A 288,358-nucleotide genomic window follows, 5' to 3' on the forward strand; every position below is an offset into this window, starting at 1 on the left:
TAATGTGATCAAAACTCAAGAGAAACAATTATAGAAATAATCAGTGAACTAAAAGATAAATCAGAAGAAAAATGTTAAAATAAAACAAGTAGAACTAACTAGGTGGAAAATGTAAAAATAAGATAACAAAGAGGCTATACTATGAAAATATCAAACATATTAACTGGAGTCTTAAAAGATGAGAGAGACATGGGAGAGAAACACTTAACACACAGATTCTAGAAGTTATACGCTTCAAGAAGTATTATTAAAAAGAAAAATCACAACTACATACATCATATTGAAAGCACTTAAAAACAAAACTTTAAAATGTCCATCCCTCCTGCAGTACACTACTACGCTGTCCTGATTTCACATGTAGACCAATATAATTATGTAACTATTCTCTGTTTGTCCTTCACTGGCATAACTCAGATGAATATTCCCCAAACATAATTTATTACCCCCCAAAATACTTAAAATAATTTGCTAACTTCTCTACAATCTGTTATCAACCAAAAAAATATTAATTCAGAAGGCTCATCCAAAACAGCAGGGCACATTTCTCAAGGGCAGGACCACTTCCAGGACAAGGTCTGGTAAGCAGTGAGCTCTGAAGGTCTCTCGTGAAGAACAGGCACATGTGGATAATTGACAGGAAAAGAGAACATCAGTTTATCAGTAATTCATAACCAATCAGAAGTGTAAGTAATAATAATGACTTACACTTATATTGCTTTTCATTTGGACTCTCCTGTAGGTTTATATATATATATACATATTTTGGTACGTGCCCCTAGCCGCTAGGGCCTAGCGGAAACCGAACCCGGGACTCTCTGGTCTGCAGGCCAGTGCTCCAACCGGCCAGGGCTAGGTTTATATATTTTAACTCATTTTCTCCTCATAAATCTGTGTGATACCTGCATTTTAGAGATGGGAAAATGTAGGCACTCAGTTGGTAGATAACTTGTCCAGGGTCATAGAGGTAAATGGCAAAGCTGAGTAATAGATTCAAATATCAGGTTCTGGAACCTGTGTCCTTAACGCCTACATCATACCGCCTCTCCACGTGTGAGCAGCACTCATTTCCAAACAGAATCATTCTGTGTCTGAGCTGACAGAAGGATTTGGAGAGAAATGTTAATGACACTGAGGGCTAATTGCTCACCTTCCAAGAGTGAGATGCAAATGAACGAAATCCCATAGTAACCAAGGGCTAGACAACATTCTCACGTTACTATTAAAATGTTATCATTTAGATCCTGTATTTCCCTGGGGTTGCCATAGTTTCCTGATTTGGTATGACGATAAGTAGTAGTAAAAGTTTTTCAGGGACTTTATAGAAACTTTATAGAAAGTCACTCTAATATCTAGTTTGAACAAGTCCCTCTTGTAAACAGTTGAAAACGGGGCTAAACGTATCCATTTTGTTTATTTTCTCCTTCCAGCTATGCTACTTCTCTTTCCTTTATGAGAGAATTTTAATTTTCATCGGCTGGTTTTAACTTAATGCCATATTTATAATTTTTGTGCATGTGCCCAGAGGCCTCTGGGGAAAATGACACATTTTTTAATAAGTCACAAAAATAAAAAACAGAAAGGTCAACTTGAGTCAACTAATCATGTTTAAAGCAAACTTAGTAGAAGACAAATTCACTTCCAAACTTCAAATTCTTCTCTCAAAGACTGCTAACCCTGGAAAGAGGCAAGGGCATTCTTTCACAGAGAGAATTAAAATGCTCAGGGTCATAGACATAGATAATGTAATGTCATGCTAGGTAGGAGGCCTTTTATGTAGGTCACACGGATGACAAAATACACTGATAGCATAGGAGGAAGGTGGCATGTGATAGGGAAACTAAATGTGTAACTGGAATGCAAGTGCAGCTCGCCTACTGTGATGAAAACCAAACTCATGCAACAGATGCTGGTGGAAAAAGAAAGTGGTTTATTCAAGTGTTAGGTACCTTTAAAGATGGGGGACTCTTGCCACAAAGCCCATCTCCCCATTTTAGTGCAGGCAGAGGTTTTTATAAGGAGGGAGAGGGAAAGTAGAAAAAGAAATCAAGAGAAGGGGGTTGAAAGTTCTCTATGTGAGTCCAGCATAGTCCATTCCAATAGGGCTCTTGATACTGGTCAAGTGATGGTCTGGTGTGCATCATGCTGGTCTTCATCCTCCTAGTTCTATGACATTCTGGTTCTATGGGTGAAGGTCCGCAAATCTTTAAGAACTGGGATGACTGAAGGTCCTAGTCTGCATCTTCTGAAGTTGGTTCCTAATATTCTTATACAGAACATGTTTTTATCTACAAGCTACTTTTAGTAAGTGTCAGCATTTACAGAAACAATGTCAAAAGAATTGCCCTGGCCAGTTTGGCTCAGCGTTTAGAGCATCAGCCTGCAGACCAGAGAATCCCGGGTTTGGTTCCCGCTAAGGGCATGTACCTTGGTTGCGGATTGTCCCCAGCCCCGGTTGGGGTCATGTGGGTGGCAGCCACTCGATGTGTCCCTCTCACATCGATGTTTCTCTCTCTCTTCCTCCCTCTCTCCCTCCTGCTCTATCTAAAGATAAATGCAAAAAAGAGTCCTCAGATGAGGATTAAAAAAAAAAAATAGTAGGGTGGATTCCAATTCCCCACTGTTACATATGTTTATACTTGATTCTGTGTGCACAAATGAATCTGCTAAGATTGAACTTTACTAAATCAATGGCCCCAGATAAGACATATGGTCTTTTGCTTTCCAGATCTGGGTGAGTAGGGTTACAACCACATATTTTTTGAAAAGTTGTGTCATAAATAGTGCATTTCATTCTTTGTTTTGTCACATGGCTATATTCTTTTGTGAGGAAGGGTATCTCATAAAAGCTTACCCACCTTACTCCTACTCCCATTATTCTCTAACTATACCTTGTTAGTTTTGCTCCTGGAACTTATCAATTTATCCATTCAATTGTATTCTTATCAGTTACTAGCTTCTTTGTTATCTATTTCCTCACAAAGGGAGAAACTATATATCTTTAGCTCACAGTTGTATCTCCAGTGCTGGTACAGTATCTATTTGCTCATGTTTGTTGAATGGTTTAAAAGAACAAATTTTTAAAAATCACAAAATTACATAGGCAAGTGACATAGTGAGACATAGTAGGACATAGTGCTTCCATGGATGACATAGAAATCTGATTTGGATTTTGCAGTTAGTTGGGAAAATATAAAATATTGGCTTTTTTAAAGATATGTTTTTGCCCTGGCCTGTTTGCTCAGTTGTTAGAGCACTGGCCCTTGGGCCAAAGAGTCGTGGCTTTGACTCTGGTCAACGGCACATACCTCAGTTGTGATTCAATCCTGGCCCTGGTTGGGGTTGTGCGAGAAGCAACCAATTGACGTGTCTCTCTCACATTGATGTTTCTCTCTCCCTCCCTCCTACTCTATCTAAAATTTAATGGAAAAATATCCTTGGGTGAGGATTTAAAAATAATAATAATAAAAATCAATAAAAATATGTTTTTATTGATTTTTTTAGAGACAGAGAAAGGGAGAGAGAGATTGAAACATTGATGTGAGAGAGATACATTGATTGGCTGCCTCACTGGGGAGCGAGCCTGAAACCCAAGCATGTGCTCTGACTGGGATTCGAATCGGGACCTCTCAGTCCATGGGACAATGCTCAATCCACTGAGCCACACTGGCCAGGCTAAAATGTTTTTTATGGCCAAATTTCTTCCTTCTACCCTCTTTGTCTCCTCTCTCTCTCTCTTTCACATGATTTTCATTCAAATTTACATCAAGGAAGTAAAGATGGTGATAAATGTGGGAGAAATTAACTCAATATTTGGAAACTTTTTAATGGAAAATTGGTCATCTAAATTGTTTTGAGACCAAATCATTTTTCATGAGAAAATTCCACATGCTTGAATAGGATCACAATCACGAGAGGGCATTCCTAGACACCCTTGTGGTGTCCTCCCAAGGCAGAATAAACACAGCAATCTAGCCTGGGGTTTAAAACACAATCATATCACCCTGGCCAGTTTGGCTCAGCGGTCAGAGCGTTGGCCTGCGGTCCAGAGAGACCCGGGTTCAGTTCCCGCTAGGGGCTGAACTGCATACCTCGGTTGCAATTTGTCCCCGCCTTGGTTGGTCATGCTGGTGGCAGCCACTCGATGTGTCCCTTTCACTTCAATGTTTCTCTCTCTCTCTCTCTCCCCCTCTCCCTCCCTCCCTCCCACTCTCTCTGAACAAAAAATGGAAAAATGTCTTCTGGTGAGGATAAAACAAACAAACAAACAAACAAAACAAAAAAAACCCACAATCATATCAACAAACAAATGCTCCTGGCCTTCAGCTCCACCCACAATCAAAAACACTTCCTCCATGACCTTTGGTGTCTCGCCTGAGTCCTTCAACCTCCCGTAAGAGCTGAATAAAGGAGTGTCTGGCTGCCTCAGAAGGACATAGTTGCTGTGTCCCCCAGAACCCACAGCCACTACTGCTGCCTTGTCCTGGGTCCATGGAGGTACCTGCAGCACTGTGTCCACAGAAGCCTTTGCTTTCATGTCCCAGTGCAATGGCCCAGATGTTTGTGTCTCCCCAAAATTCATATGTTAAAATCCTAACCCTCAATGTGATGGTGTTAGCAGGTGGGACTTTGTGGAGATAATTAGGTCATGAGAGTAGAGTACTCCTGAATGGGATTAGTGCCCTTATAAAAAAGACCCCAGAAAATGTCTTCATTCCATCTCCATGTGGTCATGTGAGGACACAAGAACAGAGCAGTGTGCAGCCCAGAGGAGGGTCCTCACCAGACTCCAACCAGGCTGGCACCCTGCCTGATCTTGGACTTCCAGCCTCCAGAAATGTGAGAAATAAATTTCTGTTTTTTATAAGCCACCCAATCTTTTGCTTTGGCAGCCTGAATGAATAAGACACCTGGCATGTTCATAGGTGGGGAGAAGGCCTCACTCCCAATTTTAGGTGAGCCTCTTTCCCAGAGACTAAAGTGGCGCTGCTCTGAACTCTCAACACCTCATTGAAATTTGAAAATAATAAAAAGGCCCCTAAAAATATTCCCATAGCCTCCTTTTGTCAATGAACTCAAACACGAGCTTTTGGGGAATTGTCTACCCAATTGCAAGACTCCAAATGTACAACAAGATATGTGATTTTGCCCTGGAAGTTTGCTTTTAGTCATTTTGGTCAATAGCTACCTAAAAGGCCCATCCTGCCAACCCATCAGACATGCGTTGGTTTTTCAGGGTTCTGGAGTAAATAGGTCCTAAATGAAATCTGTAAATCATTCAAGATCCTGAGTATAAGCTCAGGTGCCCCTGGCGCTTTGCCTCTCAAAAATGTTTATCCCCAAATGTCAAGGCTTTGGAAGAGCATAAGTTTCTTCAGTTACCTTTCCTTTAGAGGAAGAATTGTTTTACTTATCTTTATGTTTGTTTAGGCAGATTTGTATTTAAGAAGTTCATTCTAAAAAGAGATTGAGTCAGAGTCTGGTTTTGACTAGTGGGAATTTTCCTTCAGCTAAAATAACTTTTGGCTGTGCTTGAACGTCAGCCAACCGGAGGGCTGCTGGGCAGTACTTCTAACTTAAAAGTTGCTAATAAACTCATGAAGGAAAGTCATAAAAGAGAACTGCAAACAAAATCATCAAAAAGGAAAAAATGATTTTACTGTGATGAGATTCACACTTCAGGGACCAGAATAGAAAATTTGCAGACATAAGCTTGTGTTTAGAGACACTTGATGGATTTTAAAATTCTTTCCCTTTTGTAGGTTTTATTGGCCAGGTTCAACTAATCAGTCGTTGTTAATATTGCAGACAAACTCAGACTGTTGGCCAAAAGAAAAACCGATGATCATCTCAATTCTGTAACAGTGGGGAATTGTAACCCACCCCACCATTCTGTTCGACATTGTTTCTGTAAATGATAAACAGCATGTTTGTATAAGAATCCTAGAAAGTAACTTCAGAAGATGCAGACTCCGACCTTCAGTCATCCCAGCTCCAGTTCCGGGAGATTTGCTGACCTTCAACCATAGAAACAGGGTGACATAGAAATAGGATGATGAAAACAAGGATGACGTACACCAAATCATCATTTGATCAGTTCCAAGATCCCCATCGAAATGGACTATGTTGGACTGCATATAGAGAACTTTTTAACACCCTCCCCTTGATTTCTTTATTCTGCTTTCCCTCTCTCTCCTTATAAAAACCTCTTCCTGGTCCTGGCTGTTTTTGCTCAGTGGTTAGAGCATCGGCCTGTAGACCAAAGAGTCATGGGTTTGATTCCAGTCAAGGGCATGTACCTTGGTTGCAGTTTGTTCTCAGGCCTGGTCAGGGCTGTGCAGGAGGCAACCAGTTGATGTGTTTCTCTTGCACCAATGTTTCTCTCTCTCTCTCCCTCCTTTCCACTCTATCTGAAGATAAATGGACAAATATCCTTGAGTGAGGATAAAAATAATAATAATAAAATAAAAATAAATAAATAAAAACCTCTGCCTACACTGAGATGGGGAGATGGGCTTTGCAACAAGATTCACTGATCTTCTAAGGTGTCCGGCACTTGAATTAACCACTGTTCTTTCTCACCAGCATCTGTCTCATGAGTTTGGCTTTTGTGGCAGCAGACAGCTGAACCTGGGTTCCAGTTACAGACTAGGCAAGCCAGCCAGGAGCAAGTGGGAACCCTCTGGTAAGTCTCTGGACTTTGGAGGGGGTTTTCTAGGATGTCCTTGGCTGACCTAACCCACAAGAGAACTTGGGAATTCCCAGCAGCTGCTGATTTTTCTTGGGGTCTATCCTTTGCTTTCTCTTGGTACTGGTCACCTGCTATGCCCAGCTGGGGAAGGAAACGAGTTGTTGGTGAGGTGAAGAGCCCAAATTGGGTAAGTCCCTGATGTGCACGACCAGGAGCCCCTGCCCAGCAATCTGGGGCTTTTTGAATCATTTGGGATTCCATAGGAATCAGTAGGTGCCACATGGCGGTAGGCACAGCTCAGTGACTAAAAAAAAAAAAATCCCAGTTCCCTGGTGTGCGATTTGATTGGAGCACTCTTTTGGTTTTAGTATTTGGAAATTGGGGTATTGTTTGCTTTTCTTGTTGCCTATATCTTGTGGGGTGTCTTAATAATTGTGTTCTTGACTTGGGATATTATTTCTTGGAGAAATCTGCATAGGAATCATACAGATATATAGTTACTTGCTCATTTCTAATTGTTATTTTGTGGGTAACACTTGACTCTTAAACAGGGTGCCTTGGCACCAGTACCCAGTGGCAGCCCCTTGGGTTACATTCTGGACAATTGGTCCACCTGTGGTAATGAGCCAATGACCAAAAAAATTATGACCTTTTATTGTAACATGGCTTGACTGATATATGTTTGGTGTCAGAAGAGTGATGGCCCCTAAATAGTTCTTTGGACTACTATACTACTTTGTAACTGGAGTTGTTTTGCCAAAGGTCTATTAAATGGGATAAGATCTCTCTTGTTGTTACAGCATAAGAATTCTACTCAGAAATATCTAAATTGATGGTTTAAAGTGGAAGAAATGCCCCACTCCCCTCCCAGACAGTAAAACTCAAAAGAGAAAATGTGAGGAAATAAATCTTTCAAACACTCTAAATGCTCACCATGGAAGCCCAGAAGCTGTTGCAGTCCCCGGAACAATGGAGAAATTAATACCACCCAGAGCCCTGTGTGGCTGTGGAAGCTGCAGGGTCAAGTGCCCCACTTCAATGTGCAGGGGAAATGGGGGCTTTAAATTCAACCTGTTAGAGGCCCAGGAGCTGCTGCAGTCCTGGGAACAAGCGCAAGCCTGGTATCTCCCCCTGCCTTTTCTCCAGCCTCCAAGTTGACAAGGTCATAGTATCTCTGTTATGCCTCTTTAAAAATGCGAGTGTATTTGACAATGGAAAAACCTGTTTCTAAAAGTTAGAAAATATGTTCATAAATTTGCCAATCTAAAGAATGCTAATTACTTACTTTTAGTTGTCACTAAAAATTAAGGTTTCTAAGAATTGAGAATTCTAATTAAGATGGGAAAAAGGCCCTGGCCGGTTTGGCTCAGCGGTTAGAGCATTGGCCCGTGGATCAGAGTCCTGGGTTCAGTTCCTGCTAAGGGCACGTACCTCTGTTGTGGTTTGTACCTGGCCCTGGTTGAGGTTGGCGGGTAGCAACCACTCGATGTGTCTCCCTCACATCAATGTTTCTCTCTCTCTCTTCCTCCCTCTCTTCCCACTCTATCTGAAGAAAAAAGAAAAAAAGATTGGAAAAAAAGTATATGGTTTTGGTAATATAGAAGTGAAAGTAGATTGTTCTAAAGTTGGTTATTTCTGAATGAGTTAAAAAGAAACAAACTAAGAGGGACTGGGAAAGGCACAGAAGGATTGTGTAAGTCACAGAGGGTTTGTGCAAGTTGAAGAAGAATTGTGTAGAGGGAAGAAGGAAAAAGAGAGAGAATGGAGGAAGTGAAAAGATGAGAAAGGACGAAGAAAGGAACACACATATTAGAGGAAGAAAGGACATTGGAGGAGGAATACTCAAGAAGGAAAATGAAAATGGGAAAAAAGAAATAAGAAAAGAAAAGAAAGACATATAACTAGATAGTAAAGCAGAATGGTAATTTTAATGAGAAATGAAAAGCTTCCTTTGATTTTTTAAAACCATTGTAATTTCCCCACAGGAACCCCAGGTACAATTGATAGTGAAGAACAAATTAAGTGACTTCTTAGTCTGATATACTTTCATTTGTAATTCATTTATCTTAAAATGGTGTTACAAAATAAGCAAATTTCTTTGTCAACTGCATTATAATCAGATCTATAACCATGGCATTTTAAGTTTTTTTTTTTAATCATTTAGAGGAAGTTACTGTTTTACTCTGATGCATTTGTATAAACATCACATCTTCATAAAACTCCAAGGAAAAGATTTTGACTTATTCTGAAATATGAATTTCTGGGAATAAATTTTTAGATTCTACCTTTAAATAGATGAAGATTTATAAACTTCTAAGGAATGACTGGGTTCATAGACATACTGGCAAATAATCAGTATAAACAAGAGTTGATTATGGGACTAAAATAAAGATAATTATTATTCTTATGACTTTGTTCAAAATTTTGCTGATTTTTAAAAACTTGTTTGTTTTCTTAGAGTAATTTAGTAAATTATCCCTCGACAAGCAATGTTGAAGCGTTTTTATTTTTATCCCTACTTAATCCTTCCAGATTTTAAAAACTCTTAATGAGTGGGTATTATTATTTTCCTGGCAATATGTTTGTTTGCATGAATCCAATAGAAATCTGATTTCTTCATAATATGGTACATAAAGCTAGTTTCCAATTGTAGTTTTATTAACCAAGACTTTGACTGGAATGTCATGTTTGAGAAAGGCATGCGTAGACTCTGGATGTTAGAAAAAGCTTTAGGAATGAAGATTGACTTTGAAGCCAATAAAAGCCCCTTGGAGAAATGGCCTGGTTCCTTGCTTATTTACATGGTTCATGGCGGTCTTTCTAGGTAAGGGATGAAGGTTGCCTTCCTGGCAGATGGCAGGGATAGAACCTTAAGATATGTTGGGAACTTAAGAACTTGAGGAATTGACCCAAATCTATAAGTATGTCAGGGATGGCAACTGTGTGGCTTGGCTTCTTTGTCCTGAGAGGCTAATTAAAGTTAAATCTGAAACTTTCTTGTGGGATTCCAGCAAAGCAGATTTAAGAAAGCCCATGTGATCAATTGCTATTCCTGTTGTGTTTACTCAAACAATCAGGCCCAATTGAAACTGGACTTAATGCAGTAAATTGATTGGTCTTGATTTGGCTCTTTAATAAAAACCAGAGTGATTTTAGGGGAAAAATTTTGTTCCAATGGAATCTATAATACACATTTATGAATACTAGATTCTTGTCTGTAAATTTTTTTTTCACCTATGAACTAGACTGGTTCCTGAATTTTTCTAGTTTTCTGAAACATTTTGGTTATAAACCCCTAACTTCCATGAAATGGAAATGGAAGAAAAACTGGCAGTGGGGAATTGTAACCCACCTCACCATTTTGTTTGATATTTTTTCTGTAAATGCTGACTTTAATATGTTGCTTGTAGATAAACAGCATGTTTGTACAAGAATCCTTGGAGCTAATTTCAGAGGATGCTTTACTCTGAGCTTCAGTCATCCCATTTCTGGGAGACGAGCTGAACTTCAACCACAGAACTAGGATGATGAAGACCTTAGTGACTCACATCTGATCATTGTTTGAACCGTTTCAATATCCTTATCAGAATGAACTGTGCTGAACTGTATGTAGGGAGCTTTTCAATCCCCTCCCCTTGGTTTCTTTGTTCTTCTTTCCCTCTCCCTCCTTATAAAAACCTCTGCCTGTACTGAGGTATTGAGATGGACTTTGTGACAAGAGTCCTCCTTCTTCTCAGGTGTCTCACACCTTCAATAAGTCACTTTTTTCCCTCTCCAGCATCTGTCTTATGAGTTTGGCTTTAGTGGAGGCAGGCAGCTGAACCTTGGCTTCAGTTACAATTCCACAAAACACCAGAAGAGATTGATAAACTACCTGCCATTTCTAGTGCCGTTTTCAATCTGAAGGAATTTTCAAGAAGACATTGTTTTTACATTGGCTTTTTTTTTTTTTTTTTGGTAAATATTTTAATATATTGATAACATGGTTGTATATGAAATGATCATGTTGGGATTCACATCCCTTGATTTGAAGGTGGGATCACATTTTATCATATAAAGAAATAGATTTAAACATAGGCAAAAATAATAATTGGTTAACTTACAATTGTATTTGGTCTTCTGTTAAAAAGTATGCACTAATGGTTAAATGTTACAACATCTCTATTTTTAAGTACTTTATACATGGCTACAACCCAGAGATTTTTTTTCTCGTGGTGCTCTTTACTTATTTATTTTGGGAAAGTTTGGACCAAATCTGTTCCATTTTTGACCTTTGGGTTCTTTTCTTTTATTTTTAGAGAAAGAACTATGTATACCTTTGCCAGTATTAAACATACAAATGTACTCACATGTAGGATAAACAATTCTCAGACTTGCTTTTCTGACAAATAAATCAGTGCGAGTAGACCTTTAAAATGTCAAACTTCTCATTCAGCATGAGACTTGTCGCTACATATGTGTTTCTCTGATGGCACCCCAGATCTTACTGGTTGGCATGCTTCCCATGTGCCAGGATATTAAAATGTGCAAGACACCTATTCAGCCTATCCTGTCCCTGCAGTTATTACCAACACCCCCTACCCCCAGTCCAGGCTTCTTGTGAGATTTACTTCAGTCTCAGGCTTTTGGCTTCCCAGGGAGGTTGAAGAGCTTTGATTTAGTTTGCTTTCTCTCCACTCTTTGAATACCAAGATATAATAGCCCCCAACCCCTTATCCTCAGGAAATATTTTCTAAGACCCCTCACGGATACCTGCAACTGCAGATAGTACTGAATTTTATATATACTATGTGTTTCCTTATACATACACACCTTTTCACTTAAATGGAATACTTTTTGTCTTCTCTCTGGAGTTTCCAAATTGCCAGCATCACTACTCTTACACTTTGAGAACCATGATTAAGTAGAACAAAGGTTATTTGACCACAAGCACTACGATAGCATGACCATCATCTGATAAGCAAGGTGGCTACCAAGTGACCTATGGTTGGGGAGTTTCTACAGTGTGGAGATGCTGCGAAAGGGTGATTCACGTTTTGGGTGGGATGGGGCAGGATGGCATGAGATTTCATCACGAAACTCAGAACAGAATGCAATTTAAAACTTATGAATTGTTTATTTCTGGAACTTTCCATTTAATATGTTCAGACCACAGTTGACTGAAACCACAGAAAGTGAAACTGTGGATAAGGGGGAATTACTATACCATTAAACCCTTTCCTCAGACCTTTTGGACGAGTACACAGCTACTTGATGCCACGTCTCAATCACCACCCGCAGGCATGCACAAAGGGTTAACCTAGAATAGCTTACTAACTCTAGGAAGATTTCTTCTTACTATTATAATTTAAAAATATATTATTATAGGCCTAATAGCATGAGGAACTGATGTTGGCGTCTGACAGTCTTGGGTCCAAATGGTACCGCCTACATGCTCTGTGAATATGTAAATTATTGTACCTCTGAGAACCATAATGTCCTCGTCTGTAAAGTGGAAAGTGACTCTATTAAGAATACAGGCTTGTGGCCCTGGCCAGTTTGGTTCAGTGGTTAGAGTGTCGGCCTGCGGTACAGAGAGACCCGGGTTCGGTTGCCGCTAAGGGTGCGTGCCTCGGTTGCGGTTTGTCCCTGGCCCTAGTTGGTCGTGCGGGTGGCAGCCACTTGATGTGTCCCTTTCACGTCGATGTTTCTCTCTCTCTCTCCCTCCCTTCCTCTCTCTTCCTCCCACTCTATCTGAACAAAAAATGGAAAAATGTCCTTGGGTGAGGATAAAAAAAAAAAAGAATATAGGCTTGTGTAAGTCAAGAGCAAATGTGTTTTTGAAGAAAGGAACAAGTATATGTATCTAATTATGTGGCAATAAGTAGAATTTTCTTTCCCTACCTACCCTGCTTAAATAAAAAGATATGGAATATGCCAGAAATATTGCAAAACAAGGGAGCAACAAAGGAGATTCCCTGGTATGTACTGCCCTCCACAAACCGGAGCACTGTTGCATACACAGCTATTCCTGCCCAGGAAGTCGGTAAGTGGGCCAAGTGCCCATCTAGGACTATGCTACTGATTTCTACCTGTTGAGGCGTTCCATTTCTAAGGCTCCGTGCAATAAACGAATTTCTGAATTTAAGCATGCCAGTGTCAGGAAATGATCAATTTGAGTTTATTCTTGAGCCTCTATGTCTTGCACAGCTCTGACCACCCCATGTGAATTACTCATTGACATTTACTACAGGGAATATCATGTTTATTAACAATAAAAACTTGACTAGAGAAGCAGACTCAATGTCTCACACAAATGGACTTGTAACTGGAGAAAAAAGTCTTCTACCACCTCCTCTTAAATCTTGTCTGAGAAAGGACTATCCAGTTAGGAAATTAACCAGACCTGGTGATTTGCCAGGTAATGTTATAGCTTATTAATTTTTACTATTTTTATAGGAACAAGACAAGCAAAGACAAAGACATAAAATTCAAATCTGTCTACCAAGTGGGTTTTGATGTGAGAGATGAAAAAGTCCAGCTTTTCAGTGGGCTCAGAGAGTGTCTGTGGACAGGCTCCCAAATCCATACTGCCAGGCTGATCTCTGCTCTGAACTGCATCTGATGCTTCCATTATTGCAGGGGCCCCCACACTAGTACTCGTATCAGTAAGTCCAGCATCTAACTCACCACTTACCTCCCATCCTGCTCTCTTTGCCCAATCATTATTCTTTGTTATTCTCTGCCTAAGTGGATACCTTGACTCACCTTGAACTCTCTTTCACTTTCATTCTACCATCATTCTTCTGACCACTTTCCTTCTCATCAACACTGTGGCCTTCCCTTCCCTTCCTTCTACTAATCACTCAGAGGTTCTCATCACCCATTGCATTTAGACAACAACTTCCTTGCTTTCTCTTCCTTCTAACAACTGTCCCCCTCTCCCTGCACACACATCCTAACCTCTCAACTTTTTGAATCCCTGTGGATATGTCATGCCTCTGCTGTAGAACTGCCTCCCTTAGCCTTAATAAATATTCTTGTTATGAAGATCCTTTGTCTCAGGAGATCCATCCCTGTTTCATACTACTCCCTAACCCACTCTTTTATTCCAGTCCCTTGCACAACCATTTCATCCCCGCCTTTGTGTTTTTAACACCAACCCTCAACTTCTTCACACACAATGCCCCAATCCAAGGCCGCTGTTGAAATTCCTGCCCAAGTCTACATCTGCCACCAAATTGCCTTAAATTGCTGTTGGAAACTACTTACTGCTCTTGTCCCTAAACGACTACCTCCCACTCCCACCCCACCCCCACCCCCAGGCCCAGCTGTTTAACCATTTAATTGTTCTGTTCTAGGTTAGTCCCCTTTCTCTGGAAGACCATAGGTTATGTAAGGGCACCTTTGCCATGTTTCTCATCTCCCGTCTCCACCTACTCATTCTTTCATTATGCCCCAACCAGATGACACAAAGAGATCAATAATAGAACTCCTGTAGATTCCAGCCTACACCTTCTACCCTTGCTGAGCGTGAACTAATTCCAACATTCCTAACTTTGCCAGTCAGAATTACAATTACGCAGGGTCATGAAGATTTAGTACCAGGACATTTAACATGCCCGACGTGCCTTTGAGAAAAGTCCTAAATAAAATCTCGAGACTTTCTTTGTTTCTTAGTTTACTCTGCAGTGAGCAGGGTTGGAGTTGGGAGAGGAAAGGATTGTTGGATTTAGATTTTCCCAGTCACAGACCAAAAAAAAATGTATCCACCCTGAGGGTCTTCAGACTGCAGAGGTGATGCAAAGGGAACACTTTACTGGTCTTGTGGTGCGGTACATTTTCACCTTCTTCATTTGCGATAAACAGGAGCAAACTCGCCCCGCGCGGGGAGCAACCCTTCCAAAAGCAATGGCTTAAACTGACATGTACAAGACTCAGATCGTCCTTGAGATGCAACTGTAATAGAAAACCAGGAGCCCAAACAGGCGCCTGGCGCCGGCTGCCAGCAGGGGCTGGGGCGGCCCCGGAGTCTCGGGCTCCCGCCCACAGCTCGGACCCGCCGCTAGGAGGCGCCGCAAGAGCGCCCGGCCCCCGCCCGCGGCCGGAGGAGGGCTGGATGCCGAGGGCCAGCCCCTGAGCCGGGGGAGCTGGCTGAGAGCAGGCGAGGAGCAGATCGCAGGGGACGCGCGGCGGAGCGCCCGGGGCTGTCACCGCCGACGCGCCTCGCGCGCGCACTGAACCAGGACGCGGTCATCTGGGGACCGCCAGCCGCCACCCCCGCGGTTCTCCACCTGGGGTCCTGCTTCCCGTGAGCAGCGGCCAGGGCGGACGGCGATGTCTGCCAGGGCCCGCGGCGGTCCCCGGGCGCAGCCGCTCGCGCCCCTTTGCTGCTGCTTGGCTGCTCTGGGGATGCTGTGGTCCCCCGCGTCACAGGCGTTCAACCTGGACGTGGACAAGCTCACGGTGTACAGCGGCCCCGAGGGCAGCTACTTCGGCTACGCGGTGGACTTCTACGTACCTGGGGCTCGCACGTAAGTTGCCTGGCGCCGGGAGCTCGCGCGCGTGCAAACCCCGCCACAGCTCGTGTCCCTGCCGCTCTGCCCCGGTCCCGCGCCTACCCCGCAGCCTGGAGAAAGACTTTCCTAAGATTCCCTCCACTTGAGGTCCCCTCCCGCTCCCCTCCACCAGCCTCTTCTCTCCCCTCGCGGGCTAAAAGTGCCCTGCGCACTTGGAACTAGAGACCTGCCACTTGCATAGAATACGCAGGTCCCGCGGAGTTTTGGTACAAAGTCTAGCATCGTGCAAAGGAAGAAGTGGGACCCAGCCCATTTAGGCCAGTTAAAACAACGACCACAGCACAGTCTGTTTATACATAGCCTGTAACAACTAAGTGTCTGGGCGCAAGTGCTGTCTGCTTGCTACAACAGCTGGGCTCCGTCCTTTGCTTTTTTAACGGTCCTTAGTCCCCCATCTCACTGCACACAGCTCCACCTAGAGAAGAATTAGGACTATTTGCACCCTCTTCCAAACCAGGTTTCAAAGGACCTCAGGTTTCCAAAAGGAACTCAAGTTTGACAGTCGGCTCGCTCAGAAATACGTTTCTGCCTTCGATCCCCACCCTAGTCTCAGTGGGCATGCGGCTGGGGACTGCTGCGCGTTGTGAGGATTCCCACCCAGTAGTTCTCTCCAACCCTTTCGCAGAGCCAGTGTCTTGGTGGGAGCGCCCAAAGCCAACACCAGCCAGCCAGACATCGTGGAAGGGGGAGCCGTCTATTACTGCCCTTGGCCCATCGAGGGGTCTGCGCAGTGCAAGCAGATACCTTTTGACAACACCAGTAAGTGATATTTGTCATTCTCAACTGTGGGCCCTGGTTTCAGAGAGCCAGACTCCCCATCCTACCACCAACTCCCCATTTTCTCTGTACTCATTTGGCCTGTCTGATGGGTCTGTGTTGTGGGCTGTTCGGGTCCCTAGGGAATCAGCTTTTTAAAGGCTGAGTGGAAAATGCCCAGTGAACCACAGAGAGGGAACAATATTTTGACCTGGAGTATTTGCAGACATCCTAGTAACTTCTGTTTACTCACTGTCCTGAGATGAGCATTTTCAGGGTGAGTGTATTCTTTGGAGAGGTACAAATGTTACACCCCAACCTTGGTTATGGAGAGAATTTGTTTCCCAAACACAGATCTGGGAAAAGACAGATCCTTAGCATTTCCAGTGCTCAAACTCCAGAGGTAAGACCCAGACATTGCTCCACGTTGCTGATTAATTCTTTACAGAAAGAATTTTCTTTCAAAATATTGGACATTGGAGGCAAACTAGTACAGGCAGAGTGTGGATGGATTACATTCATTTCCAAAATCCCTAGACAGATGTTTCTTATTTAATTAAAGGGAAAATACATTTTAAACAATTCAGGCTGGTTATGTTTCCTCTGGTGTTTTCTCCTTGGGTCCTGAGAAAACAATTTAAACGTAATGCTTTAAAAAATATTAACACTGAATGTTTTAATTTATACCTCCAAAACTTTATGAATTCAAAAGGTATATATTATAGGAAAGCAAGTATCTCTAAGAAAAATGAGAATATGTCAACTCAAATAATGTTCTTCAGTGAACAGTCATTTAAAATACCTTTTGCATCACAACTATTTTATAACTTCATTCTTCATTATTGTTACATTAGTGTACATTTAGAACTTAGGTAGAAAATCCATTTTCACAGAAATTGAATGGTGGTATTTACATTAATTGATTTGTAATTTTTTTTTTTAATCCTCATCCGAGGACATTTTTCCATTTTTTGTACAGACAGAGTGGGAGGGAGAGAGAGGAAAAGAGAGAGAGGGAAACATGGATGTGAAAGGGACACATCGAGTGGCTGCCACCCACACGACCAACCAGGGCCGGGGACAAACTGCAACCGAGGTACATGCCCTTAGTGGGAACTGAACCCGGGCCTCTCCGGACCGCAGGCGGACGCTCTAACCGCTGAGCCAAACCGGCCAGGGCAATTGATTTGTAATTTTTATTTTAAAGGAGAAAATAGTTGCAATTCTATGAATATAGAAATCATGTCAAAGGAAAGAAATACTATACAAACATTACCTTGAGTTATGACTATATTAGGAAGATATTTTATATTTATAATGAAACAGTAGGGGATAAACTAGTACATTTGTAGCCATTAAATAAACAGGAAAATAATAATTGTCAAGAAAAGATCAGTGTTACTTGGAGAAAGAGCCAGGGGGTAGACAGCATCTTCTGTCCAGGTTCTGAAAAAGACCTCTCGATTTCTCAAAAGACTTCAGAGATGTCTTATTTTACTTCTAAATGTACGGGGGTTTTCTTGATAGATGCTCTCATTATGTTATTATTCTTAGCAATAATAATAACCGCAGTAATTTGAGGATTCATAAATGGAAGACAAGGGAAAGAAAGAGGAAGGGAAGTAACTGAAATAACTGAGCAAAAAATGAAATAGAAAAATAGCAAGGCAGAGGAGGCCACAGAACATTTGTGAGAAATGAATGCTCCATGATGGAATGAACAAAGCCTGGGGGAGTTGCACTAAGAATCATTGAGAAAAGAAAGTTCCTCGTGTTAGTCGTCAGGGGGTACTGTGGGCCCTGGAACCTTGGTTTCTGTTGGGAATGGCCTGAGAACAGAACAGGTGAGGGAAAAGGAGTCAGAGGCTCAGGTGTGCTACTGGGTGGCTGCCAGCACTCTACACATCTTTTCTACCCCTTGATCATGTGTCCCCTAAGACATGGAGGTGCCAGTGGCTGCCGTTTGCTACGAAGATGTGAAAAAGGGGAAGGGACAGCAGGAGCCAGTAGAATTATTTCCAGTTTCAGCATCTGTTCTGTGTGTGGAGTATGATCTTGGAACCAAAGATGAAAGGCAGAAACAAAGGCACTGCTGACCCTGGGTCTTGCAGTCAACATTACCAGATGCTCTCTGTTTATTGATCACCTACTAGTGCCAGTCACTTATACATGTTATTTCTAGTCCATAAAACAAAACAACCCTGTGAAATTCATTTTATGCACAAGGAAACTGACATCAAAGGTGCTAAAGAATATATATGTTCAAGACCAAACAATGGTAAGAAGTAGATGTAGGGTTTGGAAAGAGGTCTGTCTGCTCCAAAACCTGCCTGTTCACCCTGCCTTCCTTCCCCATGGAACTGGACCTGAGGCACTGTTCACCTTCCCTTCCCCGCCTCCATTCCCTCACCCCAATGTTAGCTTCACAGATATCGAGTTAAATGATCCCATAGAGAAGATCTGAAAGGGAGATGCACTTTGGTGGAGGTTGTGGGAACCAGATTGTAGAAGCAGCCTTTGTGGTGGTGGGAGTAACAGGTTCGATGCCCCTCGTTTGCCCTAGCTCCCGCTGGCCAGCATATCCCAGCCCCAGCGTGTCTCCCTCAGCTGCCTCTGTTCTGCTCTTTACCATTCAGCAGCAACATAGTTTCCCCACGACAAGGAAGAAAAGTTCTGTGCTGACAAAGGAGGAGTTCTGAGTGCTGAATACCCACAAACTGGCATTCATGTAAGAGTGTGATGTTTCAGGCTTATATTCTATATGTATAGCTATATACAAATATAAAGAGATAGATAAGAAATATTGCAAATATTCCTCTGCAGTCATGACTGTCTCTGTCTTTACCCTGTCTGCTTTTACTATTAAATCTGAATTCAAGACATTCTAAGTACATCTGACCTTTTAATGACATTGTTTCAACTTGCTCAGTCCCCTGGGGTGTCAACAATTTAGTGTTTACTGTGGTAACCTACTAAACTCTCTAAGCCTAGACACTGAAGGAGGCTTGCCTGTAATTTAGTCCCTGAATCTGGTTGTGATCGTGAACCTCAGTTTATTCAAGGTCAACTGCCTTTTTTTAAAAAAACTACCTTTTAGTTTAAATTTTTTTCATTAAACAATCATTTTTTACATTACCGTATAACTTGGACTTTTTAATTACTGTTCATCATGAATGCAACAACAGAGGAAGCTGGGAATAGCCTAGCACTTCAAATGCATGAATACTATTAAAATCTGTGGTCCTTTCAAGTGTAGTAAAAGGAAACTTTAGGGAAGCATATGGCGGTGGGGGAGGTGCAAAGTGCAAAGAGTAGACAATTTTCCTGCTCTGTACAAAATCAAGTGGTTCCAAAAAAGCACTTCTCTCATCTCCCTTCTGTCTTTCCCTCTTACTTCACTGGAATAAAATTCCCCATCACCAAATTGATTTCTCTCACTTTTGCCTCAGGAACTCTCTAAACTGTGCCCCATCCTAACTTAAATCATCACATCTGCCAAAGTCATGCCTCTCATTTTTAAATCTACTCCAAAGTTCATTTCTTTATTTTCTTACACTTTCCCAAACCCACGTGTGGATTAAATAAAAACTGCTGGATGACAGCCGTCATGCTAACAGGGATGAATGAAACAGCATGACATAGACACCTATCTGTGGAATGAGCAGAGGGCAAATCGCAACAGGAGTAACAACAAATATCCGGTTGTTTTAAATGCTCAAATGAAATGTTTTGAAGAGAAAGATAAGGCATGTGCTCATTAATGATGATAATCATAGCACTAATAATGGAGAGGCCGCACAGCTGGGTACCACCCACTAGTAGGGATCCACATAAGAGTGAACAGGAAGAGGTGGGGGTGCCATTGAGATTTGGAGGCCGGTTCAGCAAGACTACCAGAATTTGGCTGTAGCATCTTTGTGTGAAACAAACAATCCCCGCCCCATCCCAAATTTAAAAAACCACACCACCTTAAAATAGAAGATAATTTGGTTAAGAAATTCAGAGCTCTGGAATGGGAGGATTTTTGTTGGAATTGGGTTTTGGGTTGGAGCCCGGAAGCCTTTGTTTTGGGGGGATCTGTTTTGTTTTGTGTTGAGTGAGCCCACAATAAGCAGCAGCTCAAAGCATCTGGTGCTGTGACTGGTATAGGATTGCTTTTTGATAGTCTTGGGTGCCCTTTTTCTCAAAGGAGGGTTGGGAAACATATCGGGCGCATACGTCTTGTTTGTCCAACTTCCTCAGAAAGAAATCAGTTTTTGTTCAGGAACATAGAAAAGAAAAATGTAGGTCAGAGCTACCCAAATAAATGACAGGGGAAATAACAAAAATGTGAGAGGACTCAGTGAGAACAGGTATCTGAGCTCTGGAAAGTTCATTTGAAAATGGGGGTGGGGGGGCAGGGAGGAAGAAGGCAGCCTAAAGGTAACCTGCTGCTTTTAAGAATGAATAAACCATATATGAGGCAGGAAGCTTACTCTGCTAAGTCACCAGGAGTGGTTTAGCGGGTTGGTTTACTTATTCTAGAAGCAGCTCATGGTGGCAACCACGCCTGGGCAGCTGGCCTGACAGATCAGCCATCATCCCCAAATTTCTCCCAGTTGGCTCAGACTCCACGTGACAGAACGGAATCAAGTCCTGATATGAGAAGGGAGCAGTGGTCCCTACGTCACATAGCAACTGAGGAAGCAATTAGAAAGAGGAAGTCCTTGAAACTCAACTAGAAATGGGAAACAGATCTCTCTACGGCTAGTTGAGTTGTAGGAGCATTAGGCGCCTGTTGCTTAATCTGCAAAATCCTTTCAAGAAGTTGGAAGTCTGTGTGATGGAACGGGCTTCCAGGCTTTTGGCAGTAAGGGTCGGTGCAACTCTGGGAGAAATGTAGGAAACTCTTGAAACTATTCTGAAAACAGGAAAATGCGCTTTGACATTTAAGCTGGCCAGTTGAGATGTGCGCATTCAAACGACCTGTGGTGTCTAAAGAGTCCTGTATCTGACTGTGCTGAAGAGAGTTCTCCAGCATTTCTCAAAGCTCAGCTGTGCCCCTATTGACACCATCTAGACAGGCAAACATGGATGTTTGGGGGGAGTTAAAAGACTAATTACTGATCTTGTTAAAAGCACACACTTAAAATTTTAATTTTCCAAATTCAGTTTAAATACATCTTTACAAAACCATATTTAGTGCATCAAGAAAGGTGTGCCTCTACAATGAACTCCTAATATCTATTTTAAATAATTTAAATTCTGGGTATGTTAAATGGAAATTTAAGATAGATAAACAAATTATGATTCACAAATAAGCAATTTATACTTAAAACATTCTACCTCAAACACTGGTGTTATTCTGCATGGACTTTATCCAGTTTGGAAGGAGTGGAGCGCGGCCTCGGCCTGCAGGAAGGCCAGCTCCCGGATCTGAGACACTAGGGTACTGCCCCCGAGGTCTGCCAAACTGAGAAACCCTTCTAGATCTGTTAGCACTGTTCAGGGTGATTACACACCCTTTTAATGGTTTTAGTAAAGTGGAGACAGATTACAAAAATAAGTCTTTACAGGAAGGGTTGCCAGGCCTTGGGAGTAGGAAAGAGGAGCTGACTGCAAGGAGGCGAACAAGGGAGTTGTGGGGCAGTGATGGACTTCCTGTGTCTTGATTGTGGTTGATTCAATTGTATGTACCTGCTAAAGCCCACTGAACATCCCCAACAGTGAATTTTACTACATGTAAATGGAAAATGAGAAAAAAAATACATTATAGAGAGTTATATATTTGATCTGATGATTAAATATGGTTTTGTGGCCATTGCTGTGAACACGTGGGCCGTAAGCTGTTAAGACTACGGGAAGGTCCTAGTGGTAATAACTGGAAGTATAAGGACATATGACCCCTGAATGCTTGGGCTACTGCCTCTGAGTGAGGAGAAAGACTAGTCAGATCATCATGAGGACCTCCTTTATCATCCTTTAAATAAAGGATGTTACGTTCAGAATGTGTTTGGTAAGAGAACTGGGAAGGAAACGTTTAGGAATGAATCTTTGCAATGAACAGCTGTACTTGTGTAATTCTCACATCCGCACTGACATTCAGGCATGGGACCCTCATCGATAGTCATTAAACTAAGAAGGTCTCGCTTCAGACACATTATTGTAGTTATCAAAATGAGTATACCTGCACTGCAGGGCATTTACTTATCAACATTAGGTCAATTTTATTCTTTTACTCTGATGTTTAACATATGAACACAGATTTGTATATGACATTGCAAAGCCTCTATATCAATCTGCCCTGATTTCCAAGACATGTAGAGATTAGAGAGAAGGGCGCAACCATTGCTGTGATAATAGGTTTGTGCAAGGACCCCACACAACCTACATTGTGCACAGTATCTCACCCCAGGTGTAGGGGTGACAAGCCAATTCCCCCAGCCAGGTTAGGGTTCCATTTCAGATTTGCCTCAGTTATCCTCCCCTGTGATTTGCCCAGGTGTCTCCAGCTAAGCTACCTCCCTCTTGCCACACTACTTATGTACCTTATTTTTATAGCACAATGCATCACAGCACGGCTTATCTCTCAGACGTGTATTTCATTCTGAGTGTCCTCACTCATTCTGGGTCCACATTCTGGTACCTCTTTCTTAACCACCCAGAATGTCTTATTCTCCAGAAATGATGTTTGGAACATTAGGCTTTTCTCTTTCCACAATTCCAAACAGGACATATGTCTCAGAAATTAATTCTCAGAAATTCATAAAGTTGCTACAAATCCTTTTGTAGAAGAAAGGGGGCATAACACTAAAATATATTTTCAAATATCCTCAGTGTAAATAGTCAAGTAAATTATGGCATAATCACACAATTATGTATTAAAAAACCATAAAAATAAAGTCTACCAAGAATCAGGAAAATATGGGGAAATGCTTTTGTTTTAATGTTACGTGAAAACATAGAATTCAAAACTGCATCTACAATCTGAGCAGAGTGCAAGAGGAAATATTCATTGAGGAGCTATCTTTGGGAGATATGATTAAAACTGGATTTTTTTTCTCTTTCTAATGCATTGCTTTCTTTTTTTATTATTTTATTTTTATTAATTTATTTTTGTTACAGATGTTTCTCCTTTTCCCCCCTTTGACACTCTCCTCCCCATTCCCATCCCCCCCCCCCCCCCCCGTCCCCAGCTTTGATGTCTATGTTCATTGGTTATGTGTACATGCATATAAGTTCTGTGGTTTATCTCTCCCCCCACACCCCCACCCCTTCTTCTGAGGTTTGTCAGTCTGTACCCTACTTTTATGTCTCTGGGCCTATTTTGTTCATCAGTTTGTTTTGTTCACTATATTCCACAAATAAGTGAGATCATGTGATATTTACCTCTCTCTTGGCTTGTTTCGCTTAGAATAATACTTTGCAGGACCCTCTATGTCATCTCAAAGGATAAGAGATCTTTCTTTATTACAGCTGCATAGTACTCCATTGTGTATATGTACTACTGCTTCTTTATCTATTCGTCTACTGATGGACACTTGGGCTGTTTCCAGATCTTAGCTATTGTAAATAGTGCTGCTATGAACATGGGGGTACATATATTCTTTCTGCTTGGTGTTTCAGGCTTCTTAGGGTATATTCCTAGAAGTGGGAACCCTGGGTCAAATGGCAATTTAATTTTTTGAGGTAACACCATATTGTTTTCCATTGTGGTTGCACCAGTCTGCATTCCCACCAGCAGTGTCCCCTTTTCTCCATACCCCCTCCAACACTTGTTTGATGATTTGTTGATGGTAGCCATTCTGACAGGTGTGAAGTGATACCTCAGTGTTTTTTTAATTTTCATCTCTCTGATGATTAGTGATGTTGAGCGTTTTTTCATATGTCTCTTGGCCATTTGTATGCCCTGTTTGGAGAGGTGCCTATTTAGGTCCTCTGCTCATTTTGTAATTGGGTTCTTTGTCTTCCTTGTGTTGAGTTGTATGAGTACTGTATATATTTTGGAAATTAACCCCTCATCTGATGTATTGTTGGCAGTTATGCTCTCCCATATAGTGGGTTTCCTTTCCATTTTGATGGTTGTTTCTTTTACTATTCTTGTGCCAGTACCAGGCAGTTTTGATTACAGTGGCTTTGTAGTATAACCTAATATTTGGTATTGTGATCCCTCCTACTTTGTTCTTTTTTTTCAAGATTGTTGTGGCTATTTGGGGTCTTTTTTGGTTCCATATAAACTTTTGGAGTATTTGTTCTAGTTCTGTGAAGTATATCATCGGTATTTTGATGGGGATTGCACTGAATCTATAGATTGCTTTGGGTAGTATAGACATTTTAATGACGTTAATTCTTCCAATCTATGAACATGGTATGTGTTTCCACTTTTTTATATCTTCCTCTATTTGTTTTTTCAATGACCTGTAGTTTTCTGTGAAGAGGTCTTTTACTTCCTTGGTTAAGTTTATTCCTAGGTATCTTAATTTACTTGCTGCAATGGTAAATGGGATTTTTTTTTAGTTATTCTTCCTGTGAGTTCTGTGTGTATAAGAATGCCATCGATTTCTTGACATTAATTTTGTATCCTGCTACTTTGCCAAATTCATTTATTGAGTCTAGTAGATTTTTGGTGGAGTCTTTAGGGTTTTCTATGTACAATATCATGTCATCTGCAAATAATGACAGTTTTACTTCCTCCTTTCCAATTTGGACCCCTTTTATTTTTTCTTCATGTCTGATTGCTGTGGCTAATACTTCCAGTACTATGTTAAATAAGAGTGGCGAGAGTTGGCATCCCTGTCTTGTTCCTGTTTTTAAGGGAAATGCTTTTAGTTTTTGCCTATTGAGTATGATGTTGGCTATAGGTTTTTCATATATGGTCTTTATTATGTTGAAATACGATCCCTCTATTCCCACATTGCTAAACATTTGCATGTCTTTCTTATTTTCAAAACCATGCATTGGTATTTATTTATGACCAGGAAAAAATAATGATAAAAACAAACTTGCAAAAAATGTCCACACAAATGAAATTATTGCATTCAGTGATGAGTTGTGAAGATTAATAATAAAAGTTCATAATTAAGGTTCTATATTGGCTGATGACAGTCTGAATTGCTTCTTCTTTTGTCTTGGGTATAGATGGTTTAGGAATATACTTATTTACATATAGGTGCTTATGTTTCAAACTACAGAAAGCTGAAGATATTTTTAGTAACAATTATATGTGTAAAAATAAGAAGATGCAGTGTATCACCTGTCTTCATTATAGATGAAACCAACAGAAACATAGATTTGACAGTCTGACATGGCGGTTTCTAGAACCTTTTAGAATAAGAGGGATGTTTGTGAGTAAAACTACTTTTGAGTGTACCTGAGCATGCTAAGAATGCCAGGAGAAATGAACTCACAACCTTCTTATGGTGCAGTCAGTTCACAGAACTTGTTATAAGAGCCATCAGAGTGACCGCAGCTCCAGATAACCCTCTGGACCTTAGAATGTGGAGGGCATTTACCAGAGTCAGAACATCCAGGGAAACTCACGAAGCAGTATGACATTTCACATGACCTGGTGCTTAGTTCTTGATCTGTTATGTACAATAATCACATATTTCTTTTCTTTAAAACATTATATAAGTGCCAATGATGAGTTAAAACATCTGTTTAGAGTATTTCTTCTGGGGTACACCATTCTACTCATTCCCAAGTAAGGTGGGTAAATACTCTGTAGAGCTAAGGTGTGTCTGTTTACATAAGTTAAAAGTATGTCAACATACGTGTCAACAATATTGGTTGAGCAGGAAAGAGTTAAAGTTGGTGGGGGCATGTGAAGGGACTGGCCCAGTGAAGGCTGCACAGCATTTCCCACGCTCTCTTTTACAGTGAGTGTGAAAAAACATGTCTGCATGTCAGATAACGTTGGAACTGGCTGCATTTACTCTCCTGTATCAGTCAAGTTTCTCTAGAGAAATACAACCTCTAGGATGTATACAGGGTGGGGGCAAATGTAGGTTTACTGGTGTCCATATGAAAAATAATACAATAACTAATAATACAAGAATAAACTGTGTTTCATGTACTCACAACTGGAAACCTACTTTTACCCCATGTACTCACTACTATAAACCCACCTTTTCCCTATTTTTGAGGAAGAGATTTATTCTAAGGAATTGGCTCACACAATGTAGAGGCTGAGAAGTCCCGCGATTTGCCATCTGCAGGCTGGGGGCCCAGGGGAGCCAGTATTGTGACTGAGGCTGAGTCCAAAGGCCTAAGACGCAGGAGCACTGAGGGCAAGAGGAGAGCAGTGTCCCGGCTCAGGCGGTCAGGCAGAAGGCCAAATTCTTTTTTCCTCTTCCTTTTTGTTCTTTTCAGGCCCTTAGCAAATTGGATGGTGCCCATCCATTTGGGGAGGGCAAACCGATTTAGTGTGTCCACCAAGTCAGCTGCTAATGTCATCTGGGAACACTTTCACAGACACATCCAGAAATAATGATCACTCAGATATCGGGCCACCCCATGATCTAGTCAAGGGGACACACAGAATTGACCATTGCTCCCTCTGTGAGAATCAGTGCATATTCTCCTAGAAAAGGCACTGAAAATGTATGAATGATAGAAATCCATTGGATATGTATATGGAACATTAATTCTCCTCACTTTCTTAGGCCAAAGCATGCCCAGGTATTGCTATAGTAACAATGGCCCCCAGTCTCTGGCTTAAAACAACCAAGGCTTATTACTCACTCACATTCTACGTTTAATATGAGTTGGTAGGGAGGCTTTGCCAATTCAAGTCACCTGAGGATCAGGACAGTGAAGGTTTCTATTGACACGTGCTTTCAAGATCACCCTAACTGGAAAGGGGGTGTGGCAGATTGCACACTGTCTGTCAAAGCTTCCACCAGGAACTGGCATTTATTTCTTCTCCTAGCATGTGGTAGTCCAGAGCACATCTAGAAGACTAGCCGTGCCAACTTGTTCGACTATCTAACACTTTATTTATCTATACCTATCAAAATTGTATCTACAATCATTAAAAGAATACTAGGAAGGAAATGCCATAAAAAGAGGTTATCTTTGGAAATTCAATTAAAACAGGTTTTTCTTGTATTTCTAATGGACATATTTTGCAGGACGTATTTTTGGGACACAGTAATAGTGTAGTTCTTAGGGGCTACAGTCCCAATTCCCACACTCATGGTAGAGAACAGACACAAGGCAAGGAAATGAAGGTGTTTCAACAGATGTGAAGATAAGCAAGACTTTTGTGCCAACAACCTGTCCTCAACCTGTTCCAGCTGGTCTCCACTCTCTAGCACAAATACTATTGTCTGGGAAGACTGAATACCCTTCAATCAGTCAGGCACCCTGAGTGACTTCCTAGTAAATCATAATGTCTTTTGCCCCTTAAAGTACCTTTGGTTAATTTTAATCCATTTTTATTTATAAAAATGTTATCTAAAGGGAACAGTGGAGTTGAAAGTAAAGCTCAGTGTTAGCAAACAGTAAAATTAAATTTCAGTGACTAGAAGAGTATTAGTGACTTTGCACAAGCAAATGCTGTCTCAGACACTGGAGGGATGGCCATGAACAGAGCCCAGGGCCTTACCTTGTGGGGTTTACAGTGCATAGCCAGTGACAAGTTGAGAGAAAGTAGATAAGGATAAGAGAACAGAGAATGGTGTGTGTGTGTGTGTGTGTGTGTGTACACATTTATTTTAGATTGAGTGGGGTATTAATTTCCTTTGCCATTATAACAGATTTTATACACTTGGTGTCTTTAAACAACACAATATGATTATCTTACACTTCTGGAGGTCAAAGTCTAAGACAGTCTCACTGGGCTAAAATCAAGGTGTTGACAGAGATGTGCCCTTTCTAGAGACTCTCAGGAGAATCTGTTTCCTTGTATTTTCCAGCTTCTCATGGCTGTCTTCTATTTTCAAAGCCAGCAACGTCAGGCTGTTTTTCCCACACTCCCATGTCTCTGGTTTTCCTTTACTGCACCCTTCTTCCACTTTATTTATTTATTTATTCTTATTTTTTTAAATTAATTTTTTATTATTTTTTGTTACAGATGTTTATCCCTTTTTACCCCATTGACAACCTCCTTCCCATCCTCTCCCCTCCCCGGCTTTGTTGTCCTGTCCATTGGTTCTGTATACATGCATATAAGTTCTGTGGTTTATCTCTTCCCACCCCCCCAACTCCTCTTCTGAGGGATGTCAGTCTGTGCCCTACTTCCATGTTTCTGGGTCTGCCGTATTCCTCAGACTGTTATGTTCATTATATTCCGTATATAAGTGAGATCATGTGGTATTTGTCTTTTTCTGCTTGGCTTATTTCACTTAGGATAATACTTTCCAGGTCCCTCCATGTCGTCTCAAAGGATAAGAGATCTTTCTTTCTTACCGCTGCATAGTACTCCATTGTGTATATGTACCACTGCTTTTTTATCCATTCGTCTACTGATGGACACTTGGGCTGTTTCCAGATCTTAGCTATTGTAAATAGTGCTGCTATGAACATGGGGGTACATATATACTTCCTGATTGGTGTTTCAGGCTTCTTAGGGTATATTCCTAGAAGGAGGATCACTGGGTCAAATGGAAGTTCAATTTTTAATTTTTTGAGGTAACACCATATTGTTTTCCATAGTGGCTGCACCAGTCTGCATTCCCACCAGCAGTGGACTAGAGTCCCCTTTTCTCCACACCCTCGCCAACACTTGTTGTTTGATGATTTGTTGATGGCGGCCATTCTGACAGGTGTGAGGTGATACCTCATTGTTGTTTTAATTTGCATCTCTCTGATGATTAGTGATGTTGAGCATTTCTTCATATGTCTCTTGGCTATTTGTATGTCCTGTTTGGAGAGGTGCCTATTCAGCTCTTCTGCCCATTTTTTAATTGGGTTCTTTGTCTTCCTTTTGTTGAGTTGTATGAGCACTCTCTATATATTGGAAATTAACCCCTTATCTGATATATCATTGGCAATGATGTTCTCCCATACAGTGGGTTGCCTTTCCATTTTGATGATTGTTTCTTTTGCTGTGCAGAAGCTTTTTAGTTTGATGTAGTCCCATGTGTTCATTTTCTCCTTTATTTCTGTTGCCTTAGGTGATGTATCAGTGAAAATTCTGCTGCATATGATGTCCGAAATTTTGATGCCTACATTTTCTTCTAGAATTTATATGGATTCACGGGTCACATTTAAATCTTTTATCCATTCTGAGTTTATTTTTGTGTATGGTGTTAGTTGATGGTCTAATTTCATTTTTTTTGCATGTAGCTGTCCAATTTTCCCAACACCATTTTTTAAGGCGATTATTGATATGTACTTATTTATTGCCATTTTTGTTTAGTATGGTTATATTTTTCTTCCTATTTCTTCTACTAATTACAGCAGTCCTTTTAACATTTCTTGCAGTGCTGGTTTGGTGCTAATGTATTCCCTTAGCCTTTTTTTTTGTCTGGGAAGCTCTTTATTTGACCTTCTGTTTTGAATGATAGCCTTGCTGGATAGAGTAGTCTTGGATTCAGATCCTTGTTTTTCATGACTTGATTACTTCATGCCATTCCCTTCTGGCCTGTAGTGTTTCTTGTGAGAAGTCAGCTGAGAGCCTTATGGGGTTCTCTTTGTAGGTAACCTGTTGCTTATCTCTTGCTGCTTTTAGGATTCTCTCTTTGTCTTTAATTTTTGGCATTTTAATTACTATTGTCTTGGTGTGGGCCCGTTTGTGTTCTTCTTACTTGGGGCTCTCTGTGCTTCTTGAACTTGAATGCCTTCTTCCTTCACCAGATTAGGGAAGTTTTCTCTCACTATTTCTTTGAATATATTCTCTAACCCTTGCTCAATTTCTTCTTCTTCAGGGACTCCTATGATGCAATTATTATGTTTCCAGTTGTCCCACAGTTCTCTTAAGCTGTCTTCCTGTTTTTAATTGTTTTTTCCTTTTGGTTTTCTGATTGGTTGATTTTTTCTACCCTGTCTTCTAATTCACTGATCCAGTCCTCAGCTTCCTCTACTCTGCTTTTTAGACCTCCCAATGTGTTTTTCATTTCTGATATGTCATTTTTTATCTCTTCTTGGTGGTTTTTAATTTCCAATTGGTTTATTTTCAGCATCTCTATGTTCTTACCCATGCTGTTGAGCTTCCTCAAGATCATGGCTCTGAATTCTAGCTCTGTTAACATGCCTAACTGCTCCACATTGATCTCACCTTTGGTGGAGGTCTCTTGTTCTTTCATTTGGCTTCTGTTTCTGTGTTTCACCGTATTGGCTATCACAGTGGGCTTTGGAGCCTGTCACGCTTTCCCGGTGGGTATTGGTGTTCTGCTGTTTGTGGCTCCCTGTCCTGGTTTTAGATGAGCGAGGGAGGACCCACGTTAAACACCACTGTCAAGTCTTACTTTCCTGGTTAGAATTGCTAGCCCAGGAAAGGTACTGTTATCCTCTAGCTTTTTGCCTGGAGGCTAGCATTCGAGGTTACTTGAAGAGTTTTGGGTTGTAAGTTGATTGAAAAACTTCCTCAGGTGCTCAGCATAAGGGGATTTCCCAAGGGTGGGGCAGATACTGTTTGTTAATGAGCCTCAATTAGCACTTCAATGGCCCACAGAGTGGGGTTGGATCTCCGAGGGAGGGGCTGCTGCCTCTCCCCAGAGCCCTGGGAAGGAGCAATATGGCCACTGTCCTGCGTGGCTGCAACTCAGCAAAAGCTCTGAGTGCCCTCCAAATCCCGAGTGTTCCCACACAGCTCCAGTCCAGTCTGCCCTCCCTCTGCCGGAGTCACGCTGTGCCCTCCCACTCACAGCTGAGTGGCTGTGGCTATTTTAGCCTCTGTCCCGGCTCTGTGCTGTGGAGCCGCCTGGGAGTTTAACCCAAGGGCACTGCTCCCAGCTAAGTCCGCTGCTGAGCTGCTGACCATGGGCTCCCAGCCCCTGTCTTGCACCTTCGCAATCCTACCAGGATCGAGTCAGTGTCCCTGGTTATATGGTCCTCGCAAGCTGCTTTTCTGTTGCTTTTTCCAGTCCATTTGTCTGTGTTATAGTTGTAATTCCAGTTTGGTTCTGGGAGACGGTTTGTGTAGCTTCTGTTCACTCCACTGCCATTTTGGATCTCCAAGAATATCTTGCCTTCTTTCACTTTAAATTATCTTTTTTATTACATAGGCCCACCCAGATAATCCAAGATAAACTCCTCTATAGGAAAGAGCGATGGAAAATGAGATCAAAGAGTTAGGTATGGGCAAAATTCTACAGTACCTTAAAGGTCAGGGTCTGAATTTTGGATTTTACTCCAAGAGTGATGGGCAGCCGATGGTTTTTTTGAGTAGGCAAGTAACATAATTTGATTTGTGTATTTAAAGGGGTAAGTTTAATAGACTGTAGGCAAGCAAGAGCAGAAGCAAGGAGACTACTGTCCAGTGATAGAGAAGCATGATTTGGGTTGAGGGATAGCAGTTAAGATTGAGAAATGGTTGGATTTGGGGTTTGTTTGAATGCAGTTGTTAGGATTTCATTGTGGGTCAGATATAGGATACAGGAGAAAGAGAACATTTTGACCTGAGTGACTGATGGAATGGGACTGATACAGGAAACAGTGGAGAAGAAGCAAGTCTTGGGGAAGATATCAAGAGTTAAGTCCAGATATGTGAAATTTGAGATGCTTGTTAGACACCCAAGTGATGTCAGATGGGCAGTTGGATAAATAAACCCAGTGTTCAGGCAACAGTTTGGAGATTTAAATTTGCAAGTTATAAGAATGTAGATGATATTTAAGATTATGAATTAGGGAGTGAGTATGAATGGAGAGGAGAAGCAAAGAGAAAAGAGAGGGGTAGGGGAGGGAAGGGAAGGGAAGGGAAGGGAAGGGAAGGGAAGGGAAGGGAAGGGAAGGGAAGGGAAGGAGGAAGATTTAAATTGAGATTGAATCCTGGAGCTAACTGACATTTAGAGAAATATTGGAGAATTGAGAAGGATGTATAAAAGACAATATTATTAATATTAAATATTTAGTGATTTTTAAAAAGATTCCTCACCAGATAATACTTTTTTTCATTTTTATCTTAAGCTAGAGAGGGAGAGAGAGAGAGGGAGAAACATCAATGTGAGAGAGACACATTGATTGATTATCTCCTGCAGGACCGAACCACAACTGAGGTACATGCCCTTGACCAGAATTGAACCCGTGACTCTTTGGTCTGTGGCCAACACTCTACCATTGAGCCAAACTGGCCAGGGCTATTTAGTGAATATTAAATATGATGAATTAGAGTTAAAATGTTTATTGAGGTTTTGGGCATGAGAACTGGGAAAATGGCTGGAGGTTGGCAGATCATATGTATCTTGTTGGAAAATAATTCAGTTGGAAATGCAATGGGAAATCTAAATGGACAGAAGACCTAGCCCAGAATCTTTTATACTCTAGCCCCTGTCATTCAGTTGCATCATGAAATAGTTTCCCTCCACATCTTTACTTAGTTGATTTATTCACCTGGAATATCCCTACTTTTTTATATCTTTTAATCTTTGTTTTAAAGTCCTATTTGTTTTTTAAGAACCTATTCAGATCTCAAATTCTTCCAAATCCATTCCCAGTTCTGTCTAATGACATGTGTCTTTCCTCATCTGAACTATTTTTTATTTCAGATAGGTTTTTACAGAAGCCCTTAATATAGTCTATCCTGTCTTGTGTTCATGTGTACATGCGTTATCATCTGCAATATTTTTGAGGCTATGAAAAGCAGGGCTAAGTTTTTAATTATATTTACAGTTTCTAGACTGTTTTATACAAAGAAGGTATGCTAGATATGTGTATACCATGCAATATGTTATCTTAATGGTAGTTAGAAATATAAGTCTAGAGATTATATAAAAGCTCAGCAATGTAGACACATTTAACATTGCATAAGTATATCAGATATATATTGGAAGATAGACACAGCAGATAGATATGTGGATAGATATGTGTGGGAGCATTCAGCTTTGGGAAGTGGTCTGAGTATCACACCACAGTTAGTAACTGTTGGAGGGATCAGAACTGGTATCATAGAATGTAAGTTCCAGATTATACCCATTTTTATTTATTTTATTGTTTTACTTTTTTTATAGTTGAAAGTATTACAGATGTCCCCTTATCCCCTCCCCATTGATCCTACTCCTTCCTGCTTCCACCACCCTCCTGCCTTTCCCAGCCTAATGTATGTGTTGATTGGTTGTGCATAGATGCATATAAGTTCTTTTGTTTATCTCTTCCCACCCCTCCCACCCACTGTCCCTCTGAGGTTTGTCAGACGTTTCCTACTTCCATGTCTCTGGATGTCTTTTGGTTGACAGCTTATTTTGTTCATTATGTTCCACAAATCCTCAAAAAATTAAAAATGGAACTGCTATTTGACCCAGTGATCCCATTTCTTGGAATATACCCTAAGAAGCCTGAAACACCAATCAGAAAGAATATATGCACCCCTATGTTCATAGCAGCGCTATTTACAATAGCTAAGATCTGGAAACAGCCCAAGTGCCTATCAATAGATGAATGGATAAAATGATGTGGTACATATACACAATGGAATACCATGCAGCTGTAAGAAAGAGATCTCTTACTCTTTGAGACCACATGGAGGGGCCTGGAGAGTTTCATGCTAAGCAAAATAAGCCAGTCAGAGAAAGACAAGTACCACATGATTATATACATTTTTAAGGAATATATATAGTCAAACATACAGCTCAGAACTTAAATTCTGTGTGTGTGTGTGTGTGTGTGCACGCACGCGCCCACACTACTGACCAGGATCTTAGGGAAATAATAAGGTTTGAAATGTTATACATTGCCCTTGCTGGTTTTGCTCAGTGGTTAGAGCATTGGCCCACAGACCAAAGGGTCACAGGTTTGAATTCTGGTCAAGGGCACATACCTGGGTTGTAGGTTTGATTCCTGGCCTGGGCCATGCGGGAGGCAAACAGCCGATGTGTCTCTTTCACATCGATGCTTCTCTCTCTTTCTCTCTTTCCCGCCCTCCCTCCCTCTCTTCCTCCCTCCCTTCCACTCTATCTAAAAATCAATGGAAAAATATCCTTGGAAAAGGACTACTGAAAAACAAAAGAAAAGAAAATGTCATACATTCATGGGGTTTGCATAAATTACCTTCTAGACCTTTTTTTCCTTTTTTGTTCCCAAATGGTTTATCAAGCTTGGGAGAAAATGTTGTGCATCATTGCTACACCTTAGATTGCAATATACTATACCAAAAGAATCATAGATCGTTATAGCCTGCATAACTCTGTTTGCCCATCCATGGCAAGCATTTAATAAAGATAATTCATCTGGAAACAAAGTTAAATAATTCAAAGTGAATGTGATGCATATTCACAAAAATGTGGTTTTTAGATTGAGCTAACAAAAAGGAAGTCAGGCCCTGGCTGGTTTGGCTAAGCGGTTGGAGCGTCGGCCTGCAGTCCAGAGAGACCTGGGTTCGGTTCCTACTAGTGGCACGTACCTCGGTTGCGGTTTGTCCCTGGCCCTGTTTGGGTCCTGCGGGTGGCAGCCACTTGATGTGTCCCTTTCACGTCGATGTTTCTCTCTCTCTCTTCCTCTCTCTCCCTCCCGCTCTATCTGAACAAAAAAATTAAAAAATGTCCTCGGGTGAGGATAAAAAAGAAATTTGAAAAAAACAAAAAGGAAGTCAGGCCCCGGCAAAGACGGACATGCTGAAATTCAGCCTTTCTCGCCATGTGGCACATTAGGCCTTTATCAAACTACCTTTTGTATCCATTCTTTTTAGACACTGTGACTTGGTCCATTTCTATTAATCTCTTTAAAATCTAATACAGGATGGGGCAAAAGTAGGTTTACAGTTATTCATATGGAAAGTAATACAATAATCAATAAATAACAATACAAGAATAAACTCTGTTTCATGTACTCACAACTTTAAGCCTGCTTTCCTGCTTTTGCTTCACTCTGTACATGTCTATTGTATACTGCATAAAAAAATCATCCTTCGGTTGCTGTATACAAATCAAAACACTATATAATATAATCAAACAAAATTTTCAAGGTACATTTTACTTTCTTAACAGGAGAGGAAAATCAATTGAGGTAAAATGTGAACTAAAGCTAAGGGAAGGATTGTAAAGTAAATTTTGGTATTTTCATTCCTGAGGAATAATCACACTATGGTCTATGGAAAAGGAAAAGGCCTGGGCATTAATTGAACATCATTTTCCATCACCGTGCAGACTAAAGAAAAGCTTCACAGTGAATAGCAATGGTAGACAAAGCTATTTTGGCTCATGACCAGGCTATGAGGCCATGAAACAGGTCCACAACCTCTTTCCTGCAATTAAAAAAATCAAATAGCCCTAAATATAAAAAATGTGTTTGTGAATTGTTTGGTGTCAAAACCTTTCTTGACCTGATCTGATAGGAAGTGATACGCAGTCTTTTGCTTTTTGTATGAATAGTTGTGCATTTAATGGTCGTGTGATGCCGTATATGGTGCTTTCTTTCTAAAATCAAAAACGTTTTTAAAAAGGCTCTAAGAGAGAAAGACAAATATCACATGATCTCACTTATTTGTGGAATATAATGAACATAACAGTCTGAGGAACAGGGTAGACCCAGAGACATGGAAGTAGGGTACAGACTGACAACCCTCAGAAGAGGGAGTGGGGGTGGGGAGGGAAGAGATAAACCACAGAACTTATATGCATGTACACATAACCGATGGACAAGGACAACAAAGCCGGGGACGGGGCGAGGGGGGAAGGGGTGGAGGGTGGCAATGGGGAAAAAAAGGAGAAACATCTGTAACAAAAATACAAATAAATTTTAAAAAAAGAAGAAATTAAAATTTTAGAATGTAAAAATGAGAATGTTTATAGTTATTCGTAAATAACTTAATGTAGTAGTTATGCGGTCAAAAGTATAGAAGTATTATTTGCATATCAACTACAATAAAAATGTGAATAATAATAATAATAATAATAATAATAAAAAGGCACTGAGAAGGAGTGGCCAGGCAGGTAAAAGAAGCCATGAAGCCTCTGAGAAAGTCTTGTGAGGTGGAGTGAAATGAGGACTGAAATTTGAACATCTGATTTGGCCTCGGAGAGTTCTTGATGACCGAAGGGAGTGGTCCAGGGGAGTGTGTCCAGAGAAAGGGAGAAGACCAGTAGGAGGCAGCCCATCTGTGTGGCCATTTTTACCCAGGGAGTTTTGCTGTAGATGGGACCAGAGAAATGTAACAGTCTATCAGCTATTATAGCATAATAATAGGAATTATCCGGCCGAGAGGGAAACAGTGGTGACCGAGAGAGAAGGGGTATATGCAGAAACACGTTCCTAAGAAAATGAAAGGGATGGGTGCAATTCTTGTACAGATGGAAGGGTTGGCCCTAGAGGGGCACGAAGGCAATTCATCCTTAGTGACAAAAGAAGGCAGAGTAAGGGGACAACTGAGGGTAGGTTGGTAGAACAAAGAAAACTATTTTTGTTTTATTTATCGCATTTCCTTAGTGAAATAAGAAGCAAGATCATCAGCCGAGAGTGAGGAGGTAGAGAAGGCTGGGAGAAGGAGGACATGCATAGTAACGGCAGACTGACAGGAAATGAGTAGGGAAGTAAAAGCATCACCAGGCAGTGCACAGGGACCCCGTGAATTATAAATCTGAGTTTACTTGTGGAAGGAATACATTTTTTGCCTCTGCTTATTCTACAGTATGGTCCTAACTGATTGGGGTGGAATTTCCCATCTTCCAGAGAACAATTCCATTTTGGGTGATAAACTTCCATGAGGATACATTGCAGACACAGAAGTTTGAATTCTGAATTGCCTATTTTGTGTAACATTGGGAATGGTGATATTTTTAAAGCAAAAAAGGAACCATTTTGGTAGATGATGATTGGGACCCTTTTTACTACAGCATCCTCTGGCAACGGGTGAGATCCTGAGGAAGATGCATGCATACGACTGGAGCTAGTGTAAATACGTTTTCAAGTGCTATTGGGAGGCACATTTATACAACCTTTATGCTGAAACCCAATCATATCCTGCATTTAAAAGTACTGCTTTGAGGTCATATTGAAGAGATTTATGTCATTTAGTCTGCTTCCTGAGATTCCCATGCTGAGAGGTTTTCATTACTTCTTGAAGTAAATAAATTATTGGGCACTAAACAGAAGCACGCTGTGCTCCTGCCAATGGGAAGGTGACATATAAGCCATATTGAGATTTCTCATTTCCCCAGCTGGGTCTGTAACAAGGAATTTGATCCCAGGTTATTATTCCAAGTGTGAGAAAAACCTAGGGATGAGAGATGGTATAAAAAATTCAAGGAGCTGAAGGAAAATCACTGGGTTGGGAATGACAAGAGATGATGCTGGCAAGGACAAAGTAGAATAAGCCTAGTTTTAAGAATAATTGCATTTTAGAGAGACCCCTGGATTTAGGATGGAGAATGCATTTGAAGGTGACAAGCCTGGAGGAAGGGAAACCAGTTAGGAGGCTGTTGCAGAAACAGGCTTCAATAAATGGTGGTCACAACCAGGGAAGTAGATGGATGGATAGAGTAGATGGACTCGAGAGAGATTTAGAAGGGAGAGTCAGCAGGCTTTGATTTCTGAGTGGAATGTGGGAGAGCAGGACTGGCAACTGTCAAGGATGAGTTCCAACCTGCTGGCTTGGTGAATGGGACTGCCACATAGTGAACAAGACAGTCATACTCTCTAACCCCAAATCCAATGGATGAGGAGATTAGCGTCTGCAAATTCTAATCTAAGGGTCAGTGCTGCGACAGCGGAAAGCGAAGGTTTAAGGTGTACAGAAGGGCTCTTCTCCAGGACTGGGGTGGGGGGCTCTTTGTGTATCAGGGGAAGCTTTGCAGAGAGTGTGTCATCAAAGGACAGAACTGAAGAGGGATATATGTGTGCGTGTGTGCGTGTGTGTATGTGCCTGTCTCGGGGGTGGGTGAGACGAGAGAGAGAACTGTCTTAGCCAATGTAGATGAGGTGGAGTGACTTGTAGCAGGTGAGGTCTAAGTTGATGTCTCAATCTGTACAATCCAACTGTAACCAGCTCTGCCTTTCAGATTTCTGTGTCATACTAGGGGAGTTCTTGCTTTGGATCTGATCTGCCACGGATGGCTTATCATTTCTCTTTGGAGAGAGAACCTTTTCATTTCTTGAAATTTGTTCCTCTAGCTGCATCATATAAATTAGCAGAACACCCACCTAAACAACTCACTTGCATCTTATCAACAAAAATCTAGAAACAAACCTTACATACAACCTGAATCAACTTACATATAAAAAGTATTTAAAATGATGTTTATTATATGATGTAGAAGACTCATTCCTATTTATTACTAAGCAAAGGTCTTAATAACACTGGCTAGGCACTTTTGGTTATTAAAAACAGGAAGTTGGAGACATGAACTCTGTTCTTGGGAAGACGATATAGACGTGGAAATAATTGGGGCAGAAAATTTATATTCTCATTTAGGTTAGGAAAACTATATAATAGGAAGATTGTAATACATTATTGACTATTGCAATCCTAAACCTGTATTTATAAATGTTATTATGAGAACTTTAAAAGCATACATTCAGCCCTGGCTGGTTTGGCTCAGCGGTTAGAGCGTTGACCTGCGGTACAGAGAGACCCGGGTTCGGTTCCCGCTAAGGGCATGAACCTCGGTTGCAGTTTGTCCCCGGCCCTGGTTGGTCGTGCGGGTGGCAGCCACTCGATGTGTTCCTTCACATCGATGTTTCTCTCTCTCTCTCTCTTCCTCTCTCTCCCTCCCACTCTATCTGAACAAAAAATGGAAAAATGTCCTTGGGTGAGGATAAAAAAAATAAATAAATAAATAAAAATAAAAGCATACATTCAGGCCCTGGCTGGTTTGATTCAGTGGTTAGAACCTCGGCCCGCAGACCAGAGAGACCCCGGTTCAGTTCCTGCTAAGGGCACGCACCTCAGTTGCAGTTTGTCCCTGGCCTCTGTTGGGTTATGTGGGTGGCAACCAGTCAATGTGTCTCTCTCACATCGATGTTTCTCTCTCTCTTCCTCCCTTCTCTCCCTCCCACTCTATCTGAAGATAAATGTAAAAATGTCCTCAGGTGAAGATAAAACAAACAAACAAAAACAATAAAAGCATACATTCAGTTTGTTTATCTTTAATATTAGTTGTGTGGTTATATATGGAACCAATCTTTTAGATAGTGATATTTTACATTTAAAATAGTGATATTTTTATTATTTTATTATTTTTATTTTTTTATCCTGGGGTCTAGGACCTATGTTGTGGAGGGCAGGGTTTTTAGATTTGATCTACCCTAGGTATAGACAAAAAAATTAGTGTGTGTGTGTCTGTGTGTGCATACGTACATATTTGTATATAGTACATATACAGTATAAATAGTAAATCTCAGTTATATAAAATATTCAGTTATCAAATAACACACCTTTGTCCATTGATAGATGAATGGATAAAGAATGTTACACACACACACACATGAACACCACACATACTGGAATACTATTCAGCCATTAAAAAGGAGGAATCCTTGCTATTTGCAACAACATGGGTGACCCTTAAGGACATTATGTTAAACGAAATAAATAAGACAGAGAAAGACAAGTAGTGTATGATTTCTCCTGTATGTGGGATAAAAAAACAAACAAACCCAAACTAAAAAAAAGAGATCAGATTTGTGTTTCATAGAGGTGGGGGGAAACTGGGGGGCGGTCGGGGAATTGGATGAAGGTGGTGAAAAGGTACAAAGTTCCAGTTATAAGATAAATAAGTCCTAGGGATGTAATGCACAGCATGATGACTCTAGTTACTGCTGTAAGTTGTTAAGAGGCTAGATCCTAAGAGTTTTCATCATCAGGAAAATACTTTTCTCTTTTTGGTATTGATATGAGCTAATGGATGTTAACTTATTGTGGTAATCATTTTATGTTATACATGTAAGTCAGATCATTATACTATATATCTTAAACTTATACAGTGCTGTATGTCAATTATATCTCAATAAAAACTGAAAAAAATTAACACATTTCTTGAACATTGTATGGAAAAATGAATTAGTGTGATATTTCCTTAAATACTTGGAAATTCACAATAAGATGATCAAGAATATTAAGGCTAGAATTGTTATTTAATGGTTTTTAGTAGTGGTTTCAGGGTATCGGGAGTCATACATTTGGAAGTTTAGTTTTCTGGGACACAAAAATCAATTCTATTTCTTTTCTTGGATCTGTTTCTTTTAGACAAGGAGTTCTCTGGCCAGAGCTATTTTATTTTGAATTTTATATGCCAGCATTCCCTGTTCTCAGATACAGAGTTTCAATTTACACGAAACTTTTACAGCATACATTGACTACAGAAAGATTATAAACAAAAGTTTAAAGATTTCTTTTTCCTTTTTTTTCTGATTAAAAATGTCTGGACAGCTCCTGCCATGGCTTTGAGAAAATCCCTAAGGAGACTCGCTTGAAGTGATGACGGAAGGTTACAGGGAAACTTACTGTTTTCTAGCACGAGGTCAAGGACTTTATAAATAGTTTTCAAAAATCGTCCCATCTGCCAAAATGTTTGGTCACACCTGTGTCAGTTTCAGCTTTTCTCTTCTCTCTCCCATGGTGATCTATCTTCACTTCTTGTAATTCCTCCCATTTTACTAAGCTAAAGATTAGAAAAACCTGCTTGCTGCCCATATGTGCACCACATTCTACATTCCCTCACTCCTGCTCGGAAATGAATATTCCTGTGGAAAAAGAACCCAAAGTTAGTAGGCTCACCACATGTTGGGATTTGTACCCTGATCGTCCAGAGACCAAAGTTACCACTGTAAGAGGTGCCTTCAAAGCTCAGAAATGCGGGATAAGCTAAATCCATTTTCTTGCTACCACCCATCTTCATTCTTCATTCGGGTGGGCCTACAACTCTTTTGATTTTATCAGAGGTTTTTTCTTTTCAGACCATAGATGTAATAATGCTCCTTATAAAAACTCAAACAATACAGAAAAATATGAAAAGAAAATTTAAAAAGCCACTGAAGCATGGACACTCACTACCTTCAAGATAATTGCTATTAACAGTTCAGTGTTTAGACATATACACACATAGCCATACACAGAATATTCAATTTTTAAAGAAAAGTGGACTCATACTGAACAATGTCCTAGACAAAAGACTGAATGAATAGATGGGAGCTTGGTCATTCATTCAACACACACTTATGGAGGGCCTACTGTGTGGGAGGCACTGTTCTAGAAATGTGGAGGTGAAGCAGAGAGCATCTCTGGATTTGTGTGCTGAAGGGGAGAGATAGTAAGTGTGTAGACTAAGAAATAAGATCATCTCGCCAGGCGTGTGGCTCAGTGGATTGAGCATCGTCTCATGGACTGAGAGGTCCCGGGTTTGATTTCCAGTCCGGGCACATGCCCAGGTTGCTGGCTTGATCCCCAGCGGCGGGGTGAAGGGCGTGCAGGAGGCAGCTGATTGATGTTTCTATCTCTCTCTAAAAGATCAATAAAAAAAAAAATTTAAAACGAAGTAAGATCATCTCAGGTAGGGTAAGTGCTATGAAGAAAAGCATATGCTGTGCTGTCCACCGGAAACTAATACAAAAAAGTGTTGAATGCAAGAAACAATGTTGAGCAAATTTATGCCAGTGTTGTATAATAAAGCTTTGGCTGGAAAAAAGAAAAAGAGTCATGGGAGACTGAATGCCAAAGGCAGGGAAGGTGTCTCGGAGGAAGTGGCATTTGAGCTGAAACATGAGTACTGAGCAGGAGGCAGCCATGCCGGAAACCATAGGAAGCGCATTTCAGGCAGTGGGAAGAATAAACTCGGTGAGGAGACAGAAAAGCTGGGCATGTTCAAGAAAGTCAGTGTTTCTGAAGCTTGATGAGCACGAGAGTGGGAGGAGATGAGGTGGAGGCAGGCGGGGGCTAGATCACATTGGGCCCCTTTGTCTGTGTCGGGAGATATTATTGCAGAGGTGGAATTACAACTCTCTGAGAGAGAAAGATGGATTGTTCATTAAGTGGTGTTGGGATAACTGGCCTTTCATGTTGAAAATAAGATATCTATGTCACATCATATACAAAAATAAATGCTAGATGGACATCAGTCACCATAAACAGAGTTAAAAGATGAGCAAAAATTGGGAGAAGATATTTGCAACATGTATGTGGGGAAAAGAATAGATACAGTATGTTGAATTCTTGCTAATTGATAAAACTAATAACCAACAAGAAAATTAACAAAAGATATGAACTAGCAATTAACAGAAGAAAAAAGTGTATGGTCCATAAGCATAAAAAGATAATCGACCTTACTCATAACCAGGGAAATGCAAATGAAAACAGAACACGAGACACCATTTCACTGTCATCTGTAACAAGAGATGATGCCCCTCTCATGCACTGCTAGAGCGCATGGAAATCATAGCTACTTTGGAGATCAGTTGGCATACATGATACAATGGATATGATAATTCTCTATGACCTAGCAATGTCTAGTCTGGTGTCAGAAAGAAACTCTTATGTTTATGCAGATGAAGATGGATATAAGGATGCTCAGGGCACATGTTTGTTTTGGTGGAAAAACTGAAAAAAACCTAAATGTTCATATGTAAATGGAATGGACAAATGAAATGTAGATGGCTATTCAGTTCCATACAGGATTTAAAAGGAATGAGCTAGACTGGTCTGTCTGTCTATCATCTATCTATCTATCTATCTATCTATCTATCTATCTATCTATCTATCTATCATCTATGTATCTATCTATCTAAACATGGATGTCTCTGAACAAACATAAAATTAAATGTCAAGCAAAGACAGACTGCAACATACAGAGAGCATAATACCATTTTTTAGGTTAAAAAGAAACACGCCAAAGAATAGTCAATTATAATTGTTGGCAAACTAGAATGAAATCTGATCCACCACCTGTTTTTGTATGGCCTATAAGAGTGGTTTTTACATTTTTAAATAGTTGGGAAACATTTTTTAATGAGTGATATTTAATGACACATGAAAATTATATGAACCTCAAACTCCTGTGTCGGTAAATAAAGTTTTATTGGAACACAGCCAAGCCCATTCTACATATTATCTGTGTGCTGCTTTTGTTACAGGGGCATAAATGAGCAGAGTTGACAAAGACCATAGAGACTGCAAAGCCTAAGACATTCATTACCAATCCTTTGCAGAAAAACTTTCAGATCCCTCTTCTGTATTGTTAATGGACATCATTTTGTAAATGGCTGAAAGTCTACATGTCTAGTTCATGATGGCAGCTATGGCTGGAGGAGAAGAGGGGACTGAAACTGAGGACAGATGTCAGAGGGTTCTACACTGTTTGTAAATGTGAAAAAAACTTTAAAATAGTCAATTCTGTCTGGTGGGAATGCAAGTGTTTGTTATATTAAGTCCTTGTACTTTTTCATATAGTATTATTATTATCTTATTGAATGTATTGGGGCAACATTGGTTAATAAAACTATACAGGTTTCAGGTATACAATTCTACAATGCATCATCTGTGTATTGTATTGTGTGTTTACCACCCCAAATCAAGTCTCCTTCCATTGCTATTTATCCCCCATTTACCTTCTACCTCCCCCCAACTCCCTTCCCTCTGGCTATCGCCATACTGTTATCTTGTGTCCATGAGTCTTTCTTCTTTTTCTTTTCTTAATCCCTTCAACTCTTCTCACCCAGCCCCATGACCCCTTCCCTCTGACAGCTGTCATTCTGTTCTCTGTGTTCATGAGTCCATCTCCACTTTGTTAGTTTATTTTGTTCATTAGATTCTACATGTAAATGAAATCATATGGTAGTTGTCTTTCTCCGAATGACTTTTTTCATTTAGCATAATACTCTCCAGGTTCATCCATGAGGTCGTAAAAGGTAAGAAAGATTTCCTTCTTTTATTTGGCCAAGTAGTATTCCATTGTGCAAATGTACCACAGCTTCTTTATCCACTCATCTACTGATGGACACTTGGGCTGCTTCCAAATCTGGACTATTGTAAATAATGCTGAAATGAACATAGGGGTGCATATATTTTTTCAAATTCATGTTTGGGGATTCTTTAGATATATTACCAGAAATGGACTTGCTGGGTCATAAGATAGTTTCATTTTTAATTTTTTGAGGAAACTCCATTCTGTTTTGCACAGTGGCTGCACCAGTCTGCATTCCCACCAGCAGTGCACTAGGGTTCCCTTTTCTCCACATCCTTGCCAACACTTGTCATTTATTGATTTATTGCTGATAGCCATTCTGACAGGTATGAGATGATATCTCATTGTGGTTTTAATTGGCATTTCTCTGATAATTAATTATGTTGAGCATCTCTTCATATGTTTACTGACCATCTGTATGTCCTCTTTGGGGAAGTGTCTATTCAGGTCTTTTGCTCATTTCTTATTTGGATTGTTTGTTTTTCTTTTTTCTTTCTTTTTTGGTGTTGAGTTTTATAAGTTCTTATTAATTTTGGATATTATCAGGTGTAGTAGCTAATATGTTCTCCCAGTCAGTGCATTATCTTTTCATTTTGTTGATTGTTTCCTTTGCTCTGCAAAAACTTTCTAGTTTGACGTAGTCCCATTTGTTTATTTTTTCTTTTGTCTCCCTTGCCCGAGGTGATATATCAGAAAAAATATTGGTACGAGAAATGTTTGAGATTTTACTGCTTATGCTTTCTTCTAGGATTTTTGTGGTTTAGAGTCTAACATTTAAATCTTTAATCTATTTTGAGTTTATTCTTGTGTATGGCGTGAGAAGGTGGCTTAGTTTAATTTTTTTGCATGTATCTCTCCAGTTTTCCCAGCATCGCTTATTGAATAGACTATCTTTACTCCATTGTCTGTTTTTTCCTCCTTTGTCAAATATTAATTGACTATAAAGGTGTGGTTGTATTTCTGGGCTCTCTGGGTGGCTCCATCGATCTATATGTCTGTTTTTATGCCAGTACCATGCTATTTGGTTACTGTGGCCTTATAGTATAGTTTGATATCAGATAGTATGATTCCTCCCACTTTGTTCTTCTTTCTCAAGATTGTTTGAGTATTCATGTGTTTTTTGTGGTTCCATATAAATTTTTGGAGTATTTGTTCTAGTTCTGTGAAATATGCCATTGATATCTTGATAGGGACTATGGTGACTATATGGATTGCTTTGGGTAGTATGGACATTTTATAATTAATTTTATAGAGAGAGGAAGGGAGAGGGAGAGAGATAGAAATATCAATGAGAGAGAACATCGATTGGCTGCCTCCTGCATGCCCCCCACTGGGGATTTGGCCCACAACCTGGGCATGTGCCCTGACTGGGAATCAAACCGGCGACCCCTTGGTGCATGGGTTGATGCTCAACCACTGAGCCACACCGACTGGGCTGAATGGACATTTTAATGATGTTAATTCTTCCTATCCATGAACACGGTATATGCTTCCACTTACTTGTATCTTTTTCAGTCTCTTTCTTCAGTGTCTTACAATTTTTTGAGTACAGGTCTTTTACATTTTTGGTTAAATTTATTCCTAGCTTTTTTTTTTTTTTTTTAAGCAATTGTGAATGGGATTGTTTTCTTAGTTTCCCATTCTGATAATTCATTATTGGTGTATAAAAATTCAACTGATTTGTAGATATTTATTTTGTATCCTGAGACTTGACTGAATTCATATATCAGTTGTAGTAGTCTTTTAGTGGACTCTTTAAGGGTTCTATATGTACAGTATCATGTCATCTGCAAATAATGACATTTTTACTTCTTCCTTTACAATTTGAATGCCTTTTATTTCTTCTTCATGTCTGATTGCTGTGACTAGGATGTTTAGTACTATGTTGAATAAGAGTGGTGAAAGTGATATCACTGTCTTGTTCCCAGTCTTAAGGGTGATACTTGTAGGTTTGCCCGTTGAGTATGATATTGGCTGTGGGTTTGACATTGTTATATTGATGTATGTTCCCTCTATTCCTACTTTGCTGAGAGTTTTTATCATAAATGCGTGCTAGATTTTATGAAATGCTTTTACTGTATCTAATGATATGATTATGTGGTTTTTATCCTTCATTTTGTTTATGTAGCATATCACATTTATTGATTTGTGGATATTATGCCAACCTTGCATCCTCAGAATAAATCCCACTTGATCATTATGTATGTATAACCTTATTAATGTATTATAGGACCCAGTTTACAAATATATTGTTGAGGATTTTAGCATCTATGTTTATTGGGGATATTGGCCTATAGTTTTCTTTCTTTGTAGTGTCTATATTTGATTTTTGAATTAGGATAATTCTGGCCTCATAAAATGAGCTTGGGAATATTCCCTCCTGTTGATTTTTCTTTTTTTTTTTTTTTCGGTAGTAGGTTGAGAAGGATAGGTATTAGCTCTTCTTTGAATGTTTGGTAAAATTCACTTGTAAAGCCATTTGGTCCAGGACTTTTATTTGTTGGGAGGTTTTTTTTTTTTTTTTTTTTTGTTTTAATTACTGTTTCAGTGTCACTAGTTGTAATCTGTCTATTTAGATTCTCTGATTCTTCCAGATTCAGCTATGGAAGATTGTATATTTCTGGAATTCTTCCAGATTGTCCAGTTTGTTGGCATATAGTTGTTTGTAATTTTTTTCTTATATCCTTTGTATTTCTGTAGTGTTAGTTGTTTCTTCTCCTATTTCATTTCTGATTTTATATATTTGGGTCTTTTTTCACATATACAAACATTAGAGAACTCAAGTAAATAATGTGAAGAAACTTAAAAATTGCCCATTCTCCTTGGTGGGAATACCAGTGTTTGTTATAATTAAGTCTTTGTACTTTTCTGTACTTTTTTAAGCCTTGGGAAAGGTAAAAAACAAGAACACACTCACATACACACACACACATATATATATTTTTGTAGACATTATTGTTTCAATGCATGCAAACTATTGTATATATTCTAACAGTTGGGTAGTAGTCCATTTTATAGATAACAAATTTCTTTTTGAATCTTCTATTTATGAGCATTTAAGATGTTTCAGCTTTTTCTATCGTGAATAGTACAATAAATATTTTTGTATCGCACCTTAACACATTTCTGCAATTATTTCTATTAACAAAATCCTTTGTTCAATAAAAAAGTCTAAATTTTAATTTTTTATATATGTTGACAAATGATTTCCCCAAAATGCTGCATCAAGTTATTATCTTGAAAACAGAGTGAATATTATTATTTTTTGCCAACTGGTAGCTGACAAGTGTTAATTATTGTTTTAAATTAAGGCTCAGAATTTCTTCATGAAATTTAGGGCTACTTGATTTCTGCTTCCCTGCAATACCTATTCGGGTCCATTGGTCCAGAAGAAATTTGTTGCTGGAAAATAACCCACAATTTACAATTCTAATCAGGTTATACAGTTTAACCTTATAATGGCAGAAAAGATGCCCCAGAAATCCCTAAGGGAGACTCACATCATTTTCTCTAGCAAAATGAGGCCAAATTTGGAACTGGCTCTGTCTCCCTGTAAGCCATTTTCTTCCCCCCAGCAGCCTGCTTTTCTTAAGTCCTTTTGAGATCTCCTGAAAGTATATTTGAATTTTTGAGGTGCTGCTCTTTTTTTCATTGCTTTCCAGTAGTTTCAAACTCTGAAAGCCAGTGTTAGCACTTTCTCCCTGGGCTTAATCAAAGCCACACTATCTCTGAGGTGTCAGTAATTTCATTGCTGAGTACCACAAATCACTAATAATAACACATTATACTTGTATGTCTGTGAGGTCCTTTCTAATTCTTGGACTTAGATTGAGTTTATAGGTTTCTAATTATATGAGTCCTCAGCTTGTATAGCACTTTTATGTTCCTTTATCTCATGTGATCTTCATGACTCTGTGGTCACTTGTGAAAGAGGAAATCGGAAAGGTGTTCTCAACCTCATTTTATAGAAGAAATCAGAACTCCAAAAGATGAAATGAATTACCCACGATCATCCCACTAATGGTGACAAGATCCTTTGACTCTGAATTCTACGATCTTTTAAGGTTTTTAGATGCAAATAGAAATGTTTATAATTTTAATTTTATGCTGTAATCTGTAAGATCTTCTAATTCTTTGCCAATTGTTTGCATTTTGGGTAAGGATTTCCAGAACTTCTTTTTTAAAAAAGAGGCCCAGAAACATCAAAGGCATACCATTTTTAAGAAGGAAATTCATGATTTTCTACTAACATGTCAAAATGTAAAATTTAGGTTAAGATTAAGTTTATATAATTTATTCTTTTTTTTAAAGTCTGTAATTATATTGTAAACTCAATAGAAGGTTAATTATGTGTATATTTTGGCTTCATTTGATAGGAGTTTAAAGTTCATTTTGTAATGCATTCATTATATAGTCAAGGAAGAAAGGTGAAATGCATACCTAAGGAAACACATACCAATAAGATATCCTAGTACAGATGTCTTTCGAAATTCATTAGCTATTACTGATGAAGCTCCAGTTAGAACCATGCAGTTAGAACCACGTGGGAAATATGTTAACAGGGAATCAAGAGTGGGGAAAAAAAAGGTATCTGCTTTATATTAAGACTTGAAGTGTGTTATAATTGGGTTGAGTCTCTACTCAGATAGCTCCCTTCATGCTGACATCTGCAAAATGTATATAAAACTGTGTTGAGGTGTTATTTTCTGTGGCTGCATGGACACATGTTATTCAGTTAAAAACCAAGTTTTGGGGAGTCTTTCATGTTGATTCCTGCTAACCCATGCCAGAGAAAGCTTGTGCTTCCCCAATTAGGGACATTTCACTATTGGAAAAGAATCGAAATTCCTTAGAGCAGTTATAAATGTTTCGTCTTTGATCTGATACAAATCAATGACAACAGTTTGATTTGAGACTATCAGAGTCCACATCAGATTTATAGTACTGTGAAAATGTAAGTTGTAAAATGCTTCTTTTAACTTAAGTGGTGAAATGTCATGTTCAAATATGTCTTTTCATTTAATTGGTAATGTTCTAAATGAAAAGTTGAGCTTAGACTTAGTCAGAGAGAAATGCCTCTACCTATAAAAACTGTGACATATTTTAATTGGCTGCCACGTTTTACAATTTACTAACAATTGATGTACTCTTTGTCAGACAACAGAAAGATCAGAGTGAATGGAACCAAGGAACCCATAGAGTTTAAATCGAATCAATGGTTTGGAGCAACAGTGAGAGCTCACAGAGGAAAAGTGGTGGTGAGTATGAGTCGTGGGCTGCTGGGTGGTCTGGAATAAAGTGTACACTGAAATGCTTTAAAACTCATATTTACAAAAATCTTTTCTCATGCAAGAACATGTCAGACTTTCAAAGATGAGTTTATCAGCATTTTGAAACAGAAACTAAGTGCTTAAAATTAGAGACTCTATTTTAGCATTTAAAGCCATAGGAAATAAAGCTTGTTTTCCAGAAAATCAATGAGATATTTTCAAATGTTTCAAAAACAATTCAGGAAGATAGGAAAACAAAAACTCTATCTTAAAGTGGTACATTTAAGAGCTGATTAAAAATTTACCAGAAAAATAGGACTACTACTGATAGGATTCATTAAAAGTTGATCTACCATGGTGTCACTGATCCTTTTTAGGACGAAAGGAAAGCTTTATTTTAAAATATAACTATTAATTACATGGTTCTCTGAGTACATCAATACTTTTTAAAACAAAAATAAAAAATCTCACTCCCAAATAGATATCTTTCAGCTTTAAAATGCGATGACTTCATGATTCTATTCTTTTATTATTCTGAGCAGTGATACATGTTGAAGTTATTGAGAAATAAATGAGTGTATTAAGCTAACCTGGAAATTTTAAAAAATTTTCTTTTGTCAATTCTCACTTAAGGATATTTTTCCATTGATTTTTTTTTAGAGAGAGTAAAAGGGAGGGAAGGAAAAAGAGAGAGAAACACTAATATGAGAGAGACACCTGAATTGGTTGCCTCTCACCTGGGGATCGAATCTGCAAGACAACCCAGGTACATGCCCTTGACCACGAATAGAACCAGAGACACTTCGGTCCATGGGCTGACACTTGAACTGCTGAGCCAAACTGGCCAGGGCTAACTGGGGAAATTTTTTCATTGGGGAAATTTTTTAAACTGTTGGCTTTAATTTCCTCAGAACAATAAAGCAATAACTTTGGCTTTGAGGATTTTTTAAAAAGCTATTTAAATTGTGATTTAATAAGTATCTAAAGAAAATGTCTTGCTTTATTTGGTGTGTGGTTAACCCCCAAAAGATTTCAACATAAAACAGGTAACTTATAAAACATAGATAGCCTCTAGTTACAAACCCAGCATTTACAATATGCTCTCTTTAGAATTGTGTTTGCATTGATATGGTTTTCACATTCCAGAATTGGTAAAAAATTTTATCCTTTAGTATGTATGACTTATGTAAATTACTATTGAAAAGCTGATTCCATCTAATAAACTATTTGGGATTAGAAATTTTGAGGGGTTCTATATTGGTTCTTTAAAGTCTTAAAATTTTATCTGTAACATAATTGTGCATTTATTTGATATTTGTAGAAGCCTTCAGAATCATTGAAAATAAAATCATACATCATGTTTTATTTATTTAATTATTTATTTATTTTTAATCCTCACCTGAGGACTTTATTGCATTTCTCTTCAGATAGAGCAGGAGGGAGAGAGGTAGGAAGAGAGAGAGAGAAACATTGATGTGAGAGAGACAAATCAAGTAATTGCCACCCACACGACCCCAACTGGGGCCAGGGACAAACTGCAACCAAGGTATGTGCTCTTAGCGGGAACCAAACCTGGGACTCTCTGGTCCGCGGGCCGACGCTTTAACCACTGAGCCAAACCGGCCAGGGCCATACATCATGTTTTAATGCAAATGGTTAATTATGGGGCATGCTTACATTCTCAAGGAAAATGCATAGGAAATAGGATAATAGAGAGTATATTCAAGTTAATTTTTTCTTTGGGCACTAAAACTTAGCAGAATCAAGAATTAAATTTTACTCTTTGTGACAATTACTAGAACTTCAATTTCTACAACTTAAGTTTGGGTCAAAGCCAAATACATCACATCAGTCTATTTCACATCAGTGTGAAACAGAAGATATAAACAGGATAACATTTTAGAGCTGACAGCAGACAAACACTGGAAAGAATTTTCATGACATTTAAATGTCCTATGGTGACAAGGAAGGTGAGGCCAGCTGCCATAATGTGGAGTCACCCAGGTGAATGCTTGCAGTGCTCAAACCTTGCCTACTTTTCACCATTCACACCTTATGTTAAATGTATTAACCACATAATGTGTCAGTTCACTAAGAGAGCCTGAAGATAAGGGACTTAGATGAGTGAGAGAGTTTTTAGGTATTGTCCAAGGCCTCACAAAACATAGGGCAACAAATCCGAAAAACTGAAGTTGTTGGAAGCACCCTACTTATGTGACAGTATAAGTTATCTTTACTTAAAGTCGTTATACCTTGGACTGAATACCAAGGACACGTTTGGAATCATGAAAGGAATTTAAAATTGGGACCTGCTTTACTTTTCTGGCTTTGTTTTAAGTGTGATGTCATCAAATCAGGAGATAAGCTAGTGGTTCCATATGCTAGCAACCTGTAATTCTCTGTGCTTAGAAATGAGTTCTTGAATGATCACATAAAACACTTAGGAGGACTCGAGCTAGCAAAACAAAAATCAAAAAGGTGCCTATGTATAATACACATTTATTTTCATGGCCTCTTTAATTTTTAGCAAAATTAATGTTACTTAGTTTACTCAAAGAGGATTTCATATATCCTCTTTCACATTTGATATCCTTTCAAATACCACGCTAGTTATAACCTAAGCTTCTGAAGAAGCAACCAGGATATTTTACACAGGGATCATATTTTCCTTACTACTGTTTAAATAAATTTTTGGTTTACCATGAATAAAAACCGGTAAGTGAAAAAGAGAGCCAGGAGCACTGTGGTAAGAGTTTAGTGTATACAAAAGAAAGCCATTGTTTAAAAAATCATAAGATACACCTCCAGTGATAAACTAGGGGGAATCCACAGAACAGAGGTTTACAAACTTCTCTGCATCTTTTGATTTGAGAGTAGTTTTCTTAAAGCAACAATTAGATGAAGAATGGAACTTGTTCTCATTTTAAGGCAACACACTGATTAATTCACTGTTTAAATGACCATTTGCTTTTATGTAGCTCCAGTATTTTAAAAAATAGGAGTTCTTTGCTTTAAGAAAATATTTATTTTTGCCATTTTACTTTTGTTTAATTTAAAATCCTCTGGGGGAAAAACCCCATTCCTTTCTATATGTTTTAATTTGTTCCAATTCTGTGGTGCATTAATGTTAACAAATTGGCTTTAGAAGTTTAATAAACTGTGACTACCGAGGTCCTCATTAGCGTGCTGGAGACCAAATAATTCAGCTAATAATTAACATAGTTTGTCACAAATTTAGGTATATTAATCAACAAGTCAAATCAAGTCATAGAACAAGGAACCTACATCAAAACAATACTTATTGTCTTTGATACTTCACAGGCTTGTGCGCCCCTATACCACTGGAGAACTCTTAAATCCACACCAGAAAAGGACCCAGTTGGCACTTGCTACGTAGCAATTCAGAATTTCAGTGCATATGCTGAGTACTCTCCTTGTCGGAACAGTAAGTTATTTTTATTCCTTGAAACAGACATTTAGCTCAAGAACCTATCTGTTGTACACAGTGCAGATAACGTCAGAACACTGCTGGGAAAAAAAATGAGATGGGTATAAAGATCACTGACACTCTGACAGGATGCCTTGCTGTGACTTGAGGGCCAAGACATGGAATTCTGCTGATCCTCTTCTGTGTTTCAGAAAATGTCTGGGTTTTAGATATTTTGCAGTGGAATTGATTTGTTTCTTACCTCAGGCCTTAAACTCTCACTTGTTCAGAATTCACACGGCAATCTAAGGAATGCTGACTACCCACTTGTTAATCACAAGAATGGTGTGTGTTAGTGTAAAATAATAATAATAACAATGATAATAAAATAATAATAATATAAATGGAGCTGCTTTAAAATGGAGGCGGAGCCCTGGCTGGTTTGGCTCAGCAGTTGGAGCGTTGGCCTGTGGACCAGAGAGACCCGGGTTCTATTCCCGCTAGGGGCATGTACCAAAAAATAAAATAAATAAAATAAAATAAAATGGAGGTGGAGCTGCCCTCCCAGAGGAACTGCCTTACATGGCTTATGCCTCAGACCTTTGGAATGTTATAACAGGACAAAATACCCTTTGGACTGGGCCTAAAGCAACATTGTGTCCCTAAGAACTGTTTGCAAAGATAACAAGAAAGCAAATATGACTACCTGACGGCCACTGGACTGAAAATTAAAAACATTGTTTAGAATGATCGTCACTCTGTTAGCTTTTCTGCATCAATAGAAATTGATGTAATTGTTCTCCTTCCCTTTCTCATAAATATTCCTTTGCCTTTGTTTCCTGATCAGAATGCTATTTGGGGTTTTGCCTGAATCAGTAATTCCCAAATAGCTTTTGGTTTTTATCTTAAATGAATGCTTGTTGCCTCTTACTGTGACAGGCCTTGTGTTTTTAGGTTAGCAGTCGTGTGTGGGCCTGGGGACATACTGCATGTGCAAAGTCTGTGCAGCCTGTGCTTTCAGTGGCTGTTGCTTTCGGGTTATCAGCACGATACGATTTTCTCCTTTAGGGATTTAATCCCCATTTTTCAAAAAGACTCTCTACATGTAGAGTCCTCCTCTCATTTGGCAGTTCTAGGAATCTTCCAGGGAAGCATCCTTTAAAGCGAGTCTGTGAGTGACCTTTGGGGCACTGCTGTTTAATCACCTCATCTTGGTGGCATACCCAAGGACCTTGGGACATTTTTAGTGAACAACTGATACACTCAGAGTCCTTGTGCACTCTTCCATTTTTCTGTGTATCATGTAGGTCATTGGAATTTATCAGGAAGCAACCAGTGGATTTTTACTCTTTTTCTTTATAATTTACAAGACAGCATTGTGGAAAACGGCATTAGAAAGCTCATTCTAGTGGATAATTTCAGGGCATTGATTTTTTGAAACTCAATCCCAAATTAGATTCCCAAACTATAAGTCATATTTCCCGATTTCAGTTACTATTTTTAAAATTTGAGATTACTTTAGATGAGATAATGAGCAAGTATCAGAAATAAATCAATGAAGATAAAGGATGGATCAGTGACGATAGACAGTTAATAAAGAGACTGCTGAGAGACTTCCGGTCAAGATGGCGGCGTAGGTAAACGCGGTATCGCGTCCTCCCACAACCACATCAAAGTTACAACTAAACGACAGAACAACCATCATTCAAAGCCACCTGAAATCAAGCTGAATGGAAGTCCTACAACTATGGAATTAAAGCAGCAGCCACATCCAGACTGGTAGGAGGGGCGGAGGTGGACGAGCTGGTCCCACACCCACGTGTGGCGGATAAAAATCAGGAGGACACCTCGGCTGGGAAGGTCCTCCCTGAGGACTGAGGGGTCCCCATCCCACACCAGGTGCCCTGCTCAGGGTTCCAGTGCCAGGAAGAGAAGTCCCCATAACTTCTGGCTGGAAAAACCAGCGGGAACTGAGGTTCAGGGAGGCTGATGCAGCTGGAGCCACAGGCAGCTCCCTAAAGGGCCCGCGCCGGACTTATCGGACTCTCTCCCTCTAAGCTTGGAGGGGAGGCAGCTCGAGGGGCCCCAGAAACATACAGGGAAAAACTGAGCTCTTTGGCATTGGAGTGAGGGCTGGAGAGGGGGCTTTCTCAGGGACAAACTTGCTGTCAGGGGCCTTTGTTCCTTTGGTGAGCCCTTCCCTGGGGCGGCAGACAGCCGCCATATCTGGGACTCCAGCAACCTGGCTCACACTGGCGGCCCCGCCCTGCTGACTCCCTGAGGCCCCGCCCCACCCAACTTTCAGGCCCACCCAAGCTGTTGCCAGTTGCTTCACCATAGGATTGGCCTGTCTTGGATCCTGCTTCAGGTTTTCCTAAATTCTTTCAAACGAGCAGCATCTGGTCTCAGATAGCCCCATACCTCTTGTTAAGTAATACACAGAAACAAACACAGAGAGGCAGCCAAAATGAGGAGACAAAGAAATAGGTCCCAAATGAAAGAACAGAACAAACCCCAATAAAAGAACTAAGCGAAATGGAGATAAGCAACCTCACAGATGCTGAGTTCAAAATACTGCTTATAAGGATGCTCAATGAACTAGTGAGGGCCTCAAGAGCATAAAAAAGGACCAGTCAGAAATGATGGATGCACAGTCAGAAATGAAGGAGGAATTAACTGAAATGAAGAATAATTTACACAGATTCAATAGTAGAGTACATAACTACAAGAAGCAAACCATTGATTTGGAATATAAGGAAGCAAAAAACGCCCAATCAGAACAGCAAAAAGAGAAAAAAATCCAAAAAAATGAGGATAGTGTAAGGAGCCTCTGGGACAACTTCAAGCATGCCAACATTCGCATCTTGGGGGTGCCAGAAAGAGAAAAGAGAGAACAAGAAGTTCAAAACCTGTTTGAAACAATAATGGCAGAAAACTTTCCTAACTTGGTGAAGGCAACAGACATACAAGTCCAGGAAGCACAGAGAGTCGCAAACAAGATGAACCCCAAGAGGCCCACACCAAGACACATCATCATCAAAATGCAAAAGGTTCAAAACAAAGAGAAAATATTAAAAGCAGCAAGAGAGCCCTGGCCAGTTTGGCTCAGCGGTTAGAGTGTCCACCTGCGGTCCAGAGACACCCGGGTTCAGTTCCCTCTAAGGGCATGTACCTCGGATGCAGTTTGTCCCCGGCCCTGGTTGGTCGTGCGGTGGCAGCCACTCGATGTGTCCCTTTCGCATCGATGTTTCTCTCTCTCTGTCTCTTCCTCTCTCTCCCTCCCACTCTATCTGTACAAAAAATGGAAAAATGTCCTCGGGTGAGGATAAAAAAATAAATAAATAAATAAATAAATAAATAAATAAATAAATAAATAAAAGCAGCAAGAGAAAAGCAGTTAGTTACCTACAAGGGTGCTCCTATAAGACTGTCAGCTGATTTCTCAAAAGCAACTTTGCAGGCCAGAAGGGAGTGGCAAAAAATATTCAGAGTGATGAAAAGCAAGAACCTACAACCAAAATTACTCTATCCTGCAAAGCTGTCATTTAGAATCGATGGCCATATAAAGAGTTTCCCAGACAAGAAAAGTTAAAGAAGTTCATCACCACCAAACCATTATTATATGAAATGATGAAGGGTCTTTTTTTTTTTTTTTTTTTTTTATCCTCACCCGAGGATATTTTTCCATTTTTTGTTCAGGTAGAGTGGGAGGGAGAGAGAGGAACAGAGAGAGAGAGAAACATCGACGTGAAGGGACACATCGAGTGGCTGCCACCCGCACAACCGATCAGGGCCGGGGACAAACTGCAGCCGAGGTACGTGCCCTTAGCGGGAACCGAACCCGGGTCTCTCAGGACCGCAGGCCGACGCTCTAACCACTGAGCCAAACCGACCAGGGCATGAAGGGTCTTTTTGAAGAAAAAGATAAAATATATGAACAAACAAAATGGCAATGAATACATATCTATCAACAATGGAATCTACAGACAAAATGAACAGGCAGAAGAGAAACATTCTCATAGATACAGAGAAAATTTTGTTGGTTGCCAGAGAGGAGGGGGGTTGGGGGAATGGGTGAAAAAGGTGAAGGGATTAAGAAGTACAAATTCATTGCTAGACTGAAAGGGGTTGGGGGGGGGGTGGGAAGAAATAAACCAAAGAACTTACATGCATAGCCAATGGACACAGACAATAGTGTGGGAAAAGGTGGGAGGGGGGCAGGAGTGGGGAGGAGGGGGTCAATGGGGGAAAAATGAGGAACATCTGTAATACATTCAACAATAAAGATTTTAAAAAAAGAGACTGCTGAGATTTAGAGAGCTAAAAGATTGGGAATGGAACAGCTAACTTGGATGGTTTTTGGTGAGGATTTTGGTGAGAATTTTGGCATGAAGAAGATTATGACTTCTTGTTTTAAAATACTAAAGTAAATTAGCCACTTAATTTTATCTGTAACATAATTGTGCATTTATTAATATTTGTAGAAGCCTTCAGAATTATTGAAAATAAAATCATACATCATGTTTTATTTATTTATTTATTTATTTATTTATTTATTTATTTATTTATTTTTAATCCTCACCTGAGGATATTATTGCATTTATCTTCAGATAGAGCAGGAGGGAGAGAGGTAGGAAGAGAGAGAGAGAAACATTGATGTGAGAGAGACAAATCAAGTAATTGCCACCCACACGACCCCACCTGGGGCTGGGGACAAACTGCAATGGAGGTATGTGCCCTTAGCAGGAACCAAACCTGGGACTCTCTGGTCCGCGGGCTGACGCTTTAACCACTGAGCCAAACCGGCCAGGGCCATACATCATGACAAATCTCAAGTGAGTGAATGTCAGTGAAATTAGGATTTTACTTTAAATGGGTTTAAAGAGGGGTTTCTTGTAGATAATGAGAGTTAAGTATGTAATCATTCAATAAATGTTTATTGAGCCCATTGTGTAGGGTATAAAGCAGAAAATAAGAGAAAACAAACCTCTGTTTAAGAAACTTACATTTATTGGGGGTGGGGGGGCAGGTACAGACAAAAACAAAACAAAACATGAAAATAAATAAGATCAGATTCCACAATAAATTCTGGGTATTTATCTGAAGGAAATGAATTCACTATTTCACTATCTTGAAAAGACATCTGCACCCTCATGTTCACTACAGCATTATTTACATTATCTAAGACATGGAAATAGCCTACATATTCATCAACAGATGAATGGATAAAGAAGATGTATATATACACAATGGAATATTATTCAGCCATAAAAAAGAAAACCCTGCCATTTGGAATAATGTGGATGACCATGAAGCCATTATGTTAAGTGAAATAAGTCAGATAGAGAAAGACAAATACCGTATGGTCTCAATTTACATGCAGAATCTTAAAAAGTGAAAACCCAACTCACAGATTCAGAGAACAGAATGGTGGTTTCCCATGAGTGCGGTGAGGGAGGGAACTAAATGGGTAAAGGTGGTGAAAAGGTACAAACTTCCAGTTACAAGATAATTCCTAGGGACGTGATGTACACCATGGTGACTATAGTTAATAGCACTCTATTGAATATTTGAAAGTTGCTAAGAGAATAGATCTTAAAGCTCTCATCACAAGAAAAAAAGAAAAATTTGCACAATGTGTGGTGATGGCTATTAACTAATTGTGGTGATCATTTCTCAATATATATGTACAATATATCAAATTATGTTGTACACCTTGGACTAGTACAATATTATATGTCAAGTATATCTCAATAAAAGTATTTTAAAGAATACACAGTTTTCTAATATAATGTCAGGTGGTGAAGAGTGCTACAAAGAAAATATAATGAGTCAGGAGAGAAGGGAGTACACGGCCTGGGTGGAGAGAGGAGCTTTTAACAGGTTGATGAAAAGGGCTTCTCTTATCAAAGGGCTGTTGCAATAGGGAGGTGGGGAGCTTTCCAGGCATGGGCTATAGCTGAGGTGTATTTTGTGTCATGTTCCACTGAAGGTGCTGTGCTCCTGCATTTAGTAAGAGGTTGTTGTTGTTGTTATGCTAAAGAGAAAAGTCAGGTAGAAAGATAAATCAAATCCCTAATCTACTGAGAAAATTAATGATAGAGATAAGATTCAATACTAAACTTCTCTAATCAGTTTTGATACCTATCCATATCATATCATAGTTCTCACAATTTGCTAAAGACACTGTCGATTTGCTAAAGACACTGTCGATTTGCTAAAGATACTGTCGATTTGCTAGAGATACTCTCGATACTGTTGGCAACAGCAGGACCAGTACCAGGTGTTAGACCGTGGACCTGGGTTCAGCAACCTTGGTACTTGAGTTCTGGCTAGGAAAGAATTCAGAAGCAAGACTCAAACTATAAGAAAAAGTTTATTTAGAAAATCACAGAGGTGGAAGAAGAGAGTGGTAGAAGAAATGGCTCAGGAAACAGTTACAGAGGCAAAAGAAAGGCCCTTAGAGCTTGAGATTGGGGGAGGAGAGAGGTAAAGGGAGGGGAAAGGCGCAGGCATGCTCCCAGAAGGGAGGGCGCCCCAGGTCCTCATCCTAAGGGTTTTAAGAGTGGAGATTTTAGGGGAGGTCCCAGGGGAAGATCTCAGTAGAATATGCGGCAGCTTTCCAGGTGTGTCCTTTCAGGATCAGGGTCTGCACTGATTGATTGGTCAGCACCAGGGTAGGGGGTTATTATCCAATACAGCTGGTCCTGAGGTCAGCCATGCAGTTGTTTGGTTTTGCTGCTTTTCTAGGCCTGGAGATGAATTACAACTGTCGCCTAGATTTTATCACTAGGGAGGAAAGCTCAGGGGGTGTAAATGCATCCAGTGATATCAAAGGGTGGGGAGGTCCCAGCCACATAACCGGCTATATTCTAGGGGAGGAAAGTTACCCTGGGGGCGAGGTCCCACCCTACAATGTCCATTGCCAGACTCCTGGGGCTTTCTGCTGCACTGACCTTCTGTACCTGCCTCAGCGTCCTTGCACTGCTCACGTCTGTCTAACTGCCGACACAGTACTTCCCGGTAGCAATAAACTGTTATCGCTAAAATGCGGAGCCCATCCTTCACCTGCATCTGGCCTTGATGATATGTTCTAACTAATGTGTAGGATAAATAAAACCAGTCACTGCTTTTTGTTCTGCCTTTTTAAAAAATCCTCACCTGAGGATATGTTTATTGATTTTAGAGAGAGGAAGAGAGAGAAAGAAAGAGAGAGAGAAACATCGATGTGAGAAACATTGATTGGTTGCCTATTGTATGAACCTCAACCAGACTGAACCCCCAATCCAGGCACATGCCCTGACCGGGAATCGAACCTGCAACCTCTTGGTGTATGGGATGACATTCCAACCAACTGAGCCATGCTGGCCAGGGATTGTTCTGCCTTTTTATCTGACTGCCTGTATGATGGGAGAGCTCAGATTAAAATACAGCACATGGCATCTAGACTTGTGGGGTAAGAGTTGCAGTGAGTTTGAACCATTATCTAAAAATATACATTACAGTAGGCTTGCATCTTGAGTTACGTGGACCCATTATGATGCCAACTTCTGTACTGTTTATTTTCCTAAATAGAAGAATAACTTGACAAAGTTAAAAGTGGAGTTTATGTTGAGTTGCAGAATAGCTAAATAAATTGCCAGGAATTCTTTCAACTCTAGTGCACATCCATAGTTTTCACATCCTCGTGGTCTCTTTCTAACCATGAGTATTCCTTCCTCCAGTCCACCTAAGGAGCAGACTTCCTGTCCTCCTCAGGAGTTCACAGTTTATTAACACAAAGCCAGCTTGTTCATGAGCATATGGTCAGTCTCACAGAACAGGAACATCAGCAATATTATTTTCAAATCAGAACTTAAAGAATGCTCTCATGTTCATTCCACACCACAAACCCCCTCCACCGATACTGTGAGCAATGTGGGCACTAATGAGCTCATTCATATTAATGGCATGCTGATAGCTCCCACTTTGGTCATTCATAAATCAGGTGGGGATGGTTTACACACCCCCTTCATTCTACTTTGAAAGCCAACAAAGAGTAGTGAACAGTCAGCATGATTCCCTCAATTCCCAAGTTCACTGGCACATGATTGAAATTTTACAGATGATCTGAAGTTCCAGGAAGAAAGATTTCTTCAGCTCTCATGAACTGTAATTCCAAGAAAGAAACTTAATTTGTCAAAGAAAGAACCCCACATTCTGTTATAATCAACACAAACATTTGAAGTTGTTTTTTTTCTTAACGAATTTTATAAAAAATTACTATTGTCTCTTAATTTTTTTCAATTTTTGATTTGAAGCATGGTCGTCATATATTTTCTCTTTTGAATAATTTACACTGTTAAAAATAAAAACGTCAGAATTTATTTTCAAAAGTATTTTTAGAAAGGTTTGTACATTTGCTCTGGCCGGTTTGGCTCAGCGGTTAGAGCATTGGCCCATGGACCAGAGTCACGGATTTGATTCCAGCCAAGGGCACATACCTCGGTTGTGGTTCATCTCCGGCCCTGGTCGGTGTTGTGCTAAAGGCAACCAGTCAATGTGTCTCTCTCACATCGATGTTTCTCGCTCTCTCTCTCTCTTCCTCCCTCCCTCCCTACCACTCTGTCTGAAGATAAATGGAAAAATATCCTCAGGTAAGGATTAAAAAAAAGAGAAAGGTTCGTGCATTTAAAAAATAATATTTCAAATATAGTCAAGATTGTGTATATGTTTACATAATTATATATCATGTATTCGTATATATTTCTGCATACATACAAATATTTATACACATGAACTTCTAATGGTACATAGATATTTGAGATTATAGAGATGAGTTTTCAGGGAGCTTTATAGCATTTACTACTATAAAGCACAAAATATAGTTATAAAGAACAAATTTTGTGACCCTGACTGGTGTGGCTCAGTTGGGTGGAGCATTGTCCCATACACCAAAAGGTTGCAGGTTTTATCCCCAGTTGGGGCGCGTTTGGGAAGGCAACCAATCAATGTTTCTCACATCAATGTCTCTCTCTCTCTTTCTCCTTTCCCCTCTTTCTAAAAAGCAAAAGTCAATGAGCATGTCCTTGGGTGAGGCTTAAAAAAAAGAAGAAAAAAAAAACTAACACTTTTTGTTAAAGTACATTGTAAGGTGTCATATACAAAAATGTGTTAAGAGAGTAGGGTCAAGATGGTGGTGTAGGTAAATGTGATACTCACATCCTCCCATAGTGACATCAAAATTACAGCTAAACTACAGAACAACTACCATGCAGAACTGCCTGAAATCTAGCTGATTGGAAGTCATACAACTAGGGATTTAAAGAAGAAGCCACATCAGGACTGGTAGGAGGGGCGGAGATGCAGGCTGGTCCCACACCCACATAGGGTGGATAAAAACGGAAGGGATATCTCCACTGCGGTGGTTCCCTGCTGAAGAGCAAGCAGTCCCAGCCCCACACCAGGCATCCAGCCCAGGGTTTCAGTGCCAGGAAGAGAATTCCCATAACATCTAGTTGTGAAAACCAGTGAGAATTGTGGCTGAATGAGACAGAGGGTCTCTGCAGTCCCAGGCAGTTCCTCTTAATGGGCCTGCATGTGAACCTACTCAGACTCACTCCCTCTGAGCTCTAGTGCTGAGGCAGCAGCTTACAGGCACCAGGGACATATGAAGAGGAACTGAAATGTCTGGCCTCAGAGTGAGGGCTGAAGAGGCAACTTTCTCCCAATCAGAAGTGCTGGCTGAGGCCATTGTTCCTTTTCTGAGCTCTTCTCCCATTATCTCCATATCTGAGTGTCCATCAACCTGGCTATTAGTGTTTGTCTCACCCTGGTGATTCCCTGAGGCCCCACCCCACCCAACTTTTAGGCCCACCCAAGCTGTTTCCAGTAGCTTTTCCATGAATGGCCTGTCTTGGCTCATGCTTCAAATTTTCCTAAAACCTTTTAAACAAGCAGCATCTGGCCTTAGCATGCCCAATACTTCTCACTAAGTAGCCCCAGGCCTGGCACTAGTATCAGCTGGCCTTGGTTCACAGCGTGGCCTCTCCCAGGCACCTCCAAGCCTAGCACAAGCAGCAGCCATCTGCAGATAGCTTTGTAGCTCATGCTAGGTAGCTCAAGGTGGAACATAGGCAGTGGCTGACCTTGGCCTGTACTTCCCAGGAGGCCCCAGAGCTAGTGCACCCAGTGGACAGCTTCAGACCACATCAAAGTACCACCCAACCACTTCTACAAGCAACACAATCAAGAGGTGGACTCAGTGGGTACCAGAGCCTGGATGAAGTAAGTTCTGCCTGTGAGGTGGGCCCCTGCACAGCTGATCCTTTATAGTGATTGCAGCCAGTCCTTACAGCCAATCAGCCTGGGGATAAATCCCTCCCACTGATGTGCCAACAGCAATCAAGGCTGAGCTACAACTGGAGGAAGGGGTACATAGCCCACACAGGGGAGGCACACCAGGAGTTCCCACCTTGGGTGAATGGGGAGGCTGTGCCACTGGATCCTACAGGACACCTACTACATTAAGCTACTCTACCAGGCCCAGGAGATGTAGCAGCTCTACCTGATACATAGAAACAAATACAGGGAAGATGCTAAACTGAGGAGACAAAGAAACATGTCCCAAATGAAAGAATAGAATAAAACTCCAGTGAAAGAACTAAATAGAATGGAAACAATCTACTAGGTGCAGAGTTCAAAACACTGATTATAAGGATGTTCAGTGAACTTAGGGAAAGAGTAGATGAACTTAGTAAGAACTTTAACAGCGTGTAAATGGACATGGAAACCATAAAAAAGAACTAGTCAGAAATGAGGGCTATACTAACTGAAATGAAGAATAATTTATGGGGAATCAACAGTAGAGTAGATGAAGTGGGAATCAAATAAGTAATTTGGCATATAAGAAAGCAAAATACACCAAATCGGGAAGAAAAAAAGATAAAAGAATCCAGCAAAATGAGGATAATATAAGGAGCCTCTGGGACAACTTCAAGTGTACCAACTTTTGCTTCTTGGGAGTGCCAAAGGGAGAAGAGAGAGAGCAGGAAAGTGAAAACCTGTTTCAATAAATAATGACAGAAAACTTTCCTAAACCGGTGAAAGAAATAGGCATATAAGTCCAAAAAGTACTGAGTCCCTAACAAGATGAAGCCAAAGAGGCCCACACCAAGACACATCATAATTAAGATGCAAAGGTTAAAGACAAAGAGAGAATCTTAAAAGCAGTAAGAAAAGCAGTTAGTTACCTACAAGGGAGTGCCCATAGGACTGTCGGCTGATTTCTCAATGGAAACACTGCAGGCCAGAGGGATTGACAAGAAATATTCAAAGTGATCAAAAGGAAGAACCTACAACCAAGATTACTCTACCCAGCAAAGCTATCATCTAGAAACAAAGGATATATAAAGAGCTTCCTAGATAAGAAAAAGCTAAAGGAGTTCATCACTACCAAACCAGGATTACATGAAATGTCAACAGGTCTTCGTTAAGAAGAAGAAGAAAAGATAAAAATATGAACAATACAATGGCAATAAATACATACCTATCAACAATTGAATCTAAAAAACAAAATAAATGAACAAGTAGAACAGCAACAGACTCATAGATATAGAAAACATTTTGATGGTTGCCAGATGGGAGGGGAGCTGGGATGGGTAACAGAGGTGAAAGGATTAAGAAGTACAGATTTGTTGTTACAGAATAGTCATGGGGATGCAAAGTACAGCATAGGGAATATAGTCAATAATATTCTAAAACTTATGTATCATGTCAGATGGGTATGAGATTTATTGAGATGATCACTTAGTAAGTTATGTAATGTCTAATCATTGGGGTGTACACCTGAAACTAATAAAATATTGTCAACTGTAATTGAAATATAAAAACTAACTTAAAAAAAAAGGAAATGTAAACATTTGTTAAGAGGGTAATCTCATGTTAACTGTTTTGATCACACAAAAAAAGCAATAAGCCCTGGGTGGTTTGGCTCACTGGTTAGAGTGTGGCCCAGCGGTCCAGAGATACCTGGGTTTGGTTCCCGCTAAGGGCATGTACCTCAGTTTGTCACTGGCCCTGGATGGGTTGTGCGGGTGGCAACCACTCGATGTGTCCCTTTCACGTCGATGTTTCTCTTTCTCCCTCCCTCCCACTCTATCTGAACAAAAAATGGAAACATGTCCTCGGGTGAGGAAGAGACACAAACCTTTTGGAGGTGACAGATAGGTTTCTTTCCTTGATTGTGGTCGTGGTATGACAGGTGTATGCATATGTACAAACTCACCAAACTCTACACATTAAAATGGACAGTTTTTTAAAAATTTATCATGTATACCTTAATAAAGCTTGAAAAGCTTAGCTTTAAAAAATACACAAAGCAGGACTTCTGGTCAAGATGGCGGCATAGGAAAACGCGGTATCGCGTCCTCCCACAACCACATCAAAGTTACAACTAAACTACAGAACAACCATCATTCAAAGCTGCCTGAAAACAAGCTGAATGGAAGTCCTACAACTACGGAATTAAAGCAGCAGCCACATCCAGACTGGTAGGAGGGGCGGCGGCAGCGGCGCGAAGGGCGGGTCCCACACCCAAGTGTTATGGATAAAAATCAGGAGGATACCTGGGCTAGGAAGGTCCTCCCTGAGGACTGAGGGGTCCCCATCCCACACCAGATGCCCCGCTCAGGGTTCCAGTGCCAGGAAGAGAAGTCCCCATAACTTCTGGCTGGTAAAACCAGCAGGAACTGAGGCTCAGGGAAGCTGAAGCGGCTGGAGCCCCAGGCAGCTCCCTAAAGGGCCGGCGCACGGACTTATCGGACTCTCTCCCTCTAAGCTCGGAGGGGAGGCAGCTCGAGGGGCACCAGAGACATACAGGGAAGAACTGAGCTGTTTGGCACTGGAGCGAGGGCTGGAGAGGGGGCTTTCTCGGGGACAAACGTGCTGTAAGAGGCCTTTGTTCCTTTGGTGAGCCCTTCCCTGGGCGGCAGACAGTCGCCATATCTGGGACTCCAGCAACCTGGCTCACACTGGTAGCCCCGCCCTGCTGACTCCCTGAGGCCCCGCCCCGCCCCACCTAACTTTCAAGCCCACCCAAGCTGTTGCCACTTGCTTAACCATAGGATTGGCCTGTCTTGGATCTTGCTTAAGGTTTTTCCTAAATTCTTTCAAATGAGCAGCATCTGGTCTCAGCGAGCCCCATACCTCTCATTAAGTAATACACAGAAACAAACACAGGGAGGCAGCCAAAATGAGGAGACAAAGAAATAGGTCCCAAATGAAAGAACAGAACAAAACCCCAATAAAAGAACTAAGCGAAATGGAGATAAGCAACCTCACAGATGCTGAGTTCAAAATACTGCTTATAAGGATGCTCAATGAACTTAGTGAGAACCTCAGTGAACTTAGTGAGGGCCTCAAGAGCATAAAAAAGGACCTGTTAGAAATCATGGATACACAGTTAGAATTGAAGGAGGCATTAACTGAAATAAAGAATAATTTACACAGCTTCAATAATAGAGTACGTAAATCCAAGGAGCAAACCATCGATTTGGAATATAAGGAAGCAAAAAATGCCCAATCAGAACAGCAAAAAGAAAAAGAAATCCAAAAAAGTGAGGATAGTGTAAGGAGCCTCTGGGACAACTTCAAGCGTGCCAACATTCACATCTTGGGGGTGCCAGAAGGAGAAGAGCGAGAACAAGAAATCGAAAACCTGTTTGAAACAATAATGGCAGAAAACTTTCCTAACTTGGTGAAGGAAACAGACATACAAGTCCAGGAAGCACAGAGAGTCCCAAACAAGATGAACCCCAAGAGGCACACACCAAGACACATCATCATCAAAATGCAAAAGGTTCAAGACAAAGAGAGAATATTAAAAGCAGCAAGAGAAAGGCAGCTAGTTACCTACAAGGGAGTTCCCATTAGGCTGTCAGCTGATTTCTCAAAAGAAACTTTGCAGGCCAGAAGGGAGTGGCAAGAAATATTCAGAGTGATGAAAAGAAAGAACCTACCACCAAGATTACTCTATCCTGCAAAGCTGTCATTTAGAATCGATGGCCATATAAAAACTTTCCCAGACAAGAAACAGTTAAAGGAGTTCATCACCACCAAACCATTGTATGAAATGATGAAGGGTCTTTTTGAAGAAAAAGATAAAATATATGAACAAACAAAATGGCAATGAATACATATCTATCAACAATGGAATCTACAAACAAAATGAACAGGTAGAACAGAAACATTCTCATAGATACAGAGAACATTTTGTTGGTTGCCAGCTGGGAGGGGGGTTGGGAGAATGGGTGAAAAAGGTGAAGGGATTAAGAAGTAAAAATTCATTGCTAGACTGACAATCCTCAAAGGGAAAGGGGTTGGGGGGAGGGGTGGTGGTGGGAAGAAATAAACCAAAGAACTTATATGCATAACCAATGGACACAGACAATAGTGTGGGAAAAGGTGGGAGGGGGGCGGGAGTGGGGAGGATAGGATCAATGGGGGAAAAATATGGAACATCTGTAATACATTTTACATTCAACAATAAAGATTTTTAAAAAAATTAAAAATTGAACTTCCATTTGACCCAGTGATCCCACTGCTGGGAATATACCCTAAGAAGCCTGAAACACCAATCAGGAAGAATATATGTACCCCCTTGTTCATAGCAGCACTATTTACAATAGCTAAGATCTGAAAACAGCCCAAATGTCCACCAGTAGACAAATGGATAAAAAAGCAGTGGTACATATACATAATGGAGTACTATGCAGCTATAAGAAAGAAACATCTCTTATCCTTTGAGACAACACGGAGGAACCTGGAAAGTATTATCCTAAGCAAAACAAGCCAAACAGAGAAAGACAAGTATCATATGATCTCACTTATTTGTGGAATATAATGAACATAACAGTCTGAGGAATGGGGTAGTCTCAGAGACATGGAAGTGGGGTACAGACTGACAATCGTCAGAAGAGGGAGTGGTGGGGGAGAGATAAACCACAGAACTTACATGCATGTGTGCATGAACAATGGACATGGACAACAAAGCTGTGACAGGGCGGGGAGGGAGGGGGAGGGGGGAATCAGTGGGGGAAAAAGGAGAAACATCTGTAACAAAAATAAATAAATAAATTAATAAAAAAACATACACAAAGCATTAATTGACATTTGAGTTAAAAACAGATCTTATCATCCAAAAAATAACACCCCATAGTGTATGAGGTAGAAAAGTATATTAAAATATAAAAGGAGCATCTGGAAAGAATGAATGATGACAATGCTAAAATTAGCTAAATAATAACCAAAAAAGAAAAGAAAAAAAAACCCAGAAAACATTCTAGGAAAAGCTGGAAAGACCGGACCCATTTCAAGAAGCTTCTGGAACATGCATGTGCTCAGCCTATAGATTTTTTGCTGTGATGATGTGCATTTCCTTTCCTGCTCTCTTATTTTAGTTTCCACTCAGGGATATCTTTGATAAGAGAGAAGTAATTATTTACATATTCCTAACCAACCAAATAATGATTGAGATCGCCCCTACTCACTGCATTTCAGCACTTTAGAAATTGTAGGGAAGCCCTGGCCAGTTTGGCTCAGCAGTTAGAGCGGCGGCCTGTGGACCAGAGGGACCCGGGTTCGGTTCCCGCTAAGGGCACCTACCTCCATTGCAGTTTGTCCCCGGCCCTGGTTGGGTCATGTGGGTGGCAGCCACTCGATGTGTCCCTTTCACGCTGATGTTTCTCTCTCTCTCTCTCTCCCTCCACTCTATCTGAACAAAAAAATGGAAAAATGTCCTCAGGTGAGGATTAAAAAAAAAAGAAATTGTAGGGAACTCTTTTAAAGTACAAGTGACAAGCAGTAAATTCCTGATCTGAATGTCCTAGAGACTTTTTATAACAATATCTAGGGAATCCACATGTTGGTGAGCCTATAGGTTCTATTGGACATTCAGTTAGTGAATTGTTTTGGATAGAAAACAAAATAAGACATTATTAGAGAGTTTTCTTTTTGTCGACACTAGCATTGCACTGTTCCTGTGAGATTCATTGTAAGCAGAAATGCAATTTCCAAATTGACTCTACTACTGACAATGGAATATTTTAAAGTTAATTTCCCATTAGAGATGATCAAAATTGAAATCCTTTGGTGATCCCAGCAGCAAGCATCCACCCAGGTGACCACATTTAGCTCTCCCTTTCTCAGTAGGACATTGCTTTTAGGAATGATATCTGGCTTCACTAGGAATGCGCGGGCAACACAGACACACATCACTGCCATTTGGAAAACAGTTGAGAGATAGAGATTTTATTTCTTCAAACAAACATGAGTTGTGAAACCCAGTATAATAACTCCAGGGGACGCTGTTCCTGTAGATATTTGTATAGAATCACAGTGACATTTGGGACAGAAAAATAGATCGAAATATGTTTACTATATTACTTTGAACAGATTTAGAAATAAACATAAACCACATGTGGATCATTTTAAATTTAGAAGCCTGTGGAGAAAACAGAATATCCTGAATTGATTATTAAAATATATATTTTGATCATTCTAGGTAATGCTGATCCTGAAGGTCAGGGTTACTGCCAAGCAGGATTTAGTCTGGATTTTTATAAGGTGAATTCCTTCGGTCTTGTAGCTTCTAATATTTATCTTATCTACTTGATTTTTTTTTTTTTTTTTACCTTCTGCCTCTCACTCCCACTTCTACCCCCTAACCCCTACTCCAATAACTACTAACTAACAACAAATGAAACTTTAGGTATGTATCTAGCCTCCTTTGGCAACTTCTTTAAATTTTTTTGTTTACTCTTTATTTCTGTTAATCTAAATAGTACAAAGATATATATAATGAAAAATAGCAGTCTTTCTTCCCACCCTTTGGGGTTATCATTTTTAAATGAAAAAAATCTCAAAAACTCAATAGGGAAATGTACTTCTGAAAAGTTCACAAGAATCTGTAAATTGCTTTATCTCTTTGCTGTAATTGACCGATTAGATTTAACATGTGCTAAAATTCACATAACCTTTCACAAAATTAAAAACAGAGATATCTAGTAAGAATATAGGAGGCAAAAACTCCATGGTTTTAGAAATAGTATAAATCTCATCAACATCTTTGTCTTCATTTTTTTCCCACTGAAAGTTAAGGATGCAGAGTATAGAAGGTGGGTCGTAAGAGAGAAAATTTATATTTGCTAGTTTGGAGTTTTTGCTCTCTCTCTCCTGGGGAAGGTGGTTTGCAAATGTATGGAAAAAATAGGCATTGCTGTGGCCTTGAGATAATAAAAACTGAATTTTTATTTTATTGCCAAGGCTCAAAAGACCAGGTCTGCTAAATTGTACAGCATTAAATATGTAGATATTTTGCTTACCTACGGCAGTGCCAAAAAACTGAAATGATATATTCTCAGGGGAGAGAATTCAACTCAACTAATTAAGTCAAATTAAATGTATATAACACAGGAAATAATTGAAAGCAAAAAGGAACGAAAATGACCTGCATAACTGAGATATAAAGGCCTCTTTTAAAAATTGCTTTTTTATGTACAACAGATTGTTAGAGCAATGCTTATTAACAATGATTTATCACCCTTTAAAAAATCTGTTTTTCTTTTCCAATTGTTGTTGCTGTTTCTGTTTTGTAGAATGGAGACCTTATAGTCGGAGGACCTGGGAGTTTTTATTGGCAAGGTATGTGCTGTCTGCAGAGACGACTTGCCCATTCACTGTTACTAACAAGCAGATGAAACCAAGTAACATCGAACATTGACTTTTTATTATGTTTTATTGTGTTCATAGTTTCTCAAGTGAATGAAGTATTTCAGTTAGTACTTTGTTATACTGTTGCAGCTTAATTAGTTTATTCACCAGCTATTTACTGAGGCTGTGCCAGGCTTTGTGCTAGAAGCTGGGGACACAATAATGAGTAAAATCAGACACTGTTCCTGCCCTCACAGAGGTTACAATCTGGGGAAAGATGCTGGCATTAAGCATTAAATGAATACTCATACAAGTAATGAGAAACTCCAGGTATATACAATGAAGGAAAGGTATGTCAAGATGGGGCCATGGGTATATAGGAGGCTCCTCCAGGGTGGCTTTATGTGAGTGTGTTATATCCTCTGAACACTGGCTGACAAGGAGCTGGAATACAGCTTGTGTTCTGCTTAGTAGGAAAACCTGAATTCAGGTGCAGGATAGCATCTGCCCAGAGGGGATAACTTCCTCTGATTCTTAAATTTTATTTATTTATAGATTGATTGGAGAGATAGAGAGAGAGAAAGAGAGAGAGAGAGGGAGAGGAAGAGGGAGAGATCAATTTATTCAATTTGTGATTTCATTTACTTATGCTTTCATTGGTTGATTCTTGTATGTATTCTGACTGGGGCATGAACCTGTAACCGTGGTATATGGGGGCGATGCTCTAACCAACTGAGCCACCCGGCCAGGGCCCTCTGATTCTTTTTTTTTTTTTTTAATTTTCACCTGAGGACATTTTTGCATTTATCTTCAGATAGAGCGGGAGGGAGAGGGGGAGGAAGAGAGAGAGAGAAACATGGATGTGAGAGAAACACATCAACTGGCTGCCACCCACACAACCCCAACCGGAGCTGGGGACAAACTGCAACCGATGTATGTGCCTTGAGTGGGAACGGAACCCAGCACTGTCCGGTTTGCGGGCCGACACTCTAACCACTGAGCCAAACTAGCCAGGGCTCCTCTGATTCTTTTTTTTTTTTTTTTTTTATCCTCACCCGAGGATATTTTCCATTTTTTGTACAGATAGAGTGGGAGGGAGAGAGAGGAAGGGAGAGAGAGAGAGAAACATCGACGTGAAGGGACACATCGAGTGGCTGCCACCCGCACGACCAACCAGGGCCGGGGACAAACTGCAACCGAAGTACGTGCCCTTAGCGGGAACCGAACCCAGGTCTCTCCGGACCACAGGCCGACGCTCTAACCGCTGAGCCAAACTGGCCAGGGCTCCTCTGATTCTTATAAAGGTGTTACACAAGTCAACTAATTTGGAAGCAGACAATCCTGAACTGAGACCTGAACCCTGAATAGGAAGTATCTAAGTGAAGAGATGGGGGACTTTGTGAAAATGATCTTGCAGGATATTTGGTCTGGTCCAAAATGTCCACGAAGTCATTTGGTCCACACCAACCCATTCAGCTAATCCTATGTGGCTGGAAACAAACAAACAAAAAACTTACATATCTGACATATTGGCGATAACCAAAGCCATGGGTGTGGACAGGATGCCTAATGAGAGAGTACAGAGAATATTGACTGAATTTTGGCTGTAAAATTTAGGATAAACGAAAGAGTAGAATCTGAGAGAGATGAATAATTGAGTGAGGGTTTTTGTTTTGTTTTGTTTTTGTTTTATTGCAAGAGACTTGATCATGTTTAAAAAGCAATGAGAAAGATACAGGAGAAATGAATTTTTGATAAAATTTTATATGACATTACTGTTAAGCTTAATTCATATATATACATCTATGAACATCAAATAATGAACATTTCAGTCTTTAAAAATTATTTTGCAGCCCTGGCCAGTTTGGTTCAGCGGTTAGAGCGTCGGCCTGCGGTCCTGAGAGGCCCGGGTTCGGTTCCTGCTAAGGGCATGTACCTCGGTTGCAGTTTGTCCCCGGCCCTGGTCGGTTGTGCGGGTGGCAGCCACTCGATGTGTCCCTTCACATCGATGTTTCTCTCTCTCTCTCTGTTCCTCTCTCTCCCTCCCACTCTACCTGAACAAAAATTGGAAAATGTCCTCGGGTGAGGATTAAAAAAAAAAAAAAATTATTTTGCAAACTAAAAACAATCTAGCTTATGCAGTGGATAGATATAAGATTAAAATTGTATTTAAAAAGATTGTCTTCTAATTCACTTGATTAATTTCACATAATTCTTTTCTTTCCTTAAATCGAATAATGCCTGAAAACAGATGACTTGCTGAAAATCAGCCATAGTAAGGGGATATAGAAGCATTTGTCTGACATAGATAATTTATCATTTTTTTTTTTTTTTTAGAGAGAAAGGGAGAAAGAGAGAAATATCGATGTGAGAGAGAAACATCAATTGGCTGCCTCCTGCACACCTGCTACTGGGGATTCAGCCTGCAACCCAGTCATGTGCCCTGACACAGAATCAAACCAGGACCTGTAAGTCCATGGGATGACTCTCAGTCTACTGAGCCACACTGGCTAGGCTGACATAGATTATTTAAAATTGTATTTAGTCTTAAGATTATAATGTTTATAGAAGTAGCTAGAGGACACAAGCAAAGGCAGTGTGTATGTAAGAGAAGGGAAGTGGGTATTTAGCTTCAACCTAGAGAAAATTGGCAAATTCTACAGACATTGTTCAGAAATTCATGTGTAAATACCATTGTGTTAATATAAGAACAGTCATTTCAGACACAGTCACTTGGATATATTTATGGCCTTGTTTGACAGTTTTATTCTTTTTGGATTTCAAATAAGACTGTGGGAATTATATGTGAATTCCCAAAGAATAATTTGGCATTAAAATTAATATTAAACATTAGTCTCTTGAAAGCATTTCTCCATTTTTAGCCCAAAGAACATGAGATCACACTTTTTCCTTAGATGACCATAAAGATATGGGCAGGCATAAAATTGTAGTGGAGATTGCTGGCCATCTTTTGGATTTCTGTTCATCCCAACCCAAGTGTATTTCAAGACTTCTGATAGTGACTCTATAGGGGAGAAATTAACCAGAATTCTGGTTATGTCAGTGTTGGTGGCTAAAATTCTGGATCTCACTGGACCTAGCTACTTCCCACTGTCATAATATTAAGCTCATGTATACATTTTAGCATAAAAAGTCAACGGCTCAAAAATGAAATTTTTCCTTTAGTGATGTTTCACAATCTCTTAATCAAATCGTTTAGATTTAAAATATATGTATTTTGTGAGAACACAAAAAGTCTAATTAGAAAGCCATAGGAGACCTTCTTCGTAATGCCAAATACCTAAGAGCAAAACCACCATGCGACCTGAGAGAATGCACTTAAGCTCTTTGGGCCTCAGTTTCCCCACAATTAAGAAGTTGTAATTTGGCTAGATGGTATCAAATCGAGTTGATGTTTCATCTAGCTAGAATATTCTAGAATAAGAATGTAATCAGTCCTGGCCGGTTTGGCTCAGCGGTTAGAGTGTTGGCCTGCGGTCCAGAGAGACCCGGGTTCGGTTCCCGCTAAGGGCATGTACTTTGGTTGCAGTTTGTCCCCGGCCCTGGTTGGTCGTGCGGGTGGCAGCCACTCGATGTGTCCCTTTCACATCGATGTTTCTCTCTGTCTCTCTCTCGTCCTCTCCCTCCCTCCCACTCTATCTGAACAAAAATGGAAAAATGTCCTCGGGTGAGGATTAAAAAAAAAAAAAAGAATGTAATCACATACATTTTGCCTATAGGAGTCTTCACTCAGATGTTTTTGTCATTTGAAGGTAGAGGGACTATGTATGGTGAAGGAAGACAGATGAAACATGTAGTTCATCTTTGGTTTTTCTATCAGAATGGAAAGCTGTCTCAGCTGTAACCAACTTCAACTTGCAGTTGTAGTGACAGGCAAGAAACTTTGTCATTGAAAACAAGCAGTTCCGTGATGATTTTTAAAGGACTACGTGTTGTTCAGAGGTTCAGACAGTCATTTGGTTAATTTATTAATGTGTTTGAACGCAGGTCAGGTGATCACTGCCAGCATTGCAGACATCATTGCAAATTACTCATTCAAGGATATTCTAAGGAAACTGGCTCGAGAAAAGCAGACGGAAGTGGCTCCAGCTTCCTACGATGATAGTTATCTTGGTGAGATCCATTGCTCAAGACTCTTGTTCCCTCAGAAGACGAACATTTTATATGTGCGGCATGTTTTATCCCTCAGTTACCTGATATTGTTTGACATCATATACGAGTTTTATTTTCTTATTCGCTTATATGGACTCTTAACTTTCTTTTCTTTTGATTCAGCAATGATATATAACCTATATGATTTGACAACTATTTTATAGGATCTATAGTAGCGTCTTGCACGTAAAATATTTTGCCAGCAGTGGATACTGTGTATTAGTGGGGCTGCCCAGTACTGCACTGTGGGCAACAAAATAGAGGTCTTTCCAGTTTCCAGTGCAACAGCATGAGACTTGCCGTTGCTAGAATGTTTAAAAATTTATTATGTGCAAACCACACAATGTCATTTCACTACTGTTGTTTCCCACCTGTGGTATCCTAATTGGCATTTTTATTGATTGATGAATTTAAAAAATAGTTATGTTTTGTGATCTCACCTCACTGTAGAGCGAAGTGAAATTTGTGGAAAACCATCATTAAATGAGTTAGGAAGTAGGGCTTGTTGATGATCAGAAATAGCAAAACCTGAGCACAAGGGGATACCTTTTAGAATGTCACATCTGATCATGATGAATCAGTGACTAAAATGCAGTGGTTGCCATTTACACCTTAAGGTGGATTATGAAGCATTCCTGCTTTAGAAAATGATCTCATACTCTAACTGTGTTGCCATACACAGAAATATTATGCTTCCAGGATTTAGCACAAAAATGTTCATATTGATGTGATTTATTTTTCCCTTTACAGAACCTTAAATATCTGTTACAATATTTTTTGAGATTTCTGTACAAAGCAGTACTATGGTAGTTCTTTTGTTTTTCTAGCTATATTGCTCATTTATTTGTAAAGCTTCAAACATATAATTATTTTCTTTCTTTTTCTTTAAAACAGGATATTCAGTGGCTGCTGGGGAATTTACAGGAGACTCTCAGCAAGGTGAGCGACATTGTTGACTGTAAGTCATTTATAAACATGGGGGAAAGGTAAAAATGACCCAAAGAGACCTTTTACAAATGTAATCTTTGTTACACAAAATGTATATAAATGGAATCCCAAAATGTATATGATATTTTGTAGAAAAACAACAACAACAAAAAACCCCACTTTGGCACAGATTTTTAAGTCTTGAAAAATTCCATATGAATGACTATCAGTCTTTATGCAATCTTGTTAAGCAAAAAAAAAAAAAAGAAATAAAATAAAAATTAGTCCAGTAGCCCCATGTTATGAATACAAAGTTATAGATGAATAAGTGACTTAGACAAAAGCCACACTGTCAGGGACACATCAAATGTAAGGAATGAAAATCCCTCATTTTGATTTCTGGGACACATTCAAACTAAGCTCTCCACCCAATATACCCGACATCTCCACATTACTTCCTGTTTCTCTTTGGACATGACCAAACCCAAACTAACAGAACAAACTAATCCCTGTCCTCATAGAGCCCTGCACCTCCATCTTCCAGGTTTCAACTCTACGATTCTGTATCTGCCCTCATCTTCCAGTGGCCACATGCTACGTTTTCTTTTGAGGCTAATTTTAAATGTCATCTTCCTCCAGAAATCCTTCCTTAGCTTTCTTCTTTAAACTCCTTTATCATCTCATTTTTCCTTCTATGAAGTCATTTACCATTTATTCACTCATCAGATATTTTTGAGCACTGCTGCATGCCAGGCTACATGTTAAATGTTGAGCTCACAGAGGTGAACAAATGGCCCTTCATCCCAGAGTTTACAGTCTAGGGGGGCTGACATGCATTAAGCAATGAATGCAAAATTGTAATAAGTTCTAGGGTAAAATTCTAAACCTAGAACAATCCCATTCACAAGGACCTTACCTTCATGACTTAACCATCTTCCAGAGAACTGATCTCCTTCTACCATCATATTGAAGGTTAGTTTTCAATATGTGAATTTCAGGAGGACACAGACATTCAGTTTATAGCAATACCTATCATATACAAGACAATGAATGGCAGTGTTTACTTTATTAGTAGTAATTATTGAATAATTCACTCATCAATCAATATTTGCCATTTTTCATTTTGTTTCATATGACCATTAACTGCTTTTTACTAGTGTGTTTTAACTAATTTGCAATTAAGTGTAAATGAAATATGGCCATCTTTAGGAATCATCACAGTTTTTTGTAACAATTTCATCTTGAGAAGACATACAAAGTAGAAATTCATGAAGAATGTTTTTGCTATTAGGTAGAGGTTGAAAACAGATGTCTTTTTTTTTTTCTTCTTTAAAAGAACTTAAAAAAAAATACAGGTTAATTATTTAAGGCCCTCTCTTTTCCATCATTTTTCCCCCCTTCAAGATGTTAAAAGACAATCTGTTGTGGTGGTTAAAAGCATGAACTTTGGAGCTAGACCACTTGGGTTTAAACCCTGACTTTGCTACTTACTAACTCTGCGACCTAATTACCTAACATCACAGTCCTCTATTTCTTTATTCCTGAAATAGGGATGATGATGATGATGATGATGATGATGATCATGGTATCATTTACATCCTAAGATTCTTGTGAGGATTAAATGAGTTAACCCTATATATTTATAAAACAGTTTAATACCTGATACATAAAAATACCATTTAAATAATAGCTGCAATAAGAAAGAACCCTTGGGTTAAGAGCCGTCAGAGATAAAATTGAATAACTATCACCTTTATGAAGTCAGATCTTACAATCACTTAGTGATTTGGCAAAGGAAACTTTAAAGTGTGACAGATGATTTTTAACATGGCATTGGGGCTCTGTTGGAAAGCTCTCCAGAAGAGCATTCAGTTCTGACCCAAGGAAATAGTGATGATGTGGGACAGCGTATCACAGGGAATGATGGCAGAAAATCATAGAGGTTTTCCATGGGCTCTCAGAAATATCTAGAGTATGGATCCAAGTTTTAAGTGATTTACATTTATCTAAAGTAAAGGCACTTTCAGAGCTCATGGTCCATTCATCAGATCACTCAAAGTCCAAGGCTGTTCACTATTTACTTAATTAGACAAGAAGAAGTAGAAATTTTATGAAAAACAGTGAGCAACTTGATTTCCTATAGAGCGAATCTTAATACCAGATCCTTCAACTCTGGATGGTACGTGGATGAACTTTGTGGAATTTGAACCCCCTAGAAACTACATACAAAGTTTTGTATGTATTTGAATTTTTCTGATGAGAAAATCCATAACTTTCATTCAATTTTCAAATGTGTTCATGTCTCAGAAAAGGTTAAGATCCTTTATTCTCATTTTAGAGGGAGATGAGGTGAGCTAATGCCCAAGAAAGTGATCTGGTACTAATGAATCCTGGGGTAGTCATTTGATATGACTGCCAAAAAGGGATATGAATGACTACTTTTGAGAAGTTAAATGAGAAATATTTTAAAGAACATACCACATTGTCTAGCGGGTAGCTACATTCAGTAAATTAGTGGGGTTGATGTCCACATCATGTATTTTGAGACCAGGAATCTAAATTTTTCCTGTACATAGTGTTGATATTATGAGACCTCTGAAGGTTTTTTTAATGAGTTATTAAAACCGTTCTAAGAAAAGTCTCTTATTTTCCCTCCGCACTTAATATTTAGTTAGTTGAGTGACAGTCTCCTAACTTTCCTCAGATTTCAATCAGTTTATAGTCTTGGTCATTTTAAAATATTGTGAACATTTTCCATCAACATTACATTTGATAACTTCTTCAAGTTGAAGCCATATGAGATTACAGACTCCGAAGTCACCATGTGTAATGATGGTTGATTTTTTTTTTTTAAACAAAATTCTGAGTGTCTGTGGGATGTGAGCAGTAGTGGCTGCCATGTATCTCAAATGGCATAATCTCCCTTAATTCTTTCCTGGTTACAAGCCTGATCCTGAAATCAGTGAACTCCATTATATCTGTCTGTGATCTGTTTTTAGGTGCCAGGATAATTTGATTCCTACCAAGGAAAGATTACTGAAAACCAGTGTGCTACCAGTTCTGACAACTTTCCTGGCTATCTATCCAGATAGCTTAGTTTTTCTGAACCCCATTTTATTCTTCAAGAACTCTTCCCCTTCCTTTCTGTTGCTGGAGTGGAACTGTCCATGCTCCTGTCTAAAGCTAACCTCCTTTGCTTTGCATCAGGTCCCATCCCCTCTTGTGACTCAGAGATGCGATTCTCTCAATTCTTGATTCTTTATCTCACATCATGAGTTTTTCTCTTTCTACTGGATCATTTCCACCAACATACAAGCATCTGCTCTTCTTCCCATCTTTAAAAAAATCTCTCATTTCATTTTATTTCAGCTACCATGTGTATTTCTCCGCTACAGCAGAGCTGTCACTCATCTCTGCTATTTTCCCTTCCTTACACTCACTCCTCTTAGACCAGACCCCTACCACTCTGCTGAAACTGTTCTTGTCAAGAAAACTAGTGGCCTCCATGCAACTCATCTTCCTAGACTATCAGGAGCACTTGACGGAGTTAATGTCTCCTTCCTTATTTCTAACTTTGGCGCCTCAGACAGTGGCAGTTCCTTTATCTCTCATACTAATTTCTCTTTAATTTCCCTGCCTCCTTCTCATGACCCAGGGTTAAATACTGTGACTCTGTTTTACCCTTTGAATTCTTTCTGGGTAATCCTATCCAGCCTTACTGCCCCAGCTCACACTGAATCCAAGTTCAGGTGTCCCATTCTCAACTCAGCACTTAACATCTCTTTCTAAATAGTTATCCTAAACTTAATGTGCTCATAACAGAACTCCTGACCTTCTGCATTGACCCATGCTCTACCCTCCATCATCTGCATTTCAGTCAGTGGCAATGCCAACCTCCCAGGTTCTCAAGACAAATACCTTGAAGTCAGTCTTGAACTGTGTTCTTCCTCTCACTCTCTATCCATATCTTATCCCTGAGCGAATCCTGCTAACTAAACTCTCAAAATAAGACCAGAATCTGACCATTTCTCACTTCCCTCTCAGCATGTACTCTGATCCAAGTCCCCACTGACATCATTGCTATAGCTCCCAGCTGGCCTCCCTGCATTCATCCTCGCCCTCCTAGAGTCTACCCTGAACCCAACAGCCAAGTGGTCCCTCAGACACAAAAATCAGACCGTGTAACTTCTTTGCTTACAATGATGTTCCACTCATTCAGGCTAAAATCCAATGACCTAAGAAACTAATTATGAAGCCACTAATTGTTTTGACCTCATCTCCTACTCCTTTACCCATCACTTCCTCTACTTCAGCCTCCATGGCCTCCTTGCTTTCCTTTTAATGCTCCAGACACATTTATACCTTAGGACCTTTGCACTTATTTCCTCTGACTAGAACATTCTTCTCCCTGATCCCCATAGTATTTACTTCCCCACTTTCTTTCATCTTTGCTCACGTGTCACCTTCTCTCTAAATCACTCCCTGACTACCCTAATACATCACAAGTCCTTCCGCACCCCCATTCCCTGTACCATTGCACTGCTTGGTTTTCTCCATTGTACTTATGTGCTTCTAACATACCATTTAATCAGATCCATTTTTTAAATTGCTGGCCTCTCCAAACTAGAGCATTAGCTCCTTGAGAGCAGGGAAATTTGTCTATTTTGTTCACTGTGTATCCTATGTGTGCCTATAAATATTTGTTGATTAAATTAGTTAATTTACTGAAAAGTCCAACATGTAGTCCCAAATGACTCTTCTCTGACTATTAATGCTAACAGCATGGCCACCCAACTTTGCTATGTTCAGCAGGCCACATAGAGTGAATGCTGGGGTTTGGGCTCTTCCTTTAGGGGCAGGAGTGGAGGAAGGGATTTTTGAATAGAAAGGGACTGTCTTCTATGCCCTTCTTTAAATTAAACTCACATTCTAACCCCAATGAATCAAATAATAGTTTGATTGATAGAAAGGAGAGCTGGAGAGGTCTTTGATAATGAGATTCCAATATTTCAGGTGACTGGAAAAAAAAAAAAAGGTCTTGGCCTGTTTGACTCAGTGGTTAGAGCATCAGCCATGGACCGAAGGGTTGCGGGCTCAATTTCTGGTCAGGGGCACATACCTGGGTTGCAGCTTTGATCTCCAGCCCTCGTTGGGGTTGTGTGGAAGGCAACCAATTGATGAGTCTCTCTTGCATCGGTGTTTCTCTCTCTCTCTCCTTCCCTCCCTCTTGCTCCCTTCCTTCTTTTATTCTCTCTAAAAATCAGTGGAAAATATCTTTGGGTAAGGACTAAAAATAATAACAATAATAATAATATATGTGTGTGTGTGTGTATAAATAAATATAATCCTCACCCAAGGATATCTTTACATTTATCTTCAGATAGAGTGAGAAGGAGAGAGGGAGGAAGAGAGAGAGAGAAACATCGACGTGAGAGAGACACATGGATTGGTTGCCACCCTCACGACCCCAACTGGGGCCAGGTATGAACTGCCACCAAGGTACGTGCCCTTGGTCAGAATCAAACTCGCGACTCTTCGGTCTGCAGGCTGATGCCCTAACTGCTGAACCAAACTGGCCAGGGCAATAATAATATAAACAAACAAACAAATAAATAAAATAGGTTCAGTGACTCATCCCACATGCACAGCCATGCAAAGGACTGGAACACTGCTTTCTGAATCTAGAGCCCGGTCTTTGTGCCTTGGAATATCTGCCCCCTTCCCACCAGAGATACCTCCTCTGTCTCTGTCACTGAAGCCTCCTCTCTTGGCTGCCAGGTTGCCCTCTAATCTTCTGCCAACAAACAGTTCCAGAGGTAGACTCATATCATTTCTGATATGTGGCTTTTCCTTAGATAATTGAAATTGTTTTAACATTTTAGTGTGACAGGAGCTGTTAACTTTTTACACTAAAGATGTCACCATGGTGAAAGCTGGAGAAATCAGGGTAAGAGGTTTAACCTACAAATTACACGCAGGCCTGTGGTCTAGAGGCAGCAACATGGAGACTGATGATGGAGACTGCTAAATCTCAAAGTACAGCTTTGGTCTTCTGTTTTCTACTGTGTGTAGCAGATGCAAAACCCATTGCATGCAAAACTGTGACTTCAAACTCCCAGCTCTCTAGGGTGTCAATGGGGGAAAAAGGGGAGACATCTGTAATACTTTCAACAATAAAACAATGAATAAATAAAAACTTCTCTTTAACTGATTTGTTGAGTAGCTATAAAGTGTATATATGTAATTCACCTTCTAAATGACTGTTTTTATCACCAGAATTGATTGCTGGAGTTCCAAGAGGAGCACAGAATTTTGGATATGTGAGTACTAAGAATGCATTACAGGATATTGTCTTATGTGTGCATATACATGTTTTGTTTCCGACAGCTTCTGACTCTTTTAAAATGCCCTTTAATAGCTAGCCCCCACCAATCCATGCATGCTTGCTTACTAAAAAGGAGGCTAGATGTTTCCTTTCTGATCTATGTGCAGGATCAGCTGCATAATCGGTGGGACCCACTGCAAGAAAATGCAGGGGCCCTTGTTCAAAATTATTCAGAATTTCAAGACAGTGATAGTTGGGCATTAAAGCAGGGGTGGGGCCCATATGAGCCTGGAGCCCTGTGTGACTGCGCAGTTTGCACACCCATGAAGCCAGTCGGATCCTTGTGCATAATCTGGGAATAATTACAGAGGACCCCATTGTTGATATGATCAACATTTGGATAGGTCTCATGTGGTAGAAATAATAAAATCAATAGTTATTTCACTAGTGCATTCGTTTTCTTAGGGTTGCTATCACAAATTACCACAAACTGGGTGGCTTAAAACAACATAAATTTACTTTCTCAAGAGGCCTGAAATCTGAAATTAAGGCATCTGCAGGGTCACACTTCTTCCAAAACATCTAGGGGAGAATTCTTCCAGCTTCGGGTAGCCCCTGCCTCTCCTTGGCATGTAGTGGCTTAACTCCAGTCTCTGCCTCAGCCTCCTTATGGCTTTCTTCCATCTGTATCTATGTGTCCACCCCTTTTCTCATAAGGACTCCAGTCATTAGATACAGGGCCTACCCTAAATCCAGGATGATTTATCTCAAGATCTTTATTTTATCTGCAAAGACCCTACTTCCAAATAGCAGCATGGATTTTGGAGGGATGCTGTTCAAATTCATTAAACTGGTTGCCCCCCCCACCCCCCAAATAGGAAAAGGAAATAATAAACTTTATGAAAAAAACACTTTAAAAATAAAAGTATTTTAAATATTGTTTATTTTTTTTAAGTCTAGTAAACTCAATATTTATTGATTTGGGGTTGGCTGAATAGAATTAAAATGAATAATTTTGCTACATGAATAACATTAAAATTTTTTTTCTTTATTGATTTTTTAGAGAGGGAGAGAGAGATAGAAACATCGATGAGAGAGAACATCAGTTGCTGCCTCCTGCATGCCCCCCACTAGTCATGTGTCCTGATAGGGAATTAAATCAGTGATCTCTTGGTGCAGGGGTTAACGCTCAACCACTGAGCCACCCTGGCCAGAGACATGAATAATATCTTAAACTTTTATTTTTTGCAAAGAGACATAATCTCCAATTTTTCATAATGACATAAATTTATACAAAAATGAATCCATACAAAAATCCTGATTAGGTCAATTAACTGATCATCAGATTAATTGCTCTCATGTTCTTGAATTCAAATTTTATTTCTCCACTTCAGAGTAGTAAGTATGCATTTTGTCTGAAAGGACCCCCAGACTTAACCATAAACAAAAAGTTCAATAGGAGTTTTTTTTTTTTAATCCTCACCTGAGGACATTTTTCCATTTTTTTGTTCAGGTAGAGTGGGAGAGAGAGAGAGGAACAGAGAGAGAGAGAGAAACATCGATGTGAAAGGAACACATCGAGTGGCTGCCACCCGCACAACCGACCAGGGCCGGGGACAAACTGCAACCGAGGTACGCGCCCTTAGCGGGAACCGAACCCGGGTCTCTCAGGACCGCAGGCCGACGCTCTAACTGCTGAGCCAAACCGGCCAGGGCTCAATAGGAGTTTTTAAAGATCATTTTTATGGGCTTACATTTTTATTTTACATATAGCTAACTATTTATCACCCTTCTCCAACATTTAAAAATGTAACTAAATTGTTTTTCTCCAAGTCTATATCAAATGATACAACCTATCTAATTTCTATGATTTCAGGTTTCGATCATTAACTCTACAGATATGACCTTTATTCAGAATTTCACTGGTGAACAGGTAAAGACTTTTTTTAATCCTCACCTGAGGATATTTTTCTATTTATCTTCAGATAGAGTGGGAGGGAGGGAGAGAGAGAGGGAAAGAGAGAGAAACATCAATGTGAGAGGGACACATCAACTGGTTGCCTCCTGCAGGACCCTGACTAGGGTTGGGGACGAACCACAACCGAGGTATGTCCCCTTGACTGGAATTGAACCTGCGACTCACTACCGGCTTAGCCAAACCGGCCAGAGTGGTAAAGACATCTTAATATCAAATAATCTCAGTATAAATAGCATATAGTAATATTCATATTATTTGTTCTTTTATAAAATAAATATTTACTGAGCACCTACTATGTTCTGGAAGCTGTCTAGGTACTGGGAATATAACCATGCATCCGACAGACTAGAATCCAGCTCTCATGCAGCAATGTCGGGGATGACAATTAACAAATAAATGCCCATGGTAATTTCAGGTAGTGGTTAGTTACATAAAGACAGATTATGATCCTTAAAAGCCAAAATGACACTAAATGCTGGGATTTGAGAGCAGTCCTGTTATATTGCTACCGTGTATATAGGGAGTCTCATGGTGAGTTTAGGTTCCCACCTTCCATCTGAGAAGCACAGGCTTTTCATATGTCCCACTGTATTGGCCAGAGTCAGTGATCCTGGGCTCTGCCTCCCTTCCTCACTGGGACTAGAACCCTCCCTTGAACCCAACATTATATGAAGATTGACAAGCTGTCTGGTTCTGCTCCCCTCCTGCCAGGAAGTGCTCCTTGCCCCGTCACTGGCTGAGGTCTTATTAAGAAGGGCCGCTTGCCCGGAACACACTACTCTCATTCTCCTGATGAAATGGCCTGGGGGTCACACTTCATAGACCACCCTACATTTTCCTGCATCTTGTGACCTCTTGAAATCTGCCACATTTCTTTAAACAATGAATTTGGTGCTGACATCTAAGGTAGCCAGTCATGAGTTGAATTAGTTTCTCTGGGCAACCAATTTTCTCTCCTAACTACCAATCCAGCTTACCGAGATTCTAGCAAGCCTCACATCTGAATCTGGCCAAGTTACATCTCGGCCTTCTGGATTATGATATAAAATACTGGAATGCTCGACTTTTACCTACAGATATAAATTTGGATTAATATATTTGTCATGCAGTTTTGATTTATAAAGTTTTTCAATGATCACAACATTTTTGACATCCTCCCCCCATAAATAGGGGCTTTAGTCTACATTACTCTGCAATTTTCAACAAGCATTCAACAGTGTCTCTCATGATACTCCTGTGGTAAATATGGAGAAATAAGGCCAGGATGACAGTGATGTTGGCTGGACTTATGAATTTTGAACAGTTCTTCCCAAGTGGTGATAATGAATGGTTTAATGAAAATCTGGCAGGTCTTTTCCCAGATTTGTTTCACATTTTACATTAGAAGCTCCTTAAACATGATTAAATTTGGCCTTTCTATAACTTCTCATCTTTTTTTTTTTATCCTCACCCGAGGACATTTTTTTTTTCATTTATCTTCAGATAGAGCAGGAGGGAGAGAAGGAGGAAGAGAGAGAGAGGAACATCGATGTGAGAGAGAGACATCGACTGGCTGCCACTTACACAACCCCAACTGGGGCTGGGGACAAACTGCAACCAGGGTATGTGCCCTTAGCGGGAACTGAACCCAGGACTCTCTGGTCCACGGGCCGACACTCTAACCGCTGAGCCAAACTGGCCAGGGCTATAACTTCTCATCTTAATACCACCTAGTTGTGCCATCTTGAACCTGAAAGGTTACTACATAAATGAAGAAATTCCTCTGGTTACAGGCCATGCAGTGCCACACCAGGAATGAGAATGTTACTGTAAATAGTCAGAAGAGAGAAAGAGGTGGGAGAATTGAATTACTGTATAACACTTGTGCACTCCTGTGTTTATTCCCTTTGCAAAGAGTATCTGGCACCTGGCACCTATTTTGAGTTAGATAAGCCCTGGTCAGGCAGTGCGGATAGAAGAGTAAACATCACAGACCAACATCTTCGCCTGGAGCACACTTTTAGTGGGTTGTGTGCTGATTAAATTAGTAGATAATGGGAGGCAAAGTCAGCTAAAGCACCATCTGGATGGCAGAATATGGAAACAAAAAAATCCTGGCAAGCTGAAACAATGGGCCAAATCTGAAAAGGTTATAAATCTTGAAAGCATAGGTTGAAAAACAAAAACTTAAGAGCTATAACATGGGGAGATTGTGGCACACCAGTTAAACTCATAAAAGACATAGGCACTTTACTTGACAATAAATGAGATATGAATTGATACTGATATGCAATTTCCCCCAAACTAAATCTCTTTATTCTTTAGTGATATAAAGAGCCTGAGCAGAGAGTGTAAATCCTACGTAAGAAGAGTGTCAGTGTGCTTATGGGGTATCAACTTCTCTTTGGTATCACATGTAGTATCTCTAAGAAAAGGAGGTCAGGATGGTATACCAGCTAAAAATATTTCCATATGATATTTCATATAGCAGTGGAATTAGACTTATTCCTGAGGTTCAAGACCGTAGAATTAGGTAGGATTAAGAACTAGAAGTTACAGAAAGACCAATTTTTTTTTAATCCTCACCATAGAATATTTTTCCATCCATCCTCAGATAGAGTGGGAGGGAGGGAGAGTGAAAAACATCGATGGGAGAGAGACACCTCAACTGACTGCCTTCTGAATGATCCTGAGCAGGGCAGGAACCAAAGTATGTGCCCTTGACTGGAATTGAACCTGAGACTCATTGGTTTGCAGGCTGATGCTCTAACTGCTGAGCCAAACAGGCTAGGGCAGAAGGGCCAATTTTAGTAAAGAACATTCTGATTACTGAGTCCACATATTGAATAGGCTGATTGTCGAACGTCTTCTGAGGGTGTCCAAGTGGATGTCAGGGGTATAGAGGAGAAAACTATGCATTGGGTCAGAGGTTAAATTAAGTGACTCCAAGACTCTATGTCCAAGAGTCTATGAATTTAAATGCAAAAACGTGCTGCAATGAGATTAATCTTTCAGGGAAAATTGAGACATGACTAGGAAATGAATTTTAAATGCAAAATGGTTTTCTTTGCAGATGGCATCTTATTTTGGATATACAGTTGCAGTATCAGATGTTAACAATGATGGGTAAGTTAATAAGAACTTCCTCATTCACTATGTATTATATTCATCCATAAAAATGTTATATTTATCCCTTAATGAAATACATCCCTCCATACCTCCTCAACCAGACAGAGACTCACTTGTTTGAACTTTTTTTTGGATCAGGGCAAGAGGATATATCTCCTAAAGAGTTCTCTGTCATCCTAGTTTATGTCTTTACTGAGATTTCCCACATCTGCTACTTCTAGAGAAGGACTCTTTTACTTAGTTTTATCTTTAATTTTATGAATTGAATAGTCCTTTGCCATTCAAAATCCATAGCCATTGAAGGATTTGCTCATCTGTCTCTTTTCACCCTTTAGCAAGTGATATTAATGAAAAATCTGCACGTAAATATTTTTTCTTTTTTAAAAAATATTTTAAATATTTTTATGTCTTTTAACATTATTTTAAGATAAAAAATATTTTCACATTGCTTTAACTGACATACTAGTAACACCACAGAGATGAGATAATAATTTTTTTTTTTTCAGATTATGGCAGTAAGTTAAAGTTGAGCTTGGACCAAACAACATGATAAATTATGTTTGTGTTTAAGTCATTACTTCAAAAATAATTATTAAACATCTCTTTGATTCACTAAGAGTACCTGACAGATAAAACAAATTATCAAATAAGAAAACTAATAAAATGAGACAATCATCATGATTATCCATCCATTTACTATTGTTGGAGCACCTACTATGTGCCAGGCATTGTCCTCAGTGCCCAGAATATAGTGGCAAATAAGACAGAATAAGTTTCTGTTCCCATGGAGCTCACACTTTTGTAGAAAGCAAGTATCTAAAGAATCCTGACTGTATTCCTGGATCTGGGCTAAGCACTATAAATTCATCATTGATGGACATTAGCTGTGACCTTGGTATAGCTAGAAATGTACTTTATACATTATGTGCTGGCATGTGATTTAGTAATTTTTGTACCTTTTGGAAAATATCTTTTTATTCTTTCATCGAATATATATTTCTTGAGCATCTACTATACACTAGCACTGTTTTGTGTGCTGGGATATAGCAGAGAACAAGATAGAAACCCCTGTCTTCATCAAGGTTATACCAGAGTTGGGGATTGGTGTAGAAGCTACAGATAAAAATAAACAAGTCAAGTAAAGAGGATGCTTGTTCATGATGAGCACTATGTAGGAAATAAATAGAAGGGCTGAAAGCAACCAAGATGTTCTTCAGTAGGCAAATGTATAAATAAATGGTGTTATGTCCAGACAATGGAATATTATTCAGCACTAAGAAGAAATGAGCTACCAAGCCATGAAAACACATGGGGACCCTGGCTGGTTTGGCTCAGTGGTTAGAGCATCGACCCTAGGACTGAAAGTCGTGGATTCGATTCCAGTCAAGGGCACCTGGATTGCAGGTTCTATCACTGGTCCAGGTTGGGGTCATGAGAGAGGCAACCAATCAATGTGTCTCTCTTACATTGATGTTTATCTCCCTCTCTCTCTCCCTCCCTCTCTTCCAAGTCTCTCTAAAAGATCAATGGAAAAAATATCCTTGTGTGAGGATAAAAAAATAAATATGAAGGAAACCTAAATAAATATTATTAAGTAAAAGAGGCCAGTCTGAAAGGCTACATAGTGTTACTATTCCAACTATATGATGTTCTGGAAAAGGCAAAACTATGAGACAGTAGTAAGATCAGTGGTTTCCAGGAGTTAGCAGGGAAAGGAGGGGTGAATAGGTGGAGCACAGAGGATTTTTAAGGCATTGAAACTGGTCTGTGTGATACTACACTGGCAAATCTATGTCATTGTACATTTGTCAAGACTCATAGACTGTACAACATGAAGAGTGAACCCTACTGTAAACTATGAACTTGGGCAATTATGATGTGTCAGTGTAGGTTCACTGATTGTAACACCTGTGCCACTCTGATGGGGATGTTGGTAAGGGGAGGCTGTGCATGTGGGGTTGGGGAGGGGGAATATGGAACCTGTATATTCTGCTCAGTTTTGCTTTGAACCTAAAACTACTCTAAAAATTAAAGTCTATTAATTAAAATTATATGGGGAAGGGTGCCCAAAGTCCCAGAGGCGGAACAGCAGAGATGCAGGGAGCGGTAACAGTGGGGAGTGGGGTCACGAAGGTTTGTGAGCACTGCATTTACTCTGAACTGCTTTACCACCCTAACTCTGCCACGAATAGAATGAGTCTCTTTCCAAGAAGGACATTTCGTCTTGTGAGCCCCTGGACAATTCTAAGTGAGGCAGTGGCTTGCTGCAACTTCATTTTCAGCGGGCACTCTCTGTCGGGTGGGTCTCGATGGCCAGAGGCCTTCTGGAAGCTCATTGCCATAAGCCAGGGCAGGTAGCACAGAGGAGTGAACCAGGGCAGTAGCAGTGGCAGGAAGTAGCAGTGGCTGCACTCAGGGTAGATTTTAAAGGTTTATTTGAATACCAGTCTTACAATGGAAGCAGATGATGTAAAATTAAGTTGCTTTAATCTTCAACTGTCTGAGTTGTGAAAAGAAAGTAACAATTAGGACCACCATTCACAGTTTCCCACCTGGATGAACCGCATTTGTTGTCAGAGCCTTTTAGTAACTTAGAGAATAGCTGAAGAACTGGAGTCCAAAACATGGCATGTTGTCCACATTTAGGAAGCCCATTTTATCTTTTAAATTTATCTTTATTGTTGAAAGTATTACAGATGTCTCCCTTTTTCTTCTCATTGACCCCTCCCCCTCCATTTCACGCCTGCTGCTCCCCCAGGCCTTCACCACACTATTATCGGTGTCCAAGGGTTATTCAATTATGCATAAAAGTTCTTTGGTTAATCTCTTCCCTCCTCTCCCTACCCTCTGAGATTTGGTAGTCTGTTCCCTGCTTCCATGTCTCTGGATCTATTTTGTTCATGAGTTTATTTTGTTCATTAGATTCCATGTGTAAGTAAGATCATGTGATACTTGTCTTTCTCTGACTGGCTTATTTCACTTAGCATAATACTCTCCAGGTCCCTCCATGCTATCTCAAAGGATAAGAAATCCTTATTTTATACAGCTGCATAATATTCCATTGTATAAATGTACCACAACTTTTTTATCCACTCATCTAGTGATGGACACTTGGGCTGTTTCAAGATCTTAGCAATTGTGAATAGCGCTGCAATGAACATAGGGGTGCATAGCTTTTTTCTGACTGGTGTTTCAGGATTCTTAGAATATATTCCTAGAAATGGGATCACTGGATCAAATGGCATTTCCATTTTTAATTTTTTGAGAAAACTTCATACTGTTTTTCCTAATGGTTGCACCAGTCTGCATTCTTACCAGCAATCCCTTTTCTCCACAACCTTGCCAGCATTTGTCATTCATTGTTTTGTTGGTCATAGCCATTCTGGCACGTTTGAGGTGAGAACTCATTTGTCATTTTAATTTGCATGTCTCTGATGATTAGTTACTTTGAGCATTTATTCATATGTCTCTTGGTTATCTGTATGTCCTCTTTGGAGAAGTGTCTATTTAGATCCTTTGCCCATTTTTTAATTGGATTGTTTGTCTACCTTTTGTTAAGTTGTATGAGTTCTCTATTTTGGAAATTAACCCTTTATCAGAGATATCATTGGCAAATATGTTCTTCCACAGTGGGATCCCTTTTAATTTTGTTGATGGTTTCTTTTGCAATATAGAAGCTTTTTATATTTATTTATTCATTCATTTATTTATAATCATCACCAGAGGATATTTTTCCATTGATTTTTAGATAGAATGGAAGGGAGGGGGAGGGAGACTGAGAGAGAGAGAGAAACATAAATGTGAGAGGGACACATTGATTGGTTGCCTCCTGAATGACCCTGACCAGAGCTGGGAATCGAATCCATGTCTCTTTAGTCCATGGGCCAGTGCTCTAACCATTGAGCAAGACCGGATAGGGTGAGAGCTTTTTATTTTGATGTAGTCTCACTTATTTTTCCCTTTGTTTCTCTTGTCCTAGGTAATATATTGGTGAAGGTGAAAATTCTGCTACATGAAATGTCTGAGATTTTGCTGCCTATGGTTTCTTCTAGGATTTCTATGGTTTCACAAATTACATTTAAGTCTTTTGTCCATTTTGAGTTTATTCTTATATATGGTGTAAGCTGGTGGTCTAGTTTCATTTTTTTGCATGTATCTGTCGAGTTGTCCCAACACCATTTATTAAAGAAACTTTCTGTACTTCATTGTGCATTCTTGCCTTCTTCATCAAATATTAATTGTGCATAATGTCTTGGGACATTTTCTGCATTTTCTGTTTTGTTCCATTGATCTATATGCCTGTTTTTGTGCCAGTACCAGGCTGTTTTTATTACAATGGCTTTGTAGTACTTGGAATTATGATCCTTTCTACTTCAGTCTCCTTTTTCAAGATTTCTGCGACTATTTGGTATATTTTTGGTTCCATATAAATTTTTGGAGTATTTGTTCTAGATCTGTGAAATATGTCGTTGATATTTTTAATATGGATTGCATTGAATCTATACATTATTTTGGGTACTATAGACATTTTAATGATGTTCATTCTTCCACTCCATGAACAAGATATATGCTTTCACTTTTTTATATCTTCCTCTATTTCTTTTATCAATGTCCAGTCATTTTCTGAGTACAGGTCTTTTAACAACTTGGTTAAGTTTATTTCTAAGTATTTTAATTTTTTTGTTGTAATGGTAAATAGATTTTTCTCCCCCTGTTTCTTAGAGTTCATTATTATTGTATAAAAATTCCATTGATTTCACCTGGCTGGTGTGGCTTGGTGGTTGAGCATTGACCCATGCACCATGAGGTTGCTGATTCAATTCCTGGTCAGGCACATGCCCAGGTTGTGGGCCAAATCCCCAGTGGGGCGCATGCAGATGGTGGCCAATTGATATTCTCTCTCACTGACATTTCATTCTTTCTCTCCCTCTCCCTTTCTATGTCTCTAAAATCAATAAAGAAAAAAAAAATTTAATGCCATCAATTTCTAGATGTTAATTTTGTGTCCTGCTCCTCTGCCAATCTCATTTATTAAATCTAGTAGATTTGTGGTTGAGTCTTTAGGGTTTTCTATGTACAATATCCCTTTATTCCCACTTTGTTGAGAGTATTATCAAAAATGGGTGCTGGATTTTGTTAAATGCTTTTTCTGTATATATTGATATGACCATAAGATTTTTATCTTTCATTTTGTTTATGTGGTGTATCAGCTATCAATTTGTGAATATTGTACCAGCCTAGCATTCCTGGGATAAATCTCACTTGATCATGGTGAATAATCTTTTTAATATATTGTTGGATCCAATGTGCTAACATTTTGTTGAGGGTTTTGGCATCTATGTTTATAAGGGATATTGGTCTGTAATTTTCTTTCTTTGTAGTGTCTTTATGTGTTTTTTGAATTAGAATTATGTTGGTCTCATGAAAAGAGTTTGAAAGTCTTCCTTCCTCTTGAATTTTTTGGAATAGTTTGAGGAAGATAGGTGTTAGGTCTTCTTTGGATATTTGAAAGATCTCCTCCATGAAGCTATCCAGTCCAGGACTTTTGTTTGCTGGGAGTTCTTTAATTATTGCTTCAATTTCATTAATTGTTGGTTTATTCAGGTGTTTTTTTTTTTTTTTTTTTTTGCTTCTTCCTGATTCAGTTTTATAAGATTGTATGTTTCTAGGAATTTGTCTATTTTTCCCAGATTGTCCACTTTATTGGCATATAGTTGGTTGTAATATTTTCTTACAGTCCTTTTGATTTGTGTAGTGTCAGTTGTTACTTCACCTCTTTTGTTTCTGATTTTGTTTATCTGGGTCTTTTCTCTTCATTTTTTGGTGAATCTGGTGAGAGGTTCATTAATCTTGTTTATCTTTTCAAAGAACCAGTTTGGTTTCATTGATCTTTTGTACTTTTTTTTTAGTCTTTATGTCATTTATTTCCACTCTTATCTTTATTTCATTTCTTCTACTTATTCGGGGCTTTTCTTGTTCTCTTTCTAAATCTTTTAGTTGTAGGGTTAGATAGTTTCTTAGAAATTTTTCTTGTTTCTTGAGATAGGCCTGTCGTGCTATGAAGTTCTCTCTCAGGACTGCTTTTGCTATGTCCCATAAATTCTGGGTTGCTGTGTGTTCATTTTCATTTTTTTCCAGGTAGTTTTTAATTTCTTTCTTGATTTCATTGGTAACTTACTTATTGTTTAATAACATGCTATTTAGCCTCCATGTGTTTGAATGTTTTTGAGTGTTTTCATTGTAGTTGATTTCTAGTTTCATGCCATTGTGATCAGAGAAGATGCTTGATATGATTTCAGTTTTCTTGAACTTGTAGAGACTTATTTTGTGTTCTAACATGTGGTATATCTCTGAGAATGTCCTATGTGCACTTGAGAAGAATACATATTCTGTAACTTTAAATATTCTGTATATCAACTAAATCCATTTGATCTAGTGTGAAGCTTAAGGCTGCTGTTTCCTTGTTGTTTTTGTGTCTGGAAGATGTATTCAGTGGAGTCAGGGGCATGTCAAAGTCCCCTACTATATCTGTATTGCTTTTTATCTCTCCCTTAAAGTCCTCCAAGAGTTTTTAAATATATTTAGGTACTATATTGGGTGCATTTATGTTTTCCAGTTATATTCTCTTGTTGGATTGATCCCTTTAGTATTATGTAGTGATCTTCTATATCTTTTGTTATAAGAAACCCATTATGGAAAACAAAAAAATCCCACAGTGGCCTTTGGGGATATGTGTAAACACATTTCTTTCGACAGATGGTGACATAACAAGCATAAGGGCTTCTCCCCTGGGAGCCACACAGCATTGAAAAATACATCCATTATCTTAATATTGCTATTTTTAAAAACAAAGTGCCCCTAAATTGTAGGTTTGTATGTAATTTGCTGCTTTTAATTATTTAGATGCTATGTAAATTCAAGGTCCTATTCTAAAGGAGAGTACAATAGAAGCCACTGAGCACCTTTATCTCAAATAGAGATAGACAACACGTGAAGTCTGAGATTACAATAAAGAAGACATACTCTGCCATCTTATCTGCAGCACCTGTATTTCTAGAATAATCATTTGATATTGTTGGCTTTCAAACAGACACAAATAAGAAAAGTATTTCTGGGTTTATGCTTGATCCCAGAATGGGGGAGGGGAGGTCTTAAAACCACTAGTAACAGTGACAGCCAGTGTCCTCACCTCCCTGGATGGGTCCTCATCCTCAGGGAAGGCACAAAACAACCCATCTGGGCAGAGACATGAACCTGCCGGCCCTAAAAAATCTCAGTGGAACAAAAGAATAGCAGTAAACTATGTGTGGCAGTGACTTTTTCTAAGTTCAGTGATGATGGCTCCATGTCAGAGACATGTGGCCTAACTTTGAGAAAAAATGCTTTTGTCTTTCTCAATTTCTGACCAGATTTCCAGCAGAGATCCTAAGGCTGCATGAGATTTGCAGCAAACATGAATCTTTATCTTACAGTTTTCCTGGATATTATGTATTTGGTCTGCCCTGTTTGTTAGCATTCAAATGCAGAAACTCATTCTCCACTGAAACTATTGTAGAATCTAATATTACTACTAAGCAACAAAGTTTTTATCATGTATGATTAGACAATTTTTTCTCTCAACGCGCTGTCATGTGTAATATGTCTCATAACATAAGACCGTCCGTCCATACTATAATCCAGTGAAATGATCTAAAATTCACTCAGAGGTGCCCTGGCTGGTTTTGCTCAGTGTTTAGAGCATCGGCCCGTGGACCTGAGAGTCCTGGTTTTGGGACCAGTTGATGTGTCTCTCTTACATCAATGTTTCTCTCTCTCTCTCTTCCCCCCTTCTTTCCCTCCTGCTCTATCTGAAGATAAATGCAAAAAATGTCCTCGGGTGAGGATAAAAAAAAAATTCACTCAGAGGAAAGGCACAGAATAAATTAATTTCCCAAGATCACACATTAATTAAGGGAATGTTTTGATTAGTTCTCAGATCTTTTACTAATTTATCCAACAAGTCTTTTTTTTTTTTGTTTTACTATATAAGAACACACTTTATTAAGCTCTATAAAATATATAATTTCAATCTTCAAGGTTTTATAATCTGTATTAAGATTTTTTTTAAATATGTTTTTATTGATTTTAGAGAGGGATGAGGGGAGAGGGAGAGCGAGAGAGAAACATTGATGTGAGAGTGTAGCATTGATTGGCTGCCTCCTGCACACTCCACATTGGGGATCGAGCCCCCAACCTGGGCATGTGCCCTAACTGAGGATCAAACCAATGACCTTTTGGTGTAAGAGATGCTGCTCAACCAACTGAGCCACACTGGCCAGGTCTATATTAGGGATTTTCAGTCAAATAAGTGACTAAAATGATGGCATGACTCTCACTTTTAGAAGCTGGGAAATGGGATAAATTAGTGTATTTGTAACTGAAGAAATCCAATAACCTCTTTTATTTTTATTTGTTTATTTATTTGTTTGTTTGTTTATTTAAATATATATATATATATATTTTATCCTCACCCGAGGACATTTTTCCATTTTTCGTTCAGGTAGAGTGGGAGGGGGAGAGAGGAACAGAGAGAGAGAGAGAAATATCGATGTGAAAGGGACACATCGAGTGGCTGCCACGCGCACAACCGACCAGGGCCGGGGACAAACTGCAACCAAGGTACGCGCCCTTAGCGGAAACTGAACCCGGGTCTCTCAGGACCGCAGGCCGACACTCTAACCGCTGAACCAAACCGGCCAAGGCTAAATTTATATTTTTAATCCCCGCCTGAGGATATTTTTCCATTTATCTTCAGATAGAGTTGGAGGGAGAGAGAGGGAAAGGGAGAGAGAGAAACACTGACTGAGAGAGACATATCGACTGGTTGCCTCCTGCATGACCCTGACCAGGGCCAGGGATGAACTACAACTGAGGTACGAGTCCTTGACTGGAATTGAATGGCGACTCATTGGTCTGCAGGCCATGCTCTACCACTGAGCCAAACCGGCCAGGGCTATTTTTATTTTTTAAATAAAAATTATTTATATTTAAGGTGTCCAACATGATGTTTTGATATAAATATATATAGCAAAATGATCACTGTGTTCAAGCTAATTAACATTTCATCTGTGTGATCCACCTGTATCTAGCTATATGATCCATGTGTGATGTGGTAGGCGTGGGGGGGGGGGGGGCAGTGAGAACACCTGAGACCTACTCTCTTAGCAAATTTCCAGGATACAGTCAGTATCATTAACTGTAGTCTTCATGCTGTCCATTAGATCTCTACACATACTCATCCTACATAACTGTAACTTAGCACCCTTTGACCAACATCTCCTCATTTCCTCCACCTCCTACCCCTGGCAACCACCATGCTACTTTCTATGAATTCAGCTTTTTTAGATTCCATATATATACACACATATAGATCTATCTATCTACCCATATACAGCTATATACATATATTTGTAAAAACATACAGAGGTAGTCTATATCTATGCATGTAGATAGAGATGTACATATACATATAGATTCCAGTAACCTTAAGTAAGAATTGTGGTAGAAGAATAAAACATATCTATGTTTTATTTTATTCTTTTTTTTTAAAATCTTCACCTGAGGATATTTTACCATTTATCCTTACCAGATAGAGTGGGAGGGAGGGAAGGAAAGAGGGAGGGAGAGAGACACACCAACTGGCTGCCTCCAGCACTACCCCGACCAGGGCCAGGGACAAACTGCAACCGTGGTACGTGCCCTTGACCTAATCGAACCCACAACTCATTGGTCTGCGGGCCAACGCTCTAACTGCTGAGCCAAACCAGCCAGGGTAACATATCTGTGTTTTAAATGTTTTACTCTGTTGTGGCTAGTCATAAAAACATTTCTTTTTATTAAGTGTGCATTTTAATAATTTTCATTATGTTTATTAGCAAGGTTTTCTACTTTATAAAAATATAAAATCACAATTTCAAAGTTATATTACCCCAAAAACTTTGAGATTATCTTTAATTATGTTAAAAATAACTGACTGTTGATTTTTAAAAATTCTGTTGTAGCCCGGCCAGTGTGGCTCAGTGGTTGAGCGTCGACCCATGCACCAAGAGGTCACCAGTTCAATTCCCAGTCAAGGCACATGTCCAGATTGTGGGCCAAATCCCTAGTGGGGGGCATGCAGGAGGCGTTCTCATTGATGTTCTCTCTCATCAATGTTTCTATCTCTCTCTCTCTAAAATCAATAAAGAAAAAAATTTTTTTTTAAATTCTGTTATAAATGGTTTTTAAGGTCATAGCATATAAGAAAATCAGTTTGTTTGATTATATTAAAAATATCTTTTTTTATTTTAGTCTGCTAAATTTTACTGAGTCATTGGTTATGATTCATAAATAGAGTCTATGACTCCTATAATGTTTTTTTAATTTACAAATCCCTTTCTAGCTTTCCCATTTATCAGTTATTAAGGAAGGATCAGTGAGTATTCATCACCCAGCAGAGTTCAGTACTAGATTTGAGATTTAATTCCCAATTTTTACCCAAATTCATATCATCTATACAGGATGGGACAAAAGTAGGTCTATAGTTGTTTGTATAGAAAATAACACAATACTTGATAAATAATAACACAAGAATAGACTCTTTGGCATACTCACAACTGTAAATGTACTTTTGCCCCACTCTGTATATAGCCTGAATCTTTTCTTTTAAGTCCTGGACCTGAGTAGATGTTGTGCAGTGCCTCAGAATAGTAGTAAGAACATCACTCGGGTGATTGTTCATGGTTCAGAAGTAAGGACTCCCCACATTTTGTGTGATTGAACCTGATTTTCTCCAGCCAAGAGATAATGAAGTACTATTGTGAATGAGGTTATCTAGTGAACATTCTTTGACAGCATGTCATCTTTCTATCCATTGTACAACAAAAACAAGGTCCCTACAAATGCTCCAAAATGTCAACATCAGGAAAAAAGACAAAAGACAGTGTCATTAAACAATGTGACCAAATAAGTAAATTGTTGAGAATTTTCACCCCCTAAATTATTTTACTTAAAATAATCTCCAGGTATTATATGTGGACTCCAAAAGTTTAGACCAAACAGTTGTGTGCATGCTGGTTGGTGGTTGATATTGTCAAGCCTGTGTCTGTTCTGAAAATGTAAACAAAGCTGGTGAAATTAACTTTAGTTTAGTTATCTTAAAATAGCCAGAGCTACAAATCCTGTCAATGTAAACTCTGTTAGGAATTTCTGGACAAACTTAGCAACAAATGGAGATGGTATTTTTCATCTTGAGCCCAAGCAAGCAAATCTCTTTTTTTCTAATGGCTTTTGAAACTTAACAATATTTATACTATTTCAGAAATTCACAGAATTACAATTTTAACCATTACATTGTTTCTAGCCTCATAAGGGCCAAAGGGAAATAAATTTAAAGAGATTCCTAGCAGTTAGTCAACTTGAGAGCATTTTAGAGAATATTTATTTGAAAGGAAGCACCTTTGGGTAACTTTGTTTTGATGCTAGATTTAGTCCAAATATGTTCTCTAATGCAGGAGAGATCACTGTGATTGAAATAAGTAGAAAATCTAGAAAACTAAAACATAGATTATATATTACACTGATCTGTAATATAATTGATAAACTATATTGGTTCTTGCCTATCATAAAATAATTTAGGTTGATTAACCCTCAACTGTAGTATACAGTCTCCTAGTCTGCATCCCTTTAATAACTACATTCTAAAAATTAGTCAGGGGCATTAGCATGTAATATGTTCTATTGGGGGGAAAGGACACATAAAATTTATATGTTAAATCAACACATTTGGTTGCAGAAAACTTAAATTCAGATTTTTCATACTGAATATTCTCCTTGGTGGGTTTTCTCAACCTCTCTTTTTTTATAAATCCTCACCCAAGGATATTTTCCCATTCATCTTCAGATAGAGTGTGAGGGGGAGAGAGAGAGAAATATCGATGTGAGAGAGAGACAGTGATTGGTAGCCTCCCGCATGACCTCAACCAGGGTCGGGGACCAAATCACAACCGAGGTATGTGCCCTTGCCTTACCTGTGACTCTTTGGTCCATGGGCTGACATTCCAACCACTGAGCAGAACAGGCCAGGGCCCACCCTCTCTTTATCATTGCATTTATGTTCTGCTTTCCTGAAATATATTTATAATGTTTTTATATCCCAACAACATATGAAGGATGAGAAATTGAGCTTTGTACTATATTATCATTAGAGTGGATTTAGACATAAAAAAGAGACACAAGTAAAACCTGTGTGAAAGCTACGTAGAGATTTAAAAACTGCTTAAACATTAAACATTTCAGATTAAATGAAATTCAGCACATATAACCTTTTATAAAATGCCTTAATATTTTAGATCTCATCCAAACCACCAATATGATCCAGAGAGATAGTTTTAAGTGAAAACCTGATCATGAATATTATTTATTCATCATTGTTATATATGTGTGTATGTATGTATGTGTATGTGTGTGTATGTATTTATGTGTGTGTGCGCAAAAATATATGTAATATATCACCCAGCCTGTTGTTATATATATTCTCTTAAAATTGCATCCAGCCTATTACACAACTACTTTATCAGAAGGCCAATGAAAAACATCTTTACTACTAAATATTTTAAAATTTTAAATTTGAATTGGATATATTAAAAACAAAAAGGATTTGAGCCCTGGCCAGTATGGCTTAGTTGGCTGAGCATTGTCCCATATACCAAAAGTTTGCCAGAGGAGGCAGCCAATCAATGCTTCTCTCTCTCTCCCTGCCCCCTTCCTCTATTTCACACACACACACACACACACACACACACACACACGTATGTATGTATGAAGGATTTGACAAATATATTTTGAAATAACCTAATAGCTCACATGGCCTACTGCAGTGGTTTTCAATGATTTTTTGCGTCATGATCCATAGTAAGAAATGCATTTGCCATTGCAACCCCGTACACACACACACACACACACACACACACACACACACACGACTGCAACAAAAGTTTCATGGAACAGTATTTACTCTTATTATGTGTAATTCATTCACTCTGATACTTTTTTTCATTTTTTAAATGTTGCTTGTCAAGACCCATTAAATTGATTTCACGATCCACTAATGAGCTGAATCCACTAAATAGAGATTTAACAACACCAGCCTAAACGATAATATGTACTGTGACTCTTAAGTGGTATGGCTAATAGAAAAAATATTGACACTAAGTACAAAATATTCTGCAAGGCACATTGCACCAATTGAATCCTAGACAGTTATTGTCTCTCAACCTTATGAGAATACAATTATAAATTAAGAACAAATGTCATATTCTCTCTCTCCCCACCCCCCCACCCCCTCTTTTGGGCATTCAGGACATTTTAGAAGACTTACACTTAAATATCTAGGAAAATGTATTTCTAAGAAAATAAATCTGTGCTGTCATAACATCCAAGAATCCAAAGCTTCCTTGGATTTGCTGGTCTTTCACAGGGATAGGTCTAGTCATTTCTCATTTCTAGAACCTGGTGTTGGCCATGAGAAATGCAGTGAGTCATTGTGTTAGTCCCATGTCATGTTCATATCCTCAGGGACCAGTTATATGATTTTTTCCTTCTTTACAGAATGAGAAAATGGTCCTGCTCAGTCTCTAACAGGGAACCAGTGATTTTAGTTGTCTTTGAGCTACCAAGGCAGCAACACACACAACTAGCTGTTTAACAAATGTCTCTCTATACTGGCAATAATAATAACAGAAAGAGGCAACCAGGTTCCTGTAAGGGAAGGCCAGGGGCTAGAATGGCCCCACTCTCCTCTCTGCCTGGAGCACAACACGATTACAAACTATGGTGTTTTTTTGTTTTTGTTTTTTTTTAAGTAAATATATCTGGAACATTTAAAAAGTTTTACCTAGGTATAGCAATCCAACCTATGTTTTGGAATCTGAGACCAATATAATGGCCATTCCATGAGCCTGTCTTTCGCAGCCTCCCACTTCCTTCTTACAGGTGTGTGAAGTTGCTGCTCAAGGTGCTTTTCCATTCACACGTTATTTCCCCTGCTGTGGGTAGACAGTGAGGGCCTAGTCTAGAAGTCCCTGAGGCCCCAGACTGTCCCAAAGTTATGTGTCACCTCCCTGGCTCCTACAAGGCAGAGATTGAAAAGGAGAATACATTTTGCATTTTTAAAAACTGATTTTAGAGAGAGAGGAAGGAAAAGAAAGAAACATCATTCAGTTGACTCCCATACACGCCTCGACCAGTGATTGAACCTGCAACCCAGGTATGTGCGCTGACTGGGAATCAAACCCGCCACCAACTGCTATATGGGATGATGCTCTAACCAACTGAGCCACACCGGCTAGGGTGCATTTTGCATTTTTAACAGGAACTCTTTCTCTTTGTATTGTTATAATGTGTATAACAATAATGTGTATAATGTGTAAAATATTGTGTATTCCCATCAATGACTAGCCCAATGCCTTCATACCTTTCATTTATTAAAAACGATTATATAACCAGTATGTGCACACATTTGGAGGGAGAGATCTTAAAGGATGAATCTAATAAAGTAGCTAATTTCTATGTTATCCACATTTTAGAGGTAATTGACTTGTTCAGTATGACACAGTTACTAAAAACCAGATTTTAAATCAAGATCAGTATGATGTCAAAACTCATGCTATTCTCGTTATCTGTGCTCAACTTTTGCAATTATCATTTTTGCTTAATTAATAAACTTAATTTTTTAAGAGAAGATTTGGGTTTACAGAAAAATTGAGCAGGAAGTACAGAGAGTTCACACACACTACCTCTCCCCTCCACTCTCAGTTTTCCTATTAGCACTGTGCATTTGTTACAGTTACTGAACCCATACTGATGCATTAACTGAAGTCATAGTGTACATTAGGGTTCATTCTGTGTTGTACGTTGTATGGGTTTTGCCAAATGTCTAATGTCATGTATCCACATGTAGTATCATATAGAATAGTTTCATTGCCCTAAACGTGTCCTGTACTTCACCTACTCATCCTTCTGCTCACCCATCCCTGCCAAATATCTCTATAGTTTTGCCTTTTCCAAAATGTCATAAACTTGGAATCACAATATATAGTCTTTTCAGACTGGCTTCTTTCACTTAGCAATACACATTTAAAGTTCCTTCATGTTTTTTGGCTTGATGGTTCATTTCTTTTCATGGCCAAAAATTATTCCATTGTATGATGTCCCAGTGTCTGTTATCCATTCGCCTATTGAAGGATATTGTGGCTGCTTCCAATTTTGGGCAATTGTAGGTTTTTGTATGGACATAAGTTTTCAGCTTCTTTGGATAACTATATAGGAGCATGACTGTGGGATCATATGGTAAGCCTATGTTTAGCTCTGTAAGAAAACACCAGAATATCTTCCAAAGTGGTTGTACCATTCTGCATTTCAACCAGCAATGAATGAGAGTTCCTGTTGCTCCACATCCTCATCAGCATTTGCCTGGATGTACCACAATTTGTTTATCCACTGACCTACTGAAAGACCTCTTGGCTGCTTCCATGTTTTTGCAATTATGAATAAAACTACTATAAACTGTTATGTGCAGGCATAACAGTGTAGACATAAGTTTTCAATTCATTTGGTAAATGTTAAGGAGTGCAATTGCTGTATCATGTGGTATGAGAGCTTCATTTTGTGAGAAACTGCCCAACTGTCTTCCAGAGTGGCTGGCTGTACCATTTTGCATCCTCACCAGTAATGAAAGACAGTTTCTGTTGCTCCACATCTGTGTCAGCATTTGGTGTTGTGTTTTGGATGTTGGCCATTCTAATAGGTGTATAGTGGTATCATGTTTTAATTTCCAATTCTCTATTGACATCTGATATTGAACATCTTTTCAAATGCTTATTTGCCATCTGTATATCATCTTTGATGATGTGTCTATTTAGCTCTTTTGTCCAACTTTTAATGAGTTGTGTTCTTATTGTTTACATTATATATTATATTCATATAATACTGATTTTATATGACAATAATATATACTGTTATTTAGATAATATATAACAATATTATATATTATTGTTATTTTATATTATTAAATTTTAATCACTTTGCATATTTTACTGTTCCAATTAAAATCATAGGCATCCCTCTAATTATTAATAATAATATTAGTAATATGAAGCTCTCTTGGACCACTCACTGTTCCCTGACTTTATTCAGGGACACCTGTCTTGGCTCACACCACCACCTGGAAAGTCTGCCTCTGGATCTACCTATCAGAGTCCCACCCAGGTTCATTGCCATCTCCTCCTTGGATCTTCCTTAACAAACCCTCCAAGTACCAGCTCTCTTGCTGTCCAGAAACCCCAGCATTTAGTGTGGCTCACTCATACTTTTTCTTGCTCTGCCCTGTTTATAGTTATATAAGTGGCAATTTGACCTCACTTGTAAGTTAATTAGGAACAGGGTTGACCTAATAGTCATTGTATTCTTTAAATCATTTATCACAGTATCTTAACTACAGCTAGTACACAGGATGTCTACTGAATCATACTGAGAAACAGACAGTGGATGAACTCCACAAGGAAGGCAAGAAGCTGGAGAGAAGGGTGGTCAGAATGATGGGGGCCTGTCTTGCAGATGGCTCTCAGTGACTGTTCCCACCTCATCCCTGCCTCTTAGAGTAATGCTAATATTGTAGTGATTAGTTTACTTGGCACATTTCCACACATTACCTAATCTACATAGACATAATAGTCAAATGCAGATTTGTATTTCTATCTGAAGTCATTTTTCACATTATTTCGAGTTCCAGGACAGGGGTGTCTTAAGACAAATTTCAGTAGAAGTCATTAGTATAGCTCACATTACAAATTTTGGTTGATGTGACTTTTCTTTAAAATTTTTAAATATAAAATAATACATGTATATGTTTTTAAAAGCCTAAATAGCTTAGAAGGCTCTGTTTTATTCCTTTGTTTGCCATCTGGCTCTGTGAAGGAAATACCTTTAACCACTTTTGCTTTTTATTCTCTTGGTGGTTATGTCTTTCTCTCTAAATAAGTTGGTTAGGTGTCTGTTCCTTGAATTTTTTTCAACCTTAAAAATTATCTATTAGTTTCTTGCTATAATATCTACATTTACAAAAAATAACGGTAAATTCTCTTTTGGGATGAAATTTTATTTTTTATCTTTGTAACCAGTACTATATTACCCTCTCTGGTCTCTTTTATTTAAATGAAGGTAACAACAGGAAACAGCAGGACAAATTTACTTTAAACCTTATTACTGCAACTAGATTTCATAATTTAAACATATGGGCATATATATTATGGAAATCTGAAATTATTTTTAGAAAAATCTATTTAGGTTCTTCTGATATGTTTTACTTGTGTATCTAGAGCTTCCGGAAATGCACTCAAAGCTGAAAAGGGTGAATTATCTGTGGTTTTCTTAAAGCAGTCACTTTTAACATCGTTAAAAAGTTTGATGGGATCACGTAACAACTCTTATTTTCTTGCAGCATTCTACTCTGTAGACATAACAAATCAATGAAAGAAAGATGATGATTATAAAATGTCCCTTGCAAAAGGAAAAGTACCAGAGGAAATGTGCTAATCCAGTTAATTTAAAATGTACCAAAAAGAATCTGTCTGCCAGTGTGCTGACCCCTGTCTTTGTTCCCTACAGGATGGATGACATACTGATTGGTGCCCCTCTCTTTATGGAACGTGAATTTGAGAGTAACCCTAGAGAAGTGGGTCAAGTTTACCTGTATATGCAAGTGAGCGCTCTCCTGTTTGGAGACCCGCAGGTGCTCGCAGGCACTGAGGTTTTCGGGAGATTTGGTAGTGCTGTGGCCCATTTAGGAGACCTGAATCAAGATGGATACAATGGTAATTTACACCAAGGTGGAAATTGTTTGTGTCATAATTCAATGTTACTGTTGCCATGGACATTTTGAAGTATTTGCAATGGTATGTGTGATACAGTTGATTTTTTTTTTTTATCCTCACCCGAGGACATTTTTCCAATTTTTGTACAGATAGAGTGGGAGGGAGAGAGAGGGAAGAGAGAGAGAGAAACATCGATGTGAAAGGGACACATCGAGTGGCTGCCACCCGCATGACCAACCAGGGCCGGGGACAAACTGCAACCGAAGTACGTGCCCTTAGCGGGAACTGAACCCGGGTCTCTTCGGACCGCAGGCCGACGCTCTAACCGCTGAGCCAAACCGGCCAGGGCAGTTGATTTTTTTTTTAATCCTCACCCGAGGATATTTTTCCATTTTTTGTACAGATAGAGTGGGAGGGAGAGAGAGAGAGAAACATCGACGTGAAGGGACACATCGAGTGGCTGCCACCCGCACGACCAACCAGGGCCGGGGACAAACTGCAACCGAAGTACGTGCCCTTAGCGGGAACCGAACCCGGGTCTCTCCGGACCGCAGGCCGACGCTCTAACCGCTGAGCCAAACTGGCCAGGGCAGTTGATTTTTAATGAGCTATCAAAAATCTCAAGGCAGCTTAAAATTTATATGTTTCGATTAATATAGGTGTTGCACAGAAATCTCATGTTGATTTAGGGTGTCATATAACAGCTCGAAATAAAGTCAGTGATTATTTTTAAAGAGATTAGCTAAAGAACATATATGCATAACCCATAGACACAGACAAGAGTGAGGAGGGCAGGGGCTGGGTGGAGGTGGGGAAAGGGGGGGGATGGGGGCATCTGTAATAGTGTCAACAATACAAATAAAGCTTTAAAAGTTGATATTTGGATTTAGTGACACGAAGAAAACTAGAGAATCTTCTATATGACTAAGTCAAGATAAATAAATTATGTCCATATATTAGCAAGTATATGGCCTTCTGATGAACCTACATGGCTTATGTATAGGTGAGGCTGAAATTTAAAAATTTTTAAATAATTATTAAATTATAAATTTATTAAAAAATTTTAATGTTGACATTATTGCAGGTGTTTGGTCTGTAAACTTCAGCTGGAAGTCAACTTCAATGTTTGCAATAAAGTAGACTTAAATTCTTAGTTTAGGGTTGTGGTTCTTTAAGCTAGGAATTTATGAATGCCTTATAAGTACCCTCTCCTCAGAAAAACATGCAAGCTCACACAAAATCTTGCATATATTTTCAGGGTCTTGAGTTAAGAACCAACATATAGTGGGTTTCTTGATTGAAGTTTAAGGAATGGGTAGGAATTTACTCTAACAAAATAGCCTGGGGGGGTATTTACATCAGATCAGTATTGATTAGTAACTTTGGCAGGTATTAGTATTAAGTATCTGGTACAGTAAACCCTCAATTTTGTGGACCTTGATCTAACAGACTTGGATTTAATGGACAAAATTTCCATTTCGAATGTCATAAGTGAAAATTAACACCCTGTTAATTTTAAAATGCTTTTAACCAAGATTTGCTTGTAATTAAATTATTTTTTGTTATTTATTTACTGTTATTTTTAACATATTTTAGTAAATAGGCCAAATGTTGGAAAACACACGGTGGTAATTTCACTGACATAAATAAATATTACATATCTATAACTATAGTCTACATATTTGAATTCAAGTGTCACCACTCATAAACAATGTTCGGTGAATGATTAACATGTGATCACACTGCATCACGCACAGCAATTGGCTCTGTTATCCTGTGGCGTGATTTTCTGCAACAGTTCTAATGCATGCTGGCTGGTGTTCCCCGTGCGCTCAGCCACACCCCAGCCCTGTGCATTTGTTTACTGTTGGTGACTGGTGAATGTATGCATTTACTAGACCTATTCACTATGAATTTAAAATTACAGTAATACATACAGAAAACTTTTCTGTGAAATTGAACTTTTCATACATACTTAATTTTAATTACACAAACATGTCTGCATAAGTAAAAACAGGTGAAGTAATTTGTCAATTTTTTAAACATATACATTCAGAAAACCTACTTTATTATATAACAGACTTTTGGCTTTAATGGACACCCCCTCACCCAAATTAGTCCTATTTATTGAGGTTTTACTGTATTGTATCTTTATGTCGAATGAAGAGAAGACAACAAATAATTTACTCTTGCTACAGTACTACAAATTTTCATGGGAAACTAATAAACCCTGTGGACTGTATGGTGCCACTCTTTGTACTTAATTTTATTTTAAAACATTCTTCTTTATTTAAAAAATACATTAAAATACGTTCCTGTGTCTTTGTTTGTAGATGTTGCCATTGGTGCGCCCTTTGCAGGCCAGGATCAAAGAGGCAAAGTGTTCATTTACAACGGGAACAAGCGTGGCTTAAACACCCAGGCTTCCCAAGTTTTGCAAGGAGTGTGGGCATCACAGGCTATACCTTCTGGCTTCGGCTACACTTTAAGAGGAGACTCGGACATAGACAAGAATGATTACCCAGGTAAGGTTTTCTTTCTTTCCCTTGGGAGAGTTTACCTCCTATAAAGAGCCCAGTCTCTGGGAAATGCATCACGCATTAGCAACTCTCAGACAGGCAAAGGCCAAGCTCACCCCTACCCGCAGCCCAGGTTCTTGTGCAGGATTCCAGAGTGGCTTGCACCAGAATTTGAAGGCAGACAAAACAAACACTCCCTTTCCTGTCAAGAAAAGCAAGATGGCTTTTCAAAAACAGCATTGGACATAAAACTTGTCGACTTTGCAACAAAAGTTTTTCTTTGAAACCCCTCAGTAATTTGGTCTCCATTGACAAAGAAAGCTTGCTTGGATACCTTTCTAGAGCAATTTATTTTAACCCTATAATTCCCTTTTGATCTCATAGCTCCTATTAATTAACTTAAGAACCTCAACATTTCTGTCATAAAGCTCACATTTTAAGAGCATAAATATTTTCTAGCCAATAGTTTGGGCTTTCCAAAGATAGACTGAATATTTTAAAGTGAAGCAAAAAGAATTGGTTCATAATAGAAATCATAAACTGTCTTTTTAAAATTCTAGTTGACATACATTATTATATTATAAACTATCTTTGGTTATCTAATTCATACTTAAGACTCATGGAAACTCATAAAGCATACAGCTCTCATTCATGTTTTGTGCATGCCATATGAAAAGATGGATTGGTCTTAAAAAATTGTTTCAATAATCAGGGTTTTTAGCAGAGAACATTAGACTTCTTGGTTTTATGGTTCAATTTTCGCTTTTATGTTGGTTATGTTAAGATGGTTTCAATAAATACTTAGAAATCATTAATATTTAACTGACAGCTTCAACGACTTATTAAAGCCTTGTCTCTTTCCACAACCCCTCCCCTAATTGAGTATTTTCCATATGTAGTAGAGCTTTTTCTGATTTGGGGCAGCGTTCCAATCAGCTGACTCAGCTTTCTCTTCCCCTCTGGGATCAGGCAAAAAGGATCCTGCTGCATGTTCTTATAAATTTGCCAGAAATATTTCATGATGCTAGCATAGACTTTACAGTGGGCTCAGAATGGGTTAGTATTGCATTGTATACAAATTTGTATATAGATGCATCCTATCTGCAGCAATTTCAAGAACATCTTGTTAACATTTTATTTTTGTAGGTTATTCTGTATTAGTCTAATCAGTGATGGTTAGTTTTTGTTATTTGAGGGGGGAGGGTCTGACACATAATATATTCTACTTTAAATAATCCAAAAATTAGATCCACTATATGATTTCTTCCCAAAGTATGTCAAGGTGATTAATGAAATTCAATTCCTGGGTTGCAGTTTCAGACAAACGGTTAATTTAGAAAGTTATTGCTATTTATTATGCTGTACCTTACACAAGGTGAAGGAAATAAAGGGAGTATCCACTAAAGAGCTAGTCCACTGACTTCCTTTGAAGTCTCCTAAAAAAGGGCCAGGAAGGAGAGAAATATGAAACAACTTTCTCTCAAGGAACATTTTCTTCAGACGGGGAAGGGTGAGAAAAAGGTGTAGGATGGGGAACAGAGAAGCTATCTATTAATTATGTCTTTCCCACCTTTTTAACAATCAGAAAACGGTCATTTGAGGCCATTTGCTAGTCAACACCTTTATCTACTGAGGCTGATTCCATTTATAGTGACTGATGATGTAAATGCAGTGTATCTGTCTGTCAAGTAAATGTTCTTCACTAAGGCAGGACCAAATGTCACTAAGTTGAATTTCTATCCTTCATAATAGTCTTGAGGCTTTCAGAGTTCCCCTTAATTAGTAGAGCTGGTTCTGGTCCCAATTCTGCCTCTTAAATGGGAATACAGGTGTTTTGTAATTTATGATCCCTATAACATTTTTCCTGATCCTCATCTTCTTGCAAAAAAGAATGCCACTCCAAAAGCCTTTTCATGTTGACACCAAGTCCCCAGGGACCTATCTAGCGGGAGGAAAACTGCCCTGCAGGCAGGCAACTCGATTCTGTTAACTAGCAGAGCAGATTTGAAATTGGCAGGCATAACTCAGGAATCAGACATGTAACTTTTCTCATTTTTCTATAAATGAATTCTATTTAGCTCTCAAACCTCCATTTCCACAAAGGCGGAAACCCTTAATCTTGTACTCACTTCTAGATTCAGACTTAGTTTCACTTAGCAGAGCGGCTGTGAGCAAGGGAAGGGAAATCAGACTGTCTGGGTCCGGATCCCCATCCCTTACAGATGAGCTGTTTGGCAGTGGACAAGTTAATTGATTTCTCTGAGCTTCTATTTTCTTTTCTGGTTTTATGGGGCCAATAATACCTACTGCAGTGGGTTGTATGTTTATACTTTCTAGCTTGGGAAAGGTTTTTTACAAAATGTTCTGAAATGGCTTACAATAGGAAAGGCTATCAATCTGATGAACATGAGCAGAATCGAAGCTACTTAACAGATATAATAGACCACTTAATATTTGACAGCCTACATTCTAGGATGCTGGAGATGGACAGCCTAGGTTTAAAACTTGACTCCACTGTTTCAGAGCTGTATATGAGTGAGACCATTTCTTAACCTCTCTGAACTTCAATTTCCTCATCTGTAAAATAAGATAATAATATGTTGATATAAAGATGAAATTAAATTGTTTATATAATGAAATGCTGTAGTTATGTGAAAATGAGATTATATAGAATATAATTTAATAAATGACGGCTTTTCAAATGAATTTTAAAACAAACTCTATAGCTTGAGGCATTTTTTTTCCTAAGCACACTAATTTATATTAGTTTTATTTTGCTTCTTCAATTTCTATAGTCCCCAAGCATAATTTATAGTATGACATTTACTTTCCCTGCCCCAGACACAGAGGACTATGAGAGTGAGAACATAGCTATGGAAACCCTGCTGGGTTGAGATCCACTCACAATATTCCTGTGGCCGTACCCTCTCTACAGGCTTCCCTAACCTCAGGAGGTTGCTGCCCAGCTATGGTAGAATTCCACCACTCACCCATCCTAAGTGGGAGATGAGGCATAAGGGGCTTCTCCCATTTCTCACTACTGTGACTTAACTGGGTACCAGGAATGGAAAATGCTCTTTCCTCTCAGCCCCTTAGCCATTTAGGGGTATTTAATTTAATATAAAAGGGCCAAATTAGGATGATGACAATGGCAATTGAAAGGAAGGAACTGAAAAAATCATGTAAATGGAAAATAGACAAGATGTGGTGGTGACTGGCTGTGATGGAAGACAGAGGCGGTGGGGTGGGCTGAAGGGGGGATGCTAAAGATGTTGATCCAGTGTCCTGAGAAAAGTATGGTATAATGGACAGACATGGGAGATTTAGCTGTAGAAATATAGAGATTTCGTTACAGAAACAATATTTGGAATAATTTTCCTAACATCTAGCTTAACCACTCAGTATTTTTTAAGACTTTTTTTTTTTTTAATCCTCACCCGAGGACATTTTTTGACATTTTGTTCAGATAGAGTAGGAGGGAGAGAGAGAGAGAGAGAAACATCGATGTGAAAGGGACACATCAAGTGGTTGCCACCCGCACGACCCAACCAGGGATGGGGACAAACTGCAACTGAGGTACGCGCCCCTAGCGGGAACCGAACCCAGGTCTCTCCAGACCGCAGGCCAATGCTCTAACCGCTGAGCCAAACTGGCCAGGGCTTAAGACTTTTTATGATAAATATTGTCATTGGTATGCACACATAAATAAGAGTCATAAGTATTTTCATTGCTGGCACCAAAATTCTTTTTCCTAATCAAAAGAAGAGATGTGTTCAGGTTTCTGTGCTGGTGCTCACTGGAAAACTAGGGTTGATCAGAGGACTATCTTGTACACATTAACTGAGTGAAAGCATTTCAGAGAAGAAACAGCTGTGACAGTCAGGAATTCCTAAAATTCAATGATCTAGTCTAATCCTGCTGAACGTGATTGTATAACAAGGCCGTCTGCTAACTGCGTAGTCCAGACATTGGAGGGTGGAGGAAGGGAAGTGCTGGTTTTGTTGAGGAACAGAAATCATACAGGCAATAAAAACCAGAGGAAAACGTGGGCTGAAGGCCTGAATACCAAGGAGATCCTTGTCTTGTTTAGGTCTCTAATAGACCATGACGATATCATGAAGCCATCTCAGACAATTATACCAACCATAATAAAATGACTTCTTTTCTGTCTTAATAAGTGCTGTGTGTGTGTGTGTACACAAACAACCCAGCAAGAGAGAAGCTACACATGAGAAGATATAAAAGGGTGGCTTTAACCAAAGAGAATAATGTGTTTTAATCAAACCTTGACCTTCTCGAACTGATGTGAAGTTTAGTTGAACTACGTTCAAATCTTATAGTCAGAGTTTATTTACATTTCTCAAACTGCTACCCAAGATTTTAATAATTTCATTATAAATACATTATAAATTATAATATACATTTCTTGTAAAAAGTCCTTATAAATTTAGATTAAACTGAATAAATTAAGTCAACTGAAGACATTCTTGGACTTGAGTCCAACAGTGTCACAAAGAGAGGTAAAAATGAATGAAGAGATACAAGATGTGTTCCAGATCCAGTTTGCCCAAGACAGTGGTGACTTTAGTAACCAGCCTCTCTGCACCTTACTTTTTTCATCTAAATGTGATGTGGATGTCTGGGGATACTTTTCCAAGGGTCTTCTTAAAGTCTGAACTTTGATTCTGTAATCCAAGATCTAAACTCACTGCCTCCCCAGATTTCTCTATAATACTGGATATATTATTAAGGTGCTATGCTAGGAGGGGGATTTAATGAAATATATAAGACACTTTTTCTGGAAAATAATTTTAGACTGACAGAAAAGTTTCAAAAATAGTAGAGTCCCATATCCCTTCTGCTAGCTTCTCCTAATATTAACATACTATACAACATTGTACACTTAGCTATTAGTGAATGCAGAGACCTATTAGAAATGCTAATAGGATTTCACCATCTGTCCCATTGTGTCCTTTTTCTAGTCTAGAACACAATCTAGAACCTCACACTGCATTTGGTTGTCATGTCTCCTTAGTCTCCTCCAGTCTGTGACAGTCCGTTGATCTTTCTTTGCTGTCATGACTTTGACACTTTTGAAGAGTATGAGTAGACATTTTGAAGCATGACCCTGAATTTAGTTTTGTCTGATGTTTGCTCATGATTATATTCGGGTTGTATATTTTTGGCAAGAAAACCACACAGCTGATACTATGCCCTTTTCAGTGCATCATAGCAGGAAGTATGTGACTGCTATTCTTTTGCACTTTAATATTGGCCAGGTTTCCCACTGTAATGTTACTATTTTCCCTTTTGCAATAATAAGTATCTTTAGAGAGATACTATGAGACTTTGCAGACATCCTATTTTTTTTCCATTATACGTTTGCCCACTAATCTTAGCAACCACTGATGATTCTCCCCAGCAACAATTACTGCCTAATTGCAATTTTGTATTTTCATTCCTTCCACATTTATTAATTTAATTTTAATGTAAGAATAAGATGTATCTTCTATTTATTTATTTATTCAATTTGTTATATCTGTTGGGAGTCATGGATATTTATTTTATGAGCTTTAATCCATTACTATATTTATCTATTTTTGTTGCTTAAACTGTCATATATCTGGCCAGTGGGAATACCTTCCAGTTGGTTCCTGTGTTCTTTTAACATTTCCATCCTCTTAGAAACATTTCCTTACTTTCTGACATGACAGGATATTTCAGGCTCATCTTGTATTTTCCCTGACCAGTGCTGGAATCAACCATTCTTCAAAGACCTGTAGTTCCTTTTTTTGTAAAGAATGATATCTAGAAACCAAGATCTGGATACCAGGTGGTCTCATGGCTGCTAAGATGTCAAGATAAGACTTGTAATACACTGAGTACTACAGCCTCCTAGTATGGCTATATTTCAAACCATTAATATTACTTGAAATCAATAAATTACACTTTAATATTCAACTTATATTTTATAAGTCAGTATCTTTGCATTTTAGTTGTCAATATAGGTAATAAGACAACTTTAATATTACTTAGCTAATGTTGAGAATGCCACCAATATTCTTCACTTTTATTTTTTGTTTGTTTCTCACAATTTATTTATTTTAGCTTATTTTATTGTTGAATGTATTACAGATATTCCTCCTTTATCCCCCATTGACCCTCTCCTCCCTGCTCCCACCCCCCTCCTGCCTTTCCTCACCCTGTTGTCTGTGTCCATTGGTTATGCATTATGCATATAAGTTCCCTTTGAGGTTTGTCAGTTTAACAACATATTTCTTATCTTCTTTTTCTTCAAGAAGACCCTTCAACATTTCATATAATAATGGTTTGGTGGTGATGAACTCCTTTAGCTTTTTTTTGTTGTCTGAGAAACTCTTTATATGTCCATCAATTCTAAATGATAACTTTGCAGGATAGAGTAATCTTGGTTATAGGTTCTTGCTTTTCATCACTCTAAATATTTCTTGCCACTCCCTTCTGGCCTGCAAAGTTGCTTTTGAGAAATCAGCTGACAGTCTTATGGGAACTCCCTTGTAGGTAACTAACTGCTTTTCTCTTGCTCTTTGTTTTGGACCTTTTGCATTTTGATGATGATGTGTCTTGGTGTGGGACTCTTAGGGTTCACCTTGTTTGGGACTCTGTGCTTTCTGGACTTGTATGCCTGTTTCCATCACCAAGTTAGGGAAGTTTTCTGTCATTATTTTTTCAAATAGGTTTTCAATTTCTTATTCTCTCTCTTCTCTTTCTTTATTTCAGTTAGTGACTTCTTCATTTCTGACTGGTCCTTTTTTATGTATTTGAGGCCCTCACTAAATTCCTTGAAGTTTTCACTAAGTTCATTGAGCATTCTTATAAGCAATGTTTTGAACTCTGCATCTGTTAGATTGCTTATCTTCATTTTGTTTAGTTCTTTTCCTGGAATTTTGTTCTGTCCTTTCATTTGGGACATGTTTCTTTGTCCCCTCATTTGGCTGCCTCCCTGTGTTTGTTTCTAGTATTAGACAGAGTTGCTATGTCTCCTGGGTTTTCTAGGGTGGTTTATTGTAATCGATGTCTTGTAGGATCCAGTGGCACAGCCTCCCTGGTCTCCCAGCTGGGCCCTCGAGGTGCACCCCTCATGTAGACTTTACACCCTTCTGTTGTAATTGAGTCTTGATTGCTGTTGGCACATCAATGAGAGGGTTTTTTACTCAGGCTGATCAGCTGCAAGGACTGGCTGTGCCCACTATCCACTGACCTCTGACTACCTTGGACGATCAACTGTGCAGGGGCCCACCACACAGAGCGAGACTTATTTCAGCAAGGTTCTGGTACCCACTGAGTCCATTTCTTGAGTGTGTCACTTGTGGAGGTGGTTGGGTGGTGGTGTTTTGATGTAGTCTGAAGCTGTTCACTGGGTGTGCTGGTTCTGGGGAAGGTCAGCTACTGCCTGTGTTCTACCTGGGGCCACCAGGCATAAGCTACAAAGTGGTCTTCAGCTGGCTGATTCTTGTTCTGGGCTTGGAGGTGCCCAGGCAAAGCCAAGTTGTGAACCAAGGCTGGTTGCTTCTAGTGCCAGGCCTGGGGCAACTTACTGAGAAGTATGGGGCTGCTGTGACCAGATGCTGTTTATTTGAGGATTTAGGAAAATCTGAAACAGGATCCAAGACAGGCCCATCCTATGGTAAAGCAACTGGTAACAGCTTGGGTGGGCCTGAAAGTTGGGTGGGGCGGGGCCTCAGGGAATCACCAGGGCAGGGCAACCAGTGTGAGTCAGGTTGCTGGAGTCCCAGAGATGGCTGCTGTCTGCTGGCCTCATTGGGGAAGAGGGGCTCAAAGGAACAAAGACCTTTCACAGCATGTCTGTCCAGGAGAAAGTTGCCTCTCCAGCCCTCTCCCCAACAGCAAACAACTCAGTTCTTCCCCATATGTCTCTGGTGCCTTTTGAGCTGCCTCTCTAATGCTGGAGCTCCCAGGAAGCAAGTCTGAGTAAGTCTGTGAGCAGGCCCTTTAAGAGGAACTGCCTGAGCTCCAGCAGCCGTAGCTTCCCTCAGCCTCAGTTCCCGCTGGTTTTTCCAGCCAGAAGTGATAGAGACTTCTCTTCCTGGCACTGGAACTCTCAGCTGCTGGCCTGGTATGGGAAGGAGACCCCTTACTACTCAGGGAGGACCTTTCCAACCAGGTATCCTCCTGATTTTTATCTACCACACGTGGGTGTGGAACCAGCCTGCGCCCCCCCCTACCAGTCTTGATGCGGCTTCTTCTTTAATTTCCTAGTTGTATGACTTCCATTCAGCTTGATATCAGGTGGTTTTGAATGATGGTTGTTCTGTAGTTTAGTTGTAATTTTGATGTGGTTGTAGGAGAATGCAATACCATGTTTACCTGGAATTCTCTCTCAATATTCTTCACTGTTAATGATGATGATGATAGTAGAATATTTACTGATTATAAAATGTTGAAGAGATTGTGCTTTAGAAATATAATTTATTCAACAAATACTTATTGAGTGCCTTTTATGTACCTGGCACGATTTTAAATGTTGAGAATACAGGACTGAATTAAACAAAGATCCGACCTTATGGGCATAATTTCAAATTCTAGCTGTAACAATGGCTAACCAGCTGAGAGTTCCAGTGTAACCTTACTCAACTCCCATAAGCCTCAGTCTTCTTTGGTAAAATAATATTCCTCCTTTAAAAGGATGTTGTGGTCATTAAGCTTCATAGGGGAAGTAATGGTTAAGCAGGGTGCAGTGTGAAGGTGTTTGGGGATAAACGGTCTCAAGCCACCTTCACCCCCTGCTGAGGATGAGATCTGGTGGATAACCAAACAGACTCCCATCCTTCAGGGAGACAGTTGGGGGCCATTCTGTACACTTCTCAAAAGACCCCTTTGTCAATGCCTTCAACCTTGAAACATACCTTTATATTCAGAGGTGTGTTGGTAGATGTTTAATAAGCAGATCTGCAGAGGAACAAAAGCCCAAATCTGTAGTGTATTTATACAATTTCCATAATGTGAACAGTCCTACCATGGTTGTTTTCAAGCTACAGTGACTCTTATGTGATGAGTTACACAACTGCCCTGTGCACAGATAAGATGAGCCTGGTGTAATCTACCTGTGACAACCCTGCCATGCATCAATACACCGACTTTCTATTTGTGATAGCATTCCAAGGGGGAATTTGGATACACAGTTTTCCATTTCAATTCAGAAATTCACAGATTCTGGTTGAGAATGACTGTGGTCTACATTCACAACTGCACGGATTAACAACAGTCATTTTCAACTCCAGTACATAATATGGAGATCTTTTTTTTCCTTAAATGAAGACATCAAAGTTTGGAGAACCGTGTCTCTAGAACAGATATTTCTATTTTGCTTATTCTGGTGTGAAGATCTGTGAGAAACTTCATCTGCTTAATTTCTGGCTCACTTTTGAAGAAGCAGTCAATATGGAAAAATCGTGTCTTATCTCCAAAGCTTGTTATTAATTACTTTTTTTTTCATTTTTTATTAATTTATTTTTTATTAATTAATTTTTGTTACAGATGTTTCTCCCCCCCCCCCACTGATTCCCCCCTCCCCCTCCCTCCCTGCCCTGTCCCCAGTTTGTTGTCCATGACCACTCTTCATGCATACATGCATATAAGTTCTGTGGTTTATCTCTACCCCACCACCCCCTCTTCTGGGGATTGTCAGTCTATACCCCACTTCCACGTCTCTGGAACTACCCCATTCCTCAGACTGTTATGTTTATTATATTCCACAAATAAGTGAGATCATATGATAGTTGTCTTTCACTGTTTGGCTTGTTTCACTTAGGATGATAGTTTCCAGGTCCCTCCATGTAGTCTCAAAGGATAAGAGATCTTTCTTTCTTACAGCTGCGTAGTACTCCATTGTGTATATGTACCACGGCTTTTTTATCCATTTGTCTACCGATGGACACTTGGGCTGTCTCCAGATCTTAGCTATTGTAAATAGTGCTGCTATGAACATGGGGATACATATATTCTTTCTGATTGGTGTTTCAGGCTTCTTAGGGTATATTTCTAGAAGTGGGATCACTGGGTCAAATGGAAGTTCAATTTTTAATTTTTTGAGGTAGCACCATATTGTTTTCCATAGCGGCTGCACCAGTCTGCATTCCCACCAGCAGTGTATTAGAGTCCCCTTTTCTCCACACCCTCGCCAACACTTGTTGTTTGATGATTTGTTGATGGCGGCCATTCTGACAGGTGTGAGGTGATACCTCATTGTTGTTTTAATTTGCATCTCTCTGATGATTAGTGATGATGAGCATTTCTTCATATGTCTCTTAGCCATTTATATGTCCTGTTTGGAGAGGTGTCTATTTAGTTCCTCTGCCCATTTTTTAATTGGGTTCTTTGTCTTCCTTTTGTGGAGTGGTATGAGCACTCTCTATATATTGGAAATTAACCCCTTATCTGATATATCATTGGCAATTATGCTCTCCCATACAGTGGGTAGCCTTTCCATTTTTATGATTGTATCTTTCACTGTGCAGAAGCTTTTTAGTTTGATGTAGTCCCATGTGTTCATTTTTTTTCCTTTGTTTCTGTTGCCTTAGGTGATGTATCAGTGAAAATTGTGCTGCGTATGATGTCTGAAATTTTGTTGCCTACGGTTTCTTCTAGGATTTTTATGGATTCATCAGTCACATTTAAGTCTTTTATCCATTTTGAGTTTATTCTTGTGTATGGTGTAAGTTGATGGTCTAGTTTCATTTTTCTGCATGTAGCTGTCCAATTTTCCCAGCACCATTTATTAAAGAGGCTGTCCTTACTCCACTGTATGCTCTTGCCACCTTTGTCAATTATTAATTGAGCATATTGCCTTGGGTCCATTTCTGGGTTCTCTGTTCTGTTTCACTGGTCTATATGCCTGTTCTTGTGTCAGTACCAGGCTGTTTTGATTACAGTGGCTTTGTAGTATAACCTGAAATCTGGTAATATGATCCCTCCAACTTTGTTCTTCCTTTTCAAGATTGCTGTGGCTATTCGAGGTCTTTTTTGGTTCCATATGAACTTTTGAAGTACTTGAATTCTGTGAAGAATTAGAATTCTGTGAAGTATGTCGTTGGTATTTTGATGGGGATTGCACTGAATCTATAGATTGCTTTGGGTAATATGGACCTTTTAATGATGTTAATTCTCCCAAACCATGAACAGGGTATGTGCCTCCACTTTTTTATATTTTCCTCTATTTCTTTTTTCAATGACCTGTAGTTTTCTGCGAAATAGGTCCTTTATTTCTTTGGTTAAGTTTATTCCTAGGTATCTTAATTTTTTTTGCCACAATGTTAAAAGGGATTGTTTTCTTAGTTTCTCTTTCTGTGAGTTCATCATTGGTATATAAGAATGGCATCAATTTCTTGACGTTAATTTTGTATCCTGCTACTTTTCCAAATTCATTTATTAAGTCTAGTAAATTTTTGATGGAGTCTTCAAGGTTTTCTATGTATAGTATCATGTCATCTGCAAATAAGACAGTTTCACTTTCTCCTTTCCAATTTGGATCCCTTTTATTTTTTCTTCCTGTCTGACTGCTGTGGCTAAGACTTCCAGTACTATGTTAAATAGGAGTGGCGAAAGTGGGCATCCTTGCCTTGTTCCTGTTCTTAAGGAAAATGCTTTTAGTTTTTGCTGAATATGATGTTGGCTGTAGGTCTTTCATATATGGCCTTTATTATTTCTAGATATGATCTCTCTATTCCCACCTTGCTGAGCGTTTTTATCAGAAATGGATGCTGGATTTTGTCGAAGGCTTTTTCGGCATCTATTGATATGATCATGGGGTTTTTATTCTTCATTTTATTTATGTGGTGTATCACGTTAATTGATTTGCGAATACTGTACCAGCCTTGCATCCCTGGGATGAATCCCACTTGGTCATGGTGAATAATTTTTTTGGTGTATTGCTGGATCCGATTTGCTAGTATTTTGTTCAAGATTTTGGCATCTATGTTCATCAGGGATATTGGCCTGTAGTTTTCTTTCTTCATAGTGTCTTTTTCTGGTTTTGGAATTAGAATTATGCTGGCCTCATAAAACGAGTTTGGAAGTCTTCCTTCTTCTTGAATTTTTTGAAATAGTTTGAGGAGAATGGGTATTAGTTCTTCTTTGAATGTTCGGTAAAACTCCCCCGTGAAGCCATCCGGGCCTGGGCTTTTGTTTGCTGGGAGAGTCTTGATGACATCTGCAATTTCTTCTGTTGTTATTGGTCTGTTCAAGTTTTCTATCTCTTCCTGGTCTAGTTTTGGGAGACTATGTGTTTCTAGAAATTTGTCCATTTCGCTTAGATTGTTGAATTTTTTGCCATATAATTGTTCACAGTACTTGTTAACGATCTTTTGTATTTCTGTGGTGTCAGTTGTTACTTCTCCTCTTTCATTTCTGATTTTGTGTATTTGGGTTCTCTCTCTTTGTTTCTTGGTGAGTCTAGCTAAGGGTCCATCAATCTTGTTTATCTTTTCAAAAAGCAGCTCTTTGTTTCATTGATCCTCTGAATTGCTTTTTTTTTTTTTCGTCTCTGTCATTTATTTCTGCTCTGATGTTTACTATTTCCTTCCTTCTACCTGCTCTGGGGTTTTCTTTTTGTTTGCTCTCTAGTTCTTTAAGTTGTGCGGTTAGATAGTCTATTAGAGAGATTTTTGTTGTTTTTTGAGGTAGGCCTGTAGTGCTATGAACTTCCCTCTCAGAACTGCTTTCGCTGCATCCCATAGATTTTGTGTTGTTGTGTGTTCATTTTCATTGGTTTCCAGGAAGTTTTTGATTTCTTCTTTGATCTCCTCGGTGACCCATTCATTGTTTAATAACATGCTATTTAGCTTCCATGTGTTCAAATGTCTTTGTATGTTCTTCTTGCAATTGATTTCTGGTTTCATGCCATTGTGATCTGAGAAGATGCTTGATATGATTTCAGTCATCTTGAACTTGTAGAGACTTAGTTTGTGCCCTAACATGTAGTCTATCTTTGAGAATGTCCCATGTGCACTTGAGAAGAATGTGAATTCTGTACTTTTGGGGTGTACTTCTCTGTAGATATCTATTAAATCCATTTGGTCTAGTGCTTCATTTAGAGTCTCTGTTTCCTTGCTAATTTTTTGTCTAGAGGATCTATCCAGTGATGTCAGCGGGGTGTTGAAGTCCCCTGCTATGATTGTATTGCTATCCATTTCTCCTTTGAAGTCCTCCAGAAGATTTTTAATATATTTTGGTGCTCCTATATTGGGTGCATATATGTTTATCAAGGTTATATCTTCCTGTTGGATAGATCCTTTCCATATTATGTAGTGGCCTTCTTTGTCTCTAGTTATGGCCTTCATTTTGAAATCTATTTTATCAGATATGCGTATTGTTATCCCAGTTATTTTTCCTTTCCGTTTGCTTGGAAGATATTTTTCCATCCCTTCACTTTCAATTTATGTGTCTTTTGTTGTGAGGTGGGTCTCTTGTAAACAACATGTAGATGAGTCATGCTTTCTTACTACTGTGTGTCTTTTTATGGAGCATTCAATCCATTTACATTTAAGGTGATTATTGATATGTACTTATTTATTGCCATTTTTGTTTAGTGTGGTTCTATTTTTCTTCCCATTTCTCCTGCTAATTACAGCAGTCCTTTTAACATTTCTTGCAGTGCTGGTTTGGTGCTAATGTATTCCCTTAGCCTTTTTTTTTTGTCTGGGAAGCTCTTTATTTGACCTTCTGTTTTGAATGATAGCCTGCTGGGTAGAGTAGTCTTGGATTCAGATCCTTGTTTTTCATGACCTTGATTACTTCTTGCCATTCCCTTCTGGCCTGTATTGTTTCTGATGAGAAGTCAGCTGAGAGCCTTATGGGGTTTCCTTTGTAGGTAACCTGTTGCTTATCTCTTGCTGCTTTTAGGATTCTCTCTTCGTCTTTAATTTTTGGCAGTTTGATTACTATGTGTCTTGGTGTAGGCCTGTTTGGGTTCTTACTTGGGGCTCTCTGTGCTTCTTGAACTTGAATGCCTTCTTCCTTCTCCAAATTAGGGACATTTTCTGTCACTATTTCTTCAAATATATTCTCTAACCCTTGCTCATTTTCTTCTTCTTTGGGGACTCCTATGATGCGAATATTATTACGTTTCCACTTGTCCCACAGTTCTCTTAAGCTGTCTTCCTGTTTTTTAATTGTTTTTTCCTTTTGGTTTTCTGATTGGTTGATTTTTTCTACCCTGTCTTCTAATTCACTGATCCGGTCCTCAGTTTCCTCTACCCTGCTTTTTAGACCTTCCAATGTCTTTTTCATTTCTGATATGTCATTTTTTATCTCTTCTTGGTGGTTTTTAATTTCCAATGGTTAATTTTCAGCATCTCCATGTCCTTAAACATGCTGTTGAGCTTCTGAAGATCATGGCTCTGAATTCTAGTTCTGTTAACTTGCTTAACTGCACCTCATTTATGTCATCTTTGGTAGAGGTCTTGTTCCTTCATTTGGCTTCTGTTTCTGTTTTTCACCATTTTGGCTATCACAGTGGGTTATGGAGTCTGCCAAATTTTTCCTGTGGGTGTTGGTATTCTGCTGTTTGTGGCTCCCTCTTCTGGGTTTGGATGAGGCAGGGAGGACCCACTTTAAACACCACTGTCAAGTCTTCACTTTCCTGGTTAGAGTTGCTAGCCCAGGGAATGGTAGTTAACCTCTAGCTTTTTTTGTCTGGAGGCTATTGGTAGAGGTCACCTGAGGAACCTTGGTTTCTGTGTTGCCTGAAAAACTCCCTCAGGTGCTCAGTGTAAGAGGATTTCCTGAGGGTGGGGCAGATGCTGGTTGTTAATGGGCCTCAATTAGCATTTCAATGGCCACCAGGTGGGGTTGAATGGCCAAGGGAGGGGCCTCCGCCTCTCCCCAGGGCCCTGGGAAGGAGTAAGATGACCACAGTCCTGCATGGCTGCACTCAGCAAAAGCTATGTGCACCCTCCAAATCCTGAGTGTCCCCGCACAGTTCCTATCCAGTCTGCCCTCCCGCTACTGGAGCCCAAGGTGAGTGGATGCTGCCAATTTAGCCTCTGTCCAGACTGCATTGTGGAGCCGCCTGGGACTTTTAACCCAAGGGTGCTGCTCCCAGCCAAGGGCGGCCGAGGCTGCGGCACCAGCCGAGGGCGTAGCACCCAGCCGAGTTTGCAGGACCCAGCCGTGGTCGCTGGACGCAGCCAAGGCAGCAGCAGCTTCCAGCCGATTCCCCTGGTCCCAGCCGATTCCGCTGGTCCCAGCCCAGGCCGCTGCAGACCGTGAGCTCCTGGCCCCCTCTCGCGTCCTCGCAAGCCTACATGGATTGAGTTAGTGTCCCTGGTTATGTGGTCCTCCAAGCTGCCTTTCGGTTGCCCCTTCCTGACGATTTGTCTTTATTTTTGTTTTAAATCCAGTTTGATCCTGGGAGATGGTCTGTGTAGCTTCCATTCACTCCGCTGTCATTTTTCCTTCTCCATCTTGTTATTAATTTCTTTTAAAATGAGGTTAAAATTCCTTCAAACATCAGAACTGCCTCCCTCCACACACCTGAACAGTTTCTAAGGTAAAATCTTTCACAAATAAGATTAAACACTTCATAAATACTTAATCACAGCCCTGGCTTGTTTTGCTCAGGGGTTAGAGCATCGGTCTGTGGACCAATGAGTCATGGGTTTGATTCTGGTCAAGGGCATGTACCTCAGTTGTAATTTGTCCCCGGCCCTGGTTAAGGTTGTATAGGAGGCAGCCACTCAGATGTGTCCCTTTCACATAGATGTTTCTTTCTTTCTCTCTCTCTCTCCCTCCCTCCCTCACCCTCCCACTCTATCTGAACAAAAAATGGAAAAATGTCCCTGGGTGGGGATTAAATAAATAAATACTTAATTTCAGATTCTGCCCTTGACACATTCAAATCACATCCCACTTGTAAGTAGTAAATATAAGTCACTAGATAAAAGCAATCAAATCATATGGCTCCTACATTTATATGGCACATATCATCTGTCATTTTTTTTTAACAGACTAGTTTTTAGAGCAGTCTTAGGTTCAAAGCAAAATTAAACAAAAAGTACAGAGTTCCCATACATCCCCATCTTCCATGCAAAGCCTCCTCCGTTATCAGATATCCTACCTAAGTGGGACATTAATTACAACTGACAAACCTACATTGACACATCATTATCACCCAAAATATGTAGTTTACATTAGAATTCATTGTTCGTTTTGTCCATTCTATAGGTCTAGACAAACGTATAGCAACATGTAGCAACTGTTCTAGTATTATACAGAGCACGTTACACCTATTTGTTCCTCTCTCCCCCATTACCCCTGACAACCACTGATTTTTTTTTACTGTGTCACACTTTTACCTTTTCCAGAATGTCATATAGCTGGAATTATACAGTATGCACCTTTTCAGTTTGGCTTCTGGCACTTAGTAATATGCATTTAAAGTTCCTCCATGTTTTTTCATGGCTTGATAGCTCATTTCTTTTTAGCACTGAATAATATTGCATTGTCTGGTTGTTCCACAATTTATTGATCCATTTACCTACTGAAGGACATCTTGGTTGCTTCCAAGTTTTGGCCATTTTGAATATGTGTAGGTCTTTTGTGTGGACATACATTTTTTACTCCTTTGGGTTAATACCAAGGAGTGAGATTGCTGGGTTGTGCGGCAAGGTCATGTTTCGTTTGGACGAAACAATCAGACTGCCTTCCAAAGTGGCTGTACCATCTGCATTTCCAAAAGCAGTGAATGCAAGTTTTTGTTGCTTCTCATCCTCACCAGCATTTGGTGCTGTCCGTGTATTGGATTTGGGGCCACGCTAATAGGAGTGTGATGTCATCTCATCGTTGTAATGTGCACTTCCGTGATGACTGATAATGTGGAGCATCTGTCCATGTGCTTGTTTAACATCTGTAGCTAGTCTTTGGTGATGTATCTGTTAAGGTCTCTGGCCCACTTTTAATGGGGATGATTTCTCATTCTTGAATTTTAAGAGTTTTTTGTATATTTGAGATAACATCCTTTATCAGATGTGGTTTTTGCAAATATTTTCTCCTAGTCTGTGGCTTGTCTTCTCATTCTCTTCACACTGTCTTTCACGGAGCAGAAACTTTTAATTTTCATGTAATCTAGCTTATCAATTATTATTTTTCATGGATCATGCCTTTGGTGGTGTATCTAAAAAGTCACTGTCATACCCAAAGTCACCTAGGGGATAATCTTTTCTCCTATGTTATTTTCTAGGAGTTTCATGGTTCTGTTTTACATTTACATCTCTAAGCCAGTTATTTTTGTGAGAATTGTAAGGTCCGTGTCTAGGTTTATTTATGTGGATGTCTTGTAATATTTTTTGTATAGCCAGGCGTGATGTACTGGATGAAAGGAACTGCTGTAAATAGGTCTTGAGTGATGTGGTGGTAGGTATCGGGGGAGCAGCAGTGTTCTGGAGTCCTAGGATTAGGTCTCAGTCTTTAGTGAACCTGTCCTCTGGACTGTGAACTTCACATGTGCCTCTCAGTAACCCTGCCCCAACCTTGGGTAGGACAGGATGGCTAGAGTGGGCTGGACGTGGGTATTTCTCTTCTCCAGGTCAGTTAGGCTCTGTTTGAATAGTTTTTCCTGAGGGAAGACCTTGTTGAAAAGGACATAGGGGTCTGGAATATTTCAAAATAGTTCCTTTTCTGCTCCACCTGACAGGGAATTTTTTTGATAGTCACTGTGAGAACCTGGTAGAGATCTAGGAGAGAAAACTCATAAAAGTGTGCCCCCACCTCTGGTGTATTGGTCCCCCTGGAGTTTTTAACTCTCAAAATTGTCCACACTGAGCCTGTAGCAATATTTGCCAACTACAGTCCAGGATCCCACCTCAGCACTGGTTGCCATGGAGATTGCTGCTCTGTACTGGCCTGTCGGTGTCTTCAGTTTGGGGAGCAGCAGCTTGTCCTGTGACCTCACTTCTCCTATGGATCTAAGAGGTGTCGATGTTACAGTTTGTTCAACTTTTTGCTTGTTAGGTCAGAGTGATGATTTCCAAGCTTCTTTTTTTTTTTTTTTAATCCTCACCCGAGGACATTTTTTTTCCATTTTTTGTTCAGGTAGAGTGGGAGGGAGAGAGAGAACCAGAGAGAGAGAGAGAGAAACATCGATGGAAAGGGACACATCGAGTGGCTGCCACCCACACGACTGACCAGAGCCGGGGACAAACTGCAACCGAGGTACATGCCCTTAGCGGGAACTGAACCCGGGTCTCTCAGGACCGCAGGCCGATGCTTTAACCGCTGAGCCAAACCGGCCAGGGCTCCAAGCTTCTTATATGCTGGACCAGAAACTGGAAGCCAGTCCTTTTAAGTTTGAACTCACTCCTTTTCAAACACTCAGTCCTAGAAGTTGGCTCCTTTCTGAAATCCAAGGCACCAGTAAATATGGTGGGATATTATTTTTATACTTGATCCTGCTTGTAAAGATATAGTTAATAAAAACATGCTGCCTTGCCACTGGGGGGAGGGGAGGAAGGATGTGGAGGAGTTGGCTTAAGTTCTCCTGTATTGGAAACTCCACATTATTTCTGACCTCCCACTGCATGCTCTTTCTGTAAGTCATTTTAATTTATTAATACACAATTTAAAAGCCATATTTCAGTGTAATTCACTTGAAGCTTCCCTTCCGTCTTTGCACACTCTGGATGATTTCCCGGAGTTCACTTCCCATTTAGGAACTCAGTTCAAATGTCACTTCCTCAGGAAGCTTTCCCTGACATTGTCCTTCCTGTAAAAATACTCATCTCAGATTGAAATGATACATTTGATAAATGTCTCCTTTGCCTCATTAGACTGGACATTTTATTAGTGGATGGCAAGCACGGGCTTTGGTTTGCTCACGCTGGGACACCTAGGACCCAAAGCAGTGGCCGACATTAAAGCACCTAGTAAATATTTGTTGAATGAATGAATGAATAAACCAATTTCCTCACAACCACAGACCTTCTCATATAAACTGTTGCTCTCCTCTCTCTTTACCTAGCCACTATCTTCTAACTCTATCTAAATCTATTTTATTTGTGTGCAGGCTAAGAATGGAAATTTTAAGTAGAGCTGATGCCCTTTAAAATAAACTTTGAACCCTCTCCTGGATCATGGGAGACACCACTCAAAGTGGTGCACTCATTCTTGACAAGCAGAACCCTGACCCTAGCTCTTTATTCACTGGACCATTAAATGCCTATTGCTGTTCAAACTGCTAGACCAGGAGACCCAGCAGTCAGCGTGATAGAAATAGAACCCACCTGGGAGTCATGGGGCCCACATTCTCATTTCTTCAGTATTTATCAGCCCTGTAGCCTTGGCCATACTACCTACATCTCTGAATCTTAGCTTCTCCAGCTATGAAGTCATCCGACCCATTCCCCACCCCTCAGAATTGCTGGGAAGGTGATGTGCAAACTGCAAAGAACTCTGCCTAGTCAAATATTATTATTATTATAATTTGCATTTATCTTCAGATAGAGTGGGAGGGAGAGAGGGAGGGAGAGAGAGAGAGAAACATCGATTTGAGAGAGATACATCAAGTGGCTGCCACCCACACAACTCCAACTGGGGCCGGGGACAAACTGTAACTGAGGCACGTGTCCTTAGCGGGAACCGAACCCGGGACTCTCTGGCCCATGGGCCGACACTGTATCCGCTGAGCCAAACTAGCTAGGGCTGTTATTTCTTTTTTTTTTTTTTTTAATTTAATTAATTTATTTTTTAATTAATTTATTCATTTTTGTTGCAGATGTTTCTCCTTTTCCCCCCACTGATTCCCCCTCTCTCTCCCTCCCCACCCTTGTTGTCCATGTCCATTGTTCATGCATACATGCATATAAGTTCTGTGGTTTATCTCTCCCCCCACCCCTTCAGGGAATTGTCAATCTGTACCCCACTTCCACGTCTCTGGGACTACCCCGTTCCTGAGACTGTTATGTTCATTATATTCCACAAATAAGTGAGATCATGAGATATTTATCTTTCTCTGCTTGGCTTGTTTCACTTAGAATAATACTTTCCAGGTCCCTCCATGTCATCTCAAAGGATAAGAGATCTTTCTTTCTTATAGCTGCATAGTACTCCATAGTGTATATGTACCACAGCTTTTTTATTCATTAATCTACTGATGGACACTTGAGCTCTTTCCAGATCTTAGCTATTGTGAATAGTGCTACTACAAACATGGGGGTACATATATTCTTTCTGATTGGTGTTTCAGGCTTCTTAGGGTATATTCCTAGAAGTGGGATCACTGGGTCAAATGGAAGTTCAATTTTTAATTTTTTGAGGTAACACCATATTGGTTTCCATAGTGGCTGCACCAGTCTGCATTCCCACTAGAGTCCCCCTTTCTCCACACCCTTGCCACAATATTTGTTGTTTGATGATTTGTTGATGGTGGCCATTCTGACAGGTGTGAGGTGATACCTCATTGTTGTTTTAATTTGCATCTCTCTGATGATTAGTGGTGTTGAGCATTTCTTCATATGTCTCTTAGCCATTTGTATGTCCTGTTTGGAGAGGTGTCTATTTAGTTCCTCTGCCCATATTTTAATTGGGTTCTTTGTCTTCCTTTTGTGGAGTGGTATGAGCACTCTCTATATATTGGAAATTAACCCCTTATCTGATATATCATTGGCAATTATGCTCTCCCATACAGTGGGTTGCCTTTCCATTTTTATGATTGTATCTTTTGCTGTGCAGAAGCTTTTTAGTTTGATGTAGTTCCATGTGTTCATTTTCTCCTTTGTTTCTGTTGCCTTAGGTGATGTATCAGTGTATCTGTTACTTAATACCACCCACCAAATGGATGTGGGAGAGACAGGAGACAATTTCTAATGCTGTAGAAATTGCGCCACACCTAGCCTGTGCCTTAAGACAATGACTTGGGTAGTTTATGCCTAAAGCTTCCTAGAAGATGAAGAAGGAGAGATTTTCAAAATAACTAACATAGCAGTAAAATTCTCTTCAGTTCGTCCTATTTGCAAACATTGTTCATGTGACACTCTTCTTTCTATGTGGCCATCATTTTGTATTTTCTTACTGAAATTTTCTTGTGATCACATTATTAATATCGCTGCTTTCCTAAAAACTACCAGCCCTAACCACAGAGCAGCCCTTAGGCTAGATTGTGAAGTAGGTGAAGCTCAGCCCCTTTCCTTCCCTGGCTTCCTTTTCTTTCTGTCCCATGGGCTCCTACACACCAGCTACAGAAACTTACACTCTTTATTCCCTTTCCTCAAATGTGCAGCAAGGAAAGATCTAGTATCCTTATTCTCATCAGGATACAAGTGACCCAGGGAAGTAGGTGGCACCCAGGGACTCTGACTCAGTGGGTGCTGGCCTGCATTTTTAACAAGCTCCTTGGGAGAGATGACTGACAGACTAAGTGCCTCGAGGGCAAGGGATTTGTCTGCTCACTGCTGAATCTTTGGCAGCTAGGACAGAACTTGGCTTATGGTGGGTGTTCACCAAGCTGCTGAATGAGGGGCCCAGTATAGGGAACCACTGTGTAAATGTCTTCCCTTTCCCTCTTACCTCCCTTGAAACTCTGTAAATGTGTTCAGTAAGTCCTTACTTAATGTCTTCAATAGGTTCTTGGAACTGCAGCAAATGATAGCAAAATCAGTTTTACCACAGGCCAATTGATATAGACAAGAGTTAAGTTCTTACAGCATCTCATCAATGCTATAATGAAATGACGTTGAACAAAATGACATTATTTGAGGATTATTTGAGGGTCTCCTGTATCTTGGTATATCAGTTTGCTGGGGCTGCCATAATTAAGCACCACACACTGGGTAGCTGAAATAACAGAAACGTATTTCCTTACTGTTTTGGAGGCTACAGATCCAAGGTCAAGGTGTGTGTTGGCTGGGTTGGTTGCTTCCGAGGCCTCTCCCCCTGGCTTGTGGAAGACACTGTCTTCTCCCTGTGTCTTCCAGTGGTCTTTTCTCTCTGTGTCTGTGTCCCAATCTCCTCTTCTCATAGGACAACAGTTAGATTAGATTAGAGCCCACCCTAATGACCTCATTTTAACTTAATTGCCTCTTTACAGTCCATATCCAAATAGAGTCACATTCTGAGGTACTAGGGGGTTAGGGATTTAGCATACAACCTTAGGGGACACAATTCAGCCCATAACAATAGAAAACTCATAAAGTCCCACAACGTTTTAATCATCGAATTTTATCTGTCAGGCTGGATGTGGGGGGTGTGTCTTGTGAGATATCAGGCTTTTCTGGTTTCTTCTGTGCCATCATCCCCAGTAGACAGACAGTTCCAAATGGGGCTGGTCCTAAAGAAACACATTTTTCTCCAGGACTTTGGGCAACTGATTGGGCAGCACACATAATTGTAATTGGGGCCACAGGACAAAGTGAAAGGCCTCTGATACAGTGACATGGACTGCAAAAGTGAGCCTCAGGCAGTAGGACAGGGAAAGGTGACTTGCAGCCTCAGGATGCTAATAATGTATAAAAAACTATTTTCTTAAGGCTGACTCATTGTTTGATATTTCACTCTTATTTTTTGTGGATTTTTTTTTAAAGGAAAATAAACGCTGAGTAAATTAGAATGTTGCAACCTAATACCATGCTTCAACTCATAAATGTTTTTCTTCAGAGTTCATTTGGAAGCATTTCAGACAGATTGTTAGGATTATTACTTTTTGGGATAAAATCACGCATTTTTTTTTTAAACATTTCTTCCTCATAGCCTTCCTCTCAGTAATATTTTGCATGTTGCAATAAAAACGCAATGAAGAAAGGCTGCCTGTGTCTATTTTTAGATGAACGCATTTGCCAAACTTGGGAGATCTGTCAAAGAGACTTGTCTAAATGCCGTCTTCCCACGGATATGAACTCTTTTTCCAGTGCCAAACACTTAAACCAATTTCATAACCCATTTGCAGGTCAACATTGCCATATCTACACACCATCTTTAACCCCATCAGCATACACATTATCTTTAATCCCATCATTTCTCTTACCATCATCCTTGTATGAAAGTGAGCAGACTGGTTGGGTCCAGGTAAACAACCATACTTGACAACCCTCATTCATACAGAAGGGGCTGAGCCGAGATGGAGCCTGGATGAGAACTGCCTAGAGAAAATACTATGAGCTGTGAGCATCAACAATGCCAAGACAGGAGCCAGGAATCTGTGGGCCACAAGCTCAGGCAGTTGAGTCACGGAGGTGAGCAGGCTGATGTCCAGGATAGAGCTAGAAAGTGGCTGTCCCATCATGGAGGCAAGAGAAGAGCCAAACCCTGTAGGAGCAAAGCTGACTCAAGAGGCAAAGGAAAGTCCTGGATTGTAAATCAGGGCAGAGAAAGCATAGTCATGGGATCTCATCCAATTCCACTGGACTCTTGGCTCTCTCATCTGGAGAACCTGGAGGACTTTACCAGAGATTTGGCAATGAATGGTGACTTGTCCAGAGTTGTTAGGAAGCTGGTGGCAAAGTGAACTGAAATCTAGAATTCCTAATTTTTTGCCCTCTCTTTAGCAATTTTATACTTGAAATAAAAACACTAAATTGAAAAGTCTTCAAAGGTGTTAGATTCAACAAGAGACAATTTACATTTCAAAATTAGCCTGTCAGTACACAAAAACCTGTAAACAAATGCTGATCGTGACTTTCCAAAAACTGGAAACAACTCCTGTCCCTTAGCTGGAGATGGATAAACAAACTGTGGGCCACCCACACAGTGGAATACTACTAAGTAATAAAAAGGAATGAACTTCTGACACATACAACATCACAGATGCATTGCAAATGCACCAAGCTGAGTGAAAAAAGCCAGAACTAAAAGGCTGCTTACTGTATGCCTCCACTTGCATAACATTCTGGAAAACAGATTAGTAGATGTGGAGGCTGGGGGCGGAGCTGGGCTTCACTACAAAGTGGCATGGGAGACATTGTTGGATGATGGAACTTTTCTATTCTGGATTGTGGTGGTGGTGGTTACATGACCAGATGCATTTATCAAAGCTCTTAGAACAGGGCGCTAGAAGGGAAATTTATTATACATAAAATACACCATCGTGCTCGCTTTAACAGCACATATACTAAAATTGGAACGCTACAAAGAAGACTAGCATGGCCCCTGTGCAAGGATGACACGCAAATTAATGAAGCATTCCATAAGAAAAAAATATATATATATACCATAATTAAAAAAATTTTTTTAAGAGAGAAAAAATAGCCTGTAGATATGCTTCTGGGACGGCAGTGTGGTAAAACAGTTAAGAGTGTGGTCTCCGTAGCCAGACAGCCTAGTGTTAAAACTTCACCTCCACATTTAGGATTGTTGTAACAAAGGAATTAGTATATTTTATTTTTTATTTTTTAATTTTTATTTTTTTTATCCTCACCCGAGGACATTTTTCCATTTTTTGCACAGATAGAGTGGGAGGGAGAGAGAGGAAGAGAGAGAGAGAGAGAAACATCGACGTGAAAGAGGTACATCGAGTGGCCGCCACCCGCACGACCAACCAGGGCCGGGGACAAACTGCAACCGAGGTACATGCCCTTAGCGGAACCGAACCCGGGTCTCTCCGGACCGCAGGCCGATGCTCTAACCGCTGAGCAAAACTGGCCAGAGCAGTATATTTTAAAAGTTTAGAAAGCTAGGCAAAGGATATGCAAAGATGTATCAGCATAAACACCTAGAAGTTCAAATGCGAAAGGTTTGCACTGTCGTACATATCACCAAACTAACTTACAAGTGTGCCACTTTTCCCAACAAGACATACAAATGGCCAACAGACATGAAAAGATGTTCAACCTCACTAACTATAAGGGAAATGTAATTCAAACCCACAGTAAGATAACACCTCACACCTGTCAGAATGACTATTATCAATAAGACAAGAAATAACAGATGTTAGAGAGGATGTGGAGAAAAGACAATTCTCATATATTGCCAATGAGAATGTTAATCGGTATAGGCTTTATACAAAATAGTATGACATTTCCCCCCAAAATTAAGAATAGAGCTACCATATGACCCAGCAATTCCTGTTCTGAAAAATTGAAAACACTTATTTGTAAGGATATATGTACTCCTGTTCACTGCAGTATTATTCACAATAGCCAAGACATAGAAATAATGTAGATGTCCTTCAACAGATGATTGGATAAAGAAGATGTGATATGTATACACAGTGGAACACTACTCAGCCATAAAAAATGACAACATATTGCCATTGTGATAACATGGATCTTGAGAGTATCATGCTAGTGAGATAAGTCATATGGAAAAGGACAGGAACCCTATGATACCACTCATGTGGGATATAAAACAGAAAGTAACAAACAAACAAATAAAACAAACTCTTAGACACAGATAACAACAGTATGGTGGATACCAGAGGAGAAAGGAGGGAGGATGAAGAGGGTCAAGGGGGGTCAAATATATGATGATGGAAGGAGACTGGATACAGATGATGTATTATAGAATTGTACATTTGAAACTTATATAATATTATTAACCAATGTTACCACAATAAAGTTAATTAAGTTTTTTTAAATCTTGCCAATTCATACTCATGGAACCAGAGCATATGAGTTCTTGGTCCTTGGATCTCTACCCAATAGTGTCTAGTACTAATCTTTGTATTTCTTCCAATTTGAAAGGCCAAAAATGATATCTGCTTATTCTTTTCATTTGTATTTCTTGATTACTAATGAGGTTGAAGATCTTTTCATATATTTATTGGTCATAACTATTTATTTTATGTGAATTGCCTATTTATAATCTTTGTATTAGAATGTTTATAGTTTTATTTATTTTATTTATTTATTTTTTAATCCTCACCCAAGGATATTTTTCCAATGATTTTGATAGAGTGGGAAGGAGGGTGGAAGGGGGAGAGAGAGAGAGAAACATTTACATGAGAGAGACACATCAATTGGTTGCTTCCTGCATAACCCCAACCAGGGCCCAGGATGGAATCACAACCAAGGTATGTGCCCTTGACCAGAATCGAACTCACAGCTCTTTTGTCTGAGGGCTGTTGCTCTAACCCCTGAGCCAAACTCGCCAGGGCTGTAGTTTTATTATTAAATTTTGAGTTTTTATTATGAATTAGGGTTAATAATAATAATTTATTTATTTTTTACTAGGTGCCAGACATTCTTGTAATCATTGAAAAATATTCACATTTGACAAGGCATATATACATTATAAACATCTTCCCCCAATTCTTTCACTGTTCTTTTGACCTTGCTCAGACTTTTTGCTAAAGTTTAAACTTTATAATTCCTTTGTGATCTCTACATTTTTTCATTGTGTTTAAGGAAGCCTTCCCTTTAGAGTAATTGTAATCTTTTCATACAATTGTTAGATTTACATTCCCATGTTTATCATTTATTTGGAGGTGCTTTATGGCAATTCTCGTCCAGAATTATTTTGCATTATTAATTTTTTAAAATTCCAAAATAAAAAAAGGAGTGCCTGATGGCATTTTCAGTAACAGACTTTTTAGCATTAATATACACAGGTGGGCAAAAGTAGGTCTACAGTTGTTTGTAAGGGAAACACACAATAATTGATAAAACACCAATACAAGAATTATTTCACATGCTCACAACTGTAAACCTACTTTTGCTCACCCCTGTATTTCTCAACAAGATGAGAGTAAGAAGTGACAACTAGGAAGGCAGCAGATAAGAAGGCGCATGAATGTGCAATGTAGGCACTTGGGTTGCCATGGTGATTTCCAGGAAAGGACGCTGGGTGATTCTTCAATCTAATAAGGTCACTGCTCTTCCTGCTGTCTTCCCCTTCATCCACCTCCTTCTCCTAGGAAGTTCTTATTCTCTCCTCCCTGCACCCTGCCCGCAACCCAAATATCAAATCTACACTCAAAACAAGGTTGATGTTTTCAAATAGAACTCCAAATTTTTCTTCATAGATTAATGAAATCTGACTCTATAGTCAAACTACCACTTTAAAAGCTCAGCTCTTTTCTTCTTCCTCATTTAAAAAATAACAATTTTGGAGAAAAGAAATACAAAACGGAGGTATAATACATCTCCTATGATCTCACATTTTTAGGGTTATTTTTTCTTGCCAACTGATCCTGCATTCATGCTAATGTCCTCTTTTTGTATCCTTAAAAGTACTCAGTTGTTCCATCAAAAGCCAAAAGGAAAATAAACTGTGTTTCTCAGGCAATGTGAGGTGCTAAAAGAGGAGTCCAGCATTTTGTGAACAGTTTTTGATTAAGGGGAAAAAACCAATTTTAGTTACCAGGTTTTTTTTTTGAAGAAGAAAAAACTGGTAAGTTGTAAAAAGAAAAAAGAAAGGCTTCATTTTGAACTTGTTTGTTTTCAGAATATGCCTTCAAGAAATTTCTATAAGAAAGTAAACATTAGGTAATGGTATAAGACCTGTTGTCTCAAAGTGAAAGAGAAAGTTTGCAGAGTTATGAATCTGAATATCAGTACCAAAATTTCTGTTTTCTGATTAACATTTAAGTTTCTAAACATGACAGAATTATGCAAGATTAAAAAAATGTGTGTAGGTGTTTGTGTGTATATATGTACATGTCTTTATGCTTAAAGACAAAAGGTTGATCATAAAAGTTGTGTATTACTTTGCCCTGGCCGGTTTGGCTCAGTGATTAGAGCATTGGCCTGCGGTCCAGAGAGACCCGGGTTCAGTTCCCGCTAAGGGCACGTACCTTGGTTGCAGTTTGTCCCCGGTCCTGGTTGGGTCATGCGGGAGGCAGCCACTTGATGTGTCCCTTTCACGTCAGTTTCTCTTTCTCTTTCTCCCTCTCCTTCCCTCCCACTCTATCTGAACAAAAAATAGAAAAATGTCCTTGGGTGAGGATTAAAAAAAAAAAGGTTGTATTACTTCATACTAAATTAAATTTGGGGAAAAGTATGCTTAATTTCTACTATTCAGAAACCACAAAATAAGGAAAAGTTGATATGAAAATAAATTCCTTTCCCTCCCTCAATGTACATAATTCAAATCTTTCTTTGTTACATTTAAACTACATCCATGTACGACTCCTGGTGTTAAAGGCAGAAATAAAACTATTAATTTGAACCAAAAAAAAAATGTGTGTGTGTTTGTGTCCCTATACATTATATGTTTATGTGTGTATGTACACACATATATGTGTATACATACTAGGTGGGGCAAAAGTAGTTTTACAGATGTGAGTATAGGAAAGTTTATTCTTTTTTTTTTTTTTATCCTCACCGGAGGACATTTTTCCATTTTTTGTTCAGGTAGAGTGGGAGGGAGAGGGAGGAAGAGAGAGAGAGAAACATCGACGTGAAAGGAATACATCGAGTGGCTGCCTCCTGCATGCACGACCCCACCAGGGCTGGGGACAAACCGCAACCAACGTACGTGTCCCTAACAGGAACCGAACCTGGGTCTCTCTGGTCCACAGACCAAGGCTCCAACCGCTGAGCCAAATTGGCCAGGGCAATTTACTCTTTATTATTGTTTATTAATTACTGTATTACTGTCCATATGAACTGTAAGCCTATTTTTGCCTCACCCTGTGTATATACACAAATGTAAATATAGGTGTATGAAACATACATATAGCACATTATATATATACATATCTACGGAAACCACATACTACTTATCAAAAGAAATCACATATTTTGGAAGGACAAACTGACTATGAATACAAATCAGCAGATCAATTCTCCTCCCATAGGGAGATCTGAGAATTTTAAGGTTCTGAGCATAAATGCTTCTAGCCTTTTCCAGCAGGCACAACACCAAGGTGGTGTCTCAAAAGACAAACATACTTTTGTGGTAGATAACTGTTTTCTTGGCCTCTGAATAACTGTGGCCACATTCTCATGAAGAAAATTGTGGCCTATTTTGCCAGTTATTTTATTTTTCCAGAGTAGGAAAATTTCCACCCTAAGGCATAGCAACTAACATTCTTAAAGAAAAAGCCTTCTTGCTCATTATTATTAGGAGGGTATTTGTCAGCTTCTCATCTATAAAGACAATCTAGTCATGGTACAGCCACTTATTACTTTCTAGAATCTGGAGCGTGTGTGCGTGCGTGTGTGTGTCCCCCAATACCTACAAATGCACATGTAAAAATTTAGCAGAATTTAGTGCAGTTTACATTAGCCTGTCTTAATAACTATCTTAGTCCTTTATCTCTCTCATCTTTAGGATATTATCTTGTTACTACTTATCCCTCCACTTCACAGGCATTTATAAATCCCTGCTATGGTTCTGGCTCTGTGCCTGTGGATGCGAAGGCTATTTTATTTCAACATGTACCATTCCATAAAGTATTTGTGATATGCAAACCCAAAGGATTCCTGCCCTGGAGGAGCTTATAGTCCTGTTTTCTTTGCCATTTCCAGAGTCAGTTCTTACAATTCATGTCATGTATAAAATGCCTAATCTTGGTATATAAATATTTGGAGCCAAAAACAAAGTGCACAATTCCTCTGGATCAGTTTTCATAACGGAACTCTCCTGTCTGATGTCATGTCAACACATATGGATCAGGCCAAGGGCCACCTGTGTTACACTTGTCAAAATATTGCAGCCATGACTGCACAGGAAGAACAGAGTTCATGTTTCTTCAAATTAGATTTTTCCTTTGATACAGTACAACAGAAAAAAAGTGAAAACAGTTGAAAAGTATAAAATTCTGATATTTTTTTAAATGGCAGACTCAGAAACTTTGGCTTCTGGCTTCAAAAATTTGAACCTTTGGAAAAGGATATTTAATTCCATGAACCATAGTTGGCCAAGTTATAGCCCTTTTCTTAATGTGTTCTTTAATCTAAGAGATCTTTAGATGACTGCCATTTGACTTAATATGAACATCAGCACTCAAATATATATTTTTTAATCCTCACCCAAGGATATTTTTCCATTTATCTTCAGATAGAGTGGGGGAGAGAGAGAGAAATATTGATGTGAGAGAGACACATCGACTGGCTGCCTCCCACACAACCATGACCAGCGCTTGGGACCAAACCCCAACCAAGGTGCGTGCCCTTGACCAGAACTGAACCCACAACTCTTTGGTCCATGGGCTGACACTCTAACCACTGAGCCAAACTGGCCAGGCCAGCACTCACATCTTTTAAAATATGGAGCTTTGGAGTCCAGTTCTGGACTATTATCTGAATTGGATACTGTACTGACAAAACAAAAGACATTCTGACTATGGTTTTAACCCTGAAGATATTTGAGTTGGTTTTTTAAAAAAACAAACATTTTTAATAAGAATTATTGTCTTAGGTTGGCTTTTTCCAGAGTAGACTTTAAGACAAGGATCAGAAAACAAGCAATTTGAGAAATAATCCAAAGAAAACACTGTGAAGGGAGTCGGGAAGAGAGGTGTGGAAAGGAAGGATGCAATACAAGATTACTGTAGAAAGGCTGACACTATGGGCAGTTAGGACTCTGCCCAGCTGGGGAAATCTGGGAGTTAGGGAAGTACATGCCTCAGAGTCATCCTGCTTGAGGGGTAAAGAAGCTCTGGGAGCCACTGTCCCTAGCTGTCGTAGCATTCCCACCCATCTTGGCCCAGCCAAGAGAAGCCCTCCAGAGGAGAATCATAGTTGCTTGAGTCTGACACTGGTCCTATATCTCGGAAAGGTGAGTGTTTAGGGAATCTGACTACAAATCATTTTCCTGCGCAACCTCCATTAATCCAACTTAATTCCTTGATTGCTTTTCCATATGGAGTAGTCAAATATCGGTCCCCCGCCCCCTCTTTTTTTATTTTTATTTTTATTTTTACTGCTGTTCTAGTAGACTTAACCAATTATAGTTTCAACTATTGTAAGTTTTCCTCTGTGGCCATTATTTCTATGTCCAGTGCTCTCACCTCTGCATCTAAACTTGATTCTGCACATTAAGCCATTGTCATTTTTGTTTTTGTTTGATTGCATCCACCAAGGATAACCATTATAAATTACATTAAGAAAAACAGATCTCTCTGAGACCATTTTGAGCATTACCCCTCAAATAGTCGAAGACTGCTCTACTGCCCGTGACTGTTCACCCCAGCCCTACCTCTTCCACAGTTGTGCGAACTTTATGGAATTTATAGGTTAGCCTCCTGAAACCTCAATTTACTCACTGGCAAAACTGTGCTAATAATAGAGACTTCCTAACTTCTTGTTAGGAATCAGTAAGGTAAACCATTTAGAAAATTTTCTAGCCTATAGTAAGTGTCTAATGTTGTTATTGATTATCATTGTTGTTATCTAAGATCATTATAATGATATGCCCATTATTTCATATACTACTAATCTCTTTGCCAAAAGTATACTCACCATTTACACTATTTGTAAAGAGCAAATGATTGTGTCAAGATGACAGTCAAAATGTCCCACTTCATTGGTAATATTGCTGACCTCATGGGGTTGATGCTGGCAGGGGAATACTAAATACTATGTTTAGGAGCCTGGTGCACAGTAGGCACTATGCACATGCTTTCTCCCTTTTGCTTTCTTAAGATATGAGCTTTGAGTCTGGAGGATGGGAGAGGTGGTGTTATGATGAGTTTCTTAAGCATTTATAGAAAGCAGGGCTTCCTAAGTCCAGCAGGGCTTGAAATCTACTGGTTTATGTGTCATATTGAACATCAGAGTGAGTTCCAATATCCTTTCTAAAATGTCATAAGAAAGGCTCAATTTGCCATGCTTATTTGTATGACTCTCACTCGCAATCAGCTTTTCAGGATAATCTATGTGCTATTTATAATGATGAGCTTAGACTGTTTCTATAAATTTGTGCACGTGTTTTGTGTTTTTGTCTTTTTTAGATTTAATTGTGGGTGCATTCGGAACAGGAAAAGTAGCTGTTTATAGGTATGTAGTTGATGGTGTGCAAATGTTTTTTAATTTTTTTTTAATCCTCACCTGAGGATATTTTCTCCATTTATCTTTAGATAGAGTGCAAGGGGTAGGGGGGAAGGGAAGAGAAAAACATTGATACGAGAGAGACACGTTGATTGGTTGCCTCCCACATGACCCCAACCAGGGCCAGGCCAGGGATGAATCGCTACTGAGGTACATGCCCTTGGCCAGAATCGAACCTGGGACTATTTGGTATGCAGGCCGATGCTCTAACCGCTGAGCCATACCATCCAGGGCGCAAATGTGTTTTTTTTTAAATTGAGAAATATAATTGACATGTAACATTATCTTAGTTTCAGGTGTACATAATAATTCAATATTTGTATATATTGTGACACCATCACTACAGTAAGTCTGGTTACCATTCATCACCATACACAGTAACAAATTTCTTTGGCTTGTGAAAAGAACTGCCAAGATCTACTCGCTTTGCAACTTTCAAATACATGATATAGTATTATTTACTATAGTCACTATGCTGTACATTACATTGCAGATCTTATTTATTTTATAATGGGAAGTTTGTGCCTTTGACCATCTTCACCCATTTTGCTCATTCCCCACATGACCCCCACTGCCTTTGGTAACCCCTGATCTATTCTCTGTATCTATATTTGTTTTTTTTTAATTTTTTATAGATTTCACATATAAATAAGACCATACAGTATTTGTCTTTGTCTGAATTTTCTTCACTTAGCAGATTGCTGTGAAGGTCCTTCCATATTGTTGCAATGACAAGATTTTCTTTTTGCAGCTGAGTAATATTTCATTGTGTGTATGTGTGTATATGTGTGTGTGTGTGTGTGTATCACATTTTCTTTCCCTGTTCATCCATCAATGGATGTTTTTCCAATTGTTTCAAGTTCATTTCCATTTTGTTGGTGGTTTTGCCTTAAAGAGTATACCCCAACTATTTATTTTGGAGAACAGTTAGATGCTCTTTTAAAAGTTTGGAGAAATTTTTGCTCTCATTTTTTCCCTTTCATTTATCCCTCTGTATTTTTGTTCTCCTAACTCATAACCAGACTTCTAGCCCATACTAACAATGTTAAGTAAAATATGAGCCCTGGCTGGTGTGGCTCAGGAGATTTTGCTATAAACCAAAAGGTGGCAGGATCGATTCGCAGTCAGGGCATATACCTGGGTTGCAGGTAAAATCACCAGCCAGGACATGTAGGGGAGGCAACCAATCAATGTTTCTCTCTCACATTGATGTTTCTCTCTCCCTTCCTCTCTCTCTCAAATCAATGAAAATATATCCTTGGGTGAGGATATACTAATAAATAAGATATGAATCTTAGCAGAACTTATAAAGTGAAACAATTTTAGATGTTACGATATTGAATTGCTTCCCTTTGCTTTAGAAATGCATTAAAATGTTTTTATAGAGAAGGCATCTGTGGTGGGAGAACATTACTATGTCCCTTGGCCTCTATAATCAAGTGAGGACACTAAAGGAGGGAATAGAAAATACCTGGAATTTGTAGCCTCCAATAGCAAGTATTGAACATCAGTTCAAATATGACAGGTCTGCCTTCAAAAGCCTGGCCATTCCCACACACTCTCACTTTGCAATCTTGGCCAAGTTTCTATACCTTTCTGGGCTCCTGATTTTTCATCTATAAAATGGGGATAACAATATTAACTTTATAAGTTTATTTTTGTTAAAAGGTTAAGTAGGACTCTGCATGTAAAGTACACAGAACAGTAACTAGTAGACAATTGGTGCTCAACATTTTTTAGATTATTTTTCTTCTTAAAAATAGTTTTATGGGAATGGGAGACTCTAGGTCAGGAGATCAAGACAAAAGGCAGAGAGCAGCCCCATGTGTTCTGGGCACATATTGTTGACCTAGCTCAATTCTTAGAGAGATTCTAAAGTTAGGTTTCCTCAGGTAGGCAAGAGTCTCTTCTTCACCAGTCCCAACACATACTCAGAGGGCCGATTTATATCAGCCACTCTCCACTTCAGGTTATAGACAACCAGATCATTGAAACACTTCAAGTACCAAAAGGATGAGGCTGCGTTTGCTGTGGCCACAAGGATGTGCCAATCAGAGCTGACACAGTGAAACTGACTCATGGGCCAGCTGCTGTGCTCTGGATCCACACATTGTGCCAAGGTCATGTGTTCCATGAGCTACTCCCAGCCTATTACTGGGCACAACCGGGATAGAAATGTAGGCCCAGCCTTGTGAGATGTGGAGCTCCTCTAACAGGCAATGTTGGCTCCCCCATGCCCTGGCTGGAACTTCCTCACTGGATACCCCCTCTTCCCTCTTTCTCAGCCCCTATCGCAGTCTGACCACTGGCTCCCAGCCTCCTACAGTCTCTCCCCTTTTTATCTCATAAATGTTTGCCCCCTAAATGTCTTACAGGTCTAATCCTGTCTTACTGTCTGCTTCTTCAAGGACTGGAGCTAACCCAATATTGAAAACAAAATTATATAACAGAGTACAGATAAATAAGGTAACAGAGTTTAGGAAAATTCCCAGTGGGCCCCATCATTGTAATCATTAAACAGTTCAGTGTTCTAAACAACACTGCCCTACGGCACAGTCCTCGCACCTGTCAGAAAAAAACCTATGCAATGCATTGTCCTATCACATTGTCATCTGGAGACTAGACTCCCAGCTACCACTTCTCGGAACCGAGCTTTAAATACTGTCCTGTCCCCTTTTCCTATGACTTACATTCTCATCTGGTTATGGGTTTAATTGAGTTTATATTAGTCCCTCTTCCTGAATTTGGCTGCACATTAGAATCACCTGGAATGTTTGTTTAACATTCCAGTGCCTGGTCCTGACTCCAGTGATCTGAGTCAATTTGCCAGTGGTGGGGCGTGGGCATATTACCTATTTTAATGCTCCTGATGCTTACATTATACAGTCAGGATTGAGAACCACTGCTCTGTGTGAAAATAACTCTGCAGAGAGAGCATGGCTAGAAAATGATCAAACTAAAAAATCATCAACCAATACTGTGAGAAAATTTGCAAAGCTCAAGTACTATGGACACACGATTGTAGGATGATGTAGTTCCTCAAATATGAATATAGATACAGTGGCAGGTCTCAGAGCATTATTTGACAACATCTCACCAAAACACCACAAACTCATGCCATAAGCAAAGCAGGTATGAGAAGGCAGCTTTCCTTGATGGGCCCAGGACATCCTTTATTTGTATTCACCAGCTCCCAGATGTAATGAGTTGAGTCTGGTGCCCACGTGTTTTAAGCAGTGAGGCAGATTCCTGACACAAAGGCTGGGAATGTTGGCAGTGGCCCCTAGAAGTGAAGTGTGCTTCTGCCTGTGGCTCCCACAGCTCATTTAAATCCTGTGTTTTCTCCCTGCAGAGCGAGACCTGTGGTGACAGTGGATGCCCAGCTTCTGCTGCACCCAGTGATTATCAACCTGGAAAATAAAACTTGCCAGATTCCAGAATCTACGACCTCTGTGGCCTGGTGAGTTAGTCCATTCAGACTACGCAGGAATTTTGTGAAGATGCACCTGCTGGGTCTGTTGGTCTGGGATGGGCCCTGAGACTCTGCATTTCTAAAAAAAAAAAAAAAAAAAGCTCTAAGAGGATGCTGATGCTGCAGGTCTGTGCACTAAATATGAGTAGCAAGCAGTAAGTCTTTAAAAAAGAAGCCAGAATCTATGACATAATGCTCATCTTTTGCTGTCCAATTATCACATGAAGGCTGTTTCTCCAAACAACAGGCTCCAGGTGCATCTCCAACTGCAGATTCTCAACAGCAAATCAAAAACAGTATTTTTGTACTGGCAACTGCAGATCTCAAAAACAGTTTCTATCAGTGGTTGGTTGAATCCACAGATGTGAGGAACCAACTATAGAGTCAAAAATTATATTGCTTGGGGGTGTCAGCAACCCTAACCCCCACTTTATTAGAAGGTCAACCATATAAAAACACTTGGGAAAGTTCCTAATGAAACTAATCTTTACGATCTCTTTCAGATTCTTGGCATATTGAAAATATAATAAAATACTTTGACTTTTGCATTTGCGTATACTATGGATACCACTTTTCAGACATATATAATGTCCAATAACTAATTGGGTTAAATTACTTGGTCTCCTGTGCTGAAAACAGATGTCAGTTTTCTAACTTAGCATGTACCATTAGACAGAAGGTAAACATTATAAAAATAGAGATTTTGGTGTTCTAAACTATATTTTTGTGGCCATGATGTTATCATCAGGAATGTGCCTGGGCTATAGGAGAGCATGGCTCATACAACTTATTTAAGTGTTGCTTTTGAATCTTTCTAGTCATCCAAAGGGACTACAAAATGAAACTCGGTTGTAACACAGCCAGAGAAAATACCACTTAGTTTTTAATATGCAGGTCCTCCAGGGTCAGAAGTCTGTCTTATTGGGTATATCCTCAGAATAATCAACAAATAACTTGGAGTGTTTGAGATTTACCCTCATTTTCCAGAAAATGGAAAATGCATGGTCTAACTCATGCAGTATGTTTGGTTCCTGAGAATGTCAGAATGCAGTCTTGACCCAAAGAAGTTACAGTATTTCCAGCCACTTTTTGGGTACTGTTGATGGCCTTTGAGGCAGGGGTGTGCAGAGGATCCTGAAGAATTCTTTGAAAACATCCTTTGCTGCGAGTTCCCCATTCTTGGGAGGCTGTCCTCTCTTTAACCAGCTTTATTTATTTATTTTTATCCTCACCCGAGGATATTTTTCCATTTTTTTGTACAGATAGAGTGGGAGGGAGAGAGATGAAGGGAGAGAGAGAGAGAAACATCGATGTGAAAGGGACACATCAAGTGGCTGCCACCCGCACAACCAACCAGGGCCGGGGACAAACTGCAACCGAAGTACGTGCCCTTAGCGGGAACTGAACCCGGGTCTCTCCGGACCACAGGCCGACGCTCTAACCGCTGAGCCAAACCAGCCAGGGCTCTTTAACCAGCTTTAGAAAGTAGCTGGGGAATGCCCTGACACATTTTAAAAGGGCTTAAAATCATACAATGATCTGAGAAAATATCTGAAAGAGCTAACTAGCATCTACCCTTACCCTGGCATAATTAAATGAACATAAAATGAGCTGTGAGAGCTATGTGGGCATGAGTATTAAAAATTCAGCATTTCCCCCAATAGTCCTATGTTCGCACATTCACAGCTCAGTGGGCTCTAGGCTAAATTCTTTTCAGCGTACGTGAGTGGCACACTGATATAAAGTGTTGTTTCAAACTAGATGATTTTTTTAAGGATCTTTAGTATTTTTATAAAATTTAAGTAGTTTTACCAGATTACGTGATCTGTTTGGTTTTATGGAAAGAATATTGTTACTTTGAACAAGAAAATGTCTTATGTACTGTTTTCCTTGTTGCATTAAATCATTAAGATAAAATGCAGTTTGTTATGTAGGCAAATATATAATTATTTATTTGATTCTCTTGCATACATTTTCTGAAAGATGTTTCATTTTCACATTCAAAAAATTTGAATGGTGGCTCAGAGCATTGGTCTAGAATGTGTTTCTCTGATACTTTTTAAATTTGTTCTAAGAATTTAGCTTAGTTTTTTTCTAAAATGGTTGAAAAGCATTTGTTGATTTTATTTTCTTCACTTTCACTGACGTGAATTTCTGTGTCTTTCAAACAGCTGTGTAGGTTTATCAAGCATCTACTACTAGAAGTTCTAAATTAGAAATAAAAACATAAAGCCAGCTCAATCAGTTGTAATTGTTAACCAATCAGAAAAATTAAAACTGTTTAGTAAAAAATTTTCATTTTCTAAATTTAAAAGTTTATAACTATCGACCTTTCTATCACCCATGGCCAAGAGCAATGCTGCATCACAGAATCTTTGTTCCAGCCATTATTACATTGGGTTAGAACTTGTGTCAGGGGATTTGTAGTGGATCATCCTGCCTCTGACATATCAGAAGCACCAGAGACAAGTTCATGGAGAATTTATGTGATGAGAGAGCTGAGTTGATTTTTTTTTCCCAATCAGACCTATTCAGACTATAACTCACCATTATGACTATGACCACAAATTCTAGTTTGAAATTTTAACTCAATTAGTACTTACTAATAATGGTGCACAGCTTTCTTTGATAACCAAGGACTTCCAAAACAACTTGAAAACAGAAAAAAAAAATTCCAATTTTGAAAGCCAGACCTGCTAAGAAATTTAAAGATGCAATTAACTACCCATCTTCCTGAATATATCTAATCGAAGTAGAAGTGGACTGGAACTTGTGATTTCTCTGGGGAAGTGGTAAAAACACTGTAATGACATAGAAATCTCAGGAAACTCTTGGCTTAATGGCAAGTGGCAAATTATTTACCCTGGAGGGAAACATAGACTGAGGTCACAGGAGATAGATGAGTCCCAGATGTGACACATTTTCATTATATTTGACACAGGAAGCTGACACATAATTAAAGTATGATTAGGGATTATTTATTCCTTTTAGGTTCTGTAGAAATATTCTAATCTGGTATATATTTTACTACCAAAAATGAAAAGACTGTCATTAAATCATACTTAAGTACCTTCTTATATTTTCACTTTCTTAGAAATGTGAAAAAGCCCCATCACAAAGGCTGGCTGTCAGGGCTTGACATTTTTCAGGAGGGAGGTGAGCATAATCAGTCACGGCTGGCAGAGTCAACTGGCCATTTCTTACTCCTTCTGAGGCCACAGAACAGGCCCAAGTGCAGGTCATCCTACAAGCCATGGCAGACACCCTCTGGATTATGTTCAGGGCGACACTACAAAGTGTCTCTTGTGCACGGCTCCCCTCCTTGATGTCTTTATAGCCGTATCATTGTGCCTACCTGGCTGGCCTCCTTATTGTCCTTCCCTTGAGGCTCCCTCTTCTAGTGTTTCTGTCTCCAGTTGTACCCCACCCCTGGCAAGTTACCACGGAGTTCCCCTCTTCTTCCAAGCAGAGTGGGGATGTGGGTTAATCACACCATGGTGCTCCAGGCCTCTTAGGATGAAATCCAAATTCTTTTTTTTTTTTTTTTATCCTCACCCGAGGATATTTTTCCATTTTTTATACAGATAGAGTGGGAGGGAGAGAGAGAGAGAAACATCGACGTGAAGGGACACATCGAGTGGCTGCCACCCGCACGACCAACCAGGGCCAGGGACAAACTGCAACCGAAGTACGTGCCTTAGCGGGAACCGAACCCGGGTCTCTCCGGACCGCAGGCCGACACTCTAACCACTGAGCCAAACTGGCCAGGGCTGAAATCCAAATTCTTTAACATGACTTTCAGAGCCTGTTCCCCACCGACCTTCCCCATCTTGCTCCAATGCACCAACCGTGCGAATTTCTTCAGGTTCCTCAGCTGGGGGTCATGTTCTTGCTCATCTCCAGGCTCCACCACTAGTTGTTCCCCTAATGTGCTGCCCAATTCTTCACTCTCTGGCACATGGAGATACTCATTTTTTTGAATAAAGCCAGCAAGCAATTGATTAATCAATCCACTGATTAATTCAGCTAACCTCACCAGGCTTAGTTATATTAGTGTTGTGGCCAACTGGTAGGACGTGTATATTTTTAATAAACATATATTGATAAATAAATCTATGCATATTTATTTTTTTACTTGTATGTATATAATAAGGAACGTACAGAGGAAAACCGTGTATTGGGAGTGAGGTAAGGGAAATGTTCTACTTCAGATTCAAAACTTGATTAACCAATAAATTATTGACTCTTATTTTTCATAGCTTTGCCTTAAGAGTATGTGCATCTGTAGAAGGCCAGAGCATCCCAGACACAATAGGTGAGCATGTTGTCATTTTTATCCTCCTGCAGTACCCTGAGGTCAGCGGTCGGCGGGTCTGCACAGCCCACACACACTCTCGTGAGCCCTGTAGCAACCAGGGCGCCTAGTGCGCACTGAGCCTGCTTTGTAAACACGACTCAAATAACTGGTATTACTATTATCTATAAAAGCAAATAATTGTGTGCAGGGGGCGGGGGCGGGATAACAATTTGTGGGGAAAAGCCACCTTTTTAGCTTGGAGAGTATTTCAGAAAGCTTTGCTAGTGATCCCAACTAGACACCAAATGTTTCCTGAGTAAGCGGGTTGAACTCGGAACTCCTACCTCGGATAAAGCCCTGCAGTCACAGACATGTTTCCTCTCCTGATGGCATTTGCTTTATTTCTGTCCTTCAGGCCTGGCCGCCGAGGTGCAGTTAGATTCCCTGAAGCAAAAAGGTGCCATCAAACGCACGCTCTTCCTGGACAGCCACCTGCCGCAGCGCGTCCTCCCTCTCGCGATAACACGGCCGAGATCCCGCCAGTGCCGGGACCTGGTGGCTTACCTGCGAGTACGTCTCCCTGGACCCCTCTGGCCTCGCACCTGCACAACCGCCTTCCAACCACTTTTCTCCATTTAACCTTCACCTCTATTTTCATTTTATTGGAGGAAACTTTATTTTAAGACCGTATACTCCTGTCTCAGGCCTAACTTCCTTCCACTGACCCAAAGATGTGCTGCTAGTCATTCCAATGGCTTCTTGTTTTGCTCACAGACTTGATTATAGCACTAACTCAGGTGGTTTTCATTTCTCACTGACTCCCCCGCAAAATAACATCCTTTATTTGACTTTTTCTCCTACATGAGTATGTTTGGCCAGATTTTATCAATGTGGATTTCAGAGCCAACTCAGGAAAACGTTTAGGCATTCAAAGCCTTTATTAAAAGTCATTTATAATTATATATTTTAAAGCAGTGGACTTTTAACAATAACTCCAAACATACCATGAAATTTTAAAAGCCAAAATATTTATAATACAATTATCTCATTTTCTTACCAGTTGTAAGGTTATTAGTCTTGTTTCGTCTCCTTTAATGGACATAGGGGAAATCTGATAAAGGCAAAGTTTACAAACATGCTCTAGAAAGCTGGGTGCATGACCCTGGAGTCTCATTATGACCTTGACTGGCACACTACTGAGGTAGCATGTTCACCACATGGTGTAATTGTTGGGCGTGCGCAGGGCTTGCTACTGGTGCTACTCACTCCTCCCCTCACAGGAGTTCTATTTCTTTTACTGAAGGAACTTCAAATATGCTGAAGGTGTTTTGAAGTTCATGCAAGTGAGGGCTAATGAGATGATAAATGAAAAGAATCAAGGTATTTTTTTTCTCTGAGTCCAAAAGAACTCATAGATTCTGCCAACCACATGAAAATATAAATCCCAATTTGTGAAACTTCCAACATTTATGGCATATATAAGTATGATTTTTTTTTTTTTTTTTTTTTTTTACTTTGCAATTTGGCCAATCTGTGTGAGTTTTGAAGATCTGGAGAACCTGAAGATTACCTCTAGAAGCATGTTTCAGTGAAGCCACGGCTCTAAATGATTCATCTCTGATTGTGTACTGATTAAGCTGGCCGCTGTACACCACATCAATCTGTGTGCTTAAGCTCGCAGGGGTGACAATTCCTTCAATTCCTTCATCATTCACTTTCATTGACTAAAGTCAAGTGCCTTTCACAGACTGACATCTTGCAGCTAATTCACAGAGCCCTCCTTGAGTTTGTGCTCATTTTTCCCTAGGATGAAACTGAGTTCCGAGATAAATTATCTCCAATCAACATTAGTTTGAATTATAGTTTGGATGAATCCACCTTTAAGGAAGGCTTGGAAGTGAAACCAATATTGAACCACTACAGGGAGAATGTTGTTACTGAACAGGTAGGTCCTTGACAGTCTTCGTTGGTGTCTTCTCAGCTGTTTGTCTTCATTCCTGCCCACAAACATGTAACATTTGGGAGATGTTTCTAACATGTTTCCTGAGCCCACTGCATCATTGTGTTTTCGGAAGCACGTCCCTTGTGCAACCAAGATTTAATTTGTTCAAAATGTGGCTGTAATGGAAGCAATACAGCCTGTAATCCTCAAAACATTGCCAGAGTCACATTCTTGACAGACATTTCAGAATGAGTTGAAATCGGGCTATTAAACTGGACCATATTGGGAGGTCACTGCCTAACACAGGGCTTCTAGCTGGGTAGAATCATGCCTAGTGAAATGAAAGCTTTGGTTTAATTTGTGGAATCATTCATAATTTTCAAGAAAAAGGATGTGACTCAGGTTTTCCAAGATTATTCCTGATGTGTGTTTGCACACCACAGGCTCACATCCTGGTGGACTGTGGAGAAGACAACATGTGCATTCCTGACTTGAAGCTGTCAGCTCGACCGTGAGTTTAAATAAATAAACTTGTACATTTTATCTAATGGAATACAGGTGTTTATTTAGAGCTTCTTTGGAGAAAGTATACACTTTCAATTACTACAAAGAAATACACTGCGTGAAAGTCTTGAGCTTGGCTACACTTTGGATTAGCCTGTGGTTTGGGTCAGTTCTTTGTCATTGGTGTCAAGTGATACACTCTAAGATTTCGCCTGGGCTGTTTCATCTTTCAGCAGAAATGGGAAAAAAATATTTTTCTTCAAAGTAAACTCGTCTATGGGGTGGTTCACGTTGTATTTACTTGTCTCAATTCTGTGAGCAAAGGATTCAGAGACGGGGTGGTTCCATCAACACCTTGGCCAAAACCTTTTTTACAGCATCCCATGACTCAAAGGCATTCTTAAAATTGTCAAAACAAAATCAACTTTAATTTGCTGGGGAAAAAATGTAATGGCACTGTATGGAGTAAACAAAGCAGAAGGTGTCTTAAAATCAAACAAGATCATGGGCTTCCCAGTTGCCTGTAATGACGGGTCACGAGTCCAGCACTGGAGAATTGCATTGCATCATGATATAGAAAGAAATGAAATTAAGATGTAAAACATCTATGATGGGAAAAAACAGATTCCTGCTCTTTCACCCCACCCCCCACCCCTAGGACCCGTCTCACTGCCTGTGTTTGGAATCGGCTTGGAACCTCTCAAGACTTTCTCCAAACTTCTCAAGTTAGCCAGTGTCCAAAGCAATAGCTTTGATTGAGGGTCAAAAGTGAAATATGCATTTCCAAATGTTGGTTCAATTAGAAGTTTGGAGTGAATTAAATTTCCTCAAAATATCTCACAATCCTCAGTCAGCTATTTGTGATCTTCTTTTATCTGCCTCTTTCTTCCCTCTTATTGTCCACTTTGTATTACACTGAGTTTCTAAACAGTGTCTCTCCCTTGTTTGCCAAGGCTCATCTTACTTCCAGGTGGGTGTTTTCAGGGATGTGCTGGAGCTGCTCATTCTGGTTTGTGAGCCAATTGTCACATTTTCTAGAATTTTTGTTGGCAGATTGTTAAGTATATCTGCAGCTTGAAATTGACCACAGTGGGAGGAGTCATACCACTGGAATCAGCAAATGCTACAAATAGGTGTGGGTGGGCTTTTGTTTTTTGTGGGGTTTTTTTTTTTGAGACCTGGTTGTTAAACATTGACCGGCACATCATTGGATGTTTTCCTGCCCTTCCCATCCAGACAGAGTTCTCGATTCTTCTCACTACTGCTTCATGACCATGCATCTTCTTTTTGTCCCAGTCTTGCATTTCTACTTCTTCCATCTTTTCCTCCCAGATCAGTCCTTAAATAAAATACCCATGAACCCAGAGGAGTATAGTATCTAATGATTCCTATTAAACTGCGTTTCTAGAGATAAGCATCAGGTCATCGTTGGAGATGAAAATCACCTTATGCTCATAATCAATGCAAGAAATGAAGGCGAAGGAGCCTACGAAGCGGAACTCTTGGTGATGATACCAGAAGAGGCCGATTATGTGGGGATTGAGCGTAGCAACAAGGTAATGCCTACAAATTGTTTGAAGTAGTAAAGTGCTAGGTATATTTTGGAAGTCAAATCACTGTTAAGTAGAGCCATCTTAGCTGAGAGTTTCTCCCTAAATAAAAGAGAACAAATGGCACTTTACATTATTCATTATAATAGAAATGAGCCAGGAAGGGGGATGGTCTTAAACAGTATTAATAGGTTTCTTGGCCATGTGTGCAAAGATACATTTGCCAAAGTTTGAGAGGTGAAGCAAGGAAGAGAATACAATTGGCCGAAAGAAGCAGTTTACCAGTTGATGGATCTGTCAGCTAAATTCACAAGCTAACTCCGACCCTCGCTGGCTGTTTTCAGGCCTTTGTTTTACATTCCTTCAAGTTTCAAGCAGGTCCCAGGAGGTCTGGTTCTCATTATTGCTTGTGGAGGAAGGTCCAGCCAATCCCCGCTGAGCACTGATAACAACCCTAAAGAGGCACTGGAAAGGAAACACAGTCATTTTTCTTTCTTCATGGTATACCTTTTCGGGACCGGGACCAAGAAAAGCCAGGTCGTTATCATTTGCCAGTCCTGCAGTGCCACAATTCATTAAACTGATATGGATGCTTTTTATAGCATTTCCTTTCTTGTCAGAACATGAATCTTCCCACTCAGAGTATCCAAAGGTTCTGTTGTGTTTATAATTGCTTAGTGTAAAAAACCATTACAAATACATTGTAGGATAATGGAGAAAGTCCCTCGTTTTCAGAAATATGCAGACTCGCCCTTGAGGACAGAGACCACGTTTAACATCCTGTCAGTCATCAGGCACTTCACACACAGTGAGGCACAGTGGCCGCTCCTTCACTTGATGATGGATCTGTTCATTAAACTACGCTGATTAAATGCATGAGAGTTTTCAAATACTGTCTATGATAAGGAGTTTGAACGTGCTCATGTTTACATCATTTAATGAAAAACAATTCCTCGGAAGAGATTGTTAACAAACTGTAGTGACATTGGTATTTTATAGGCATTGAAAAACATCGAGAATAAAAAACTTTATGCTTACCTCTAGTCTCACGGTTTATATTTTGGTTAAATTATATTCTTGGTACAAAAGTAAATCCAGGTGAGTAATACTCATGTATATTGGATAGTCATAAAATAATTACGAGATTCTATTGAAGACATTCTTAGAAAAATATCACCTCTAAGTATGTCCATGCAGATAATATATAAACAAACCAAATATGAGCTCAACTATATCATTTTTAAATGTTCCAGACTCCACTCATTTTCATTTCAATTCTTTTCACGCCACTCCTCCTCCTCGTCAAGCAGAGCACCTACTCTAAAATGTTTTCCTTTTAGCAAAGCATCCCGTTTACTGTTCATTTTGTTGCATGCAACACAGGAGAGAGCATTTATCGTTCCTTTCTTTGGCTATAAACATTACAACAGACATTATCCATAATTTTAAATGAGTCCTTGTCCATTCGTTTCCCTGGGGCAGAGCCTGAACTCAGTCTTTGAATTTTACATGACTAAGCCACATTCTAATTTCTTCTTTGTTTTTAAGCAGTTGAGGTTTCTGTATCTTTTTATTTAAACTCAGTTCAAGTTTTTTAAAACACTTTTTCCTCAAGGGGAAATGTATTGGGATTATCTGATTGTAAGCGTTGTTATTCTTTTGTTGAAAACATTCATCTTTTCAAAAGGTAGAAACCTTAACTGAGCCAGGCTTTATCATTCCCTTTGGTGACCTTCCTTCTATATTTTTCTATGGATAAAGACCTATGTGCTTTTTTTTTCTTTCTTTCTTTATTTTTTAGAGAGAGAGGGAGAGAGAAATAGAAACAATAATGAGACAGAACATCGATTGGCCACCTCCTTTATGTCCCCCACTGGGTATCTGGCCCACAACCTGGGCCTGTGCCCTGACCAGGAATCGAACTGGTGACCTCTTGGTGCATGGGTCAACACTCAACCACTGAGCCACACCAGCCGGGCAGTGCTTTATCTTTTATTATTATTATTGTAGTAGTAAATTATATGTAACAAAATTTACCATTTGTAACTGTACAGTTCAGTGGCATAAAGAGCACTCACATTGTTGCACAACCATCATCACCATCCATGCACAGAACTCCTCTCACTTTGCAAAACTGAAACTGTGCTCATGAAACCCTCTCCCCAGCCCCTTGTAACCACCATTCAACTTTCCATCTCTATAAATCTGGCTATTCTAGGTTCCCCATCTACTCCACTTCATGCCTCTGTCTCACACCCACCTCACATTCAGCCTGCCTCGAACTCAACTTTTCTCCTTCCACGCTCATGTTCCTCCTCTCCCCTCCATTTCCTGTCTCAGAGATTGGCACCTGCATGACCTTATTTCTGAAGCCTGAGTTAGTCCACATCCACCCTCCATGTAACTGCCTTCATGCAGGCTGGCATGGTCTTTTTCTGAGCGTACTTTAACAGTCTCCTCATCCAGTCCCTCTCCCTGCAAAGGAAGCCCTCTTTCTAAGATGCAAATCTGACCACATCACTGTATTGCTGAAAACCCTCCCCAGCTCCCCACTGCTTTTAGGATAAAGTCCAGATCCCTGACATGACTGACAAGGGCCTTAATTATATCACCTCTAAATTATTTACCTCTTCAGCCCCATCACTAATCATTGATTCTTTCCTTTACCCCACACCCTAAATTTCAGCAGGACGGCATTTCTTTTCAGTATCTGTAACAGCCCTGCACACTCTCAGCAGACAGCTTGTAGCTGCAGCTCCTTCTCTCTGACACACTACTCCCTCCTCCCCTCCATCCAGCTCACTTCTTTCTACCCATCCTTTAGGCCTCAGCTTACTAACGACTGAGACTGCTAACGTTTATTTTGCTGTTGCTATGGTCTGGGCACTGCTCTGAGCTCCAGCATATATTTAATTTACTTAATCCTCATAACAGCTTTATAGAGAAATGGCAAGGCTATCATCTTCTCCATTTTATGGGTAAGGAGGAATTCAGTAACACACCTGAAGTTACACAGCTCTGATGTAGCAGAGCCAAGATGGAAACCTCCACTGTAAGGTCCAGGCCCTTGTTCTTAACTACTGCTCTGCACTGCCCCCATCAGCTTAGCTGTCACTTCAGGTTGCTTAAATCTGCCAGCATGTCCTCCTCTATCTCTAGGAATTTCTCCTACCATAAAATTTAACAAACTGTATCAATTGTGTTTCCATAGCTTATTACAACTGCTTGTGATCACTTACTGCAATTAAGTTACAGTCCCTGGAAATTTAGTGAGGGCAAGGAGGGGTCTTTTTTATTCATGCCTGGCAAATAGCAGGTCCATAGTAAAGATGTTCAGCGAATGAATAAATGCATGAAGAATACCCTAAGAGCTATAAATGGATTAGAACAAGAGTGTTCCTGGAACAGCAGAGGAAACTAACCTAGAAATATCTAGAAAAACAATTATTGTTTCTCTTACTCCGAGAGGAAATAAAGGTTAAAAAAAGAAAAAGGGTGGGGGATCTGGAGAGAAAAAAAGAACTTTGATGTGGAAAAGCTGGAAAAAATGTACATATAACTTTTAACCTTTAGATAAGAAGAAAAATATTTACTATAGGAACTGAAACCCTTAATTATATTCAGGGGATACATGGGTATATATATTTTTAAGCTTTTGCTGTTTTTTGTTTTGTTTCTGTTTTCAGGATTGAGTTAATTATCTCAACACAAAACATTTCTGTACAATTAGAGTTAGTTATGGATTCTAAAACTTGAATACATGCTAAAGGTATCTTGAGAACAGAGAAGATTACCAGCTTTTTGAAAGTATGTTTCAGTGAAGAGACTAAGAAAATAAACAAAAAACACGCATAGACAACAGTATGGTGATTACCCAAGGGACGGGGGTGGGGGAGTGGGGGGGCGTGTAGGAGAGGGTAAAGGGAGATAAATGGTGATGGAAGGAGACTTGACTTGGGGTATTAAACACATAATACAATATACAGATGATGTATTGTAGAATTGTACCCCTGAAACTATATAATTTTGTTAACTAATGTCACCCCAATAAATTCAATTAAAAAAAAAAAGAAAATGTTTCCTAGCTCCATCAGGAGACTGACATGTCATTCATTCATATTTAGAAAGAGTATGAGTGTTGGGACATGAGTATTTTTTTTTTTTTTTTTTTTTTTAATCCTCACCCGAGGACATTTTTCCATCTTTTGTTCAGGTAGAATGGGAGGGAGAGAGAGAGAGAGAGACATCGATGTGAAAGGAACACATCGAGTGGCTGCCACCCGCACGACTGACCAGAGCCGGGGACAAACTGCAACCGAGGTACATGCCCCTAGCGGGAATCGAACCCGGGTCTCTCAGGACCGCAGGCCGATGCTTTAACCGCTGAGCCAAACCGGCCAGGGCGGGACATGAGTATTAAATGATGCCTCCAAATATTGGTGATCCACTTCTTTCTCATTACTTGGGGCAGACTTTCAGTGGGCGCTATAGGAAGAGGACTACCAAGGTGATTAAGAAGGAGCACTTCATAGATAGTTGTGTGTTTGTCCATTTCTTTGAAGGCTCCTCTTTAGGAAAGAGTGTGAGCTATTTCCCCCTGAATCTTCCCACACCATCTCCTTTGCGACAAGCACTGTTCTAGGCACTGAGAATAGAACCGATACAAACCCCCTTCTCTCTGACACATTTTCTCAAAGTGTATGATCTACCTTCAGAATTCTTTATCTAGATAGCTGGAGTTTGTTTGGCTTTTCTTTATTTTGGTTTTAAATCTGTTTTTTGTTTTGTTTTGTTTTTCTCAATAAACTGGAAAGGATGGAATGGAGGATGGTTTCTGAAACTTTTACTTGGAAAGTCACATTACTTTCTTACATGAAATATCAATAGAGTTGAATGATGGATAAATGGTCCTCATATTTAGAACCCTCTTTCATGGACCTCTCATGGGGCACAAATCCTCAAAAGGTTGTTCCTTTGTGAATGTCCTCATGTTGTAAGCTATCTTTGGGAATGAGGATTACAGGTAATATATATATTTGTGGGGTTCTTTATGAGAAATTTAATATGTCTACTTCAATTACAGTTTACTTTCAGTATTATTTTGTATTGGTTTCAGGTATACAGCATAGTGGTTAGATAATCATATACTTTACATAGTGTTTCCCCTTGGTATTTCCAATACCCAACTGGTACCATACATAGTTATTGCAGTAGCATTGACTGTATTTCTTATTCTGTACTTCTTGTTCCCTTGACTGTTTTGTAACTACCAATTTGTACTTCTTAATCCCTTCACCTCCTTCTCACAGGTGATTTATCAGTAGCACTTAACAAGTTAGAGTGAAATAATGGGTGAATGTTGGTAGCTGTCACCAAAGGCATCGCAGGGACATGAGTTTTGAAACATGGAAGGGGCTCAGGTTATAGAACAAGGTGTGGATTTCTAGGCGTCTGGGAGGAACATGAGGACACAAGGCGGAGCTGTGAGCAGACAGCAGTTCAAAGATAAACCTCCTTTGCTTCCCCCTCCTCTGATGTAACCTTGAGACCTTCTCCAGCAAATAGATCTAAGCAACTTTTCAAACCTGACGTTTTCTGCATTCTAATTAGAAGAAGATATAGGAGGAAGACAGGTGACAGGAAGCACTGGGTAAACATAAAAGTGTTTTCATTCCATCTTAAGTATTTAGAGGATTGAATTAAGATTGATTGTGTAATCTCAAAATAGGACCATGATGTGTAGAAATTTGTGTTCAAAGCAATTCTCCTGCAAATGGACGCTAAGTCATAGGATCATGCATACATATAACTGTCATTTAATTTTTGCAAGAATAAATTTGTTTGGTTGTGTTGAATTATCTGCGATCCTCATGGCCCAAACTTAACAGAATAATTTCTAAATTATTTGTATAAATACTATAGGAAGTATTTTTCCCCCAAGGCAACAAACAGGTTTGTTTACTAATCTAAAACATTTCTTTCTAAAATTAAACTTCAATCTTTTCTCTCAAATTTTTCTTCTGAGTTGGTCACAAATTAATTCTTGGGTACAGCTACCCTCACAGGTGTTTGAAATCAAGAGGCGCTTCCCTCCCAGAGTATTGCTTTTGCGACAGGATGTAATTTATTCTGCCCCCTGAACTCCGCCCCGTGTTCTTTCCTGTTGCAGGGATTCCGGCCACTGAGCTGTGAGTACAAGATGGAAAATGTAACCAGAATGGTGGTGTGTGACCTTGGGAACCCTATGGTGGCTGGAACAAACGTAAGTGAAAACCAGAAGCACTTACTGATTTCTGTCTAATTGAATTTTAAAAGAAACTAATGGAAAGCTCCCCAATTAGCACTCAGCCATTTAGCATGTAGCAATTAAAACAAATTAGGCAGGAAATTACCAGACCCAGGGTAGAGGGATTTAGCATCCAACACAGAGTGGATAATCTAAGGTTAAAAACACAAAAAGATGAATGCTTTTGTATGCTTTCTTTTTGGACATTACTCTTGGAGGTCTTTTAGTCGAAACAAATATATTAATGCTATTTTTTTACTACAGATTTTTTTCTTTGACTATTTTTTTTAAAATTTACTACAACCTTTTTTCTTTGAATTGAAAAACTAATATGATGTAAGTATTTACGAATAACAATTTAAAATTTTAGCAAAGATGATTAACTTTTTATTTCCAATATATCTTCCATATGAGTATCATTCACAGTATTTTCATATTAAAGTATTATAATAATTCAGTTTTTAAATCAGCTTTACCAGGGATCATCACTTGAAGACCTGGTATCTTACCTGAAGAATAATACAGAAAAATGTAGCAAGAAAAAGAAAGAGTTAAGATCTGTAATAGCGCTGGCCAGTTTGGCTCAGCGGTTAGAGCGTTGGCCTGAGGTCCGGAGAGACCCGGGTTCGGTTCCCGCTAAGGGCATGTACCTCGGTTGCAGTTTGTCCCCGGCCCTGGTTGGTCGTGTGGGTGGCAGCTACTCGATGTGTCCCTTTCACGTCGATGTTTCTCTCTCTCTCTCTTCCTCTCTCTCCCTCCCACTCTATCTGTACAAAGAATGGAAAAAATGTCCTCGGGTGAGGATAAAAAAAAAAAAAAAGATCTGTAATAGCTTATGGAGGAATGAGTTGGGTTTTTTTCTCTTCCCCGTCTTCTCCTCTCCTCCACCTCCCCCCACTCCTGCTTTCCTTTCTCCTCTTTCACCAGCTTCTCCTCCTCATTCTTTATCTTTCTTTGTTTCCATATTTATGAACTTGCCATTCAGTATTACTTGTGGACAACAAATTTATTTGTCTATGTATACACATAGGAGCTTCTAATGATAAATATCACAGTGGAAATAATTATTTTGAAGTCATAAATCAGAAAAAAATCTGAAATCTGCAAATACTACTCAATTGTTACATAAACTAAACATATACCTCCCTTGATTTTAAATTAGATGTTTTTTATTATCAGTGGAATGGTTTGTTAGAAAAAATTTCTGAAAATTATAATTGCATAGGTTTGTATTAGAACAACTTCCCAAATTATATTATAAAGAGTGCTGATCCCTTGAGATGAGCCTTTATAGGAGAGTTCTGTGGTCACTGCTGAATGTCATAACTTCTGGGACACTCAGGTGCATGTTTCAAGGTACTGAGAAGTGCTGCAGTAAATAAAGCTCTTAGCCCAGTGTTCGAGCATTTGAAACTTTCTATCAAGAAATACCTATTCCCAATTTATACTTCAGGATATTGTACTAGAATAACATTTTTGCTTTTTACAATATAATAAACACTATATCCTTGATCCTGGGTAGTTAAAAAAGGTACCAAGCTATAGTCTAGTGGACTCACTTCTTGGTTCAAAAAAAGAAATGTTTAAATGAAAGATAAACTTTTATAAGCTAACATGTATTGACTGCCGTCTTGTTATAAACCCATTACTGGATGTTTTTTTAATCTCATTTAATTTTCACAACAACCAACAACTCTATGAGTCAGGTATTTCTCTTATGTTATGTCTGAGAAAACTGAGACTCAGAGAAGTCAAATGAATTGCCCAAAGTCACACAGGCAATGAAGGACAGACCCAAGATTTGAACCAGGCCTGCATACATCCCATCTGCAAAATTGTGATAAGTACTTGGATGAAAACTAATGTATAACAGATGAGATATTTAAACAAGGCCATGAAAAACAGAATGGAAATTTAAGCTGAGATAGTAAAACATTTTTCTTTAAAATCCCTTTTACTAGAAGCTAATAAATCCTTTTGCTAGTTTTCGACAACAATCCAACCACCTAATTTGATATGAAGAGTTCTCCCTAAGGCCAGAGAGAAATGAATTGACATGGTGGCAATGGTGTTAGCATCTATAGCTGACTGGGCACTTATTTCTTTTTTCAGTATTAGAAGTATTAAATCTAGACCAGAGATCATCTAAGCTCATCAGCTAAGAATAATCATGGAACAACTGGCCACCAGTGTCATTCAAAGTGGAGGCTAAAATGGCAGTGTGGTCTTAACCACAAATGTGTTTATGTGAAATGATGTCAATCCGTTTTACCAGCAAGTAATCTTTAGAAGTCAAGGAAGTAAATTGTTTCTATTCATTTATCTCTGAGCTCTATAGTGGACGAAACCTAATAGCTTTCTTATCTCACCCTTTAATGCCCTTAAACACATCCAATTTTATTGCATTCTGTTTTGTTATAAAACACTTTGATTTATTTACTTTGTTTTGTACTTTAAAAAAGAACACTCAGTGGATTGTAGTAAAATTCCAAATGTAAAAGCAATCCTTAATATTTAAAATCATCATAAATCTCTAGGAATATCTATTCTAGTCCCAATATTTTAAAGAAATAGTTTTTAAGCGACTTTATGTTTTAATTTAACAAAACATTCAAGGCAGTTTTCAAAAGTGTTACTTCTGATTTGTAAGTAGTAATGTCAGTTTTATAGAATAGTTATAGTAATATAAAATATTTATATGCTAATAATATTTATAATAATTTGCAAATATCTTTCAAGCAGGAAACAAGAAAACAGTGGTTCAACAAAGGCTCCTTGGAGCTGGTGTTTGGTTCCAGTTAAGAACAGATGCATTTCTTAGTAGTACGCTTTTGTCACACCTTTGTATCTTCACCCCATGCTGAATTGTTCTATACTGAAGACCAACCTTAGGCAGGTTTCATCACAATATAGTGACATCCTCATCCCTGGAAATGTACAAACAATGGCACATGCTTTCTCATTATTCTTTTGTGATGACAAATAACCAGTTTTATTGCCACCCCCTCTATATGCCTGACTAGAGTCTGGTAAAATTAAGATGAAAATACACAACCCCTATTCAATAAGAAACTAAAAATTAGCAATATCATGGGTTGAGTGATAGAGTAGTGAAGAAGGAGAGAGGAAATTTCTGCCTGACCGAGCATATGGGATCAGAGGATATAATGCAGGAGGCATCTCTTGTCCTGAGCTCTGAAATATGAGCAGGAGTTCTCCAAATAGAAAAGGTAGAGGAAGGCTTACAAGGTTTCCAAGGAAGAAAGAAGAGCATGTGCAAAGGCCCAGAGGTCTGACAGAAAATTGCACATTTGGAATAAAAGTATTCATGATGGACGGGACATAAGGATGCATAGACTTAATAATGAGATATACCTGGGGGTAAATCCCAGCTTTGCCATTTATCAGCTCTGATGCCTCAGGCAAGTCACAATGAAGAGGGAGAATACCTTTTGTAGGACTGTTTGGAGCGATGCAATGATGTGATATAAAGCACTAGTGGCTTTACGCCAGGGCAGTCCTTGGCTTGTAGCACATTCAGGAAGGGTAAAATGATCATTTATGATAAAAATGATAATTTATTACTGCTTTATAATAGCCTGAGTTTTTAATTACAAGTTTGATTCTCATAGTGGAGTAGAGTGGATACAGAATCTGGAGTCAGCTTGGAAGGATTTTTATTCCAACTCTACAGTTTATTTGCTCTGTACCTGGAGCAAGTCACTTATTCTTTTTTCTTTTTCTTTTTTTTTCCCCTTTATTGATTTTTAGGGAGAGGGAGAGAGAGATAGAAACATCAATGAGAGAAAACATTGATTGGCCGCCTCCAACATGCCTCCCACTGGGGATTTGGCCCACAACCTGGGAATGTGCTCTGACCAGGAATCGAACTGGCAACCTCTTGGTGCATGGGTCGACGCTCAACCACTGAGCCACACTGACAAGGCTCACTTCCTCTTTTTACTCCTCAGATTGCTGCTTGATTGCAAAATGTCAATAATCACAGTACCTACCTCCTAGAGTGGTATAATGAGACAATGCATTGTCATGAGACAATGCATATTAGATTTAATACGGTGCATGGGTGAGGAATTCCTATCAATATATGTTTTAGCTATTTTTTTACTTATTTATATTATCATTGGATTTATTTTTCTCCAAGTTTTAAAAATCTGTTTTCAAATCATAAAAATAATAAGACAGTTTTGAAACTTTGGAGAATAAAGGAGGAAAAAACAATCCACACATTTACATCCTTAACATAATAGAATATAATTTGGTATATTTTCTTACAATACACCCTCACTCCCATACAATAACTTTTCCACTTACAGGCTTTTAAAACCAAAGCTGAAACACATCACACATACAACATTGTAACCCTTTTTATTTATTGATCATCATTATATCAGAAGTGTTTTTCACATTCTTGCATAAGCTTCATAGCTATGATTTCAGAGACTACATAAATGTCTGTCATAAAGTAGCACCATGCTTTTCTAAATAAATGTCCTCTCATATATTTAGGTTGTGTTTAATTTGGCACACAAGAAGATGTCAGGAGAAGAGTTAGAACGGGGCTAAATGAAGAGAGGGAACCAAAATGTATAAGGACTGGAAGTCTGTGCCCTACAGTCTCAATTGCATGACTTCCTCCCGGCTCTCGGCCATCCAGGGTGGAAGCAGGAAGAGGAACAGCAGTTGAGGGTGGAATTTTGCAGGATGCCTTTATAAGATTTTTATGCTGTGTGTAAGTTTCTTCTCATGTAATAACACAGTGTCTTATTTGTATGTGTGTGTGTGTTTTTATTTAGTATTCTCTGGGCCTCCGATTTGCAGTCACACGTCTTGAGAAAACAAACGTGAGCATTAACTTCGATCTTCAGATCAGAAGGTTAGACCTTGAGATGCCTAACACTCAGTATTAAAGAGATCCACAGGGAAATGAATGCTACTTGTTAAACTCCTCCACCATCTGAAATTAGAACCCAGGCTTTCACAGCTCACTTTTTCTTTGTGTTTCTCAGTTATTTCATTTTTGGTTGTTGCTGTTTTTTCAATATTTTTGGTTCTGAAAGAGAGATTGAATTCTGTAGGCCAAGTTATGAGAGTAAAATGTGCTGGGCACCCTGCACCCCCCTTCACCTCCATTTTTTTTCATTCTGATGCACATGCCTTCTGCCTCTCCCCCACCCCCACATCCTCACCATGCTCTCAGTTGGGGGTCAACTAATCCCTAAGAACAAAATTTCTGCAAAAAAGCATAGATCTTGCATTAGAAATCTTGAAATCTTCGAACTTTTCAAGAATGAATGAGTCTCTGATGGTTCACTGTGAGCACCAAGGCAAGATGCAGGTAAGGCCATTCACAAGATGGGCACAGGTAGGTTTACGGTTGTGAATATATGAAACACAGAGTTTATTCTTATATTATTATTTATTAATTCTTGTGCTGTATTATTTTCCATACAAACAACTGTTAACCTACTTTTGCCCCACCCTGTATTCGAAGGGCAAGGCCTTCTTCGGCAACAATAAGCCAAATCATATGTAGCTGTACCCCCACACACACTTTTTCTTTTTTATCCTCACCCGAGGACATTTTCCCATTTTTTTGTTCAGGTAGAGTGGGAGGGAGAGAGAGGAACAGAGAGAGAGAGAGAGAAACATCGATGTGAAAGGAACACATCGAGTGGCTGCCACCCACACGACCGACCAGGGCCGGGGACAAACTGCAACATAGGCACGCGCCCTTAGTGGGAACCGAACCCCGGTCTCTCAGGACCGCAGGTCGACGCTCTAACCGCTGAGCCAAACTGGCCAGGGCCCCACACACTTTTTCTAAGACTGCTCCTGCTCATGGAATTCAAGTGTGACCTTATCCTTCCACCATCTACTCTGTTTGCTCCATCATAGCATTTCATGAATAGGAGACTTGTCGAGAGCAGTGTCTATGGAGGTCAGGGAGTCTCATCTGTGGACTGCAACTCATTATCCAGCAATGGAATCAATTTAATGACTCTACACTAATAATAAAAGAAAAGGCAATTGATGGAATGTCATACATCAGAGTCCTAGTCGTGAAATGTCCCTTTGAGATACAGGTAAATATAGTGAAATGCCCTGAAAGATGTGTGTGTGTGTATACACACACACACACACACACACACACACATATACATATATATATATATATTACTTTGTGGTCTGCAATTTAAAAAGTTGGAAAGACACTGATGTGGACAGCACATGTGGCCCTTCCATAGTATTTATAACTTGCCGAACATATTCTAATATGAAAATGACTCTGAAGCCGGTATCTATATTTTACTCTCAAATACTAGCGTGCAGTGTGGCTAATTTCTAAATGTACCTCTGTCCTGCGGGAGGGTGTCATTGGAATGGGAGGACTTTTAGAAAAATTATTCTGCACAATGGATTATTTTTAATAGCTACTTAACTAGAAGTTTAGGATTAAGAAAAAGATAATAAACTCTATAAAAATGTAGGAGATTTCAAAAATCTGCCATTTATGTCACAAACCATATGTCCCCCAAACTTGGTGGTGCTATATTTCTAGGGAGAAAGCTTTTCTAATTGACTTTTGATATCCTTTTCTGACCTTAATTAAGTCTTTTTAAATTAAACAAATATTTTTGCCCTGGCCAGTTTGGCTCAATGTTTGGAGTGTTGGCCTGTGGACCAGCGAGTCCTGGGTTTGGGTCCTGCTAGGGGCACGTACCAAAAAAAAAAAAAAAAAAAAAAAATTAACAAATATTTTCTGCTAAATCTTAAAGACTTTAAAAAATTTTTTACCCAAATTAGTGATGGAATGTATATGGAATGAATTCTTCTTCATTATACCCTTCATTGTACCAAAGCTTATTAAATCACTTTTTAATTTACATAAATGTATATTTCCCAAGAGGTTTAGTAGTCATAAATATTCTCATTTGGGTAATTGGTTAATATGTGTAAGTTATCATTAAAAAAAGAAAGACCATTCCATAGGGAAGGACCACCGTCGCTCCAGACAGTAGGCCAAAGTTTCTGTTTCTCGCCATCATCGTCTGTGACATTGATCCCAATGGTGGCATGTAGCTTTGTGTCACTTAGCAAAAGATACACCTTTCATAAAATATACAGGCTTTATTTTGAAAGAAAGTCTGTTACAAAGTGTGAAGCAAATTTCTTGCCCTTTCCCCATTGCTTTTGACTGCAGTTACAGACAATAGAATAGATGCAATTTGCTGTTCACTCAGGGAGCAGATGATGCTAAATAATGTCCTTGACCTTCCCCAAATCCATCCCATGGATCACCACTGAAATACTGATTTCGGTGATGAAGTGCCAAATTTGGTGGAAAGTAGAAATAATCATTCTCAACATCTCTCTTCATCTAAAAGAAAAATGGGCCATGCTTATTCCATCTTTATATACTATAAAACTTATGACTATTGTAACATTATCTTTAAAAAATATATAAAAATGCAGAAAGTACTGGGGAGCCTCCATAGAGCACCAAATTCCAAAAACATGCATTATAGAGATAAAAGCATTTGAGAATATGTTTAATACTCGAATACATACTAAAGTATTTGAGAATTGAGCATTTATCTGCATGCTTTCCTGGCAGACCCCAAAGATGTAAATAAGTATTTAGTGGATGGTTTGCATCCAGTTAAAATGTGTTTAAACCAAAAATAAACTAAACCAAATGCCCTGAAGTCTAAAGCTTTTGACCATATTGACCACTGTTACCCACATTTAAAGCCCTTTTCCACAAATAGAATTCAAGAGAAAACTGGGCTTTATGAATTAAACAAAATATTTTGTGTTACCAAATGTTTGCATTTAATGGTGTCTCCATGCCCTGGATCTATGTGACATGGAAACATCTTCCTCCCTGTGAGGAGCAGGTATCAGATAGAAGTTCCCATGCACAAACACATCTTTGTGATCATCGTTGCTGTTGCTCCCTCAGTAATGGTGAAATGGACATTGTATTGTCTTTGCTGATATTTCAAAGATCACAGAAAGCACAGAGGGATTGCTGGACAATAGAAAATAGGACACGGCAAAGAAAAAAAAATTGCATTGGAGTGAAAGGTAAAAAACATGTCTATCTTTGGTGCATGACATAGAGTGTAGTTCTGGAGAGGAAATTCATCACTCCCTGGGTAGAACTAGCCCTGATGTATAAATAACTCTGCATCCATGGCAGTGATGAATTGCTTGTTTGAATATAGCAGTGGTATTAGTAAGGTAACTCTGCTTCCAGGAAAGAGGTCAAAAAAGCATCTAAGTTATAGATCAAGCCTGGTATCTTTCTCACCAGGAGATTTTTGTTGACATCACGGGTTGCAGTACCAAGTGTCACGGCAAGCTTGTGTGACAGAGGATGATTTTGATTAGCCAACCAGGTCTACCTTCCAAATCTGCCTTTACTTTTGCTAAATTTCAAAACTGCCTCTGTGAGGCTCATGTTGGACTCCTGTCCCAAGATAATTTCAATGTTTAACATATATTTATATTTTCAGTGCATTGTGAGTAATGAAAATCATGTCATTTAAACTTCTTAGAAACAAAATGCATTAGAATTATGGGATAACTTAAATGACACTTTCTCCCCATAATTCTAATATCCACTTCCACAAAGTGGTAATGAACTAGAAAATAGAAGAAAATCTGGTTAATCTATGGAACAATTAGACTTAAATTTCCAGACTAAAGAGTTCCCCGTAATGGATTTGGAACCACCAAGTCTGCAACAAGTGGAGTTACTTAATGACTTCTTACTGGTTAGTAATTTAGAAACCTGCCTTAAAAAGAAAGAAAGAAAGAAAAAGTTTTAGTTGACTGATCCTCCCCAGATGTGATAATAATAAAATGGCCTGGAAACTGGGGTTCAAACTTTGGTGATCAAGTCCCTCTAGGCTCATCACAAGCTTAGCAGTGATACCCCATTACAGGAAATAAGCCTGACATTTGCCTGTTTATATCTTTTATGTGTGTTTGCAGTTTAAGTTGCCTCACCAGTATATACAATCAAACAGGACTTTTCAAAAGCAATGTGGGAACAATTCTGTCTCCTCCTTCTTTGAAAGCAGACTTTTATCCTGTCTTTTCCAGTTCCCACATTTGGAAAGCTTCAAAAGCTAATCAGAACATACCCCATTACCATCATCACAGTGTTAGAGTCTGTCCATTGAGTCCGTGTGAGGTTCCATGAGAAGCGGAGGGGGCTTTCTCTTCCTAATGAGACCTGAATGTAAACATAGCCTATTAGTGGTGGTGTGGCCATGTCTCAGTTTGCTACACACTGCAGAGTCCTTTGGGATATTAGGGTGACTTTGATAAAAGCACAGAAGGGCAATAAATGCAAGTGGAATTGCATCCAAAGCTCAGTTACTGGGTCAAACTATCTAATGAAATAGGTTATGAGACATGTTTTATTTTCCTGACAGTACTAGCTGCTTAACACATTCTTTAAATTAAATTTCATACCTAATTATATTTGCTTGAGAGAAAGAAACAGCAAACTTGCAAATCATTTTTACCACTGTGGAAATGAATATTATTAAACATGTACCTTCCATCTTCGGATTAAAATATTTTTTTAAATTTTTATTTATTGATTTTGAAGAGAGAAACATTCATTTGTTGTTCTACTTACGTGTGCATTCATTGGTTGATTCTTGTATGTGCCCTGACTGGGGATTGAACTGGCAACCTTGGCATATCGGGGCAATGCTCTAACCAAGTGAGCTACCTGCCAGGGCCCCATCTTGAGATTCTTGATGCACGTGACATGTCATCTCACCATTGGCTATGCTTCTACTCTCACCCTAGTCAGCCAGTGGAGCAGGCAGTGAATGTATACTTATTTTAATATTACTTAAGAAATAAACCATAAGGAAGATAAATTTGCTGCCCAAACAATGTGTGTGTGTGTGTGTGTGTGTGTGTGTGTGTGTGTGTGTGTGTGTATATATATATATAGTATGATGCATTCCAGAGCCAAATGCAAATGCTTTTTCCATTATGTGCAGCTCTTGGATTATTCTTGCCAGTCCTTCTCTTTATGAGCATAGAAAATCAGGAGTTGACTGTGCTGACCTTTTTCATTTGATGGGCAATGAATATGATGCTCAGAGAAGTTAAGGAATGTGTCCTAAATAGATGCTAAAAAATGAACTCAGCTCACTGCCTTTTTGGTTTAGCCACTGAAACAAATAAAAAAAGTGTTAGCTTCTCTAGATATTAGTTGTTCTTTCTGATAAGGTGTCTCCTCATGAGAAGTTAAATTCATTAGTTTTGATCATAATGGATCTTAGCATTTCCATTTATAAATGGTTATGATTTCATAGAATTGATATGCCATTGCTTTCTGAATGATCCTGTTGGTAATGTGCATTGCTCACGTAATATACAAAATGTTTTTTATGATCATATTTATAGTAACATGTCTGAGAAAATGTATTTAAATTATGTTATTGTGTTCTAGTTCCAACAAGGAAAACCCAGGCAGCAATTTTGAGAGCCTGCAAATCTACGTCACTGCTGCAGCTCAAGTAGAAATAAGAGGGTAGGTAATAAACAAAGCATTGTGGTAGTCATACTACATATCATAATAATTTTTGGTATGTGAGAGTAATGATAATATACTAGTAAAAACTATATGAAATTTTCCTAATGCATTCAAGATCACATTTCACTTTGGTTATAAATTTTCATTCTTTTCTACCCATCATTAGCCTTCTATTGCAAAGTAGAGTGAACCCTGTATGGTAATTAAGTCTAAGGATATCAGAACAAGGACTCACTTTATTCCTCAAACTGACAGTTTAGTAATCAAACTATACAAGCTATTGATAAAAAGACAGATAAAATAGACAACCATGTGACTGCCTGAAAGTCTCACTTCAATAATTATGTTGGCATAATGAAAATTCAGCCTCACCATACCACATCTTGAGTTTCAGAAATGGCTAACTCTTAGATGTAAGGGTTGATGGGATCACATTTTATATCTTTTTCATTCTGTCCTGTTCTTTGAAGAAGGTGCCAATAAGCAACCAATCAAGAGACAAGAGAAGAGTGGTCAAGTAAAAGGCTTGGAATAACTACCATCCTGGAAATTTGTGCCGGGGGGAAAAGAAGCCAGAAATGGACTGCATATAGTTCTTGTCTTGCACAAGCATGGACTTCGTTAATTTTATTTTCATTCTTGTTTCTTCAGAGCAATCATGTTGGCTAAAAATGTCAACTGTTTTTTTAGGCTAAATTGTCACTGGTACTCCAGCAGTCCGGTTCCCTGTTACTTTCCCGAGTGGTTGACATTCCTCCATAATGACAACTATAGATCTCCGCACTCAGAGCCATTGTCACCACGGTTTTCTTACTGCGGTCCCCCTGCTGCTCTCAAGGAAGGGGGGTGTCTCCCTGCTATCCCGGCACCACTGCGGCTCCACCTAGTGGATTAGAAAATAACAATAATGCCTAACATTTATTGATACTTTCATGTGCTACCTTAACATGTTAGGACATCTTAATATATATTAGTGTCCTGGCCAGTGAGGGCATATTGGCACCAGGAATTAAAGGCTACACAGCTAGGAAGTGGGGGCTGGATACAAGTACAGGCAGCCTGTCTCCAGGTGCATGTTTATAAATGATCAGCTATGCAACCAAAGAGAGAGATTTTTGAACCTTATTTACATAAAAATCTCACTTTATGTTGCTTCTGTGTTTTTTTTTTATTCAAATGAACGTTTTGACATTCACCCACTTTAGTCCATTTGCCTAGAGTTCATTCATTTTATTTATTCATTTATTTATGTATTTATTTATTTACTATTATTATTTTTAATCCTCACCTAAGGATATTTTTTCTATTTGTCTTCAGACAGAGTGGGAGGGGAAGAAAGAAAGAGAGAGAGAAACATTGACACGAGAGGGACACATTGACTGGTTGCTTCCCACAAGACCCCAACCAGGGCCAGGGACACACTGTAACCAAGGTATGTGCCCTTGGCCGGAATTGAACCCGTGACTCATTGGTCCATTGGCCGACATTCTAACCGCTGAGCCAAACTGGCCAGGGCTGCATTCTACTCTTGATAAATATTTGGGGTATTTCTTTTTACAAATTTTCTTGTATATATGTCCTATCAGAACAGTATATGCTCAGATGTGGAATTTCAGAATCAGAGATTGCTCCTCCTCCTCCTCATCATCATCATCCTCACCCAAGGATATGTTTGTTGATTTTTAAAGAGAAAGGAAGGGGGAGAGGGAGAGAGAAACATTGATATGAGGGAGAAACATTGATCAACTGTCTCCTATACACACCACAACTGGGGGTCAAACCTACAATCTAGGTATGTGACCTGACCAAGAATTGCACCCACAGCCTTTTGGTGTACAGGACAATGCTCCAACAAACTGAACCACTCAGCCAGGGTGTCCACTGCTTTACATTATTAATTAACTCAAAATGGTCCAGTTTTAAATTTTGGGTCAATCTTATGGATAAGAAATAGTATCTAACTGAAGGTTTCATTTGCAGTTCTCTGATTTCTAAATAACACTTAGCAGCTTTTCTATGTGTTTTTTTGGTTTGTTTTAACTATTCTGCCTATCCTCCTATTTGGGGAAATTTCTGTTCATTTTTTTGCGTATATTTATAGTAAGAGGCTAAACTTTTTCCAGTTATATTTTATATAACTGTATAAATTTTATATAATTTATATAATTCTATATTCTAGAGTTTAGACACTAATTATTTATCAGTTATACATATTGCAAATTGTTTCACAGCCTATGGGATTGGGTTTCTTTTTTTCATGTTTATTGCAGTATAAATTATATAAAGTAAAACTCACTTTTTTTTTTATCCTCATTGAGGACATTTTTGCATTTGTCTTCAGTTAGAGCAGGAGGGAGAGAGGGTGGAAGAGAGAAAGAGAAACATCAATGTGAGAGAGACATATCAACTGGTTGCCACCCACACAACCCCAACTGGGGCTGGAGACAACCTGCAACAGAGATACATGCCCTTAGCGGGAACCAAACCTGGGACTTTCTGGTCTGTGGGCTGATGCTCTAACCATTGAGAAAAACTGGCCAAGGCCAAACTCACCCATTATGGGTGTCCAATATGAAGAGTTAGGATATCATGAGAACATTCAATATAGAACAGTTTCATTGTCCTGGCCAGTTTGGCTCAGTGGTTAGAGTGTTGGCCTGCGGTCCAGAGAGACCTGGGTTTGGTTCCCGCTAGGGACATGTACCTTGGTTGCAGTTTGTCGCTGGCCCTGGTTGGGTCATGTGGGTGGCAACCACTTGATGTGTCCCTTTCACGTCGATGTTTCTCTCTCACTCCTTCCCTCCCTCCGTCCCACTCTCTCTGAACAAAATATAGAAAAATGTCCTTGGGTGAGGATAAAAAAAAAAACAACAGTTCCATCAACCCAAATAGTGCCTTCATGTACCTTTGTAGTCAACTCTGCCCCCAGCTACAGGCCCTGACAGCATTGATCTATTTGCTGTTTTTATAGTTTTGTCTTTTCCAGCAAATCATATAAATGCACAACGTAGCCTTTTGAGTCTGGCTTCTTTCACAGCATGATGCATTTGAAAACCATCTATGTTATTACCTATGTCAGTCATTTGTTTCTTTTTATTGCAAAGTATTCCACTGCATGGTGTCCCATAAATTGTTCAACCATTTATGAGTTGGTGAATATTTGGGTTATTCCAATTTGGAGCCATTAATAATATACCTGCTATATGCATTCACATACAGGTTTTTGTTGGGACATTCGTTTTACAAATTGAGTTATTGAGTTGAATGGCAGGTGTATGTTTAACTTTATAAAAAACTGGCGATCTGTTTTCCCAAGTGGCTACACAATTTCCATTTCCCATGAGCAAAGCGTGAGAGTTCCAGTCATACTGCATCCTGCCAGCATGTGCTTGAGGTTTATTTCTTTCTGTCTTTGTTTTTAGCCATTCCAGTAAATGTGTAGAAATAGCTCAGAGATGTTTTTATTAGCATTTTCTAATAATCAATGATATTGAGCATCTTTTCAGTGCTTATTTGCCATCAGCATCTCTTTTTTGGTTAAATGTCTCTTTAAATTTTTGCCCATCTATTTTTGGGTTGATTGTCTTATTTTTTAGTTGTAAAAATTTTTTGCATATTCTGAATACAAAGTAATTTATCAGGCCCTGGCTGGTGTGGCTTAGTTGGTTGGGCGTCATCCCATGCCCAGAATGGTTGCTGGTTTGATTCCCAGTCAGGGCACATGCCCAGGATTGGGGGCTTGATCCCCAATAGGGGGCGTGCAGGAGGCAGGTAACTGAAGTTCTGCTCTCACATCAGTGTTTCTCTCTCTCCCTCTGTAAGAAATCTTTTTAAAAAAAGATAATTAAAAATATATAATAATGATAACTTATTAGATAAGTATCCTTCAAAGATTTTCTCCCAGTTTATGGTGTTGCTTGTTATTTTCTTAACATTCATGTTCAAAGAGCAGAAGTTTTCCATTTTGATGAAATCCAACCTTGAAATATTTTATAGTCTGTGCTTTTTGTCCTATCTAAAAAAATCTTTGCCTTATCCAAAGTCACAAGATTGTCTTCTGTGTTTTCTTCTGTAAGTTTTCTAGTTTTACATGTTTGTCTATGAATAATTTTAATTTTTATATCTAGTGTGCGGTACGTACAAGGTTCATTTTTGCATGTAAATATCCAGTGGTTGCTGGGCTATTTGTTGAAAAAAAAAAATCCTTTCCCCATTGAATTACTTGACATGTTTGTTGAAAATTAGTTGTCCATCTTCATGGGTCTATTTTTGATTCTTCTTTTCTGTTCCATCGAGCCACATGTCTAATACGTCTTGAAGTGCAGTAGTGTATTTTGAGATCTTGGTAAATCCACAAATTCTAGTGGCTTCTTGTTTGTTGATTTACAAGGATTTTCTACAAAATTACCATTTTATCTGTGAGTAAAGACAGTTCTTTTTTTTCTTTTCTAATCTGTATATGGAAAGGGTTAGCCAACCTCAAAGTTAGAGGGACTAGTTTCCCCAGGAGATCACCCCACTTCTGACACCAACCCAAATTTATCCTCAGGTTCAGTAATTTATTTAGAAAAACTCATAAAACTCCTTGAAAGATTTATGCTCATGACACTGTTTACAAGGAAAAGGTAAAGATTAAAATCAGTCAAGGGTGAAATGCCTAAGTCAGAGCTCAGGGAAGTACCAAATACAGGGCTTCTATTGTTTTCTTTTGTAGAGATGTGTTACTGTCTTGGTGTTGACGTGTAACAGTATGCATAGAGTAAGGGCAACCAGGAAAGCTCACCAGAGACTCAGTGTTCACTTTTTTGGGGTCTCCATTGCATAGGCATGATTGATTTAAAATGACTACTTAATTGATCTGCTATGATTTGACCAAACTGCCCATCCTAAATCACACTTTTGGTCTTCTTGATGTGGCCAACCCCCACTTTATATCATATTTTTAGAATATCTGTTGTGACCCAAGATCCCCAGGCAAACAAAGATACTCCTTCCTCTCCAGCATAAAATGCTGACAGCTTAGAGGTTCCCTCTCAGACTCTGAGGACAAAGGCCAGACCTCTCCTGGGGCAAGGTTAAATTGTTTACTGCACAGTTATTTTTGCCTTTTACTTCTTTTTCTTCTCTTACCGAGTAGAGCAGGACTGCCAGTGAAAGGTTGAGTTGATGTGGTGAAAGGAGACATCCTTCCCTTGTTCTTAGATCCTGCCTTGGTCTTGAGAAGAAAACATTCAGTCTGCTATCATTAAATCTGAGTTTAGCTGCAGGGTTGTTGTAGATGCCTCTATCAAATTGGGGGTGTTCCCTTTACCTTCATTTTCTTGAGAATTTCTAACATGAATGTGTATTCATTTTTGTCAAATGTGTTTTCTGTATTTAAGGTGATTAAATGGTTTTCCTTTTCTTGTTAATTAAAATAGTAACTTGATTAATTTTTGGTATTGAATTTGAAAAAAATTAGATTATTTCTTTATATTTATTTTTCAGTTATAGTAGCTTCAAGTGTACAACATAGTGGTTAGACAGTTATATAACTTATGAAGTAATCACTTCAATAAGTCTAGTATCTATCTGGTACCTTATATAGTTATTACAGTGTTATTGACTATATTCCCAGTGCTGTACTTTACTCCCCCATGACTACTTTTATAACTAGAAATTTGTACTTCTTAATCCCTTTCACCTTTTCCTCTCATCCCCAAACCCCTTTCCATCTGGCAACCATCAATTTGTTCTCTGTACCTATGAGATTCTTTCTGTTTTGTTTGTTTTGTTTTTAGATCCCACATATAAGTGAAATCATATGGTATTTGTCTTTCTCTGTCTCACTTATCACACTTAGCATAGTAGCCTCTAAATCCATGTACTTTGAAACAAATGGCAAGATTTGATTCATTTTTATAGCTGAGTAATATTCCATTTTATGTAAAACATCTTTATATATTCATTTACCCATATTCACCTACGTTGCTTCCATACTGTGGCTGTCATAAATAATGCTGCGATGAACATAGGGCTGCATATCTTTCCAAATTAGTGGGGTTTTGTTTTTTTTCAGATAAATACTCAGAAGTAGAATGGCTCGCTCATATGATAATTCTATTTTTAACTTTCTAGTTTTATATCACTGTGGTCAGAAAAGATGCTTGATATGACTTCAATATTCTAAATTTACTGAAACGTGTGTTGTGTTCTAATGTGGTCTATTCTGGAAAATTCTCCATGTGCACTTGAAAAGAATGTTTTCTGCTGTTCTGAGTAGAATGTTCTGTAAATATTTATTAAATTCATCCGGTCTAACATGTCAGTTAAGGCCAATGTTTTCTTGATTCTCTGTCTGAATGATCTATCCATTGATTTATGTGGGTGTTAAAGTCCCCTACTATTAGTGTATAACTAACTGTCAATCTCTCCCTTTATGTCTGTTAATGTTTGCTTTATGTATTTAGGTGCTCCTGCATTGGGTGTGTCAATATTTACAAAAGTTGATATACTATTAATAGATTGATCCATTTGTCATTACATAATGTCCTTCTTGTCTCTTGTTATAGTCTTCGTTTTAAAATCTGTTTTGTTTGATACAGGTATTGCTACCCAGCTTTCTTTATGTTTGCATTTGCATGAAGTATCTTTTTTCATCCCTTCATTTTCAGATTGTGTGTGTCTTTCCATCTGAAGTGAGTCTTTTGTAGGCTGCATAACCACAGGTCTTTTGTATTGATTCAGCCACCTCATGTCTTTTGATTGGTTCATTTAGACAATTTACATTCAAAGTAACTATTGATAGATATGTACTTATTGCCATTTTATTCATTTTCTATAGTTCTTTTCTGTTCCTTTCTTCTTCTCTTGCTCTCTTCTATGCATTAATGACTTTCTTTAGTGATATGTTTGGATTCCTTTATCTTTATTTTTTGTGTCTCCATTATTGGTTTTTGCGTTGTGGTTACCATGAGATTGATATGTAAAAAAGCAATGTTTGTAGCACTCTATTATAAGTTGATAGTCACTTAAGTTCAAACACATTCTAAAAATACTAGTTTTTACTCACTCCTCCACATCTATGTTTTTGACATAATATTTTACATTGTGTATGTGTTTGAATTTTATTTTTATTTTATTTATTTTTTTAATCCTCACCTGAGGATATTTTTTTCCATTGGTTTTCAGATAGAGTGGGAAGGAGGGAGGGAGGGGAAAAGAGAGAAAGAGAGAAACATAGATGTGAGAGAGACATATCCATCTGTTGCCTCCTGCAGGACCCTGACCAGGGCTGGGGATCAAACCACAACTGAAGTATGTGCCCTTGACCAGAATCAAACCCACGACTCTTTGTCCACAGGCCGACGCTCTTACCACTGAGCCAAACCAGCCAGGGCTGAATTTTAAACCAAACTTTCTGAGGACAAAGCACACTTAGCTATGATGTTTATTCTCTTTATATATTGTGGGATTCAAAATTTTGTTAGTGACTTTGGCATATATGTTCATGAGAAATAAAGATTTGTAATTTTTTTTTCTTACAGTTTCTTTTTCTGATTTGGGTTTCAGGGGAATACCAACTCTGTAAACTGTGTGGAAATTATTTTTTCATCTGTTCTATTTTCTGAAAGAATGTGTAGAATTGGTATTATTTCTTTCTTAAATATTTGGTTAAATTCACCAGTGAAGTCATCAGAGTCTGGAGTATTTGGGGTTTTTTCTTCTTTCTTTGTTTTTGTAGGAAGGGTTTTAACAATTCAGTTTTGTTATTTCATGTAAAGCTATTTATATTCTCTTTCTACTTGAGCAAGCTTTAGTAGTTTGTCTTTCTTCCCCCCCCCCATTTTTGAAATATTTTATTGTTAGGCTCACACCATTGGTCTTGGAAGCAACTACTTAGGAACACTGTGAGCAATCAGGAGGATTCTAAAGGTCATACTTGAAAGAAAGTGAAGCTAATTTTGAGCTAATTACATTAAACACGACACCGTGATTTTAGTTTTTCTTATTTTATATTTTTTAATTTTTTAACTATTTTTTTGTTACAGATGTTTCTCCTTTTTTACCTCATTGGTACCCCCCTCCACAACCCACCCCTGCCATGTACCCACCTTTGTTGTCCATGTCCATTATTCATATATACATGCATATAAGTTCTGTGGTTTATCACTCCCCCCACCCCCTTTCTGGGAGTTGTCAGGCTGCACCCCATTTCCATGTCTCTGGGACTACGCCATTCCTCAGACTGTTATGTTCATTATATTCCACAAATAAGTGAGATCATGTGATATTTGTCTTTCTCTGTTTGGCTTATTTTGCTTAGGATAATACTCTCCAGATCCCTCCATGTCTTCTCAAAGCATAAGAGCTCTTTCTTTCTTACAGCTGCATAGTACTCCATTGTGTATATGTACCACTGCTTTTTCATCCATTTGTGTACTGATGGACATTTGGGCTGTTTCCAGATCTTAGCTATTGTAGATAGTGCTGCTACAAACATGGGGACACATATATTCTTTCTGATTGGTGCTTCAGGCTTCTTAGGGTATATTCCTAGAAATGGGATCACTGAGTCAAATGGAAGTTCAATTTTTAATTTTTTGAGGTAACACCATATTGTTTTCCATAGTGGCTGCACCAGTCTGCATTCCCACCAGCAGTGTACTAGAGTCCGCTTTTCTCCACACCCTCGCCAACACTTGTTGTTTGATGATTTGTTGATGGTGGCCATTCTGACAGGTGTGAGGTAATACCTCATTGTTGTTTTAATTTGCATCTCTCTGATGATTAGTGATGTTGATTTTTTCATATGTCTCTTTGTCAGTTGTATGTCCTGTTTAGAGAAGTGTCTATGTAGATCCTCTGCCCATTTTTTAATTGGCTTCTTTGTCTTCCTTTTGTTGAGTTGTAGGAGCACTCTATATATATTGGAAATTAACGCCTTATCTGATATATCATTGGCAATGATGTTCTCCCATACAGTGGGTTGCCTTTCCGTTTTGATGATTGTTTCTATTGCTGTGCAGAAGATTTTTTGTTTGATGTAGTCCCTTTTATTAACATTTTCCTTTGTCTCTCTTGCCCTAGGTGATATATCAGTAAAAATTCTGCTATGTATGATGTCTCAGATGTTACTGCCTAGATTTTCTTCTAAGATTTTTATGGTATCATGAGTCACATTTAAGTCTTTTACTCATTTTGAGTTTATTCTTGTGTATGGTGTAAGTTGATGGTCTAGTTTCATTTTTTTGCATGTAGCTGTTCAATTTTCCCAACACCATTTATTAAAGAGGCTGTCTTTACTCCACTGTATGCTCTTGCCATCTTTGTCAAATATTAATTGAGCATATTGCCTTGGGTCCATTTCTGTGTTCTCTGTTCTGTTCCACTGGTCTACATGCCTGTTCTTGTGCCAGTACCAGGCTGTTTTGATTACAGTGGCTTTGTAGTATAACCTGATATCTGGTAATGTGATCCCTGTGACTTTATTCTTCTTTTTCAAGATTGCTGTGGCTATTTGAGGTCTTTTTTGGTTCCATATAAACTTTTGAAGTATTTGTTCCAATTCTGTGAAATATGTCATTGGTATTTTGATGGGGATTGCATTGAATCTGTAGATTGCTTTGGCTAGTATGGACATTTTAATGATGTTGATTCTTCCAATCCATGAATAAGGTATGTGGTTCCACTTTTTAATATTTTTCTCTATTTTTTTTTTTAATGACCTGTAGTTTTGTGTGAATAGATCCTTTATTTCTTTGGTTAAGTTTATTCCTAGGTATCTTAATATTTTTGCCATGCTGGTAAATGAGACTGTTTTTTTAGTTTCACTTTCTGTGAGTTCATCATTGGTATATAAGAATGTCATCGATTTCTTGACGTTAATTTTGTGTTCTGCTACTTTGCCAAATTCATTTATTAAGTCTAGTAAATTTTTGATGGAGTCTTTGGGGTTTTCTACATATAGTATAATGTCATCTGCAAATAATGACAGTTTCACTTCTTTTTTTCCCATTTGGATCTTCTTTATTTTTTTCTACTGTCTGATTGTTGTGGCTAAGACTTCTAATACTATGTTAAGTAAGAGTGGTGAAAGTGGGCATCCTTGTCTTGTTCCTCTTCTTAAGGAAAATGTTTTAATTTTTGCCCATTGAGTATGATGTTGGTTGTAGGTCTTTCGTATATGGCCTTTGTTATGTGGAGATATGATCCCTCTATTCCCACATTGCTGAGGATTTTTATCAGAAATGGATGCTGGATTTTGTCGAAGGCTTTTTCAGCGTTATTGATATGATCATGTGGTTTTTATTCTTCATTTTGTTTATGTGGTGTATCACATTTATTGATTTGCTAATATTGTACCATCCCTGGAATGAATCCCTCTTGGTCATGGTGAATAATTTTTTTGATGTATTGCTGGATCCGATTTGCTAGTATTTTGTTCAGGACTTTGGCGTCTGTTCATCAGGGATATTGGCCTGTAGTTTTCTTTCTTTGTAGTGTCTTTTTGTGGTTTTGGAATTAGAATTATGCGGGCCTCATACAACATGTTTGGAAGTCTTCCTTCTTCTTGAATTTTTTGAAATAGTTTGTGGAGAATGGGTGTTAGTTCTTTTTTGAATGTTCGGTAAAACTCCCCCGTGAAGCCATCTGGGCCTGGGCTTTTGTTTGCTGGGAGAGTCTTGATTACCTCTTCAATTTCCTTAGTTGTTATTGGTCTGTTCAAGTTTTCTATCTCTTCCTGGTTCAGTTTTGGGAGACTGTGTGTTTCTAGAAATTTGTCCATTTTGCTTAGATTGTCGAATTTGTTGCCATACAGTTGTTCATAGTAGTTGTTAACAATCTTTTGTATTTCCGTGGTGTTGGTTGTTACTTCTCCTCTTTCATTTATGATTTTGTGTATGTGGGTTCTCTCTCTTTGTTTCTTGGTGACTCTAGCTAAGGGTCCATCAATCTTGTTTATCTTTTCGTAAAACCAGCTCTTTGTTTCATTGATCCTTTGAATTGTTTTTTTGGTCTCTATGTCATTTATTTCTGCTCTGATCTTTACTATTTCCTTCCGTCTACTTGCTCTGGGGTTTTCTTTTTGTTTGCTTTCTAATTCTTTAAGTTGTGAGGTTAGACCGTCAATTAGAAATTTTACTTGTTTTTTGAGGTAGACCTGTAGTGCTATGAACTTCCCTTTCAGAACTACTTTCGCTGCATCCCATAGATTTTGTGTTGTTGTATGTTCATTTTCATTGGTTTCCAGGAAGTTTTTAATTTCTTCCTTGATCTCCTCGGTGACCCATTCATTGTTTAATAACATGCTATTTAGCCTCCATGTGTTGAAATGTCTTTGCATGTTCTTGTTGCAATTGATTTCTAGTTTCATGCCATTGTGATCTGAGAAGATGCTTGATATGATTTCAGTTGTCTTGAACTTGTAGAGATTTAGTTTGTGTCCTATCATGTGGTCTATCTTTGAGAATGTCCCATGTGCACTTGAGAATAATGTGTATTCTGTACTTTTGGGGTAATTCTCTGTAGATATCTATTAAATCCATTTGGTCTAGTGCTTCATTTAGAGTCTCTGTTTCCTTGCTAATTTTTTGCCTAGAGGATCTATCCAGTGCTGTCAACGGGGTGTTGAAGTCCCCTGCTATGATTGTATTGCTGTCGATTTTTCCTTGGAAGTCCTCCAGAAGATTTTTAATATATTTTGTTGCTCCTATATTGGGTGCATATATGTTTATCAAGGTTATATCTTCCTGTTGGATAGATCCTTTCCATATTATGTAGTGGCCGTCTTTGTCTCTAGTTATGGTCTTTATTTTGAAATCTATTTTATCAGATATGAGAATTGCTACCCCAGCTTTTTTTGCTTTCCATGTGCTTGGAAAATTTTTTTCCATCCCTTCAGTTTCAATGTATGTGAGTCTTTTGTTGTGAGGTGGGTCTCTTGTAAACAACATATAGATGAGTCATGCTTTCTTATCCAATCAGCTACTCTGTGTCTTTTTATGGGAGCGTTCAATCCATTTACATTTAAGGTGATTATTAATATGTACTTATTTATTGCCATTTTTGTTTAGTGTGGTTCTATTTTTCTTCCCATTTCTCCTGCTAATTACAGCAGTCCTTTTAACATTTCTTGCAGTGCTGGTTTGGTGCTAATGTATTCTCTTAGCCTTTTTTTTTGTCTGGGAAGCTCTTTATTTGACCTTCTATTTTGAATGATAGCCTGCTGGGTAGAGTAGTCTTGAATTTAGATCCTTGTTTTTCATGACCTTGATTACTTCATGCCATTTCCTTCTGGCCTGTAGTGTTTCTTGTGAGAAGTCAGCTGAGAGCCTTATGGGGTTCCCTTTGTAGGTAACCTGTTGCTTATCTCTTGCTGCTTTTAGGATTCTCTCTTTGTCTTTAATTTTTGGCATTTTAATTACTATGTGTCTTGGTGTGGGCCTGTTTGGGTTCTTACTTGGGACTCTCTGTGCTTCTTGAATTTGAATGCCTTCTCCTTCACCAAATTAGGCACGTTTTCTGTCACTATTTTTTTGAATATATTCTCTATCCCTTGCTCGTCTTCTTCTTCTTCGGGGACTCCTATGATGTGAATATTATTACATTTCCAGTTTTCCCACAGTTGTCTTAAGCTGTCTTTCTGTTTTTTAATCGTTTTTTCCTTTTGGTTTTCTGATTGGTTGATTTTTTTCTACCCTGTCTTCTAATTCACTGATCCGGTTCTCAGCTTCCTCTTCTCTGCTTTTTAAACCTTCCAATTTGTTTTTCATTTCTGATATGTCATTTTTTTTATCTCTTCTTGGTGGTTTTTAATTTCCAATTGGTTTATCTTCATATCTCTATGTCCTTACTCATGCTATTGAGTTTCCTCAATTCAGATCATGGCTCTGTATTCTAGCTCTGTTAACATGCCTAACTGCTCCACATTAATACAATCTTCGGTGGAGGTCTCTTGCTCTTTCATTTGGCTTCTGTTTCTGTGTTTCACCATTGTGGCTATCACTGTGGGCTTTGGAGCCTGTCAAGTTTTCTCTGTGTGTGTTGTTGTTCTGCTGTTTGTGGCTCCCTCTCCTGGGTTTAGATGAGCGAGGGAGGACCCACGTTAAACACCACTGTCAAGTTTTACTTTCCTGGTTAAAGTTGCTAGCCCGTGAATGGTACTGTTATCCTGTAGTTTTTTGCCTGGAGGCTAGCAGTCTGGTTACTTTATGAGTTTTGGGTTGTCAGTTGATTGAAAAACTCCCTCAGGTGCTCAGCCAAGGGGCTTTTACGAGAGTGGGGCAGATGCTGGTTGTTAATGACCTGCAATTAGCACTTCAATGGCCTAGTGGTTGGTATTGGATCTCCGAGGGAGTGGCTGCTGCCTCTCCCCAAGCCCTGGGAAGGAGCAATATGGTCACCGTCCTGCGTGGCAGCAACTCAGCAAAAGCTCTGAGTGCCTTCCAAATCCCTAGTGTCCTGACACAGTTCCAGTCCAGTCTGCCCTCCCTCCGCCGGAGCCCAAGGTGAGTGGCTGTGGCTGTTTCAGCCTCTGTCCCGGCTGCGCTGTGGGGCCGCCTGGGAGTGTGACCCGAGGGCGCTGCTCCCAGCTGAGGCCGCTGCCGAGCTGCCGACCGTGGGCTCCCAGCCCCGTCTCGCGCCTTCGCAAGCCTACCGGGATGGAGTCAGTGTCCCTCATTGTATGGTCCTCGCAAGCTGCTTTTCCGGTGTTTTTTTCCGTCGATTTGTCTGTGTTATAGTTGTAATTCCAGTTTGGTTCTGGGAGACGGTCTGTGTAGCTCCGTTCACTGTGCTGCCATTTTGGAATTCCCAGTAGTTTGTCTTTCAAGGAATGTGTCTAGTTCATCTAAATTGTTACGTAGTTTGGCACATAGTTGTTCATAATAGTCTCTCATTTTCTTTACTGTCTGTAGGGCTTCTAATGATACTCCCTCATTATTCCCAATATTGGCAATTTTTATTTTCTACCTTTTTTTTCCCCCTGATCAGTCTGTCTAGAGTTCAGTGATCTTTTTTTCAAAGAACCATTTTGTTGTTGTTCATTGACTTTTTTGAATTTTAAAAATCTTTTTATTATTTGTTTTTATTTTATAGTCCATTAGTTTCTGCTTTAATTGTTATTATTTCCTTCCTTCTGCTCACTTTAGATTGGATTTTCTCTTTTTTTCCCCCCTCATTCCTCTATGTAGAAATTAGATCATTGATTGGAGACCTGTCTTCTTTTCTTACATAAGCATTTTGTGCTATAAATTTCCTTCTAAAAACTGCTGTAGTAACATGCTAAAGTGTTGATATGTTGGGTTTTCATTGTAATTCATTTCAAAATATTTTCTAATTTCCTTTGTGATTTCCTCTTTAACTTATGAGTTGACTCATAGGAAGTGACCTATTTGATTTACAGATATTTGGAGTTAATCTATTTTACATTTGTGCATTTCTAGTTTAATTCCCCTATCCCCTGTTCTTGATAAGAAAAACACTATTTTTAAAATCAGAGAAAGAAACACAAGCATTATTATTTACTATCTTTCAAAAAATCATAACTAGTGTATATAAAATTTTCTCTTTCTTCATATTTAGCTTATCTTTGTTTTGTTAACCAAAAATAAATTGAAACTGTTTAATTCCAAAATAAGTTTTAAGTTGGGAACTGCTTTTATTCCATAAGAGATAACTCAGCCCAGAGCAGCTAAGGAATTAATATAACTCCATTTAGTCTCACATATTCATTTTATGAGATTAATATTTTAAAATGTATTTCTGTCATCATTGTGCTAATGTTTCTAAGTAAAAAAGTAGGAAATTTCTATTCACTTTGCCAATAATCAAAACAGATAATTAAAGTTAGGTTTCTCATGTGGGTACAATTATTTTAATTGCTAGATTAATGTTCAAAAATTGACCATATTTTTTTCTCTAAGGTAGTGTTAAAAGTTCTTTTTATTCATTTAACAAAATGAAACTCTTTCCTCCAAATATTCAGCAAAAACATTAGTTCCAATGTTCAATCCTTAACAAATAACTACTGTGTTGAAAATCTATGTTCACTCTTCAGGAAAATTTAATTTTCTTTTTGGCCAACGATCCTTATTCCAGTGTATGTTATCATGCACTATCTCTACCAGTTCTTTAAAAAAAAATTACCACTGTTTATATAATTTTAAAAACAAACTCAAATGGATTTCTTTGTTTGAATGGGGAAAATATTGGGAATTGTTTTATTTGTTTCAAAGCCAGGTAATGTCAACACTGCCTTTAGGCAGACTTAAGGTCGCTTTTTGGCACAGAGGGTTAACTTGGCATAGGTATGTAAGAAGTAAACTTGGCCGCAAGAAGCAGCACCACATAGATTGAGATCTTGAACAATAAAAATCTATCTTTTCTAGAATAATCAGCATTAAATGGGTTTGTGTTCAGAAAGCCTATAATCATGAATATTTGCATGGATACCGTCTACGGCAGGCACAGCCAATACTATTCCATAAATGGTAGTCTTTGCTATTTTGGACCAAGACAGATTGAAAACAGGGTTATGAAAATAAGGTTCATGCCATACTACTGCATCATCAGATTTCAACTGATTGGCAACATAGAGACTTTAACTTATCAAAACCTAATTCATTGCTTTCCCTCAAAGCCCTTCCTAATGCCCAGTGCTAGCACTGAGCACCCAAATCTTCTCATTCCTCGAGGTCTCTGTAGAGTCATGCTCTGTCCCCTATCTTAGAAAGGGAGGGCTCTTCCATATGGTTGTTGGGTTACTGCACTGGCTGTTCGTCCAGGACTAATTAGTTATTGATAGTCTTTCTCCTTTCCTTCTAAAAAAATAATTACTTTGAAAACAGTGAACTCATTTAGTTGGGGTCTCTAGAGCCATTCTTTGCCATGCTTCCTCGGGTTAGGAAAGGTCTTCAGAAGGCAGACAGTGAGCTGTAGGAGTCATACTTTTTCAGTGATTTTTCCATGCCCTGTGCTAGGTTTCTTTATAGATTTTTATTTGATTTTGTTACAGAAATGGACTTGGAATTTTCTTTTTAAGTTGTGTTTACTAAAACCACTGCAGCTCAGTGGCTCCTGTGGTGTGTTGTATGCTGGAGACAGTGTGGGTGGTACTGAGTAAACCTGAGTTGTAGTTTTCTCTGGTAACTAACCCTCAACTTCTCTGGAGATCAGTTTTTATTTCATTTATAAAATGAGGGCTTTTGAGCACAGAATACTGGCCCCAGATCTGTGGTCCTAGAGGATGTATGACCAGTCCTTTAGGGCTGATGTTTATAAGAACAACAACAACAAAAAAAGTTTTCCTAGTGCCTCACAATGGATGTAGGCATGATGGAACCAACTCTCTGTTGTTGCCAAGCGAAGAAGCTAAAAGCAAAGTAAAGCTTGGAGTGGTGAGGTCATCAAAACCATATGGGAATGGAAGCTCCAGCTCTATGGGCTGCCCTCTGATGAAGGAAACCTGTCCTGTCGTGGACTCTTTACCGAGCTCCCTGCGTTTGCTCTAACCAGGATTTAATCACATCGAGTAGGGAAGGGACCATGGCATAGCAACAACCACTCTAAGGGTAGAGAATGTTGAGGTATCTGCCCAGCAAGGCTGTGCTCTGTGCTTTTTATTTAATAGTAACACTTTAAGGATGAATGCAAAAGACTTTACAATTCAGTACATTTCTGTGGTTTTCAGTTTTAAAAATGTACTTCTCCTTCCCACCCCTGGAACACAATGCAGCCACATTAACTTTGACCAAAGGCATTTGAGGTGTTTTCCAATTATTTGTTATGTACAATCCATAAAGTTTGTCATAATTTTCCAGATGAGGATATAGAGACACACAGACATTAAATTATTTGCCCTTGGGTCAGAATTTAACCCAATAGCTTACTTTCTGCTTACCAGAGGGAGGAAAAAAGATAACGTTTAAAGTTGCTGGAGGCTGTTAATTACCAGATACCCTTAAAGGGCATTTTAGACAGCTGATTGCCAGAAAAGATAATGTTGAAGTTACTCTTAACTGAAGATCTAGATTTTTTTTTTTTTAATCCTCACTCAAGGATACTTTCTCATTGATTTTTAGGTAGAGTGGAAGGGGGGTGGGAGGTTGGAGAGAGAGAGATGGGAGAGAGACACATATTTTGGCTGCCCCTTGTACTACCCCAACCAGGGCCGGGGATAGAACCTGTAACCTAGGCAGGCACCCTTGGACCAGGCCCACAACCTGCCAACACTCTAACCACTGAGCAAAACCGGCCAGGGCTAGAAATTCTTTTAAACATATCTTTAGCTGAAAATTACTAGAAAACATTGTGGAGTTTCTGAAAATTATTATCCTTTTTAAGTTTGTATAAAAATAATCATTTGGTATTTGGTTTATAATCAGCTTTTGATATGGAATAATGCCGTATATTGTATTTCATTCATCCAGTGCCCATGCTCTAGGTGTAAGTCTCAGGCAAGAATACCTAGTTGTCAAGTTAATATCCTACTTACATGATTACATCATTTAACTCTCTCACTCACTGTTGAGTTATCTATAAAGCAACTCCAGAGCACGAAAAGGCTTTATTTTGCTTTGGCTCCAGGCCTGGTCTTTTGAGCGCTTTGGGTGAATTAATGGGAAGCCAAAGAAATATAGGAAAGAGGAAATATACAAGTGGTTATTTTTCTACTATGAAGTATTTAACTGGAAATTAGTTAATGTTCACAACTGGACATGTAACACACCACACAGAATTCTAGATTTTTATTCACATAAAAAGTTCTGTTTCTTGATATAGCTTAAAGTAGGAATTAGATATTCCATATACACGCATGCACACACACACTTGCACTTACACAGGATCTAATACACATAATTGTATATATTTATATACATATATGTTAAATTATCCATCTCAACTCAGAAATGCTCTTTGTTCTGCCCCCTAGTGGCCAAGAGATGAGATACTGTAAAATAGCCAATTTCTGAGCTAGAGACTGCTAATTAAGAGCCCATGATGGATGTTTCCAACCCTTCACTATTCCTATAGTTATTTTGCTGAACATCACATTCAATACTGTTTTCTTTATAGGCAGTATCTATTCGAATAAATTGAGAGCCACTTTTCCTGGTCCTGTTGTACTGTACACTACTGAAACATTCTTTCCGTGTGCCGTCATCAGCAGTTAATGTAACGTTCCATGTTTCAGAGTCTCCCACCCTCCGCAGATTGTTCTGCCCATTCATAACTGGGAACCAGAAGAGGAGCCCCGCAAAGAGGAGGGAGTTGGACCATTGGTGGAACATATTTATGAGGTAGCTGTTGTCTCTGTTGAAGCTGTGTTAGGGGTTTATTCTTATGCTCTTTACTAATAAACATTTCATAGCTTTTTAAAAGACAACAATAGAAGTACCTGAGCTTCACATACTGCCTAGATGTGTATTGTTCTGCTATCATATTGCAGTGGATGCTGGTGGTGTGTCCTGTTAAGTAACCACTATATGGTCGCTTGCTTTTTAGTGGTGAGAGACATTATATAGAGAAAAGCATTTTATCTTGTTACTGTTTTTTGTTGTTGTTTTTTTTTATATTTTTTACTTCCTCTCTTTTTCTTTTTCTTTTTTCTTAACCCTCACCAGAGGATATTTTTCCATTTTTGTTCAGATAGAGTGGGAGGGAGAGAGAGGAAGGGAGAGAGAGAGAAACATGGACATGAAAGGGACACATTGAGTGGCCGCCTCCCGCATGACCCCAACCAGGGCCGGGAACAAATTGCAACTGAGGTGTGTGCCATTGACCGGAATTGAACCTGCAGCTCATTGGTCTGTGGGCTGATGCTCCAATCACTGAGCCAAACTGGCCAGGGCTACTTCCTCTCTTTTTAATGTTTAGACAACCTAAGCATAAAAATGACTGGCTCGCTAGACTTCATTTCCCTTATTCTTACATTTTTAGATATCCTTAAAACCCACCCACATCTTAAACTGAAGGTCACCAACCAGAAGGTATCAGACAGAGATAATTTTATGGATTAGTCACTGTTATACCAAAAAAATGCATATATAATACATATGATGGGTGGATGGTAGACAGATCAGAATAATTTTACTGGTCATTGAAATAAGCCCAATTAGACATGAATAGCTTATTCTGAGATTTGAAGTAGTCTGGTAATGAGTATTTTCCAGAAGGAAGCCAGTGGCTCATGAGTAAACCCTGGTCATCTTTTCCCACTTCAAGTGTTGAATAGTGAATAGGGAAGAGCTTTGCTCATACATCACCTGAAACATTTAAATTTTTTACAGTTAGAAACCAAGATAGAGTAAATGATTAGTTTAGTAGCTATTCTTTTTAAAAACTTTTTTCTTTATTGATTTTCAAACAGAAAGAGAGGAAGGGAGAGGGAGAGAGAGAGATAGAAACATCGATGAGTGAGAACATTGCCGCCTCCAACATGCCCTCCACTGGGAATTGGTCCCACAACCTGGGTATGTGCCCTGACCAGGAATCAAATTGGTGACCTCTTGGTGCATGGGTCAATGCTCAATGTTCAACCACTGAGCCACACTGGCCGGGCTTTTTTTTTTTTTTTTTTTTTAATAGAGCTAATGCTCTGAGTGGAGAGTGGGTATTCCTGTCCGTTTTCAAGGGATCAGGAGTGGAATTTTGGTAAAAATGATATTCCAAGCCATTTTCTGTTTGAGGTTCCTTCTTGATTAAAGCCCTCTGTCCCTTTTCTATGTAACCCGTGCCACTGGCTTAATAATTCTATGACATTCATCTCAAACCTCACTCTCTACAGTAACAGTAATGCCATTTCAAAGCTGATGAGCTGTTTACATAGATGGGAAGGTTGCATCAACTCCTGTGTAGTGTCGACACGAACACCTCTGTCTGCCCAGCCTTGCCATTCGGAATCTGAAGCCCTGTCCAAAGCCGGATCAAAGCTTTGCCTTAAGCTCTCTTGATAGAAAAAGGATAACATAGTCCCCAAGCCTACTTGGATTAAGAACTTCACTGGGAGAAAAAAAAGAAAGCTGGCATATAGTTTATTAAACTTTCTGTGCAGTAGTTTCTGCTTAAGAATGGTGAAACTTTAAAGTTTGAAAATATATTCAAATGCAATCATTTTCAGGGCAAGCCTGCTTCTAATCTTAGCATAAATGGATCATAAAATTTTAGGGTAATAACCAGTAGTTCCAAAAGCAATCATCAACTGCTTGTTACACATCTCAAAAATATTCTGCTATCAATGGATGCCACATTGTTTTGATAATGTGAGTTAAGTGGGCCACCTAATAAGGAGAACTAATTATAACTATTTTATTAACCATGACAACTGTCAGAACTCTGAAAAACAAAAACACAGAAAAGCAAAGGTCCCCTGATAACTCTGAATTTTTAAGACCACAATAAATTTAAATACACTTAGTGTTTTCCATAAGCTGTTTTGTGTCCTGCGAGTACAGGATTCTTTTGTTTAAAATGTTCATCTCTTTATGAGATTCAGCCTTTCTTTCCTTGTGATTCACTGATTAAAACAGGAGTTCAGCTTTGAAATGCGCACTTGAAGTGAACTGTGGTGAGCCTGGGCCTTTGGCACGTGATGGATAGCCGTGTTTCCAGCGGGGGAAAGAGAGTGCGTGGCATATGGTTGCAATTGACAAGTCAGTAGTCAGGAAAGAGGCCATTTCAATGTAAAGAAAGAATAACTAGGTTTTGAAAGCATATAATTCAAATTGCATTTCTAGCACTGCGATTAAATTAATATAAATGTAAAGTAAGCCTCACAACGACCAGACAGGGTCCATGTGGTCTTTGCAGAGGAAATCTGCTCTGAGAGCCTCAACGACTGAAGAGTCTTCGCTAAGACCAGCATGTCTTACTTCCAGAGCTCCTCTTGCTTTTGGAGACTCTATTTCCTATTTTTCACAGTCCTAGTCCAGATGACTTAAAACCAAAAGTCATGCTTTCTAGAGTGGTAGAGAGTATGTGGAGTCTGATCTCATCTTCCTGCCTGATGCACCAGCATGATGTGTTCTTGCTTGTAGCTGCACAATATCGGACCGAGCGCCATCAGTGACACCCTTCTGGAGGTGGGCTGGCCATTCTCTGCAAGGGATGAATTTCTTCTTTATATTTTTCATATTCAAACCCTGGGACCTCTACGATGTCAAACAAATCCAGATATCAACCCGCAGGATATCAAGGTAGGAGCCTGGTCTAAGCTGCAGCTTTGTTTCCTGTTTACGATAAGAAAAAAAACAAAAACCATGGCTTATAGAAAACATAAGAAAGTAATTATAAGTTATTTCCATGATAACTAATCAGATCTGTTCTTTCAGTTTTATAGTTAAAATGTCACTCCTAGAAAACTGAAATCTCTCTCAGTGTTATTGTTCATGGTGACCTGTTATTTATTTAGACTATTTCAATATGTACTTTTAATATATCATTTGACTAGCAGCACGACCAAACCCAAATCATAAATAGACATGTCATGTTTCGGAGAATTTGTACAAAATGCTATTTTTGAAGTCTTTTTGGTATATTGCCAAAAGACACGAGGATGTCAGCCAAAACAGCTTTTCCAGCTGTTGCCAATAGTGAGCGGTGAAATGCGATAATTTGCCAAAGGCCATCACTGTACCCTGAGAACCCCCAGACTGGAATATTCAGGACCCCTTTCTTTAGTGAAGTTTATAATGAAGCTGAGGGCGGTGCTCCTCAAACCCTTAAGTGCATCTGAATCACCTGGGAGTCTAGGATGCTGGGCCGGGTGGGGCCTGAGACTCTGCCTCTCTGTAAACACCTGCCTGGTAGCCACGGGGCTGGTCTGCTGGTCACGCTTCAGCCAGCAAGAAGCTCGAGTCTCCATGGAGCGAATCCCATCCAGATTAAGTTCCGAATTTGGCTTTGGGTTCTTTCTGGAAAGGAAAGAAATTAATTAGCATGAACCATTGAAAATGTCACATTTGAATGAAGGAATTACAAAAAGAACCCTTGTTAATCAGATGCGCTCACAAGAGAACTTCACTTAAGAATGAACCTTCTCTGGTGGCTGCAGAGACACAGTGTCCCTGTGAGAAGCGGTGCCCAGGTCAGGCTTCATGAGCACGCAGCTCAGCCAGCCAGCATGCAGGGCGCGCTCTGCTGTCAGCCAGGGGCCCTGGGACATTGCCTGTGTGAAAGGCTACTTTTTCCCGCCTAACATGCCTTCTGTTCAAAGAGAGGAAGACATAAGGGGGTGCAGTATTAAAAGATTTATGGGGCATCAAGCCTCCTTCTTTATGTGGAAATAATAAAGACGACCACTTGTATTCCACAGAATCATTTAAAATACTTCCGCCCTGGGATTTCCTTTTCCATTTCCTCTCTCTGCATTTCACTGACATCTCCATGTCTTCATAGACAGTATCTTATATTATAAAATAACATCTGCAGGTGTTCGTGTAGAACATCCAAATAACTGAAACACTCACGTGTCCTGTTCTGCCGTTCACATGGCTTCTACTTCGTCGTGGATTCTTAGAGCACATGATTATGCAGAAGGTTTCTAACTCTTTGGGTGTAATGTTTAGTTTATATCTGACACTATTTATATGTGTTTGTATATATTATGTAACTTGTTTAATGTGCACCATGGTGTTTGTGAGTTGTTGTTTCTTCATTGCAATTAACAATCATTTATAGTGACTGGAACAGTACACATAACTTGCCTTACGTTTTGACAGATTCATGCAAACTGAGAGGTGGTATATACTGAACACCTGTATTCCCTGCTACCCAGTTAGTCTTTACCATATAGACTTTGATTTAAAATCTGTCCACATACAGACTGACAACCCTCAGAAGAGGGGGTGGTGGGGGGAGGGAAGAGATAAACCACAGAACTTATATGCATGTATGCATAACCAATGGGCACGGACAACAAAGCCGGGGATGGGATGGGGGGAATGGGGAGGAGGATGTCAATGGAGTAAAAAAGGAGAAACATCTGTAACAAAAATAAAATAAAATCTGTCCATGGTTAGTGATTTTTAAAAAGCAACGTTATTATGTTTCTTTTATAAACTTCTCAAGCTGTGGGAAGTTAATGTAAAAAGATGTTATTACAATATGAAATAGTAGCTTCCTAAACTAACGAATTATTACAATTCATGAATTCTTAAAATTCTGAATTCATGGAACACTTGAAATGTTATTACTTTCAGGTTCTTGGAGTACTTTTACCTATATTCAGTAAGCATGACCCAGAGAGTCCAAAGAGCTTTTATCAATAATTACATTTTAAAAATTGATAATTGGTATATTTTATATTAGTAACTATAAACAAGAGTACTTTTAAGATATTAAATAATTTCTGGGTGAAGTTGCTATTAATTTATTTGGCAGTTTATTTCTAACTAGATAACTCTAAGTTAATGTCTATTCTCTGTCTTAAATAGGAATTGGAAGTTATCAAGGAATAAATTATTATATCTTGTAATTTTCAAAAAAGGTCTGGGAAATTTTAAAATTTAATATCAATTTCAGATTCTTCATCAAAGCTAATTGCTGTTTTAAAAAAAAAATTAGAGCATAGATGGTTTTGTTTTTAATCACCTAAAGTCATTTTTCAAACTTGGTTCGCTAAGAAGAACAGAGTGGTTCAGTAAAGGTATGGGGAGGCAGAAGTATATTTGTATAGGCAAGAACTAAGTCCCAGTATTAAATCTTACCCACTGAGTGGACGAAGGTAAAATTTCTTACTATTTGGTTCTACAGTGTCTTTATGAGTTTTGCAAGTAAGTGGTCAGTGCCTCTTAGAATCTCTGCCTCTGTGAGCAGTCCATTTTCTGCAAATCCTTTCTGAGCGCACCCCAGTCCCCACTGGACTAGCCACCAACAGACCCAAGCGTGGACGTGTCAGAGGGGGAACCACCACTCCAACTTTCTAAAACTTCCTCTGGAGGGTTTTCAGAGGTCCAACTACGTCTTCCTCCTCAACCATTCAGTTAATTTCCTTTCAACAAAATCCCTTTCTTTCTTGTTCCCATACTTTTTTTAGTTAACTTCTCCCTCTTGAATATATTTCCATTTTTGCCCACTGACCACTGAAAGTAGCTGCCTTCTTCACTGCCTCTTTCCAGCTCTCACAGATTCCTGAGGAAATGTGTTAATGAAAAAGAAACCGTCAGATTTCCTCAGAACAGTGTCTAGGCCACCCACTCGAAGGAACCAGTGGCACCAGCTCTAAAACCTTGGAAATCCCGAGAGCCTCTGCACACTCTCTGCATTTCCCTCTAATGAAACGTATCAGCATTTCACAGAGCATACTTAACACAATGGTTTGTTTCTGTTTATTAAATTACTCATATAGCAACTGTCCCAGCTTTATTTTTATTGCAAATACACATGCACAAGGCAACATTGTGCATAAAGGTTTGTTTGCGGGCTGGCCCGAGAACTGGACCACCAAATAAAACATCATTCTAAAGAGAAATGCATGCTGAGTGCCAAACATTTAGCTTACAACCTTCTGAAATACAGCCTGTCTGTAAATCAAATATATATTCCAAATGTGACTCTGCTCACATAAACCTCAAAGTCCAAAAAGTCCTGAACAGAGTTCAGTTTTCACAACAGCAACCGGCACATTTCGGTTAACCCTGCAAGGTGTCCGAATGCCCACAAGGTTTGAACTGCAAACACCGACGGCCTTTGAAAGCCACCACCGTGATCGTTTGGTAGCCTGTGGCTGTTTTAGGAGACCGTGGGCAAAAGATCTCACCCACATACACCTCCCTTTTTGCCCAGATACAGAGCATTAGCAACTAAATTAGGGTTGGGGGGTAGTCAGGCAGGACACACTCAGATGCCACTAGAAGTCAGTGAGTTTTTCATTTAAATATTTGCCTCAGCCCTGGCCGGTTTGGCTCAGTGATTAGAGCGTCGACCTGCGGTCCTGAGAGACCCGGGTTCGGTTCCCGCTAGGGGCATGTACCTCGGTTGCAGTTTGTCCCCGGCCCTGGTCAGTCGTGTGGGTGGCAGCCACTCGATGTGTCCCTTTCACATCGAAGTTTCTCTCTCTCTCTCTGTTCCTCTCTCTCCCTCCCACTCTACCTGAACAAAAAAATGGGAAAATGTCCTCGGGTGAGGATAAAAAAATAAATAAATAAATATTTGCCTCATATCAGGCTTCACAGAGATTCACTTAGCCTGCTTTGTCGACACTGTTCAAATATCTGAGCATGAGGGTCAGTGGAAGCACAGGTAGGTGGTGGGGTTCCGGAAAAGCCGGGTGGACTGGCATTCACTGCCAAGCACTCACTGCTACTTTCCCTTCTGCCTCCAGCGGGAAGGTTCCTGGCCTTGGTTGCCTGTTCCGCCCATGCTGGTTTTACTTCATCAAGTTGCTCTGTCTTCTGTAAACTTAGGGGTATAAGCAGATGGCCTGAAGGTTCTGCCTCCAGGCTTCATGGTCCAGGTCCCAGGTAGAGGACTTCAATGTGGCAATTTCTTCACATTCTGCCAGCTAAGACATTTTGAAACATTCAACTCTCTGTGGCGTCCAGACCAATCTATTAAATCTAATTCATCCCAGATTCAACTTGGAATCAAATTTTAGAATTGAATAAAGTATTTCTCAACTGTTCTTAAGGCAGTAAAATAATGATTTCCAACTATCAATTTTCTTATTTTGGTGGAATCTATCCTGAGGTTTGGAGAGTCCTTCAAACGGGCTGTGATTTCTAGATAAGATGGAGTTGAAAAAGTAAACACGTTTAAGGAAACAAAGTTGCATAAAGAATCAAGGATTTTTTAAATTGGCAAGATTGCACAGTGAACAGTCAGGTGTGAGTTGCTAGGAGAAGGAGCTAGGGAATGTAAAACTACCCAGGAGAGGAAGACCGATGAGATGCTTACACTCAACCTGCGTTAAGATCACAATACAACGTTCTGGGCTTACCTTCAAGAAAGAAGCATCCTGAGCAAACGTGGTCTGATGGACACCAGCCGAGGACAACCGTCATGAGACAGAAAGCCAGAGTGTATAAGGAACTGTCTTTGGAGCCACGGAAAGCAGGGGGTCATGACTGCGAATGGGTCTCTTGAACAAGATCATTCCCACAGGAAGTGCAAATTACAACCAGATAGTACAGACACGGAAAGCAGAAACACAGAAACTGTTCATCGAAGATTATAGCCCAGCAAAGAGTTTTTTATTTGTTAAATCAGTGAGCCCACAGACAGTGGCTTGGCTTGGCAAATTTGCATAGTTCTGTCTTATCCTTAAGAGACTTTTTTGCTTTATAACTGCCTCCATTTACTTACTACTTATTAATTCAGAACACAGGGACGCTTGTTACTTTCTAGAACAGCTCCCAACTCACTCATTTCTCTCTCTCTCTCCCCCTCCCTCCCTCCCTCCCTCCCTCCCTCTCTCTCTGTCTCTCTGTGTCTTATTCACCCTTTACTTTTTAATAGTACCTATAGGTTCAGTTTTAGCCACCAGAGAATATTCTCTCCAGGGTCAATTTCTCTTTGCCTTATCTACTCTGTAAGATGGTTTTCAGGTTTTCGTGTATATTTTGAAATGTAAAACACATGTCCAACAATGGAGAAAAGCTTCAAAATCACCAATGGAATGAATTGATTCTTTCAGTTATGCTTTGCCTGAACTTTTCAGGATGTTTAAAAAAAAAAAAAAAAAAAGTGGTTTTTTTTTTCTTCCCAACAAATTCTTAACATTTATGTCTTCAAGAAAATTACATGGAAGTCTGACCCCCTAGGCTTGTCTCTACTTCTATTTAATTATAGGCAAAGAGTTACATGAGAGAAGTCCACCATCTCTTGCTTACTTGGAATACCTGAGGTCCAAAAACAAATTACAAGTAAGAAGAAGATAGTATGCCTTGCACTTATTTGGGTTCACAGAGCCCTTAATCTCATTTCATCCCTCTCTCTTTTTCAAAAGCTGTTTCTTAACTGTATTGCAACATTCCAGCTACACAGTATATTCTGTTACTCTATAAATTTAAACCTATACCAGAGTGAAGAGTTTGGTGAAGAGTAATGAAAATAGAAAACTCCTGTTGAGGTCAAAATCTGAGTAGCAGCTGGGGGAAGACCCATATTTACTAACAATTGTTTCCTTATTGCAGAAAGGAGCAATTTTCATATTTGTTCTGAAGAAGATGCTTAAGCTTCTCAAGGCACTTGGCAAATGTTACTTGGAACCAAATGTCTGCCTCAGAGGTGCCCAGAGGCCAGCCTCCCTCCCTCGAAGGCTCTCAGATCAAGGAAACACATGACCCGTGGTTCTCACTCAACGGGAAAACAGGCTCCAAAGTTCATCTGGAAAATAGGCTTTAACTGTTGTTTACATTTGTGATGAACTTCTTCTTTGTTTTTTTTGTTTTTGGGGTTTTGTTTTTGGAAATAATTTCTGGAATATCATTTGAGAAAACTGTTTGCAAGTGGTCTGAAGGCTTTCTGGTTATGGTGTTTAAGAGTGGTATTCCTCTACGTATCTGTAAAATAATGTTGCTGACAAAATAGATCAAGAGACATGAAAGTAGGGAACAAACTGACTAACCTCAGAAGGAAGGGCAATAGGCGATGGGGAAAGAAAAACCAAAGAACTTATATGCACATGTGCGTAACCAGTGGACACAGACAATAGTGTCAGGTGAAGGAGAGGGAGTGGTGAGGAGGGGTTGTGAGAGAGATGCACTGACTGGTTGCCTCCCACACTACCGACCGGGGCCGGGGGTCGAACTTGCAACGCAGGTACATGCCTATGACTGGGAATCGAACCCAAGACACTTTGGTTTGAGGGCTGATGCTCTAACTGCTGAGCCAAACCAGCCAGGGCTAAAGTGTTTTTGTTTTTGTTTTTATCAGACTCTCCGTCATGCCTTACACTCTGTACTGTGCCAGACCCTACCATTATCCTGGAGTATTCCAGTGTCCATGGGGCTGACCCTTCCCTCACTTTTAAGTCCCAAATATTTAATTTAACATCCAAGCCTCCAATTCAATCTCCTATTTTTATAATTTTCTCACGTACTTGATATGAACAGTTTTTCTGAGTTAATTAACCCCTCCACTCTCAAGACCATCTGGAATCCTTGATGTGTTGGTTGAAATACTCCTTTATGATGATGATGATGATTAATCTTCACTTGAGGATATTTTTCCATTGATTTTCAGATAGAGTGGGAGGGAGGGAGAGAGGAAGAGAGAGAGACAAACATCGATATGAGAGGGACACATTGATTGGTTGCCTCCTGCATGACCCCAACCAGAGCCGGGGATCAAACTGCAACCGAGATGCATGCCCTTGACCGGAATCAAACCCATGACTCTTTGGTCTGATGGCCGATGCTCCAACCGCTGAGCCAAACCGGCTAGGGCAAAACACTCTTTTGTAAAAAACTCCCTTTCTTCACCTCCCTTCACCTCCATCCTTCTAAGTCCCTGCCAAGAAATCTCCATCTATATTTAGGCTTCTCTGCCCCTTAGCTTGAGGGCACTGTGACAGATTGATGGAAGTGCTTACTGGGCGCCAGTTCCCCAGTCCTCTGGCGCTTCTGAATTTCTCCAAACCTTCAGTGCCCTCCTCCTATCCAGCCTCTCTAGCAGTACAGTTAGCAGGTGACTTAGAGCAAGAGAATCTTGGAATGATCCATTCCACCCCATCCCAACTCCTACACACAACTAATCATCTCTTCCTCATCTTCAGCTGTTTCCCAACACTTTCAGGGGAAGAAGAATTTTCCCTTTAGTTACAAATTCAACTTTGCTACATAAAGTATCCCTTCTGGGGGAGGAGAAGTTTTCCTTCGCTCCCAAATTTAAACTTGCTACATAAAGTATCCCCTCTGTTTCTTGCATCCTCAACCTGTTCTTCTGTACTAGTTCCTTCCTTGGATCCTATAAACTTACTTAAATTTCCTCCATCTTCCAAACAAACACCAAATAACTTGACTCTGCCTCTTCTTCCAAGAATGGGCCCCTTTCCTTTCCATTTGAAAAATGTATGTACACACACACACACACACACACACATATAAATGTATAAATATATATATTTTTAGAGAGAGAGAGAGAGAGAGGAAGGAGGTGGGGGAGAAACGTTGATTTGTTCCATTTATTTATACATTCATCAGTTGCCTCTTGTGTGTACCCTGACCAGGGGTCAAACCACAATCGTGGAGTACTGGGACCAACTCTAACCTGATGAGCTGCACAGCCAGGGCTTCCCTTTCATTTTTAGCCAAGCTGTACTTGCTATTCTTTTTTTTTTTTTTTTTTAATCCTCACCCGAGGGCATTTTTCCATAGAGTGGGAGAGAGAGAGAGAGAGAGAAACATCGATGTGAAGGGACACATCGAGTGGCCGCCACCCGCACGACCAACCAGGGCCGGGGACAAACTGCAACCGAGGTACGTGCCCTTAGCGGGAACCGAACCCGGGTCTCTCTGGACCACAGGCCGACGCCCTAACCGCTGAGCCAAACCGGCCAGGGCTGTACTTGCTATTCTTACTTTCTTATTTCTCTTTTAAACTTATTACAATCATAAAATGTTTTTTTTTGTTTTCATATTTAAGAATACTAAATGCCCATCATAAGAATGTCAGATAACATGTAAAAACATGAAGAAAAAATTAAATTTCTAGTAATGTCACCACCTACTTACTGTTACATTTCCTATTTATTTATGCATTTGTTTATTTCTCCATTTCACTGCATATTGCCAAAATTAAAGGTACTCATTAAAAATCCATATCATTATATACCTAAAAAAAATTAGCGCCATGGCCTGTTTGGCTCAGTGGTTAGAGCATCGGCCCGCGGACTAGAGTCCCGGGTTCAGTTCCCGCTAAGGGCATGTACCTCGGTTACAGTTTGTCCCCGCCCCGGTTGGGGTCATGTGGGTGGCAACCAGTCAATGTGTCTCTCTCACATCGATGTTTCTCTCTCTCTCTCGCTTTCTCCCTCTCTCCCTACCGCACTATCTGAAGATATATGCAAAAATGTCCTCAGGTGAGGATAAAAAAAAAATAAAAGAAATTAGCAATACTTCCTTAATATCATCAAATCTCTACCACTGGTAATACTTAGATGACTGTTCTTGTACATTATTTTTCTGTTTCTAGATATACAAGGTAAGTATACATTCACTTCTTATTAAAATATACAGTCTCATTGTATATGCTATTTGTAACCTGCCTTTTGCCCTTACTAAGATCCTGTATCTTTCTAAATTACGTGTAACTTTACATTGTTTTTAAAAAACTGTTCAGAAGTCTGGACTCTATCTTTGTTCGTCCAGTAGATTTTTCTAGGTTCTTAGGACATATCGAGCACTACCGTTTCATCTTCTGTGGGGCATCCTATATCTGCGATGTGAGGGTATCTTTTCGCATTCCACAGAAATCATTGCTCCTGTGACTACAAAGAAAACCTGTATAAAAGAAGATGTGTTTGTCTTGGGGGAGGGGAGCAGAAAATTAGGGTTCTGTATTTAGTTAGTCTCAAATGAAGAATGGTAATGGAGCCCTGGCAGATGTGGTTTAGCTGACTGAGTGCGGTCCCAAGTACCGAAAGGTCACTGGCTTGATTCCCGGTCAGGGCACATGCTTGGGTTTTGGGCTCGATCCCCAATAGTGGGCATGCAGGAGGCAGCCAATCGATATTTCTCTCTCTCATCACTGTTTCTCTCTCTCTCTCCCTTCCTCACTCTCTAAAATCAATAAAAACATTTTTTTAAAAAAGACTGATAATAGGATATTGTGTGATTTATTAGAACTCTCAAAATATGTATTGAGCCATTAGCCTGGAGCCTGAGATAAAATCAGAAATTCTAGAACACTTGCAAAACCAACTTGGGGCTGAAAGCAAACTTCATGAGGGCATACTGTTCATGTGCCATGATTAGGAAAAGTTGTTTTCATTAGAACGTGGTTGTCTCCTGAGGGAGCACTTCTTACAGTCACAGGAGTGTGGGGCTCAGACATGCAGAAGCAGGTCCTAGACCACATGGACACCTCATGGTCAGCACCTCACTTTTTTGCCACCTCAGGATCCATCTTTCTACATAGAAATGTCCTCAGTTAACCAACCCTGATATGTAAGGAGCGAATAATGACTCATGCCTGAAAAGTCACTCTACAGTTTCTGTCCTTAGGGGGAAATCACTTCTGCTCAAAATCTTCCCTGCACAAGATGAACGTGCTAGGTGCATCCCCGTGCCGCGTGTGTTCCCTTGACTGCGGAATGGAAAGGTGGCTCCTTACAGACGGGGTTCATTTTGCTGTCGGAAATGCTGTTGATAAAAGAGAACGTGTCTGAATTCTAACGGCAATCGTACTCAGTTGTGAAAAAAAATTGCCTCAAGTTCGAGGCTAAATAACAACTTTTAATGTGATTGTACATGATATCTCTTGCTTTCTCTTTACAGCCTGCTGCCCCCCCAGAGGACACCCCCGAGCTGAGCGCCTTTCTGAGAAACTCAACCATCCCTCACCTTGTCAGAAAGAGAGACGTGCCGGCACTGGAGCTCCGCAGGCAGAGCCCGGCCAAAACCCTGGTGAGTCCCCTCAGTGTGCAGAGCCGAGGCCGGTGCCTGCCCAGAGCTCCCACAGATGGCGTTCACGTCCACTGTGTCGTTCATTCTCCAGGCTCAGATCTGCCTGACACTCACTGTCAGCGCATACTGCGGGAAATGAGTGTCCTTTCTGTGAGGACTAATGAGTATTTGCAAAGTAACATTTTTATTCTTCTAAACTGGATGGAGGCCACATTGGAGAAGTGGTGAGAACATAAAGTACAGCAGTCAATGCAAGAATGTAGAGATTCAGTAGTGAGCCTGTCCCCAGACACTGTGCTGGTGAGTTTGAGGGAGTCTAGAGACGCGCTGCCTTTCAGTGGGTCCCTGGGGTGAGTGCAGCCCCCACCCCTGAATCTCAGCAGCCTCTGCTCATCTGGAAAGGCCAAGACTGGTGTGTTCAGGTCTCCTGGGCCAAAAAATCTGCGGAGTCTTAGCACTGGGGTCTGTGGTTGATCTCGCCTGAGCTGAGTCAGCACTTTATAGAACTGTGGTGGACAGCATTCCTGAATCAGCACTTTCTATTCAATTCTCCCACTTGTTCCAACGTGAATGCCACTGAACTATATACACTTAAAAGGGGTTAGAAAGGGTGTTTTTAAATCTGTGTCTTGGCCCTGGCTGGTTTGGCTCAGCAGTTAGAGCATCGGCCCACGGAACAAAGAGTCACAGGTTCAATTCTGGTCAAGGGCATGTACCCCGGTTGCAGTTCAATCCCTGGCCCTGGTTGGGGTCGTGCTGGAGGCAACTGGTCAATGTGTCTCTCCCATATCAATCTTTCTCTCTCTCCCTCGATTTCTCCCTCTCACTCTATCTAGAAATCAATGGAAGAATGTCCCTGGGTGAAGATTAAAAATATATATAAATGCATGTCTTGAATATGCTCTGACATTCACTTGACAGTATAAAACATAGAAGTGGACAGAAAAATACAATGAGCAAGTCTAACTGAATCAGTTAAATTTCAGTCAAGAGAGAAATGTTTATTATCATAGAAGAACCTGAAATTATGTAGCAAAAGCTATGGCAGTTGGCAGAGTATATGATTCAAGTCTCTGTAAATTTTTGTGACACTAATATTTTGAAAAATGCAAGGGTAGTAATCGATATGCTATTGAATTTAGAATAAGTTAATAAAATTCTGTATAGTATCATTTTTTAAAAGCTTCTAGAAGGAATAGAACAGAAAACAATGATTTAATTCCTGGGACTGTAATGTGTAGCATGGTGACTATAGTTAATAATACCATATGGTGTATTTGAAAGTTGTTAAACAAGTAAATCTTAAAAGTTCTCATCACAAGAAAAAATAATGTGTAATTTTGTATGGAAACAGATGTTAACTAGACTTATTGTGGTTATTTTACTATATATATATACAAATATCAAATCATTACATTGTACATCTGAAACTAATATGTTTTATATCAGTTATACCTCATTAAATTATTTTAAGTTAAAAAAAAAATGACACCAAAAAAAAAAAAAGAAAAGAAAAGAAAATGATTGAAATCTATAGAATTCTAATGTGCAGTAACAATATGAAAGCCCTCTGGAGAACCAATGTCCAAACCTCTGAGGACCAACAATTTGGAAAATCAAGATTCAACTACATTTTTTAGTTTACTATTCAGCATATGTCTCATGAGTATATAAAGGCAGTGGAGATCAATAACCAATATTCTTTTGAAAATTATATGCTCTTGTGTTACGGGATCAGATTTCTTTTCTTCTTTCTTTCTCATTAAAGATTTCTAATGCAAGATGATTTCTAACCTCTGAATATCATAGAAACGTATTACTTGCAGATGAGGGCAAGGCAATCCTTGATTTCTACGTCTGATTTTGTTAAACTGTTTTATTCCCTTGCTCTCTTATTGCTTCAAAAATTGCAAATCATACGCCTCCCCATGTCCTCAAGTCAAAATAATTCTGGATAGAAAGTGATTATGCAAAGTTTATTCTGAAATCAAAAGCTAAATAAGACCTCCTACAGTTTTTGTTTAGTTAAAAACAACTTACTGAATCACATTTCTGATTAGGAATTTGAAAGTGCAAAATGCCAACATCCTGTGCTGGGATCATAATTTCCCATTTGCATAGGGAAAGTCTGTATCTGTGACCCTGAGATATAATTTCTCCTCTGCTTAGAATGTCCTCGCCTTGGTCATCTCGGCCCTGCTGCTTTGCAGCTATCACCCCATCTCCTCCTCCTTCTCCTCCTCCAACTGCTCAGTTTACAGAAACTTTATCTTTCCTAATCTGTTCAGCACTTGATACTCTTTTTTTAAAAAAGATTTTGTGTTATTTATTTTTAAAGGGAGAGGGAAAGAGAGAAACATCCATGTAAGAGCAGAACACCAGTTGTCTGCCTCCTCCCTGGTAACCTGCAACCTGGGATGTGCCCTGACCAGGAATCGAACTGGCAACCCTTCCATGCACAGGACAACACCCAACCAACTGAGCCACACCAGCCAGGGCAGCACTTGATACTCCTGACCACTTTCTAAAACCATCACCTCCCCGGGCTTCCCCCAAAACATTCTCTTGCCCTCACCGGGTGACTTGGTTGGAGTATAGTCTGGTACACCAAAAGGTTGCAGGTTTGATTCCTGCTCAGGGCACATACTTAGGTTGCAGGTTCAGTCCCTGGTTGGGGCACATATGGGAGACAACTGATGGGTGTTTCTCTCTCACATCAACATTTCTCTCTCTCCCTCTCTGTCTCTCTCTCTCTCTCTCTTCCTCTCTTTAAATCAATAAACATATCCTCGAGTGACGATTAAAAACAAACAAGCAAACTAAAACATTCTTTCCTGATTCTCTTCCTACCTTTTGACTTGCCCCTTTGAATTTTTCATGGACTTCTCTTCTCCTCATCCTTAAATGCTCCTAGACTTCAGGAATCCATCCTCAGCCCCTCCGCTCCTCTCCCAGTGACTCTGCATTTGCAGGGAAATTTCTTGCATAATTATAACTCCCGACATTAGTCATTCCTAGGTGCCTCCTACCATCATATCCTCCCTTGCTGCTTTTGAGACATGAAGGGCTCACTGTGTATGTTCATCTGGATGTCTCATAGACGTGCCAGTCCCCACATGTCCAAAACTCAGTCCATGACCCCCACATGTGCTCCTTTCTAAAAAATCCCAGTCTCGCTCTGGCCGGTTTTGCTCAGTGGTTCGAGCATCCGCCCTCGGACCAAAGAGTTGCAGGTTCAATTCTGGTCAAGGGCATGTACCTCAGTTATGGTTTGGTCCCCAGTTCTGGTTGGGGTTGTGCGGGAGGTAACCAATTGATGTGTCTCTCTCACATTAATGTTTCTCTCTCTCACGCCCTCCCACTCTATCTGAAGATAAATGGAAAAATATACTCTGGTGAGGATTAAAAAAAAAAATCCCAGTCTCAAGTAATACCAACACCTATCCACCCAGTTCCCCAAGCCAAGACTCCACCTCTCCCTCTCCTTCATCCCAGTCTTTGATTAGTCACCACGTATCTATTCTACTTCCAAAACTTCTCTGAAATGCATCTTCCTCTTTCCATCCCCCCTGCCTCAGTTCAAGGCCTGAGCATTTCTCACTTGGACTCTTGTAAGCACTGCCCATCCCCCTCACCTCCCACTCCTCTCTCTAATTCTTTCCTCACCTACTGCCTGTCCCCTAAAATACAAACATGGTTGTAGTCTTTGCTCAAAAACCTTCACAGGCTCCCCTGTACTGTCCAAGTAATGTCCACAGTCCTTAGCACAAGTGGGAAGATTCTCTACCACTTGGACTTTCTCTCTTCCCTGGCTCATTGCCATCTGTCCAGACCACCCCCAAATACCCTCTTCTCCTCTTTCCTGAACACTCACTGAGCTTACAAAAGAGAACTGTGTCCCTGTCATCCTGCACTTGTAGGTAACTCTTTCTCACCTTTCAAGAGTAACTCTAAACATCACCTTCTCCAAAACCCTTCTGTAGAGCTAGCTCACTGGGATCACCATTTCCAGGGAGTTTACGAGAATTACCTCCTCCTGGCTCCCCAGCTCCTTTGCCCTCAGCGGGTGGGGTTGGCCATACACAGCATGGAGCACAGGCCAGCCGCAGGGTCCTCACAGGTGCCATAAACTGCAGATTTTGAGCATTCTTGCTCCTCTTGGAGACACAAGATCCAGACACCTAAGTGCCCAACTCCAATAGAACAAGAGCAGCCCAGCCACCTGTGTTTGGAAACATTATGAAGAAATCTAACCCTATTGGAGTTTCTCAGATACACGTTACTTATTGCTTGGTTTTTAGAGAATTCTGAGGGTCTCAAAGAAGGTTTTCATAGTAATGTGTTTCTCAGGCTATTCTGTATTTTATCGATTTCATTAATGTGAAATGCCTTAGTCAACTCCTTCACACAATATCTAATGAACTCATGTTTGCTGATCATCTGTAGACCAGTGCCCAGTGCTTGAGACATAAAAAATAAAGCATAGCCCACATACTAAACTCAAATCAATGAGTATAATTCAAGAGGTATCATCCTATACATGGGAACATGGAAAATGGATGTGAGGTGTCTATTTCCTTAATGGGATCTGATCAGAAAACGTGATTTGATGGGTAGAATGTTATCATAATGAATACTTTCAAGAAATATGCATTTTATATATTAAAGGTTACCCATTAGTAGTTGGACAACCCTAAAAACTAGTTTAAAAACACCTTAATGAGTGGAACTCTCAGAAGAGTCATATCTTGCTTTATGACCGGGAAGTAATTTAGACAGAAAGCAGGATGTTATAGAACAAATGCTTGCCAGTGGGTTAATAACTTTGGGTCTTTGAGATAATATGGCCCTGGCCGGTTTGGCTCAGTGGTTGGAGCATCGGCCTGCGGTACAGTGAGATAATATGGACTCAGGGACCTTCCTCCAAAGCCATTTTAGGACTTTGCTTAGTCCAGGGTCAGCTGCTGTGAGTGTCTATAAGAAGTGTCTTCCTGAGTTCTGAGAAAATGAAACAGCCCACCTAACTACGTAATCACTGAGGTTGATGCATCATTGCTACCAAACTGGTTTTTCTTGGTTGTTTTAATGTATTTGTTCTTTATTTAAATTAATCATCTATGGACTAGGTGATGACTTCTGAGGAAATAAGATATAACTAAATTTGACTTCAGTGTTGATTCTCTACCACAATTTGAAGATGCTGATTTGTCAAAGTTGTTGTTTTTTGCAGAACTGTACAAATATCGAGTGCTTACAAATCTCCTGTGCGGTGGGACGACTAGAAGGAGGAGAAAGCGCAGTCCTGAAAGTCAGATCGCGGTTATGGGCCAAGACTTTCCTCCAGGTAATACAGACCCTGAAGCACATGCACACCGCTCACGGGCACCTCTTCCCAAAAGCTCAGCAGGAAGGTTATTGCTTGTAATGATTTTTAAATTTTTAAACATTTTCTACTTTTACAGTTTTTAGATTTATTTTTAATATGTTTTTATTGATTTTTTTAGAGAGAGAGGAAGGGAGAGAGAGAGAGAAACATCTTTGTGAGAGAAACATCAATCAGCTGCCTCCTGCACATCCCCTAGTGGGGTTGGAGCCTGCAACCTGGGCATGTACCTCAACCCTGGAATCGAACCGGGACCTCTCAGTCCCTGGGATGATGCTCAATCCACTGAGCCACACCAGCCAGGCTAATTTTTAATTTCAAAATATTTTATATTTAAAAGTTGTTTTTAATTTTTAATTTAAAATTTTTTTCATTTGAGCATTTTATTTATTTTACTTTTTTGTTGAATTTATTGGAGTGACATTGGTTAATAAAATTATGTAGGTTTCAGGTGTACAGTTCTACAATACATCATCTGTATATTGTATTGCAGACCCTAAATCAAGTCTGCGTCCATCACCATTTATGCCCCCCATACCCTCTTCAACCTCCCCCGCCCCATCCCCCCTGGTAATCACCATACTGTTGTCTGTGTCTATGAGATATTTATTTTGTCCTCACCCGAGGATAGGATATGTTTACTGATTTTAGAAAGAGAGCCAGAAAAACATATCAATTGGTTGCCTCCAAATGTATTTCAACCTGGAATTGAACTCTCAACCTAGGTATGTGCCTTGACTGGAAATTGAACCTGCAACCTGTTTGGTGTACGGGACAATGCTTCAGTCAACCGAGCTACACAGCCAGGGTTGTGTCCATGAGATTTTCCCCTTGATCCCTTCGCCTTTTCACCCAGCCCCGAAACGCCCTGTCCTCTGACAGCTGTCAGCCTGCTCTCTGTCTATGCGTCTGTTTCTGTTTTGTTTGTTTACTTTGTTTATTAGATTCCACACATAAGTGAAATCATGTGGTGTTTGTCTTTCTCTGACTGGCTTATTTCACTTAGCATAATAATCTCCAGGTCCATCCATGCTGTTACAGAGAGTGAGATTTTTTTTTCGACAAAGTAGTGTTCCATTGTGTAAGTGTACCACAGCTTTTTTATCCACTCCTCTACTGATGGGCACTTGGGCTGCTTCCAGATCTTGGCTATTGTAAACAAGGCTGCTATGAACCTAGGGGTGCATATATTCTTTTGAATTCGTTTTGGATTTCTTCAAATATATTCCCAGATGTTGTGGGGTCATAAGGCAGTTCCATTTTTAATGTTTTGAGGTAACTCCATACTGTTTTCCACAGTGGCTGCACCAATGTGCATTCCCACCAACAGTGCACACGGGTCCCCTTTTCTCCACGTCCTCGCCAGCACTTGTTTGATTTATTTATGATAGCCATTCTGACAGGTGTGCGGCCATTACCTTTTTTTAAAGAAATTTTCTTTCTTTTTTTTTTATTTATCCTCACCAGAGACATTTTTGCATTTATCTTCAGATAGAGCGAGAGGGAGAGAGAGGAAGAGAGAGAAACATTGATGTGAGAGAGACACATCGAGGGGCTGCCACCCACATGACCCCAACTGGGGGCCGGAAACAAACTGCAACCGAGGTACGTGCCCTTAGCGGGAGTCAAACCCCAGACTCTACAGTCTGCAGGCTGATGCTCCAACCGCTGAGCTAAACCGGCCAGGGCATTTTAAAATATTTTTGACATATAACATATGTAAGTTTAAAGTGTACCATGTGATGATTTGATACACTTATATATTGCAAAATGTTTACCACCAGAAGGGCAGCCAACACCTCCATCCCCTTACATATTATATTTTGTGTGTGTGTGTAGGGGGTGATAACTTTGAAGATCTACTTTATTAACAACTTTAAATTACATAATACAGCATTGTTAACCATAATTACCATGCTGTAAATTAGATCCCCAGAATTTGCTCATCTTACAGCTGGAACTTTGAACCATTTTATTTCCCCATTTTCTCCACCCCGAGCCCTTGGCAACCACCGTTCTACTCTCTATTTCTATGAGTTCAGCTTTTTTAGCTTCCACGTATAAGTGAAATCATAAAGTATTTGTCTTTATCTGTTTGACTTATTTCAGTTAATGTAACGTGCTCAAGGTCCATCCATATTGTCACAGAAGGCTGGATTTTCTTCTGTTTTTAATCCTCACCTGAGGATACTTTTCCATTGAGTTTTAGTTAGAGTAAGAGGTAAGAAGGGAGAGAGAGAAAGAGAGAGAGAGATCAATGGTTGCCACCTGCACGTTTAGGGCCAGGGATCGAACCTGCAACCCAGGTATGTGCCTTTGACTGGGAATTGCACCAAAGACTCTTTGGTCCGCAGGCCGACACTCTCACCACTGAACAAAACTGGCCAGAGCTAGATTTTCTTCCTTTTTTTGTGCCCTTAATATTCCGGTATATATATAAAATCCCACATGTTAGGTGAAGACAATGTAAATAACCTGACTCCCTAAGACCTTCAGACAGTAACTTAGGTTCAAACAAATCTGTTTAGCTCACTACCATATATCCAGTGCCTGGTGCGTAGTAGTTCCTTAGTAAATATTGGTTAATGGAAATGATAGTGAGTATGAGAGCATCATGTAAGCTATATGCCCAGAAAAGTAAATATAGAAAAATTCAGAAGGAAAAGGGAGATTGTCCTAGAAAGTTGCTCTTGTCTGGTGATCCCACCGCCTGGGGTCCAGCCAGGATGGCACCTCAGGGACATCCAGGCATGTGTGAAGAGTGCATTCCTCACAGCCTTGGCTTGTCTTACTGTGACATCTGACACTGTCATAGATAACTCCCTAGATCATGTGGCTTTTAAACCTTTTAAATCTCTTTTACACTAAGCAGATTAATTTTCCCTTTCTCTTTTCATTTGAAAAGAGGTATTTATTTAGTGATACGATTGTGTTGTGACCTTGTTGTTTAAGAAGGATTTAGAAGAAACAAAGCTAAATGCAATGCCTACCAAATCTGTGCATTGTTGCCTATATAGTAACTACAAAAAAACTCTTAATTGGTTCATTGTGCCATATAAAATTAAATGGTAAAATATATTTTAGTCTAGCTAGTAAGTATAGAATTCCGTAATTCTCGATTTTTATGTGTCTGCTTCAAAATACCTCTATAGTACTATCAAAAGTATTATTGAACTTTATTTCTAAAATAGATAGGGATATTTAAGTTATTTTTAAAAGTTTATAGTGAAGCCCTTTAAAAAAAAATTAAGGCAGGTTTTCTCAGCCTTAGCACTATTAACATTGGGATTGTATAATTATTTGTTGTGGGGGCTGCCCTTGTATATAGGATGTTTAGCAGCATCCCTGGCTTTTACCCTAGTTGTGACAACCAAAAAAATGTTTTCAGACATTGCCAGTGTCCCCTGGGCACGAAGTCACCCCTGGTTTTAACAATGAGCTAGGGAGGAGCGCAGCGCAGTTTGCCGTGTTTTTGGTTAAACCATTGTTCGCTCACTGGTTGGACAAGCGTGTGCGGAGGACACTGTGCTGCAGGCACTGGTCCTGGTGCCGCTGGCAGTCCACCCCCTGCTCGTGGTGCCTCCGCTGCTGCTGTCGTCCCAGAGCTGGCACAGGGGCTGGCTGACCTCCAGAGCCCGCACAGCCTAAGTGACAACTGTCCATTCCTCCGAGCGCTTTGGGCATCACATCCACTGAAATGAGGGAGAACAGCCTCTCAGTGAAGCAGGACTGAGATCGTGGTGATGCTGTGGTCAAGGGAAAGGGTGACTTTAGATGGCCTGGGTCAGTTCTATGCATGACGTTCTATTCCCGGAGGGGGCCGAGAGAGGGACCATTGCATCTTCGTTTCCTGTTAAAAAGACCCAGTGAATCTAGAAGAAGTCAATAGCGACTGAGGGACTTCCCTGATACTAAGTATTCAGCAGAAGTAGAGTCAGACCAGACCACCTGCAGGGACCTTCCGAAGTCCTACCAGAGCAGCGTGCCTCTTCCAGAGATTTGGGAGAAAGGGCGCACATCCCTGCGTGCATGCCCACGGCCATAGCCCAGATTTCTGAACTTCCACAGTTTTCTCTTCTTCTACAGACTCTCTCTCTCTCTCTCTCTCTCTCTCTCTCTCTCTCTCTCTCTCTCTGTCTCCCCCTTTCCCTCCCCCCCCCACCTCACCCACCCACCCACATACCTACACACACATGCACTGTACTGGATATATATATTGGAGGTCTTTGATGGTTTCGTCATGCAAACCAAAAGGAAGTAAACATTTTCTGCCTTCCTATTCCAGGGTAGAAAGTTCACAGTTCTTGGTGATTTGAGGTGATTTGCTCCTTGTGTTTGTTTCTGTTCACGTGGTGAACATGCAAACTGGGCAGGGAAAGATTTTCTTTAGGTTGATGGTAATGCCTCCCCTGTTCTGTGCTTGTTCCTCAATCCAGCAACTCTTTACCGCTTCACGCTTTACCTGCAGTTGCGTAGGCTTTGTCATCTCACAAGGTGAGTGTTTCTGGGAAAGGCTGAGTATTGAAACATGGGCTACAGAAGATGGATGTGTCTTAAAATACCTCTTGTGGAATTGAGCAGCAGGAAGGTAGGAGTGGGGAGTGGGAGAGCTTGTAATGTTACCAGCCACACTAGGTATTTAATCAAGTCAAAGCTCTCACTCTCCACTCCATTTGTTACCAACTCCAGCTCTTCTGAGTACCACGACTATCTCTGTGCAAAGGCACCTAATAGAGGCAGCCGAGGGGCTGCAGACCACAGAGTAAGGGACGCTGCAGGGACAGAGAGATAGGCATTCTCTGAGGATTACTAGCTAGCTGGGGCTGGTGGAAGGTCCCAGGTATTGTCAGGGGACATTACCTCCAGCTGCTTTTGCGTCCTGAATTGCCGACAATATGGCACTGATGGCTATGACCTGGGAGATTGCTACAGAGAAGAGATTTTTTTTAACACAAGAAAAATATAGTTATTATGTAAAGACTATTGCTGAAAGTATTCAACTTTCAACATGGAGTCAATAGTATGATTCTGCTCATATTGTTTTTCAAGAATTAAATACTTCCCTGTGCTGTGCCTACGACCTAACAGCCACAGGATTAGTGTATCTTTCTTTAATGCTGACCCAGCCAGTCATACCCTAATGGCTCACACCTTGGAGCTCCAGAGGATCTTAGAAAAATGAAAAAGAAAAAAGAATTTTCCTACTGAAAAGGGTAGAAGACACCTTGGTTTTAGAGAATAATTTAAAATAAAGAACACATCAGTCTATGAGTTGTACCCTGGCTGGTTTGGCTCAGCAGTTAGAGCGTCAACCTACAGACCAAAGAGTCCTGGGTTCAATTCCCAGGCAAGGGCACATACCTCAGTTGCAGTTTCAATCCCTGTCCCCAGACAGGGTTATGCAGGAGGCAACCAATCGATGTGTCTCTTTCACATTGATATTTCGGCTCTCTCTCTCTCTCTCTCTCTCCCCCCCCCCCCCTCCATCTTGATCTGGGGAAAAAAAAATCTAAGAGTTACATTGTATATCAGATGGGTGTTGTGTGGGATGAAAAGGTCTGAATAACCAAACCACCTGATGTGTTCACTCACTGTCCGTCCATGGGGCCCGTCTGCCAGCACTGCGGAAGCCCTCCTGTGCACGCTGCTCTGGCTGCTGTGGAAGACACAAGTTTTACACGCAGTGACATACACCTTTCATTTTGTATCGTCCTGTTGGAGAGAAAAGTGACAGAGAAAAATAAAAAATTAAACAACAATGTGAAAATTCCAAACACGTTTGGCAAATAGAGTCTCACCCCAGAAGACGGAATCCAAAGCTGAGCCCAAGCCCAGGTGTTTCTGAGGCTCAGCAAAGCACAGGGTTTGTGAACCACCAGAAATGACAGGTGGTGTGAATGGGAAATGTGAGGAGGAATCAAACTGTGGCCGAGAGCAGGGGCAGTAAAGGAAGGCAGCAGGAGAAAGAATGTCCTCAGAGAAACATGTTTCTCCATGTTCTACATCTAGAGTTCAGCTCCCACCTCCTCTTCATTAAGAAACTTTCACGTTCATAATGCAGAGTCACACAAGACAAAAACTTTCCGTCTAGAGCCCATGTAGAGATGGAGGTCACCCATGATTTTTTCCAAACACATGACTTCAACAGCAAGAAAATTATTGTCTATCAATGTGTTTATTGAACTTAGAGACTACAGAAAGCCTGTTTGTTGGAGGGCCGGGAGCATGGGCACACGTTGGAGCGTGTGATTGCAATCTCTGTGCACAGAAAGAACCTCGTTTTGTCATGTTTCCTCTGAGGCTGCCAGGATGGTAAGGAAGGTGGATTTAAACCACACATGATGTTGTGAACACAGATGTCCACGTTTTAAAAAACACTCCTCATACAAACAAACAAAAAATAAATCCAGCTTTCAGTTAAAGTGAAAACGCCAAGAGACAAAAGATTATCAGAAGAATAACCAACCAAATAATAAGCAAAAAGAATTTTCTTAAATGAATAGAGTTGCTTATCCTGGAATGTTGGGGTAGGAAGAAAGAAAAAGACAAAGATATAGTGCCTTTAAGTATATAAAAGTTTTGCATACTCTGGCCTGTCCTTCCCATGTAGAGAAAATGGGGTTTATTGAAGGGAGAAAAAATTCAGCCACAGGAAAAGAAAAATAAACGTTGAAAAAAAAATTGAAACAAAATCATCACAATCTAACCTGTTGGATCGGCTTCCAGAAACCCAATATTGGATCATAGATAGTGAAGTGCTGATAAATGTTTAGTAAACTGCTCTCTGGGAGGAAAAAAAGCTCAACATGTAGCATTTGCCGATTCCCATGGTGTAAATATTGCTCCCGTGGCTGACTTCAGGCTGCCAACGTGACATGGCTGAGTGTGGAGCTGGGAAGAGATGCACTGTAGCTCACATCACACAGTCTTTCCCCTTGCAGTACAATAGACAGAAATAACTCCTGGACAATAGATAATAGTACAATGCAGTAAAAGAATTAGTGAGTACTGAGTTTTCAGTGTATATTACCTTTAAAAATATAATTGACCGAAGTTATATATATGTCACTTACATTTTAATAATGACTCTATTTAGTGACTGGAACTCACAACTCCTGAAACTGGAACAATCTCTCAAGAGCCGTCTGAGCCAGCTACAGGCCACCACTGGTGGATCTAATCACTGTCTCAAGTTAAACGGAGAAGGACAGAAGCTTAAATTCTCACAATGTCTTTTCTTGACTTTACTCTTAAATATGTTTATTTGACTTTAATCAACAGTTAATATGAGACCCAATTAAACAAAAAAGACTTTTGCTGAAAAGTTCTGTCATAAACAGTGTATGACTCTAGGTCTGTGGCTCTTAATTAGGGGGATTTTGTGCTCTAAAGGGACATTGGCAATAATTAGAGACATTTTTGGTTGTCACAACTGGTGGAGGGAGGGGTGTCACTGGCACCTAGTGAGCAGAGGCCAGGGATGCCGCTCACATCCTACGTCACACAAGACAGCCCCCCAGCCAACCTGAAGTCTTCATGGTGTCCAGACTGAGAGACAGTGCTCTGGGTCGTCTGTGTAAGATGAGATGTGATCAGTTTCTTTACAGCTTATTTCCAGTCTTTCCCCTAAAATATTTCCCTCTATAGCAGGAGTGGTTTAGCTCACCGTGTTTCCCCTTTGCTCTTCACTAGCGGCAACTATATAAATCCTCGTGCTTGCTTACTCCTTTTTAGGGCTCTGATTTTCTGTTTTTTATTTTAACTTTACCAAGTCTTTTATTAATAAGACAAATTCTCTTTAAAAATAAAAAGGATGAATGGTTAGATGGATGAAGAGTTGGATGGATGTCTGGGTGGGTGATGAATAGGTGATGGATGGATGATAGATGGATGTCTCGATGAGTGATGGATGTCTGGGTGAAGGTGGGTAGGTGATAGATGGTTGGATGGATGATGGGTGGATGGATGGATGGATGGATGGATGGAGGGACAGATGGATGGGGAAAAAGTAAAAGAAAAGGAAGAAAGAAGGAGGAACTTTTGCTTTGGAAATGAAAAACACTGAAGACAATTGGGGGGCTGCCAGTAAAAGCTTTATAAGAAATATATTTAAGTAAATATTTTTAATTTCAGAGAAAAAATGATCCCTATTCTCTTGCATCCCTGGTGTCCTTTGAAGTTAAGAAGATGCCTTATAAAGACCAGCCAGCAAGACTCCCAGAGGGGAACATAGCAGTGAGTATCTTAGAAATATACAGGCACAAACAATTTCATTGAAATAATTGCTTTTTAAATTGCTCTTCTAGCTTGTGCTCGGTTTAAGTGCTTATTACATTGAGTTGAGAACAGTTTCCTCTTCAGATCACTATTTTCTTATTTCAGCCTAGAAATTACTTAGTGTCATTTGATGAAATTTTAATCTTTAAACATAAATTTCTATCCCCCACCCCAAAAGAATCACAGGGCAGGACTAATATCACTTTCAATTAAGCCATTCTGTTTCAGAGAAGTCCAGACAGCAGTGATCATTGTAATGAAATTGTACTAATTGTTTCATTATAACATGACTGAGTGGAGAGGGCCCAGCCTCTTCCTTGGGGGCAGTTGCCAGACACCAGCTGCATGCCATTGGACATAATCGTTCTTTTCTATGTAAAGGACCATAATTCTTACCTGGGGGTAAAAAGTATACTATGAACTTCATTCGAATGAAATTTTATTTTTAAAAATTGAGGCTGTAAAACATTACTGACCCCCAAATGTGTCACAGCCCCACCACTGACATCCTCAACGCCCTGACAAGGCCTGCAGAGCAGAGGGGAGAATGGGTGAGGGCTGAGCAGACACGGTCACCAGCACTCTGCCTCCACAGTGGGAGGGATCACAGGGTTTCAGGAGACACACTAAGATTTAAGCCTTCCTCTCTTGGTCATCCACTGACATTCACACCCCCACATCCTTGTACTCAGAGTACCGTTTACAAACCAACAGCCCCAACATCACCCGGGAAATTGTTAGAAATTCAGAAGCAGGTCTCACTGCAGGTGCATTTCATCAAAAGCATCAGGGTATCGTGTTCACAGTAAAATTTGAGAAGCACTGCTTTGGATGGTATATAAGTTGATACTACCACAATGTCTTAATCAGCGAAGGTCTTCAAGTGCGATTGTAATGTTTAATCTTTCTAACCTAACTACTTTTAGTAATTTAAATTAAGTTAATCCAGTGATTCTCAACCCTAAGTATTCAAAAGAATCATCACTCATGCAACGTAAGGGTATATACCTGCTAAGTCTTTACCTCGGTTATCAGGGTAGGTGCGTCCTAAGCGGGGCTTGGACACGGTGCGTTGGAAGAGCACAAGTGACAGTTCTGCAGTGACAGTAGGATCCACAACCTCTAGCACAGGCAGGCGCGCAGAGGAAAACGCAGTTTCAAAGTAGGTTTCCTGGGCCTTGTCCCGGATCCACCCACTCTAATTAGAAAGCCTTCAGGGAGCCCCTCTACCTTGCTGAGGCTGTACCCATATTCACCTGAAAGAATTGTTGAGACAATTGATAAATTATATAAAGCTCTAAGCATAGTACCTAGAACAAGGTAGGTCTCAAGTCTCAATAATAGAAACACTCCCAATATTGGAAATGTTAATAGATTTGCAAAGTCAAACTATTCCATTTATCTTCAGACAGAGTGAGAGGAGAAGAGAGAGGGAGGAAGGGGGGGGGGAGAGAGAGAGACAGACATCTATGTGAGACACATCGATTGGCTGCCTCCCACATAACCCCAACCGGGGCCAGAGACCGACCGGAATTGAACCTGCAACTCTTGGGCCCAGCAGCCTACACTCCAGCCACTGAGTCAAACTGGCCAGGGCAACTTAACTTTGGTGACAGTTTAAAGCAAGCACTGGCACATCTTTCTTTGTTTAGTTCACCTGTCTTTCATGAGATGTCTGTTATATAGTCTGGATTTATGTTCAACTTAGAAAATAGAGGCTTTGGGTTTTTACTATAGAATGTTCATCCAGAGAGGTTCAAAGGCTTGTAGCCCCAAGGGAGATAAATCTGGGCCCTTTTGTTGTCTCTGAGCACATGTTCATTAACAGAAACATATGTTACAGTCGATTCCATCAAGTGTTGCGTCTTTCTGTGCTGGCCACAGGTGACAGCCTGCTGTTCTCAACTCATCTCAGAAGATCCACAAAATGATCAGATACATGCTTCCTTCCCCCACCCCCACCACCCTATTACTGCATTTTATTTTATTGTTTTTCCTTTATTTATTTTAGAGAGAGAGGAGGGGAGAGGGAGAGAGAGAGACAGAAACATTGATGAGAGAGAACATCGACTCGCTGCCTCCTGCATGTCCCCCACTGGGGATCAGGCCCACAATGTGGGCATGTGTCCTGACCGGGAAACAAACCGGCGACCTCTTGGTGCATGGGTTGATGCTCAACCACTGAGCCACACAGGCCGGACTATCACTGCATTTTAAAAGCCAGTCTGTCACCTGAGGTAGATGATTTGCCACAACATTCAGGTAAAGGTACCAGCAGGTCTTGGAGTAACACTGTTTTTGTTTTTTTTTATCCTCATTCGAGGACATTTTTCCATTTTTTGTACAGACAGAGTGGGAGGGAGAGAGAGGAAGAGAGAGAGAGAAACATCGATGTGAAAGGGACACATCGAGTGGCCGCCACCCGCACGACCAACCAGGGCCGGGGACAAACTGCAACCGAGGTACACGCCCCCAGCGGGAACCGAACTCGGGTCTCTCCGGACCGCAGGTGGACGCTCTAACCGCTGAGCCAAACCGGTCAGGGCGGAGTAACACTGTTTTGTTCAACCCATACTTTAGTTACAACGATAATGAGATACCTAGGAACTTAACTCTTATTTATGTCGATTAGCCCGTGGTGAAATTGGTTTCATTATATGTCAATTTACTTAAACTCTTAGAATCTGTCCATGATGTTAAGTGAGCACTCAACTCTACTGGAAAAACATTCAGACATTTTTTATAGTGAGTTCTCAAAAGTCTTGTCATTCTTACCTTGAAAAGAGCCCCGAGGGAGAGAATTACTTTAAGGTGGTAGAAGTCATTACAATCGGTAGCTTGGCCCTGGCTGGTTTGGCTTAGCAGTTGGAGCGTCAGCACGCGGCCCGGAGAAACCCGGGTTCGGTTCCCTCTAAGGGCACATGCCTTGGTTGCAGTTTGTCCCCAGCCCCCATTGGGGTTGTGCGGGAGGCAGCCACTCTATGTGTCCCTTTCACATCAATAAAAAAAAAATACAATCGGTAGCTTGAAAATCATCAGAGCTCCAATCTCTACTCTGCTGCGGGGGAGGAAGTCTCGCGGTTCCTTCTGCATTGAGACTAGAGACTATTCGGTGGTTCTCCTAGCCCTTCTGTGGGATGACTAGTTTGTTTATACTCCCTTTCAGCATGGTCATAATTCAAGCATTTTTTGAGGCCTATATAAACTTTACAAAGTGAAGAAATGGCAGCCCCCTCTGCTGCTTGACTGGTGTCTGTGGTGGTAAAAATCAGCTTCCCATGTGACAGGACACTTGTCATGTTCGGAGGTGAAGGGACAATTGCGTGAAGTAGAGGGACAGGACTGAGCACTGGGTCATTACAGCACAGCAGAAAAACTTTCCTCAGTTATCTGAACACTTTTTTTTTACTTACCAATTAAGTTTGACATTTGTGTTTCATGTGACTAAAGCCAAATTCCAAAGGTGGCTGTTATAAAATATGTCATGAAAATCTTTATTTAAAAATGCATTCATAAACTGTGAATATATTTGATTTCCAGAACTGTTAGCGAAGCTTCTCAGAGTGGAATTCTTCTATGAAACAACTGTTTGGAGTTCGAACTTAGGATAGTGATGACTTACCTCACAGGGGCTATGTCAGTGTTGTTAAAATGTGTGTTCAGCTGGTCCTCCTTATGTTAAAATGGCTCTATAGGTAGGGTGTCTTGCTACATTTATTTAAAACATCCTTGTGACCCCACTGAAGTATGTTTACACAAGATTTTATGATACATAAATACAGATGTCAACATTAATTACAGCTGCAAATACAAGGGAGCTTTTCCCTTCTATCTTGGTATTTTTGTCAAAATATACAAAAATACATAATAAATGCCAATGAGAAAATGTAGGTATATTAAAAATTTATTTATTGTCTTTCAACCATAACAAAGAACAAGATTTACGACATGATGAAGGTAAGATTAAATGTTCCCTTCTTAGTATTACTTTAAGAAAATCTAAACAACTTACAATTTATGGATCCCACTTCCTAAAATTGCAGGTAATTATAAGTGAATTATTAAAACTTGATTCTGTTTCCTTAAACAGCTATAGGTTCTTGATACATAAAAGTGAACTAAAATGGTTTGTTGATTAGCTGGCATGCAATGTAATTTTTCTCCTTAAATTTTAAGTACTTCAGCTACTCAGCATTACCCTTTTCTTAAAGCAATTAAAATCACCATCACAGCGCGTGTCCTTAAGGTAAACCTTTAGTCCTAAGTACATCTCAGCTTCTGCCGTGGAACCACTTCTTGGTGAAAGCATCTTGGACTTGGGTCAAGTTAATCCCAGCTTGTGTGAGGTTGTGCAGGGTGTTCAGAGCTGTGCAGTCCCGCGTGGAAGCTACCAGCCACACATGGATACCGAGTACCTGAGACGTGGCTAGCGTGGCTGAAGACCTGAATGTGTGGTTTTAGTTCATTTTTACTCATTTAAATGTAAACTTAAAACTGCAGCCGTATAAAATATTTTTCCATTAAACACAGCTTTATGCCCTGGCCCATGTTGCTCAGTGGTTTGGCTGCATACCAAAGGGTCACAGGTTTGATTCCCGTCAAGGGCATGTACCAGAGTTGCAGGTTCGATCCCGGGCCCAGTCTGGGCACATGCGGGAGGCAACCAATTGATGTGTGTCTCTCACATGGATATTTCTCTCTCTCTCTCTCTTCCCCACATCCTTCCCTCCCTTCCACTCTCTCTAAAAATCAATGGAAAAAAATACCTTCAGGTGAGGATTAACAACAAAAATAAACACAGCTTTATTGTTTTGGTAAGACTATATTTCACTTAAACTATTATTAAAAATTTAGTAATTGCTATGTGATGCAACTATTAAATATACACTGGATTGTGGAGAGTTAGTAAAAACAAAAAAGAAATATAAAATATGAATATTTTTGTATTAATTACAAGTTGAAATGATAACAGTTTTGAAGTTTAGGGTTAAATAAAATGTATATTAAAATTAATCTCCCATCTTTCTTTTTTCAAATGTGGCTACTAGAAAATTTTTAATTTTAAAGTTTTAAATTAGACTTGCGTTATATTTCTGGTGGACAGCAGTGATCTACAGCAGGGTTATAGAAGGTTCCAGCTTAGAGTGGATGAGAACATGGGGAGTTTAATAAATCTTACTTGAAATGAATAAAAAAATTCTTCCTGTAAATCAGTGATTATCATTAAAAACTTTAAAAATTAAGACCCAATTTCCTCATTCTTTATTATCCAGTGGATGATGTAAGCTTCCTGTGGTTTTGTCAAAAGGAGCTACAAGAAAAACACAAATATTAGAAATAACAAATTTTTGGTATTTTCCCAACATTTATTTCTTTACCAAGCTTTCCCAAAATCCTTCTATAATTTTCACATTACTAATACAAATTTAAATAAATTTTGGTCTTATGAGTCTACCAGTTAAGTCTTTTCCTTTTTAGCTTGCCTTGCAGTTCAAGTTTCTGGTTTGTATGTTTGTTTGTTTATTTTTAATCTTCATCCAAGGATATTTTTACATTTATCTTCAGATAGAGCTGGAGGGAGAGAAGGAGAAAGAAAGCAAAAGAGAGAGAAACATTGATGTAAGAGAGACACTTCAGTCAGTTGTCACCCACACAACCCCAACCAGGGCCAGGACAACCTGCAACCAAGGTATGTGCCCTTGGCCAGAATCGAACCCGGGACTCTTTGCTTTGCAGGCCAGCGCTCTACCTACCGCTGAGCCGTAAGGGCCAGGGGAAGTTTCTGGTTTATTGATACAGAACATTGAGCTTCAGGGAAAGCTTTGCTGCTCCACCTATTTCCCCTGCAGGTAAAATGCCCCCATTTCATTGTCGCAGGAGTCCCGAATCAGTGTGTTCTCAGAAAGACAGCTCCTTCCAAGACACGTGACTCTCTCAATAATGGGCCACGTTGGACTCTCCCCCACCTCTTCCCAGCAGCGCTCCTCTGCACCAGGACTCTGGAGTAACACCCTGGGGCGGTGGTGTTGGTTTTGTGTGTTTTCACTCTCTGTAGTGTAGTGGAGTCTTGACTATGCAGCGAAAAGCCTGGATAAGGTTAGAACAGTGGGGGCCAAGGACGGTCTCTGAAGCGGCAGCCATTTAGACTCAGAAGATGGGGCAGCCCAGCGCCATGGGATGTCACAAAGGCAGCAGCGAGGGGAGCAGGATGTAAGTGTGGGAGGACAGTCACTCCAAGGTCACCTATTTTAAAAATTCTTTATGTCCTTTCCTCTTAGTTAATTACATATAATGACATGTAGAACATATATACAGCATGTGTACTCCTAACATTTAAAGTGATCAGAGAAAAAGTATGAAATTTTTTAAAGGAACATCATGTTTCTGGAAGCAGACTGATAATAGTTTGGGGAGGAGAATTTCAGAATTTGGAACTGAAGAGGACAGTGATGGTCATCTGCTCTTGGACTTTTTAAGATGCTGTTGTCAGAATCTTTAGAAGTGAATGCAAACAAAAAACCAGTAGATTTTGTAATTACACCTGTAAAGCTGTTTTCTGCTTCAAGAAACCTTACTCAGCATATCCTGTTCAATTTAATTTTTGTTGTTATTGTTAATCCTCACCTGAGGATATTTTTTCATTGATTTTAGAGTGGGAGGGAGAGAGAGAGAGAAACATCGATGTGTGAGAGAGAGACCTATTGGTTGCCTCCTGTGCAACCCCGACCAGGGCTGGGGATCAAACCTGCAACCCAGGTACATGCCCTTAACCAAGATTTGAACTGTCGACCCTCTGGTCCACAGGCTGACACTCTGACTGCTGAGCCAAGCCAGCCAGGGCAATTTAATGTTTTATTCTTACTTTCCCATTACTTCTGAAAAAACCCCCAAACCTTCAGATATCATTATTAGTTCTTTCTAAGTGACCTCCCCTGTTCCTTTCTATAGATAGACTAAATTTATTTATTTTTTATCCTCACCCGAGGACATTTTTCCATTTTTTGTTCAGGTAGAGTGGGAGGGAGAAAGAGGAACAGAGTGAGAGAGAGAAACATCGATGTGAAAGGAACACATTGAGTGGCTGCCACCCGCACAACCGACCAGGGCCGGGGACAAACTGCAACCGAGGTACGCGCCCTTAGCGGGAACTGAACCCGGGTCTCTCTGGATCGCAGGCCGACGCTTTAACCGCTGAGCCAAACTAGCCTGGGCGGGATGTATTATCTTTAAATTTAGTCTATCTAGCATCGGCCTGCGGTCCAGAGAGACCCGGGTTCAGTTCCCGCTAAGGGCGCGTACCTCGGTTGCAGTTTGTCCCTGGCCCTTGTCGGTTGTGCAGGTGGCAGCCACTCAATGTGTTCCTTTCACATCGATGTTTCTCTCTCTCTCTCCCTCCCTCCCTCCCTTCCTTTCTACCTGGACAAAAAAATGGAAAAAATGTCCTTGGGTGAGGATAAAAAAAAAGATAATACATCCCAACCTGCAATAACCAGATGGCCAAGAAACCCAGCAAAGTATTCGGTGGCTAGTCTCTTATCCATCTATTTTTATTAAACTAAAAATCTGAACAGTCTATGGCCTTTATTTCAACTCCTTTAGCTTTTTTCGTTTTTGTTTTTTTTTAACTTACACATCTAGAACTATTTTCCCATGTTTAATTTGAAACACTGGGAGGTGACTTACGATATTAATTAGGTGAATCGGGATGGAAATTGAGAAGCATCACTGCCCGTCTCAACTGCGCGCCACCTACTAGCAAGCTGAGGCGACCTCCAACACGTGCACAACATACAGACTGAAACCGTATTTCCTTTGTGGACTTAGAGCTTATAGAGAAAAACAACATAAGAAACCTCAGAATTTTACATGGCTCCAGATTTTCTCTCTCCTGGAGCCATGTACCTGGGCTGTGAGTTGACGAACACTACCATCCCTTTCAGTTCCAAAATTCTGAAATTCTTATTGCCAAAGTGGTGTCAGTCTACTCCCCGTAGCATTAGGGTCACTTAAAATACCACTCCATGCTCTCTCTCCACGCAGCTCACCATGTTGGGACTGTACGCTGATTTCATGTATCATCAGATGGAAATCATAAGGGAGCAGAATATAAAAAGAATTGATTAAGAAGTGATCTGTTTCCTGACTTGCTCATGCAGGATGCACGAAAGGATGGTTTTAAAATAAATTACTTAAGCTGCAGAATCCGGGTGGCCTTGTGCCTGCTTTGAGCCCCCGTCATGCATTTCTTCAGTGCGTGTACCATGTGCCCTGCGTCCTTCCACTGTGCCAAGGGTAATGCCTTTGTGGTCACAGAATGTTTGCTTCCGACTGGTGTGCTGGTGAAGTCGGGGCGATGCTGGCAAGGAGAGCTGCCAGTCAGAGGGGCAAAGGGTAACCGTGAGGAGGTTACGGCCAACTTCTCTCGCTCTGAGAGCACGGATCCGGCCCTCGGCACTGTTGTCCATGTGGAGTGACTAGCAGTCTCACTACTGTCGATTCTGCTGTTTGGTCTAAATATAAATGATATTTGCGTTTGGAGAACCCAATGAATTAAGTCATCAGTATGTCTGCTGCATAGAGGAAGTGGGCCAAGATGAAAGGAGCAATAAAACCCTGACAAGCCGAGGAGAGCATAGACAGGATGCTCAGATCTAGTTAAGAAGGCAGAAGCAAAGAAGCGAGCAGGGTCGGGGCCCAGCCCCAGAGTGCAGGCTCTGAAGACATCTGTATGTTTCCAGCCTTCATGAAATCATCCTCTCCCGACCGGAGGGTCAGAGAAGTGTGGCCTCAAGTTCTTGAGTGTGCGTCAGGAGTGGACTCATGATCCTTCCAACCAGCTCAGTTACAGTGCGAATCACTTCCACCAGTCTAGCTGGGGCAATGCTTATTCTCTCTCTAACCAGATAGGCCTGCCTTGGTGAAGAATATTTTGGATCCAAGAGTATATTTATTTCTCTTATGCTTGACAAAAGCTGTTAGCAGAGTGGTTGGTTTTGTAGGGGCGTCTGCAGTTTGTTAGCTCTCTGGCTCTCCAGAGGCACAGGCCCCCAGCAGATAAGCTGTAGGAGAGCTTCTCTCCCATGTTGGAGGGCAGGAGCGGTTCACAGACACCGAGCTGCAGTCCTGCTGGGAAAGTCTCATTCACCTGCACGCTTTCTTGCAACGGTGGGGCATGAAATGAGTTCCAATAGCATCTGAACAATGGATTTAGGATTGAAGGCAGCTCCAAAGCATCAGGACATCTGGCGTTCACTTCAGTTACTGTATTTGCTCCCATACAGTGCAATCCCCCGTGGGCCCTCCTTCGCGGACGGAGCACAGAACCTCGCGACAAAGAGCACTGACGCCGGTCAGTTATGTGAATCAGCCTCCGGGACTCGTTTTCTCCGTCTGTAAAATTGGGTGGGAGAATGAGGTGATTTCTAACCTTCCTGCGCCTCCTGCAATCTGTGGTGTTCACAAGCTCAGCTCTCAATTAGATTAGCTCAGTTTGGTGGAGAAACATGAGTCAACAGACTTGGCCGTTTGTAGGGTCTACTTTTAGCCACTGGTGTAAAAGGTCCAGCCCAATTTATGGTCATTCCTTTCCACCTCGTTGGTTCCTGATCCACCTCAATTCTGTTTTAGGGTTTCTGTGCTCTTATAAGCCAAACATCTATAGTATGTCTGTAATTAGACTCTCACCCAACCTGGGACGCATGAAAATGTGTGAGTTTTTAAGATCCGTGTTCAAGCACCATAACCCCTTCAGTCTCTCCTCAGACGATTTCAATTATTATATGGATCCTTTTAGAACTACCCCCAATATTATATTGGCAAGTGCTGCTTTATTTCACCAAAGAGTTTTCAAATTAGAGCTCACTTGCTTTATTTTTCATTTCAGATTAAGACATCAGTTATTTGGGCAACCCCAAATGTTTCCTTCTCCATCCCGTTGTGGGTGATAATACTAGCAATACTTCTTGGATTATTGGTTCTGGCTATTTTGACCTTGGCTTTATGGAAGGTAAGTTTTTTTTACATTCTTTTCCTTTTTAAGTAGAGAGGCCACGGAAGGGATTTAGAAGGATATATCTAGGATTATAAAAAGACAATGCTAGAGGTGCAATTTGGGGGTTTTAACAGACTACAAACCAGAAAAGAAACATTATAGCTTGTTTGCTTTGGCAAACACATTTCTGTAGCTGACATTTAAAAAGGCTGGGGTGTTTAATGTTGCTTTTCTCTTGAGATTTCTTATAAATAAATAGAGAGAGAATTAGACTTTATTAGCTAAGACCTGTGATCTTCTTTCCAATATGCTTGGAGTGTTAATATTGTTGTGAGGACTTCTTTTTCTTGTTTAACCAAGATCTTAAGCTTTTTATTGAAACAGACCTATCAGCAATCCTTTGAGATTTTTCTTTACAAGCACTACACAGATGCAATTAGTACAGTAATTAATTGGTACTTGGACTATCCAGTAGGGCAAATAGATCATGCATGTTATAATATTCTTGGATTTGTTTTTCTTTTTAATCTTGCCAATTAGTTTGTCTCCATTAGGAAGCCTTCACTTACTGTTTCATGTGTCATACTGAAGTTTGTTCTAAAAACCTACAATAGAAATTAATTTCTGGCCCCCAAATGAACATGACTGCCAAGTGTCACAGAACTTTCCATTCCAAACCAGAAACACTGTCAGGGTCACATGACTGTCAGAATAATTAATCCAGTCACATCTTACTTATCCACCATTGTTGTGTCTGTCCAAAAATCATAGTATGTTTTTATTTTAAAACAACATGCAGCAAGCTTAATAGACCTATAAGCAGAGAAAACCTTGCCTTTTAAGTTAAATGTTGGCGTTCCTGGTCATTGTCAGCTGCTCTGTGCCATCCTAAGCCCACAGAGTCTCACACACCTTTAGAACTAGACCTGTGTGTTACTCTGTTGTTTATGGTAACTGTATTTCCATAATATAGTTACATGTGGCAGTTGATAGAACATTGTGCCTACAAGAGAAAGGCGACTTGATAGTTGTAAGCAAAACCAAAGAATTGGGCTTCTCATGACAAAACAATACATAAAAGTTGAGGTTCCGGGTTTCTAGGAAAAGATATATTCTTCTAGACCAAATACTAATTTGAAATTCAGGGGGATGAACATTCTAGAATCACCTCTTCCCTGAGCTCCTGGTTAATCTTTGCAAAGTCCCTAAAATGTTCTGGGGTTGAAATAAATGACCAATGAAATTCCCTCTGTACGCTCTCTGCTCCACCGAGTGCAGCGGGACACCCAAGCATCCCTCACTTCCACCGGGAGTCCGCCCTGAAGCCTGCATTGTATTTCAGGAGAGCATTTCTCTCCCCTCGTCAGCTGGTCATGCTGCTGCTGCTGGAGCCAGAAAGTGTGCGGAAAAGTAGAGAGGAAGTCCCTGGGCCAGGCCACGGTGCCCCCAGGAGAAGATACCAGGCCCAGAGTGGTTTGTGTAAAGCAGGGACACTCTCCCACGATCAGGACAGGCAGGAGGAAGAACAGGACACCCCGCCAGCGCAGGGAGTTCCTCTGCAGGGAAGGCTGACTCTGCTTCCGCCTCCGAATCTGGAGGAGCAGGGAGCTGACCTCCACAGAGCTCTGAGTTCCTTAGAAAACACACAAAGTGAAAATCCTTAGCACGAGGGGTTTCACAAATTCCCCAAATGACTTGATTTTATAGCCCATTTTCCTTCTCCATAGTGCGGATTCTTTGACAGATCGAGACCCCCCCAAGACGATATGAATGACAGGGAACAGCTGACAAGTGAGAAAACCCCCGGTGCGTGAAGAGGCAAAACCAAAGACCCCGAAACCCCACACTGGTCCTGTTCAAAGACAAGAAGACACATGAGGGTGAAACAAGGTTTTCCTGGACCTGCCGATGTCCTAGGAAGTGCAGGGGACCGGGGAACTGTCGCCTCATCTCCACCACCCTCTGGAGACATTGCCATGGAGCCCAGCGAGCCTTGTGGGAAGGAAATACTCTCAACACTGTAGAACCAGTCAGCGTCATGGCAGATGTCTTTGGCTTGGGTCAGTCTTTATTTGGCAGACACTTTGAAATGGGGATGGGAACCGAGGCTGCCTTCCGGGTAAATCCAACTAAGGCCGCAAAGACAAAACATCTGAATTACGATAGAGTTTAGAAGGTGAACTAGGACCAAACCCTCCAACACTACTGTATCCAGCGGAATATTTGACACCTCCCTATGGAAAAGATATTTCTAATGATGTTACGGCTCAGGGAGACAAGTATATGTTGTTGCTGGTACTGTAAAGTACCTTTGAAATGACAAAAATAATCTTGTAAGCAAGGATAACTATTTATGTTCCATTTCTCTAGGCTGATATTCTGGTCATCTAGAGGATCTGGAAATTAAGATTTGGTTAGCTGGTTTTCTAAATCACTCACTAAATTTCTTCCTAACATAACCATTTTGTGCAGATCACTTAACAGAGCTTCTTCAGCGTTGAGGAAAAGCAAATTGTATTAGAAGATAATTTCACTTCATACTTTGCTGCCTTCCGCCTGAAATTACTTGTATTCACACTTTCCAGGAACTCACATCTGCTTAATGTAGCTTTGCATAAAGTTGCGTTTATAGTTCCTTTTATTAAAAAAATAATATTCGTTCCAATTCTTTAATTAGCAATACACAAATTTCAAGGTACTCTCAACCCTGTGTGGTGTTTAAAAGTTATGGTAAAATCTCTAGAGTCTGTTAATAAAAAGGCAGTTTAACAATATGGGTAAACATTTTTAATATCTGTAAGGAGTAACACCAATATTTAACTTCAGATTAAATACCTATTTACTATACCTCAAACTTATTATGTACACAGAGAAGATGTGTTAAACATAAATAGGAAGGAAATGCAAAGTTATGCAGATGTAGATGAACCTAGAAAACGGATTCCCAAGGATTTTATTTAGGACTGTTTATTCTAATTTACTGCTCATTTTTACTGGTAATCTTTATAGTACATGACTTTGGAAAATTATCTTATAAAAGCTGTTTTCCCATCGTCATGAATTTAGCCATCACAAAAACTTGATGTTTAAAACTTGTAAATAAGCCATAATCATGTGTAATATTAACATTTTTGGAGTAAAATTGACCAGCCAAATTCATATAGTCTGCACAACTTTGTATCCTTTTTATAATAATGAAAAGTTACTATGAAGAAATGCTGAACAAATTTTTATATTTATGTGCAATATTTTATAGACCTATGTATCTAAAGCATGTTTACACTGGCATTAGTTATTTTTAAGTTAATATCCTGAATATTAAGTATGATAGAACAAGCAGACCCAAATCCTTACGTTTACAAAGCCATTGGAAAAATGTGTATCCCGGTTTCAATAACCACACTTTATTTGAAAGAAGAGCCGAACTCACAGACACTAACTTTTCTGTCGTGCTTTAACCTGGAGACAAGCCATCTGGCTATAGCTGCAGAATTTCTTTGGAGAGCAAATGAAAGGCACATGGAAGAATATTCTGATGCAGTTCATATTCTTCCTGCTTGTGAATAAAATCCTGTCATGGTAGCAGTTTCGATCTGTCAGGAATGAAGTCTGGCTCCCAGTGTATGTGGCTGACTGTGGGTGAGAACCGCACGCACCCTGACCCATTTGAGGGTCCCACCCCAGCCTCTGGTCTTAGGTGTTAGTTGTCTGGCTGGAATTGGTTTTACAGGGAGGTGGCCATCTATAGGATCAGAGGGATCTCAGATGGGACTCTCTGGCCCCAAATAGTGCCCTAACTCTTGTCTCCTTTTGAACCAATAGAAATGAGCACGTCTGGGTTTTTGGTCATAAGAGATATCTAAGAACACACACCCATTGCCTTTTAAGATAACATTGGTGAAGGGACGCAGAACTCTTTAGGGCTAGATAAATGTGGGACCCTGTGAGACCACTCACACAGACACCTGGGGAAGCCAGAGGGCTGGGACCCAGAACAGAGCAAGGTGTGAGGCTTCCAAGGCAAACTCTGCCTTCCCCACAGTCTCAGCCAAGAGTGGTCCTGCCTAAAGGGATGAGCACTGCTCCCTACAGGCGTTTCACAGAGGCCACCACGCACACAGTGGCCCTCTGAGCCACTTAGAATGTGGAAGCAAAGGGAGGAAGGGGACACTGAGGTCAGGTGACCCTTCCTGCTATCAGTTCCTGGGCATCCCCTTTACACACAGGACCCTCTAACCACGCTGAGTGCGTCTGCTTCTCGTCATGGGATTACCGATAGCTTTCGTAACTCAGTGTCCTGCTTTTCTTAGAATCTCTCTGTGTGTCAGATATGTTACAACTCTTGCAGCTGGTCTTTAAGACTTGGAAAATGGTAAAATCAAGTTTTACAAACTTGGAGATTTTTATGCATATAAATACACAACATGGACTAGTCACTGAAACCCTATTTCAACTCAACTCTTTTTTTTTTCCCTGTTCTATTTAAATACACGTGTAGATATCTGAGAAGATTTTCATGTAACTGTTCACCTTGTCACTAATAAAATAAAAACTGAAAGACACAATGATGTACTTGTGGTTTGTTTTACAAGCAAAGAAAAGCTTTCCCACAGTGGCAGAAATCAAACTTTCTGTCTTTACACCTTGATTCCTTATAAAAATAACCTGGGAAGAAATTTAAAAGAGCAAAAATGCATCACTTGTTTAGGATGATGAAAATTTTCTCAAATTCAATTGTGGTAATGTTTGCACAACTCTGAAAATAATACCAGAAAGCACTGAACTATATGGTTTCAATAGGTGAGTTTTATGGTATGTGAATTAAATTTCAATAAAAGTGTTTAAAAATTTGTTAGGTCATTTCTAACACATCCTCCTCCCCCACCCCACCCCAACTTATATCATTGATTTCTCTTCTCTACATTGCCTTTCAGATTTGGACTGTATATAAATATTTTATGAAGCCTTTCCTGGCATCTTTGGCCAACTCAAAGGCTCTTTCTATCCGTCAGTGACATTTTGTGAATGACCACACTTTTCCATTTGTTTTCATGACTGTGTTCCAGCTGAACTGTCCCTCAATGAGAACAGGAGCCATATCTTTTCTCCTACACTTAGCACCAACATCTGGTATATGGTCAGTGCGCAAAACCACCTCTAAGATGAATGAATGAATGAATGAATGAATGCACGAACATATGTGCACAGTAATTTTCATGGGGAACATAAATGTTTGCAATTTGCTCCCAGTTCAAGCCTCAGGGTACACGCACTTTTACATTCTTCTATTTGTAGTGTTCATACAATGTTGTTACAGTTACCTAATATTCTACTCAATGTGAGGACCAGCCTTTGTTTAATCATCCCCTCTTATGGAGAATAGATATTCACAGATTTATATACTGAGAATAACTTTAAGTGGAATACTTTCATTCATAAGGCTTCTTTTCATTCATTTCAATGAACAAACTTTGCAAGGGTGAGAGTGTTTGGTCAAAGTGTATAAAGATTTTTGTAGTTCTGTATCACATTGTTTCTTGAGAATGCTAGATCAATTTTCATTAACCTAAATATACCATTTCCTTTATAATTCTGTCAGTGTTTAAAAATATTTTGGTACTTATTTTTAAATATTACTTTTTCAAATTTATATTTCACTAGGATTCAGTATATTTAATATACACATTTAATTTTGAATTCTAATATTTATTAATCATTCAATACAGACCAATTTATTGGTCACATTCCATAGGATGTTAAATACTTTCCCCTTTTCTGGCCAGCATTCTGCGTCCCAGCGAGGTGAGCCCAGTGTCTGCGTGTTCTCCCTCTGGCCAGAAGCAAGCCCACTCAAAGGTTCCTCCTGGCCTTCAACGCCATTTTGGTCCAGGATGTCTGTGTATCCAAATGAAAAAAAATGCAACCAAATAGAAGATTCAGTATTGTTGGTGCTGAAGCTCAAAGCACCATCGCAGTACAAACTAGTCTGCGGGGCAGGACTCCCCCAGGCACGTGGAAGGATCTCACTGGGCCAGCCCCCTGGTCACAGCCCACGCGTGCTCAGAGTGAGGCCACAAAGGCTGCTCATTCTTTTCCCGCAGCGAAGTGCTTGGTAGTTGAACGCGTGCGGTGAGACTGCAGTCTTCTCAACAGAATGTGTTGAATCTTTTCTTATTTCCAGCCATTTGGGATGGACACACTTGACTGTGTCAGTACTTTGTACACACTGAGTTGGGATCTGGGTGCCTAGAGTGGCAGACGAGATCAGGATCGGTCCTTGCAGACTTCTGGGACCAAGTAGGATTGATTCTCTTGCAAGTCGCAGACTTCCTCTGAGAAATCTGCACCATACTCACAGCTACCTCTGCAGCACCAGCATCCTGGCAGCCCCGTGAAGAGCCACCGCACGAAAGCGGGTTTTTTGTTTTGTTTTGTATGTGCCCCTTGTAGGAACCGAACCCGGGATTCTCTGGTCCGCAGGCCGATGCTCCAACCGCTGAGCCAAACCGGTCAGGGCCACAAAAGCGTTTTATTGATATCCATGAATATTACTACAGTTCTTTCCCTGGGGTCTGAAGTTCTTTCCGCAAGATCTATACAGAGGCTTTTTCTCCTTCGGAACTCTGATTACATTAAAAGGTTAATGTCTTTAGCACGTGCAGTTTAAAGCATTAAAGCTTTGGTCTCACTTGAGAGCTGAGTCAAACCATCGCCCCCAGGGGTGCTTCAGCCCGCGGTGAGTTCGGAGTGGCCAGCGTGCATCGGGCAGGACGCCGCTTCCCGTGTGCGACCCGCCACACCCGCCCCCAGAATACCATCTGCCTGACACACTGCCTTTGGAATGGTTTGTGAGCAAAGTCTCTGTTATTTATGATTGTTGGCCAAAATCCACATGGAAATGTAGCCTGATGCTAGCGTCCCTTAACAACAAAGTCTTCAGTTTAACTTCTATCGCACCATGCTATGACACAGAAGGAATGTCCTTAACTGTCCATGCTTGTTGTTCATTTTGCTTGTGTACTGTGTTGTAGAAACAGCCAAGTGATCACCTTTAGGTGGGATTTGTTGTTGAGCAATAAAGTGGATCTCCCTGGTTTTAAAATTTTAAATTTCAACTTTCATTCACTTAATTGACTGTAGGGTACCAGTATATTTAACCATTTTTATTTCCATAAGAATTTTCAATTTTTAAAAACTTTGTATTTTGCCCTGGCCGATTTTGCTCAGTGGTTAGAGCATTGGCCTGCGAACCAAAGAGTCTTGGGTTTGATTCCGCCAAGGGCATGTACCTCAGTTGTTGTTTGTCCCCAGCCCCAGTTGAGGTTGGACGGGTGGCAACCAATCGATGTGCCCCTCTCATGTCAATGTTTTCTCTCTCTCTCTCTCTCTCTCTCTCTCTCTCTCTCTCTCTCTCTCCCTCTCCCTCCCTCCCATTTTATCTGAAGATAAATGGGAAAATATCCTCGAGTAAGGATTTAAAAAAAACTCCATATTTCTCTTCTATCTTAGCTCCCTAGGTCAGGAAGTACCACAAATTGGGTGGCATAGAACAACAGAAATTTATTGCCACATGTTCTTGAAGCAAGCAGTTTAAAATGAAGACGTCACCAGGGCATGCTCCCTTTGAAGACTCTAGGGAAGGTTCTGTGCTTCGTGTAGCTTGTGGTCCCAGTGTTCCTTAGCTCATAAATGTCTCACTGCAACCCTCCCTCTTCACAGTGTGCTCCTTGTGTGTCTCACCTTGTCCCCCTTCTGTGCGTTCTATGTCCAGGTCCCCCTTCCCTTCATTATTTTAGTTCTCACCTGAGGATATTTTTTTCCATTGACCTTTTTAGATAGAGTGGGAGAAAGGGAGGGAGGGAGGGAGAGAGAGAGACATCAATGTGAGAGAAACACATTCATTGGTTGTCTCCTGCACAACCCCTACTGGGGCCAGGGATTGAACCCGAAAGAGAGGTATGTGCCCTTGACTGGGAATTGAACTTGCAACTCTCTGGTCCACAGGCCAATGTTCTAGCCACTAAGCCAAACCAGCCAGGGCTCACCTTCCTTTTAAATCCTCACCGGAGGATATGTTTTTTATTTATTTTAGAGATAGAGAAAAACATCAATGTGAGGAACATCCATCAGTTGCTTCCTGTACATGTTCTGACCGAGGACCTAACCAGCAACCTTTTTGGTGTCCTGTATGACGCTCCAACCAACTGAGCCACCCAGCCAGGGCCATGTTTCCCCTTGTTATAAGGACACCAAGTGTATTGAATTAGGGTTTATCCTAATGACTTTGCTTTAACCTGATTACCTCTGTAAAAAACACATCTCAGCTACAGTCACATCCTGAGCTAGTGGGGGTCAGGACTTTAGCATAACTTTTTGGGAGAACACAGTTCAAGTCATAGCATCCTCCTTCAAAAGTATCTATCGGGGATCATCTGTAATACTTTCAACAATTAAAAAAAAGTATCTATCATATAGGACAGTTTGGCAAGTGAGCTGAAGATGACAAAGCACATATGAAGAGTTTTATGAGAGTATCTTTATATCAGTCTTTTGATTTATACTGACTCAGGTAATACACTAGTGTTGCCCAGTATAATAGATTTATAAATTTTATGTTTTCCCTCATTTGTTGCCTTCGTGTACATATTTGATGATTAAGACAGTTGCATTATTTGTATAATTGACTCAGCTGCTCTGCTCTAAAATTTCCTACCACTGCCATTCATGTTCTTTCTCTTCTTTCCCCTGGAAATATCTTATCTCATGGACAGTATGAATCTATGTCAGTTTTGTGATACATTAGAGTAAATTCCTCACTAATTAGAAACTAAAGAGTGATCACTGAGTTAAGAAGCTTAAGGGAAGTGCCTGTCTTTGGGCTCCAGGGCTTGATCCCCGGCCCCACTGTTCAACACAGGGAAGGCATTGCTTAAATCTGCAAAGACCTAGCTCTGGCCAGAGTAGCTCAGGATTAAAAAAAAATTTGCAATGACCCGGAGCTGGGGAAAACAGCTACCATATGGATGATGGAGCCAAGAATATAAGACAACTAGCATTCACTGGGTATGTGTTGTGTGTGTCACTGGGCCACACCCAAGGTGGTAGGAGGGAGTTTAAAGAATCAATGGGTCTGATCTCACAGGCTGGCCAACAGGCCAGGGTCACAGCATACTAAGCAAACCTTCTCCACTGTTTTCACTTCACCTGTCTGCTCTTCCCACCTTCGTCTTTCCCAATCCGTACTGGGAAATTTCCATCCGTTTACATGTGGGGGTGGCTCCCACTCCAAGGGGAGGGTATCGAGTGTTTTCCTTTGGCCAGTGTCCTCTCACCCTCCGCTCAGCTTCGGGAGTTTGTCCGAGCCAACGCGCTCCGGGCATCGGCTGCACTGGCTGTGTTTCATTACTGAGGGAAAAGCAACGAGAATAGGAAAAGCCTCAGACATGTAAGGAATGCTTAAGAAACCTGAGATCGTTTAACCTTGAGAAGACAAGGTCCTGGGGGAAAATATTAGCTCATCATAAGTATCTGAAGGACCATTGTGAGAAGGAGGAAGCAGAGTAGGAAGGAGCTGAGGGTGAAATAATGTCATAATAACAATAAAAATGGAAATGCATTTAGCATTCCCTCCATGTCAAGCCCCTTGCTAAGTGCTTTACATGCATTTTTCATTTAACCCTCACAACCACCACAGGAAGCAGAGTCTAGGATTATCCCTGTTTTACAGATGGATTGAGATCTAGAGAAAGAAAGTAGCTTGATGGTGTAGCCATGCTGATGGCAGAACTGGGAGTCCAACCCAGGTCTGCCTGACTCCAGAGGCCAGGGTTACCCCGCCTGCCACCTTCAGCACCTTGAGAGTGTCTGCTGTAGCCCCTGCTGACAGCGGAGAGGCAGCCTTTTAAGAAAGTGGGGTTAGAATGGGTTTTTGTGACCTTGATGACCCCTTTGAAATCCTCCCAGAACAAGAGAATAAAATAATAAGGGCTTCTAGATACAAAATTACAAAGCTGATAGATACTTCATTTAGTTTACAGAGTTGGGAATTAGAACGTTTGTCCTCTTCTACATTCCACACTGTTTAGATTCACACACATGATGAAAGATTCTCAGCATCCTTAAATACCTAAAAAAGTTAGATGTTATTTTAATTTTCAGAATCTCTGAATAGAGCAACTCATCCTTCAGGTCATCCGCCAGGACCAAAGCTGACCCCCAAAGCCACAGGGTTTCGGAGTTTGAGAACAGTGTATTTCAAATAGTTTTTCTCCCACCAGAAAGCTGCTGGCTAGACCCCTAAATGGCAGAAGAAAAATTGTCAGATAAAAAATCTAGACTTTAAAATTTTCATTTCAGTAAACAGCAACCTCTTGCCACGGCCTCAAACCATGGCTGTCTACTGATCTCATTGCTTAGGAGACTAATCTGATATTTTGTTTTCATCTTTTGGAAACCAGAGGTAATGAGGGATTAACCCCTGGCAAACAAATTCCAATTTAGTTCTCGACCTAGGAGGTCTGCTGACTGTATTAACATCAGTGTCTGTCCATATGTAACTCAGGTGCGGGGACTTTGAAATGCTATATATTACTTTTTAATCAAGATGCTATCTGTACAATGAGAAGGATGAACCCTTCCATCTCACTCCCCTGTTGTACAGAGATGGGGGAGGCCATGGTCTTTATCGGCTTGAACTCTGGGTCAGGCGGGACCTTGCTGTGCCTGCTGTGATGTGCTGCCCTCGCGGGGCAGGCAGGCAGCCTTCCGTATAGGAGCGTGGGAGGGAGGCAAATACAGAAAGTGTTTTGCTTCCTCTTTAAGTGTTTGGGTCACACTGTCTTCAAGAAGTAATATTTATCCTTAGGAGTTGGAAGGGGTGTGTGGGTGTGTGTAACAGAGAGAGGGAGGGAGGGAGAGGAGGGTCTGCAGTTGCACAATGGCGGAGCTTCAGGTGGAGAGCCAGAGGTGTGAGCACCCTTAGAGACGTCCCTGCGCCCTAACCCTCAGAGGTGGAGAAGTGCTGAGGGACGGGCACAAGGAGCGGTCTGGTGAGTGAGAAGGGGAGGTTCCCTCGAGGCTGACTGAGATTTGTAGCACACAGATTAGAAGAGAGAAACTTCATGTTTTTAAATTTTTTTTTCTTTATTGATTTTAGAGAGAAGGGAGAGAGAGATAGAAACATCGATGGGAGAGAACATTGACTGGCCGCCTCCTGCACGCCCCCCACTGGGGATCGGGCCCACCACCTGGGCATGTGTCCTGACTGGGAATCGAACCAGCAACCTCTTGGTGCATGGGTGGATGCTCAGCTACTGAGACACAACCGGCAGGGCAGAAGAGAAAAACTTTGTATAGTGACAGAACTAGGGACAGGAGAGCAAGGAAGGAAACAAGAGTCCCTGTAAGAAACTTAATGTCATGGTAACTTTTCCCATGGACAACGGGAAAGTCATGTTTAGCATGAAGTTTACAGCTTCTCTCCTGTGTGGAAGTGCTTCTCAGTGATCCCATTTGGCAGAATTTGGCCCGCCTGTCAACACAGACTGTATCAGTGGCCCTCGTTTTCCACGCATGCTTGTATCCATGCCCCTTGCACTGTGGCTTTGTTGTTCTTCCTGTCAGAAGGCCACCTGTCCGTCCCTAGCCTTGACTCTGAGTTCAGCCATGTAACACACTGTGGTCAATGAGGCGTTAGCAGAGGCTTGGAGAAGCACATCCCTCATCAAGCTTCCTCCCCACTAAGCCACCATCACCGTGGAAGGACAGGCCAGGGTTAGCCTTGTCCCAGGAGGAGGATGAGAGACACACGGAGCGGGACCACCCCACCCAACCCCAGTGTAGATTAGCCGACCACCTACCAACCTGTAGACTCGAGACAGATAATATATAATAAATAATAACATAAGTAGCTTGTCTGCCAGCAAGACGAGCGTGTAGGCACTTGAATCTAGAGCCCACTCTCAACCACTAAGCTTTGCGGTTGCTTTGGATGATAAGGGTGCAGGACACAGAGAGGAAAGTGTGACTGGCCCTGAAATCTCGCCTCCACTACAGCTCCTGGGAGGAAGCAGCATCCCATTGAGGGGCTGCGGCTAGATGTTCCCAGGGTTAGGATGGGTCCATGGTGTCCTGGGAGCAGGGAGATCTTCCTCCCCAGCTCACTATCCCCACCCCCCCAGTCATATGCAGGTCTCAGATAATCACAGGATGATTCTCCCCAGTACGCACTGGCGGAGGGTTTCTGTGCAGAAAAAGGAAAAAATGCTTCTTAAATTACACATCATGATTTAAAAATAATGAAGTGTTATATCTGTGATAATAGATATACATTTTATGTACATTGAGCATTTTAAAAATTTGTATGGGAAAGTGTAACAGGAGTGTACGAATGAATGGGGCTATAAACGTGGTAACTATTAGCCAACCTTCACATCTTTGAAGTGTTACTATCTTCAAAGGAGCCTTCTTTCAGAACAGTTCCTGCAATGACAATATTACTACAAGGCTGGCATTGCCCATAGATGGTTAAAAATGCCTCCTTTGAATTTCAGACTCTTCTCCAGTCAAGTAAACATATCTGCTTATAAGACATATATCACTCAGAGACACATGACATTTTGTTTTTACCTCTTCCAGCCAAGTATAAGCACATGTCAATTAATTAAAATAACCATCTCTTTATCACACAGATATGCTCTTGGACTCCTTACTCTAAGGTCGAATATAGGTTCCAGCTATTTGGATTATGCCCACAAATAGCTTTCAACATAAAATTGAGTCCATTTTGTGCTTGGTAGTTTGTAAATGCGAAGTTTTAGAAGTAAAGTCTCACTCATCAGTGATTTCTTTGGAGTCATGCCCTGGACACTACCCAGCACAGTCTTGTCGCCTCACAGGGGCACAGCCATCACACTCCTCAAGCATTGATTATGAGAGAAAAGAACTCAGAACCTTGTCATCATTTCCTCCCTCATCTGTATCTGACTGTGGCCCGAGCCTGTCTGTCACTGTGGATTCCTTTCCTCATGACCAGTCAGTTATGTCCCACAGGCTTCTGTTCCTTGAAGTCATCCTATCGTCATAAATATCATGCACACGTTATTGCTTAGCTGTGGACCCACAGCCTCCCTCTCTCCTCCCTCCCTCCCTCCCTCCCTCTCTCTCTCTCTCTCTCTCTCTCTCTCATGCACACGCACACACACATCCTCTCTCCTTAATACTGTTGTCCGTGAGAGAGTTGTTACAAGTAAATTGGCCTTTTTAGTTTTGAACCAAGATTTTCCTTTGATGCGAGTTATATTTTTTAAATCTAGTCCTTTGACCCAGCTTTAAGTATTCTTTCTCCTGCCTACTACCATTATTCTCCTTATGGGTCTCCCCAGGGGGCAGGAGGAGAGCCCACTCTCCCATGTATTCGTCCCTGAAGCTGCAATCCCATGCCTCCTGCTTTGGACTTTTCATGAGAAAAAGAAATCTCCTTTAGTTGTGTTTTGCTCAAGACAAAACTTATGAGGAGGGGGAGGGAGTGCGGGGTCACATCTGGAGAGAGTTAAGCTCTGGTGAAGCGGCAGCTGGGACGATGTGAGGGGCAGCTTCCCTCGTGCAGCCGTGTTGCTTGGGCTTGAAAACACGTGGGTTTTTGAATAGTGTGGGTTTTATTTGAAGAGAAACAATACAGTGTGCTTTTAGAGAAGACATTCAAGTTTATTCATGCTCTCAAACCACGTTTTGCCCAAATTTTATTGATTAGGAAGATACTACAAACTAAAATTGAGAGATCTTGGAGAAACTCTGACTCTTGCCCGGCGGTCAGTCCTTGAACACTGTCACTGCGATGCTGGGCCGTGGTGAACCGGTCCCAACGCTTGAGGACTGTATTTGTTCCTCTTTTTTTTTTTTTTTTTGTACAGATAGAGTGGGAGGGAGAGAGAGGAAGGGAGAGAAAGAGAGAAACATTGACGTGAAGGGACACATCGAGTGGCTGCCACCCGCACAACCAACCAGGGCCGGGGACAAACTGCAACCGAGGTACGCGCCCTTAGCGGGAACCGAACCCCGGTCTCTCCGGACCGCAGGCCGACGCTCTAACCGCTGAGCCACACCGGCCAGGGCTGTCTGTTCCTCTTGATGCCTGTGCTGGTCTGGCTCTACGTACTTCCGGGTGGCGACCCGATCATCCAGCTGACGTCACGAGGGATGGTGACTAATGGCCTTGAGTGTTGCCAGCAAGAATGTCCCCCAGCATTGTGCCCTTGTTGGAATCATCTGAGACTTTGTTATGCCTTCTCTTCTTCTGTTATCTGTCTACCTGCACCTTTCTGTTGATAATAAAGAATAACTCTGGCACATAAAGTCATTTTGAAATGGAAACGTTTCTATCTGAGTATACAACATTATTTTATCTACGCTAACACATGACCTGCTATACAAATTGCTGCCACAAGTTGCTTAGAGAACAAAAAACTGCCAAAATGTTTTAAATTCTCCTTTAGGTTTGATGAGATAGAACCATTTAGTGAAGCTCTCTTATTTACAAATAAGTTAGGTTCCAACAGGTGGCTCATAAGTGGGTTTGTTAATAAGTTCAACGATGGCCATTCCTGAGGCATTTCCTCCAAGATTGAGAGGGGATAATTTCTGAATCTTGAAAGCTGAGCATAAACTTCTCCCACGTACTGAGACATGCTCTCTCAGGAGCCACCTCTCAGTCCAGGACTTTCCCTCACGACACCACCGCTCAGCAGAGCTGTCTGTCCACAGCTGCCGTCTCCCTTCCCTCGCTTCCCTGGCCCTGCCGGTCCCCAGAGATCTCCTGGCGGCCGACACCATGGCCGTCTCTTGTCCTTCATCTCCAGTATTCACCCTGTGGCCTTTGAATCACCACCTCCACCTGCCTCCTTTCTCCCTCCTCGGTCTCTCGTGCAACCTCCTTCGCCACTGCTCAGCTTCTGACCTCGGGCACGTGGAGCTCTGTCCAGGGTGATGTATCCACGCTCTTCCTAGATGACCTCCGCCAGCTGCTGGAATTAGGAACCATCTTTATGACAGTGACTTCAACTCTTTTTTTTTTTTTTTTTTCATCCTCACCCGAGGATATTTTTCCATTTTTCACTCAGACAGAGCGGGAAGGAGAGAGAGGAAGAGAGAGAAACATCGATGTAAAGGGACACATCGAGTGGCCGCCACCCACACGACCCAACCAGGGCCGGGGACAAACTGCAGCCAAGGTACATGCCCTTAGCGGGAACCGAACCCGGGTCTCTGTGGACCGCAGGCCGACGCTCTAACCGCTGAGCCAAACCAGCCAGGGCATCAACTCTTAACCTTCGATCACGCCAGGCAGAGTCATCTAGTATTCGACCCCCCGCTCGTCACCTCCACTTGGACATCTATTCAAAGTCTACTATTAAATTACTGTGTTTGCTTATTTCTTTATTTTCTGGCTCCTGCCACCTGCACCAGTAGCAAGGACCAGGTTCGTTGTTTTCACCACTATATCCTCAGCACATAGATCAATTTTTAGCACATAGTGGAGCTCAATACATTATTAGTTAACTTAATAAATAAATATTTTAATGTTATTTATTTTTAAATCGCTACCCAAGGATAATTTTCCATTGATTTTTTTTTTTTTTTTTAATTCTTACCCAAGGATATTCCATTGATTTTTTTCAGATAGAGTGGGAGGGAGGGAGAGAGAGAGAGAGAGAGAGAGAGAGAGAGAGAGAAACTTTGATGTAAAAGAGACACATTTCCTCCTGCATGATCTCAACCAGGGCCACAGGGCCAGGGATCAAACTGCAACCGAGGTATGTGCCCTTGACCAGGAATCAAACCTGTGACTCTTGGATCTGAAGGCTGACACTTTAACCACTGAGCCAAACTGGCCAGGGGGAATAAATCTTTTTTTTTTTTTTTTAAATAAAAACACAGCTTGCCCCAGTCAGGTGGTTCAGTTGGTTGGAGCATCATCTGTGCACCAAAACAGTTGTGGGTTCAATCCCTGGTCAGGGCACATGCCTAGGTTGAGGGTTTGATTCCCAGTGGGGTACATTCAGGAAGCAACCGACAGATGTTTCCCTTTCACATCAATGTTTCTCTCTCTCCTTTTTCCCCGCTGCTACCTTTATTGATTTATTTTTAATTATTTTAAATTTATTTTTGTTACAGATGTTTCTCCTTTTTTTCCCCAGACACCTTCCTCCCCCATCCCCACCCCATACTCAGCTTTGTTGTCCATATCCATAGGTTATGCATACATGCATATAAGTTCTGTGGTTTATCTCTTCCCTCCTCCCACCACCTCCTCTTCTGAGGGTTGTCAGTCTGTACCCTACTTCCATGTCTCTGGGTCTACCCAATTCCTCAAACTGTTATGTTCATTATATTCCACAAATAAGTGAGATCATGTGATATTTGTCTTTTTCTGCTTGGCTTGTTTTACTGACGATAATACTTTCCAGGTCCCTCCATGTCATCTCAAAGGTTAAGAAATCTTTCTTTCTTACAGCTGCATAGTACTCCATTGTGTATATGTACCACAGCTTTTGTATTCACTCATCTATTGATGGACACTTGGGCTGTTTCCAGATCTTAGCTATTGTAAATAGTGCTGCTATGAACACGAGGGTACATATATTCTTTCTGATTGGCGTTTCAGGCTTCTTAGGGTATATTCCTATTTCTTCGAATATATTCTCTAACCCTTGCTCATTTTCTTCTTCTTCAAGGACTCATATGATGTGAATATTATTATGTTTCCAGTTGTCCCATAGTTCTCTTAAGCTGTCTTCCTGTTTTTTAATTGTTTTTTCCTTTTGGTTTTCTGATTTGTTGCTTTTTTGTACCATCTTCTAATTCACTGAATCCGTCCTTAGCTTCCTCTACTCTGCTTTTTAGACCTTCCAATGTATTCTTTATTTCTGCTATGTCATTCTTCATTTCTTCTTGGTGGTTTTTCATTTCAAATTGGTTTATTTTCAATGTTTCTATGTCTTTACTCATGGTGCTCATATCCTTACACATGCTGTTGAGCTTCCTCAAGATCATGGCTCTGAATTCTAGCTCTGTTAACTTGCTTAGCTGTGCTTCATTTATATCATCTTTGGTAGAGGTCTCTTGTTCTTTCATTTGGCATTTGTTTCTTTGTTTCACCATTTTGGCTATCTTGGTGGGTTTTGGAGCCTGCCAAATCTTCTCTGTGGGTGTTGGTGTTCTGCTGTTTGTGTCTCCCTCTACTGGGTTTGGATGAGCCAGGGAGTTCCCACGTTAAACACCACTGTCAAGTCTTACTTTCCTAGGTAAAGTTGCAAGCCCAGGAATGGTTCAGTTTTCCTCTAGCTTTTTGCCTGGAGGCTATCAGTAGCAGTTATTTGAAGAGCCTTGGGTTCTCAGTTGAATGAAAAACTCCCTCAGGTGTTCAGAGTAAGGGGATTTCCTGAGTGTGGGGCAGATGCTAGTTATTAATGGACTTCAATTTGCATTTCAATGCCCCCCCGGGTAGGGTTGACTCTCCAAGGAAGGGGCTGCTGCCTCTCCCCAGAGCCCTGGGAAGGAGTAAGATGACTACTGTCCTGCATGGCCACAACTCAGCAAAAGCTCTGAGCGCCCTCCAAATCCCAGGTGCCCCCACACAATGCCAATCCAGTCCACCCTCCCTCTGCCAGAGCCCAAGGTGAGTGACTGTGGCTATTTTGTGCTCTGTCCTGGCTCTGCGCTGTGGCACAGCTTGGGAATTTAACCCCGAGGGCGCTGCTCACAGCTATGACCGCTGCTGTCTGTGGGCTCCCAGCCCCTCCTCTCGCACCTCCACAATCCTACCAGAATCAGTTTAGTGTCCCTAGTTATATGGTTCTTGCAAACTGCTTTTCTGTTGCCTTTTCCCAACAATTTGTCTTTATTTTAGTTGTAATTCCAGTTTGGTCCTGGGAAATGGTCTGTGTAGCCTTTCATTCATGCCCCCTCCATTTTGGAATTCCACTCTCTTCTTCTCTCTCCGAAATCAATGAACTTATCCTCAGGTTGGATTAAAAAAAAAAAATTAAAAGCTGCTGATAAATGTGTCTGGGAGTGGAGAGGAAGCCATAAAAATAAATAAAAACACAACTTTGAAAGAAAAAAATATTGAAAGTTTCCACTTACACGAGATACTGAGGATAGTCAAATTCATTGACACAGAAAGTAGAATGGTTGCCAGGGGCTGGAGGAGAAGAAGATGGGGAGTTAGTGCCTCATGGGTGCAGAGTTTCCATTGGAGGCGATGAAAAGCCCTGGAGAGATAAATGGTGGAGATGATTGTGCCACAACGTTAATGTACTAAACTCTACACTTAAAAATGGTTAAAACAGCCCTGGCCAGTTTGGCTCAGTGGTAGAGTGTTGGTCCATGGGCCAAGAGTCGTGGGTTCAATTCTGGTCAAGGGCATGTAACTCGGTTGTGGTTTAGTCCCCGGTCTGGTTGGGGTTATGCAGGAAGCAACTAATCGATGTGTCTCTCTCACATCAATGTTTCTCTCTCTCTTTCTCCCACTTATCTGAAGATAAATGGGAAAAGTATCCTCCAGTGAGGACTAAAATAAAATGGTGAAAACAGTAAATTCTCTGCTCTATTATATATTTTTTTCATAATAAAAAAGAGCAGCCCATCAATATTGAAAGCCAGTGAAGCACATCAATCTCTCACTGATGACATCCAAAAATATCCTAGCAAACTCCTGAATAGCTACAGTAGTCAGACTTTTGCCACCTCATTACAAAATATAATTTGATTCAGTGGACATATCCATGGCTTGCCACACAAGGTATATCCACAGGACTTAACCAGGTATTACCATGTATAATTTTCAAGTTCTTCAACAAATTGCTAGCCTTCTTCTGAAAAGTGTTAGGTTAATAGACATCTATCTTATATGATGAATCCTGAATTTTTTTTTCTATTTTGTTAATCACTTGCTAATGTGGAAGGATGCATAGCATGGACTTTTCACCTGTAGAATTCTCTCTACTTCAGAATCATCCCTACTCCCAATAATATGTCCCCTGTGCATGTACAACTTCTAGAAGGACAAATGTGGGGCTGGGGGGCCACAAGGAGGCCTGTGGACCTGACTTTTGTTGGGATTTTGTGTGGGATTTATTTGGCCCGTAAACTACTTTAAAATTTTAATTTGATTCCTATATGCAAAGCTTTGGAGCTGCACATAAAAATCCAGATTTATGGCCTCTTTTGAAAAACTAGAAGATCAGCAACTAGGTCTGCATTCTGCAGCAGCAAGCAGCTGTGCCTTCAAACCACTGTGGGCTCTTAGTCAACTCGAATCACCACCTAGCTCACTTCACCCGACCCTCTGGGGCTGGCAGGCACTTGAATTGATGAACAGCCTTGCATCCAAGAGACAGGCTTCCCCACAAAGGGAAAATTTTGTGTTTCGATGGTGAATAACCCAGTGACAAATAGGTCTCAACAAATAAAACTGGTGCCCTGGCAGGTTTGGCTCAGCGGTTGGAGCGTTGGCCTGCGGACCAGAGAGTCCTGGGTTTGGTTCCCGCTAGGGGCACGTACCAAAAAAAATAATAATAAAATAAACAAAACAAAACAAATAAGACCGGTGATGTGTATAAAATTAAGTTTCTGAGTTTGTAAGCAATAGATTAGTTAAATATGAATAAACCGCAAGAAAACCAAACAAAATTATTTAGTGATAAATCACTTAAAAATTGTTAATTGCCTATCTTAAAATGACTTCTTGGTACTATTTAGAACTCTAATAGCTAATCTTTTTAAATAATGAAGAGAATAATTTCAATATTCTAGACAATATCATAATGGAATGCACAAAGACAGAAAAAAGACCTGTTAGAGCAGAATTTCATAACTGGGCACTATCTTCCTGGTATAACCTTAACATTAACGGTCATGTGGATTCAAGTAGACCATAGGTCTATACAGAGCTACAACCGGTGGTGTAGGGAGCAAGGAAACTTTAACTCAGTGACTGGCTGAGAATGATTGAACACACACACTCTCTACAATGAGAATATATGCAGTGATATATATATATATATATATCATGTACATATGAACTATACAAGACATGGAGTTAATTCTATCACTTTCTTGTGCCTACTCACTAAAAACTAGGTGACAGAATTAGGAAACCCAATTTACACTGGCTTATGTAAAAAAAAAAAAAAAGGAATTTATTGGCTCATGTGATAGAAAAATTTGAGAGCAGCTTAATCCAGGAATCCATTCTGTCTCCTTCTCTCAGCTCTGAGCTCTCCTTGTTGCCTTCAGTTTTCGGTTCTCCGGGGCAGTAAGATGGCTCCCCACATTTTTAGGGTTCAAGCCCATAAGCCTCTGTCAAAGGTTTCAGAAAAAGCATTTTACTTTTAATTGACTCAGACATGCCCAACCCTTAACTAATAACCACGACAAGCAAATGCCATGTTTCAGTTGGCCCGAGCAGAATCCCACAAGCATACCTGATATGAATCCAGTTCTGTAGGCTGACATCTGAAATGGTTTCCCTGGGCAAAGTCAGTATAAGAGGACTGTGTTCCCGCCCTGGCCGGTTTGGCTCAGCGGTTAGAGCGTCGGCCTGTGGTCCGGAGAGACCCAGGTTCGGTTCCCGCTAAGGGCACGTACCTCGGTTACAGTTTGTCCCCGGCCCTGGTTGGTCGTGCGGGTGGCAGCCACTCGATGTGTCCCTTTCACATCGATGTTTCCCTCTCTCTCTCTTCCTCTCTCTCCCTCCCACTCTGTCTGTGCAAAAAATGTAAAAATGTCCTCGGGAGAGGATTAAAAAAAAAAAAAAAAGAGGACCGTGTTCCCTATTGAAGCTCCACAGGAGAATCTGTTACTTTGTCTTTTCCAGCTTCTAAAAGTTGCCTGTATTCCTTGGATTGTGGCCCCTTCCTTCATTTTAAAAGCCACACTACAGCATCTTCAAATGCCTCTGACTCTGACCTCCTCTTCTGCCTCCCTCTATCACTTTAAAGGACCCTAGTGATTACACTGGGCCCATCCAAATAATCCAAGATAACCCCCTTACTTTAAGGTAACTTGATTAATATTCTTAATTCCATCTGCATCCTTAATTCCCCCTTGACATGAAACAGCATATTCACAGCTTCCATGGATTCGAACAAGAACATGTTGGGAAGAGGGGTGGGTATTACTTTATCTGCCACAAAGTCCAAACTGAATTATCTTTGCAATCTCATGCTGACTCTACACACACCTGCTCAGGGTTTCTTCCTTCTTCCATGTTCTTTCTGCTAGGCTTTTGCTCATTAATTTATTCATTCATTTAATACACAGGCATTGAATAGCTACCATGGGCAAAGTGCTGTTTAGGCGCTGAATATACAATGGCAGACAAGACATTCCCTTTCCTCATGGGGTTTACAGTCTCGTGGATGAACAGACCATAAATTAGATGACTCATAAATAATGTTTAAATACTTAATTATAATCAATCTATGTCTTTCTCCAAATTGGTTTAAAAAATACTTGCTGTGTCTTCAGAGACTCTACTGCTCTCTGTTTTTCTACCTGGACTGTGTCTACGCTCCCCCCGGTGATCAGGACACTGAAGAGAGGAAGAGGCCTTGGCTAGAACATGGTGACTAGGAAATGCCACTTCTGCCGAAACAGCTGTCCATGGCACAGAAACAGGGTGGCCAGGACTGTTCATATAACATCTAAGTGACAGCACCTCCGAAACCCATGCTCCTCCGCCCTTCCAGAGCAGCCGTTCAAGAGCATTTACAGTTTGTTTGTTTGTTTATTTATTTATTTTTATTATTATTATTTTTTAGCCTCACCCGAGGATATTTTTCCATTTTTTGTTCAGATAGAGCCAGAGGGAGGGAGGGAGGGAGAGAAAGAGAAAAACATCGATGTGAAGGGACACATCGAGTGGCTGCCACCCACACCACCAACCAGGGCTGGGGACAAACTGCAACCGAGGTACATGCCCTTAGCGGGAACCGAACCCGGGTCTCTCTGGACCGCAGGCCGACGCTCCAACCGCTGAGTCAAACCGGCCAGGGCTACATTTTAATCACTTCATGTCTAACGTCACGTTGGTTAAATTAATGGGAAGTATGAAACTACTCAGAACAGATTGAGAAAAAAGGGACCATTTCAATGAGTCACATAAATTGAGAGATAAGAAGGAGACAATCCTGACTATGTAGAATAGATTTAGTTCTTGATTATCTCTCTTTAATTGATATACCATTACATAAATAGCTTTACATTTATAAGTCAATCTTTCTGCTGTATCATCTTGACCAGATCTATGCCACAGTGTCTTTATTTTTAGGAGGTGAGTAAAAATGTGGCAATCCTCACACAGCTATAAATAAGGTTGTTTTTAAAGGAGTTTAAAGCGTGGAGCAAGTCTTAATACACAGGTCAAAGGGTTTTGTATACAATCACTAAAAATTCTTTCAATGTTTCTCTGTAGCTCAAGTCGCATTTTATCTCACAAGAATCATGGGTCCCTTAAAAACATGACCTTGAAAAAATTCCTTTAATTATGTGTTGACAGCAGTGCTATCTACTCCCTCCTTTTCCAGTTCACTTTCCTCCCCCAACAGAAATAACACAAATAGTCACCCTGGAAGACAGTTTTGTGCTACAATACGTGACCACAAACTTTAAATCTCAACTGAGTACTTCCTATGGCTGAAATAATTAGTTATTTCGCCCCAAATGAGCAATACAGTGAGTGGTCATCAACTATAGACTTTATTCAATATATTTTCTTATAATCCACAGATTTTTTGACTGGATTACTCACAACTTCTCTCCTATGTATCAGCCTTAAATGCCTTCCTTCTTTCTAAACTTTGTGGTTTCACATTTTCATTCATTTCATTTCCATTGCTATATTAATCAAAATCCCAGCAGGATACTTTTAGAACATTTAAAGGATTGAACTGAAGAGCATTAAAAGAAGAATTATTTACAGATAGCATATCTATGGCTGGAAAGGAAAAAATAAAATAAAAGGAATAAATCCTGTGACCTCTCTTTCATCCCATCTTCTGATCTCCCACCAACGCGTCTTATCGGCCAGGCCCAGGCGATGTCAGAGAGCAGGCCACCCTGGCAATGCAGGCCTTAGCAGTCAGCCTCCTGCGGCACAGACAGAGCATGTGCCATGGACTGTGGGCCTCAGGGTAGAGCCATCCACAATATTGACTATCCCTCCTCGTCACTCAGTGTGCCCACCCAGCCAACAGCAGCGACCAAAGTGAGCTCCTGAGATGATGACATTCCCCAGAGACTGGTCAGCCTGATGGGAAATCATTCACATCCACTGTTTCTTTCATGCAGCGGGTAGATTTCTATCCTACACCATACACAAAAATAAGTTCCAAATGGATTAAAAAGAAAATAAATGCTATATTGACATTTAAAAAAACAGAGTAGTTAATAACCTTAGAATAGAGGAAGCCTTCTTCAGAAAAGACTCAAAATGCAGAAGCTCTGAAGAGATGGATGCGTTTTTTTCAAACTGTTAATACTCTTCTATTCTGGAGAAATATGTGCACTTGTGTACCAAGGTATTGCTGTAATATTATTGGTAATACTAAAAGTTTAGAAAGTACCTAAATGCCAATTAGTATTGATAGTTTAATAAATTGTCGTACAGTCTATGAAATACTACCCAGTAGTTAAGAATCGTGAGAGGCAGTGCTGCATGACGGTGAAGCTGGCAGACTCTGGGGTCAGACCAACGGACATCACATCCCAACCACATCACTTACTATTCATGTGAAGAGCAAGCTCCAAACTTCTCTGTGCCCCCAGGTCTTCATCTGAAAGTGGGACTTAACAGCACCCAGTTTATTGTGAGAATTAATAAAGCAGTACATGTGACGTTATCAGAACAGCATCTGACGCATGCAAACTACTCAGTAAATTGGAAGCTGTTGTTGTTACAAGTAACAACATGGAAAGGTCTCCGAGACACATGGCTTAAAAAATGCACACATATGCACTCATGCATACACACAATATGATTGTAATTTATATGTGTATATATATACATATATATATCATATATATGTGTCTGCATAAATATGGATGAACATAAGCAACCACTTAAAAGTGACTTTTATAGTGGTCTTTAATACTTTTTAGAACAAAGAGAAGTTAAAAAATAAATTATTTTTTTAAATTTACATAGAAAAGACTAGGAAAATGTGAAAAATGTTCACAGAGATTGCTTTTGGATGGAGAAATAAGATCATGTTGTTTATGTTTTGCATTTCTTTTCCAAGTTTTCCTTCAGGCTTATCTGTTATTACCTTAATAACAAACTTAAACAACAATAATTTTAAGCAAACACATTGACAATATATATTAATAGAAATGATGACATTTGAAACCAGAGACCTGTTCTCAGCACTGATGAGTTTCATGTTATAAGATGAACTTGGGCAGAATTTTTTTTCTCGACCATTTTTTAAAAAAGTGTTAGGGGTCTGAAAACAAGTAGTGAGAATGACTTCTTGTAAAGATGAAGACTTTGGGATCATTTGATTTGGAAGGAAGAAGATTACTGCACTTAACAAAGGTCCTGAACACACAGCCTCTCTGGGTCAGTGCAGCCCTGAGACATGTTCTGTTTGACCACGGTAGTCAACACGGTGAAGGTTAAAGCCTTCACCTGGGCACACACACTCCATTTTCTCAGGGTCCCATCATTTCTACTGAACTTAAATCCTTTTGCAGCTTTTATTTATGATCCCTGCCAACCCCTAAAAGCATTTGAGCTTGCAACGCCCAGTTCGACCCTAGTACACAACCAAAAATAATTGAAAACACCTCAAGAAACTTTGATTAAATGTGAAGAAATACCGTACAGTTATAAATCAAAGACAGCCCCTTTCTGTTGACCTTTTACATGGGATTTTTAACTATCTGTCTCAGATGATTTTTTCATAAACATTAAGATCAGGTATTAAAACACCAGTGAGAGTCCTAGAGCATAGTGGTTCCCCAAGGACCATAAGGATCAACAATACCTACAGAGCTTGTCAAAAAGGTGCAGTTCTGAAGCCAAAGTACCAGTCCGGTCCTGTGTTGCGGGCTCTCCACCCCTCTTTCTTTCTTTCTTTCTTTCTTTCTTTCTTTCTTTCTTTTTCTTTCTTTCTTTCTTTCTTTCTTTCTTTCTTTCTTTCTTTCTTTCTTTCTTTCTTTCTTTCTTTCTTTCTTCCTCATCTGAGGACATTTTTCCATTTTTTATACAGATAGAGTGGTAGGGAGAGAGAGGAAGAGAGAGAGAGGGAAACATTGATGTGAAAGGGACACATCGAGTGGCTGCCACCCGCACGACCAACCAGGGCCAGGGACAAACTGCAACCGAGGTACGTGCCCTTAGCGGGAACCGAACCCGGGTCTCTCCGGACCGCAGGCAGACGCTCCAACCGCTGAGCCAAACCGGCCAGGGCCACCCCACCTTCTTTGCCCACTTCTCAGAGGTCTCCCCTCAAGATGATAGCATATGACGTTCTTCATAGAATCCAACTCTGGGATTCTAATTCAATGGGTGAAACTAAATCAGGGAAGCCTTAGACCACATTTCAAGAAACAATATTATGGTAGATGCCTTGATGCCTTTAGGGGTGCCAATTAAACCGCTACTTCCTTCCCCACAGGCTGGGCCCACAGCAGCCACCACATTGTGTGCAGAGACCCTGCCAGCTGCCCATAGCAGCCTGGCCCAGGGAAGGGTATTTTCCTCCAGTTGGGCCTGTCAGATTCTCTATCCTGAGGACTTGGACTTGAAACAGAGGAATGCTAATAATCTCTACTAATTATTCAACTAGAAGGATGAGGGGACTTGCAAACACAGGGATGACTATCTTCTGCCACAAGCATGCAGAAGAAAACAAAGCAAACCCTTTAAGGAAATGACGCAGCAGTGCTGAGAAAATCAAGTTTGAGTGATCATGCAGTCTTGCAGTAGGGTACAGTAACTGCCACCATAAAAATCCCCAAATTTCAGTGCAGTAACACAATGGAATTTTATTTCTTGCTCACACAGCATCTACCATGGGAATGTTTGGTCCGACACCATGCTGCTTTTCTGTCTGTGGCTCTGCCTTTCCCTGGGTCCCCGGAGTCTTTTTCATTTAGCTAGTGGATGGGATAAGAAACATATAAGAAGTTTTTGTGGGTCAGGCCTGAGAGTGGCAGATAGGACCTGTTGGCCAGAAGTCAGCCACCCGGCTCTGCTGAGCTGCAAGGGATGTTGGCGAAGGTAGCACACCTACCTCCACACTCCAGAGAAAAGGGGGAAAGGCATTTGATGAACACAGATCAAACTGCCACAACTCCAAAGAAAGAAAAGTTAAGAGAACAGTTGCAAAGCTATTATCAAAAAAGTGAAGAAAAAAAAAAAGTGTTGGTGAGGCTGTGAAAAAATTAGAACTTTTGTGAATTGCTGGTGGGTATATGAAATGGTGTAGCCACCATAGAAAAAAATATGGTGGTTTCACCAAAAGTTCACCATAGAATTCCATATGATCCAGAAATTCCATGTACCCGAAAGAACTGAATGCAGAGAAGCAAACAGATACTTGCACACTAATGTTCACAGCAGCATTATTTGCATGAGCCAAAAGATGAAACATCCTAATTCTTCATCCACAAATAAATGGATAAACAAAATGTGGTATGTTCATACAATGGAATACTATCCTACCTTACAAAGGAAAAACTTTCTGGTACATGCTACCACAGTACAAAAAGACAAGTACGGTATGATTCCACTAACATGAAATTTCTAGGGTAGTCAAATTTATAGAGCTAGAAAGTGGAATAGTGGTTACCCAGGGCTGGAGGGAGGGATGTCTCTCAGCCAGAATTCATTCCTGAGCTACTGACATGAATATAAAAAACTGTTTCTACTTAGACTTCACACATCCAATTTGAACATATCATCACCCTCCCCTCTCCACAACCCCTGCTCCTCTTTCTCCTTCTCTGTCTCAGCCAGTAGTTCTGCTCCTGTTGCCCAAACATCCAAGGAGTCCTTCTAGATTCCTCTCTCCCCATCCCCACCATCAAAAACATTTGTTAAATCAGAAGCAACGTATCCACCTCTGTTTCACTGCTCTGGTCCATGCCTGTTTTACTTTCCACATTCACTTCTACAACAACTTGCTAATCACCTTCACTACTGTCCATCTCCCGTCATCCTTTTTCCACCCTTTTGCCAAACCACTCGTTCCCAAGTACCCATCTAGTTATCTGTCACTTGCCCCATCTTCTTGGCCCACTTCTCAGAGGCTCTGCCTCACCCTCAAGATGATGGCATGTGAAGTTCTTCTCTACATCAGCATTGCTCATTTCACTCATGTAGCCCTTTTCCCATAAGCACCCAGTGTTCTCCCAAACTGCCTCACTTATCATGCTTTTATGACTTTGCAGTACTCGTCCCCCTTCCCATAGCACTTCTCTCGCCCCCCTCCTTCACTCGGCCTACTTCCACTTCTCTGGGGAGTCAGTTCAGGCATCACCACGTTCTGAAAGCCTTTCGTGACTCCCCATCCCCGTCCCTAATCTGAGAAAGTTGGCCCTCCTATATTTTCTCAGAGCATCACAGGTGGTCACTCTACGTTCATTTCTCCATCTACGCAGTCGTCAGCCCGTAGGTCAGGGACTCTGCCTCTGCCTCTCAGCACCAGAGCTCATCTGTATGACTGGCACAGCTAAACAATCAGCACATGTCTGTGTTCACCACTACAGGGACTCATTATTTCCTGGGATATGTAACCAAGCTGCTGATCAAAAACAAAATAAAACCAACCAAACGCCCGATATACATTGATGCGTTCATTGCATAGTCAATCGCATTTCCATTTGGTTTTTGGACTGTTGATGGTCATGCAAGGTATTTTCCTATATCAGAAGAGTTCAACTAAAAGTATAATTTTTTTCTGTTCCTGAGGGCTGATTGTATTCAGGAATTCAGACATAGATTAAAAACACACACACATACACCCACACAATTGGAAACTAATGAAGTACTAATTTTACTCACCCTGGCCATGCTTCTACATGAGAATAATTCCATTTACATCTCTAGAAGGAAAATCTGGGTTTCATTTGGTAAATTCAAAGCAGAAATAAGGTGCCTGAAGACATCCTGATACTCTAGCAGCATTTAGAGAAATTCCATGCATTGCACATTTCTTGATGACAACACCACTCAGAAATGTGTAGTTTTCTAATGAAGGAGAAACTCTTCTCTGTCCATAATCTGATAAATCACCTCTGAAAGTTGAGTTTAGGATGGATTTGCTCCCAATTCCCAGAAGAACACATTCATGCAGTTTCTATTTATAGGCTAAATCTAGTCACCACAAAAATGCACAATAACAAGATATTGTTACACCCCCAGGGGATAACCTACTTAAAGGAACACCATTGATCTCTAGGGAAGTATAGACCACAGGGAAGTATTAACCCAAGTGTTGCTTCAGTGGAATGTGACCTGTGTAACCATTTCCCTTCCTCATGTAACAGTTCTACAGCAGGGCTCTCCCAAGTCCTTAATCCAAACCTTGCTTGCTGCTTCTCCTGACCCGTTTCTGGCAGACTATTCTGTGGGACTGGATTGAGTTAAGAGAGCTGGACAGTTTCAGTGGCTAGAAACATGAACGTATGAATGAAGGCATGGTGAATTCAAGTGCTCGCACCTCTGTAAAGGGTAGGAATGAGACCCATATAAGGTACTGGGATAAAATCCCTCTCCTCTTGGCCCTAAAAATATTAAGAGAATTTCATGGTATGAATAAACAATACTTCATTCCTTCTGTAGATGAATAGTTCACACAGTGTTCTCGTCACCAATGTTCATGTTTGCAATCCGTCATTTTCCACATTCTTATTTTAAGAATAATAGATCAGCTTAGGTATCCCGATTTTATAAATGTGGAAATTTCCTTTTGCAGGGATCACATTAGTACTGAGTATAAATCAGAATGACAACAGAGTTGAAAATCATATTATTCTCTTTCTAGTCCTCCCTCACCGCTGTCCTTACCTCTGCTACCATCTATCTCCAGAAGGTACATATCTAATTTCTAAAACCTCCAGCGTTACACACAGTACAGACTCGCACATGCACCCCTGCAGGCTCGAGCCAGCACCAAGACCGGGCTCTGCAGACATCCTCAAATCTGAGGCCATCCCCCCAATCTTGAGACTTTCCGAAAGGACACCCCAATCCAGGCATTCAGACCTGCTCAGGTCACTGGCGTCCCAACAGTCTCCTGGGACTGCAGAAGGTGATGATTCCTCTCTTCGTGCTGTGGTGACAAGGTCTGGGCCACAGGAAAATTACAGCAAATAAGATTGTTGAGGGTTGCCAGATAAAATATACTATCATGTCACATTTACTAAATTAGTAGGGAACTCATACAGGAATAGAAAGATAAACCAATGAAAAGGAATAGAGTCCAGGAACTAGACACACACACACAGACACACACACACACACACACACTTTTGTTTTTTATCCTCACCTGAGGACATTTTTGCATTTATCTTCAGATAGAACGGGAGGGAGAGAGGGAAGAAGAGAGAGAAAGAAACATCAACGTGAGAGAGACACATCAAGTTGTTGCCACCTACACAACCCCAACCAGGGCCGGGGACAAACTGCAACTAAGGTATGTGCCCTTAGCGGCAACCGAACCCGGGACTCTCTGGTCCGTGGGCCACTGCTCTAACCGCTGAGCCAAACTGGCCAAGGCCACACACACATTTTTTTACATGAAGCAAATAGTTTAATTTGGTGGTACATGGAGAAAATACCGTTACTCAATCCTGTTGAAACAATAGACTACCAATTTGGGGGGAAATCAAGATTGATTCTTATCTTACATTTTATATCCAAATAAATTATGAATAGGTTGAGATTTAAATGAAAAAACAATTCCATAAAAATACTCTAATTAATTTAGGTAGAATATTTTTATAATCCTACCATGAGGGATGCCTTTCTAAGTATGAAAAAAACCTCAGAAATTGAAAAGGAAAAGATTGATGGATTTTAAACTTTCCTGTGGTTAGGAACAAAAACATATGACACAAAAGACAAATAACAAGTTAGGGGAAATATTTGCAATGTGTCTTTTTAAAGGTGAATATAGAAGGCATTTCATAAATCAATAAGAGAAAGAGGAATTCTCCCCTAGAAAATTAGGCAAGCAATAAAAAGGCGATTTACAAAAATAGAAATACAGATACCATGAAATGCTGTTAGAAATGAAAGAAAGTCCTATTAAACAACAATGACATATCATATTTCACCTATCAGATTGGCAGAGAATAAAAAGAGTGGTCCTACCCAGGGTTAGGTAGGAAGAGGAAAACAAGGCCCTTTGATGCACTGCTTGTGGGAGTGGAAGCTGATACCCCTTTCAGAGGGCAGTCTGGCACTGGATATCTAAACTCTAAATGTACATATCATTTGACCAGCAGTTCCGCTTCTGGGAATCTATCCTGGAGAAATAGTCAGCCAGGTATGGGAAAAGGAAGGCATGCAACAGTGAGGTATGTACTTCAGGGTGGGGTGGGAACACAGGAGAGAGGTGCACAGTGGGCTCTCAGGCCCAGGGAGGATGGGGAAGAGGATTCCAGCAGATTTCCAACTGAAAACATAAGAAGAAGGAGGACCAGCCCTCGCCGGATTGGCTCAGTGGTTAGAGCGTCGGCCTGCAGACCAGAGTCATGGGTTGGATTCTGGTCAAGGACATGTACCTTGGTTGTGGATGGGTCCCCAGCCCTGGTCAGGGTCGTGCAGAACGGAGGCAGCCAGTCGATGTGTCTCTCTGGAGTCAATGTTTCTCTCTCTCTTTCTTCTCCCCCCCCCCCCCTCCCAGACTCTACCTGAAGATAAATGGATAAAATATCCTCAGGTGAGGATTTGAAAAAAAAAGGAGGACCAGAAGTGAATGGGAGGACAGAGGTATGGCCAAGAGAGAACCCTGTGCAGTTGGGAACACAAGCAGTGCCTTGGAGCTGGGCCAGGACGCCTGTGGAAATGGGGCAGGGAAAGAGTAGCAAGAACGTGGAGGATCGCCATCAATGAGACCCACTTTCTAGATGAGAAAACTGAGGTTAGTTTACACAGTTCATTTTTGAGCCTAGGTCTGTCTGACTGTGGAGCTCAGGCCATGGTCAGGAATTCGGATACTATCCTGAGGGCCATGGGCCACTGTGGAAGGCACATGGAAGAGTGAGATTCCCCTGTCAGAAAGTTTGCTCTGGCGGCAGTATGGAGAGTAGCTCGGCAGTGTGGGGAGTAGCTCAGCAGTGTGGAGAGTAGGTTGGAGGCAGCCCAGAAGGAAAGGGGGAAGACAGTTAGGGCTTTATCACAAAAACACAGGCTAGGAGGCTAGGAGGGATGATGTGGGAGAAGCAAAGAAGGATTTAAAAGATGCCCAGAAGACAAAATTCACGGGACTTAGAAACCTGTTGAATGAAAGGTATTGGGAGGCAGAGGAGGAGTCAAGAATGACTCCTGATTTCTAGCTGACCCCAGAAGATGAGCAAGAGCCAATATCCAATCCATTGCCTACCGCTTCCTGAACACACTTGACGTCTGTACCTTTGCTCCAGTTCTTCCTTTCCCAGGAAACATCATCCCCAGCTGTCTCCAGGGTGAAACCCCATCCATCCTTCAAAGCCTGTCTCCGGTACCACCTTTCTCGTGAAGCTGTCACAGAAAACTCTCCCTTCACCCCACTCAGAGTGAGTCTCGCTGCATTTTGTTATCTCCTATTTGTTGGCTTGATAGTCAATCAATTATGCAGCTATCTTGTTTTCTTCTCTTGTCAGCCTCCTGGTGGCAAGGGCCAGCCACATGGCCATGGCATACCCCTGTCTATAATCTTTGCAGTGTTCCGCAGAGCCCCCTGTGCATGGCTGACATTCAAATAGTTGAAATAAACAAAACAAATAGTCTCCCCCCACCCCCTTCCTCTTTCTTAGATGTTGCCTTCTTGGCTTTCAGCAAAAAAAAAGAAAAAAGAAAAAAAAATAGCTTAAACATTTCTTGCTCCAGAAAAAAACAAGAGTTGGAAGGAAGTTTCTGAATGCCTGCAGGGGATTTTCTTAATCCTTAACTGGCTGATAACACCACAGGAAACCATCCTAAGGAAAACAGTGATGAACAATGGGTCCTATTACCACTTCCTTGCTATACTAAACAGAACATTTTGAGAGTAATATCCAGTGGAATGTCTTCCAAATGTATATAAATACTCATGGTCAGCCTGGTGAAAGTGTGTGTTTCCAAGATAAACTGATAAACTAAGCAAGATAAAAGAGGTCAAGTGGCCAAGATGGATTGCATGGGACGTTTACAGATGTAGTTGGAGCATTTTTCTAGAAAGCAAGTACCTAAGAACTAAGACACTTTATGGGTCTGCCCCATTTTAGGAAGCACAGTATACAACTTTAATCTCAAAAAATTATAAGTAAACAAAGAAGGGGAGAATTGTTTACAAAACTAAAGTATTCTAGGCACTACAGTAGGTCAGGCATAAGCAGTTATTTATGCAAGAAATAAGGCTGATCCTTGGTAAAAACGAGTCACCCCAATACCCTCTACCACAGAACAATTTGGCCATCGCAACAATACAATGGGGTCCCTTTTGGAGTTGCCTTTCTCTTCAGCTACTTTATACACCAATCCAGAATTTCTTAAGGTGTGATGCCTGGAACACTAATACCCCCAAATTTTCTACCAAGCAGGTGCCATTGTCAAATACATTTAGGAAATGTTCTATGTGATAACATCCCAGAGAACCACAGTGCATCTTGGTATCATGGAGGCTCTGAAAAAATCCTATTACAAATTCATTCTCCCTGTCTTTAAACATGGGACCTCCCAACTTATTTGGTCATGGGACCTCCGAGATGAGTGAAAGTAAGACCTACTAACACCAGGTTGAGATAGTGTTCCCCCAAACTCCCTTGGAGAACCTCAAGACCTTATCATCTCTGATTTTCCTTCCTCTTGCTGAACATCACCTCATCCCTTCAAAATTCAACAGCCTTACTGCTCATTTTCTCTGAACCCAAAGGGGAGACTAGAACACATGAAGAGATCACTTCCTTGATTTCAAGTAGTTAATAGGTAATGACTTTTTTATTATCTCTCCCCAGGAAATTTCACATTTTTACTGAGGCCTGCTGAAATATAATGGTTAAACTCAAAGGAATCATGCAGATGCTGAGAGTCTCATGCCTAGTTGTCACAGAAGAAGAGTCACCGTGTCTTTCCATGCATAGGGTCCCCACTAGGACAGTAAAGGGAAATGACTCCTTCTCTCGCTGCATCACAGCAACCACAGTGACAAAATGTCAGCTCGGCTCCCTTACGCTAAGATTTGCCCATCATCTTTTCCTGGCTCCCTCCTTCCTGTGCTACAGGAGTCAAAGTAAGTAGTGCTTCCTCCTCTCTGACCCTGGACCAGAATGAGACATGGGCTGTGCCCTCGGCCCTCCAGCTGTTATCACTCTGTGGGCAACAGCTGCTCACGTCTCCATCTCAACTGCCAGATTTTAAAGTGTGTGGAACCCCAAATTCTGTCTGTCTGATCTACTTCTGTGTGCCCCAAACCTGATCCCAGATAGGGCACAGAGTAGGAAGTCCATAACCTAGAGAAGAGAGAAATGTGTTTGTTTTTATTCCTGTGGGACTAATAATCCCATCTTAAAGAAGAAATTTAAAAGGAGAAAATGAATGTACTAAGTGGGTGAGTTGGTGAAAGTCCAGTGGCCCCATCAGTCCTGCCCATTAACTGAACATTGCTATGTAAGGCTTGACAGGAGAAACTGTAGGAAAACAGAGACATATAAAATTCAGTGCCTGCCTTCCTGGAACTTAAAATAATAAAGTGACAGTTCTAACTTTTCCATTGGCCTTTTAAACATGGCTGCTGCAGGAGAGCTTTCTGAGGTCTGAGAGTGTCCTGAATACTGTGTGGGTTGACCAGTTCCTTCTTGATCTGCTCATTAAGAACACAAATATTTATTGGATCGAGAGTTTCACCCTGGTCCCAGTGCCAAAGGTTGACAATAGGGTAGCTTTCTGTTACAAGAAAGGTTGTCCACAGAATACCTAACTGACTTAGTGTGTTTCTGCTGCTAAATACTGTGTAGGCATGAGGACAGCAGGCCAAAGGACGAGGGACCAGGCTTAAGGGGGGCTGAGGAAGTTGGGGGTGGAGCTGTGCAGCATTGCTGGTGTGTGTGAGAGCAGCCGAATGGAGAACATCTGGGTCCTGTCAGAGTTTCCCAGAGATCTTCTCTGTCTAACTGCAGCGTGAGCAAATTAAGATTGATAAATTGTATGGCTCTTTCTGGCTTTAAAGATCCCAGATGCTCTGTTAAATTAATGAATGCTCTATCTCCACTCAATCTGACACCAAACCGAACCTTGAAAACATTCCAGACCCCCACTCCTCCGAGGGTCCAAGCACACCCAGGGTAGTACTGCTTTTTTCGTCTGGATTCCAGGGCACAAACTCATGTATTTGCTTTGTGTGTGTGTGTGTGTGTGTGTGTGTGTGTGTGTGTGTGTGTGCAAGCGTGCATTCACACATATGTGTGCTTATGCTATTGCAAACTAGAACTTCTTCACTATAGGGCATATGTGCACAATCTTGACCAACAAAAGTACATCTAAAAACACAAATCACTCCACTCACTGAGAGTTCCTTAAACACCAAATTGTCCACTACAGAATAATCCCAAGAAAGCTGAGATCATTTGTGTCATTTGGAAACTATCATTTTACACAAATACAACACATTGCTAATAATGACACCTAGGATTGCTCTGTTCTTATTCTCCAGCACTCACTTTACTCACCCAGTTGTCTACATGGCTGACAGCATGTTTTACTTATATCCGTAGAAAACAATCAAATGGAGTTGGAGAAAAAAGATTTGGGACATGTAGCTAAAGCTGTTTTGTTTGAGATTCTAGAGATCAAATACAATTGGAGAATGGCTTCTTGGTGCCTACCCAGATATCCCTTAGCAAGCAACTCTAAATGAGGTTATCTCTTACAATGATATGTCCAATACAGTGGAACTGACTAGGAGAAAAAATCTCTAACAAAGGAAAAGCACCCTAGGAAGACACTAAACCTCCCAAAAAAGAAATGTCTTACCAATTCAGAACATTGGCTCATTCAGATAAAAACTTCTGAGAACTTCCAGTCAAGATGGCAGTGTACGTAAATGCGGTATCACCTCCTCCCACAACCACATCAAAATTATAACTAAACTACAACACAACCTTCATTCAGAACTGCCTGAAATCAAGCTGAGTGGAAGTCCTAGAACTACGGAATTAAAGAAGCAGCCACATCGAGACTGGTAGGAGGGGCGGAGGCGCGGACGGGCTGGTCCCACACCCACGTGTGGCAGATAAAAATCAGGAGGGACACCTTGGCTAAGAAGCTCCCCCTTGAGGAATGAGGGGTTCCTGTTCCACACCAGGCACCCAGCTCAGGGTTCCAGTGCCAGGAAGAAAAGTCCCCATAACTTCTGGCCAGAAAAACCATCGGGAATGGAGGCTGAGAGAGGCTGTGGCTGCAGGAGCCCCAGGCAGCTCCTCTTAAAGGGCCCACGCATAGACTTACCTGGACTTGCTCCCTCTGAGCTGGAAGGGGAGGCAGCTTGAGGCCCACCAGAGACATACCGGGAAGAACTGAGCTGTTTGGCGTTGGGACAAGGGCTGGAGGGGCAGCTTTCTCGGGGACAGATGTGCTGGTGGAGGCCGTTGTTCCTTTGGTAAGCCCTTCCCCCACAGGGCAGGCAGACTGCCACCATATCTGGGACTACAGCAACCTGGCTCACACTGTTTTCCCCACCCTGGTGATTCCCTGAGGCCCCACCCCACTCAATTTTTGGGCCCACCTAAGTTCTTTCCAAAAGCTTTACCATAGGATTGGCCTGTCTTGGATCCTGTTTCAGAGTTTCCTAAAATCTCTCAAACAAGCAGCATCTGGTCTCATTGAGCCCATATCTCTTGCTAAGTGGCCCCAGGCCTGGCACTAGAAACAACCAGCCTTGGTTCACAACTTAGCTTTTCCTGGACACCTCCAAGCCCAGCACAAGAAGCAGCCGTCTGCAGATCACTTTGTAGCTTATGCTGGGTGGCCCTGGACAGAGCACAGGCAGTGGTTGACCTTGCCCCAGAGCCAGCACACCCAGTGGACAGCTTCAGACCACACTGAAACACTACCACCCAACCACCTCCACAAGTGACACCCTCAAAGAGTGGACTCAGTGGGTACCAGAGTCCTGATGAAGTAAGTCTAGCTCTGTGTGGTGGGGCCTACACAGCTGATCCTTCAAAGTAGTCAGAGGCCAGTGGCTAGTGCGCACAGCCAGTCTTTGCAGCTGATCAGCCTGAGTGAATCCCTCCCATTGATGTGCCAACAGCAATCAAGACTCAATTACAACAGAAGGGTGTACAGTTCACACGAAGGGGGCACCTTGAGGGCCCAGGTTGGGTGATCTGATAGACTGTGACACTAGATCCTACAGGATACCTACAACAATAGGTCACCCTATGAAACTTAGGAGACATAGCAACTCTACCTAATACATAGAAACAATCACAGGGAAGCAGCCAAAATGAGGAGACAAAGAAACATGTCCCAAGTGAAAGAACAGAACAAAACTCCAGAAAAAGAACTAAACAAAATGGAGATAAACAATCAATCAGATGCAGAGTTCAAAACACAAGTTATAAGATTGCTCAAGGAATTTGGGGAGATAGTCAAGGGACTTAGTGAGACCTTCAAGAAACTTCAGAAGACCTGCAAGAAACTTAGTTAGAACATCAACAACATAAAAAAGGACCAGTCAGAAATGAAGGATAAGCTAACCGAAATGAACAATTTACAGGGAATCTGTAGCTAGAGTAGGTAAAGCCAAGAAGCAAACCATTAATTTGGAATATAAGGAAGCAGAAAACACCCAATCAGAACAGCAAAAAGAAAAAAGAATCCAAAAAAATGAGGATAGGATAAGGAGCCTCTGGGACAACTTCAAGCATGCCAATATTCGCATCATAGGGGTGCCAGAAGGAGAAGAGAGAGAGCAAGAAATTTAAAACCTATTTGAAACAATAATGATAGAAAACTTCCCTAACTTGGTGAAGGAAAAAGGCATACAAGTACAGAGTCCCAAACAAGTTGAACCCAAAGAGGTCCACACCAAGACACATCATGATCAAAATGCAAAAGGTTAAAGACAGAGAATCTTAAAAGCAGCAAAAGAAAAGCAGTTCGTTACCTACAAAGGAGCTTTCATAAGACTGTTAGCTAATTTCTCTTTCTCAAAAGAAACTTTGCAGGCCAGAAAGGAGTGGTAAGAGATATTCAAGGTGATGAAAAGCAATGACCTACAACCAAGATTACTCTATCCTGCAAAGCAATCACTTAGAATAGATGGACATATCAAGAGTTTCCCAGACAAGAAAAAGTGAAGGAGTTCATTACCACCAAACCAGTATTATATGAAATGTTGAAGGGTCTTCTTGAAGGCAAAGAAGAACAAAAATATGAACAATAAAATGTCAATTAATACATATCTATCAACAATTGAATCTACAAACAAAATGAGCAAGCAGAACAGAAGCAGACTCATAGATACAGAGAACTTTTTGTTGCTTGCCAGATGGGTAAGGGCTGGAGGGATAGGTGAAAAAGATGAAGGAATTAAGAAGTACAAATTTGTTGTTAGACTGATGAACCTCAAAGAGAAGGGGGAGGGAGGGCAGGATGAGATAAATCAAAGAACTTCTATGCGTCTATACATAACCAATGGTCACTGACAATGGTGTGGAGAAGGCAGGAGGGGGACAGGATATGGGAGGAGGGGGGTCAATGGGGAACAAAGAGGGGAACATCTCTAATACATTCAACAATAAAGATGAGTTAAAAATAATAATAAAATGTCAAAAAAAAAATTCTGAACAAGCCACTTCTATGTTCTCTTCCTGATAAGGGCACTAAAGGGAAGTAGATAGAATTTTTCCTTCTTGTCATTGTCAAAAGTTTAAAATGTTCCTAAACAACCTTAAAGTCCTAGTCAAGAATTGGTAAGAATGACTTAAAACAAGGATTTTGCATGCCCATGCTCTTCATAGCAAAGCGTGCCTGGACACAAGCCCCAAGTCAGGAGCCTCCAAAATGAGAACCACACTGGTTTTCTCAGACATTTAGTATTTGGTTTTCAAAGTTCTTCCATTTCCAGAGCCCAGTGATCATATCAGCAAGCAGCTTTCATCCATCCATCCATCCATCCATCCATCTGACAAATGTTTGGCATTTAGTATTCCACGTGCTAGGATGCATCGGCAAATAACAGCCCTATGTTCTCAAAATGTGGTGCTGGGATCAGGAACACCAGTATTACCTGGGAACTTGTTAGAAATGCAAAATATTGGGCTCCCTCGAGACCCACTAAACCACAAACTCTGGAGGCAGGGCCCCAGCAGTCTGTGTTTAACAATCCACCCAGGAGACTGACATACATTCCAGTTGGAGAGGCCCTGACAGAGCTGGTGCCCCCACCCCACCCCCAACTGAGTTACACATAGGCAACGAACAAGGGGTGAACGTGTGCTATAAGGCCAGGCAATGAGCGATGTCATTTTTTTTTTTTAACCTAAACCAAGGAAACAGGGAGAGAGTAATGGGTTACTCTTTCAGACGGGGCAGTCAGGGAAGGAAGGCCTCCCTTCGGGGCAGTGAGGGCGGGGGCATGCGCAGAGCTGGCTCAGCATCCTCGTGCAGCATTCTATTTCCCGTTGGAGTTTCTGGATAAACATCAGACCACACTGGAGAGAAGCTTGTCTCACCAGCCATTCAAGAATGCCTATGGGAATTTGAATCTTGAAGAAAAGTAAAAACCTAGCACCTGCGCCAAACCTCCAACTAACTTTGGAAATAGGAAGATACCAAAATAGCCAAGAACCTCAATGACTTCAGTTACCGTTTGGAACAGATATAAGAAAGAACTTCTTAACAGCAAAAACAGACACAGAATATGTTGCCAAAGAAGACGGGGGAAGGCTTTCTCAAAGGAAAGATTATTCTCCAACACATGGTTCACGTGCAATTCTGGTGGGAGGCAAGCCTGAAACAGATGACCCTTGGGGGTCACATTTATTCCCAGGATCATAAACACTTTATTGAAGCAAGAAGAACCACTTCATAGATTTTCTATTATTTGACAAGAAACTGAAGCTATGTCTAAATCACTTAAATAGCTCACGTATGACTCGGGCAGTAACCTACTTGGTATTTTACCCAAAGTAGTATTCTCAATAGCAAATCTATTTTAGAGATAATGTTTCCATTGTTACTCAAAGCCTTAGGTCACTTCTCTACCTAACTGTCCCTCAACAGGAAGTGGGCTTAATTTTTAACTCTGATTGCATTGCCCAAGACACTGAATGCTTTCTCAGCCTTCTCTCAGAAATTCGGGATAAACCGTTACTAATTATCAAGACTTTGGAACTCTTCAGAGTCTGTAAGGTAATTTTATAATAAGTTTAATAACCATGGAGACACTTCCTATTAATGTTTCCAGGGCTTCATAGTTATTGGAAGACTTCTTCAAATCCCACAATGTTTTTTATTCTATTTGCAATTATTAAAACATTCTTGGCGAGGTATCTGGCCATTGGAGGTGTGATATCTACCCCAAATGGCCAGATCGTAAACCTAGTATTCCTCAGGCTCAGGTAGAAAGTCCGCAGGGCTCCAGCTTTTGGCTGAGTCGGGAGAGTTGCCTCCCATGGGCCAGTCTGTTCTCTTCCAGGAAACAGTGTGGGGACGGGCGTCTGTGGGTCGGCTGTGGTGCCGAGGCAGTGACCCCTCAGCTTCGGTTTCACTGGGCATCCATCCCTCCGCAGCTTCTCACACAGCTCATTACATGTAACATTTTCCACTTCCTCTTGTGAAGAGTGTAAAAGGATCGGAAGGGGCTAGTGGGAGCCAAGACACTCCATTGCTAAGTGGATCCGCTGAGGCCTGGTTCTCTTTCCACACTGTGCTCTCCACCTGCCAGGTTCAGCCACTGGCTCTGCTGTCCCAGGGCCCGAGGTCTCACACATCAGTTATCTCTCAGAGCCACAAGGTTTTGTGGTTTTTTTTGGTACGTGCCCCTAGTGGGAACTGAACCCGGGACTCTCTGGTCCACAGGCCGACACTCCAACCTCTGAGCCAAACTGGCCAGGGCCTCAGAGCCACAAGGTTCTGAAGAAGGAGCAAAGGAGGCGACAGGGTTGGGGAAAGACATTATCTGAGAAGGGTAGAAAAGTCTCATTTTCCATCCTTTGCCCACCTGGAACTTCTATGATACCACCTGCCCCTTCTGACTTAAGAGGCATCTTTACCCAAACTCGGAACATCAGCCTTCTCTGTTCTGAAATGGCTGCACAGCCAGCCCCGCTCATGCCTCAAAAGTAAGGGGCCCTGCAGGGAGAGGAACGGCCAGTGCACTTTCTCACTGTCCAGGTCTCTCTGCCATGAGGCCACTGAGGCCCACAGCCCTCTGCTCACCCGAGAGGAAGCAGCAAGTCTGCACCCTGGGCCGCGCACGGACAGGACAGGCCCCTGCCTAGCTGAGGCACCGGGACCGGTGAGAAGAGAAGCTGCAGAAAACTTACCACCTCAAGATGCACTCCCATGTGTCCCACAGCACTGCCCCGAGTGGGTCACGTCCATGTGGGTCTGCACTGTCTGATTTGTACCTAATGCTGGAAAATTCTGCATAGAAGGGACAGCCAGGAAAGGGTCTCCCATTCTGGTCCTTATCTGGGGAGGCGGCTTCAAACGGTTCAAGGGCTCCGCACCTGGCAAGCGGCCTGGATCTTCTGGCCCCTGCCTCACTCTCCAGCCGGTGCTCACAGCCCTTCACTCCTGGTTCTGGAAACTCTGAACCGTTCGCAGTTCCTGTACACTCTGCGCCAGGGTCAGCAAATGTTACCTGTAAAAGTCCAAATAGTAACATATTATTATCTGCAGGCCATACAGGCCGTCACGAACCTAGGTGATCTGCCAGTCGCGTGAGCAGCCCAGAGGATGGGTGAAGGAATGAGTGAGGGTAGCGGGGCTTCAGTGAAGCCTAATCTGTGAAACCAAGTTTGCCCTGATTGGCAACACCTGTGCCAGGCCAGCCTGGCCCTGAGCCTTTGCTCTCACAGTTCCCTTCGCTTGGAACAGCTTCCGCGCCCAGATGTTTCCTTTACGGCCATGCGTTGCATAGTGACAGACCCAAGTATGACAGTGGTGCCCTGTGGTTATAATGGAGCCCCAAATCCCTATCACCTCGTGATGCTGTAGCCATGGCAACCTCCAGGCAATTCTGACATAGCCACAGTTATGTCTTAAAGCCTCAGCTGTGGTGAAGTCATAGCATGAGGTATCAGTCCCAGCTCTCAACAGAGAATAAGAATATAAAAACAGAAATATTTTTCCATAGCTCGACAATGTGTTTGTGTTTTAAGCTAAGTGTTAGTACAAAAGAGTCACTTTTTTTAAAATAGTAAAGCATTTATAAAATAAAAAGCTTACAGTAAGCTAAGGTTAATTTATTATCAGTGAAAAAACTTTCTTATAAATGGAGTGCAGCCTAAGTGTGCAGTGTAGGTGAAGTCTGCAGTGGTGATGTCCGGGGCCCTCACATCCACTCAGCACTCACTCACTCACCCTAGCAAGTCTCAGACATGCTCCACTCATGCCAGAGTCCCAGACAGGTATACCCTTGATCTTTTTTTAAAATCCTCGCCCAAGGATATGTTTATTGATTTTAGAAAGAAAGAGGGGAAGAGAGAGAGAGAGAGAGAAGCCGATATGAGAGAGAAATATCGATCGGTTGCCTCCCATACACACCCTGACCGGGGATCAAACCTAGGTATGTGTCCTGACCAGGAATCAAACCCACAACCTCTTGGTGTATGGGACAACACTGCAACCAACTGACCCACCCGGCCAGAGCCCATTGTTTATTTTAACTGTTCCTTTTCAATGTTTTCAATGTGTATTTCAAGGGAAATACACAAATATTTACCATTGTGTTATAATTGCCTACAGTATCCAGTACAGTAACTGCTCCTCAGGCTTACGGCCAGGAGCAATAGGCTACACCATGTAGCCCAGGTGTAGTAGGCTGACTGTCTAGTAGACTAGACTGTAGTAGACTGTACTGTCTAGGTTTGTGTGAGTGTGCTCTAGGAGGTTCTCACAATGACAAAAATCTTCTAATGACGCATTTCACAGGACCTATTCGTTGTTAAACAATGCATGGCTCTATAATTTTCTACTTAAAAAATGTTTTATTGAATTTATCGTGGTGATGTTGGTTAACAAAATTATATAGGTTTCAAGTACATAATTCTATAATACATCATCTGTATATTGTATTCTGTGTTCACCACCCCAAGTCAAGTCTCCTTCTGTCACCGTTAATCCCCCCTTTACCCTCTTGCACCTCCCCTATTCCCTGTTCCCTCTGGTAACCACCATACAATTGTCTGTGTCTATGAGTTTTGCTTGTTTTGCTTAATCCTTTCACCTTTTTTACCCAGACCCCCAAACCCCCTCCCCTCTAACAGCTGTCACTCTGTATCTATGTGTTTGTTTCTATTTTGTTAGCTTATTTTGTCCATTAGCTTCATATAAGTGAAATCTTGAAGACAAAACTCACAACCACTACTTTGTCAACTGTGTGGGCAACACCTTGACCTGCATAAGATGCCCTCCAAGGCTTCTGACTCACGGTCCCTTGGGCACTCCTGGCACATGAGCTGCCATGGCAACCATTTTCCCATGGGCATAACCCAACAGCACCTGCCCTCACACCTGTGCTGGGACCTCTCACTTCCTGACCTGGGACCACCCTGTTGGTTCTGGTGTAAGAGACGCCACAGAACTCCCTGAGTGCCTACCTGTGTATAATCCAGATGTGTGAAGAGGAGTCGTTCCATGTGAAGAACTTGAGATCAATGGGAAATGGTAGGTAAATTCTTCTCCTTTCTGACTTGCAGTGTTCTTCCTGTGGCCTGTTTGAAGATAGACCCACAAAATCAAGCAATCTTTTATTCTTGATACCAAGCATGTCCAGCTCAACAGAATGCTACCAGTCCTTCCCCAATTTATTCCTCTTGTGCTTTATTCCTGCTTCCCCGGGATTGAATTTCAAGTAAAATATCGGCAAGGAATAATTAGCTAAGACTCTCTTTTCTAGGAAACTTGAACTAAAACCAGGTGCAACATGCATGTCTGTGCGCACACACATAGCTAGGCTGGGACAGGTGTTGTACCCCAGGTGTTCTTCCACACCGTGTGTGTGTGTGTGTGTGTGTGTGTGTGTGTGTGAATAGTGCTGTATTTTTATTTGTTTTCATATACATCTTCCCCATCAGGCTCTGATCTCCTTGCAGGCAACGACTATGTACCTTTACATCTTTGTATCTCCAGAACCCACAAATACAGGGCATTTCAAGTGTTGAATAAATATTTGTTAAATAAAGGAGCTAAACAACAGTAACAATTAGAATCAAGCTATAACTACTCATGACCTTCCTCTGAAAAAACAGGGAAAACTAAAGGAAAGAAAGAAAGAGAGAGAGAGAGAAAGAAAAACTAAGATAATAGCTAAATGCCAGAACCTAGGAGGAATCACACCCACTAGAAGTCATACAGAGCTGGATGAAGAAAAACACTGAGCTGCTCAACATGCTTTTCTATGAAAACACAGATGTCACCTAGACCTGACTGCAGAGGACTGTCAGCTCCTCTCTACCTCTGGACTCAGAAACGCAGGTCTGCACCACCCAGGGCGGTCATTCCTCACATATGTCGATTCTCTCTGAGTTGTAATAAATTCTCTGGTTCCCCTCACTCCCACCTATTCTCTCCCTAACCCAAAGCCCTCAAACCTTTCTGTTCATTCAGAGATCACACAGCATTTCCACAAAACAGTGAGTCAGGACCTGGTGAGAAGGTAGGAAGCCGTGGTCTAATATCCCAGGTTGAAACAGTAAGTTTCAGAAATTATTCTTTAAAAGATTATGCTCAATTTAAATGTGCTTACATTTTATTTTGTTTTTCTAACACAGTTCATAATATCTGGGCCAAAGATGAATATGTTATGTAGTTACTTAAGTTAAATGTATAAAATAGCTACAGCATGGGAAATACCTATATTATAATGCCCTGTGGGGAAGAAAATGGTACAAATTTTATACAGTATAAACTTCAATATATTAAAAATGCATAGAAAAAAACTGTAAGAAAATACACTAAAAGGATAAGAATTGAGGATTTGGTTAGACAAGTAAAAAGCAATATTTTTTTTCTTATTATTTATCTTTATTTTCCAAATTTGTAAAAATGCATACATTTTTATCATCAGAAACATACATTTTATCTTTTAAGAACTGTGACCTTGCCCACAACTTTGTTGACGTTACTGGCTCATTGCAAAGAGCACCAGCGTCAGAACATCTGAGTGTCTGAAGGAAAAAAGCAGCCCCACTGCCCAGTGTTGCCCAATACTGAACGTCATCCAGCCCCACATGCCCAAGTCTCGTCAGGTGCAGAATGAGAGGGTTGAACAATGATTTCCAAGGTTCCCTCCAGTTCCACAGAAAATAGTACTGCTGTCATGAAAACTCCACTGAGTGACTGTGTGGCCATGAGAATGTGTCACGCAAACTTTCAACTACAAGAAGTAATTGACCGAGGGGTCTAGCTGCAGGCTCTGAAATCCATCATTACGTTTGCAAAGAGGCTGCTCCCAGCCAATGACTGAGCACAGCAGGACACACTTGGGACACAGGTGACTAATCTGACATAGAATATAGCTTTGACCCCAAAGGCCATACTGAGCCCTTCTTGAACCGCACAGCAATTGTGGACATTCGCACCCAACCTTCCTTCCCTCGCTTTTTCACTCAGCGTCAGACTTGCACTGTGGTCTGATGGCCGCCATCCTTTCCTGGCTCCCTCTGCATTTTCTCTCACACACAGAAATCTTTGCTCACTAAACTCATCTTCCCATCCACTTCTCAGAGACCCTAGACGAGCCCAGCATATCTGTAGACCTGCAAACTACCCCTGTGGATAGAATGACTGAACAGGAAGCTGCCCAGGTGTCACAGCACCTCCGAGGACTGTATACCTGGTTTGTACTTTGTCTGGTTGTTGTTTTCTTCCTTTAGAAAACACGTGGCAATTACAGTCCCGAACAGTACTATCCTATTGCTTGTAGACCGAAAAAAAAAAAAAAAAAAAGCACTCTTTTTTTTCAATAAGCTTTTTCTGGGTTTATTTTAAATTTGCTTTTGGTTCTTCCTCCCTATCAGCCATATGCATCTTTTCAGCAACTCTGACTCCCCACTTCAGATCAGATAATAAAGTTCATTCTTCATTTCTGTCTTCTACGACGTTAGAGGAATCTTCCTCTGAGATTTAAAATACCATTAATCACTTTCAGCCCAGTGTGACCTCCTTTAGATGGCTAAGGGACCATGTCTTGCTAAAATCCTCTATTTTTAATACAGTGGTTTCCACCTTTCATGGTTATTTGTCAGCCTCTGTCCATCTTAACAACTCCTTTGAAAATGTCAGCAATCCCGTGTTCCAGGGCTCTTCTGCCCACCTCTGCCAGGTTGAGGGGATTGGGATCCAAAGACCCTTCCTGCTGTGCTGCTTACAATCTCCTTGGCAGGCTAAATGAGGAGACTCACAAATTTAAATTCCAAATCAACACCCTTACGCTTTGGTAATTCAGAAGAAAATAAGCAACTCTCCAGGGAAGTCCAGTTCTTCCTTTGATGAGCTCTGAGTAATGGGTGACTCCTTGGCAGACATTGCCTCCTCTGGGTGAGGGGCAGCAGGTCCCGGGGTCACCACCTGGGATGCTGCCAGTGCCTGCTTCTGTCCCCTGAGCAATGGGTCTGTGTCTGCAGGCCTTGCACGTGTGTGTTTCATCTTCTTGGTGACGTCAGAGTTGGCTCTGATTCATGGATTCTTGTGGTGATGGTTGTGCCTGCGCCAAAACCCTGACAGAGCCATGCTCAAAAAGACCAGGGAGGACAGAGCCCCCTGTGTGTGCACAGACAAGACCGTGCAGTTGTGACAAAAGGTACTTGATTTTGACCCTTTCTCCCTTAGCAAGACTATAAAGCTGTCTCCAAACTCACTCTATCATGCAAAGCCTCCGGTTGCACCAGAGGAGAGGGATGGGGCAGGGCTGAGGCAGGAGAGCCGGTCCAGCCTGGGAGGTGGGGGGGGGGGGGGGGCTCACCCCGCCGGATGTAATCATCTGTCTCCTGGGTCCCAGGCACTGAGTCAGCTTAGGATCAAGTGTCCCCAGTCCCCTTGTTTGACCAAAATGACTAAATTACAAGCCTTTATTCAGCAAACAAATAACAGAGTTTTTTCTGCCTCTTGTTCCTGTTTCTGTTATATCGTCCTCAGAGAATGTAGAAAAGCAAATATTATCTATAGCGATTTCCTCTTCTCAGAGGCCATATGCATGAGGCTTTATGTCCCCAAAGAATTTGTAGCCTCTCTCCAATGTTCTTTCTTTGGTTATTTATTGTGACATCTCCAAAACAAACAACCAGACAACAGAAACACGGTCTCAGACAGAGAGGCTTAGGGACACAGGTTATTGGTTTTCAGCAGCAGGCAGGACGCCGGCCTTGGGGGGCCCAGGAGCCCATCTCTCCAGCCTGAGGAAGTCTGTTGAGTTTCTTCAGTCACCCGTGAATGCACTCACAATACACATGACCCCTCTCCCCGCCCTCCCATGAGGAGGCCACTTTGCAACAGAGAAACTCCGATTTCTCAACGTAAATCTCTTGCTAATACCCACATGCCCCACACAGCATTCAGACACAGTTTGGGGTTCCCTTAGTAAACATAGACCAAAACTTAAACACTTGTTAATCAAATTTAATCCCAGGTTACAAATAGCCTCACTAAGAAGCAAGGGACTTTATCCCCTCTGGTATGGGTGCAATTCCCTTCCTTCCAAAAGTAATCTTCCTAAATTTAAACTCTATTGCAAATCTCCTAAAATGGAAGCAGGGAGGGGAAATAATAGAGTTAGTGAATTAAAAGATTATGAAACAGACCAAGGCTTTGGGGTTATGAATAAGTCATGCATTTAGCAAAAGAGTGACAAAGAAGAAAGAAGATGCTTCTAACCACGTTTGGGGACTTTGGACACGTCCTAATTATGGATGGTCTCTCTGAGACAACTCTCTCTCAATACATTCGCCTCACTCATGTGCATCTCCACAGAATAACCCAGAAATAATTGGCTGCTTGACAGTAAAATTACACACATTAACCATCCCTGAGAAATTAATGTTAAGTTAAATTCTCTTTTTAAAATTAAGTTTCCATATTGATTTTTTAGAGAGAGAGGAAAGGAGAGAGAGATAGAAACATCGATGTGACAGGGATACACTGATCGGCTGCCTCCTGCAAGCCCCCCACTAGGGATTGAGCCCACAACCTGGGCATGTGTCCTGACTGGGAATTGAATTGAGACCTCTTAGTCCATAGGACCAACGTTCAACCACTGAGCCATACCAGCCAGGCATTAAGTTAAATTCTTTAACCTGGACAATACAATAAGTGATCCAGTGATACAAGTTAGTCTGAAATTATTGTGTCAATAGATCAATCTTTTCTTAAGATCTCCACTGAAACTAAATGTAAAATGAGTAAGAAAATATATCAGGTAATTTTCTTGAGAAATTGGGTAGCTGCCAGAACCCAACTGAGTTGCGCTAGAGCTGAGCATGGGCATCTTTGTCAATGACCTCGAAGATGAAAAATGGACAAAGTAAACAAAATTAGAAAGAAACACAGAGAGGAGGAAAATGAAATTCAAGGTGTGAAGTTTTAACCCAGGAAAAACTCTACTTCCAGCAGAAAATTACCCAAAAGTAGACCTGTGGAAGTCTAGGTGAGACTGGAACCGAGTAAGAAGCCTGGGGAGGGTGTGGGCACACCTGGCTGAACACCTGCTGAGTAACAGGGACCTGAGACCTGAGATGGATGTTCTTTAGGAAGTGACGAAACTGTGCCCCCACGAAAGATGATTTTCCCGCTCCCTACAATTTGATTAATTTCCACCCCCAGTTCTGTCAGAGAGAATAACTAATTCCCGTGGCCTGAGGAAAAGAGAAGTGTGGGCTGTGTTCAGTACGATGGGCGTGGGGCCCACGGTTCTCACTCGCCCTGGGGACGATGCCCCCTCTGACACCAGGTGGCTGTAATTATGGCTCAGAATTCAACTGTTTATAAATTTATGTGGTTTGCTTAAATCCATATATAGTGACAATGACTTAAGGAAACTTTTTTTTTTTTTATCCTCACCCGAGGACATTTTTCCATTTTTTGTTCAGATAGAGCGGGAGGGGGAGAGAGAGAGAGAGAGAGAGACATCGATGTGAAGGGACACATCGAGTGGCTGCCACCCGCACGACCAACCAGGGCCGGGAACAAACTGCAACCGAGGTACTACGTGCCCTTAGCGGGAACCGAACCCGGGTCTCTCTGTACCGCAGGCCGACGCTCCAACCGCTGAGCCAAACCGGCCAGGGCAGGAAACATTTTTAAAAACTCAGTATACATGTTTTGACTGAAATGGCAGTAGGGATGAATGGAATGTAAGCTACACCATAACTCAGGATGAAAGAGTCTTTCATAGGAGAGGTCTCAGCACTCCGAGAAGGTGAGAGAAAGGGGGAGGAAGAACATTTCAGGGGCATTCAGAGGGAACAAAAGAACCCTGCTCGGAAGAGTGACTGTATTACGAAAATAGATTTCCAGATGAAGAGCTTAAGTCACTTTATCCTGCACCTTTAATGCCAAAATGGACAGTCCCCTAAAGATGTTAAAAGTATCTCAGAGTAACTGTGGAGAAGGGAACACGTGCTACATTTGTGAAACTGACTACAGTCTTCTTCAGTACCAAAAAATGCAGAATTAATCAAGCTAAAACATTTATTGAAAACTATTATGGCCCAAGGACTGTTGGGGATACATTAAACACACTAAAAATGTGAGTAATCTAATTATCAAGCATTTTTTAAATTGGGAAATCAATATTTGAAAACAATTATTAGGTGAGAGAAGTCATCACAAAACTGTACTGAGTTATTAGGATAGCCATGACGCCCAAGGGAAAGTCACAGGAGGGTGAGCGCGGGGACATCCAGGGAGGCTTCCTGGAGGACGGGGCCCTGGAGGCTGAGTGAGATGTACGAAGGCAGAAGAGAAGGGAAAGGACATTCCATACAATACAATAACATAAACCAGCAAATGAGGCTTCCAGGGAAGTGTCCTGGGGACAGTGAGGACATTGTCCCAGTCAGCTCCCAGGGGCTGTGATGAGAACACGGGTGGGACAGATTCCCGTAGGGCTGGCGTGGGGTCAGCTGAGGAAGGACATTGGAGCAAGACAGGCTTAAGTGCATAACATGAAAGTAAGGAGCCACTTAGTTTCTGAGCAGGGAGTCAGGCCAACTAGCTGGTAAGGCTAGTGTCCAAGTCCAAGCATGGGTAATGAGTCTCAGTTAAAAAGTGGTGGTTATGGCAACAGAGAGGGAAGAGAAGAGAAACGTCCCAAGGAAAAGATGAGAGGGATGTTTCAAAGGCATAGTCCAGAGCTCTTGGAAACCATCTAACCCAAATCTCCTGGGAGAGAGCCCCCAGACTGCCTGACACCAGGAGTCAGATGAGATTGTCTGAGCAGGACACCATGTGTAACTCATTTTCCCAAAATACTCTTTGCAGGAGGTAGATGTTGAGTAGAATCCGTACTCTGTAAATTCAGAATGCAACATCTGAGTGTTTGAAGACAATCATATATGTTGCAAAGAAGAAAACAACTGTGGGTTAAACCTGAAGACCACACATTGAAAAAATATGGAATGTGATGCAGTGTAGCTCCCAAATATCCACACTGAGGTCCCCCTGTCAGCAACATCGCTGAGGAAAAAGCAATGAGACAAATGGGTGATAGGATCTTTTCTTATGGAAAGAAATGTTGCACAGGGAAGAAGGATGGCTGGTAGTAGCCAATTCCTACCTTTCCCCAATCCAGCCCCACCCCCAAGTAACGAGTCTCAGGCTTTGGAATATATAATAGCAGTCTCAGCAAGTCTGTCTATACCTCTCCTAAGACTTTCTATACAGGAGACCCTTTAAGAGTCTTAACTTTGTATCTTATACTTCAGCTCCACTCACATATTCAGGCTAAGGATGGAGCAGCTGAACACTCGATCTCCTCTGCTGGAAATAAATTACAGCAGGTCAAGAGGGAAGGCTGGTTAGGACATCTCACTGATTTTAAGATTACCCATAGTCTCTGCTTCATGGCTTCCTGATCATCTGTTCTAGAACATTAGGCAGAAAGCAATAAATGTTATTTTAACTGCAGTCAGATGACTAATAGAGACAGAGAAGAAGCAATTACTGGAAGATTTAACCTAGCAGTGCAGATTTTTCCTAACTCTCAATCCCTCCTTGCTCGAGGCAAGGATGGTTTTACAATGACTTCGAGGCCTCTCGGAGTAGAATTCTTCATGTAATCAAAGTTCACCAGACTGTACTGAGAAATCATCTCCATAAATGTGTGCTTAATAGAGATTTCATAATGAAATGTCAACACAAGCACCATTCAAATGATCCTAGTGAGCTATTCTTTTAGAGTATTATATGTGGACATTGTAACTTCAGTCTGACTTACTTCCCAGTGTAGCCTGTCTGGGGGGCTTCTTTCCCTTATGCTTATTTGGGATATGTTCAAAGCTAACATAATCATCACACTGAACTAAATAAACATAATTGTGAATATCAGTGTTTGTTAGTTCTTTGCTACTTCTGCCTGGAATGTCCTTTCCCTTGCTCTCCACAAATGCAGCAAACTCCTAATTATCCTCCAGAATTCCTATCAGGTTTGACTCCCTCAGAAACACTTTCCTTGCTTCCAAACCACTCCCCTTCCACCAAGAAAAGCACATCAGGCCTCTCGCCTGTGGTCCTCCATATGTTCCGTTTACTCCCAGCACTGGGTCTCTTCTTTTCTGCTCTTGCCTCCCTCATTCAGAGAACAGATAAGGGGCCTTTTGCAAGCAATTTTGACAATTATCTAAGTGCCCTACCTCTTAACTGTGCCCTTTTAACTTCTCTTGTGTCTCTCTGATTGTTCTATTAATTATTCTATTAGTGTCCCCACATCAAACCTCTTGTCTTTACAGCAAACCTCCACCACAGCCTAGATTGGTGAGATGTGGATTTGTTTATATGCCAGTGTAGGGGAGTGGAAAGAGAAAGGTGAGGTGGAAGAAAGAGAACAATCAACTCATAGAAAAGTGGTTTTCCTACCATTTCTGCCATAAATATTATACATAAATATGCTCAAATGGATTCATTGTATCCTGCATCTTGCTATCAATCATGAAAGCACCGTGAGTCCCCTGGCCTGGATGCGTTTTCCATTACCTTGCACTTGAGAAAAAGGCTCCCATGGTTAATTGAGATGTTGGTGATCCCTTGAAATAACTTCCATTTTAAGACTGGATGCTTGAAGCAAACATTTTCAGGGCAATATAAAGTAAATAAATAAAAATGAGTTTCAGGCATGCATCAAGTAGACATACATGTGTAGAGGACAAAGTTAAACTTTATTGTCAGCTCATCCATTCAAGAAATGCTTATTGAGATGTACTATATGCTGAGAAGTATTCTGGGTGCTGTAGCTACAACAGTAAACATGACAAAACCCCTGCACTTATGAAGCTTGCTTAAGAAGCTAAAAGAACTAAAGAAAATCATGTTTACAAAATTAAAAGAAAGTATGACACTAATTCAGTACATTGAAAATCTCAATGAAGATGCAGCAATTATAAGAAAGGATCAAATGGAAATTGTGAAGTTGAAAAGCAAAATAACTAAACTGTAAAAAATTCACCAGAGGGTCCAGCAACATATTGGAGATGACAAAAGAGAGAACCAATGAAATTGAAGATAGAGCAATAGAAATTATCCTATCAGAGGACACAGAGAAAAAAAGATTGAAGAAAAATATACAGAGGCCCAGAGACTTCAGGGGCAATATGATATGTATCAGTACACATGTAATAAAAGTTCAAGAAAGAGAAAAGAGAGAGAAAGGGACTGGCCAGGGTGCCATCAATCATCTTTTAACTCAAATTCCAATGCTCTTTATTGAGAAAACATTGGTCCTGCAGAAACATGAAACTATCCATGGAGTATCATCTTTAGAGAACCAGAAGACAGTGAAATAACATATTCAATAAAATAGAATTGTCAACCAAATATTCTATACCTAGTAAAACTGCTATTCAAAAATATAGGTGAAAAAAAGAAAATTCCAGGTAACCAAAAACTGAGAGAATGGTTGTTAGCAGTTGTGCTTTGACAGAAATATTAAAGGAGATATTTTAGGGGCAATATAGTGACAGCAAATGATAAATTAAATCCACAAGAAGAAATGAGATGAAATCTAAAAGACTTTATAAATATATATTTCTTAATTTAAAAGGCATAATATTCCATAAAGCAATAATTATGATACTTTTATTGGGCTTATAAATATAATATAGGATAATAATGGCCCAAAAATGAGGAGAATGAAATTATATTAAAGCAATGTTTATATACCTTACTAGAATAAAGTCAGCATTATTCTGAAATAGATTGTGATACATTAAGATGCATATTATAAACCCTGGAGCAAACCATTAGAACATAACTAAAAATTATACAGTAAAATAATTAACAAGTGATTTAAATGCTGTGCTAAAATTATTTACTTACATAAATAGGCAGTAAAAGAAGAATAGAGGAACAAAAAGATATGAGACAAATAGGAAAAAACACCAACATGTACGTAGAAATCTACCCATATCAATGATTTTATTAAATGTAAATGGACTAGGTGCCCCTTCCAAAAGACAGAGATTGCCAAATTGGATAAAAGAGTAGGACTGAACTATGTGCTATCTATAGTAGATACACTTATGTTCATTGACATAAAGACATTCAAAATAAAAGGATACGAACAAAGATATACCGTAGGAAAAATAATCATAACAGAGCTGAAGTGGCTATATTAGTATCAGACAAAATTGATTTTTAGAAAACATATTTATAGAAATAAACAAAAAAAGAAGTTTTATGGTGACAAAAGGGTCAAATCATGAGGAAGATATAACAATTATTTATGTATATGCATCTAACAACAGGGCCCCCAATTACACGAATCATAAACTGGCAAATTAAAAGAGACACAGTCAACAATACTATCTGGAGATTTTAATACCTCGCTTTTGATAACTGATAGAACCACTAGAAACATTCTCCAAAATAGACCTATGCCGGGCTGCATAACAAGTTTCAATAAACTTAAAATTACTGAAATTATATGAAGTGTATTTTCTGACCACAGCAGAATGAGAGATCCACAATAAAAATAAATTTTGAAAATCCCCAAATATTTGGAAATTAAACAGTGTGCTTCTGCACAACCCACAGGTCAAGGAAGAGAACATGAGAAAATTTTATACAGATTTTTAACTGAATGAAAATAAAAGCGATATCTCAAAATCTAAGGGAAGCAACTATAACAGTACTAAAGAAAAATGTGTAACTTTATTGCCAATATCAGAAAAAGAAGACTTCCGGTCAAGATGGTGGCGTAGGTAAACCGGTATCGCGTCCTCCCACAACCACATCAAAGTTACAACTAAACTACTGAACAACCATCATCCAAAACCACCTGAAATCAAGCTGAATGGAAGTCCTACAACTACGGAATTAAAGCAGCAGCCACATCGAGACTGGTAGGAGTAGTGGTGGCGGACAGGCTGGTCCCACACCCATGTGTGGCAGATAAAAATCAGGAAGACACCTGGGCTGGGAAGGTCCTCCCTGAGGACTGAGGGGTCCCCATCCCACCAGGCACCCCGCTCAGGGTTCCAGTGCCAGGAAGAGAAGTCCCCATCACTTATTGCTGGAAAAACCAGCGGGAACTGAGGCTCAGGGAGGCTGACACAGCTGGAGCCCCAGGCAGCTCCTCTTAAAGGGCCCGCGCACGGACTTATCGGACTCTCTCCCTCTAAGCTTGGAGGGGAGGCAGCTCAAGGGGCCCCAGAGACATACAGGGAAGAACTGAGCTCTTTGTCATTGGAGCAAAGGATGAAGAGGGGGCTTTCTCCTGGACAAATGTGCTGTCAGAGGCCTTTGTTCCTTTGGTGAGCCCTTCCCTCACAAGGCTGGCAGACAGTCGCTATATCTGGGACTCCAGCAACCTGGCTCACACTGGTAGTCCCGCCCTGCTGACTCCCTGAGGCCCTGCCCCATCCAACTTTCAGGCCCACCCAAGCTCTTGCCAGTTGGTTAACTATAGGATTGGCCTGTCTTGGATCCTGCTTCAGGTTTTCCTAAATTCTTTCAAACAAGCAGCGTCTACTCTCAGCGAGCCCCATACCTCTCGTTAAGTAATACACAGAAACAAACACAGAGAGGCAGCCAAAATGAGGAGACAAAGAAACAGGTCCCAAATGAAAGAACAGAACAAAACCCCAGGAAAAGAACTAAACGAAATGGAGATAAGCGACCTAACAGATGCTAAGTTCAAAATACTGCTTATAAGGATGCTCAATGAACTTAGAACCTCAGTGAACTTAGTGAGGGCCTCAAGAGCATAAAAAAGGACCAGTCCGAAATGAAGGATGCACGGTCAGAAATGAAGGAGGCACTAACTGAAATAAAGAATAATTTACACAGATTCAATAGTAGAGTAGGTAAAGCCAAGAAGCAAACCATCAATTACCATCAATTTGGAATATAAGGAAGCAATAAACACCCAATCAGAACAGCAAAAAGAAAAAAGAATCCAAAAAAATGAGGATAGTGTAAGGAGCCTCTGGGACAACTTCAAGCATGCCAACATTCTCATCTTGGGGGTGCCAGAAGGAGAAGAGAGAGAACAAGAAATCAAAAACCTATTTGAAACAATAATGGCAGAAAACATTCCTAACTTGGTGAAGGAAACAGACATACAAGTCCAGGAAGCACAGAGAGTCCCAAACGAGATGAACCCCAAGAGGCCCACACCAAGACATATCATCATCAAAATGCAAAAGGTTCAAGACAAAGAGAGAATCTTAAAAGCAGCAAGAGAAAAGCATTTAGTTACCTACAAGGGAGTTCTCATAAGGCTGTCAGCTGATATCTCAAAAGAAACTTTGCCAGAAGGCAGTGACAAGAAATATTCAGAGTGATGAAAAGCAAGACCCTACAAGCAAGATTACTCTATTCTGCAAAGCTGTCATTTAAAATGATGGCTATATAAAGAGTTTCCCAGACAAGGAAAAGCTAAAGGAGTTCATCACCACCAAACCATTATTATATAAAATGTTGAAGAGTCTTTTTGAAGAAAAAGATAAAAAATATAAACAAACAAAATGACAATAAATACATATCTATCAACAATTGAATCTACAAACAAAATGAACAAACAGAGCAAAACCATTCTCATAGATACAGAGAACATTTTTTTGGTTGCCAGATGGGAGGGGGTTTGGAGGAATGGGTGAAAAAGGTGAAGGGATTAAGAAGTACAAATTGGTTGCTAGACTGACAAATCTTAAAGGGAAGGGGGGTTGAGGGGTGGGAAGAAATAAACCAAAGAACTTATATGCATAACCAATGGACATAGACAACAGTGTGGAAAAAGGTAGGAGGGGAGCAGGAGTGGGGAGAAGGGGGTCAATGGGGGAGAAATGAGGAACATCTGTAATACACTCAACAATAAAGATGAAAAAATAATAGAAAAGAAGAATGCTCTCAAATCAATAACATAAGCTTTAACTTTATAAAACTAAGGGAAAAAAGATCAAACAACCCAAAACAAACTAAAGGAAGAAAATAATAATTATTAGCGTGGAAATCAATAATATAAAAAAACATAAAAATAATAGGCAAAATTAATAAAACTAGCCTGGCTTATGTGACCCGGTTGGAGCATTGTCCCCCACACAGAAGGGTCATAGGTTCAATTCCTGGTCAGGGAACATATCCAGGTTACAAGTGTGATCCCTGAATGGGAGGCAACCATTGATATTTCTCTCTCATATTGATGTTTCTCTGTCTCCAAAATCAATAGAAACGTATCCTCAGGTGAAGATTAAAAATAATTATAATGCCCTGGCCGGCATGGCTCAGTTGGTTGGGTGTTATCACATGCGTCAGGAGGTTGCTGGTTCAATTCCCGGTCAAGGGCACATGCCAGGGCTACCGGCTCAATCCCAGGTAGGCGGCGTGCAGGAGTAAGCCAATCCAAGTTCTGCTTTCACATGGATGTTTCTCTTTCCCTCTCCCTTTCTGTCTCTCTAAAAATCTATAAACTATTCTTTTTAAAAAAATTAATAAAACCAAAAGTTAGTTCTTCAAAAAGATTAGCCACAACGACAAAAATCTTAGTTAACTAAGAAAACAAGAGAGAAGGCACAAATTATCAAAATCAGGCAGAAAAGAGGGAACATCACTCAAGGTACAGAAATGAGAGCATCTTAAGAGAATATTGTAATATCTTGCTAACAAATTAGAGACCTTCCTGAAATAAACAAATTCCTAGAAAGATACAAACTAATTCAAGAAGAAATAGGAAATCTGAATAGGCTTATGACAAATAAACAATTTTATTTGATAATTTTAAATCTTCCTAGGAAGAAAAGACCAGGACTACATGGTTTTACTGGCAAATTCTCTCAAATATTTAAAGACAAAAATAATGCCTATCCTTCATAAACTCTTTCAGAAATTAGGTGAGGAAAGAAAATTACCAATTCATTCTATGAGGACAGCATTACAAAGCCACAAAAAGACGGCACAATAAAAACCAACATCTCTAATGAATATACACACAGAAATCCTTAAAGTATTAGTAAAGTGAATTCAGCTACATATAGGAAGGATTATATATAGTGACAAAGTGAGGTTTATCTCAGGAATGCAGGGTTGTTTTAATATCCAAAAATCAATTAATGTGATGTATCATATGAATAAAGGACAAAATGCACACGATCCTTTAAATAAATGCAGAACAAGCACTAATGATTATAAACAGAGAGAACATACCAAGCATTGGCGAGGATGTGGAGAAACTGGAGCCCTAATACACTGCTGATGGGAATGTAAAACAGTACGGCCACTTTGGAAATCAGTTTGGCAGTTTCTTAAAAAGTTAACAAATATCACTTCCACATAGAACCACTCTTTGGAATTTATCGGAGAAAAATGAAAACATGTGTCACACAAAGGCTTTTACGTGAAGGTTCACAGCAGCATTATTCATACCAACCAGAACTTGGAAGCAAATCCTATGCCCATCTAGAGGTGAGTAGATAAACAAAATGTGATATATCTATACAACGGGATATTATTCAGAAAATTTTTAAAAAGAATAAAATGGTCACATATGTTACAATATTAGATGAATCTCAAAAATGTGATGCTAAGTGAATGAAGCCAGGTGCAAAAGACTGCATGTTGTATTACTTCATTTATAAGAAATGTTTGGAAAAGATAAATGTATAGAGACAAAAAGCAGATCTGTGCATTACCGGTGCCTAGACGGAGGAGTAAAAAATGACATAAAATAGTCTCATGATAATTTTCTGAGCTGTTAAAATGTTCTAAAACTGATTACAGTGATGCTTGCAAAGATAATAAATTTATTAAAACTCAAAACATTACATTTTAGCCCAGGCGCTGTGGCTCAGTGGATTGAGCCTCATCCCATGGACTGAGAGGTCCTAGTTCAATTCCCTGTCAGGACACATGTCCGGGTGGCAGGCTCGATCGCCAGTGGGGGATTTGCAAGAGGCAGCTGATTGATGTTTCTATCTCTCTCTCTCAAAAAAAAAAAAAAAATTAATAAAATATATTTTAAAAATATACATTACATTTTATTTAAAAAGTGAAGTCAGAGGAAGAAGCAGGGGTCATATCAGGTCAGACCCTGTAAACCATGGTTAGGAATTTGAATTAAGTGTGGTAGAGAGCTATGGAACAGTTTATTTTTTAAATAATTTTTTATTTTTCAGTTACAGTTGACAGACAATATTATATTTGTTTCAGCTGTATACCCCAGTGATGAAACATTATGTAATTTACTGTGATCATTTAGGTAAATCTTGTACTCATTTGATACCATCCATAGTTATTAAAATATTATTTACTATATTCCCCATGCTGTACTTTACATCCCCATATTCTGTAACTACTAATTTTTACTTCTTAATTCCTTCACCTTTTCCACCTATACTCCCAGCTCCCCTTCCAACTGGCAACTATCAAAATGTTCTTTGTATCTATAAGTCTGTTTCTGTTCTGCTTGTTCATTTATTTAGTTTTTTAGATTCCATTGTTGATAGGCATGTATTTATTGCCATTTTATTGTTGATATATAAATTTTTTTCTTTTATTTAATTAAAAAAATTTTTTTATTCTCACCTGAGGATATTTTTGCATTTATCTTCAGATAGAGCAGGAGGGAGAGAGGAAGGAAGAGGGAGAGAGGCAGGACGAGAGAGAAACATCGACATGAGAGAGACACAGCTACTGTCTGCCACACGACCCCAAACGAGGCTGGGGACAAACTGCAACCAAGGTATGTACCCTTAGTGGGAACCGAACCCGAGACTCTCTGTTCCATGAACTGATGCTCTAACCACTGAGCAAACTGACCAAGGTTCTTCTTAAAGAACTTTTAATATTTCATGTAATACTGGCGTGGTGGTGATGAACTCTAGCTTTTTCTTGTCTGAAAATGATAGTTCAATTCTAAATGATAGTTTTTTTGGGTGGAGTAATCTTGGTTGTAGATCATTGCTTTTCATCACGTTGAATGTTTCTTGCTAATCCTTTCTAGCCTGCAATGTTTCTGTTGAGAAATCAGCTAACAGTTATACAGGAACTCCCTTGTAGGTAACAAACTGCTTTTCTCTTGCTGCTTTTAAGATTCTCTCTTTGTCTTTAAAGCTTAGCATTTTTTTTTTTTTTAACCCTCACCTGAGGATATTTTTTTATTGATTTTTTTAGATAGAGTGGGAGGGACACAGAGAGAGAGAGAGATCCATGTGAGAGAGCTACATTATTTGGTTGCCTCCCTCACAATCCCAACTGGGGCCAAGGATCAAACCTGTAACCAAGGTACATGCCCTTGATTGGGAATCAAACCCAGGACTCTTTGGTCTGTGGGCCAGTACTCTAACCACTGAGCAAAACTGGCCAGGGCTAACCTTTGGCATTTTAATTATAATGTGTATAATGTGTAGTGGTGTGGGTTTCTTTGGGGTCATCTCGTTTGGGACTCTCTCTGTGCTTGCTAAATTTGTATGTCTATTATCTTCCCCATGTTAGAGAAGTTTTCTGTCATAGTTTAAAAAACTTTGTTGTTGTTGTTGTTAATCCTGACCTCAGGATATTTCCATTAATTTTTAGATAGAGTGGAGGAAGGGAGGGGGAGAGAGAGAAAGGGAGAGACATTGATGTGAGAGACTCATTGATTTGTTGCCTTTCTTATGACCCCAACCAGGGCCAGGAATCAAACCTGCAACACAGGTACATGCCTTTGACTGGGAATCAAACCCATGACCCTTTGGTCCATGGGTCGACACTCCAACTGCTGAGCCAAACAGGCCAGGGCTCTGTCATTTTTTTCAAATAGGTTTTCAATTTCTTGTTCTCTCTCTTCTTTTTCTGGCACTCCTATGATACACATCAAGATGTCCCAGAGGAATCTTACACTATCTTTATATGTTTTCTTTCTTTTTCTATTTGCTATTCTAATTGGGTGTTATTTACTTCCTTATATTCCAAATCACTGATTTGATTCTTGGCTTCGTCTACTCTACTATTGATTCCCTATAAATTATTTTTCATTTCAGTTAGTGTAGCTTTCATTTTTTTACTGTTTTTCTTTATGGTTTCTATGTCCTTTTTCATGCTGTCGATGTTCTCACTAAGTTCATTGAACCTACTTATAACCATTGTTTTGAACTCTGTATCTGGTGGTTTGCTTGCCTCCATTTCATTGAGTTCTTTTTCTGGCAATTTCTCCTGTTCTTTCTATTGGGACCTGTTTCTACATCTTCACATTTTGGCTGCTTCCCAATGTTTGTTTCTACGTATTAGGTGGAACTACTATGTCTCCTAGGCTTGGCAGAGTGGTCTGTGTAGTAGGTGTCCTGTAGGGCTCAGTAGCATAGCCTCCCCAGTCACCCAAACTGAGCACTCCAGGGACACCCATGTGTGGGCTATATGTACTGTCCTATTGTAGTTGAGACTTGATTGCTATTGGTATCATTGGGAGGGATTGACCCCCAGGTGTCACTTATGGAGGTGGTAGGGTTGTAATGTGGTCTGATGCTATCCACTGGGTGTATTGGCTCTGGGACCTCCCTGAAGGTGCCAAGCCAGTTATCACCTGTGCTCTGCCTGGGATCACCTGGCATGAGCTACAGATCAATTTGCATATGGCTGCTACTTGTGCTGGGCTTGAAGGTGCCCAGGAGAAGCCAAGCTGTGAACCAAGGTCAGCTGCCGCTACTGCTGGGACTAGGGCGGCTTAGCAAAAGGTAAGAGGTACACAGACACCAGATGCTTCTTTTTTTTTTTTTTATCCTCACCAGAGGACATTTTTCCATTTTTTGTTCAGGTAGAGTGGGAGGGAGAGAGAGGAACAGAGAGAGAGAGAGAAACATCGATGTGAAAGGGACACATCGAGTGGCTGCCACCCGCACAACCGACCAGGGCCGGGGACAAACTGCAATAGAGGTACGCGCCCTTAGCGGGAACCGAACCCGGGTCTCTCAGGACCACAGGCCGACGCTCTAACTGTTGAACCAAACCGGCCAGGGCATAAATATCTTTTATTTATTTATTTATTTATTTTATCCTCACCCGAGGATATTTTTCCATTTTTTGTACAGATAGAGCGGGAGGGAGAGAGAGGAAGGGAGAGAGAGAGAGAGAAACATCGACGTGAAGGGACACATCGAGTGGCTGCCACCCGCACAACCAACCAGGCCGGGGACAAACTGCAACCGAGGTACGTGCCCTTAGCGGGAACCGAACCCGGGTCTCTCTGGACCGCAGGCCGATGCTCCAACCACTGAGCCAAACCGGCCAGGGCCAGATGCTTCTTGATTTAGAGATTTTAGGAAAGTCCAAAGCATGAGGCAAAGAGGCCATTTGAATGGAAAAGCCACTAGAAATGGTTTGGGTGGGCCCACAAGTTGGGTGGGGCAGGGTCTCAGGAATCACCAGGGTGAGGTATACAGTGAGCCAGGTGGATGGAGACTTAGATATGATGGCCGCCTGCAGGCTCTATAGAGGAAAAGCTCAGAAAAGGAACAATGGGCTCTGACAGCTCTTCTGTCTGGCAGAAGCTGCCTCTCCAGTTTTCACCCTGATGCCAGACAATTCAGTTCCTCTTTGTATGTTCCTGGTTCATTTCAACCTGGGCCTTGGGGTAGTTTTAAGGAAAAGAATTACATAATTTAATTTCCTGAGGGGATGTTTTGTTTGCTTTTTAAAAAATTTCTCATGCTATGATGTAGAGAATGGACTATAGGAAAAGAAGAGTAAAAATAAGGCCAGTTATAAGGACTCTTACTCATTCAGTCTAGGAATAATGATAGCTTGAATGATGATGCGGACAGTGAAGATGTCTCTAATGAACTTAAACTCAAGAGAATGGGATTATTACCATTTAGTTCAGATAAATGAAACAGGAGACCAGAGGATGAAAAACATTAAATTTCCCCCTCTCTGGACACAAACATATAGCAAAAAGAAAGGGAAAAAAAAAAGTCACAGAGATGATTTCTAAAGAGAAGGCTAGAAGAATAGATGTCTCACGGTGAATTTCCAGGTTCAGTAGTTTCTAAGTAATGAACTTAAAATAAACAAGAAAACATAATGATTTAGAATCATGCAGAAGCCAGACTGATATTCAAAATGTTATTTATGTTTTCAGAACATTTTTTCCTCCAAGCATCTTATGTTGTTTGTCCTAAAGAAATCATCATCATCAAAAATCTGAGGGTCCAATTGTAGTTAGCAATTACGTGTTTGAGTAGTACATGCATGTCTATTGGTTGTGGCAATGCATATAGCCATTGATGGAGTCAATAAAACTGGGAGAGCAGAAGAGAGGTGGTTAATGACAGACACCAACTTTATATTCCTGCATTGGTGTTCAGAGGTCTTGATATTTCCATGTGTATTTGAATCCTCCTGCTTGTTTTAATTATGTTCATCCAATTCTAAAATTCTAAGTGATGCATGATATCAAGCATGACCAGGAATGGAAATATTTCGCTGTGGAATTTTTAAAATCTTGATTGCTGCAAGGAAAAGACCTTTAAGAAAACACAAAATCTTTCCAAACACAGATGAGATTTCTGTAACTAAGACCATTCCCAAAATGGAACAGCATTGATGTTGTGGCCTGTTTGCCCCACTCCTATTAGACAGGATGTTATACCCCACAAAGAACAGAAATCTGGGAGAATGGGAGAAAAGAGAACAGAAAATAGGACCTGGAAAGCAGCGAGTGGGACCCAGAAGTATTTTTCATGTCTTGGTTTGTGAAAGGAAAGAGCTGTTTATTCAAAATGCTGCTTCAGGGGACAGGAAAACAGAGAGGAGAACACTGACCTAGTGACCTCCACCAATTGCTGGCTGTAGCTCAGCCTCCCAGCCTCGTCTGCAGGAAGCCAGCCATCCAGACTCCAAACTTCCAGCCCTAATCAGGAGGGGTGATGGGGCAGGCCTCGAGTGAGAAAGTCATGAGAATGCTATTAGCTTCATTCAAAGTTCAGGGCAACTCTTTCCAACTGGAGCATCCTGAGAGCAGCAAGCAGAAGCTCTAAGGCCAAAGGGCCACGCTGCTGCTTCAAGTGTTGGGAGGCAGAAAACGTTGCTTCTCTCCCCTGGGGGGACTGATGATAGTGGGTGGCCAGATTTGGCTCACAGTCCTGACTTAACAGGAAATCCTCATTTCTTCTGGGTCACTGAGTCACTGTGTCTTGGAACTGTTAGCCAGATAGGAACCGTACACAGTCTCTGAATCCATCCTTCACCCTCAGGTATGACTACCTTGAGCAGTCTATGATTATAGCAGAACATGATGCCCTCTATGAACTGTGCTATATTGTTTTCTGCTGACCAGCCTGGTGACCCAGGAAAATGGTTGACCCACACAAATAGTCCTTTTTCTTTTTTACTTTTTTTTTCTTAATTTATTTTAGAGAGAGAGGAAGGAAGAGGGAGAGAAAGATAGAAACATCAATGAGAGAGAACATTGATTGGCTGCCTCCTACATGCCCCCCACTGGGGATAGGGCCCACAACCTGGGCATGTGTCCTGACTTGGAATCAAACTGGCGACCTCTTGGTGCATGGGTTGATGCTCAGCCACTGAGCCACACTGGGAGGACTAATCCTTTTTCTTAATATGATGACATGTCAAGTCACTGTCCGCAGAACATGTTTCATTAGACTTTTCCTGTGGTTGAGACTACTTTGCCCTTATCCACTGCCACTCTTTTTTTTTTTTAATCCTGAACCCAAGGATATTTATCATTAGATAGAGTAGGAGGGAGGGAGGGAGGGAGGGAGGGAGGAGAGAGAGAGAGAGAGAGAGAGAGAGAGAGAGACATCGATATGATAGAGCCACATTGACTGGTTGCCTCTGTGTCACAAGACTCTACCAGGGCCGGGGATGAACCACAACCGAGGTACATGCCTTGACCAGAATCGAACCCATGACTCATTGGTCCACAGGTTGACACTCTAATTGCTGAGCCAAACCAGCCAGGGTGGCACTCATTTTAATACCCATGATGACTTGGCCATGAGAACCTGGTTGGATTATGTGGTACAAGTTATAACTGGGAACTTGTAAGAGGACATATCTCACTTAACCAATTCTTTAGCAATAGCAAGCATCACAGATCATAAGAATTCAAAAAACAAAAACCAGCCCTGGTTGGTTTGGCTCAGTGGTAGAGTGTCAGCCCATGGACCAATGATTCACAAGTTTGATTCCAGTCAAGAGCACATACAGGAGGCAACCAGTCGATGTTTCCCTCTCACATTGGTGTTTCTCTCTCTCTCTCTCCCTTTCTCTATCTCCATCTCCCTCCTACTCTATCTGCAGATAAATAGAAAAATATCCTTAGGTGTGGATTAAAAAAAAAACAAACTTTAAAGGACATTGAACTCCAACACATCTTTAGTGCTCAAGTGCCCTCTACATCTTCCCTGACAAGTATTCATTCAACTTGCACTCAAATATCTCTACAGTCACAGGCAGTCCTTTTACTTTTGGGACAGTTATTTCTGCTTAAAGAATCTCAATATCTCAATGTTAAGCTGAAAATGATTGCCCTATGACTTCCAGTTGACTTTTAAAAAATTGATGTAGAGAGGGAAGAAGGGGGAAAGAGAGAAAGAGAGAGGGAGAGAAACATCAATGTGAGAGAGAGCTACATCAATCAGTTGCCTCCCATATACGCCAGACCAGGGACTGAAGCTGCAACCTAGGTATGTGCCCTGACTGGGAATCAAATCCATGAACTTCTGGTGCACAGGACAATGTTCCAACCAACTGAGTCACACTGGCCAGGGCTCCAGTTGACTTTTTTCTTTTTACATTTTCTTTATTGGTTTTAGAGAGAGGAAGGGAGAGGAAGAGAGAGAGAGATAGAAACATTGATGGGAGAGAACATCAATTAGCCACCTCCTGCATACCTCCCCCCACCCCACCCCACCCCCGGGGATTTGGCTCACAAACTGGACATGTTTCCTGACCAGGAATTGAACCAGCCACCTCTTGGTGCACGGTTTGACGCTCAACCACTGAGCCACACCAGATGGGCTTTCACTGACTTTTAAGTTCTATAGTGTAGAAACCATATCACCCTTATTAAGGTTTTATGTTACCATGTGCTTCCATTTTATTCATGAGAATATTATGAGCAATCTTATTAAACGTCTTGTTAAAATCTAAACATAGTGTATCATTCCCCAAGCCAGAATTTCGCCAACCCTGCTACTGAAAGAAATGTGTTCATCAGGTGTCATCTTCGGTATTTGGTGGATTTACATGACTAAGTTGTTCTCAGGG

General features: G+C 40.4%; 1 protein-coding gene and 1 non-coding gene across 2 annotated transcripts; both read left to right on the top strand.

The window, feature by feature from the left end:
* The first annotated feature begins 15,064 nt into the window (after positions 1-15,064).
* Positions 15,065-225,595, top strand: ITGA8 (integrin subunit alpha 8). The gene is made up of 30 exons (XM_036263831.1): positions 15,065-15,201; positions 15,872-16,005; positions 49,125-49,225; positions 52,559-52,682; positions 69,205-69,266; positions 70,298-70,343; positions 74,361-74,486; positions 75,420-75,464; positions 81,729-81,772; positions 83,654-83,710; positions 86,808-86,860; positions 104,546-104,751; positions 107,085-107,276; positions 139,087-139,132; positions 142,536-142,643; positions 146,915-146,970; positions 147,368-147,522; positions 148,760-148,897; positions 149,338-149,405; positions 150,807-150,954; positions 157,118-157,210; positions 162,049-162,128; positions 167,742-167,822; positions 186,001-186,106; positions 188,843-189,001; positions 199,244-199,372; positions 204,603-204,716; positions 212,889-212,990; positions 222,916-223,038; positions 224,751-225,595. Exons 1-30 carry the CDS (start codon positions 15,080-15,082, stop codon positions 224,835-224,837), a joined length of 3,105 nt encoding a protein of 1,034 aa, XP_036119724.1. The 5' UTR covers positions 15,065-15,079; the 3' UTR covers positions 224,838-225,595.
* Positions 131,338-131,444, top strand: LOC118621527. Its single transcript, XR_004957715.1, has one exon. It is a non-coding gene; the product is annotated as a U6 spliceosomal RNA (small nuclear RNA).
* Positions 225,596-288,358: the final 62,763 nt, after the last annotated feature.

Source organism: Molossus molossus, unplaced genomic scaffold (genome assembly GCF_014108415.1).
Source record: "Molossus molossus isolate mMolMol1 unplaced genomic scaffold, mMolMol1.p scaffold_m16_p_1, whole genome shotgun sequence".
In the NCBI taxonomy this organism is placed as follows: domain Eukaryota; kingdom Metazoa; phylum Chordata; class Mammalia; order Chiroptera; family Molossidae; genus Molossus; species Molossus molossus.

Excerpts from the sequence above, each read along its gene's own strand:
- ITGA8 (XM_036263831.1), top strand. The coding sequence starts at position 15,080 with ATGCTGTGGTCCCCCGCGTCACAGGCGTTCAACCTGGACGTGGACAAG. Across the intron at positions 86,861-104,545 it reads TCAGATGTTAACAATGATGG|GATGGATGACATACTGATTG; the intron begins GTAAGTTAATAA and ends TGTTCCCTACAG. Across the intron at positions 149,406-150,806 it reads TTGAAGCTGTCAGCTCGACC|AGATAAGCATCAGGTCATCG; the intron begins GTGAGTTTAAAT and ends CTGCGTTTCTAG.